We start from the raw sequence: 286,227 nt of genomic DNA, 5'->3' as shown, positions 1-286,227 counted from the left end.
TCAGGTTTTTAAACTTGTGCCTGTCAGCCTTGGTTTTCTTTTGCTGCAGCCTCAGGCCTCAGAGCCTCACTCTGAGATCTGTAATGTGTTTTGGATGCGTTTATCACAGCCAGATGGGCTGAGGGATCAGTTCGTTACTGCCCATTATTGCTATCAAAGGGAGTCCATCCAGAAAACAAGGCTTTGGAGCTTCGATTAGTTTGCTGACGCTGCCTCGGTTTCAGACGAGAGATGATCTGATTGGATAACTTTGTATTTTCTTTTTAAATCAACCAAAATGATACAATTGCTGTCAGGAATAGGCTTACCCATAAGTAAGGGAGGTTGCTTTCAAGATCCCAGATGACCAGGATGTCCAATCAAATGCTACTTTTTCATCTTGTTAAAATCTTTGATTTAGGGACTTTCCTGGCAGTCTAGTGGTTAGGACTCAACACTTCCACTGCTGAAAGCCCAGGTTCAATCCCTGGCTGGGGAACTAAGATCCTACAAGTCGGGCAGCATGGGCGAAAAAAAAAAGAGAGGAAAACCTTTGATTCAGTGCATATTTATTGAGCTCTCATGTGCCAAGTCTGAGGATCACGGGGATAACTAAGATAGAGCAACCATTTTTAAAAAGCAAACAATTACGAATTACAGGAATTCAAAGAAGAGGAAATAAGCCAATAAACATATTAGAAAATGCTCAGCCTCACTGGTAATCAGGGAATGGCAAAGATTAATGCCATCCTTAAAGACCTAAACGTTGCAGGAATAGTGTTCCCTTTGTCTCTCTATTTAATTCACCGGTCTGTCCCCTACAAAAATCAGATGTACCTTGGAAGGTGACAGTGAACCCAGCAAGATCAGCCAGGTGGTCGTTCTAATGGCAGATATGGTATCTTTCCTGGAGTACATTAATATGTTCTCCAGTACATAGTATGTAGCCACTGATGTAGCGAGTGTTTTTCTTCTTTCCACTTGGAACAGACAGAAGTATACATTTACAGTCTTGCTCCAGGGCTAACTCTCGTGCTGTCTTACAATCTAGTCTTGAAAGACCAGCACCAACTAGGTGTCTTGCAGAATATCACACATATCTATTGTACTAAACCCAGCAGCTAATTGAAACAGATGAGCAAGAAACAGCAAGTATACTGGAAACCTTAGTGAGACACACGCATTGCAGAGAATGGGAGAAAACGCTACCAAGATTCAGGAGCCTGATGTTGCTAAGTTGTGTCCGACTCTGCGACTTCCATGGTGTGCAGCGCACCGGGCTTCTCTGTCCTTCCGCATCTCCCGGTGCTTGCTCAGATTCGTGTCTGTTGAGTTGGTGATCCCATCTAACCATCTCATCCTCTGCCGCCCTCTTCTCTTTTTGCCCTCAATCTTTCCCAGTATCGGGATCTTTTCCAATGAGTCAGCTCTTCACATCAGGTGGCCAAAGTATTGGAGCTTCAGTTTCAGCATGAGTCCTTCCAATGAATATTCAGGGTTGATTTCCTTTAGGATTGACTGGTTTGATCTCCTTGCTGTCCAAGGGATTCTCAAGAGTCTTCTCCAGAACCACAGTTTGAAAGCATCAATTCTTCAATGCTCAATGGTCCAACTCTCACATCCATACATGACTACTCGAAAAAATCATAGCTTTGACTAGATGGACCTTTGTTGGCAAAATGATGTCTCTGCTTTTTAGTATGCTGTCTAGATTTGTCATAGCTTTTCTTCCAAGGAGCGAGCATCTTTTAATTTCGTGGCTGCAGTCACCATCCGCAATGACTTTGGAGCCCAAGAAAGTAAAATCTGCCACTGTTTCCACTTTGTCCCCTTCTATTTGCCATGAAGTGATGGGACCGGATGCTATGATCTTAGTTTTTTGAATGTTGAGTTTTAAGCCAGCTGTTTCACTGTCCTCTTTCACCCACATCAAGAGACTCTTTAGTTCCTCTTCACTTTCTGCCATTAAAGTGTATCATCTGCATATCTGACATATCAGTGAAATTTTTAGGGGCCGGTCATCGGGGATTTGCCAGAGACATTCCCTCCAAAGTAAAAGACGAAAGTGTTGCATCTCCTCCTCCATTATGAAGGAAGCTCAGTGCCTCTTTGGGTTTTGGAGGAAGCCTATTCCATACCTAGGAGTACATACTGTTTCCTCCCATATATCCTCCCATGTATCAGATAACACAGAGGCTGCCTGTTTGGGTTTTTTTTAATATATAATTTTATGTATTTGTTTTTTTGGCTGTGTTGGGTCTTCACGGCTGCACAGGCTTTTCTCTAGTTGCAGGGAGTGGGAGCTACTCTCTAGCTGTGGTGCGTGAACTTCTCATTAAAGTGACTTCTTTTGTTCTAGGGTTCTAGGGCACATAGACTCGGTAGTTGTGGCCCCTGGGCTCTAGAGCACAGGCTTCATAGTTGCAGCTCACGGGTTTAGTGGCTCCACGGCATGTGGGATCCTCCCAGACCAGGGGTCCAGCCCAAGTCTCCTGCACTGATAGGCAGATTCTTCACCTGAGCCAGGGAAGCCCCCAAGGCTGTCTATTTAGATCGGGACCCGGAGTTTAGGTCGGAATGCAGCAGCAGGTCCAGGCTGTGAGACGAGTAGCTTTGCTGTGTGGCCCATGTGATCTGGCAGAACCCATGGTATCTGAGGCAGCTGCAGTGGGAAAAGATGCCTGTGGAGTTTATGACAAGGCCTAGTAGGAGAATCGCCATCTAGACCCCTGGGGTTGGAGCAGGGCCCTGTCATCTCTAGCCAGGAATGACACACTTTTCAAAATACAGCTCCCGATTTGCTACCAGGTTAGATCGTCTGACTCTGCGTCATCAAGTTGACCACATAGCCAGGGCTGCTCGTTGTGAGCTGGGTTCTATCAGATCCACCAAGTCGGAAGGTCAGACAAGGCCTGCAGTAGTTCATCGTGAGACAGATGTGGTACAGCTGGGATTGGTCACAGGACCACAGGGCAGAAGGCAGCTGCATGAACAGGTGGCCCAGGCACCTTGCCACCCCCCACCTTTGCACCAGTGTCTCTTCCTCTGCTCACTTACAGCTGCCTGGAGAGCTCCTTATATCCAGCTGAAGAAGGAAAAAAAAGCCAAAATTTGTTTATGAGTGGGTAGGCTCAGTACGTGTGAGCAAGCCAAAAATAGACTGTTGCTGCACTGCAGGCCTCACATAGGGGTGTCCTTGAAAGACAGTAAAGGAGAAAATAATTCCAGTGGGCAGGGCTTTGAATAGCACACATAGTCATCCACTCTGTGGAAAGAAAAGGGGCCCAAGGATGGAGTATTACTGGATCTCATGGGCAGCAGTGCATGGTTTGGCTGCTTGGTTGGGGATCTGGAAGGATAAGATTAGAAAACCAGGGACAAGGAGACCTGGGCTAGAGACGTATGGATGGACCTAGGGAAATGGGCACCAAGTGTGAAGGTCATTGAATTCTGTGTTAACACCAACCAGACAGCGGGAGAAGCATTAAACAACCATGTGTATGCAGTCAGCCTATAAGACCATCCCAGAGTTGGCAATAGGGGTGTCAGTAAACACTAACCATGATGGCATGGAGAGAGGGAATGTATGGGCCCATTAGCATGGGTTCCCACTCACCAAGACTCGTCTAGCTATTGCTGATGCTAACTGTTAAAGCTACCAGTAACAAAACCCCACTTTCAATCTTAGATATGTCTCCTTCCTTGAGAAAAATAGCCACTTGACAACTTGATTACGTTAAACCCTTTCTACCCTGGAAAGAGCTGCGATTCGTCCTTCCTGAAATAGACATATATCCTAGGTATCTCTTTGTAGGGCTTCATCCTGCACAATTCTGCAAGGATTACAGGGTGTTTAAGCTACTGGCGTGGGATCCAGCATGACTCTACGTCAGTAGGCACATGGCCATGGAGGCAACTCATCCCTCCACACACTGCACTGTCCTTAAGCTGCCAGTTTGGAACTGTCTGTAGAAGGCACGGCTGAGCCACCAGCTCAGAAACAATACTCTCTGAGGACAGGATGCCATCCTCCTAGAAGCAGTATATCAAAGACCATTATACAGCGCTTTGTCTCCAATAGGGAGAATAAATACTTGGGTCCAGGAACCCAAGATGAAAGCAGGAATGGTCTCCTACTTATCATCACTCCCCACAACTCTGGCATCTGCAGGGTGGGAGGTCTGGTTCCCAAAGAGGCAACGCTTCAGCTGGGGAAACATCAAGATGACTATTGAACTTTTCACCATGTCTGACACCCAGGTACTTTGAGATCCTAGTTTCCAGGGACCAGCAGACAAGAAGCAGAGTCACCATTCTTTCAGCATAATTAACCCTGATCATCGGGAAGTGATAAGGCTGCTGTTAAGCACTGGAGAGCAGAGAGGTATATCTTTCATACCCAGCTAATCCATTTGGAAATCCCTTGGCATTCCCTTGGCACATTGTTTAGTCGCTCAGTTGTGTCCAACTCTTTTTATGACCCCATGGACTAGCCCACCAGGCTTCTCTGTCCATGGGATTTCCCAGGCAAAAATACTGGAGTGGGTAGCCATTTCCTTCTCCAGGGGATCCTTTCCCAATACTTACAGTAAATAGTGCAGGAGCCGTGGCCTGAGAAGAATCAGGTGACCACAGGCTCTCAGGCCGGAGGGTAAGATCATGCCACCACATAGGTCACTGAGCCCAGAAGAGGTGCTAGCTGGGGGTAAGGGGAGTCTAGAACAGGAAACAGAAGAGGAAGCTGAGTATCAACTGCAGACAGTCACAGTGGTGAGGGTGGCAGTTTGTCTCACTAACTTTTCGCTGTAAGTTTCCCGCAGGAAAAGAGGCCCACCAGAATCCTGGAAGAGATGCTCCCAGAACTTAAATGAACTGGGGCTGGATGGCACAAAGTGTGGGCTCTAGAGGGTGCTGCCCTGTGTTGCCCAGACCTTATCCCTGTGACTGACACCCCCTTTCCCCTCAGCTAGCAACCACTCGCTGGGAACTCCCTCAGCTGAGGAGAGTTACCTCCCCCCAGGTCAGACCCTTCCCCCAGGGCAGGTTGATTCCTGGTTATAAAGGCTTATTTCCACCGTCCCAATTCAGCACAACTCTGAAGGACCGGAGCTTCACAGCTCTGTGGCACCAGCTGAGGTCTTACTACTCCATCCCCCAACTTATCTCTGCCTAATCTTACCCATTTCCCTCCCTCCACCTGGGAGCAACCCCTAATAAACTTCCAGTGTGCTCATCCTCATCTCAGACTCTCCTCCCTAGACCATATTCAAAAGTGATGGGAATCAAACTCTACCTCCTGGAGGAGGGTACAGTATCTACATATATTATTTGGAATTCTTCCTAAGGAAGACTTGCCCATTCCCCCCTAGTTATTATTTATTTTATGTACGTATGGACTCATACTTATTTTACACTTTGGGTTGTAATCCAATCTGGGTTTTTTTCACAGTGACTATCAACCCATGTATAAGGCAGAAAACACAAGCAACCATACTGGATGAAAAACAAGTGCTGTGACTGGTGAGATTTCTTCCTCCAAAGCACTTCACGACTGCCTTTGAATTGGGTAGTCATTGGCTTGTTGCTTCAACTAACAACTTCAGACAAGCTACTTCAGCTCTCCATGACTCGATTTCTACATCCGCATAAGGGAATGTTTGATGAGATGGAGTCAGAGGTCAAGAAAGAGACAATTTTATGTGTTTATAGGTGCACAGCTATTTTGTTACCTATTAGTAGACTTGAAGTTCTTAATGGCAAGGGTTATCTTCTCTTATTTATGTTGGAAAATGAACCCAGAGCTAATAGCCTTTGAGAACATTGTGTAAACATAATTAATATTTATATCCCGTATCAAAATGCCATATAGTTCTCCTTCCCAGCTCTTTTAAGTGGGATTTGGTTTTCCTCTTCTTCCTCATCTTTCTCTCCAGTGGCTGAAATCCACCCAAGCCCTGGCATCCAAGTCCCTGCCCTACAGGCGTCTGCTGGCCACTTTGGTCTCATGCTTGTGCCTCTCATCTACCTGTAACTGTGGCCACACTGATATCCTTGTCACCCAACAAAATTGCTTCCTGACCACTTCCCTCCTCTAGCCAGGCCCTGTTATGGGTCACCGAGATGAACCAGTTAGGGGCTCACAGTCCAATGGAAGGACTGAAGCACTGATCCATAGCAATCTGACATGCCTGAGTAATGAAGACTGTGGGAGTATCGTGGAGTGGGGACCAACTCTGCCTATTAAGTGTCTCAGTCTAGAGACAATCAGGCTTTGCAAAGATTCTAATGTTGGAGCTGGACCTTTTTTATTTTTTGCCCTTGCCACACAGCTTTCAGAATCTTAGTTCTCTGATTAGGGATTAAACCCACACTCTCGGCAGTGAAAGTACAGAGTTCTAACTGTTGGACTGCCAGGGAATTCCCTGGAGCTGGGCTTTGATGGATGTATAGGAGTTTACCAGGTAGTGAATGGGAGAAGTGATATTCTAGGTACAAGGAAAGGTAGTGCAAGTCAGAGAAATGTCAGAGAACAGGGAACAGTGATAAGTGTCTGTGTTATTGTTTAGTCACTGCCATATCTGACTCTTGTGACTCCATGGACTGTAGCCCTCTGTCCATGGAATTTCTCAGGCTCCTCTGTCCATGGAATTTCTCAGGCTCCTCTGTCCATGGAATTTCTCAGGCTCCTTTGTCCATGGAATTTCTCAGGCAAAAATGCTGGAGTGGATTGCCACTCCCTTCTGCAGGGGATCTTCCTGACCCAGGGATCAAGCTCAAATCTTCTGCATCAGCAGGTGGGTTCTTTGCCACCGAGCCACCAGGGAAGGCCTAGTGTCTTGTGGCAGGAGGCAAAGTGCATGAAGGGGAAGAATGCCTGAAGTGGGACTGGAGAATGGGGTAGGGGCCAGTCTATGAAGGGCCTGAATTCTGGGCTCGGAGTTTCTACTTGGAGAAGTTTAAAGGTTTTGAGATGAGGAAATACCCAAGTAAAGTTATAGGTACTGTAGGAGGGGCTTAATACGTGGGTAGCTGTGAATCAACAGATACGGAGCATCTGTAGCGCATCAGACACTGTTTCCCCCTCCACCTTAATATGCACTCCAAGGCAGGGACTGTGTCAGGTTCAAAATCTCTCTATGTGCAAGAGTCCCACGCCCTCCTGCCTAAAGCAGAGAGCTGAGGAGGCACTAAATGTTGGATTGCTTCAGAGCCAGGAAATGAATGCATGGCTCCTGGGAGGGTCACTTCAGAGGTCGGCAGCCCACGTGGCCACTGGGGACATGATTGGAGGCCAGCCCACCGGGGAAAGTGCCCATAGCATTGTGCCTGAGCTGATCAAATATCAGCATTTTTAAAGGGTATTATTTTGGAGAAGCTGTGTGGTAGAGGAGAATCAAAATATTAATAATCAAACTCCCAGCCGTCATGGAGGGAGCTCCCGAGGTGTGTCAGATGCTGTGCTAGGTAAACTACACTCTGGATCTTATTCACCTTGTTACCCTCAAAGGGAACCCCGATCCTTACTTCTCTCCCATCTCCAGTTGCCAGAGCCTCTTATCTGTCTTCTGGGAGCAGTCTTGTCCCTCCTGCAATGGATTCTCCACCCAGCAGCCAGTGTGACATCTAAAACCACTGCAGGTCACGGCACTCAAAACCCTCCTGTGGTTCCCGTCGCACAGTCCTTCCACAGCCTACAGGGTCCCCCATGTCCTGACATCTGCCACCGGTGGGCTCCGTCTCATCTCCTACCCCGGCTCCAGTGCTCTGGTTTCTGTCCTCAAACTCGCTGACAGTGGCCCTTCTTTGGGGGATCTGCTTCTGTTGTTCCCTCTGCCTGGCACACCTGACGGGCCAGGGTGATTCACCTTCTCAACAAGGCCTCCCCTCACCCTCTCATTAGGCCACTTTCTGACACGTGAGGGCTTTTTTTCTGCATTGGATTTAACCCCATCTGAACTTACCTTAGTCACTTATTTATTTACTTGTGCTTTTGTTTTTGCCTCTCCTAACAGAGTGCACGGAGAAGGCAATGGCAGCGCACTCCAGTACTCTTGCCTGGAAAATCCCATGGACAGGGGAGCCTGGTGGGCTGCCATCTCTGGGGTTGCATAGAGTCGGACACAACTGAAGCGACTTAGCAGCAGCAGCAACAGAATGCATGGGAGCTCCCATGCTTCATGAGAGCACCTGCAACCTTGTCTGTTTTCTCTCCTCCGGGTCCCCAGTGCCTGGCCCCCAGCAGGGCTTTGTATGTATGTGCAAGGTAAATAGGACCTCCAGGCTGGCCCACAAGGGCCCATGAAGCCCAGCCATGGGCTCCTTGCTCCCTGGGAAGAGCGCCTCCCGAGCAGAACTGACAGATGGTGTGGAGCCCAGAGCCGAGGCGCTGCTTTTATTAGTGAGTTGCTTTAGCTCGGAATAGGATTAACATAAATATCATCCCAGGCAAGTGGATAAGGCAAAGCTCTGTTAGTTACATCAGATTTTGTTTCCCTGCCACATCCAGAACAGTCCTTTTCCAGGGTAAGTACAATTCATGGCCAAAGGTGCTGCTCAGAGAAGTCAAGTGGGGTGGGCATGGGGGTCCACACAGAATCCTTCTCAGTCCCCTCCTCACTCAGTCCCCTGTCCACACTGACCTCCAGAGTGACCTCTCATGCCTAAAATCCAACCCTACTGCGCCTGGCAGAAACCTTTTACGGGCTCCCGCTGTGTCCGGATGAAGGACAGACGCCTTACAATGATGAAGATGAAGACGTGATGATGGGAGGTACCACATAATTCTCTCAAAATCCTCCCGGTGGCCCTACAAGGCAGATCACTCTAACCATCCTCATTTGTCAATTGAAAATCTGATGGCTCAGAGAGGTTCCATGACTTGCTCGAGGTTACTCTGCCAGTGAATGACAGAGACAGGCGCCAAGCCCAGGCCTATGGACCAATGGTTTGATGTACGTTCAAGGCCAGCCTCCTGCTCCAATGAGGCTGCCATGATCCTCCAGGTGCCCAGGTGTCAGCCTAACCTTTCTTAACAAGAAGCCCATTCAAAGGCAAGTATTTATCCCTGAAACTCCATGAAACTCTAGGTAAGAAGCACCCCTTGTTTTAGCATCCTCCTTCTCAGCTCCATCAAGGGTTTCATCTTTGCAGGAGGGAGTCATTTTCCACAAAGAAAGTTCATAATAACTATACTAATATGTATAATAACTATAAGGCTAAGAGTCATGGGGTGTTATATGTCAAGACTGTGCCAAGTATTTTATATGCGTTATCTCACTTTTTGAAATTCTATTAATATATCTGAAAAGGAACCCTCTACACATGATTAAAACAAAACAAGAGATTACAAAAAAGTATATGGTGAGCAGTAAGCCTTCCTCCCTCTTCTGCGTCCCTGCCTCCCACTTCCCCTCCCAGAGGCTACCCTGTACCACCCAGTTCCTTGGCTGTCCTGAGACCCTATGAATGACTATCTCATTTAATCCTCTCAACATCGTTGGAAGTAGATGTTATTATTCTTATATCCCATATCAGGAAACAAGTTCAGAGACAGGAAGTCACTTAACCTCACACAGCTTCAAGTGGCAGAGCTGGGATTTCTCCCCAGATGGACTGCCTCTAACCCTGTGCAACTTCAACCCCAGGCCTCTCTGCCTCCGCTAGGAAGAAAACCGGGCAGCTGAGCTGAGAACCGCCCACTGGGCAGTCCGCTGGGTGGCCTCTCTGACAGATTTTTCCTCACTTATCAGTCTTGCAGCAAAGAATTCAGATTTGGACCTCAGTAAAATGACAAGTTATGACCTGTCAGACCTTCGAGGTTATTGACCAGTGCTAGAGACCTCAAATACCTCTAGTCTTCAGTTCTTGCTGTTTCTTGCCTCCTGGTACCTTCGTGCCCTTGCTTTGCCCTCTGGCTTTGACAAGCTGACAGTATAAAGAAGGTCACATGAGACCCTGAAAGGACACAGCTGTGCACCTGGAACCCCAAACTTGTGCTCAGCTCTGCCCCTGGCCTGTAGGGCTCGGCAGGGGCGGGGATCACCTCATCTTTCTGCACCTCGGTGTCTTCACTTGTAAGTTGAATAAAAGTGAAGTCGCTCAGTCATATCCAACTCTTTGCCACCCCATGGACTGTAGCCCGCCAGCCTCCTCTATCCATGGGATTTTCAGGCAAGAATACTGGAGTGGTTTGCCATTTCCTTCTCCAGGGCATCTTCCCAACGCAGGGATTAAACCCGGGTCTCCTGCACTGCAGGCACTGAGCCACCAGGGAAGCCCAAGATGAATAATTACATCTAACTTAAAAGGTTTGAGGACCCTCAACTGAGGTGATAAAAGCCACATGGCAGTAGCAAGGCCTCATGCAAATGCTATTCCTTTTAATAACAATAAAAGTTGGAGGCAATCTGGTAGTCTCTAGATGAAAACAGCTGGCTACTCTCACAACTGCTGTCTGCTCAGTTCTTTCCATGCCTCCCACCAACCTGCATCTGTCAGATCTGCTACAATTTAAACAATCATTTTTGTCTCTTGTTTTATTAGTCCTTGCCGGGGCCCTGAGAGGCGGAATGCAGCAGGAACGACCACCCCCAGTCTTTGTTGTTGCTGTTCAGTCGCTAAGTTGTGTCTGACTCTTCGTGACCCCATGGACCACAGCATTCCAGGTTCCTCTGTCTTGCAGTATCCCAGAGTTTGCTCAAATTCATGTCCACTGAGTCGGTGATGCTATCTAAGTATCTCATCCTCTGTCACTCCCTTCTCCTTTTGCCTTCAATCTTTCTCAGCATCAGGGTGTTTTGCAAAGAATCAGCTCTTCACATCAGGCGGCTAAAGTATTGGAGTTTCAGTTTCAGCATGAGTCTTTCCAATGAATATTCAGGGTTGATTTCCTTTAGGATTGACTAGTTTGATCTCCTTGCTATCCAAGGGACTCTCAAGAGTCTTCTTCAGAACCACAGTTCAAAAGCATCAGTTCTTCAACTCTCAGCCTTCTTTATGCTCCAACTCTCACATCAGTACATGACTATTGGAAAAAAGCATAGCTTTGACTAGATGGACCTTTGCCGGCAAAATGATGTCTCTGCTTTTTAATATGCTGTCTGGGTTTGTCATAGCTTTCCTTTTCAAGAAGCAAGCATCTTTTAATTTCATGGCTGCAGTCACCATCCGCAGTGATTTTGAAGCCTAAGAAAAGAAAATATGTTATTGCTTTCACCTTTTCCCCTTTTATTTGCCATGAAGTGATTGGGACCAAATGCCATGGTCTTAGTTTTGGAAAACCAAGGTTCCAAGAGGGGCAGTGCCTTGCCTGAGGTCACAGAATTAGTGAGAGGTGGGTCCTCATACCTAGTTGTGTCAATGCTCTGCCCTCTCCCACAGGAGAGAGCCCGTGTTCCTTAGCTTGGCCCCTGAGCTCACTGGGATCAGGCCCCCGCTTCCTATGTTCATCTCTCAGCACACCCCATTATCTACCGAGTGTATCATCGTTCCTCAAATGGCAATGGCGGTTCTCAGCCCCTTGTCTTTCACCCGGTGCTCCCACCGCCAGACGACCTGGTGGGCTCCTGCCATCCTTCTTAATTCCTTCTACAGTCCCCGTGATCGGTGCCTGCCAGTCTGTTTGCACCGTTGTTGTCATGACTGCGCTGTGGACCACTTTGCACTGTGCCCCAGAGCCCCGTCTCTGGAGCCAAACTACCTGCGTTGAAATCCTGGCTCAGCCACCAACTAGCTGAGTGATGCTAGATGAGTTACTTAACATCTCTGTGCTGTATCTTCTCAACTGTCTCCTGAGGGTACCTTCTGGCACTGTTGTGAGGAGTAAATAATACATGAAGAACAAAAAGCACAGGGCTGACACAGAATTTGCACTCAATATTAGCTCTCATTGTTATCGTCTTTTATGGGTATTCAGTAATACCTCCTCTCTCCCAGCCCCTGTGCTGAGCACACCAAGCTGACTGAGACGCACTCTCTGGCTGCAGAATCCAGGGGAGGAAAGAGACATGTAGACACTCCATGACAAAGCACTCATTCTAACTGAGTTGCTGTTTGGCTTAAACCACCCTCTGCCCATGTTCAAGGGCTCCGAGGAGCAAACAGCATTCTGTAGCCACTCCCTCCCGGCCATGGGTGGCCTGGGTCCTGGGGCCCCACACCCTGTGGACTGTCTAATCCACAGGGAACGGTTTTGTCGGCTCCCTTTCTCTCCATGTTAACCCCAGAGACAGGAAAGAGCCAGCCGCAGTACAGTTTATCTCCCAGGGGCTGCTTCCTCAGCTGAGATTTACGACTGTGCTTGTCACTGTGACCCTGCAGGCTCAATTACAGATCTGCTTCTAGGCTAGACAGGGGGGCAGGGACCTGCCTAGATTTGCCGAACAGCCCCAGGGGAGAGCCACTGGCCCTGTCAAGTCTGGGACCTCAGAGAGCTTGGGGCTCACCCAGGTGCTCCGCTTGTCACCCGTGAAGAAACTGAGGCCAGAAATGAGGGTTTACTCCGAGCTGTGCTTGCGAAAATAGGCCCAGTGTGAAGTGGAATGTAGCCTCCTGAATACCATCAAGGGAGCTTATTTTACTGTACATGAGTGTATTACTTCATTTTACTCAAATAGCTTTCTTCTGTTTAATAACATGAGTTTAATTTCTATTGCTTCTTTTTACTTTTTTAAAAAATATTTATTTACTTATTTGACTGCATTAAGTCTTAGTTGCAGGGTTCGGGTTTCTCTCTTGTTGTGATATGCAAGCACCAGAGCATGAAGGCTTATTAGTTGGCAGCGCTCAGACTTAGTTGCAAGGCGGTATGTGGAATCTTAATTCCCTGACCAGGGATCAAACCTACATCCACTGTATTGGAAGGTAGATTCTTAAGCCCTGCACTACCAGGGAAATCCCTAGCTTTCTTTTTATATAATTAAAATATTTACTATGGAGCCATGCTTTGAAACCTAAACCTAAAGCAAAACATCTCTATGCTTCCATAAACAAAGGCATAGTCTGTCTATACGAACACATTAAGAATGTATTGGACGCAGCCTAAACACTGCTCAAGTTTAATGACCTGTGATTACAAAATGGAGTCCGATTTTTGTCCAAAGGATGATGATCCTGAGCCTCACTCTGCATACGTGGGAGTTTCTCTCTCTCAAAGGGCCCCCCAGGTGTTGCGAGGAATCCTCAAGAGTAGCCACAAGCCAGCCTGTCGATGGCAGCCACCATATTTGCCTGTTCTTCCTCTCCAGCTTCGGACTCCATCTTCATCAGTATCCTCAGCCAGTGACACCCTTGGAAGGAGTCGACTGCCGCCACTGTTCACGGTGCTGTCATGGGGACAGTGTCAGGGCTTAAAAGTGCCCCACACTGCCTTTGCTCTGCGTGTAATAAGCACTGGGGCCAGGCCCCTGGGTTCAGGTTCCTTGACACCCAGTCCTATCGAGTGCAAGGAGTGGGTCCCCTTGTGGACTGAAAGCTTGTCAACTAGGGGTCCTGGGTCAGGCCACCTCCCCTCTGAACCTGAGGCATCTCAACAGAGACAGAGGTGATAGCGTCCCCTTGGAAGGCTTGTTGGGAGGATTACATGAGGTCTATATACATGAAGGCTGGCACATATCAAGCATTCAGTAAATGGCAGTTACTGTTGTTATTGCTTCCCTGATAGCTCAGTTGGTAAAGAATCTACCTGCAATGGAGGAGAGCCTGGTTCAATTCCTGGGTCGGGAAGATCCGCTGGAGAAGGGATAGGCTACTCACTACAGTATTCCTGGGCTTTCCTTGAGGCTCAGCTGGTAAAGAATCTACCTGTAATGTGGGAGACCTGGGTGTGATCCCTGGGTTGGGAAGATCCCCTGGAGAAGGAAAAGGCTACTCACTCCAGTATTCTGACCTGGAGAATTCCATGGACTTTAGAGTCCATGGGGTCACAAAGAAGCCTTTGTAGGAGAGGAGCTCGGGGCAGAGAGGTGAGCTGCAAGGTCCCGTCTGGTCACCCTAGGCTCTGGTCAGGAAGCCAAAATCTGACTGATTTGGCTGAGCCCCTTCCCTCTCAGGAATTTGAGTGGCCACTCCTGGAGAATCTTCAATGACAACTATACATCCTTACTAGCTGCACCCCCCTCCCATGTCTCTGTTGAGATGCCTCAGGTTCAGAGGGGAGGTGGCCTGACCCAGGACTCCTAGTTGACAAGCTTTCAGTCCACAAGGGGGTCCACTCCTTGCACTCGATAGGACTAGGTGCAAAGAGTCAGACACGACTGAGCGACTTTCGCTTTCACCGTTATTATTGCACTAACAGTCCCTAAAAAAGAATTTGAGACCAAAGGGAGCACCTGCAGGCATGTTGGAAGGTGAGACAAGGAAAGGAAAGAAGTGGAGGATGTTATCAATTTTTTTTTAATTTTTTTGTTTTAATTTATTTATTTTTGGTTGTGTGGGTCTTCGTTGCCGTGAAGGCTTTTCTCCAGTTGTGGCGAGTGGAGGCTACTCTCTAGTTGCGGTAAGCAGGCTTCTCACGTGGTGGCTTCTCTTGGTGCGGAGCACGGGCTCTCGGGTTTCAGTAGCTGTGGCACGCCGGCTCCGTAGTTGCAACTCCTGGACTCTACAGTGCAGACGCAATAGCTGTGGCACGTGGGCTTAGTTGCCCTGCAGCATGTGGGATCTTCCCGGATCAGGGATTGAACCCCTGTCTCTTGCATTGGTAGGTGGATTCTTTACCACTGAGCCACCCAGGAAGGCCCTCAAATAAGTTTCTGATAACCAAGGATTCCACCAAGGAATTCTGGATGATGACATAGAATGTGCCTCAAAGTTGTCCCAGTCAAGGGGTGAGGGAGCTGGAGAGTGTATCAGCCCCTCACTGGCTGGGATCTGCCGTGCTGTGCTGTGTCCACATTGGTCTTGGTATGGCAGTTTGAAGCCCTAGAATGTCAGGGCATGAGGTGGCCAAGTGGATCCATGGTAGAGATGAGAAGCAGCCCTGGAGAAGAGAAGCTCTAGCCCAAGGACACTTAGTGAAGCAGAGAGAAGCCAGATCCAAAGCCCCGGGTGTCTAGATCTCCCACCACCTATGTGGGCATCTCCTCTGAGCTAGCAGGGAGTTGTGTGTGTGTGGGGGGTGTCCTGGGAGCCATATGGATGCAAGGTCAGCCCTCCCTCTAACTTTTAGTGCTCCTGGGGTCTCTCAGCCTCTCCCAGATACCTTTCCTCTTCCCATCTGATGTGCCTGGGGCTTATGAAAAACCTCAGCTTTAGAGAAAGGAGAAGAAAACTGTTATGGAACCCTGGAAATGCTGGTCGAGCAGACAGAAGCTTCTGTTTCTCCCTTCTCCACCTACATACTTCTGAGGGCCAAGTATAGACAGGGGACCCCAGGGACTTCCCTGGCGGGCCAGTGGTTAAGAATTCATCTTGCAATGCAGGGGAAGTGGGTTTGCTCTCTGGTCAGGTATCTAAGATACCACATGCTGCAAAGCAACTAAACCCTCACCACCACAACTACAGAGTCCTTGCCCAGCAACACAGATTCTCCATGCCACAAAGACCCAATGCAGCCAAATATTAAAAAAAACAAACAAACAAGGGACTCATTAGTGTTCCCTGAGATAAGCCCTTCCCTACGCAGAGCCAAGGGACCTGCGATGTGAGGAGGTCCTACGGAGGCTCTGGGAGGTGGGGTTACAGCTAGTGAGGATGTGTAGCAGTCACTGCAGTTTCTCCAGGAGCAGCCTTTCAAATGCCTGAGAGGGAAGGGACTCAGCCAAGTCACACAGTCAGATCCTGGCTTCCTGACCAGAGCCTAGGCTGACCAGACGGGACCTTGCAGCTCACCCTCTCTGCTCCACGCTCCTCTCCTGCAAGGCCTCTCGGGATTGTCCCTACTCTGCACCACTGCAAATCTGTGTCACTTGCCTGGGTTATCAGTGCTTTCCTCCTTCCCAGATAGAAGTCAAGGTCATTGGTTCTTACCCAGAATAATGTCTGCAACATCGGCACTGTGGACCATTTCATCCTTGAATTCCTCTCAATTTTTCCAACCTCACAGTCTTCTGGTTTCTCCTCTTAGGTCTCTCAGGCCTCTGTGGATTGTTTCGTTTGTTCAACGAGGATTTATGTTGCCACTTGTTTGTGTTAGTCATTGCGCTTGGGCCTGGTTACTCAATGGTGAGCAAGATGGTCAGGATGAGCAGGAACTGCCTTCCAGAACCCTCGGGGTCCTGTTCTGAGCCTCCTCCCACCTGCCACCTCTCTACTCCCTCCTGATAATCTCAGCTACAAACTGATGACTGTCAAACCCCCCTCTTCTGCCCAGACTTTTTCTTGAGTTCCAGATCCGCATAGATCCACATCTCTAACCCCTTGGAGGGCATTTGCATCTGATGGTCTACAAGCAACTCAAATTTGCAAGGTCCAAACCAAGCTCATGATCTTCTCCCAAAACTTATCTTCCCCTATAGCTTGTCTCAAGAGCAATGAACTCGGGAGACATTTTTCACTCCTCCCTCTAGCACTTACAACATCTGCCTTCTAAATCAGTGCAGCCCTTCTGTCTTCCCATGTCAGTGACCTATGCTTGCATCCATCTTCCTCATCCAGACTTGTCCCCTCCAAACAACTGCATGGACTCAGCTAGAGGGATCAAAAGTAAACCCAAACAGCCCAAAGGTTCATCAACAGATAAACAATTTGTAGTACGTACAGTTGGCCCTCTATATCCACAGGTTCTACATCTACGGATTCAACCAACTGTGGATCCAGAAGATTCAGGAAAATATTGCAGAAAGTTCCAAAACACAAAACTTGAATTTGGCAAGGGCTGGCAACAATTTACACGGTACTCACATTGTATTAACAACTATGTACTTTGTATTAGATATTGTAAATAATCTAGAAATGATTTAAAGTATACTGGAAAATGTGCCATTTTATACCATGTAAGGGACTTGAGCATCTGTGCATTTTGATACCCACAGGGGTCCTGGAACAGTCCCCACAGATACCAAAGGACAACTGTACATACGGTGAGATTTATTCATCCATATAAAGGAATGAGGGCTTCCCTGTTGGCTCAGGCAGTAAAAAAAAAAAATCTGCCAGCAATGCGAGAGCCCTGGGTTTGATCCCTGGGTTGGGAAGATCCCCTGGAAAAGGAAATGGCTACCCACTCCAGCATTCTTGCCTGGAGAATCCACCTGGACAGAGGAGCCCAGCAGGCTACTGTCCATGGGGTCACAAAGAATTGCACATGCCTGAGTGACTTAGCACAGCACAGCATGTAAAGGAATGAGGTGCTGATAGATGGCAACGCAGATGAACCTCAGAACTACTAAGTAAGGGGAAAGAAACCAGACGTAGAAGGTTTCATATCGTATGGTTCTATAGATGAAATGTCCAGAATAGAAAAGTCCATAAAGACAGAAAGCAGAGTGATTGTTGCCAGAGGCTGAGAGGAGGAAGAATGGGAAGAAACTGCTTAACAGGTAAGGGATTTTACTTTGGAGTCATGAAAATGTCTTGGAATTGGTTGTTGGCTGAACAACATTGTGAATGTACTTAATGCCACAGAACTGTTTGCTTTAAAATGGTTAATTTTATGTTATGTGAATTTCATCTCAGTAAATTATTTTTTTAAATACCTTCTTACACTCATTAGGATGGCTAATATCAAAAAAGCAAAATAACAAGTATTGGCAAGAAAATAAACTGGAACCTTGTGCATTGTCAGTGGGGGTGTAAGACAGCACAGCTGCTGTGGGAAACAGTATGGTGGTCTCTCAAAAAATTAAAACTTGCATCACCTTATAACCCAGCAAGTTTACATCTGGGCATACAGCCAAAAGAATCAGAAGCAGGGTCTCCAAGAGAGATTTGCACACCCACGTTCAAAGCAGCATGATTCACAATAGCCAAAAGGTAGGAGCAACCCACATGTTCATAGAAGGGTGAATAAATAAACAAAGTGTGGCAGATACTGAATAATAGAATATTATTCGACCTTAAAGAAAGATGGAAATTCTACATATGCTACATGGGGGAGCCTTGAAGAGATTGATTGAAATAAGCAAACACTGTATGATTCCATGTATATGAGGTACTTAGAGTGGTCAAAACCATACAGACAAGAAGCAGAATGGTAGTTGCCAGGAGCTGGTGGGGAGGGGAGAATGGGGAGGTCTTGTTGAATGGGTAGAGTTTCAGATTTAAAAGATGAAAGGAGAGAGGGCAATGGATGGTGGTGCTGGCTACACAACAGTGTGAATGTGTTCATTTATTTATTTTTTAATCTGAGGATAGTTGCTTTACAACGTTGTGTTAGTTTCTGCTATACAACAATGTGAATCAGCTATGTGTGTGTATATCCCCTCCATCTTGAACCTCCTTCCTACCCTAACCCTCCATTCCAGGCCTCTAGGTCATCAGCAAGCACAGAGCTGAGCTCCCTGTGGATATTTTTAAAAATGCTTTATTTTTATAGGCTTTGAAATTATTTATTTGGCTGCACAAGGTCTTAGTTGTGGTACGAAAACTCTTAGTTGTGGCATGTGGGATCTAGTTCCCTGACCAAGAATCGAACCCCAGGACCCTGCCCTGGGAGCACGGAGTCTCAGCCACTGGACCACCACAGAAAGTCCTCAACGATGTGAATGTATTTAATACCACTGAACTGCACACTTAAAAATGACTAAGATGGTTAGTTTTATGTTATGTGTATTTTACCACAATAAAAAAATTTTTTTAAGTAAATCTGACCTTGTCAGTATCTTTTGAATTCCCTGAAAAGGCCCCATTGTTCTCACGATTAAGTTCCAGCTCCACAGTCTGGTACCCAAGGCCGTCTATAATCTGGCTCCCCACCCACTTCCCAGGCCTCGTGTCCTGCTCCTCCCCACATACATTCTTTATTCCACACACTAGTTACAGTTTGTCACACCAGCCAGCCATTCTCTCTAATGCTCTGGGCCCCCTGCATACACTATTCCTTCTGCCTGGACACTTTCTCCCACTTCTCTAGGCTCACACTTCATCCTTTAAACCATGCTGAGGAGTCTTTTCTCTAAGAAGCCTTTTTCCCCCTCCCGCATCCCTGTCCCAGGGCTTCTGGGCCCCTCCATCATATGACACTCATGTCACAGTTTCATCCATTTATGTGTCTGTCTTCCCCTGCCTCCCGGACTTTGCGCTGCAGGCAGATCTTTACGAGGTTCTATGCAGCTCTGTGTATGAGTCGGCAGAGAAGAAAGGAGGAACATTAGCGTGGAGATGACTGAGGCGGTAAGCTCTCAGCCTAGGTGTGTGAGTCAGACAAGAACACGAGAAGTAGGGATGAAGGGCAGTGACACTGAGCCCTGGAAGCTTCTTGGAGGCATGGGCATTTGAGAAGGCAGAATTTCTACAGAGATGGAGGCCTCCAAGGAGCATGGATAAAAGCATGGAGATGGGAACCTGCTTGGCATGGACAAGGAGCGGAGAACAGCCAGTCATATTAAGGCAGTGATTCCTCATAAAACTTTCAGAGCCGCAGAGCCTTACAAATGAAGTTTTGTGAGGACCCAACACACAAGACATACAAGTAGATATGGTCTGGTTGAAGTAGACTTGAGTGGTCTCAAAGCCCAATTCTGTCCAAACCACAGCACATCATCTTCTTGGCCACCACACACATCACCCCCATTGCCACACACACCATGTTACCTCAGCCATTACACAGACCACCCTCACTAGCACACACACCATTACCTCAGCCACCACACACACCATTACCTCAACCACCACACATACCATCCCCACCACCATACACACCATTACTTCAACCACCACATACATCATCCAACCAACACATGCACCATTATCTCAACCACCACACACACCATCCCCACCACCACACACACCATTACCTCAACCACCACACACACCATCCCCACCACCACACACACCATTACCTCAACCACCACACATACCATCCCCACCACCATACACACCATTACTTCAACCACCACATACATCATCCAACCAACACATGCACCATTACCTCAACCACCACATACATCATCCAACCAACACATACACCATTATCTCAACCACCACACACACCATCCTCACCACCATACACATCACCCCCACCACCACACACACCATCCCCACCACCACACACACCATTACTTCAACCACCACACATACCATTACTTCAACCACCACATACATCATCCAACCACCACACACATCGTTTTCACCACCACACACATCACCCCCACCACACACCATCATCACAACTATCACATACACAAATACCACCATACACACAGCATTCACACACACACACACACATCCCATTACACACATAGCATCTTTCTCTACAGAACATAGTTAGAAAACCAGCAGCACAGTGGGGTAGAGCAATGGATACAAGCATCACTCTGAGAACGATGACAGCTGGTCATCAGGGCCCTGTGGGCAAGGTTGTGGGGCTCCAACTTCATCCTGAGGACAGTGGGGAGCATTGGAGGGGCCTGGGCAGGAAGATCCCCAGGTAAAATAGAGGGGCCTCCAGTCAGGGCCCAGACAGACCCTGAAGGACAGAAAGGGGACCAACGCCATCCCTCCTGTGCAGGGTAGGTAAGGAGTGTCCCCAGACCAGCATGGCAAGAATTCTCAGGACATAGAAACCAACATTCTTACTCATTTTTGAGCCATGCCCAGACTCCGTGGTCTGTCCAGGTTCTAGATGAACTCAGGGCAATGGCTGGAGGCAGGGAGGCCAGGAGAGGTCACCAATGACAGCGTGGTGGCAGTGGGGATGAGAGACACAGGAACACACTGGAGAGACGGGGACACGCGCAATTGACTGGCTGGATGTGGGAGGTGAGGGAGGGGAAGGGATCAAAGAGGAGACCAGGTATCTGTCAGAGTGGCTCACTGAGAGAGTAGCACAGGAGGGGAGGAGGCTCAGGGAACATGATGACTCCCCTGGAGGCTTGTGTGGCAGTCGTCCTGTGGGGCGGCGTGGAGCTGTCATCTAGAGCAGAGGACGAGGACTGAACCTAGGAGAGAGGCCTGGATGGAGACCCAGACTGGGAGTCACCAAATACCACAGAGATGGTAACAAAACTCCCAGGACAGACAAGACTGCCCAAGAGCCTGCTGGGTGAGGGCACAGAAGCCTCCTTAGATCCTTCACACTAAGCTAGTGGAGGTTGTCTCCACTGCGCTGGGTGTTGCCCCTTTGACACACTCACCCATCTAGGGGACTGACAAGTCCAATTTGCCCAAGGCTTCCCTGATTTTAGTACTGAAAGTCTCATGTCCTGGGGAGCCCCTCGGTCCTGGCAAGCCAAGGCAAGCTGGGACAACTGATCACCTCTCACACATACCAGTTTTAAGGATTTGGTCAGTGTCTGTCTTTCTCAGCAACGGTAATAGGACTTAAGATTAAAAGCAAGGTGAAGGGTGCCAGGAGGATTCAGGGCCATGTCTGGGATGTTGGAGAAAACCTTCCATGAGGCATTTAAATCCTTTTTTCTACTGGGAAATTGGCACAACCAGGATGCAGTGGCTCAGGCTGGCTCCTTGGTGGTTTGACCTGCCAGATCCCTCAGACCATGTTTCCCTGTCACATTCCATCCTCCCCAGGGAGGTCATCAGCTTCCCTGGGATGCCGCATAGCCCACCTTGCGGCCCCACAAGGTGGCGCTGTGCCCAACGCCAACCCAGACCTCTGCCAGGTGGATGGGCAGAGTGGCCTCCAAAGCATCTGTCCAACCCTCTGGGCTGGCTCCCCTACCCGCCTCAGGCCTCAGGTCCTTAGGAACTGTCTGGTGGAGGAAGACACCCACAGTGCACACAAGGGCTGTCTCTCACCAGGCATGTACACACTCTCCTGCCCACACAGGCCCCCCAAAACCCCAAACCCAACATTTCTGGGGGAACAGGCTCAGTAGAACCAGGAGGGACCTCAGGGATCACCACTCCCAGTCCCTTCCAGAGTACACACACATGCACACACATGCATAGGAGCACCCCTTTACGTGAGCACATGCACGTAGCCACCTTCTGCAGTCAAACACCCCTCCCTTTGCTTTCCTCTCAACCTCCCTTTCTCCATGACCCCCTCACAGCCCTTTGGTGGGGATCAAAGGAGACACTGGAAGAGACGGGCTTTCACAGAGCCAAGCAGGCCGGGCACACGTGAGAGTGCAGTGGGCGTAATGTTAGACGCACATGTATGTTTCCAAACGCACCCACACATGCAGCCACACACAGCCCCTCACACCTGTGCCCCCAACCGCACTCACTGGAGCTCCTGTGCAGCTGCGCATGTGAAAGCCAGTGCAGGGACGCACGCACACCAAGGCACCTGCTATTCAGAACTGCAGGCCTGGTCTGGACACCCCACACCCAGCGGGCCCCTTCCTTCCAGGTTCCCTTCACTTTGAGATGGAGCCAGCAAAGAGGACGGGTGTCCAGGCAGGGTTTCCCCAAACCTTCAGACTAGCCCCTAACCAGCCTCGATCTCAGCTCTGGATGGACAGGTGCTCTTGTGACCTGGCCCCACAGCTAGCCCTAGTTCCAGCTCCTCTCCACTGGCTGCGTGGCCTCAAGCCAGGCCTTCCCCTCTCTGGTCCCCACTCTGCTCCTTGAGGCTGGATTGTCCTCTGTCAGACCTCAAAGAGGCTTGGGGGTCCCAGTGAGAAACTTGGGCAGTGAGGGACACGCTGGTCTCGAGGGTCCCACCCACATAAATTGGGACTCCCTTTCCGCCTCTGACTCTGGGTGACCGTGGGCATCCTGAGGAACCTTTCCAGGAGTGACGCAGTTAGTAAGGAGTCTGGCACAGGGCCTGCTGCACCACAGGCAGACCAGAAGTCTTTACTTCCTTCATGACAGGGAACCAACATTTTGTGTTGGGGATTGTATGGGCAGGGTCAGTTGTAAAGAAAGCGTTTCCACAACCCTGACAGAGCTGGAGGTGCCTCAGGACAGGGAGCTGCAGCAGAGGGGAAGGGAGTGCGAGGCTCAGAGTCCCCCTGACTCCTTCCCAGCCGCCTTCCCTCGGCCTGGCACCAGCCCTGCCAGGCATAAGTGAACCCAGGGAGGACTGGGTGCCCAAGAGCACGGGCCTGTGGCCTGGATATCCATGCTGTGTGCATACGTGTGTGTGCATACATGTGTGTGTACGTGTGTGTGTGCAGGAGGACATCGCTCCACGTGCCTGAGAAAGTAAAAGTGTTAGTCACTCAGTTGTGTCAGACTCTTTGTGACCCCCTGGACTGTAGCCCACCACGCCCCTCTATTCATGGAATTCTTCAAGCAAGAATACTGGAGAGGTAGCCATTCCCTTCTCCAGGGGATCTTCCCAACCCAGGAATCAAACCTGGGTCTCCTGCATTACAGGCAGATTCTTTACTATCTGAGCCACCAGGGAACATGGGCAGACTCTCCCAGATGAGCCTGTGGCTTAGGTTTGAAGTCCAGAGACACTTCTGGGCTTTGTGATTTTGCTCCGGTTACTTCACCTCTCTGTGCCTCTGGCTCCTCACGTATAAAACAGACTATAAGAATAATAAAATTTCAAAGCTAGCACAGGCAATGGATTAAAGAGAGGATACATGTAGAAAGCAGTTAGCCAAGCACCTGGTAGCACACAGTTGATATTCAAAACACTGTTGGCTGCTGTTTCATATGCAACCAGCACTGTGGGCTCATTCATTTATTCATTTTTATTCATTCACTGACTATATCTCTTTGCCAGCCCAGGCTTGTGCTAGAGGACAAGGACACAGAGATGAACTGGATAGGGTCCTTGACCTCCAGAAGCTTCCAAAATGATGGAGGAGACAGATCTGAACGCTGACAACGACAGCAAGGCAGATGTTGACAGAGGCAGCTGGGAGACAGAGGAAGGGAGAAAAGGGCCCCTGGGATGGAGGAGAGCCTCCTTCTTGGCCCCACACACCCTGTACACCAGCCCTCTTGGAATACTCCCTGTTTGCGACCATCCTCCTGGTTTCCTACCTCCAGGCCTTTGCCCACGCTGCTCCCTCTGCCCAGAAAGCCCTCCTCCCATTCTGCCTGGTGACTGTGGTTCATCTTTGAAGGACCTAGCCCCAGTGGCACCTCTTCTGTTCCACCCAGACCAAAGGGCTCCTGGCTTTACTCACCATACTCATCAGGATCGAGCCACCTGGTTGGTGTGGGGTCAGCACGCACAGCCTCCTGCAGTTGCTTGTTTCTAACCTTAGCCCCATCAGTAACTCTCAGGGTGATCTTGAGCACATCACTTTACTTCTCAGGCCTCAGGTTCCCCCTCTGCAAAGTGGGCAACACCTCCTTCTCAGGACAGGTGTGAGGATCAAAGAACAGAATGTTTGGGGAAAGCAGTTTGCAAACTGTAAAATGCTGGGCACTCATCCAGAGGAGTTTTTATATTCAAACAGCTTCCTTCCCTCTCCTGGGTGCGAGCCAAAAGGTGTGTACACCCCACAGGCTTGGGCTGTGAATACCTGGAGCTCAGGTGTGGGGCAGTTTCTGTTTGGGGTTTGTTTGTGTTTGAATTCAAAGACAGGGAAACTCCCTCGTCCAGGTGATGCGGGTGGGACCTTGTCAACAGAGTGGCCAGGGGAATCCCAGGGGTTGGGGTCCCTGATGGCTACCCATGGTGATCAGGTAGAAACTCACCCCCCAGGAAGGAGGAAGGGCCATGAGACTGTACTGCAGGGACAGGGTGTCCCTTGGAGTCAGGCAACTTGGGTGTGATTCCTGCTCTCCTGGGTGACTGTAGGCCAATTGTCTTCTGTCCGGGCGTCAGCTATAAAGCCAGTGCACAGGATTTATGATTTGGGGAGCCTGACGTGGCCATCCCAGATCCCCCAGGACTTGGCCCTGCTGTGTGGGAAGTATGACAGCCAGGCTTTGTCCCCACCTGCGCTTCTGGCCTGTCACCTCCACCTCCACTCCCACCTGGTGGACTTGGGGATCCCCAGTCTTTAATCTCTAGCCATGTCCTGCCTGAAGAGCCCTTCCTCCCCTCCCTCTCTCCCCCTTCCCCTGTTCAGTGCCTCCGCATTCCCCAGGTCCCCACCCAGGCGCCACCGCGCCCAGGGGACCCTCCCCGCTTCCAGGCAGTGCTGAGGCTCCTCTGCTGGTCCTAGTGCTCACCCGCCTTGTGCCACTGTTGGTTTAGGAGCAGGCTACCCACGCCATTCATATCGCCTTGCTTCCCCAGCACCTATAAGTTCAGGATCAGGTACTCAGAGGCATGAATGAATATCCCTGAAGGGGATATTCTTGGCACAAACATCAGGAAGACCATCTGGGAGATTCCACGTGGTTTTGATTTTGTGGAAAGAGCCCTAGAAAAAGCTGAATTCAAGTTCCCTCTCAACCGCTTACTAGCAGGTGGTCTTTGGTAAACTCCTCAGCCTGGCTGAGCCTCAGCTTCCTTATATGCAAAGTGGGGTGGTGGTGCAGATTAGAGTGGGTGGGGCACCTGCATGCCTGGGGACTCAGTGAGCGGGAGCAGTTACTGTTATATCTCCATTTCTGCAGCAAGACCAAAAGAGATGGTGTCCAGGCTCTTTGCAGCGTAGCCCCCAGAGCTGGCCAGGCATGCTCAGTGTAGCCCAGGTGAAGCCAGGGTGCTGAGATGGCTGGAGCAGCCTTCCTAGAGCCTGGGTGGGCTTGGAGGAAGCCAGCAGAGGGCAGTGAGCCCACTGATTTTCTGGGAAGGAGCCAGTCTAGAGCCTCGCTGACTTCAGAGGGGAATGTGGAGTAGCCCTGGGAGGCCCTAGGCTCAGTTTCTAGGGCAGCTGGGCCTGGCTTCGGGCACCATGTGTTCCAGGCCTTCAGGGACGAAATAGCAGGCCAGGGTGGCCACGGGTTTCTGGAAGGCTCCACGAGGAGCAGCCTCTGACCAGCTACCCATGATGGGGCAGCAGTTTGTCAGGGCCTTTCTGGGACCTCAGGAATCCCAAATCATTTTGCAGCTTCAGGCTGGGGCTGGTCAATACTTACCACAGTCATGCTCCACACTGGGCACTGTGCCCCCGAAGTGCTAGCACTGCCAGACTCTGAAATCAGACCCCTGATTAGAAGCCTGCTCTACCACTAACTAGTGATTCGACTGTAGGTGGGACACCACCTTCTCTGCCCAAGCTCGTCTCCTGTGAGGCCTAAACAAGCGTGTGTAGAACAATTCATGCTATCAGCATCAGCCTTTTTTTTTAATGGGAGCTATAAGCTGTGACCTCAAGCAAGTTACTCAACTTCTCAGCACTTCAATTTCCTCGTCTGTGAAATGGGCCTCATAACAGTACTCTTGTCCCACAGCATTATTACGAGGATTAAAGGAACTAGCTTATGGGAAGTGCTCAGATTCTTAGAACACCGGGCACAAAGTGTTTAATATCAATATCTGAAATGTATTTTGGGGACCTCCCTGGTGGTCCAACAGATAAGAATCTGCCTTGCAATGCAGGGGACGTGGGTTCGATCCCTGATCTGGGAAGATCCCACATGCTTTGGAATAACTAAGCCTGTGTGCTGCAGCTACTGAGCCTGGTGAGCTCCGGAGCCCGTGTACCACAAGGAGAGAGAATCTGTACGAAAGATCCTGCACGATGCAGTGAAGATTCCATGTGCTGCAACTAAGACCCGACGCAGCCAAACAAATATTTTTTTTTTAAAGTTCCTTTTTGTCGGTTAAAAAACAAAACAACCCCACACACAGAAAAAAATATTTAAAAATAATAAAATATTTTCTGTTACAGCTACAAATGTGAGCTATGGTTGTTACCTGATTTTCTTACTGACTCTCCTCATCTGCTCTCCTGTTAAGTCTGGGATCTGCAGACAGATCTAGTTAGTGCCTGGGTTTGAATTCTGCCTCCACTGTTTCTTTGAATAAAGAATAACCATAGTTACTGTTTAGAGATTTAAAGAAGGAAGTAAATACAAAAAAAATCTAGAAAAATGCTTGGCCTAAACTTCAAAAAAATGCTTCTACTATTATTCCCAATTTACAGATAAAGAAATTGAGATTTGGAGAGGTTAGGACAGAGCCAAGCTGAGAAACCTACTCCTAAGTCCAACTTCTGATACCATCTCTGCCTCACTTCTCTCTGGATCCCAGTGCCTTGGCCCAGTTCCGGGCTTGTGGTGGGTGCTGGAGTAGTGTCTCTTAAGGAGACCCAGAGAACCAAAGGGTCGACAGACCAAGGTTACTTGGCCAGGTAGTGGCAGAAACAGACATGAACTTAGCTCATGAGCTCACTGTGCCCAGCTGGTTTACTCCGAACAGTGTGTGTGGTACCAACATTTCAAGAGCCTTTCTACATGGTGGGCTGTGTCCCAGGAGAAGGCATCAACAGCTAAGAGTGACCACATGGCCCTCTTGGTCCAGTGGGCTTCACCCTGAAGCCAAGGACACAAGGACTGCTTCCATCACTGTCCTGAGAGAAGCAGCTGCCAGCAGCACCTCCTGAATGACCCGGGAGGAGGCCCCATGTGGGTGCACTCCCTTGTTCTTTCAGTCCTCACAGTGACCTCATAAGTAAGGTCTTTCTTGCTCCATTCTGCACATAAAGAAACTGAGGTTCAGAGAAGTTAAACAACCTGCCCAGGGTTGCATGGAGTCAGAGAAAGGACTGGAAATGGACTCAGGTCTGCCTGACCTACAGGCCAGAAGAGGTGTTTCGAGGATCAGCACAGCCATTTGCAAGGGCTCCCTCATCGATAACATTGGCCCTGCAGGCCCAGGCTGTCTGGAGGAGCCAAAGCTCTGGGCTGGGGGAAGGCACAGTTCAAGGCCACATGCCAATAGGGAGGGACCTGGGGTCTAAGCCGGCTTTCTCCGCAGACCCTTGCCCTCTGAAAAGGGGAAATAGTCGGTGAGCAGGAAAGCTGTGCCATGTTTCCCATGCCGACGCTTCCAGGGCTGGGGCGCCCTGGCTAATGGGTATCATTTCAGCCCTTTCATTTCTGGAGACACTGCGCTGTCATAAAGACTGTCATTTCCTGTGGCTCACGCAGGATAATCAATGTGCTGGCTGCCCGGAGGGCTGGGAATGGCAGTATCTGGGCACGTTTGTGAAGACAAAACCATCCTCTCTTTCTCTGCCAGTCCAGTCCTTTCCCAGGTGGGCACAGCCCTCATGTTTGAGACCGTTCGCCTGAGGTCTCAAAAGGCTCCAGCTCGCTACATTGTCCCCCAGCTCAGTGATGCACTGTCTCTCTTAGCCTAGTTTCAACATAACATCACCACGTGACCTTGAGCACAGCACTTTCCCTCCCCAAACCTCAGTTTCTTCATCCATAAAATGGAGACAACTATGTCTACCTCACAAGTTGGCTTAAGTGAGATGACATGTCTTAAATCCCTGCCATGTAGGGTGCTTAAGAATAGTAGCGATGACAGTGACAGTACTGGGGGTGATAGTGATGCTAGTCACATTTTGGAAATAGGGAAACTGAGGCCAGAGAAGGAAACGGGCTCCCCCAAGGTCACATTCATAAGTCAATGGTATTAAGTGAGAGTTTTGTTGACTTGGGCTTTGTCATGCATTATCTCACTTAATCCCCCCAGGGGGCTGATGCAGTTGCCATCACTTTGCAGGTGACAATATTGAGCTAAAAGAGATGGGGTGACCTGCCTAAGGTCACACAGCTAGCAAGTAGTGGGGCTGAAGTTCAATTGGGGATAGTCTGTCTGCAGAGCCGCGGCTCTGGCCTCCGTGCTGGAGCGCTTGAAGACTGGCAACTGAGGGTGGAGATCGAGACTCCCGGATTTGTGCACACACACCATCCCATCTTGAGCCCAGCCACAGGCTGGGCTATCATCTCCCCCACTCTGATGAGCTGATAAGGACAAGGTGAGCTTCAGTCCAGATGCCACCCCAAAATCTAGCCCATAGTGCTTGGAGGGCAGAACCCCAAAGGTGTCCTCAAAGAGGGCATGCTGTGTGTCCAGTCTTGCCCATTCAGGGAAATTGAGACCTGGGAAGTTTGTGAGGTGTTCACAACTCAGGCTGGTGAAGGAAGCCTGGCTCAATGGCTTGAGGAGTCTGAGAGTAAGAAGGTCAGTGGGAGAGAAAGAGTCTGGGGCCTCTTGTTCAAACACCCCAGAGTCTCCTGCTGGCACATGACCCTGACTGACCCCTAATTCATCATGGTGCCACACCCTCATGGCAAGCCAGGACCTGTGGTCCCATTCTGCAGGTGGGGATATCAAGGTTCATAGAATCAAAGTACCTTGCTCAGGCTCACTCAATTAGAAAGAATAGCGTGGACTTGAACCCAGTTCTCCCAATGTTCAGACTGCTCTTTTTCCCTTGCTTAATTCATGTCTTACTTTATCAACTCTTTTCTCTCTAGTTTTTTTCTCTGCAAGTTACCAACTCATCTGGCCTCCCTCTTCCAGATTTGGCTACACTCAACTGTAAGCATCTGGAAGTTAGGAATCTCCTCTGATCTGCTCTTCCCTGTATGCCTGGTGCCTAAGACAGTAATAGTCACAAGGCTGGAAATCAGTGGATGTCTGTTGGATTGTTGAAGGGGTTGTAATGGGACTACAATTTTTTATATTGATGCCAGTGGTCAGCACAGTCAATTTCTGGTGTCATGAAAGGACTCACTTGAGTGATTCATTATGCAAATATAAAGGTGAACAAGGGAAAGTGATGTATTATAAATGTATTTTTTGTTCATTATTCGGTAACAAGATTGCTCCACTTCTTGATATATAGTGCTCTGGGGAGGACAAGAAAATTCTCATAAGGATGCCAGAGATATTCTCACAGGAAAGCACTGGGAATCCAACCCCTGCTCACTGTGGTGTAAACCTGGAAAAACGTGGGTGGACTGGAGTAGCTCTCAGTAGACTGGAGTATCTCTGAGTGAAGTCCAATAACAGGGGAAGGTCAGAGGGTGCCAAAGAAAACTCATCTGGAGGAAAAGGATGGGCTGGTGAGCTAAGCTTGACATTAAGGGTGAGGGCAGAGACACACGGGATTTCAATCAGCGTTTCAGGCCAGGATCACTATGTATGCGTGCCTGCTAAGTCGCCTCAGTCATGTCTGACTCTATGGGACGCTAAGGACTGTAGCCCATCAGGCTCCTCTGTCCATGGAATTCTCCAGGCACAAATACTGGAGTGGGTTGCCATGCCCTCCTCCAGGGGATCTTCCCGACCCAGGGATTGAGCCCCACCCCCCAATCTGTTACAACCCCTGCATTGGCAGGCAGTCTCTTTACTACTAGCGCCGCCTGGTAAGCCCAAAAGATCACTAAATATTTAGGGAAAGACACCAGCATGAAAGAGCCACCAGTCCTCAGTCTCCAGCCTCATTACTGAGTCCAATGTGGGTGTCCACAGGCAGGGCTCTGTCCACCTGGCAGGACTGGCGTCTGTCAGGATGCACACAGCCCGTCTTCAACAATCCTCTCTGTTCCTGGAGTTTGGAGGCAGGACTGGCCTGCTTTAGACAAAGTCCTCGGGGTTCCTGGGTCAGTTCAGGAGAGTGGAGGCCCCTAGATGGATACTGAACTTCCCACTAATGAGCGCTTAGGACGAGCAATTAGTTGGAAAATTAGGAGGTGACTTATTTGTATCCTGAGATGGTGAAGTTCTCATACAAGTTACAAGTCAGTTTTATCAACTCTGTCACCAGTGATCACAACCGTATACACTGACAAACAACACACACAGGAGGGTTCTTTTCTATAGCAGAAAATCTTTAAAATTAATGACAATGAAAACAATTGCACACCTGTGCATGGCATGCTATAGTTTACATAGCTCTTATCCATTTATGCTCTTCTCTGAGCCTCATGCCAAACCTGTACCAAGATAAGTAGGATAGAGTCAAGGGCCCCAGGAAACTGAGGCTCAGAGAGAAGGTAGTGACTTACCCATGGTCACTAACAAGTCAATAAGACCTGCTCTCACCCCTACTGTGGGGTCCCAGGGATGTCAGATGCCAGGTCCCCCCGCCTACAGCAGCATCAGGACCACGATGGCAACCACCATGAGGACTCCGGCCAGGATGCAAAGGCCCAGGAAGACGATGTCACTGGTGTCCTGGGCCGCCATGGCCACGGGGCCCTCCAGTGCCTCTGCCTCATCCCCGGGGGGTGCCTCCTGAAGGTGCTCAGCCGTGGCAGCATAGGGCCCGAGCCAGCGGGAGCCGGACAGCAGGTGCACAGAGGCCTCCTTGCGGCGTGGCTCGCAGCGGACCTCGTACTCGTGGGTGTCCTCCTGCCCACCAGCTGAGAAGTCGATGTACAGCACGCTGACGATCACTGAGGTGTTATTTCTTCTCTGTGGGGGTCAAGGGGCACTTGCTCACTCCTAAGGGGGCCAGGACTGCCCCTGGTGCCCCAGCAATGTGCGGACTCAGTGCCAAAGGGGCAGAACTCCAGAGTCTGGGTTCCAGTCCCAGCTTGGCCACTGACTCCTTCCCACTCAGAGCCTCAAGCTCCTTGCCCCCCCTGTCAAAGGGGCACTACCAGGATGTCTGGAAGGACAGTATAAGATTCGATGGGTCAGTATTTGCTCTGGCTTCAGGGAGGTGGAATCTATGACAGACAGCAACTGTAACAACAGGGACGTTTGCCATGTTCCAGGCTCTGCATTTAAGTGCATTATCTCATTTAATTCTCACGACAACCTCCTCTAATTGGTACCATTAATATCCCCATTTGCCAGATGAGGAAAGTGAGGCCCAGAGGTTCAATCCCTTGTCTGAGGCCACACAGCACGCAAGTGATAGGGAATATATTCTCCCCAGAGCTGCTCGATTCTTAACTGTGCTGTTAACCACCGCACCTCACTCAAACCAAAGAATGTAGAACCAAAGGGGACTTTCAGGGTATCTAGTTTAATCTCCCTTCCTTGGCAATACACAGATGTGGCCACTGAGGCCCAGCAAAGCCATAATTTGCCCAGAGCTAGGTCCAGAAGCCAGTCTCCTGCCTCCCCATGAGATGCCGTCTCCCTGGTGTGATGTGACTTTCCCTCTGGAATCTTTTGGCCCAGTTGTGTCTACAGCAATTCTGTGTCCCTGTGGTTGAGTCCAGGTCAGTCCAGCTTATCACCCAGGGGTTGGGAAGAGCCACTGAGGAGTGAGATGTGGGGAGCCTGTCATGCTGCTGCCCTCCTCACCTGCACGGATGAAGGAGATAGGAGTCCAGATGCCCTGAGACGGTGGGGCTTTGGGGCTGGGGACTGAGGGACAACGTTTTGACAGACAGTCTGTTGTGGTCTTGACTGGAGGCTGCAGTTACGCTGAGAGACTCTCCCCAAATCTAGAGCAGCCATTACACTTCTCAGACCGCCCCAACTGCCCTGTCTGGTTGCGTTACTGCTGAGCAGTGCGTGTGTGCTAAATCACTGCAGTGGTGTCCTGCTCTTTGCAACCCCATCGACTATAGCCTGCCAGGCTCCTCTGTCCATCGAATTCTCCGGGCAAGAATACTGGAGTGGGTTGCCATACTCTCCTCCAGAGGATCTTCCCGAACCAGGGATTGAACCCACATTCCTTAAGTCGCCTGCAAATTGGCAGGCAGGATCGTTACCTCTAGCACCACCTGGGAAGTCCCACTTATGAGCTGAGGCTTTTCTAAAAATCAAAGCTGCCTAGAAAGTGCAGACACACAGGAGGGAAGCTGCCATCACTGGATGCTGGGCAGCCCTTTCAGGAAGAGACTGAAGGGGAGCTGCAGATCTGGACTTCGGTGGACCAGGAGCCCGTGTAGGTCTCTACCAACTCTGGGCTCCCAAAAGGCTCTGAGACTGCGTCTTCTGCCTCGTGCCCTCAGCCTGTCTTGCCACCGTATTCTCTGAGGAGGACCAGAGCCCTGAAATTTTGTGACAAAGTATTGGGGGGGTGGGAGAGACAGGATCTGAGAGTGAAAGTGGGCCCAGTGAAAGGGCCAAAGTGAATCCACGTAATAACAATGGAGAGAAAGCCACACAAAACAGGTGTGTGGGAAAGGGTCAGGGGCTTTTGATGAGTGAGACTGGAGGAGGAAAGACAGTCCACACATACGTGGTGTTATGGTTATGAGACCAAGTCTCTGCGGTCTTTAAGAAAAGTACAGATAGGTTGGGGGCTTCCCAAGTGGCACAGGGGTAAAGAATCCTCCTGCCAATGCAGGAGACACAAGAGATACAAGTTCAATCCCTGGGTTGGGAAGATCCCCTGGAGAAGGAAATGGCAACCCACTCTAGTATTCTTGCCTGGGAAATCCCACGGACAGAGGAGCCTGGCAGCCTACAGTCCATGGGGTCGCAAAGAGTCAGACATGATTAAGCAACAAAGCACGCGTGCACAGAAAGGTTGTCCTGCTTTTGGCCACTTGAACTGCGCATCTGTGAAAGCAACTCAATGCAGAGACTGGTCCTCATGGGTCTACGACTTGTACATGTTACACTAAGAACCCATGAGTCTAAGGTTCCCGGTTTTTATGTTTCCATGATATTGACGCCAAGCTTCTATGATTATGAGGCTCTAAGTTCTAGCAGAGGTTCTGCAACTCTGAGACCCACCTTTGTTCTAGGTGTCATGATTCCCTGCTTCTGGTGCTCTCTGTCCCCATCACCTCATGATTCTATGGAATGTGGTTCTGCCCCTAAAGAAAACCGCTCGGGGATTTAGGGCATAGGGTAGAGGCGAGGGCAGATTATCTTGGCAGCCGAGACTGACTCCCACTTCTCCTCTACTCAGATCAAAAGGACGGTGGCTGCCAGGAGGCTGGGGAGCAGAGGGGGAACTGGAAGAGCCAGAGGTACACACTTGGTTAATGCTGGGTGTGGGGGAAACACGGTTTGTTGGAAATCAGGTGATTCTGCCAAATCACGAATCCTCAGATACCAAGGCCTTTACCCTTTCCAACATGCCCCTAAGAATACAAACACCCAGGGTGCTTGGGCAACCACCCAGTGATGCTAAAGACCCCAAACCTGGGTTCCAGGCTTCCAAAATACAAGGATAGTAGAAAATCTTCATTTGCACACCTCGCCGCCTTTGGAGGGAGGTGGATCCTGTCACTTGAAGGGCTCTTTTGTTTCGTGGAACCCAGAAAAGGATTTGGATCATAAGGTAGTCCAAAGGGACCCCCTCCCGCAAGGGGGTGGGCAGGCGGGAGGCAGTAGTGCTCAAACACCTCTATATGTTAGAGGTGGGGACAGTGTGGTCCTGGGGAGCTCCAGGGAGGACAGGAGACAGCAGGAAAGCCTCCAGAAACGTCAGGACCTTGACAGAGGGGCCTCCAGTAGGGGCTGTTGGTCGTCAGCAGGTTTGGCAGCAGGATTGCCCTGCTCCATCTCCCCTACTTGAGCTCCTTGTTGTGTCTACATTGAACAAGTTTGCTGAGGAGAAGGAGAGGCTGAGTTCCATATCCAGGAGGTGTGATGACCAGAGCCAGGAAGAGAAGCTGAATTCTCAAGTCTGGCAGGTGCCTCTCCCCAGGGATCAGGGCCCCCGCCTCGTGCCAGCCCTCATCCCCCTACCTGAGACTCAGTGCCGCAGGTGTCAAAGCGGGCGTGGATCCGGAAGTTGCTGCCCATCTCCTGGGCGGCACAGCTCCGGCTTCCCAGGTAGACTTTGGTCCGTTCTAGTGGGGCCAGCGCCTGTGCAGAGATCAGGATCTGGAAGTCGGTGCGGGAGCAGCTCACGTTCATGGGCACCACTGGGGATGGATGGGAGAGGGGAGCTGGAGGCCATGCGGGCAGGCAGTCTGACCCCCGCACCTTCCTCAAGCCCCTGGCCAAAGGGTGGTGGGTGGAAAACCGAGGCCCAGAGCGTGAATGGCTCATATGCAGTCCTACAAGGACATATTTACATGTATTTATCCATTTAACTCCATCAGGCTATGAGCTCCAAGGCAGGCACCATTCCTACTTCTCAGAGTCCTCTAAGCCCAGAGCTTGAAAGGTGAATATACAATTGAATGAATGAATTTTGTTAATCATAATGGAAGCTACTATTTGCTGATCATGTTTGCCATATACCAGGCAATTCATTCAATCACTTAACAAGTATTTACAGCCTACGATGTCCAGGCACTATCCTGAATGCCAGATATAGAAATGAAAAGAAAAAAACCAGCCTCACATGCCTACCTTCTTCAAGTTTATATTCTAGTCGGATGAGGGAGCAATAAAGATGTAAAATACACCGAAGTGTCAGAGTAGTCGAAGGAAAATCAAGGAAAGAAAAAGATGGAGATGAGGAGAGCAGCATGTATGCATGGATGGGGTTGGTGGGGCGGGCAGCGGGGGTTGCAGTTTGAAAAGGGTAGTGAAGAAAGTCTCATTCTCCCTCCTCATAACGACCCCATAAGGCAGAGACGTCTAAGTCCATTTTACAGTTTTAGAGCTCCGAGCTCTGAGAGGTGACACTGTCTGCAGTGCCCAAGCTGGCATTTTAACCATCGAGTCTGTAAAGATTCCACGGTTCCTGGTCTCTCCACCCTGTGCGGGAGCCCCCGCACCCCCTCCCAGCCAGGACGATCTGACTCTAAGCCACTGGGTCTGTGTGAGCCTGTGTGTGCGTGCTTGTGTGCATGCGGGTGTGTAGGGGGCGGTGTTTGCTGGGTCACGGGTGAGGTTAGGAGGAAGGACGTGGGGGTGGGGAGCTGGAGGGAGGAAAAGGAAGGAGCTGGCAGGCAGAGGCCAGGAACTCTCAACCCCTCTCCGGGAAACGCCTCAGACATATTTCAGCCTCTGGTGTCTGGGCAGTCGGCGATTTATGGGCCTGCCGTCTCCCACGATGATCTTGGTGGCGCTGAACTGTGTGTCACCCCTGATTGATGCTGAGGCTGTCCTCCAGCCGGGAGGCCGGCTACAGCCTGGGCCACATCTGGATCCTGGCCCAGCACGAATGCCCTGTCTGACCCCAGGCTCCCAGGGACATCAGGGAGAGAGGGGGCGGGTGGGAGTGGGGCCCTTGCATCTGAAACAGGAGCCAGGAGAGAAGAGGCCCACCCTCTGTCTCTGGAGGGACCAAAAGGAGAAGGGGCTTGTCCAAGATCACACATGGCTGGGAGAGAACCCAGGCCTGGAAATAGGCCCTTCAGAACAAAGGGGACTTTGCAGCACCTTCAGCTGGTATCTTCAGTTTACTGAGACCTGTCAGCCAGCTGTGGCAGAGCTTGTGGCACTTGGATCTCCAAGTGCCATCCAGGAAGAGGTCACTCTAACAGAGGAAGAGTCCTCCTGCCGGTTTCTGGGTGGAGGTGACTGAAGCAGACAGAGGGGGGCTCTGCTCAGGTCACTTCGGTGCCGCTAGCTTGCTGCAGCTCTCCTGGTTCCTTCCCCTACAGGTCAGCCCCAGTGGATGATCAGTGTGTGTGCACACGTTAGCCACTCAGTCGTGTCCAACTCTTTGCTGTCCCATAGACTGTAGCCCACCAGGCTCCTCTGTCCATGGAATTCTCCAGGCAAGAATACTGGAGTAGGTTGCCATTCCCTTCTCCAGAGGATCTTCCCAAGCCAGAAATCGAACCCAGGTCTCCTGCATTGCAGGTGGGTTCTTTACTGTTTGAGCCACCGGGGAGGCCCAGCAGTACTTGAATGTGGCCCTAGCCTGTCTGAGCTCAGCCATGAGCCTCCCCTCAGTCCCTCTCAGCCACACAAAAAGCAGGAATGTGAGTTCTAGCCTTGCCTGTGCCACTGCTGCCTGTGTGACATCAGCAAAGTCCTTTCCTCTCTGCATCTCCGTTTCTACGCCTGCATAAGAGGCTCTAGCCTGGTCAGGTAGAGGGCAAAGTGGGTCCAGAGAACAGGCTTTTCTGGGCCCATGGCCCAGGGAAGGGTGGTGAGAGGAGGGAATAGATGGTAGATGCTGACAGCTGGCAAATCTAACTGGCACTATGGAGGATGGAAAAGCTGAGGGCCAAGTTCCCTAGCCAACTCTGCAGCTAGGCACAGCCATATGATCAAGCTTAAAATAATGGGATCAAGAAGGAGAAATTTGAGTGCTTCCAAAAATGCTGTTACTTTCCTGATAAAAGGACATTTGTGGCAGGCACTTCCCCTACCCTCTTCCAGACTTGAGCATGGACATGATGCCTGGAGTTGTGGCAGCCATATTGTGGTCATGAGGCTGAGAGAATCTCAGACATGCAAACTGGGATATTGTTGAGTCCCTGAACCAATATAGCAGCTGACTAGCTCTAGACTTCTTGTTATAAAAGGAAATCAAAGGTCTTGAAAGATCAGTAGTTTTTCAAACCACGGTCAGTCAGGACTTATGACTGTACAAGCAAGGTTGTTCAGCATTATGAACATAAATAGTATCACCATATTTTGTGTATTGCCCCTGGATATGAGAATCAACCATAGCACAAGAGAAGTCAGGGGCCCATGGGGACAGATAGAGAGGAATTGGGAATCGTAGATTTGGAAGCTAGAAAAATAGGTCACTATAATAGTGAAAATAAGCAGGAGTCACATTGGTACAGCCTCAGAGGCCCCAGGGCAGGAGTCGGCAGTGATGTAGCCACCAGAGAAATTGGTGCAATAGAGGAAAGAGGGATGGAGGAAGGAGACTGCAAAGTCCTGGGACCCCAGCCTCACCTCCCCCACAGCACACCCTCACCCTCTACCCCAGCTGACCTCCAATGTAGGCCACAGAGAAGCCCCTGTGGGTGGTGCTACGGTCCGTGTGCAGCACAATCAGGAGCTGGTTGTGGCTTGAGGTGACTGGGGGTGGCAGGTGGTGGCCACACCAATTCCCCAGCAGAGGCGCCTCCTCACTGGCCCCATCAAAGGCTGCTAGATGGTCAAAGTCGCAGGTCCTGGTTAGGCTGCTGGGCTCCTCTAGTTCCAGGTCTAGGAAGAACACCTTGACCCGGTAGCCAGGAGGCAGGCGGATGGTCCAGTGGCACCGGAGGTTGTTGGGGTAGGGGCTGGGGTACTGCGGGCTGGAGAAGTTGCCCTGCACTGCAGTGTACTCCTCCTGGCATTCTCCTGGATTGGGGAGAGCAGGTCCAAAGGAGCAACAGTGAGAAGGGTGGAGACTGTTATCTTCTGCAACAATAGCTTGGGCAGCAGGCACCATAGGGATCCTAAAACCACCCGGCAGGTTGTGGGCACCATGCAAAAAACCAGACAAGTAATCCCAAAGGCTGCTTTAAACTGTAACTAGCTGAAAACTGGGACTCTCACTCCAATGGGTAATCCATTGCCTGAGTATTGACCCTACTGGGAATTCAATAAAAATGTATAATACCTGTCCTTGGAGTTAAGTCCAAACCTGGACTTGACAGGCAAGGTGGTTCATGACCTTGCCCCTTTTCACTGAGCCCCACCCTCCAGCCTCACCAAACATCTCCTAGCACTATGAGCACACAAACCCTCTCTGTCCTCCATGCCATATACTGATCCTGCTGCTTGGGCTTTCTTGGTGGCTCAGTGGTAAAGAACCCACCTGCTAATGTAGGAGATTTAAGAGACATGAGTTTGATCCCTGAGTGGGGAAGATCCCCTGGAGGAGGGCACGGCAACCCACTCCAGTATTCTTGTCTGGAGAATCCCATGGACAGAGGAGCCTGGCAGGCTACAGTCCCTAGGTTTGCAAAGAGTCAGACACAACTGAAGCGACCATGCACTTCTTGAACACCCTTCCCTTCCTTCTGCCACTGTTTAACTCCTTCGAAGCATTGCTCAATTCTTTCCACCTCCAGGAAGTCATCCATCATTCTTACTATTAGATATCACAGATCACAGCGAGTATTCACTGTTTTCTTCTCCATCTCCTCCACTAGAGTTTAATTCCCAAAGGTTCATCCATTCATTTGTACAAACATTAATTGAATGTCTTCTATGTAGCAGGTACAAAGATAAATCTATAGGAACTCGCAGTCAGGCAGAGGAGATTGACATGCAAACCACATAAAGAAGTGACAAGCGTTAGATCATTGCTATGAAAACACTTCTCAAAGGAGCTGAAGGAAGAGAATTATTCAGAGGGTATCAGGAAGTCTTCACAGAGGAGGTGACATGCTTGTGCCTTGGCATCAGCCAGGCAAGAAAGAGTGTGCTAGAACATTTCAGGCAGAGAAAGAGCAGGAAGTGCCAAACCCAGAGGCAGAAAAGTAGAACTCCTCCCCCGCCCCCCAGCATGCACAGAGCCCTCTGGGTTTTGCTGCAGTCCTCCCACCTGAGAAGTAGTAGGCCTTGAAGCCGCGGCCTCCGATGTTGAAGTCAGACTTGAAGACCACCTGCAGCTCGTGGCCCAGCGACACAAGTGTGGGGGGCCTGGCACTGCCGCAGTAGTGGTGCCCCTGGGCAGGGCCGGGCCCCCCAAGCACAGCCACGTAGTCGTACGTGCACTGCTCACTGCCCTCCATTTGGAAGTCCACGAACACCAGCTTGACGGCGGCGGGGCCAGTGGCCCGGATCACCCAGTGGCACTCTGCGTTGTTGGGGTAGTTGCTGGGGTACTCGGGGCTGACGAGGACCCCTGACAGGCCGGTCAGGACACCACCACACACATCTGCAAGGGATCCCACTTGAACTGGCACCCTCCCCTGGCATCCCCATCTCCTCCCTTGGGAAATGCCACTCCCACAAGTGTTCACCCGGACACTTGGCACCACCCACTGAGTACTTGTTAGGTGGCGGGCACAAGCCATCATTTTAGCCCATCACCCTAAGTGTCAGACACGACAATGACTGAACAATAACAACCGCAAAGTGACCCCATGAGGAAAGCAGGGTGGTTCCCCCAGGTTACAGCCGGGAAACTGGAGGCAGAGAGAAGTTAAGCGACTTACCTGTGTGAGTTAGCATTCACCCAGACAGAGCCCAAGAGAAGGGTCTGAGCCCCAAGAGTTTATCTGGGAGAGACAGGGGACCACAGGTGGGCACCGAGGGAGACAGGGGGAGAGTGGGGGCACTCACCCACCAGCCCCTCAGAATGCAGGCTGAGGGCTGCTGGTGGTAGAGGTAGGCTGCCACAGCTTTGGTAAAAGCTCTCAGAGACGTGGAGACCAGCAGGTGCCATTGACAAGGCCCAGGGACAGAGCAGGGCCCTGACAGCGGGTCACCCCGCTGGTATCAAGGAGCGTGAGATGTGACTAACTACTGAGTCTGTACGCTTGACATTGTGAGTCTTACTGTCCCTCCTACCAAGGACAGTGGTGCACAGAGGCTGAGACACCTCAGACCAGGAATATTATCAAACCTCCGTAACAGATGAGGAAACTGAGGCTTAGAGGGAGGATCTGAAGAAGTAGAGATAGACTTGAAGTCTGAAGATAACTGTGTTCTCAGCTCTGCCTTCTACTGCTGTGTGACCCTGGACAAGTAACTCAGCCTCTCTGAGCCCCATGGAAATATTAGAACTCAAAAGACTTGTTCAATCTGACCCACCAGGCTCAGACTCATGCAGAGTTTGAGAAGTTTCTGGTGAAAGTCCTTTGGAACCTAGTGCGGCAGTATAACCAGGAGGTGTGTGATGATGAATGGTGTGACCAGCTGGAGGCCACCAGCAGGAAGGGGCACACTAGGTTGTGTCTCCTGAGACTGCAGAATCTCATCCCCTGGCAAGGCTGTATGAATGGAGTGCTGTGCCAGGCAGCTAAGGACTTGAGTTCTTGTCCCAGAGTTTGCCCTTCCCTGATGTGTGACCATGGGAAGGCACGTTCCTTCTCTGGTCTGAGATGCATTGTTTGTGAAAACAGAGGACAGGTTTTGACAGTCTGTGAGATCCCTTCCAACCTCAATACCCTTAGCTTTCAAACTGTGTTAGCAAGGGCTTTCAAACTTGACAGGGACTTTCAAACTATGTTTCAGGGCTCCACGGTGGCCCCGGGGCATCAATCTGCAGACAGCTGGTGTAAATGTCATTCTTACATTGTATTCAAACTTTTTTTCTTAACTCAGTGAAAGATAGAATCCACAGTCATATACCTCAACTGTAAAGATATAACTAATTGGAGACCATCAATATTTACTGATGTTTTCAATGTTTGGCTTTCCAGTGGTCATGTATGGATGTGAGAGTCGGACTGTGAAGAAAGCTGAGCACCGAAGAATTGATGCTTTTGAACTGTGGTGTTGGAGAAGACTCTTGAGAGTCCCTTGGACTGCAAGGAGATCCAACCAGTCCATCCTAAAGGAGATCAGCCCTGGGATTTCTTTGGAGGGAATGACGCTAAAGCTGAAACTTAACGAGTCAGACACAACTGAGCGACTGAACTGAACTGAAGTACATGTTAAAAATACGAACTTATAAACTAAATGCTTACAATAAAATGCTGCTAAATCCCTCTTTTATATATCAGGGATTAACATAAGGCTCTTCCTGATGTAAGGGTACTCCTGTTTTTTTAAAACATTGGAAAACATTGCACATGGTATTATAACTTTGATATCTTAATCTAAAAATCTAGGGATCTAAAATCCCACTACCATTAGATCTGTCTGCAGTTCTTGTGTTTCAGCATTCTGCAAATCTATGCCTCCAAAGCCAGTGGGGACTAATGTCCACAGCTTGCACACGCGCGCGCGCACACACACACACCCGCCCCCGCCCACACCCTGGCCCTGATTGGTGCTGGTGGATGCTGTGCACCAGGAGCCTCTGCGGCACCCGTTGCTTGAGCTGACGTGAGGAAGGCCTTTGGTTTTGGCCTTGGGAGAAGAGAGGACGAAGGAGCTTTGAGGGTGAACAGAGAAGCCTGAGGAAGGAGGAAGGAGTCCAGCAGACAGGCACTGAGAGCAAGGCCTGTGCTCCCCTCACTGGCCTGAGGGCAGGTGCCAAGCCTGGCTGGGGTTAGGGACCGTGATGTAAGGGACGAGCTCAGGAAAGCTTTGTGAAGGAGAGAATCACCAGCTCCACACAGACCCTGTGCCCCTTCCACTGGTGAGGACTTGAGGGCTGGGGGGAACTCACGTGCCCATGACATAATAAGATGCCACAGAGGGGTGAGGAGCAGGGGCGGTGCAGTGTCCCCTCCTGTGTCCCAAGGCCACTCAGGGGTGAGAGGACGAGGACAGGCGAGCACAAGAGGCCTCGTTCCTGAGCACAGTGAGACCCTCTGGGGGCTCCCAGGATAACGGAGGGAGAGGAGGGGAGTGCTGACATGCAGCTGGGGACACACAACCACCAAGACTGCCAACAGAGGCCGCCTTTGCCCGTGAGCTACGAGAGCAGGGGCATCCAGGAAACAGGGCGGCCTGCACGCTAAGATGCCTAGACCCGGCCTGTCTTACCTGGCCCCGCCGCCCTCCCCACCTCACCCAAGCCCACACTCTCCACCGCCAAGTCCCCCTTGCCTTTCTGGTAGCCCGCGGAGAAGCCGCGGCTGGCCACGTGCTTGTCTGAGTGGAAGACCACAGACATGACGTGCCAGGAGGAGGTGAAGGGTGGCGGGGGCACCCTGCCGCAGAACCTCCCCAGCAGGTTGCCCTGGTCCCCGGAGGCGCCGTTGTAGATCTCCAGGAAGTCGAAGCCGCAGGTGTCGTGGTACTCCAAGTCAAAGTCGTGGAAGGTGAGCAGCACGGAGGAGCCCTCGGCCACCACGATCAGCCAGCTGCACTCCGTGTCATAGGGGTAGAGCCTGGGGAAGTTGGGGCTGGAGAAGTTTCCAGAAGGTGCTGAAAGCACACCCCCACATTTGACACCTGTGGCAAGAGTGAAGAATGACCCAGAGTCAGTGCTGGGGTCCCGGATCATGGCCCAGCTTCAAAGCAGGGTCTTTGGGATGGAATGAGAGAGCAAAGGCCACGACCCTAAATCAATTCATTCATTCATTTATTTGTTCATTCATTTACTTATTCTTCAAATACTGCCAAACAGTCTTTTATGTGTTCAATAAATATTGTTTGAGTGTGGGGCGTTGTTCTAGGTGCTGGGGTTACAGCAGGAACAAAAGACAAAAATTCTGGTGGGGAAGATGGACAGCAAACATAATAAGGAAAATATGGAGTGTATTAACTAGTGAGAAGTGCTCTGGAGAAAAATAAAGCAGGGGAAGGAGATAGGAAGCGTCAGGTAGGCCTGTAATTTTATAGGTAGAGGGATTGAAACTGTACCCTCTGCAGTGGAAGCGTGGAGTCTTAGCCACTGGACTGCCAGGGAATTCCCATGGGCCTGTGATTTTAAATAAAATATACTAGGCACTAAAGATGTGCGTTGGGGAATTCAAAAATTAAAAGTAATATTACCCACCCCATCCTGAGTGAAAATGTGCAGTCTATTACAAAGTGTAAAGTACATTCTTATATGAATGTATTTGTTTATATTTTGAAAAAGAAAACAATGGAAGGAAACTAATAAAAATGGTTCTCTGTCACAGGAAGAAGTAAGCAGCAGGGAGGAAACAGGTGTGACTGCTAGACATCTTTAAATGCAACTTATTTTATAATTTTGACTTTTTAATCATGAATAATTTTAATATAATTTTTAAAATATCAAAAGATTAAGTAACCCCAATGCCATAGAAAGTGAAAGAGGAGAGTGAAAAAGTTGGCTTAAAACTCAACATATGGAGCCTATTATACAGACTGAAGTAAGTCAGAAAGAAAAACACCAATACAGTATATTAATGCATATATATGGAATTTAGAAAGATGGTAACGATAACCCTATATGTGAGAGAGCAAAAGAGACACAGATATAAAGAATAGACTTTTGGACTCTGTGGGAGAAGGCAAGAGTGAGATGATTTGAGAGAGTGCATTGAAACATATATATTACCATATGTGAACTAGATTGCCAGTCCAGGTTCCATGCATGAGAAAGGGCCCTCAGGGCCGGTGCACTGGGATGACCCTGAGGGATGGGATGAGGAGGGAGGTGCAGGGAAGTTCAGGATTGGGGACACATGTACACCGATGGCTGATTCATGTCAATGTATGGCAAAAACCACTATAATATTGTAAAGTAATTAGCCTCCAATTAAAATTAATTAATTAATTTAAAAAAACTCAACATAAAGAAAACTAAGATCATGGCATCCAGTCCCATCACTTCTTGGCAAATAGATGGAGAAACAGTGGAGACAGTGAGAAATTTTATTTTGGGGGGCTCCCAAATCACTGCAGGTGGTGATTACAGCCATGAAATTAAAAGACACTTGCTCCTTGGAAGAAAGGCTATGACCAACCTAGAGAGCATATTAAAAAGCAGAGACATTACTTTGCCAACACAGATCCACCTAGCCAAAGCTATGGTTTTTCTAGCCGTCATGTATGGATGTGAGAGTTGGACTATAAAGGAAGCTGAGTGTTGAAGAATTGATGCTTTTGAACTAGGGTGTTGGAGAAGACTCTTGAGAGTCCTTTGGACTGCAAGGAGATTCAACTAGTCAATCCTAAAAGAAATCAGTCCTGAATATTCATTGGAAGGACTGATGCTGAAGCTAAAACTCCAATACTTTGGCCACCTGATGCGAAGACCTGACTCATTGGAAAAGACCCTGATGCTGGGAAAGATTGAAGTCAGGAAAAGGGGATGACGGAGGATGAGATGGTTGGATGGCATCACCTGCACAATGGACATGAGTTTGAGTAGGCTCTGGGAGTTGGTGATGGACAGGGAAGCCTGGCGTGCTGCAGTCCATGAGGTCGCAGAGTCGAACACGACTGAGCGACTGAACTGAACTGATAATTGGAACAAAGGAAGTGTGCCAATGTCAATAGAAACTAAGACTTGCAGTATAAGAGGAGAGAGATACAAATTAAAACTAAAAAAAACTAAGTAGAACTCTTGAGATCCTTCATTTGAATTGAGAACATCAGTATGAACTTAAGATTTATTTTTATTTCTAAAAATATTAACTTATCAGCTCTGTTCACTAAAAAGCCTAAAGGCAATAATATTCCAGTAGTATTTTGTACCCCTTTGACTTAAATTAGGATTATTATATCCAACTAAATTAGGTTAAGATTGTTATGTCCAACTAACATGAACCAGGACTCCTTAGAGAAATAGCCGGGGCAGAAAACATACAAAATACACTTGGGACATCTTGTCAAGCTACAAAGTAAATAAGCTATCAAAACTGCTGGGATTGTGTCAAAAGACACAGAAACCTGCTAGAAGGGGCTCCCACTGGCTAAAGAAGGTATAATTGGAGCTTCAAAAAAGATTTATTGCAGTGAGTTGAAACCCATCAAATATATAACCATTTATGAATTCATAAGGAACTAAAAAAATTAAAAGAAATTAAAATGGAACTTATTGATTTCTTTTAGAGATTTCTGGGGCAGGAAGTCATTTTCTTCTTGCTACAGAGAGAAAGAATTAAGCATTTAATTTGCCTTTCCTGTTATAAATTATATGCATTTCAGGATAACTAAATAGCTGATGATGAAAAAGTATTATTTAAAGAAGACTACAGAAAGAATAACAACTTTAGAGACTTCCTTGGTGGTCCAGGGGTAAAGACTCCACGCTCCCAGTGCAGGGGGCCTGGATTTGATCCCTGGTCAAGGAACTAGATCCCACATGCTGCAACTGGGTTCACATGCTGCAGCTCAAGATCCCTCATGCTACAACAAAGATCAAAGATCCCACATGCCGCAACTAAGATCCAGCAGAGCCAAATAAATAAATTTTTCTTAAAAAAAGAATAACAACATTAGAAAACATAAGTTTGCAAACCTTAATGAAATCGTCATCATCACCATCTATCCTAATCATGGAGGGAAAAGGTAAATGAGGAGAGGTAAAACCTACTGAAGTAGATAAATATTCTCTGTAAAATTATTTCAACTTTGCTAATGTTTGAAAATTTTTATAATTAAAAAATACCAGGCTTCTCTGGTGGCGCAGTGGTAAAGAATCCACCTGCCAACGCAGGAGATGCTAGTTCAATCCCTGGTCTGGGAAGATCCCACATGCTGCAGAGTGGCTAAACCTATGGGCCACAGCTATTGAGCCTGTGCTCCAGACCAGGCGAGCTGCAATACTGAGCCCGTGTGCCGCAGCTAATGAAGCCCGCGTGCCTGGAGCCTGTGCTCGGCAACAAGAGAAACCTCCGCAGTGAGAAGCCCTTCACTGCAACTAGAGAGGAGCCCCTGCTCGCCGCAACAGAGAAAAGCCCGTGCAACAACAGAGACCCAACATGGCCAAAAATACATAAATTTTAAAAATTCATTTAAAAAATACCCCAAAAGTTACATTTATAAGAAACTTTATGATGGATGGATGAGGCTAACTGAACCCGCTGGTCAATCTTAACATCAAAGTGGAACACTGGATAATAGGTGACCTGATGAAACACCTATAATACCTTCTTATAGAGGAAAAAAAAAAAGGAACCTGAAGCTAATGAAATCTCTGGATCTGTCTACAGTTTAGAGGAATATGGAAGCTAGAGGAAGAGTCTAAATGACCTTATGAGGACACATGCAGCCCAGTCCAGAATGTGGGAAATTCTCATGACCCAGGTGCTTCAAAGTAAATAAGGTGGCAGGGGGAGACACAACTAATATATTTTTTAAAAGGCTCAGCTAGAAGAAAATATAGAGGGTAAGTTCCTTGACTTTGGTCTCAGCAATAATTTTTTTGATTTGACAACAAAAGCAAAAATAAACAGGTGTGACTACATTGAACTAAAACCTCCACACAACAGAGGAAACTGTTAATAAAATGGAAAAAGAAAAGTCTATGGAATGAAGAAAATATTTGCAAATCATATATCTGATTAGAGGTGAATATCCAAAATATATAAAGAATTCATACAACTGAAGGCCAAAAAGAAAACATAGTCTGCTTTAAAATGAGTAGAGAAATTGCATAGGAATTTTTCCAAAGAAGTCATACAGATGATCAACAGGTGCATGAAAAGGTGCTCAACATCACTGATCATCAAGGAAATGCAAGTCAAAACCTCAATGAGACACCACCTCCCATCTGTTAGGATGGTTATTATTTAAAAGATAAGAAACAACAAGTGTTAGCAAGGATGTGTGGGAAAAAAAGGAATCTTTTTGCACTGTTGTTGGGAATGGAAACTGGTGCATCCTCTGTGACAAACAATATGGAGGCTTCTCAAAAAAACAAAAAAGGGCTCCATATGATCCACCAATTCCACTCTGGGTATATTTCAAAGGAACTGAAAACAGCATATCGGAAAATAATCTGCATTCTCATGTTCACTGCACAATTATTCACAATAGCCGAGATATGGAAACAACCTAAACATCCACCAACAGATGAATGGAGATACATACGACATAGGTGTTACTCAGCCTTGAAAAAGGCATTCATCCTGATATTTGCAGCAACACAGACATTGAGGGCATCGTGCTAAGTGAAATAAGCCAGACAGAGAAAGACAAATACTGTATGGTATCACTTATATGTGAAATCTAAAATGTCAGACTCATAGAGCAGAAAAGTGGTTGTCAGAGAAGTCAATTAAAAAGAAAGAGAGAGAAAGACTCAAGAGTCAAATACCAACCAAAAGCAATGTGTGAACCTTGTTCAGATTCTGATTTGAACAAACCAATTGCAATAGGATTTTTTTTTTGTTTTTGCAACAATTGGGGAAAATGGAACATGAACTATTAGATAAAATTAAGAAATTGTTATATAATTGCAATACTATTGGGAATATTTATCTATTGAATATATATCTGTTAGATATACTCTGAAATATTTATGGGTAAAATAGTATATTTGAGATGGTCTTTAAATTTCTCTGACCCTCCCCTGTCCCACACCCGGCTAAAATGGAGATGGGGGTAGGATAGAAGAACCAGAGGGCTTCCCTGGTGGCTCAGATGGTTATGAATCTGCCTGCAATGCAGAAGACCCAGGTTCGATCCTTGTGTGGGGAAGATTCCCTGGAGAAGGGAGTGGCAACCCACTCCAATATTCTCGCCTGGAGAATTCCATGGACAGAGGAGTCTGGCGGGCTACAGTCCATGGGGTCACAAAGAGTTGGACATGACTGAATGACGAACACTTTCACTTTCTTTAGAAGAACCAAGAAAGGCAGAATGTTGACAATTGTTGAAGATGGTTGATGGAGACATCAGGATTTATTATACTATTTTCTCCACTTAGTGTTTGAAAATGTTCATAGTTAAAAGTTGAAAAAAAATGATCAACACATTCTTAGTCACCTTGTCAGTGAAGCTTCCTTCAACCACCCTATTTACAATTGAAACCCTTTCCCCATCCCTCTGCCCTTCTCTCCCTTTCCTGCTGTGCTTTCTCCATAGCACCCACCACTGAATGTACTGTTTACTTCCTCATTTGTTCAGTTCACTGTCAGTCTTTCTCCACAAAACTGTAAACTCTATAGAAGCAGGGATTTTCATCTACTTTGTTCTCTGCTGTAAATCAGGCATCTGGAAGAGCTCCTTGCATAAAGCAGGTGCTCAGTATATATTTGCTGAATGAATGAACGAGTGAGTGATCTTGTATTATCTTTATAATATCCCCATAAAATAGGCAGCACAGGTGTTACTGACTCCATTTAACAGATAAGAAAACTGAGGCCCAGAAAGGGAAGTTACCACTGTAGCTGATATCCTGTTTTGGTCCACACAGCACCCATTCCTCTATCTCTTCCAAGAACAAGCCCCTGATTTTAAACACTGCTCTCTTCCCTTGCCTCCATATGATAACCCTCTTGCATCTTTCCCTGACCCAGGGAGGACACGTGAGCCTAGCTGCGAAATCCTGAAGCCTCCACCACTGCCACAGTGACTGGCCTGGGGGGTGGGGCCTGTGCCACCAGAATCCTGCTGCAGAATGCCCAGATGAGAACCTTTTCTTCCCTGGTCCCTAGGCTGGGAGTTAGAGCTCTGGGTGGGACCATGCTCAGGGCCTGTTGAGAAAGCTTGTCAGCAGACGGCAACAACCACGTGACAAGCCGAAATGGCCTGGAACCCAAGCGGCCCAGCTCAGCTACACCCTTGCCTCCCTGGTGACAGAGCCAGAGCATTTCTCTTCTTGCTTAAACTCATCCAGGTTGTGTTTCTGTCCCTTGCAACCGAAAGCATCTTGAAGATGCTTCACCAAAGTTCCTGTAAGAGAGGAACATTTGTCAAGCATGTGCACTGTACATGCCTGCGCTGATTCAGAATGGGTCCCTCCCTGGGGTGTTCACAGCTAGGGGGGAAGATGGGGGGAGTTAGGCAAATGAGACAAAGCCATGCGGTATGAATGTGCTGGGGCCACACAGGGGACTCTGGGGTCCAGAGGGAGGCAGGCCAGTCTTGCTGGAGCCAGCCGAGTAAGAGGAGGGACACGAGAGAAGGGGATGTTTGGCTAGGAGGAACAAAGGCTTCATAAGTTGGGGAAGATTTGGAGGGAGGAACCGGAAACAACTAAAGCCTCAGACTCACAGTCACTTAGCCTCCCTGAGCCTAGTCAGGCATCTGTGAAATGGGCATAATGACCTTGCTGGGTAGCTGTGAGCACAGAGAAGAGAAAGCTGTGTAAGGGCTACAAGATGCACACCCAGTTCACAACAGGTCATCTGGCCCCGGGGGGCAGATCAGGGCAGGAGTGGTGTCTGATCCATGCCTTTATGTCAAGAGGATAGAGGGACATCCTGTCCAGTGACTGTCATTGTCATTCCCTCAGACCTTCCCACTGGATGGGAAAGGCCATGAGAAGGTTGGAGCAAAACTCTTGTGGCCCAGGAGGGCCCAGGGGCCAGCACAGGTAAAAGCTTTGTCCTTCAGGCACCCTGACCCCCAGGGCCACTCCAAAGCCTCTGAAGTCCCAGTGGCTATAAATAGGAACAGTTAGCTTCTCTGATCACCCTGGCATGGAGTAAGACGCCTGGGTGCCTGGCCCATCTCTGCCACCAAGTAGGTTTCCTTCCTGAGACCCCCTTGAGCCTGCAGGAAGGCAAGGCACAGATAGCCGTTGGCTGAGCCCCACTAGATACGAGCCCCTCAAAGACAGGTGAGTGATACTGCCCTGGCTTACAGACAGACTCACAGAGGACTGGAGCCCCACAAAGGACCTGGGACCAGGGTGCCAGAAGAGGGTTCTAAGAGCTCCAAGGAGGGGCATCTGAGGCTGATGAAGGGATGTGGAAGTCTTCCTGGAGAAGCTGGTGCTTGAGCTGAGCTTGAAGGATAAGCCAGGTGTTTTCAGGTGGAAAAATAGAAAAGGGACCTTCCAGGCAGAGGGCACAGGGGGTGAAAGCCCTAAGGGTGAAGGATCTCCTGAAGGGGATGTGATCCTTTGCCAGAGCATGGGATGCCCAAGGGATGCTGGGAACCAAGGCTGGATGTTATACAGAGATTGGAGCCAGACCTGGGTGAGGGGGAGGTTGGCTTTATAGAGAACTTTGATGTCACTTGACTGGTGATGGGGAAGTACAGCAGGCTCTCAGGAGGAAAATAAGGACTCCTTCCAGCAACAAATCTTCAATCGTTCTCTGAGCCATTCCCCTCACCCTTGGTAAGCATGCAGTCTTGGACAGGCTACCTAACTTCTCTCTCCCTCAGTTTCCTCACCTGTAAAATGGGAGACTGATACCCACTTTGAAGTTTCTTGTGAAGATTAAATGCATTCATGCATGTTGCGTGGAAAGTACCCAGCATATAGTAGGCACTCAACAAATACTGTCTTTCACCATCTCAGAAGCTGTACAACTCTATTCAGCCAACTCTCCCCAGAAAGGCCTTCCACTTTCTGGCCTCTCACGCAGAAACCTTCTGAGACCCCACCGCCCCCTGCCACCCTTCTGCCTCCCGCCCAGGTCCTGCCTGTCCCAGCAGCTCTTACCTTTGGTGGCTTGGGCTGTAAGGTCTGGGCCCAGCAGCGCCACTGCCAGCGGCAGACAGAATACCAGCTCCTCCAGCATCTCCTCATCAGGTCCCCGCAGGTCTGCAGAGCTCGGGGCAGGCCAGGACTTGAGGATCTGAAGCAGGGGAAAGAGAGGTGAGGCTGCAAGGGCCTCCAAGTTAATGGTGGTGTGAATAATTCATCGGGCCCTCGAATTAGTAAGCTGATCCCCTGTGCTTCCTTCACTCCACCCTAAGGTGACGGATATAGTGTCACCAGGTTGACACTTCTGAGATCTGCACTGGCCACACTGGATGGGGAGAGGGCTGGGAGAGAATCTGGTGGTGGAGAAAGAGCACGGGTCTGGGGGCTAGGCAGATCTGGGATCGTCCTGGGTCAGCCTCCAACTTGCCAGGTGACCTTGAACAAAGTCATCCAACCCCTCTAGGTCTTGATCTGATGCCTCTATCTGGTGGGGCCACTCAGCCCTGCCTATAGGGCTATTGTGGAAACAAAATGTGGTAACACATGCTACAAAACACAGTTGCCGCTTGCTACAGGTTTCCCCATCGCCTATCCACGTGGGAGGGGACAAGGATCCCTGAGACATGCATAGATGAACTCAGAGGGAGAGTGAAGGGAAGAACGTAGCAGGAATAACAGAATGGGAAAACACTACGGGACAGCTCCCAGCGGCACTGGGGCTAAAGAACCTGCCTGCCATGCAGGAGACGAGAGGCGGGGGTTCGATCCTTGGGTCGGGAAGGTCCTCTGGAGGAGGGCATGGCAACCCACTCCAGTATTCCTGCCTGGAGAATCCCATGGAAAGAGAACCCTGACGGACTACAGTTCATAGGGTCGCACAGAGTTGGACATGATTGAAGTCACAGCATGCACGTAGCACGCACAATACAGTCATGGATTGCATGGCCAAGACTATTAAGTGGTCACCTTGTTGCTGCTGCTGCTGCCGCTAAGTCACTTCAGCCGTGCCCGACTCTGTGCGACCCCATAGACGGCAGCCCCCCTTGTTACTGATCCACAAACCTGGCTCAAACAGCACCGTGTGCCAGGCCCTGTGCTAGGATCTGGGCTGTGGCAATGCCCTCAGGGGTTCCATGTCCAACAGGAAGTAGGATCTTTCAATTTACTCTAGGAGACTATTTGGTTCAGCCAGGCCCCAGGCTCATTCCCTAAGCTCTTTCTCTGTGCAGAGCCTGTGCCAAGCCCGGGGCATCTGAGGTAAACATGGCCCATGCCTGCCTCCCAGTGAGGAGCCCGGGCTCTGCCGTGGCAGACACGGCCTGAATCCCGGCTCTACCCCTCACTGCTGGGCTGCGGGGCCCCCCTGAAGCTGGGCCTCCTGGACCGCGAAGGAGCGCTTACAGCGCCTGCAGTGAGAGGATGAGATGAGATGATTGTCAGGGCCTGGCTCAGTGCACAGGAGCGAGGAGGGTTTTGCTGCCCTCTGAGGAGCTCAGACGTCCATCTGCCAGACCACGTGTTGCCTCAGAACCATCCTTTTGTCAGGAGGTCCCCAGGGGGCCCTTCGCTGCCAGCACGGGAGGCCGGCCGCCTGGAAGGTATTCAGCCAAGAGCATTAGGAATGCTCAGGCCTGAGGGACTGGCTTATGTGTGGGGCCGGATTGGCATGAAAAGAAAGGAGCTATGTCCTGGACAGTCTGAGGGGAATGGAGCTGCCACCCTGCCGAGGTCACTGGGGAGTGCTATACCTCCCATGGGACTCTCCCCTGGGTACCCGGGGCCTTGCAGCACCTCGCTGGGAAGATTCCCACGGTGGAACCCTGAGGACCCACCTCAAACTTCCAGGGGGTGTCTTGGCGTGGAGAGGACGCCCCTTCCTGCCACCGGCTTTGCAGCCCCTTGGAGCCAGTGGGCGCGGAGCTATCCCTGAGGGTCGCTGTGAGTATGTCCAGTGGGGGGCGCTGCCGTGCTGCTTCTATCACCGCACAGTCCACCTCCGGGTGCATCTGTGTCGCCATCTGCTCACACTGTTTCCTCGGGCTCACGAACTCACCTAGTGTCTGGGCACTGGGCACCATGTATGTTGGTCTCTCTCTGGGTGACTGTCCATTGCTGAGTGTGAAAATGCCCTTTGTGACGACACCCAGTGCTGTGCACTCACACCTGTTCCTTTGCACACGTCTCTGTGTACACTTGAACTGCACACACCCGTGTAGGCACGTGTCCTTCGCTATGACTGTGGTTATCCACCTAGACCTGCATATACCCAGCTCTCTCCCTGGATGTATACACGTTTCCAAGGGAACGCCCCTCACTGGGTGCGTACGTGTGTCTTGAGTGCAAATGTCACAGCTGTGGGTGTGTGTGACACTCTCAGGGGACACACACCTCTTCACAGATACACACTTTATAAGTGCACGGCTCTTTTCGTGCGTACACAGCTATCTGCTAGTGCGCAGGTCAGTGTGTTAGTATAAACCTGTCCCTCTGGGTGTGCACCCAGCTCTGAGTACATTCGCTCCCACGGATCTGGTGTGCCTGTCTATGTCTGGGGCTCCTCTCTAAGCCTGTTTTGTTTTCAAGCCTGAGTCTGCCCCTCCAGCCCGGGAACAGGGACGGAGCCCACAGGATAGCAAGAGTGCTGGCTTATGCCTCCCTTTCCCAGAGGTCTGGGCCGACAAAGGAGGCTGGGGCAGAGGGCAGAGAGGATGTGCCCACCCTGGGATTCCTGACTGGGACCTGGGGAGCCACATCTCTCTCTTGACTGGGACCCTGAGGACTCAGGGGAGCTTCCCAGGAGTCTGGGGACCCGGGGGGCAGGGGTCGGGAGGTAAGGACATTCGGGGCACACCCACATCTTTGCTCCTGATGTCACACCCCAGACTTCCTCTGCTGGGTCTGACTGAAAGCCACAGGTCAGCACAGTGTGAGTGAGTGTGTAAGATGCCAGAGGGGAAGGAGAAAGGGGCCGGAATGCAGAGAACTCAGGAGGAAGGCGGAAAGCTGAAAGCAGGGAGGCATGAGGAGGCAGGACCCTGCAGAGCTGGGGCTGGTGGGGAGCTGGAATGGGGTCCCGGGATAGCAGAAGGGGACCCCTGGGGACTTGCTGGCTTCCCACACCCCTGGGAGCCACACACCAGCCCAAGGCTGGGACTTGGCCAAGAGGAGGAAGACACAGCCCCGCCTTCTCTCCCTGTGTCTCTGCTTTCTCTCACAGTCTTGCTGACCTGTCCTCGTTCCCAAAGGCTGAGTGCAAGGGCCACAGCCCAGGAATGACATCACAGAAGACCAGATACACCAAGGATGAGGTTTCTGGGGAAACCCTGGACAAGGGTGTGACCTTCTCAGCCTCTGACTCCGTAGCTTCTGGGAGGAAAGTGGGGAGGGGGCCTAGATTGCCGCCCTTTGTGGGGCCCATCCAGCTCTGGGCTCTTCCTGCCTGGGAGGGATACTGACCCACATTGTAGACAGGAAGCCAGGGCCCAGCCCGGACGGGGCCTGCCTGGAGCTGGGACTGTGCAGTGTGGGCACCCCCACTCCTGGGACACCCAGAGGTCTAGGGGACCAGGCAGAGAGTGCCCCCCACTCTGGGGGCTGCTCGCCCTCAGTGGTGCTGGGTCACTGCTGTTACGCTTGGTTTGGTGGAAAGAGTGACAGGTTTGGGTTTGAAACTCCCTGGATTTGGACCCATGTTTCCCATCTGACAGCCTGTGTAACTTTGGGCAAGTCACTTACTTCCCCACCCCCGACAACTGAGCCTCAGTTTCCACATGTGCCAAGGGGGTTCTAATCCTGCCCGACCTCCCTGGGCTGCTGTGAAGACCACACGTAAGATGCAAGAGGGCTTTGTAAACTGTGAAGTGCTGTGCACAGCAAGGGCAGCATGTTTCCGGGTGGATGAATGATAACTGGAGCCACCAGGCCTTGAGCTGGGCACTGGGTTGAGCACTTTACATGGGTCTATTCTATTCTATTCATGTAAATTCATGCATTTCAACAAAGTTAAAAATCTTTATAACAACCTCACAAAGTATGAAGACTAAATGGCAACCCACTCCAGTAGTCTTGCCTGGAGAATCCCATGGGCGGAGGAGCCTGGTGGGCTACAGTCCATGGGTTGCAAAGAGTCGGACACGACTGAGCGACTTCACTTTCACTTTCAATCAGGGCTCAGAGAGAATTGCTTGTATTTGTTCACTTATTCAACAAGCATTTATTGAGCACCTACTAGGTGCTAGGCCAAGGCACCCTAGTTTGTGCACTTCATCCCACTAAATTCTCACAGTTCAGTGAGGAGGTATTAGTGTCCCCATTTCCAAACACCCCTTACCAGGGCAGTATTGCTGTTTACTGTCTGTCTTGCCACCAGCACACGATCACCGGGAGTGGCAGAGATCTGTGTTTTTCAGCCCATTGCAGATTAAGTGCTCGGTAAACATCAGTTGAAGGGCTTCCCTGTGGCTCAGTCAGTAAAGAATCTGCTTGTAATGCAGGAAATGCGGGTTTGATCCCTGGGTCGGGAAGAGCGCCTATAGAAGAACATGGCAACCCACTCCAATATTCTTGCCTGGGAAATCCCATGGACAGAGGAGCCTGGTGGGCTACAGCCCATAAAGTCACAAAGCATCGGACACGACTGCAGTGACTGAGCACGTGTGCACATAAACGTGAGCTGAGACAAGAAAAGCAAGCCCTGCTAGCTCACACGTGGAGAAACTGAAGTTCAGAGAAGAACTTGCCCAAGATGACTCAGCCAAGAAATGGTGGTGCTGAGACTTCAGCTTACATCTGATTAGTTCAAAAGGCCGTTCTTACCGTGACACTGATTCTACCCACAAGGAAGGGCACTTGTAGGGAGGAAGAAGAGGTCTGAGCTCAATGCACACTGGGGACACAGGGCTGTAGATGCCTGGAATGGCAGAGCTGGGGGCCAAAGTTACTCTTGCCTTCTTTACTGGGAACCCTGGTCCCTCCTGCCTCCCACTGCCCAGCTGTGTTTCAGGTCCCTGGCCATCCTGGTCAGGGGAGCAGCCCTCCCTCATCAGGTCTTCCATCAAGAAAGGCGGCCAGCCAAGCTTCAGAGAGTCCAGCGCAGGAGCTGCCAGGCTCAGCTTCCAAGGCCTCCTGGCTGTTCGCAGGCTAACTCAGGAGTTCAAGGTGAGAGGGAATGGCTCCAACTGGAGGAAGGGGTGGGAGCAGGGCCTTGGGCCATCAGAGCTGGGGAGGGGACTTCAAAGAGCAAGTTCAATCCCCTCATACCCATTTTCTGGCTGTGGAAACTGAGGTCCGAAAGACAGAAAGACAAGATAGAGCCCAGCTCTTGCTGAGTGTCCACTCTGTACCAGCCAGTGTGCCAAGCTCTTTCGCATTTGTTATAATGGCATCTGCTCCCAACCCCCTGCCCTAGAGACTGTGGACACCCCCAAAGTCAGGGTCCTCAAGGACCCAGCCTGCACACAGGTGGGTGTCCAGGAATGTTTGCTGAACACATGAATGAAGGAGTTAATTAGTGAAGTAGGAAGCATTTCGGAGAAGGCAATGGCATCCCACTCCAATACTCTTGCCTGGAAAATCCCATGGACAGAGGAGCCTGGAAGCCTGCAGTCCATGGAGTCGCTGAGGGTCGGACACGACTGAGTGACTTCACTTTCACTTTCATGCATTGGAGAAGGAAATGGCAACCCACTCCAGTGTTCTTGCCTGGAGAATCCCAGGGACGGGGGAGCCTGGTGGGCTGTCATCTCTGGGGTTGCACAGAGTCAGACACGACTGAAGCGACTTAGCAGCAGCAGCAGGAGGAAGCATTTTGCCATTGAGGAAATTGAGGGTCAGAAAGGGGGGAATTGACAACAGCCTCAAATGCAGCTGAAAAATGATCTCTGGATGCCAGGGACCTTGTAGAGCCCATAGGGTGCAGGTGGGGCAGGTATCAGATGGCAGCAGACTGAGGAGTGATGGGAGACGAGGAAGGTTAAGGAGAGGGTGGAAACGTGAGTCAGAGAGACAGAGACCGAGAGATCGAGGGAGAGAGTATTCTCTGGACTAACGGGGAGGCGAGGCAGGCTGCTGCTTTACTTACATGGGCATGGTGGAAGGGTGCAGGGGACTTGGATAGGCTTCAGGTCTGGTTGGGTGGAGCCAGTAGGGACGTTCTGGAGATTTTTCTGGAACCACTGAGCAGGTCTCTTAGTAGAGACCCCCTCCTGCTCTCAGAGAAGAAAAGAAAGTAACACTCAGAGACCTGACTGTGGGCCAAGCCCAGTGCTGGGTGCTGGGGCAATTCCTTTACTCCTCAAAGCAGCCCCAGGAGGAAACGAGACCCCGTCTTCATTTCACAGAAGAGCAGTGGCTAGCCCAAGGTCGTGTGGCACCCAGCAGCTCATCCAACAAATGCCGCTTCAGCACTGCCTGTCTAGAGGCTGTGCTGGCGTGCTGGTGGGCTGGTGGGGGCCGGCCCGCTACAGAGGCTGCCCTCCGGCCACATCACTTCCTCTGCCAGCTGTTCTACCCTGAGAGCATCCATTCCTTTGCCTATAAAACAGGAAAGCTCCAGCTGTCAAGATCGTGAGAATTAAGTGAGAGAGCCTAGCGGACACTGTTGATTGCCACTTCTGTCACCCCAGCCCAGCTGGAGGGACACACACTGGGCTTCCTGCATCTCCCTGCCTGAGGGCTGCCGGGCTGAGCCCACTCCCGGGAGGCCACAAGGGCTGGGAGCTGGTGCCCTGGGAACAAGCCTCAGCCCTTAGAGAGACACTAGGTGCTGGCAGATAAGCTCCCCAGTTCCCTCTCCCCCATGAGTGGATAGTGCTGAGTGCCTTCCGCAGTTGCTGGTGGGACCCCCAAGGATGGGCCCCAGCTGTGCAGGAGGAAGCCTGCCCGTTAACACGTGTGCTGGCTCTCCTCGCCCTCCCTCGCCATGCTTCCCTAAGTGCCCTCCCATTAAACTTCTTGCACCCGCTTCCTCATTCAGAGCCTGCTTTGGGACAAACGCAGCCAGAAACAGATGACTAAAACTTGGCACTCAGGAGACCTTCAGCAAGCGTTGCTTCCCTCCAGGCTCATTCTCACTTTTCCAGAATCGGACGACTTCAAGAACACAGTCATGGCTCTAGTTGGACCGCCAGTGTCCTGTCAGCATCATCCAGGAGCAGGTGTGGGCCAGGGCCTTGGGGTCGCAGGGAGCTGGAGGGGAGTCGGGGCCCTGGGCGTTAGGGCACATATCACAGGCTGAGCCCCTTGGAAGCTCAGGACTACAGAGTTGTACGTTATGTTCCTGGGTCCTTATGTTCCATGGTCTGTCCATCCCCCTGCTCCGACTCAGGGTCTGTGCTCAACATGTTAGGCTTTTGAGCCCCAACTCTATATGTTTCCTGTTGCAAACACTCCCCACCATCACCCCCCTCCTTCCCTCCCTCCAGGTGCCCCTGGGGGCAGCCAGGTTGCAGGTGATGTTCCCCTGGGTCTGGGCTCGGGAGCTGATGCAGGCTCACCTGCCCTGCAAGCTGGCTGGTGTGGCCTACCATCCGGCCCTATGTGCCCACCTGGCCACCGTGCTGAGTGCCGAGATCCGGGACCTGGTCAGGGCTGTCACCCTACCCCACTACAGGCTGGTGTGCTCCATCGGCACTGGGGGCAAGGGGCAGGTCAGCGTGGTGGTCTCCAGCAGGTGTCTGTGGGACCCACATGCAGACAGCTTTGCCACCTCCCTCTATGTGAACCCCATGCTCTTCTGCATGGTGCTGGTACACGCTATCTATTTGGAGTGAGTCAAGCCAGGGTTCGATTCCTAGGTTGGGAAGATCCTCTGGAGAAGGGAATGGAAATCCATTTCAGTATTCTTGCCTGGAGAATCCCATGGACAGAGGAGCCTGGTGGGTTACAGTTCATGGGGTTGCAAAGAATCAGACACGACTGAGTGACCAACACACACACACACACACTGCGTGAACCCCACGCTCTTCTGGGTGGCGCTGGTGCAAGCCATCTATTTGGAGTGAGTCAAACAGATGAGGGGTCTGGGACTTGTGTAGGGCTCTGGACTCAAGCCTCACAGGGAAGACTCAGCCCCCAGCCCATCAGTTAGTGACCTGGGAAAGCAGACCCACCCACACGAGGCAGGCCGCTTCCACAGCTCTTGGCGAAAAGAAAATGAGCACCGTGCCTCTACATGGCCCCTCCTCAGGCCACCCAGACCACACACACTGCTGATTCCTTTGCCTCTGGCTGGAATTATGTTAGCCATGTGCGGCTCCCGGAGGGCTCTACAGATCAGAAGCTCTGAGGGGCAGCTATCTATGTCTTTGATTAATAAAAAATGGGAAATAGATTAATAATGACTTAATACATGCAATTTGGGATCAAAATCTTCCAAAGCATGGGGAAAATAATAAAAAGGGGAATTCCTGAAACTGAAAAGTTTGAGAATAAGTGCTGTTGTCCAGAGGCCAGCATGAGCCAGGTGCTGCTGGGGAGGGCCCCTGGGAAGAAGAAAGGCAGGGGACTGGTTCTCACACCCGCTCTGGACCACGAGCTGTGCTTGGGAGTCACATGTGTTTCCCTCATCTTCACAAGGCCCTGGGAAACCACGGTACCATCCCCACTTTACAGGTGAGTAAACTGAGGCCCAGACAGGACAAGTTACTTGCCCTGGATACTTGCAGAATCAGTAAGAGATCTGAACCTTGTTCTGCCTCACTTAAAAAGGAAAACAAAATACAGTTAAAAAAAAAAAGGGGGGGGGTGAGGCATGGGGAAAGAGTCCCAAACTGTGATGCCTGGAAAGTCACTCTGGTTTGAGTTTATGAGGAAAGGAGGGACAAGTGGAGGGGCGTGTAAGTGGGCACTGGGCACTGTTTACACTATTTACTGTTGTATTTAGACCAGGGCTTCCCTTGTGGCTCAGCTGGTAAAGAATCCGCCTGCAATGCAGGAGACTTGGGTTTGATCCCTGGGTTGGGAAGATCCCCTGGAGAAGGGAAAGGCTACCCACTCCAGTATTCTGGCATGAGAATTCCATGGGCTGTATAGTCCATGGAGTCGCAAAGAGTTGGACACGACTGAACGACTTTCGCTTTCACTTCACTTTCCCTGGGTCAAGAATATTCCCTCGAGAAGGAAATGGCCACCCACTCCAGAAATCTTGCCTGGCGAATCCCATGGACAGAGGAGCCTGGCAGGCTATAGTCCATGAGGTCGCAAAAGAGTCGGACACGACTGAGTGACTCAACAACAACTAGACCGGGGCACAGGGTAGGTGCTCACAAGAGTTTCAGATCAAAGAATGAAAAGCTTGAAGGCATAGAAGGGCGCAGCTTACCCTGAGGTGGGAGAGAAGCAGTGAATGTTTTTAAGCCTCTAGTTTCTGAAGTACTTTGATGGCATATTTAATCTTATTTTTAAAAAGTTCTCTAATTATGGAAATATTTCAAACACAGAAAAAGGTAGAACATTAATAAAGCAGACAACGGTGAACCCATCACCTAGATTTATCAGATGAACACCTTGCTGTATTCATTTCAAGTATTTTTCTAGTGAGGTGATAGAGATAAAAGTCCCCACTTCATCCAACCTCCTTCTCTTTTTTCTGTCAAGGGGTCACCACTATCCTTGAAATTGGTGAATCTCCTTCCTGAGCATTTGGTATTATTTTGTGCTTTAATTAAAAAAAAAAAAAGTTATTTGGCTGCACTGGGTCCTGGTTGCCACACATAGGATCTTCGCTCTTCGCTGCAGCATGGGAGACCTTTTCAGTTGTGCAACGCAGGATCTTTGGTTGTGGCATGTGGGATCTAGCTCCCTGATCAGGGAACGAACCCGGGCCCCCTGCACTGGGAGTTCAGAGCCTTAGCCACTGGACCACAGGGAAGTCCCTACTTTGTGTTTTTAAACTTTCCAAATATGGGCATCTTATTCTACCCTTCCTTTTGCAATTTGCTTCTCACTCTATTATGCCTTTAGAATTCAGCCATGTTGATACACATAAATCTAGATCCCTCGCTTCAACGGCTGTATGGTTTTCCACTGTATGCGTCTACAAAGAACACTTCATTTCCCCATTTTCTTACTGATGAACATATTTTCATTCTTGGTGGTTTCAAACAGTGCAGCAGTGGATAGCTTTATACACATCTCCTGTGCACCCACATCACGTACAACCTGTATAACAGTTGCAGCACATACCCCTGCATGGCCTTGGAGAATTGTTTAACGTCTCAGCAGCTTAGTTTCCTCATCAGTATCCTGGGGTAATAAAACAGCACACATCTGGTGATGACTGCATGCTTCAGTGTAGGTGAAAAGCATTTTGCAACCTGTACAGGACTCCACATGTTAGTAAGGTAATGCTCAAAATCCTTCAAGCCAGGCTTCAACAGTACGTGAACCAAGAACTTCCAGATGTACAGGCTGGATTTAGAAAAGGCAGAGGAACCAGAGATCAAATGCCAGTGTCCATTGGATCATAGAAAAAGTAAGGGAATTCCAGAAAAACAGCTACTTCTGCTTCACTGACTACACGAAAGCCTTTGACTGTGTAGATCACAACAAATTGTGGAAAATTCTTAAAGAGAAGGGAATACCAGACCACCTTACCTGCCTCTTGAGAAATCTATATGCAGGTCAAGAAATAACAGTTAGAACCAGACATGGAACAACAGAATGGCTCCAAATTGGGAAAGGAGTATGTCAAGGCTGTATATTGTCACCTTGCTTATTTAACTTATATGCAGAGTACATCATATGAAATGCTGGGCTGGATGAAGCACAAGCTGGACTCAAGATTGCCAGGAGAAATATCAACAATCTCAGATATGCAGATGATACCACTCTAATGGCAGAACTAAAGAGCCTCTGGATGAGGGTGAAAGAGGAGCATGAAATAGCTAGCTTAAAAATCACCATTCAAAAAACTAAGATCATGGCATCCAACCCCATCACTTTATGGCAAATAGATGGAGAAAGTGGAAACGGTGACACATTTTATTTTCTTGGGCTCCAAAATCACTGTAGATGGTGACTGAAGCCACAAAATTAAGACATTTACTCCTTGGAAGAAAAGCTATGACAAACCTAGACAGCATACTAAAAAGCAGAGACGTCATGGTGCCGACAAAGTCTGTATAGTCAAAGCTATGGTTTTTCTGGTAGTCATGTATGCATGTAAGAACTGGACCACAAAGAAGGCTGAGCGCCAAAGAATTGATGCTTTTGAACTGTGGTGCTGGAGAAGACTCTTGAGAGTCACTTGGACTTCAAGAAGGTCAAACCAGCTAATCCTATAGGAAATACAATCCTGAATATTCACTGGAAGGACTGATGCTGAAGCTAAAGCTCCAATACTTTGGCCACCGATGTGAAGAGCTGACTCATTGGAAAAGACCTTGATGCTGGAAAAGATCAAGGGCAGGAGGAGAAGGCGGCAACAGAGGATGAGATGGTTGGATGGCATCACCAACTCAATGGACATGAGTTTGAGCAAACTCCGGGAAAGAGTGAAGGACTGAGAAGCCTGGTGTGCTGTATTCCATAGGATCACAAAGAGTCGGACACGACTTAGGGACTGAACAACAGAGAACTCCATGTGTGTTAGCTGTTTATTATCCGCATGTTTGATATCCAGGATGTACTGAGCACCGTTCCATCTGGGGACACAGGGAACAGGGATGGCTCCCAGTGTGCTCACACGCAGAAGAGACAGTTTGATGAGTGCAGCACGAGAATGCACAAGACTGCTCAGTGATCTAGGCCAGGGTGCAGAGGCAGGTACGGCTTCAGAGAGGCAGTGACACTAAACTCAGCCCCCTAAAGACAGAGGCAAAGTGAATGGAAGATGGGAGGATGGAAGGCTGGCTTGGGCAGAAGGAGCAGTAGATGCGAAGGGACTGAAGGGCGTAAGGGGACATAAGAGCTGGGCGTGGGGGAGTGGCAGCAAGATCAAATAAGCCCAGACAGGTAAGTAAATAAGTGAAAGTTGCTCAGTTGTGTCTGACTCTAAATTCTCCAGGCTAGAATACTGCAGTGGGTAGTCTTTCCCTTCTCCAGGGGATCTTCCCAACCCAGGGATCGAACCCAAGTCTCCCGAATTGCAGGTGGATTCTTTACCAGCTGAGCCATAAAGGAAACCCAAGAATATGAAGTGGGTAGCCTATCCCTTCTCCGGCAGACCTTCACAACCCAGGAATCAAACTGGGGCCTCCTGCATTGCAGGTGGATTCTTCACGGAGCTATCAGGGAAGCCCGGAGAGGTAAGCAGAGCCCAGACACCACACCCTGAGTAATAGGGAGCCACTGATGGATTTTAAGCAAGGGAGTGATAGATTCTGTGTGTTAGAAGCAGTCTAGGTAAGCTCTGGAGAGCGGCTGTAAACCACTATACCTCCACTCAGCAACGATGTCTCCTACACTTCAGGAGGTCCTCTCTGGTAGTCCAGAGGGTTAAGATACCACGATTCTAATACACGGTGCATGGGTTTGATCCTTGGTCAGGGAACTAAGATCCCACATGCTACGCAGTGTGGGCAAAAATTTTAAAAAATTAAAAAAGGGCCTGGCTGCAGTGTGGAAGGGGTGTGGGGGAGAGGCAAGAGGCTGAAGGCTGAGGATGGGAGTGCTGCAGGGGTGCAGTGAAACACGACGAGGGCAGAGCCAAGGCGGCCACTGATTCTGCCCCATCACCCTGTGGCAGCATCACCAGCACAGATGGGAGGAGTGGGCCAGCCGATGGGCACCTCATCGTGATTCAAAGAGGTCTGTGCTTACACACCCCAGTGAGTCTTTGTATTGGGCTCACTTATCATCTTTCAAGGCACAGGACCCAGCCACCAGCTCTCAAGCTCCTGGATGATATGAGCCCTTCGGTATCATGGCAGCAAGGACGTGGCTGGGTCCTCACCAGGGTCCCAGGATAAGAAGCCCCACCAGCATCCAGACCACACAGATCCCATATGGAAGGAGGGGAAGGGGCGACATATCCTAACATAAGAGGGGCCGTCAGTTATCACTGGGTGGTAATATCTACACATCAGATACCTAACATGGGACAAAGACAAAGAACTGCCCAGGACCCTCACTCCTTAGGTGGCGACCCCCGACCATCCCTAACAACGGTGAGAGGCCTCCACCCTCAGCTCAGTGGTGTGTCTTAGCCTCCCCCAGGCTAGCCTAGAGCCAGCCATTCTCCTGGCGCTCTGTACTTCCCATTTGAGCATACTCATCTCTTTGAGAATTACAGCTTTAATTCCGTCTTCCTTGTCATACTGTAAGCTCCATGATGGAGCTTCCCAGGACTGCCCTCGCCTTGTTCACTGTTCTCCAACAAACAGAGTCTGGCTCCCAACTGGCCCTCCAGGAGTATTTGTGAGTAGACTCAATAGGACACACCAACTAAGAGGAAAAGGTGAATGAAGACGCCCCGACTGAGAGACCCTGAGAAAGGAAAAGTGCCTCGCTCGAGGCACAGGAGAGGCAGTGAGGTCACAGTTCCTGTCTGGGACGCGGCTGCTCAGAGAAGGGCCTTCTCCTTACCCTAGGCTGAAAAGAGGCTTTGCAACAGACCAGGATTCCCTGAAGCTCAGTCCATGGAAGGCTGGTCTCAAAATGTTCTCTAGTTTAAAAATGCTGGGAAACCCTGGTTAAAACGAAAAATCTTTCTTCACCACTGGACTTTTCAGAACCTTTATTATGCTCACATGCTTACATGCACATAATTGCTGGCAAAGGCCACAGGCTGTATTCTCCACATCTACATGACCATGGAATGCTGTCTGTGAAACTTGGTTTGAAACCTTTGGCACCACCCCGCAATGGCCTGTCCTTATTTATTGAACACGGCACAGCACGGAGTTTTGTTGCAACTTTTTGGGCAGTATAGGAAAAACCTATTTCACAAATGAAAATGACTCCAAGCCCCAAGATATAAATGGGATAAAAACAGAACTGCTCTGGTTGGAGGGGGTCCTGGGGATCCCACCCAGCTTCCATTCCTTCACAGCAGCCATGCCAGGAACTATGCTATCCTACAGAGTCCAGTCTAAAAAAGTCACTGGTACAGAATCTGTGGACAGGGCTGACATTATAAATCTGGCTTCTGATGCTGGCCCCGCAGTGAACTGTTTTATATTCGGCAGATCACATGGCCTCTCTGGGCCCTGATTTCCCCATTGATACAATGAGTCTGATAGAAGAGATACTTTCTGGAGTCCTGAGCTTTAACCTCTGATATGATGAGGACTGGGCTTCCCACGTGGGGCTAGTGGTAAAGAATTTGCCTGTCAATGTAGGTGGCATGGGTGGGTTCGAGCCCTGGGCTGGGAAGATCCCCTGGAGGAGGGTATGGCAACCCATTCTACTATTCTTGCCCAGAGAATTCCAGGGATAGAGGAGCCTGGCGGGCAAAGAGTCAGACAAGACTTAAGTGACTTAGCACGCACACACGCATGTGACGAAGACTGCGATTTTATGACTGCAAAATTCTAACTCTTCGATTTTATGGTCCTTTGATTCTGAGATTCCATGGCTTATTATTCCAATTCTGGGACTGCCTGTAGCCAGCTGGAGCTGGTGCAGCAGACAGGAGCACAGGCTGCAAAAAAGCAGAATTCATTATCTGCAGTGTGCTGCCCAGGAGCACTGGGTTCCCTGGGGAGGGCATGCCCCGTTCAGGATGGAGCGGGTGGCGTGTGGGGGGGACAGAACAGCAGCAGCTCAATGGGCAGAGCAGGGAGAGGGACCCAGGTCTCCCGACTCCTGCTCTATCTTTAGATCTCCATAGCAACCGTCACCAGGGTGCTGAGCTGCCGGCGCGGGCTGCCTGCAGGAGGGAGGGGCATTAGCTTCCTTCCGTACCTCTTTTGCCAGGGAAAGGACTCTGGGCTGAGCTCTCGAGCCAGGAAAGGGAGACTGAGAGGGAAGCCCTTTGCAGCAGGAAAGGCCTGGGGCCAAAAGAAAGGTAGTCTAGGGCCCCACCTTGCTCTGAAATGTGGTCAGGTCAAAGAAGCCTTGACCTTCATTGTGTCAGGCTCACAGCACTAGAGGCCCAGACAGCAAGTTCTTCCTCCAGCCTCCCCTGCGGTCATTCCCTAAACAGTCAGTGAGCACCTCCTCTGAGCTGGCCTGGAGGCCACAAGAGATACACAGACTCCAGGGAAAGCAGGCTTTGGCTGAGGAATCAGGAAAGCCCCTCCCAGTCCTCCTTCTGCCAATTCCTACTCAGCCAGGACCTGGCTCCTTCCAGGAAGTCCTCCCTGACTGCCCACTGTATACTTTCCTGTTCAGGACTCCTAGAGCCCCATCCTCTCTCCTCCCAGCAGGATGCCTGTCGGAGCGTCAGTGACCTCGTGGGATGGATGAGAAATGGAGGTCTGCAGAGGCAAAGATATTCGTCCCAGGTCACCTGGAGCACGAACACCGGTCTCCCATTCATGTCTTCGGATTCCAGTCCATGCTCCTTCCTGCTTCCCAGTGCTGGGCCCCAGGCCTGAGCTTTAGAAGTGAGGCCAGGCCTAGAAGAGGAAGTAGGAGCCCTCGGCCAGGCCTGCGTGCAGCAAGTACCCAGCCACGTCCTTGGTAAACTCGGCTGATCCACAGACCAGAGCGAATGGCTTTCTCCGACAGGTGCTGACCAGTTCTTCAAGCAGGTCCTGGTCCAGGCGGCCAAAGCGGGTCCTGTCCCGGTAACTCCAGGGGAGCTGCTCCAGGGAGTTCTCCTGGGAGGATGAGAGACGGGGGGGTGACTCCTGGGCATCCTCAGAGTTCACACAGTCAGCTCCTCTCTGCCAAACAAGGAACCTGAGCCAGAGGGGATGGGGGGAAGCATGCTTCACCCAGCCCCACCACAGGCCAGGTACTTCCTTCCACGTGGACTCAGGTCACCCTCACAGAAGCCTGTGGACCAGTAAGCACAGGTGAGGCACACGGAGGAGGAGGGATGTCCCTGGGACACATGATGATGTGGGGCAGCAGTGGGATCAGACTGTGGGTCCCATCATTTCCACTGCCTCCCAGGGGCTGCTGTCCCTGACACTCTGGGGGGAATGTTTTCTCACCATGACTGTGGGTCTCCCAGCATTTTTCCAAGGTTATTTATCACCATCACTCTCAGAGCATAACTTTTGTGCATTTAAGTTTTCGATTCACTTGTTGAGTTAACCAATGTCTACTGAGTGGACTCGATGGACATGAGTTTGCGCAAGCTCTGGGGAGTTGGTGATGGACAGGGAAGCCTAGGGTGCTGTAGTCCATGGGGTCACAAAGAGTCGGACACGACTGAGCAACTGAACTCACTGACTGAGTGGACTGTGCCTGGCTCTGTGCTAGGCAATGGGGACAGGATAGCTGCTCCAGGCAGACAGGGCTCCTGGCCTCATCTGGCTGTGCAACAGCGATCCCAGGCTGCCTTAACCAAGAGAGGGGTTTATTTCTCTCACATGGGGAGGCTAGAGGTAGCATTCCAGGGGTGTATGAGGCCCCAGGCTCTTTCTCGTTCTGCTCCTCTAGCCTTAGCTTCTGGCTTTTATCCCCAAGGTTACAAAAGAAAATCTCCACTACCAGCTGACTTGGAAAAATTTCTTTTAAGTAAATATTTTCTGGAAGTATAACATATGTATACATATGTCATATATTGTATATGTATTGACAGTTTGGAGAATTTTGACAAAAGAGAGGAAGCCATGTAACCAGCATCCAAAACAAATAAAACCCCAGCAGAACAGGGCTGTCACCTCTGCAGATGCTATTGAGGTGAAGCTGCGAGACAGGATGGAGAGGGGGTGTTGGGGCTGGAATGCAAGCTTTGCCACCAATTTCTGGTGAGTGACCATGACCTCTTGGAGCTACCGTGATGAGTGATGAGCTCGGGGTGATTGAGAAACCCTGAAAGAGGCTCCATGAGAGCAGGCCTAGAATCCCAGGCGCGCTCAGAGCCATCAGACCCCGAGGGCCTCTGAGCACAGTGCTCTGCTGCTCACAGCCGATCCTCTCTGATGATCCGCACCTTCTTGTGTGCCCTTTGTGCTCTGACCTGTCCAACGGGCCCCCTCGAGGGCAGGAACCAGTAGGGCCCACTGGCCTTGCCCCTCCTTCCCACTGCCCAATCCCCCCTTCCTCCCTGACCAGTTCATTCAGTGAGGCTCACCCTGACTGTACACACCAAGGGATGCATGGGATCTGGTTGCTGCTCAAGTGGGGAGGGGACCCTCAACAACGAGGATGCAGTGGGGTGGGTGAAGGAGAGCCTGGGCCGTGACAGCAGAAACATCTACACCAGCCTGGAGGCTCAGGGAAGCTCCCAGGATGGAATTACACCTCTGCAGAGAGATGTGAGGGATGAGTGGGCATTAGCTTAAGAAGTGGGAAAAGGTGCTCCCTGTGGGGGAACAGCACGCACAAAGGCAGAAAAGCATGGAGCATTCGCAACCACGGGCAGACCAGTGACGCCAAACGCAGCATGCAGTGGATGGAGGAGGGCCAGGGTGCGAGGCTGCAGAGGGCTGGCACATAGTCCTGAGAGCCATGGGGAGCCAGGGAAGGGCAGAAAGCGGGGCGGCGATGTGGTCAGAGCTGCCCTTCCAGCGACAGGATGAAGGACAAATGGGCAAGAAGTGGCCTGAACAGGAAGACCCTTGACGAGGCTGTCACTATGGCCCAGGCAGCTGGAGAGGAGGGAGCACGGACAGGCAGGAGGCCCCACTCACTCCATCCTCCCCCGCCTGCCCTTGCTTCTGACAGCCAGCCCACTCGCCTGCCCAACCCCAGGGCACCGCATCGTCAAACCCTGGCCCAAGGTAGAAGGTCCCATACTGCTGGTGAACTTTGACTCTGCCCTCAAGCCCAGGCTCAAATGCCATCTGCTCCGTGAAGCCCTCTCTGCTGGCTGCCAGCACCCTGAACACACTCCACAGCACCGACTCCCGTGCTGTTTTATACCAGCAAGCAAGAAAACCATGGCCTCTCCACCAACTTGCTGTGTTACCTTGGGCAAGGTTCTTAACCTCTCTGTGCCTCAGTTTCCACATTCATTAAAAGGCCATGATGGAAGTACAAGCCTCTAAAGATTTTGGTGGGGACTATATGAGTTAACACACATACAGTGCTTAGACCAGTGCCAGGCACAGAGAAAGTGCTCGATGAAGGGAAGCCCTGTCAGCCGTCTCTGTGGCTGTCTCCACATATATAGGTGAGCCCCTAGAGGCCAGGAAGAGGGCATCTTCCTTTTGAAGCAGGACTGGCCCTTCGCTCACCCCTCTCCCCTTGGCTGTCCACTAGCCCTCTGCTCCATCTCTGACCGTGGGCATTGCTGTTGCTGCTCACGCTCGCCAAGCATGACATCCTGGGTGATCAGGCCACTGAGCATTCCTCCTGATAGACAGGCCTGTGGACTCTGGCTCCTGGGGACCTCAGGATCTCTGGTTTCCTGACAGCCTCCCACCCACAATGTCGAGGATCACGGAAGCCTTTAGGGACACTCTAAAGCTGCCTCCAGAGTTAACTGATGAGAAGGGTGCTCCAAAGTACAGGGCAATGAGGCTGACCCTGAGCAAGAGAATGGAGGGGAGACACCAGCAGGGGACCCCAACCCAGGGTGTGCAGGAAAGAGAAACGAAGCTACAGACTAGGGGAAGGCACACGCACAAAGACAGCTGAAGCCCTAGCTCGAGGTAAGGGGCGAGACAGCCCCCAGCCCCGTGCCATGGCCCTGAGGGGAGGGCCCGGAGGGGTGCCTGGAATGAACGGCGGGACAGGGAACCAAAGGGAAGAGGGCTCAGGAAGCAAAGCCATTTCTAGCTAGAGTGGCTGGGGCTTGCACGGAAGAGAGATGTGGAAAAAACCCTAACAAATGCCAGGAACTCAGGTCCAGTTTACTCCACCAGCTGTTGACAGGGTGAGCGCCTCCTCCGTGCTTGGCACTGGGTGGAGCACTGAGAGACTGGTAACCGAGAAATATGTCCCTGCATCAATCAGCTATGACAGCCAGAGGCCGTCTGTGCCTGGCCCACTGCTCCCATCACCAGGCCCCTTGCCCACACAACGGAGGATGCCGGAGGGTGGATGGCAGGCAGCAAAGCACGCTGGGTGAGAGCTGGTGCTCTGGAAGCAGTCAGCCTTGGGCTCAGCTCCTGGCCTCACCCTGTCTGGCAGCGTGACGCAAGCTGGTGCCTTCACCTCTGCGCGTCAGCTTCCTCATCTGCATGACGAACGCTGACGCTGTGGGTGCACCAGCGGCGAGAGTGATTATTATGGCCCGGGTGAGAGAGCCCACAGCAGGCCCTCGGGAGGGGTGCAAGGGGGGAGCAGAGTCTCCATCAGGGACAGAAGTCATCCCCTGGGCTCACCTGGCTGAGGACAAAGAAGGTGCGGACATTCCAGAAACGGGCCTGCTCCTGGAGGAAGGGTTTCAGGTAGATGTCCTCAAAGGTCTTGAAGCAGCCGACCAGGGTGATGAAGGTCTCATCCTCTGCATTGTCTGTGATGCTCTGGAGGATGGGCACCATGGGGGCCAGGCCGGTGCCAGCAGCCAGCATGAGGAGCTCCCCGTACTGGGGAGCAAGACGGTGCATGACAGGGCTGGGTTGGGAAGGGGTCTTACCCCACCTACCAACTATGGGGCCTTTTCCTGGGCATGCTTAACTGGACGGTACTGTCCTTCTGGGGTGTCCTGCCCATCTGAGTTCCCTCTCTGCCCTCTCCGGGGAACCCTCCGTGCCTGTGAGCTACAGCTTGTGAGGCCTATGGAACAGAAGTCATGGAATTTGGGGGCTGCAAGGAAAAGCAGTGGTGCAGCCATCCCACAAATGCCTGGCTGCCTTCTAAAGCATCCCCACGGGACTCTGCTCACACACTTCTGCTGACAGGCAGCCCAGTAGATCAAACCAGCCAATCTTAAAGGAAATCAACTCTGAATACTCATTGGAAGGACTGATGCTGAAGCTCCAATCCTTCGGCCACCTGATGCGAAGAGCTGACTCATTGGAAAAGACCCTGATGCTGGGAAAGATTAAAGGCAGAAGGAGAAGAGGGTGACAAAGGATGAGATGGTTGGATGGCATCACTGATTCAATGGACATGAATTTCGGCAAACTCTGGGAGATGGTGAGGCTCAGGGAAGTCTGATTGCAGTCCGTGGGGTCGCAAAAAGTCAGACATGACTTGGTGACTGAACAACAAGCCCACTACTTCCCAAGAAGTCTGCTGTATTACAAGCTGACTCCCCTTGCCAGGGAGGGCTTCTCATCTCAATGACCTGAAACCTGCTCCAGCCAAAGCTTTGCCCACCACCTCCATCCTGGCCCTGCCCTCTGGGCTGCTTCCTCTGCCCCAAGGCCACCTTGCAGAGATCTGAGGACCCTGGCTTGGACCCTGAGCCTGCTCTTCTCTAGACTAAATGAGATACTATACCTCAGTGCCTGGCACAGTGCTGGCCCAGAGAGCCAGGCAATAAAGTGAGCTCCCAAGGAGCCCCTGTTCCATCAACTCCTCCTCGCCAAACCTGTTTCCTGGCTGAAGGTCTCTTTAAGATCAGTGCTGTGCAGGTTAGTGCGTGACCCGCACAGTGAAGTGTTCACCTCTATGCTTTGCCGGTTTCTGTGAGCGCAGTCCGAGTTTCCACTGCATGCCACACTACTGCATGGAATGCTTCTTGGACTACCAGGAGCCATGCAGATGTCAGGGTAAACCCTCAGCCCTATGATCTGGGCAAGTTCTTTCACTTCTCAGAGCCTTGGTTTCTTCACTGGTTTAAAAAAAAAATAGACCTCTGCAGAAGAGCACCTATCTCAGAACTGGCATGAGGATTAAAGAGATGACAAGTGCCTGGTACGGAGCCTGGGACCTCATGCAGCTACATTCCTGCCCCTCACTGAGCCCTACTGCTGGCCCATCATCCCGCCCTGTGCTCCGATTCCCCCAGCCTCCAGTCACGGGGTCTGCCGTGTATCACCTCTTTCTCCCATCACTGCTCAGGCTTTCCTCTGGGGAGCCTCCCCTGAGATACAGGCGGGTGTTCCCACAGCCTTCGGCACACCCGGCTCACCCTGTGTTGTTGCCATCAATCTGTGCACCCGTCTCCCCATCAGACTGGGAGCGTCTGGAGGACAGGGCTCATCTGACCCACCTCTGGGCCACCAGGGTCCATCCAGCACTGGCCTGGCCCCGGGTGAACCCCTATGAATGTCTGTGGAACAAATGCGAGACAGATGCTAACATGGCAGTCTCAGGGCTGACGTGAGCCACCTGCCACGAAGCTGGCTGCAGAGTGGCAAGACTGGCTTGCAACGTGGCACCCACACAGGAGCAGAGCGGAGTCTCAGCCACAGTCTTAGCGGCCAAACATTGGTGCGCGAGATGCCATGTCCTTTCCTTCACAGCCGGGCCCTGTGCCCTCCCAGATAGCAAGTGTGGGGCTTTCCCGAGGGGTCTGTGGATGCCAAGGTCATAAGACTGTTATGTCTGGGAAGATGGCCTGCAGGTATTTTTTATTTCTTCTTTTAGCTTCTTTATATCTGCAGATTTTGGGGGGTTAATGAACAGATACTACATTTGTAATAAGGAGAATACCAGTAAAAGCTATTTTTAAATTATGCAAAAAGAATAGACACACAGACAGAGCAAACAAACTTGTGGGGACTTCCCTGGGGGTCCAGTGGTTAAGAGTCTGCACTTCAAATGCAGGGGTGCAAGTTTGACCCTGGTGCAGGGACTGGGAGCCACAGGTCGCGTGGCGTGGCCAAAAAAGAAAACAAACTTATGGTTACCAAGGAGGAAAAGAGACAAGGGGTGAATTAGGAGTTTGGAATTAACATATACACTGCCATATATAAACTAGATAACCAACAGCGACCTACTGTATAGCACAGGAAACAATACTTAATATTTTGTAATAACCTATAAGGGAAAAGAATCTGAAAAAGAATGTATATGTATGTGTGTGTATATAACTGAATCACTCTGCTGTATACGTGAAGCTATCACAACATTGTAAATCAATTATACTTCAATTAAAAATAAAAGAATAGAGAGGAAGAATGATTCATTCTTTTCCATTTGTTTTGCTTTGTTTTCCTCATTATAAAGGTAATAGGTACTCATTGTGGGTAATTTGGAAAATATAATGAAGAAAATAAAAATCACCTATAATTCCACCACCCAGAGCTGCTAACATTTTATTGCTTTTTTTAAAAAAATACTTTTTCTGTATAATCTAACTTAAGTTTCCTAGCTTGTTGTGTATTCAGTATTTTACTTAGTATTGGTCACTTACAGCATAAGCACCAGCATCATTTATAAACATAATTTTAAAATCCAGGACAGTAGTCTATCAAGTATCTGTAACCAGTGCACCTAACTGCTCTGCTGTTGGATGTTCTGCTGTCTCCAATTTCTTGCTATTATAAATAAGCTGCAATGAACCTGTGCAAGAAGAAGCATTTGGATTCTTTTCCATAGGACAGACTTCAGAAGCGGAAGCGCTGGGTCAAGGATGTGAAGCTTCCTGACTCCCAGTGGTGGTTTAGTTGTTCAGCCGAGTCCACCTCTTTGCAACTCCATGGACTGTGGCCCACCAGGCTCCTTTGTCCATGGGACTTCCCAGGCAGGAATACTGGAGTGGTTTGCCATTTCCTTCTCCAAGGGATCTTCCCAATCCAAGGACAGAACCCAGGTCTCCTGCATTGCAGGTGGTCTCTTGTATTGCAGGCAGATTCTTTGCAAACTGAGACACAAGGATGTCCCAAGTCCCCAGAACATACTGTCAAGTTGTTTTCTTATATGCACCAATTGATGAGAAACTACTGTTTTTTCCTAGGAATGTCAGGGGGGGACTTGAACACGCCATGAAGATGAGGGGAAGACCCCTTGGCCTGGGAGGCAGGGGACTTCCAAGCAGCAAGTCACAAGGTCTACTTAGGGAGTGGTTTCCATAATCTTGTAAATGACCCGTGAAACTGGAAAGAGATCTGAGAGTCAGCTGGCATAAGGGCCCTACGTGCCGAACTTAGTCTGAATTTTTCCAAGCAATGTTCAGGCCTGGGTGGTTCTGGAACATGGGCAGTTTTGTTTCTTAGTACCTATCCCATCTCCTCCCATGTCCAACCCCAAGTATACTCTTGGCATTAGGTCTGGGCTCAAGAATGGCACAATGAGATTCTATGGCCTGAAACATGAGAACCGCAGTCCTGGAGGCTAAGCTGGCAGGGGTCTCCTGAGGACACAGCGTGGACACTGACCTGGTTTGGTTTATAGAAGAAGCCTCCAAAGGGTCCTCTCCAGAAAGCTGTGTCTCCTGCTTTCCAGGACTTGACATACCGGGACATCAGCCCAGTCTGGTAGCACTGGAAGCAAACAAAGGGAGACCTCACTGGGACAGGCACGCACTGCCAATACAAACCACGTCAGCCTCGAGCTCAGCACTTTACATGTGTTGTCTCACTTAATCCTTCTAATCATCCACGAAGTTAGTACTGTCAGCCCCTGTTCTCAGATGAGGCCCAGATCCTTACACAGAAGGTAAATGGTAAGACCAGGATGAGAATCTGTATGACTATCAGCCTTAACTACAGAGGTCTCAAATAACCAGGGGCCACACAGGTGACATAACCAACTGAAGAATCAGGTAGGAGACAATTAATGGCACCCAGCAGTCTCAGCACCAGGCAGACAAGAGTGAATGGTGCGGACTAAGGTGAACCGGTGAGCGGATACTCTTTTTAAAGGAGGAAGCCACCTTGCAAACCCCAGTCCACAGTCCACAGGGCCAGTGATGCCAGACCTTCTGACTTTGGAAGAGGGGCAGGAAATCCATATTTTTAAGAAAATTTTCCCATTTTTGAAATGTTAGCAATTAATTCAAAATTTTAACACACTATGCAGGCCAAAACCAAATATATTTGTAGGCTAGAGGCAGTCTGTGGGCCACTCACTTGCAATCTCTGCATATCCCTACACTGTCTCCTGGCTGGATGAAAAAAATGAAGGTTGTGGAGGGGATTCCTCCATGGGAGAAGGGCAGTATGCACTTGCTGGGTGCCCACCCACTCTGTGCTAGGCACTATGCTGGGGCTGCAGGGAAGACAGCTGGACCTTAAGCTCCGTGAAAGCAGCCAGTGTCCGAATCATGGAAAGGACTTAAACACCTGAATGAACAAATCAGTAACCGAGATCAGGCCCTAGTTTAAGGAGCTCACAGTCTAAGAGGGACCTAAGCCTCAGACACACACAAGGCAGAGACAACCTAATGCCTGAGGAGGTGCAGTCACTTCCCGTGGAGTGGGACTGAGGAGAGCTTCCTGGAGAAGAAAGCAGTGGGGCTGGACCTTGAAGACGGTAGGGTCAGACTCACTGCAGATGGGAGCAGACGGGCACAGGGAATTCTGGGCATCAGGTGTGGTATGCTCAGGGGTGGGACAGCCCAGGTCATGCTCTAGGAACAGCAAGTGGACACGACAGAGTAGGGGTCAGGGGCGAGCACTGGGAGAGAGGACTGGAAGAGTGTTTGGAGAAATTATAACCAGGCCTGAAGGAGAGACTGGGCTTTGGTCACCAGACTTGCTTTTAAGCACTCGCAGCCACTTCTGGTACCATCGCTGCCTTCCTTGGGCACCAAACGCATAAAGCAAAGAACGTCCTTGGCTGACCTGGAAGAGGTCTGGGGAGGAGGCTACAGTTCTTCTAACTTGCTGAAAGATACATTTCAGCCTATGCCTTGTTTTGTGGCCCCGGTCCTGGGGAGGCACAGCCCCAGGGGTGGCCTTAGAAGCCCTATGGCATAGAGAGAACTCAAGGAGAAAGGAAGGATTTTTCTGTGCTTCTGGCACTCACACAGAGCCTGGCACAGGGGAAACCCTCAAAACACATTTGTTAAACAGAACTGACACTGGACTTGTTCTTCCATTTGGGATCACATTACCCAAGAGGCCTTGGGACAATATCATCTCTCTGAGCTTTAGTTTCTTCATCTGCAAAGTGGGGAGAATATGATCTACTCTGCAGGGTGGATACAAGGTTGAAATGAGGTAATTAAAGAACCAGACGCAGTACCTGGAGCCCAGAAGGTGCCTGAGAAATGGGAGTTCCCCTTTCCTGTCTTCAAGGGAGCGTAAACCTTAGAAAACCCGCCTGCCTTCCCAATTTGCCAAGACATTTCCAGTTCTTCCCAGCCAGCGGCTTAGGGATAATTAAGCATCTCTCTGAAGAGAGGCTTTCCGGTAAACGAAGGAGAAAATCAGCCTTGCAGCTGGGAGTGATCCAGCTGCCCCAAAGTACTGTCTCTAGGCTTATCCTTTCAATAGAAACACACCCAGACAAGCAGCTTGGGGAAGTGGGCCATTTGGAGAGGATTTGTGGAATCTCCCAGACAAACAGTTGCGTGAAGGGATCCCATCCAAGCTTATGTTTGAGGGAATAAATACTTGAGCTCTGAAGGCCGGCGGGGAAGGCGGGAGCCATAGATGGTGCTGGGGACTTGGAATCAGGAGGCCAGGGCTTACCCAGCACTTGCACTTCTTACTACCTGGGGAGCCTCAGGCTCTTCTGGGGTCTCAGTTTACCTGTCAATGAAAGGGGGATAATTTCTGTCCTACAAGGGAGACAAAGGATGTGAACACCTATCTTTAGGATTCTGTTTGGGAAAAGATCTAGAGCTATGAATTAGGCCGACTCATGTGAAACTGCTGGTTCCGTAAGTCAAAAAGGTTAGCGTGTCAGCAATTTCATGTAGTTCAACCCAATTAGTTTTGCACGTAATTCGAACTTCGTGACTTCTTAGACATTTATTGCCTACTCCTTGGGTCTCTGGGGCATTCTGCATCCAGCCCACTTTGTTCATCTCGTCTCTACCAACTGCCCAGCCCACCTTGGCTGCCCCCACAAGCACATCTCCCTCCACCACTCAGACTGAGTATAGTTCCCACCAGACCCTGCTCTATTTCACCTCTCCCCGCCTTTGGTTATCCAGCCCTGGAACGCCACCTCTGATCTGTACTCCTTCTTCAAGGCCCAGCTCAAATGCCCTGACGTCTGCCAACTCCTTCCATAAGGTAATTTCAGTTAGCTTGGTCCCCAAGGTACTCCATGTCCCATCTTTTGCCTGCACACCCGCTCTGTTCCAAGATGAATGACTGAAGTTCCCCAAGTCATGCCCCCCTTGGCTGCTGCATATACGCACTGCTCAGCACTCAGAGCTTCCTTCCTACTCCTGAGTTTAACACAGAGCTCACACGCACAGCTTCTTCGAGGAAGCCCAGCCCGCTTTCCCTGCGGCCCCAGGTGCCCTGAGCTGGGCTGGGGCCTGCAGCATCTACCACCTTGCAGTGTCCCAATCTGGCCCCATCTGAGGGTGGGCACTGGGTCTGACTCCCCTGGATGCCTGTGCCCAGCATATAGAAGGAGCCCATGACTTGGTTCCCCTTTCCCTGGCTCAGTACTCACGCTCTGGCAGTAGTAAGAAGGTGAGGAGGAAGAGCTGTACTCTTCAGTCCAAGCTTTTTGTCCATAAAATCTATCGGGAACATGCCCTCTGTTGGTGATGCGGCAGCCCCTTTTCCCTAGGAAAGGGGGTGAGAAAAGGCCACCCCCATTGTCCCTGCTCTTCCCTTCAGCCAGCCTCCTTCCATGTGAATCCTGGCTTTTCCCATGTCAAAGGGAAGTGCCCAACCCCGACCAAGTTGGCAAATGGCGGTCCAATCCTTGGCTCTGAGAGTAACCATGTGAGTTGACTTACCTTGATTAAAACTTCAAAGTATCCTTCTGCATTGGCGGGGCTGATGGGCGTATAGGCTCTCTGAATTTCTAAGTCATCTACTGTCCCTCTGGGAAAGAGATGCACTTGGTCAGGCAGTCAGCCAGTCATTCAACAAATCCTTAGAGTACCTAACCTGTGCCAGGCTGGTGAAAGTGAAGCTAGGGGCCCAATCATTCCAGTTGTCCTCACTGAGGGGCAGGCAAGGTGGAGCAGAAGACAAGAGTCCTGGGCTCCCCCACGACTGCATGCTGGCTGAGAGACCCTGGGCAGGTCACTTAAACCTCCAGTTGCTCCTTCTGTAAAGTGGAGACAATCACCCATGCCCCTGCTATGTGGTTCCATTGGGATTACAGACGAAAAGGTGCTTCAAAAAGCACACTGATGATGTGAGCTGTTTTAGGACATCACTGAGGTTTTTCCTGACCTCTCCCTGACCATAGCATGATCAAGATAAAAACAGCTATGTTTAACAACTGTTTCAGTTCAGTTCAGTTGCTCAGTCGTGTCCGATTCTTTGTGACCCCATGAATTGCAGCACGCCAGGCCTCCCTGTCCATCACCAACTCCCGGGGTTCACCCAAACTCATGTCCATCGAGTTGGTGATGCCATCCAACCTTCTCATCCTCTGTCGTACCCTTCTCCTCCTGCCCCCAATCCCTCCCAGCATCAGAGTCTCTTCCAATGAGTCAACTCTTCGCATGAGGTGGCCAAAGTACTGGAGTTTCAGCTTTAGCATCAGTCCTTCCAATGAACACCCAGGACTGATCTCCTTGCAGTCCAAGTGACTCTCAAGAGTCTTCTCCAGCACCACAGTTCAAAAGCATCAATTCTTCGGCGCTCAGCTTTCTTCACAGTCCAACTCTCACATCCATACATGACTACTGGAAAAACAATAGCCTTGACTAGACGGACCTTAGTCGGCAAAGTAATGTCTCTGCTTTTGAATATACTATCTAGGTTGGTCATAACTTTCCTTCCAAGGAGTAAGCGTCTTTTAATTTCATGGCTGCAGTCACCATCTGCAGTGATTTTGGAGCCCAAAAAAATAAAGTCTGACACTGTTTCCACTGTTTCCCCATCTATTTCCCATGAAGTGATGGGACCAGATACCATGATCTTTGTTTTCTGAATGTTGAGCTTTAAGCCAACTTTTTCACTCTCCTCTTTCACTTTCATCAAGAGGCTTTTTAGTTCCTCTTCACTTTCTGCCATAAGGGTGGTGTCATCTGCATATCTGAGGTTATTGATATTTCTCCCAGCAATCTTGATTCCAGTTTGTGCTTCTTCCAGGCCAGCATTTCTCATGATGTACCCTGCATATAAGTTAAATAAGCAGGGGAAAAATATACAGCCTTGACGTACTCCTTTTCCTATTTGGAACCAGTCTGTTGTTCCATGTCCAGTTCTAACTGTTGCTTCCTGACCTGCATATAGGTTTCTCAAGAGGCAGGTCAGGTGGTCTGGTATTCTCATCTCTTTCAGAATTTTCCACAGTTGATTGTGACCCACACAGTCAAAGGCTTTGGCATAGTCAATAAAGCAGAAGTAGATGTTTTTCTGGAACTCTCTTGCTTTTTCCATGATCCAGCAGATGTTAGCAATTTGATCTCTGGTTCCTCTGCCTTCTCTAAAACCAGATTGAACATCTGGAAGTTCACGGTTCACGTATTGCTGAAGCCTGGCTTGGAGAATTTTGAGCATTACTTTACTAGCATGTGAGATGAGTGCAATTGTGGGGTAGTTCAAGCATTCTTTGGCATTGCCTTTCTTTGGGATTGGAATGAAAACGGACCTTTTCCAATCCTGTGGCCACTGCTGAGTTTTCCAAATTTGCTGGCATATTGAGTGCAGCATTTTCACAGCATCATCTTCCAGGATTTGAAATAGCTCAACTGGAATTCCATCACCTCCACTAGCTTTGTTTGTAGTGATGCTTTCTAAGGCCCACTTCACATTCCAGGATGTCTGGCTCTAGGTGAGTGATCACACCATCATGATTATCTGGGTCATGAAGATCTTTTTTGTGTATTCTTGCCACCTCTTCTTAATAACTTCTGCTTCTGTTAGGTCCATACCATTTCTGTCCTTTATGGAGCCCATCTTGGCATGAAATGTTCCCTTGGTATCTCTAATTTTCTGGAAGAGATCTCTAGTCTTTCCCATTCTGTTGTTTTCCTCTACTTCTTTGCATTGATCACTGAGAAAGGCTTTCTTATCTCTTCTTGCTATTCTTTGGAACTCTGCATTCAGATGCTTCTATCTTTCCTTTTCTCCTTTGCTTTTCACTTCTCTTCTTTTCACAGCTATTTGTAAGGCCTCCCCAGACAGCCATTTTGCTTTTTTGCATTTCTTTTCCATGGAGATGGTCTTGATCCCTGTCTCCTGTACAATGTCCATAGTTCATCAGCCACTCTATCTATCAGATCTAGGCCCTTAAATCTATTTCTCACTTCCACTGTATAATCATAAGGGATTTGATTTAAGTCATACCTGAATGGTCTAGTGGTTTTTCCCTACTTTCTTCAACATAAGTCTGAATTTGGCAATAAGGAGTTCATGATCTAAGCCACAGTCAGCTCCCGGTCTTGTTTTTGCTGTAGAGAGCTTCTCCATCTTTGGCTGCAAAGAATACAATCAATCTGATTTCGGTGTTGACCATCTGGTGATGACCATGGGTAGAGTCTTCTCTTGTGTTGTTGGAAGAGGGTGTTTGCTATGACCAGTGCGTTCTCTTGGTAAAACTCTATTAGCCATTGCCGTTTCATTCCGTATTCCAAGGCCAAATTTGTCTGTTACTCCAGGTGTTTCTTGACTTCCTACTTTGGCATTCCAGTCCTCTGTAATGAAAAGGACATCTTTTTTGGGTGTTAGTTCTAAAAGGTCTTGTAGATCTTCATAGAACCGTTCAACTTCAGCTTCATCAGCATTACTGGTTGGGGCATAGACTTGGATTACCATGATATTGAATGGTACATTCAGCAAATACTACCACATGCCAGGAGCATTGGAATTAGAGAGGATCCTCAAAGTTGCCCTCATCCAAAGCTTGACTTGATGCATGAATCCACCCCATATTATCATCAAGGGGGCCAGAAGGATAATCATGCAGACATGTTGTATTAAGTGCCTCCGATGCACCACGTATATTACAGGCAGTACCTCATTTATTGCAAACAATAACCAAAATGAGGAAACCAAGGCTTAGAGAAGGGATGCCACCTGCCTGAGGTCACACAGCTAGAATCAACTGTAGCTCTGTCTGCCTCAGAGCCAGGTTACTTACCACTACTCCTCAGAGCTTCCCTGGGGCATCCAAGCACCCCTTTCTTGAACCCTACTATGTACAAAATTTTCTCCTCCAAGGTATGCAAAGATTAAAAAGGCTCATCCTAATGTATCAAAAATTGGGCAGAAACATTCAATAAATGCTTACAGAGCAAGGAACTAACAGAACATGTGGCATGGCTTGGATGCAAAGGGCACGGTGACATTTGCTGTGACAGAGGTGACTCACAGGCACTCTCATCTGGGGAACCTCACAAGGCCTCCCTGAGCTGGGTATTAAAAGATGAGCCAGCCACTAACACGTGAAAATGGGGACAGGAAGTAAAGGGAAGAACCTAGGCTGTGCTTAGTCACTCAGGCGTATCCAACTCTTTGCCACCCCATGGACTGTAGCCCGCCAGGCTCCTCTGTCCATGGGGATTCTCCAGGCAAGAATATGACAGTGGGTTGCCATGCCCTCCTCCAGGGGGAAAAGCTTAGAGGTAGTTTAATGCAGGGCAAGCCAGGAACTAGTGAGAGGGGCAAGCATGGGGGGTGGGCAGCAGAGAAGAACTTGGTAGACAAGGAAGCTGGGGCTGTGGGTTGGCGTGTTGCTGGGGAGGTGCTGTGGGGCACCAGAAGGGGTCTGAATGAGGAGGGATGGGGGTATCCTGAGAGTGACAGAGACAGTGGAGAGGGACCAGACCAGAGGCAGGCCGTTCTGGGCATCCCTGACTTATGGATGGAGAGTTTCTTGGGCTCTGACCTGTCCTGTGGCTCCTAAAGAAACAGTGACCTTTAAGGACCGGCCAGCCAGGCCACAGGCCAGAATGAGCTGTATACACACACCAGGGGTCCGTGTGAGGCAAGTGACCAGAGTGTGATGAGCAATGAGCTCTCCCCTGGTTTCCTTCCTGGCTACACCTTCTGTCTCCTTTGCTGGCTCTACCTCCTCTGGAAAACACTGTGAGTGCTGGAGTTGCCAGGGTTCAGTCCTAACTCCTTCCTTCTTTCCATGTCCCACATGCTCCCAAAGGCCATCCCAGGTACAACGATATACCTGGATGCTTCCCAGATCCATGCCTGGAGCTCAGATCTCTCTGCTGAGCGTCAGGCTCAGAGAGCTGACTGCCTGCTAGATGCCTCCACCTGGAGGTCCCCAAGAGTCTTGTCCCTGGGTAGGTGGAGGTGGGGATTGAGGTGGGAGGAGAGGACAAAATTAAGCTGGGAGGAAGAAGGCAGTGTCGAAGAGTGAAGGGTGTAATTCGGGAGGCGGGCTGTCTGGGCTTGAACCCTTATTAGCTGTGTGAGACTGGGCAAGTCTCTTATTTTCAATGTCTGTCTCCTTTCTATCAACTGGTGCTAATTGTATGAGGTTAACGCCACAAGCTCTGGAGCTACACTGTTTGCTTTTGAACCCTAGCTCCAACAGCTGCCAATTGTGTGATCTTGGGGAAGTTATTAAACCTCTCTGACTTCAGTTTCCCCTCTGGTATGATAACGGTGCCTACCACCCAGGATTTTGTGAACAATAAATAAGCTCATACATATGTGCATAAACTGTATGAAAAAAGTGTTTGTTGTTATTATTTATCATGAAAATACATTATCTAGGTCAATTCCAAGAGCCCTCTAAGTCATGTATCAGAGTGTTTACCCTGAAGATGACAAATGGAGGCGTTAGGAAGGTTAAGCAAGTTGCCCTAGACCACACTGCTAACAAATGGCAGAGCACGGCTGCAAAACCTGGGTCCTCCCACTACCTGAGTGTAGTGTAGGACGGGGTCCTCCCACCACCTGAGTGTAGTGTACGATGGGGTCCTCCCACCACCTGAGTGTGGTGTAGGATGGGGTCCTCCCACCACCTGAGCGTACCGTAGGATGAGGTGCTCCCACTATCTGAGTGTACTGTAGGACGGGGTCCTCTCACTACCTGAGCGTACCATACGATGAGATGCTCCCACCACCTGAGTGTACTGTAGGATGAGGTCCTCCCACTACCTGAGTATACTGTAGGATGAGGTCCTCCCACTACCTGAGTATACCGTAGGATGAGGTCCTCCCACTACCTGAGTATAGCGCAGGATGAGGTCCTCCCACTACCTGAGTGTAGTGTAGGATGAGATGCTCCCACAACCTGAGTTTACCGTAGGATGAGGTGCTCCCACCATCTGAGTTTACCGTAGGGTGAGGTGCTCCCATCACCTGAGCATACTGTAGGACGGGGTCCTCCCACTACCTGAGTGTACCATAGGATGAGGTGCTCCTACCACCTGAGTTTACCACCACCTGAGCATACCGAAGAATGAGGTGCTCCCACCACCTGAGTGTACCATAGGATAAGGTGCTCCTACCGCCTGAGTTTACCGTAGGATGAGGTGCTCCCAACCTGAGTGTAGCATAGGACGAGGTGCTCCCACTACCTGAGTGTAGCGTAGGACGGGGTCCTCCCACTGCCTGAGTGAAGTGTAGGATGAGGTGCTCCCACCACCTGAGTTTACCGTAGGATGAGGTGCTCCCACCACCTGAGCATACCGTAGGATGAGGTGCTCCCACTACCTGAGTGTAGTGTAGGACGGGGTCCTCCCACCATCTGAGTGTAACATAGGATGAGGTGCTCCCATCACCTGAGCATACCATAGGATGAGGTCCTCCCACTACGTGAGTGTAGCATAGGATGAGGTGCTCCCACTACCTGAGTATATCTTAGGACGGGGTCCACCCACTACCTGAGTGTAGTATAGGACGGGGTCCTCCCACTGCCTGAGTGTACCGTAGGATGAGGTCCTCCCACCACCTGAGCGTACCGTAAGATGAGGTCCTCCCACTACCTGAGTATACCATAGGACGGGGTCCTCCCACTACCTGAGTGTAGTGTAGGATGAGGTCCTCTCACTACCCGAGGGTAGCGTAGGACGGGGTCCTCCCACTACCTGAGCTTACTGTAAGATGAGGTCCTCCCACTACATGAGTGTACCATAGGATGAGGTGCTCCCACCACCTGAGTGTAGTGTAGGATGGGGTCCTCCCACTACCTGAGTGTAGCGTAGGATGAGGTGCTCCCACAACCTGAGCATACCATAGGATGAGGTGCTCCCACTACCTGAGTTTACCGTAGGATGAGGTGCTCCCACTACCTGAGTGTACCATAGGACAGGGTCCTCCCACTGCCTGAGTGTACCGTAGGATGAGGTCCTCCCACCACCTGAGTGTACCGTAGGATGAGGTCCTCCCACCACCTGAGCGTACCATAGGATGAGGTGCTCCCATCACCTGAGATTACCGTAAGATGAGGTGCTCCGACTACCTGAGTGTAGCGTAGGATGAGGTCCTCCCACTATCTGAGTGTAGTGTAGGATGAGGTCCTCTCACTACCTGAGTGTAGCGTAGGATGGGGTCCTCCCACTACCTGAGCGTACCGTAGGATGGGGTGCTCCCACTACGTGAGTGTAGCGTAGGATGAGGTGCTCCCACTACCTGAGTGTACCATAGGACAGGGTCCTCCCACTGCCTGAGTGTACCGTAGGATTAGGTGCTCCCACCACCTGAGTGTAGTGTAGGATGGGGTCCTCCCACTACCTGAGTGTAGCGTAGGATGAGGTGCTCCCACCATCTGAGCGTACCATAGGACGAGGTCCTCCCACTACCTGAGTGTAGCGTAGGATGAGGTGCTCCCACCATCTGAGCGTACCATAGGACGAGGTCCTCCCACTACCTGAGTGTACCATAGGATGAGGTGCTCCCATCACCTGAGTTTACCGTAAGATGAGGTGCTCCCACTACCTGAGTGTAGCGTAGGATGAGGTCCTCCCACTATCTGAGTGTAGTGTAGGATGAGGTCCTCTCACTACCTGAGTGTAGCGTAGGATGGGGTCCTCCCACTACCTGAGCGTACCGTAGGATGAGGTGCTCCCACTACGTGAGTGTAGCGTAGGATGAGATGCTACCACTACCTGAGTGTACCATAGGACAGGGTCCTCCCACTGCCTGAGTGTACCGTAGGATTAGGTGCTCCCACCACCTGAGTGTAGTGTAGGACAGGGTCCTCCCACTACCTGAGTGTAGCGTAGGATGAGGTGCTCCCACCATCTGAGCGTACCATAGGACGAGGTCCTCCCACTACCTGAGTGTACCATAGGATGAGGTGCTCCCATCACCTGAGTTTACCATAAGATGAGGTCCTCCCACTACCTGAGTGTAGCGTAGGATGAGGTGCTCCCACCACCTGAGCAAACCATAGGATGAGGTCCTCCCACAACCTGAGCGTACCGTAGGATGAGGTGCTGGCCAGGCTGCAGGCCGAGCTGGCTGTTCCCGGGTAGCGCAAACCGGACAAGGTAGGTGTCCTTGGTGAGCCTGTCCACAGCACTGATGAGGAAGGCCAGGAAGATCTCTGGGCTCAGCTTGGAAGGAAAGCTCTGTAATAGGAAAAGATTCACCAGCTAGAATCTGGGACTCAAGAGACAGACAAGCCTCCACGAGCTTACTACCTACAAGGAGCGGCTATTGTGGTTGACAAGTGTTCTGTATAATCGTGCAGTCCCACCTTCCTTCCCTTTCAGGCTCTAAGAATGCCAGAGCACTTTACAAGGTCACCCTGCTCTGAAGCCTGCCACGGTTCCTCTCAGCCCCAGGATGAAGCACAAGGTCCTTAGTTGGACACTCTAGTGCCTGTGGATGGGTCCTGAGTCTCATTTTATCTCCCAAGCATCTAGTGTCAGACCTTTCTCTGTTCCCCACAAGAACACCTTGTGGATTCCAACCTGTAAGTCTTTATTTGCTCAAGCTGTGTCCTCCATCCAGAACACTCATTTCCAATGTATGGAAAACCCACCTATCCTTGAAACCTGCTAAAATCTAGTATGCAGATTTAGAAACTGATGGGACCTTAAAGATGACCTAATCCAATACCCTTATTTCACATGTGGGGAAACTGAGGCCCAAGTGGTAGTGACTTATTTGTACAAAGTCACCATCATGAGCAGGGGTTCAAATTCATGTCTTCTAAGTCTCAGCTCATTGCCCTTAATATTCCATCCACCCCCAAACCTCTTCCAGGAAGTCTTCTCTGACTGCCCCAACTCACAGACCCCATTCCCCTGAAAATGCACCCACCCAATTCACTCCTGGGACCTTCCCTCACTATACCCCCCATCCCCTACTCACCAACTCAGGGCCAGGCTTTGAACCTGGATCAGTCTGCTTCATTAGGCCCACTCTTTTCTCTCTGCTGCAGAGTCAGAGGAAGCTCCCTTGAGCAGGTACACCATACAGGGCTGAGGTCAGGAAGATGCCGACACCTGGCCCTCCTGTCTGAGGAGCACCCCCCTTACCTGTGTCTCTTCCCTACTCAGCAGGCTCCTGTCCTTGCTGGCTCGGGCAGCCTCCCACCTTGCCAGGTCTCGCTGGTAGACATCAAACACACAGGGCGAGCAGCCACTGCCGCAGCACTGCGAGGGCAAAGGCTCTACCGGTCGAAGCTGCAGCCAGGCTTCCTCTTCGTCACCTTCCTCCCCCTGGTCCATTATCAGTGGAGCTTGATCAGCTACTCTTCCCAGAGCAGGCCCAGGCCCTGCTCCCTTGCCAGCCTGGAGGAGGGAACACGTGTGCTTACACTCTGGGCATCTCTATTCCACTGGTTCTCCCCGAGGCCGGCAGGTGCCAAGCTCCGTGTGAGCACAGGATGAATCAGTCCTGGGGTCTGCTGTCTGAGGGGAAGGAGGCAGACAGGCACAACAATCCCAACAGGCAACCACGGTTTCTTGACCTCTTCCCATGCTCTGAGTGCTGGATCAAGATTACAAAGAAAATCTCACAACATTGTTCATCAGCTATACTCTAATATAAAAGCAATATGAATAGGAAAAAAGATTACATAGAAAATTTCACTGAACTTTTAAAATATTTTAAACGATGAAGTAAAACAACTATGTACAATTGAATAATTGTTATAAAAGAGCCATTTTGTAACCACTACTCACTCAAGTAAAAAGAACCTTGCTGGCATCCCAGAAGTCGCACATTTGTGTCCTTTCTGATCACACCTCCACCCCCCATAACCACTATTGGTTCCCTTGCTTTGCTTTACTTGTGCTGCCTCTGTTTGCAATTCTATCCACAATTTATCAGATTTGCTTAGTTTTTACCTTTGTATGAACAGCTTCCCAGGTGGCTCAGTGGTAAAGAATCTGCCTGCCAAGCAGGAGACTCAGGTTGAATCCCTGCATCAAGAAGAAAAAGAAATGGCAACCCACTCCAGGATTCTTGCCTGGAGAATCCCAGGGACAGAGGAGCCTGGTGGGCTACAGTCCATGGGGTCACAAGAGTCGGTCACAACTTAGCAACTAAACAACAACAATAGTATCGTATGAAACATATCCTCTGTGCCTAGTTTCCTTCACGCAGTATTGTTGGTGAATCATCTACCAAACTGCTGCATTTTATTTAATCTTTACAACAGGGCCAGTCCTGGAGGTGCCATTTTATGGATGGGCAAACTGGAGTCTGAAGAGGTTTAATAACTTACCCAGGGTCACACGCGTGCGTGCTGTCGCTTCAGTCATGTCCAGCTCTTTGTAACCCTATGGACTGTAGCCCGCCAGGCTCCTCTGTCCATGGAATTCTCCAGGCAAGAATACTGGAATGGGTTGCTGTGCCCTCCTCCAGGGGATCATCCTGACCCAGGGATCGAACCTGCATCTCTTGCGCCCTCTGCATTGGCAGGCAGGTTCTTTACCACTAGCACGACCTGGGAAGCCCTACCCAGGTCACATAGTTCCATGAATGACGGCACCGGGACTTGAACTCTGCTCTGTCTGGTCTCAGAACAGACTGTTCTTCAGTAACAGGAAATCAGGAGACGGAGGTCACGATGGTCCAGGTGAGAGTTGATCTGGACCAGGACAGTTTCAGAGAAGACGAGAGGAGAGGGGACAATGAGAGAAATCCTGAAGCAGGAATTAACAGAACACAGAGACCGACGGATGTGAGGTGAGCAGGTGATGGGGAGAGAGGGCTGAAGGGACATCCAAGTGTGCGGCTTAGATCCTTAGGTGGATAGTGGGCCCAAAAGGAGTTGAATTTTAGAGGAAAGAGGGAGGGAAATGGTAAGTTCAGTGAGAGGTACACTGAAGGCCTGTGGGGCATCCAAGGGCAAAATCTAGTTCCATTTGGAGTAAGCAGGTCTAGGAACCTGAATCTAGAGATAGAACTCTGGGTAATGGACAAGGAAGGGATGGGCTGGTAGAGAGCAGGCTGGAGCCTCTGCAAAGGCCTGCCTGGCTTCCTGCAGCACTCACAGCACTTGGTCCAGCCCTGCTCATGCATGGTAGGTGCTCAATAAATGCTCTTCCAGTGAACGAATCTCCGCCCCATAGCCTTTCACACTGTTCAGAAATTACAAGTTTACATGTCTTTCTCTTTTGAGATTGTGAACTGCTTGAGGGCAGAGACCTGCTTTTTATTCATTTTATAAAATGGCGCAGTGTATACTTTAAAATACGCATGTTATATGAAAGGAAGAGAGGAAGGAAAGGAACTTGGTTTCAGGGCCATTAGGTAAATATTGAAAGACAGACCAGGGAGGAAAATTTAAATGGTTATGATTTATTTTGAGATGTTTCTGTGAGGGCAGTTGGGGATTTATCAAGGTTTTCTGTATTTATATGTGGAACGCTACAGTTCATATAGAAATAGAGCTGTCATCTCACTTTCAAGGAAACTATTCATTTAAAATCCCACAGGCAAATCAAAGTAAAGGGGGGGGTCTTCTCCCCCTTTTGTCTGAGAACAGAACTTAGGGGAAATCTGATGTCACAGAACGTTATTTAAAATGCAATTACGACTAAAAACTGCAGTTTTTGCTATCCTCCCATTCATTCGAAACTTACTGGGCAGGGGCTGCTGAATGAGGTGCTGGGACACTCGTCTATGTCCTGGAGGAGCTCCTGGCCTGGAGGAGTCAGACACTAAACAGATAATAACTGGGAAAAGAACAGAGGTCGCTTGCTGGGCCAGTCTGTCTCAAGCACTTTGCTCTGTCTCACTCTGCTCCCAGCAGCCATAGGTAAGGAGGCTATGCCTTCCTTATTTCACGGAAAACTGAGGCCAGGAAGCCAGAAGTGGCAAGGTTAGTGCATACGCCTGGTCTCGTTAGACTCCAGGATACTCTTTCTCCCTAGATTCCATGCCTCTGTAGGGCAGAGGAGGGTGTCTTCATCTCCAATTCCCAGTGGGCTGGGCTGGCACACCCACCTTGCCAAACTGCCATTGAATTTTATGGGCCCCTTGGAGCCTCCCAAGGGCAGTAGCTTCATGGGTGAATGCTAGAATCAAGGTGTGGGCCAAGTCTGTGGAAAAGTGAGGAGCAGACCACTAAGCCCGTCAGAGGACATGGAAATCCCGTTTCTTGGTTGCCAATCATTTCCCAGAAGTCCTAACTTTTATGATCTTTCCCACTTTTCCGCTTCCCACATCCATTTACACTAGAGTTGTCTATGGGCCCAAACCATGTGCTTCCAGTCTCCCCCAACACTACCCATCAGCACACCTGCCACCAGCTCTGACCACACCTGTCCCCTGCTTCGCAACCTTCAACAGCCCCCCACTGCCTACTACATACAATCCAGCCTTCCTGCCTGGTGCCCAACATTCTTCCTGGTCAGAACTTGACCAAATTCTCTTACCACTTACTATCATTGATTTTAGAAGGGCAGTTCCTGTGTGTGCCACAAATCTCTCTTGTAAAAGAAAGGTTTCTCTTTAGAGGAAAGAAACCCTTCTTCTTCTGCTGCTGGTTCCATGATTTCAGGAAGGTTCCGCAGGCTAAGACAAGTGTGGCGTCTTACTCTTCCTGCAATCCGCCGCCAAGCACAAGCCTGGCAGATGGAAGGCTCAGGCAAGCAGTGCGTGCTCAGTTTACAAACAAGACCTGGGAGCCAGGCGTAGCGCTCGGGGCTGGGATACAGCAGAGGTTAATACATGGGCTCTACCTTCACAGAGCTTCCAGACAAGAATGGTGCCACATCCGTTCAACTCATTCTTCTTACATGTTATGTACCAGGTTTATATTAAAAGTGAATGAGATCTGGTTTCCTCTATATGCTGATTTCTTACTCCCAAGAGGTTTGGGAGAAATAAAGTGAGCTAAGTTAACAGAAGGAGCTCTATTAACTGTAAACTGCTGTACAGTGTGAGTTATTTATCTATCTTTGCCTTAAATTTACTTTCTGGATTTTACTAATCCCACTTTCCCTGCTATTTTGGAAGTGAGTAGAGAAGTTGGCCATGTCAGTTATGAATTTTAAACATCAGTTTCACATCTCCTCTCAGACTCTACTTTTTGAGTCTAAGAAGCCAGCCCTTGGCACATGTTGCTTTTGCCTGGATGACTCTCCACACCCTCAGACCCTGCTTCAAGGTCACCTCCTCTCAGAGACACCCCTGTACCACCCTCTTCTCATTTTCTAGCACAGCTGGCTTGGACCAGTTTCCTTGAAGTCAATTTTTCCTCAGACTGGGGTGGGAAAGGGGATGGTCTCAGGATGATATGAGCACATTAGATTCACTGTGCCCTTTAGTTCTATTTTGTGGAATCAGGATATTCCGCCTTTACTTTAGGGTTAGGGTTTATGTTCCTACGACAATCTAATGCCAGCTGCTGAACTGACAGCAGGCAGAGCTCAGGCAGTGATGCAAGCTGATGGGGAGTGACTATCCTGGGGGTTGAGGACCCCTGCTTTAGCTGGTACCCTATTTGCTTATTCATTACATTACTATTGATTGTATTCAATACATTAGTATTGAATGTATTGATTCATTAAATGTATATTTACTATGTGCTCAGCATTGATTTAGAGGCAGACTTCACAACAATGAAGAAACAAAAACTCTTGCATTCATGGAGCTCCTTGCAGTCATGGAGCTTATATTCCAGTGGGAATGTCATTAAGATCAAAATGAAAAATAGGCTATGTTCAGTGTTAAATACTAGAGGAAAACTGGGGGAAAGGGATATAAGTGTGTTGCAATTGTTATTTGGTTGCTTTCTGTCTGTATCTCCCACTTAAACTGTAAGCTCTACATCGCACATTCGTTTTATTCACCAGTGTAAACCCGCTACTCAACAGTGCCTGACACACAGTAAGCATTTCATAAATACCTACTGAGCAAGGAGCATGGTACCCCTCTGCCGCTCTGGCCCCGCTCCTAGGAGGCGAAAAGGGACATTCTGAGGAAAGAGGAGGAAATGAACTCATTTTGGGCGCTGGGGAGGAGGCTTGCAGTGTGAGAGGTCAGAGCGGCCCCAGCGTGGTGCAAAGGCCACGCTCAGCTTCCATGTCAGAAGTGGTGGAGAGGGAAGGAAACTTACGGGATACCCACCACGTTCTGTGCGCTGCGCAGCTGAGCTAGTTTAGGCATTTCCATCCCTATTTTGAGGCTTCCAAGTTGGCAGAGTGGTAAAGAATCCCCCTGCCAACGCAGGAGACAGATCCTTCGGTCAGGAAGATCCCCTAGCGGAGGGAATGGCAACCCACTCCAGCATTCTGGCCTGGAAAATTACATGGACAGAGGAACCTGGCCAGCTACAGTCCATGGGGTCGCAAAGAGTTAGACTCGACTGAAGCACACAGACACATCCCTATTTTTACAGCGAGTGACTTTAAGGCTCAGAAGAAGTACTCTGCCCAAGCTCCAATTGCTCGTAAGAAATCAAGGCTGTCGTGAGTTCAGGTTTTAAGTCCTGAAGCTCTCCTAGTTCGTTACAGCTCTCACCACAACCACTCACCTACCCTCCTGCGCTTCCCCTCAGGTAAAGATCTTGCAGGTTTCACTCCCACCCGGGGGAGGTGGTCAGGGTTCCACCTGTGAAAAAACGTGGACAGCCTGCGGGGTGGGGCAAGGCAAGAATTACCTGGCGGTGATTGGTTAATGGATCTGCCACTCGTAAAAAGAGCCCTGTCAATCGGCCCCTTTCGTTCCCGGCAGGCCTTGCGCGCGGGAAGATGGCGGCGTCCAGGTGGAGGTCTTGAGAGCAGATTGGCATGGCGTTGGCGTCGGGGCCAGCGAGGCGGGCGCTGGCTCGCCCTTGGCGGCTCGGCCTTCAGGGCTGCGGGGTCCCGAGCCGCGGGGCGTACGAGTGGGGCGTGCGATCCACGAGAAAGCCGGAGCCTCCTCCCCTGGACAGGGTGTATGAGATTCCTGGACTGGAGCCCATCACCTTCGCGGGGAAGATGCACTTTATGCCTGGGCTGGCACGACCAGTCTTCCCGCCCTGGGACCCCGGCTGGACGCACCCGAAGTTCCGCCGCTTGCCCCCGCTGCAGGAGCATTCTCTATACAAGGATGAGGTCTGCTACGTCTTCCACCAGCGTTGCCGCCTCCTCGAGGGTGAGGTCCCAGGACGGCCGGGAGGGGACCTTGTTGCTCTACCCAGCACTAACCCCGCCCTTCTGTGGGGTTGGGCAAGACTTTGAAACTGTGGGTCTCGGTTTCTTCGTCTGCGAAATGGGCCGGGTATTGAGTCTCATTTCTGAGAATTGTCAGGATTAAGTGGGATGTAAAGACTAGCATGTGTGAGGGAATTTTGGAGTTTTCGTGGCCAAGTGAAGAGACATGGGCCTAGCCCTGCCTCTCACTGTGTGTGTGATTTGGGGTAAGTGACTGAAGCTTCTTGAGCCTTGGTCTCCTGTGAAATGAGTGGTTTTGACCAGGTAATTCACAGTGACCCAACTCTTGCACCCTGGAGATGTAACTGTTTAAGAATTAGATGGAGGATTATAGTGCATGGAGACGGCAGAAACAGTGTTTAACCTGCAGGCCTATCGCCTCTTTTCACAGGATTGGTAACTGTGACAGAGGGGAGTGATTTGGCAGTGATTTGCTCATAGGTGCAGTGTGGGTATCTAGTGAAGCCAGGGCTATACCTCTGGTTTCCCAGATCAGTGACCTTTGTCAGAGGTCAGAGCTGAGATGTTTTGAGGGAAAGGATCTGGACCTAAAAACCACCTAGTCCCTCTGTACCCTTTCGCTCTCACTAAGGACAGGTCAGAATGACTCTAGCCAAAACCATCTGTGTGTCTGGGGCAGTACTAGAAATTATGTTCCAGAGTCCCGTGGAGGGCAGTCTCTACTGACTTCTCCTACCCATTGTTTCCAACTCATTCTTCCTTAGTCCCTAAATCAGGCTGGGGTTAGGACAGGTCCTGAAAACACAAAATGGTCCAGGTAAGTGGGGACAGAAGTTTCCAATAAGTAATTAGGGAAGAAAGAGACCTGGCAGGATTTGGGGACTAAGCCAGAGGAAAAACATCTTACGTTTGAGAAGTCAGCTGGCCAGCCTCATAAGCTGCTCAGACTCATTCCTGACAGCTGAAAGCTGTTTTTTTTTCAGCCTTTAAACACTTCCAGTGTCCTCGCAAGGTGCTGTGAAGGACCTCACAAGACTTGGCACCCCAGTAACGTTACTATGAGGATAAATTGCATTAGATGTATTTCAGAAGTTAAAGTTCACTTGTTTGACTAGGCTGAAAACATACCCTATGCTTTCACCATATGCAGAGAGGTTCTGTAAAGTCTATAATAAAATTCTGTAAGATACAGAGCTAGAGAAACAGATTGGGGTAATGGAGAGATCCTGGGCTTTAATGTCAAGGTTCCCCTCCCAGCCCCATCGCTTATGAGGTTTGAGACTTGAAACAAAGCCCTTCATCTCTCTTGAGTTTCATCCTCCATTTCATGAAATCCCATCCAACTTGTAGATAAGGCTCCTGGCACAGAGTAGATGGTATTATTCATATACTGCTGCTGCTGCTGCTAAGTTGCTTCAGTCGTGTCTGACTCTGTGCGACCCCATAGACGGAAGCCCACCAGGGTCCCCCATCCCTGGGATTCTCCAGGCAACAACACTGGAGCGGGTTGCCATTTTCTTCTCCAATGCATGAAAGTGAAAAGTGAAAGTGAAGTCGCTCAGTCGTGTCTGACTCTGCGACCCCATGGACCAGTGAACCGTAAATTCTTAATATTTTATCCATTTTCAAGTTCTAGGAACAGTTGCAGTGTTGGGACTAAAACTTGGGTTACTGGATCCCCAGTCCAGGGTTCTTTCTGCTGTACCACACAATCAGGGAGTTAATTTTCTAAATATTTGTGTTTCTGATGTATTATGAACCTTACAGTGAAAAGCTTCAATGCCTTTCGTTTGTCACCACAAGAGAAATTGAGGGTGGTTTCCTTCAAAGTGTTCTGGGTTTGCTTTAATTCCATGGTTTTTCAGATGTGTTCCTGAGTCAGGTGATGTTTTTTCAACTGGAGTTAGTAGCCTGCCAATCACAGCAGTCACGAGAGCTCTGCCAACTGATGGGCACAGTCATTAAAAAGAATGCAGTGTTAACTTTGAGAGTTAGAGGACTGGTATGTGGACTTAGTGCAGCATTTAGGCCCCTATGTCTGTGCCTCTTCCTCTTTTAAGGAAGTAGGTTTTGGGGAAAGTGAACCAAGGGAGTTTTGCCTGGTACCGCAGCCCCATCCTGCTGAGAGTAGGGTGGTTAAATTAGTTAAATTAGTTTTTAAAGACTAAGCACTCTGGATCAAATCTTTGTTCTTACTCCTTTTCCTGAGAAGCATTTTGGGCATCTTATAGAAATTTTATAGTACAGCCAGATTAAATTAAAAATGGGTGAGGGGATGAGCATAGAAACAGTGAGGTGAGTACAAAAAAATCCATTCTGTGAGGTTGTACTTCTATAGGGGAGCACCAGTATTGGCTCTCAGCTTGCTGGCAGTCAACAGATGGAACAGAGATGGGGTCAGCTGACCAGGCCCGTTGCCTTTTTCTATAAATCATACACATCTGTTTACTTGTTACCTATGGCTGCTTTTGTGCTAGAGTGGCAGAGCTGAGTAGTTGTGGCAGAGCTGAGTAGTTGTGACAGAGACTGTATGGCCCAGAAGCTGAAAATATTTACTCTCTGGCCCTTTAAGAAAAAATTGGCCTCTGCTATAGAGAAACATTTTGAGTTAACGTAGTTCACCGTGTCCAAAAGACAAAATAGTACTCTACCCAGGTACAGCCCACCCTTCTTGTATGGAGGCCAAAGAGAAGTTCAGAAGGCCTCAAGAGGACCCAGTATAATAAATTGAAAAACATCTTCAGGAGGATTCTTTTGACAAATATAGCAGTACAGTTCATATGGCCTCTTCATACAAAATTCTGCTTATAAAAAGGCTTGTTATAAAATCTCAGAGGTAGATGCGAAAAATTATCTGGTGCTCCCAAACTCAGCACTCCTCAAGTTATTCATGATCCAGAAGATATTTCCCTTATTTTTGAAGGCTTCTTTCCCTTGATAAAGCAGCATGTGCTTAATGCTTGGCCCGTATCTATTGAATGAAGTATATTTGGCAGACACGAGCTTTTCCAATCAGGGCTAGGGTATGGGTTAATAGAAGGGATCTAGGTTTTGAAAGGTTGGCATTTATTGATCTAGGCTTGTATGCTAGGGTCTGAATCCTCTATACCTACAGACAGAATACAAAGGACCCTTGCCTGTGAGGTTCAGTCTCATGATCTCAGCCATTTTAATAGCTGTTTGAATTCTTCCTGTGGCGAGTACTCGATGTCAGTCAACTGTTAACTGTTTTTAAGCAAATGGTCATTCCTGGAGCTGAGTTGAAATCTGGTTCTCCTGGCTTCTGCTCTTTATTTTTAGTTCTGTCCCCTCAGATGTCAGAACAAATCCCATCTCCCTCTCAAGGCTGCTCTTTCCCCAAAATGCTACTGGGCAGGCATAAGCATCTTTTCCTGAGTCATCTTTTTTTAGTGTTTGTTTTTTGTGATTGATGACCCTGAAGGTGTAAAGCAGGCCCTCTGGCTTACCAAGACCAAGTTAATAGAAGGCCTTCCTGAGAAAGTGCTTAGCCTTGCTGATAATCCGAGGAACCACATAGAGAACCAAGATGAACGCGTTCTGAATGCGATCTCTCATGCTCGTCTCTGGCACTCTACTGAAGACATCCCCAAGAGAGAGACCTACTGGTAAGTTTCCCCAAGTCAGTAAGATTTCCTACTGATGGATCTTGGAGTCAGCTTTATACCTCCAAATGTCTCTTCTTTTCTCCAAGCCCAGTCATTGTGGACAGCCTGATCCAGCTGTGTAAATCGCAGATTCTCAAGCATCCTTCTCTGGCCAGGCGGATCTGTGCCCAAAACAACATGTTATCCACCACCTGGAAACGAGGTTAGTCCTCCTGTACACCAGAAAGGCCCTGTGGGTTCCTTGTCTTTCTACTCTCAGCCCCACCACCAGCTTATATTCTCATCCTTGCTGCCATGCTTACTCTCACTCTCATCCTTCATGGTCCAATTTTGTGGCTCAGACACATCCTCATTGTCATTAGTTTTTGCCCAGACTTTTTTTTTTTTTTTTCTTTTAATCATTTCTTTCCAAGACTTAATTCACACCATATCAGTTGAGTGCCTCCAGGTGCCTAAGTGTTGACCGTAAGTTACAACACAGTCTGCACTCACAAAGCTCATATTCTGCTGCAAGAGCCTTCTTACTCTCATGCCTTTTTCCTTTTCCAAATCCACTTTCTGCAGAACTGCTAGAGTGACCTTTCTAAAGTGCAGGTTCTCTCTGTCCCTCCCCTGGTTCAAATCTTTTATTGTCTCCTAATAGCTGAACAGTTTATGGTGGTATCCAGGTCCTCTGGGCTTTGGCCACCAGCTGGTCTTTCTAGTCTTATCTCTGCTGTGCCGTCCCCACCTCCATCCCCCTGTTGACACTTGGCCACTTGCCACTTTTTGGCATCAAGCTTTGCATTTGCACGTGCTATGCGTTCTGCAGGGAATTTTTCTGTTTTCCTCATCTGCCTAATTTCTACTTGTCCACATGACTTGGAAGCCCGCATCTCATGCAAATCCACAGATCCGCTCTCTGCTTCTTTTGTCCCTATGCCTACTTTTGTCATAGCACACTTTATACTATATTATGTTCTGTGATTATCTAGTGTGTTTTCTGTCTGCCCCACTAAACTGTGAACTTCTGATAATAGAGACTGTGTCTTATTTGCCCACAGTATCGAACAGTGCCACACAAACAAGTGCTGACTAAAGGGACAGGTGAATCAATACCAAATCCCAGATGTTTTAGGTAGGGATGTTCTGAGAACACAAGTGTTGTCCTGGGTGGAACCCTGGAGCAGGGAAACCAGCTGTGGAACAGTTTGGGTTTTTAGGACATCGACTTGGTCAGGCTTCACCAGTTTGCCCCTGTGAGTATGGACTTCCTGGCAAAGAGTCAGCTTTGCAGAGGTAATGGCACCACTAAGGAAATTAGTGAGCCTCATTAACAGAGGAGTGCCTGTTGGCCCATTATCAAGTATTACCTCTAATTAAACTGCCCCATTTGGAGCTGTCACTGGAGAAGGGATGTGGAGGGAATTGAATTGGAAACCACAGTAGAGTATTCTGTGGGGAGAATCTAAAACCCAAGGTTACGAGAGGTCCGGGCACATTTATCTTCCTTGCAGATTATATGCGAAGAAACAGGAAGTACTTGAGAAAACTGTTCTTGAAGTGTGGGTATGAGATGTTTTAACAGGTGGGGCAGAGTTTATCCATCCACAGATGTAGTATCCCTTTTTGCATAGCCAGTAAGGGAGGACACATGTTAATTAAATGACAGTGCTGTTGGTCAGACCAGTTTTTAGACATACAGCATCATCAACCTTGGTCCATTCCCATCACATTGTGATTGTAGTATTTGATTTGTATTTCTGAAAACTCAAGGACCTTCAGAGAAAAATCTGCCCCTGTGGAGAGTCCGTAGCAGGCCGCTGTCCAGGAGGCTTTCTAGATGGCGCTCATCTTCCTGTGGGCGCCTCTGTGAAGGGGGTGTGCTCATGTTCACAGCGGCAGGCTTGCTGCTTAGGCGGACGTGCATTCGCTTCCTCGTACACGTGTGTCTCCTTGTGGCAAGTGTGCGCATCTGACTTAAGTCAGGCTTTCTGAGTTACTGAGGTCAGTTGAACCCTTATCCTGGGTTTAGCAGCCTTTTGGCTTAGCCTGTAGTCTCAGTACTTCTCTCTCCATCCTTCCTTCCTACTGGGTTGTGCTCCAGTTATCTGCGCTGACTTCCCCTAAGCTCTGCCATGCAGCAGCAGGCTTCTGTACCATGAAACATATTACTCCTCCTTCACTAGAACGCTTTCCTCCCTTTTCTTTGCCTGGCAAACTCTGACCCAGTAGTGTTCAACCAAGGGTGGTTTAATCCTCCAGGGGAGATTTGGCTTTGTCTGGAGACATTTTTATTTGTCCTGACTTGAAGCAGAGCTGGGGCTGGTAGTGAACGTTCTGTTGGCATCTAGTGAGCAGAGGCCAAGGTTGCTGCCAGATACCTACAGTGCATAGGACAGCCTCCCTCAGCAAAGAACTACCTAAAATGTGAACAGCACCAAAGTTGAGAAGCTCTGCTCTTACCTATCTTTCTGAAGCAAGTTTGAATGCGTTTCAGGCAGCCTCCCAGAGGAGGTCGGTTTCCCTACCTCTGCTGTCTCCCAGTTTTGGAGCACTTACTCCCTCATCAGCCCTTGAGAGGGACTCTCTGCTCAAGGGAGTTAAAACTGGTCCCCAGTGCAGAGCAGGTGCTTGGGAAGATCTGAACCCGCGGCCTCGGAGCCCACAGAGATGACCAGGCCTCACGGTTCATTGGAAAGAGCACAGGTCAGAGAGCGCGCTGGTCAGTCCCTCTCAAGAAACCCAGGAGTAACACCTTAACCAAAGTTCTCTGGCTTTTTCTTTTCTATTTTTTAGGATAAAAGCTTTATTTTTAACTAATCTTTTTTCAAAATTCATTTTATGTTGAAGTTAATTTTAAACTATTGTGTTTCAGGTGTACAACAAAGTGGTTTAGTTACGTGTATACATATCTTCTTTTTAGCCTTTTTCCCTGTATATGTTATTACAGTAGGTCCTTGTTGACTGTCTATTTTATATATATAGTAGTGTGTATATGTTAATCCCAACTGCCTGATTATCTCTCCCCCCACCATTCCCCTTTGGTAACCATTAGTTTGTTTCTAACTCTGAGTCTGTGTCCATTTTGTAAATAGGTTCATTTTTTTAGATGCCACATATGAGTGATGTCGTAGGATACTTGTCTTTCTCTGACTTCAGTTAGAGTGATAATCTCTAGGTCCCTTCGTGTTGCTGCAGACGGCATTATTTCATTCTTTTTTATGACGAGTAATATTCCATCGTAGGGCTTCCTTGGGGGCTCAGTGGTAAGGAATCCGGGTCGATGGACATTTAGGTTGTTCCCTTATCGTGGCTGTTGTAAATAGTGCTGCAGTGAACATCAGATGCATGTGTCTTTTCAACGTATGGCTTTCCTTGGATATATGCCCAGGAGTGGGATTGCTCGATCATATGGTAGCTCTATTTTTAATTTTTTAAGGAACCTGCATACCATCCTTCACAGTGGCTGTACCAGTTTACATTTCCATCAACAGCGTAGGCGGGCTCCCTTTTCTCCACATCCTCTCCAGCGTTTATTGCTTTTAGGCTCCTTGATGATGGCCGTCCTGGCTGGTGTGAGGTGACATCTCATAGTAGTTTTGATTTGCAGTTCTCTAATAATTAGTGATGGTTTGGTCACTAAGTTGTGTCTGACTTTTTTGGGACCCCATGGACTGTATTCTGCCAGGCTCCTCAGTCCATGGGGTTTTCCAGGCAAGAATATGGAAATAGGTTGCCATTTTCTCCAGGGGATCTTCCTGACTCAGGAATCAAACCCAGGTCTCCTGCATTGCAGGCAGATTCTTTACCTACTAAGCTCTCTGTATTAAGTATCTTTTCATGTGCTTTTGGCCATCTGTATGTCTTCTGCAGAGAAACGTCTATTTAGATCTTCTGCCCATTTTTTGATTGGGTTGTTTTTTTGATATTGAGGTGTGTGAGCTGTTTGGATATTTTGGAGATTAATCCCTTGTCAGTTGCGTTGTTTGAAAATGTTTTCTCCCATTTTGTGGGTTGTCCTTTGTTTTTTTTTTTAATGGTTTCTTTTGCTGTGCAAAAGCTTTTAAGTTTGAATAGGTTCTATTTTGTTTTTTTTGTTTGTTTGTTTGTTTTCATTAGGAAGTGGATAGGAAAATGTATTACTGCAATTCATGACAAAGAGGGTCCTATTGGGATGGCCAAAAGGTTTGTTCAGATTTTTCTGTAATAAACCTGAACAAACCTTTTGGCCAACCTAATACCTGTGTTTTCCTCTGAGTTTTATAGTATCTGGTCTTGCCTTCAGGCTTGTGCAGTCTTTCTGGTGGGAAGGACTGGCGCTTGCCCTTTGGTGGGTGGAGCTGGGTCTTGTCCCTCTGGTGGGCAAGGCTGTGTGTAGAGGTGGCTGTGGGCTCAGATAACTTTAAGCAGCCTGTCTGCTGATGAGTGGGACTGTTTTCCTGCTCTGTGGTGGTTTGATTGGAGGGTCCCATATGGGCTGTTGGGTGGGGCCAGGACTTGGCATCAAAATGGCAGCCTCCAGGACAGCTCACTCCAAATGAGTACTCCCCAGTACCTCTCCTCCATGGGTTTCCTTGACCCCAGTGTGACCACAGCTGCCCCTGCCCCCCAACCCCCTCCCCCCGAGGAGACCCTCTAAGGTCAGCAGTAGGTCTGGCCTAGGATCCTGTGAACTCAGTGCTTTTTCCCCTGGGTCCTGGTGCTCTTAGAAGACCGTGCATCCACCTTCCAGGAGTGGCATTTGTTTCTATTCCAGCCCTTTTGAGATTCTGCAGTCAAACCCTGCTGGCCTTGAAAGCCAGATGCCCTGGGGCTTCCTCCTCCTGATGCCAGACCCCCAGGCGGAGGAACCTTCTGTAGGGCTCAGAACTTGAGAACCTCTGTGATACAGTTATTTTCCAGTTTGTGTCTCACTCACTTGGCGGGTATGGGATTTGATTATGTCACACATGTAACACTCCTGCCATCTTGTCTTTGTCTTTGTAAGTAGAATATCACCTTTGGTAGCTTCCAGTCCTTTTTGATGATAGTTGTTCTGCGGTTAGCTGTTCCGCTGTTTTTGTGAGGGGAGGCGAGCTCAGGTCCTTCCTGCTCCATCTTGTGTTCGTGTCCCCTTCTGGTCTGTAGAATGAAGATCACTAGATTGAACTCCAGTCCTGTTAAGAGCTTTTTCTGTGACTTCAGCCTGGCCTCTCGGTCTTTTGGATCTGATGTTACTTGTCTACTCCAAGGCGTAGCAGAGGCAGAGGATGGCACCCAGACATGAAGAGGAGGAGGCTCACCTGCTTGTATGATAAGCACAAGGATGAATTTCCAGAGCTGTGTTTTCTGTGATGAGGCAGATCAGAGAGTGAAGCTGTAAAAGACTTGAGGAGCGTAGCAGGATGAAAGCTTTTGACTTTGCCCAGCTAAGGCTTTAGACCAGGCTAGACTCACCGCCTTTCTCCCTCTTTAGAGTCTACTCTGATTCAGGTCCATGGTTCCAGTGGAACCCAGCTGAATACCAAGGATCCGCTGCCTCCCATTGCCTCCCGAGAGGAAGTGGAAGCTACTAAGAGTCATGTTCTCGAGACCTTCTATCCCATATCTCCCACTATCAGCCTTCAGGAATGCCATATTTATGATGTGAATGACGACACGGGTAAGTATCAAAAAGCCTTTGACTTTTAGGCAGCATGCAGGTGAGGGACAGGCTTTTTCCGAAGAGAAAGGAAACATCGAGTACTTACATGTATTAGGTTCTCATGTGCGTTTTCTCCTCAGAGCTGTGTAGCAGCCCTGTGAGATAGGTGGTGTTTACCCTAAGGAAACTGAGACTCGGGGTGGTTGTGATTGACTCAGAGGCTGACTTGACTTTTGACCCCTAAGAAGTCATTTTGTTGCATCAGTTTTAATGGGTGGCTTGAGGGGCTTTTGACCAGGCGTCAGATGTTTCTTTATTTATAGTTCTCTTGAAAGATACCCCCTCTCTATGCCCCCTATAGACTCTGGCCAGCCTTCTGCTAGGATGGAGGAGGCTCACAGTCCTCTAATGGGGCCATTCATCCCACCATTGAACAAAGCACCACGTCCCCACTGAGACACAACAGAAACTAAGGAGCCGGCCTGGACAGGCCTGCGGTTCCTGCCATTCCCCCAGTCACTGTGAACTGCGGTGTCTCCGTCCTCAAGCTTCTTCCTCTCCCCAGCTATGCCTCAGTCAGTCCCCGCTGTCTCTCACCCAGCCCATTACCCCAGTCTCTTAATGGGCTAGTGTGACCCCTTAATGGGCTGTTTCCTCTCTCGTCCCTCTAGTTCGCAGTTCCGGAGTAGCCTTTCTAGAACGTAGATTTAATCCCATCGCTCTTCATGCCCATGTCCCCACTGCCTGTTGGACAAAGTTTGAACTCCTTGGCTTATCACACAAGGGCCTTCACGTCAGCCCTCCGCCCCTCTCTCCAGCCCCGTCTTTGTCTCCTCCCCCACAGGCTCCCTTTATCCCCACTGTCCTTTTCTCACCACTGTGCTCCGGCACTTTCTTTTCCCTCTGCCTGCGCTCTGACCATTCACCCCTCTTTCTCTTCAGGTAGATAACTGCTCATCTGTCATAGTTCGCCTTTGGACTCACTTCTTCCAGAAATGCTCTACAGCCTCGCAGTCTGGTCAGGGCCCTTTGATCTGTCCTCACCCAGCCCCCGGCTCCCCTCGTGTCTTGACATGTCCCTCTGCGTGGATGTGATCAGTTTTCCTGTCTGTCTCCCCTCTAGACTTGGAGAGCTCCTCAAAGGCAGTGGCAGGCACCGTGTGGGCTCTGTCCCTGGTACCTGTCTTAGAGCTTGAGTGAGCTGAAGCCAGAGTGAGTGCTGAGTGATGCCTATTCACACGTGCGGAGGAACTGAGGCAGACAGGAAAGTCAGGTCTCTCTTAAGTGATGCTCTCCCCTGCACACTTTCCCAGCCTCTTTCTTCCTCTATTTCATCCATTTTTGTCCTTCACTGTAGAAGCCTCCAGCCTCTGAGGGTTTGCCCACGGCCATGGAAGGGAAGAAACGGTGACCCGGCAGGGTTGTGGCCGATTTGAACGAGTGCTGAACTTTGATTCTATGAGACCACGTTTGTTACTAATAATGAAGTATTTTGCAAGTGATTTGCTTTTTAAAAAAATAATTACCATAGGCCTCAGGTTATCTTTCTAATATCACTGTTATCTGTGTGCTTGGTTGAATGAGAAAGGTGGGGGTTAGAGCTAGCCAGCGAGAATTACCTGGAACAGGTAAGTGAACATTTTCTATAAAGAACCAAATGGTATTTCAGGTTTTGTAGGCCACATATAGTCTCTGTCACAGTTATTTAATAGATAGATGTAAAGGAGTGGGTGTGGTTTGCTCTGGTAAAAATTTTGCTTTCAAAAACAGGCCAGATTAGGGACTTCCCTGGCAGTCCAGTGGTTAGGACCTTACCTTCCGAGGCAGGTTCTCTCCCTGGTCAGAGAGCTAAGATCCCATGTGCCTTCTAGCCAAAAAACCAAAACCTAAAACAGAAGCAACATTGTAACAAATTCAATGAAGACTTTAAAAACAGTCCACAACAACAACAAAATCTTAAAAAAAAAGAAACAACCCCAAAATATGTAGTGTCTGGCACTAAGCTAAGGTGGGGTGACTTTCCTGAGGCTTTGGGTGGGTCAGTTAACCTGTCCCTCTACGTGATGACATGTCTTGCAGGATTCCGAGAGGGCTATCCTTACCCCTATCCCCACACCTTGTATTTGCTGGAGTCAGCTAATTTCCGAGCACACCGCTTTCAGCCAGATCAGTTGCGGGCCAAGATGATCCTGTTTGCCTTCGGCAATGCGCTGGCTCAGGCCCGGCTCCTGTATGGGGTATGTATGTGGGGACTACCACCGAGACCTCTTACGTTGTGTCAGTTTCCTGCCTTACCCTGCTCAAAGGAAAGGAAGTATGGAGGGACTTCTTTTGCTTGACTGAAGAGTTTCAGGGAGAGGCACTTCCACTCACCCTACCATCTGTTGGGGACCTACAGTGTGTCTATCTTTACATAAGATGCCTCATCACAGTAGCCCACAAGGTTTCATTGTGATCCCCATTTTTCAGATTATACTTCTGAATCCCATGAAAGCTAATAAGCAGCTTGTCCAGCATTACACACAGTAAGTGGTGGAGAAAGGATTGGGACCAGATGGTCTCAACTCTGGAGGCTTCAGTTATATGTCCTCCAGCACACTTCCTTAAACTGCGCTAATGGAGCCCGAGCACAGGGCTTTATCAGGAAGGCAGGGGATGGCCCAGGCCTGCCTGCCCTCTTAGGACAGGTTCTGAAGACCCAACATACCACTTGGATGGTCGCCCCGTGATTCTAAGAGCAGGTCTCAGGGACCCAGATGTTAAAGAATGCAAGCTGAGTGGTGGTTACACAATGCCGTCCCAAGATTGGAGGAAAGCCTGGCCGGAGATCAAAGGCCTCCAGGCAGGGGACAGCAGTATTGAAGTCCCCACATAGGCCTGGGACACCAGACCTCTGGTTTTGTGTGTGTGTTGGAAGGTGGGAGGGGAAGAATGTTTCTGAGAGCTGCTGTCAGGCTCCCAGGTCTTGATTAGAACCTAAGGCCCTCCTGGAGGAGCAGTGAACTTCGGCATGTTCTGTTTCTCATCCTCATTGGTCTAGGAATGAGGTGGGGTTGGTACAGTGTGGTTAGCCTGATGAGATGGGGAGTAGAGTGGAGCTTGTCTGTATTGAGCACCTGCTACATGCCAACCAGTTAACTACGGCTCCTTACAGCGGCGGTTCTTACAGTGTGACTCTGGATTGTTAGCAGCGTGAACACCATCTAGGGACTTGCTGGAAATGTGAATTCTCAGACCACCTGACATCCTGCATCAGAAGCTCTGGGATTGGAGCCTGGCAGTCAGTTTTAACAAGCCCTCCAGGTGATGCTGGTGCAAGCACAAGTTTGAAAACCACAACACTAAAATTTGAGAATCACTGCATTATTTAATCCTTATAAGCAGTCCCCTTGTGGCAGGTACTAGTAGCTTCATTTTACAGATGAAGAAACTGAGGTTCAGAGAGGCTCAGTAACTTCCTCAGGGTAACACAGCTAAGAGATAAGCAGCTGTTGCATCTTTATGTGACGTTTTTGTGTCTTTCCAGTCCTTGGGAGGTTATCTTAATTCCTGTTCTCTGACATATTTTTGGAAGGCTCTGGAAGGTTGGGTAACTTGCCCAGAACCCCACAGCTAAAGAGTAGGGAGGCAGGCACTGGAACCCTGATCTCTCCAGCCTAAGGGGACAGGCTGCCTCCTGACTGGGGGGCAGGAGAGGGAGGCAGAGAGAGTCACATGCCAGGTCCCAGGCCTGCAGGCTCATTGTAGCTCCTGTGCCAGCAGAGCACGGTAGCAGTGCTGCCACTAATTGCCACCCAGTTGGGTAGGAGAGGAGGCCTCCCCCAGCCCCTCCAGGTACAAATTATTCCTGGGGATGTGAAGTTGAGCAATTATGGGAAGAGCCTCTGTGTAAAAGGTAAAATTGCTGAGAAATTTATGTACTACCTGCAGTTTTATTGATCTGTAGAGGGAGATAAGAGTCAGTACAGAATTCTCAGCTAACACTTAGAGGTACTTTTCTTTTTATTTATTTCTCATGCAGCTAAGAACAGGTATTTCTAAGGCCAACAGTCCCAGTGTGGCCCTCACTGAGGTCTGCCATTAGCTATTCCTAATGTCAGATTCAGCCCTAGAGCGGTGAATGTAGTAGGCAGCATCTTTGAGTCAAGGATGCTTGGCTTCACGGGGCCTGCCTATTGACTCTTTGTCCAGTGGGTAGTAGTCATCAGGCTGGATGCCTGCAGACTCAGTAGGGTGAACATATCGAACATGTCATCGAAACTGGAATACTGCTGAGAGTGACAGGTGCTACTGTCAGATACAGTGGGACACTAGGTATAAACCAGAGCAGTAAGATTTTAAGAGAGTTAAAAGCCTGGGTGTTGTCCTGGATAACCTTGAGCAAGTTACATCCCCTCTCTGAATCTGTTTCCTCATCTGTTAAATGGGTATGCCATGTCGTACCATGCTAAGTCGCTTTAGTTGTGTCTGACTCTTTGCAACCCCAAGAACTGTAGCCTGCCAGGCTCCTCTGTCCATGGAATTTTCCAGGCAAGAATACTAGAGTGGGTTGCCGTGCCCTCCTCGAGGGGATCTTCCCAACCCAGGGATCGAACACATGTCTCCTGCAGAGCAGCGGATTCTTTACTGCTGAGCCACTGGGGAAGAGACCTAAGTGGGTATATACCACTGGATTTATGAGATTAGAGGTGACTATGTAAAACTGCTGTGATGCCCAGGACATGAGAGGCCTTTAGTAAATGGTTGCTAGTATGTTACTGTTACCAGTGGCACTGATTGAAGGAGATAGTTAGCAAATGTGTCGACTGGCGAAAGCCTGGGGCTGACACAGCTGAAGTGGACAGTCAGGAATCTGACACACTCAGGTGCATTTTGAGAGCCCAAAGCCCAGGTGAGATGCCTGCCTGCCAGCTTAGGACGTTCCAAGAAGCCCGGCCCTGAGGGGGAAAGTAAGGGAGAGAGAGGGTCTGTCTGAGCACTAGCCACTGTGGGTGCTGAGGTCACATGTCACTGTGACCTCAGGCAAGTCACTGCCTCAGCTGGTCCGTCTCCTCAGCCTTCAGATGGAGTGAGCACTGAATGGGATCATGTCTGTCACACGCACTGACCCTCCAGCTCAGCGTTTGATACGCGTCATTGTCACGTCAGGTTACTCCATGAGTCTGGGGGCTTCCCATCACTCACCTCCCAGCTCATCTTCCCTTACTGTGCAGCTTGCCCGGCAGTCGCCTCTCGGTGGCAGGAATTCGTACTGTAGTGTGCTCAAGTTGAAGAGCAGGTACGCCGGGGCCACGATTGGCCTGAGCCCAGGGATAGCCAGGCTGGGTATGTGCGAGAAGGCCTAGCCCTGGACAGTGCCCTTAGCTCCACCTTCTATTTTCATCTTTCATTGCAGGAAAACCACTCAGTGGGGTAGGGGGTTATTTAAAAAGCCAGAGCTAGGAATTGCCTGGTTTGTGCTGTTCTTATGCCTCGTCTTTTCTGATTGCATTTACTTGTCCTCTTTTCCTCTCAGAACGACCCTAAGGTTTTGGAGCAGCCAGTAGTCGTGCAGAGCGTGGGCACCGATGGGCGTGTCTTCCAGTTCCTGGTGCTGCAGCTGAACACCACAGATTTGGCCTCCGAGGAGGGCATCAAGAATCTAGTCTGGGTGGACTCCGATCAGCTCCTCTATCAGCACTTTTGGTGTCTCCCAGTGATCAAAAAGAAGGTGGTTGTGGTAAGTCCAGCCCTCTCTGGCTTGGTGATTGGACCGGGGCCATGGCTCGTCCTCCCCAGGGAGAGCCTGGCTTGGGGTGGAGGGCATGCTTGTGAGTGGAGCACCGGCTTCAGGAATCTCATGTTCAGGACCTCTGTCTGCCTGGAGGGCTGCTTCAGCCCAGCCCGTCAGCTGAAATAGCATCTTCCACCCTGGGCCCTGCCCAGCTCTTCGCCCTCCCCTCTGCGCCCCACCACACCCCTCTCCTCTCGGCTTTGTCTCCAGTTGCCTGAGCAGCTCAGGATCCTAGTAAGTGCTGCTCTTTTTATAGAGGAGGCTCCTTCCTTCCTGCACCCCATTCCCTCTTCCTCCACTCGCCCTCTCCCATTTCTCTTGCATCTGGTTGTCCTTACTTGTCATTCCAGATTTAGCCTAAAGACCAGCAACCCAGTCCCAGCCTTGCTTAAGTTCCTCGGGTAGGTCCCCGTAGCCTGGGGGCCCCCATCACGGCGCAATCACGCTTCTGTCCTGCGGTTGTCTATTCACTGCTCTGCTCCTCCGTTAAAGTGCGCCCTGAGCTCCTGGAAGGCCGAGTCCGTGAATGACGCGTGCATTCATTTCACTCCATGGATAGGGAACCCCTCACTGCCGCACCTCCAGTGCTCAGCTGGCTGAGACCAGGCCTGTGTTCTGTGTGCTGGGCAGTGACAATATCGTAACGGATTCATAATATAATATCAGGCAGTGATGAAGCCTATAAGAGAACGGGATTGAGGGTGAGAGAGAGCAGCGTGGGTGTGCTCCTGGGTCTGTACTCACTAGCCACGTCTCACGCGGGGCCTGAGTAGACTTGCTTAATGCAGGCTTGTCGAGGCTTTGAGCGTCGTCCGTATGTTAGTTGACGTTGATATGCCCTCGAAATGCCTGCTGGTGTGAGCCCTCTCTCTGGCCCCAGGCCCTGTTCTCTGTCCCTCGCCTGTGTGGCCACATCAGCCGTCTCCGCGCATCTTTGCTCTTAGTTTGCCCTCTCTCTCTGTCCCCTTCGTGGCTTCAGGTCCCTTTCTTTCAACCTTTTCCTTCCATGAGCGTGACTTAGTGCCAGGCCTGTCCTGGTGTGGTCACGTGGCTCCTCCTTACCCATCTCTTCCTCTAACCACCCCACCTCCACCAGCCTCACTCTTTTTCTTCTTGGCCCTTTCTAGGTGCCCTTTAGTACTCATTCATACGTGTTCTCTTCTGTGCATAGAAGTCAGTGAGTTATTTTACTCTCCTGCTTTCTTAGCATCTTTTTCCTGCTTCATGATGAGGCCTGTCACCCTTCATTACCACTATTTGCACCCCTGGCTGGAAGCTCCTTGAGGGCAGGAGCCAGATTCAAATTACTATTGGCTTTCCAGCACTGGGCACAGCTCTCATACAGAGAAGGCGCCTGATAAGTGTGTGTGGGATGAGTGAGGGATTCTTGTCCCTGGGAGTTAAAAGGAGCAAACGAAACATTTTTTCATGGTGGTTGAGTTGAGGGAGACGAGGGACCAGGGCAAGGTCGGCAGATAAGTTGGCCTGGAGGCGCAGAGATGCCTCATGTCCTCCTCCTGAGCCCAGCCCCCGCCTGGCATAGCTTGGCACCAGCTCCCCAGCACTCCTTGATCGCAGGAGAAAGAAACAGTTATTATCCAGGCGCTTAGGATTTACATAAAACCGACCTTTGTTTTAATTGCTGCCGTTAAACCTAGTAGCAAGATCCTAATGGGCTGTGTTCTTTTCAGGAACCTGTTGGGCCGACTGGTTTCCAGCCAGAGACATTCAGGAAGTTTTTAGCTCTGTATTTGCACGGTGCTGTGTGAGCCAAGGACTCTTCTGAGGCTGGAGCCGCCTGCGCCCCTCTCTCCCTGCAGATCCTGGAGCCTGGACGGTGCCTGAGGCCGCAGCGCTCCTTTGGCTGGTGGTCTCGCCGACAATAAAAGAGCCCTTCCAGCGCACCGGAGCCTGTGTTTGTTGTCTGGGTGCTTTCAGGTGGGGCACCCACAGCTACGCACAGGCCCTGCCCCTGAGTCTGCCGCTGTTGCAAGGGCCAGCCCTGGAGCCTCACCTGCCCCAGCTTTGTCTGTGACCCATCTTTTAACTTTACATAAGAATCTTCCTCTCTCTGAGTTTCAATTTCATCATCTGAAAACTTGTGGCTAATGTGACTTACATTGTTTTACAGACTATAGATTATGTGTATGTAACGTTTGCTTCCTATTAGGTGCTCTGGAATGGTCACTAGTTTCTGTGGGAATTATTTAAACTGTGGACACATTCCACAGTGACTGCAGGAAGTCCGAATAGAATATTCATTGTAGATTTCCCGCTAGTATCTTGGTTAATGGACTGAGCACACCCCTGGTTCAGCTGACCTCTGTTCAGATAACATCAAGCCCTGCTCTGGTCCAGGCAGCTAATACACAGCATCTTGTTCAGTCCTCACACAACCCTTTTAAGGTAAGTGTCGTTTCCACGTACAAGAAAAGTGTTGAGAGTGCCTGCTGTGTGCCGGGCTCCTTTCTGGGCCCCGTAGTTGAGGAGGCGCAGAATCAGTGTAAGGAATCACTGAAGGTCACACAGCTGATATTTTAGGTCTGCTCCCTTAGGAAACTCTGAGGTGGAGATTTCCTGGAGAAAGCTTGGGAGAGCCTTGGGGATCGGCCCCCATGGGGAGAAACAGTAGTGGCCTCAAGTGGAAGAGGGACTGGGCTCGATGGGTTTGTACCTGAGGCCTTGGCTGATTCCGAGCTCTGTGGGCACCCCCGTGAAGCCGAGGTGCTACGCCTTTCCATGAACACCGGTGGTGCGTCACCAGTCAGCGGATACATGGCTCCCGACGCAGGAGGGACCTCGTGAGGTGGCTTTGTTGGGGCTGAGTGTGACTGCCGAGTGGCTTTGCTGAGAACAGGCAGCCAGGACACTTGCTGCTACAGGAGGAAGTCCAGGAGCCCACGTCGGCTCCGTACATGACAGTGCTGTTTCCAGCCCTGTGTGTCTGACTCCCAGGCTGTGCTCCTTGCAGTTAAGTGCCTTTTAGGCTCGGCTGGGTGGGGGCGGGGGCAGCTGGAGGGTTTACCAGGAACAGGACAGATTGGCTGGTGGTGGATGCACGCGAAGGGGTTGCTTGGGAAGGCAGCACGTGTGCCGGAACAGCAGGGAGAGGTTGGAGATGGGGAGGGTGGGGTTGAGGCTGGAGGGGCCAGCTCTCAAGGGCCTGGCATGTTGGCACTTAAGGTTTCCCCAGGTACAAGTTGTCAGCCACCCGAGGCAGCCTGGGTTCTTCCTTGGGGGTGACCGCAGCTTGGAGTCATCTAATGTGGCACCTTAGTGTGTATAGTATATGTACGATAGGGATGTATAGAGGTGCATTACTTAGTTATCCTATCTGTAGACCGTTCTACACCTTTCTTTCTTCACCTAATACCTTGGGATCACAGATCTTGCCACATCAGCACATATGAGCTACCTTGTTCTGAGCAGCGGCATTAATATCTATCGATGGACATTCGAGGTATTTCTAGTTGTTAGCCATTACAAATAATGCTGCAGTGAGCATCCTTGTTCACGTATCTTAGAGTACTTCTGCCAGCGCAGCCATTGGACAAATTCCGAAGCAGAATTGCTGAGTCAAAGGGATTTTTTTTTTTCATAAGAACATTCTATGGGCAAATGGAGGACAAGTTGGCAGGGTGACTGTGCAGAGTCCAGCTGGAGGCCATTTTCGGTCACTCCTGGGTGAGTGACGGTGGTGGCCTGAAGCCAGGCTGAGGGGGCAGAACCACCACCACCCCACCCCCTGGTGGCTGGTAGAATGGGGAGCAAGAGGGCCAAGCCTGCCTGGGTCTTGAGCGTGTGGGACAGAGGCTGCGAGCAAGCAGGCTGTCAGCAGGTGACCTTGAAGCTTGAGGACAGCCCTGGAGAGGGGCCAGGGCTGCAGGGCGGGCCTGGGCACTCATCCCAGCCCTTGGGGTGAGGACAGCCTGTTGCTAGCCTTGGTCTGTCACCTCGGACCCTGGAGCTAAGCTGCGGAGCCTGGCGCCCACTGCTGTCTCCCTTCAGGCCCCTCGAAGCCAGTCTGCTAGGTGAGGCTGGCAAGACTGTCATTTCTATCCTCCCCATGCAGGTGAGGCTCAGACACCACGTGGTGTAGTGTGAAGAGCCAGAAAGTTGATATGTGATGACACCTGCCCCCTCCACAAAGGTGTGCCCGCTTCCCCAAATCCCAAATGCCCACCTGCCTCAGCCTCTCCACCTCTTCCCTTCCCTTCCTCGTTCAACACTGGGACGGAGGAATACAGGGTGATCTTCAGGCCCTGTTTGGTCTCAGGCCTGAGAACAGACGGCTCACTTAGAGCCAGTCTGGGAGAAGGAAGCAGGAGGAAGGTGCATGGGGGTATCCCATTATTGGTTTAAAAATCACACTATAGGGACTTGGACTTTTAGGCAACAGATGTTTGGAACCGAAATTTTGTTGATGACATTGTGAGCACATGTGAACGTACTCTCATTTTGTCGTGTATTTAAATGTCTTGCGGATCCACGAGAAAGCGCCTCAGTTCACTTCCAGCGGGCTTCAGTGGACTGGGGAATGCCATTTCCCAGAGTCTCCTATATTCCAGCTTCCTCTCGGATCCTGAGTTTCCTCATCTGCAAAGTGGGAATAAAGCACCTGCCTCCCTTGCAGGCTTTGCCTCCTCGGGGATTAACAGGCCATATTTGAGCAGGATGCATCAAGTAGAGGGGTTTGGAGGTTTTCAGAAGCCCCGTGAAAAGGTGAGATTACTTCGGGCAGCCCTTTAGGCTTTTTCGTCCCCTCCCAAGGCTGGCTCAGGCTGGACCTAGGGCGGGTCCTCACCAGAGGCTCTGTAACTCACTGGGCTGTCCTTAGCAGTAGGCCCAAGGCTTTGAAAGGGCAGGTCAGGGTCACCTCAGGCTTGAGACAGCATCTCCCTGCTTCCTCTTTTGCGGCAGGACAAAGTCCCTTAAAGTGTGTGTGTGACCTGAACATGTCACACTGTCTTCCCTGTGACAAATCCACAAACCACGACGACTCGTGGGGCCTACCTGCTTGGCTGCTGGAAGCCCACCCTGTTCTAGGGACCTTCTCCCCAGACGTGTCTGGGAACCTGCAGAGAATCCCCATCCCCACTCCTCAACTCTGGGTGATAGCTGTCAGCCGCAGGGTGTCCTGGAGCATCTGGTATGTGTTAGGCATGCAGCAAGGCCCCAGTTCGAGAGCAGTGAGCAAAACAAAGTCTCTACTGTCATGAAGTTTGCATTCCAACGTGGAGAGATGATGAAGAAAGAAAGGTATGTCAGAGGATCTGAAGGAAAGCGTTCCTGGAACAGACTTGGAGATGGAAGGTTGTGGCAGGAGGCTTCTTGGGGGTCACTCGCCAGAGACCTGTGAGCAAGGGAGGAGGGCATGACTGGCTGAGTAGATGAGGCCCCCACGGTCCTGTAGAGATTTTGGTGCTGGGTGGCCTTTCAGAGTCCCAAATTGCGGCCAGGTATGGGAACTTGAGGTCCCACATCAGCCATTTGCCACCGGCCACAGCCTGGGAGGTGAAACCTTGGGTGTGGCTGCTCCCAGGGGCCCAGGGCAGCGCCCAGGAAGGGACACCCTGAGCCAACAGCAGCTGGGGATGGGGTGTGTTGGCTTTTACCGCACAGGGTGTGGCCTCTTCGAGAAGGTGACATATGAGACTGAACCAGCCATGGGGGCAGGCCAGGAAGGTGCCCGGGAAAGTGCGTGTGATGGCCCTGCGATGGGTGTGGGCTTGGTGTGTTTGTGGAATGGCCAGGAGGTGGGGGAGGCCCTGCCGGAACACAGGCTCCATCACTAGAACTCCACCCAGCCTGCAGCCGCCAGCCTGCCCTTCTCTGCAGAGTTCACAGAACTGGGTCTGGCGTGGTCTTTGGCAGATGGAAGTTGAGTCACAGAGCTGCAGAGTCTGAGATGTCTCTTAGAGGTGACTTAGAGGTCAGAGTGAGCTAGTTCTAACCCAAGTTCAGCTTCTGAGAAGGGGTTTATCTTTAGCTCTGCCTTCAACCTGAGAGCCCAGGAACCAACACACCCTCACTCGACACATATGCCATCTGTCCTTCCCGCAGCTGGCTTGCACACGTCCAGCAACGGGGAACTCACTACCTCTCACTGCAGCTGCTTCCGTTCTTTGACATCTCTGCCTGCTGTGTGTTCACACCTCAGGAGAAATGTCTTCCAGGAGCTTTAACTCCAGGGCCTCAGCTCTGCCCTCTGGGGCCCCACATCCTATGCATTCTCTCAGCCAGGGGGCTGCCCTGTAGAGATTTGAAGCCAAGAATTATAAGCCTCAAAGCCAAATAGCCCTGTGTCTGCCTCTCACTGTACTCTAACCCACTGCTCAATCCACACCTTACCTCGGCCGCCTGCTCCAGGCTGTGTGACAGAGCAGGGCCTGGGGACCCAGCGCTTCAGCTGGGCTGAGGATAGCAGGGTGCAGTGAGGCCCACCTCTCCCCTGCTTTGTTTATTGCCACCTGAGATTCTTAGTCTGCCATGCCAGACACCTTAGCCGTATTTGCTCATCCCCCAAAACTAGCCAGGGTGTAGGCTTGTTGCCCAGAGCCAGGGTTCTAGCCTGTCAAGAGCAGCATAGCCCTACGTAGCTTTGTTACTTACCCCACAAAACACACATCCTCAGTTGAGCTGATGGGATCAGGGACTGAGCGCTGAGGTTCCCCACTACAGATCTTTAGGGGGTCCAACGATTCAGCTCCCTTTATAAGGAGCTACTGTGTGCTAGGCTTGTGCCAAGAGCCAGAGATACAGGAAGACACGGCGGTTTCTCCAGGAGCTCCCAGTTGGTGGGTGGGCAGTGACAGAGCAGCCAGCCTCCTCTGGGTCTGCTAAAGCCATACAGGCCACCTCTTTGCCTGCATCTGAGGACCTACCCACAGGTGACGGCATGCAGTGGTGGGGGGGGCGGGTAGGGGTGCTGTACTCAACAAACGCCCACTTCATGAGTACTCATTGAGCACCTACTGGGTGCCAGGCCTCATGCTGCGTGATTGGGGACCACACACTCGGGCCAGATCCCAGGCTTCGAGGAGCTCCCAATCTGATGGGGGAGGCACATGTTGATCCATTACAGCATAGTCGCCATGGGGGCCCAGAGAAAGCCTCTACCTTGATGAAAGGCCAGTTTGAGTTGGACTTCCTTGAGAGCTCAGCTGGTGAAGAGTCAGCCTGCAATGCAGGAGACCCCGGTTTGATTCCTGGGTCAGGAAGATTCCCTGGAGAAGGGACAGGCTACCCACTCCAGAATTCTTGGGCTTCCCTGGTGGCTCAGCTGGTAAAGGACCTGCCCGCAATGCAGGAGACCTGGGTTCAATCCCTGGGTTAAGATGACCCCCTGGAGAAGGGAATGGCTATCCACTCCCAGTATTCTTCCCTGGAGAATTCCATGGACTGTATAGTCCATGTACTCGCAAAGAGGTGTGGACACGACGGAGTGACTTTCACTAAACAGCAAGTAGGAAAGGCGTACCACGAGGGAATAGTAGGAACAAAATGGTCAGCAGTCAGTGGGCAGAGGTCCCTAAGGAACTCCACATCACCAGAGCGTGAAGTGCTGAGGGTCAGGGATGAGCGGGAGGCCCATGGGGCCTGAATGAGGTGAGGTGTGCGCACTGGGGCCTGGGCAGCACGCAGCACCCTCCTCTCTGCAGGTTTCTTCCCTTGGTCTCCAGGGCACCTCACCGTCCTCATTCCTCTGCCTCCTTCACTGGTCTATTTCCCAGCGCCAGGCCTGGGGCCCTTCTCCATTCACACTTCAGTCTCAGTCCTGCGGCTTTCAAGAACATCTGAATGCCAACCACTCCCTAAGAAATGTCTCTGGCCCAGACCTGCCTACTTGACATCTTCACCTGGAGACCAACAAGCATCTCATGGAGCATCGCCACCACCTGCTCTTCCCACAGCCCGCCTCACCTCAGTGACGGGCATCGCCAGCCTCCCACATCTGTTTTGTGCACCTGTTTCCCTAGGGTTAGGACAGCCTCTGGCAGGTAACAGGTGCTCAATAAAGACACGAACGGACAGATGGAAGAGTTAAAGAATGCTCAGAAGTGAGTTAGATCTCTGTGGCTCTGGAAGGGCTGAGATGGAGGCAGGGGACCAAGGTGGTAGCTGAATGCCCGGGTAACATCATGCCAAGGACTGGAGTTCCACGGGCACCTGGGAAGGGGGAGGAAAGTGCCAGCACAGGGCAGACTGGACCTTTCAGCACCCCCTCGCTTGGCCTGGTCTTCTCTTTCCGGCACTCCCACCTAATGAGCCCTGGGGAGCCCCAGCTGCACTCAGTTCAGGGCAGAGCCCTCAAAGAAGCCTGGGACGTACTCTGGGCTCAGGCCTCTGGAGTCTCTGGAATTGTCAAGGGACAGCAAAGGTGGGGAGTGGGGGATTCCTCCGGGTCACCCAGGGCATCAGGCTGAATGGCCCCAGCTGAGCCCAAGCTGGAGGCCTGCTGTGACCGTGCCTTAGCAGTTGCTGAACACATCCCCCCTCACCCGCCCCCACCCCCAAGCAGGCCCTGCTGGCAGCTGGTTTGCCTCCAGGCTCTCCTTTTCTGGCTCCAGGGAGGGGTGTCTAGCCAGGAGGGGCAGGGCATGGATCTCTGGCCGAGTCAGCTTTTCCTGACTCAGGCAGGGCAGGAGGGCTGGCCCTCACATGGACTCCCAGGCTGGCCAGCCCCTTGTCGGTAGTAATGACTACCAGGAAAGCAGCTGCCAGGCTGCGGCCTCTGACCTGGCTTGTCCACTCCCACCTAAGCTTCAGTGATGGGCTAAAGTCCTCTGCTGTGAAAGGACGGGGAGTGACCCCCACCACCTCCTAACTCTCATTCTGGACCCTCATGCTGGCTGTAGAAGCTGGCTTTGCCTGGCTCTGCTCTCACTCAGGTCTGGACAGGGTAGAGTGGTGAAAAAACCTGGGAAACAGCCTGTCCTCTCCTGCTGCGAAGCCGACCTCAAACCAGCCCTTGCCAGAGCCTTGAGTGTGGCAAAGGCAACTCTGGAGGTGCTCGGTGGGGGGTGGGGGGAGGTGTCACAGGCTGAAGGGTGGTGTTAGGGTGCCCAGTGTTCTCACCTCCTGCAGATGTGGGTGCAGCAGGCTCTCATTACAGGCTGGGAGGTCCTTCCTTCCTCTTGGCAAGGGTCCCCGTGACCTGCACTCCCTTCCCCAGGTCACTGCTCCCCACTGTGCCTGAGTCCTGCTCAAGCACAGCGGCAGCAAGGATACTGAGAACATGCTCGCTGTCACCTCCACCTTCTCTGCCCGGCACTGGGCTGGGGCACGGCAGGTGTTCAAGCTGGTGCATAAACGCCTCTTCAGAACTGTGGATGCAGGTAACAGCCCAGGTCTCATCTGTCCAACAGTGATGAGGAAGAACCTTGGGAGCCATGTTCTCAGATGAGGCAGGACAGACAAATGGGATTTTCTAGGGCCTCCCAACTACTCATCACACCCATTTAGACTCCCCCAATGAGGAACAATACTGCCAACAGCTCACACTACTGCTCTTACTACCTAAAAGGCACTGTTCTAGACACTTTACAAATGTCAACTTATCCTCACAACGACCACACGATGGGTAAACCGTTACCCCTGTCTTACAGATGAGGCAACTGAGGACAGTATGAACCAACTGGCCCAGGGCCACACAGTGAGCAGTGGCAAAGGCAGGATCTGAAACTGGTCCCTTCAGACCTGGTAAAAGGTGGGGCTAAGGGCACGCTTTGCTCAGACACACCGTGTGTTTCCTGCCTTCTCCTGCTGCAGGCCTGGCCCCGAAGCTCCAAGGATGCAGAAGTTCTACTTTCTAAACGTTCAAATCAGCGTCCACCGCTGCTGACCTCCTCAGCTTGCAATAGCTCTTGCTTAGACAGCAGCTGGCCCTGGATTTCCCCACATCTGTCTAGTCCCACCCAACTATCTTCCAAGATGCAACCTGCACTGTTTTCTCAAATTCAAGTTGAACTGTGCCACTCTTCAAATCTTTCAAGGGCTCCCTGCTGCCTTGGAGGTGAAAAAATAAAATAACCTCCCGTGGCCCAGCACCCTAGGACCTGGAAAACAAATTTCACCAGAAAGGAGAAAGCAGGTGTGGCTGCAGCCCACGCGGCCATCCTAGCCGACACCGCCTCGCTACTGAAAACACGGTGCACTGGGAAACTTTTCCTACTTTTCCAGAAAAATACATTCTGGCAAACCAAAATGCATTAGCAAGATGAGAAACTGAAACTGCCTTTCAGAATGCCCCCAAATATTTGAAATGAGACCATGCCCTCCCTCCCAACCCATCATCCCCAACTCTCCACAGAAAATGCAGAATTAACACGCCCAGGAAAAGGCGGCCAACGCCTGGAACACAAAACAAGATCTTGCTGTGCACCAGGAACAGAATTTATGCCCAGCCAGTCGCCTGGCATTTTATAACCAGTATAATAAACTCCAACCCACGTTCCCCCAAACATGTCAGGAAGGGCTGCGGAAAAAAGATGTCCCTTTAATAAAACGTTATCAACATATATCGTACACAAACTACAATGTATCATAATTACTTTTTTTTTTTCCTCTCTTAATTCAGAACCAGACTACAAGGTAAGAAAAAACACAGAAACAGCTACAATGTTCCCAATAATCCGCACAAGGTCTTTTTTCAGGCAGATGATATCTCACATAATATGATATACATGGATCAAAGGAGGGAAGAAAACGAAGACCAGCTACAGGGGAGAGGGGGGAGAGGGGTGTAAATGTACAAAGAATTCAGGTGTCTCAGGGAAAGACACAGAGGTTTCGATGCAGGGTGGTGAGGTGAGGGAGGCCATGAGTCACTCCTCCTGGGAGGGGACAGGCTCCACTGTGGCGTTTGTCGGTTTTTGAAAATAAAAACAGGTCCGGAAACAGCACATCTGTTTGGTTGTCAGTGTCCCCCGCCCGCCCCCCACAGCTATTCCAAAGTCTTTCCATCCAGTTCCAAGCATATACAGAGCAATTCTGGTCAATATCCCATCTTTGAAAAAGAAGGAAGAATCAAGAGAAAAAAAAAAAAAGAAAACTCAACTCCAGCCCTGCGCTGCCCGCACACACGACGTGGACGATGCGAGGGAGGAGGACGCAGAGGTCGCGGTTTCCACGTCCCAGGTCACAGCCATCCTGTCGGGGGCGGCCTCCCCGACTCCACTCCGAGCCGCCACCCCGTTGGCAGGATCCTCACTGGGAGGCCTGCAGCAGGGCTGAGGAGGGGCGGGAGCCCAGGTGAGGAGAGGTCCAGAGGAGAGAGGACGCAGTCCTGGGAGCACAGTGCATGCCAACCGGGCCACAGCGAGGCTCCGCTGGGGCGGGGTCCTGAAAGCGGTTGGGGGCCTGGCCCCTCCGGCCACGCCACGGGGGAGGGGGTCTGGGGTCCAAGCTGTGCAGCTGCTGTCCACCTCGCCGGCAGAGACCAAGCGAAAACAAAACAGGTTCCCGCCCCTCCCTCACTCGTCAGCACAAACCGAAATCCCCAGGTGGAAAAGGGTGACTCCTTTTTCTTTCCAAAACAGGCCGTTTGAAAGAAACCACCGATTGTAAACTGCCCAGTTTATTATAATTATTATTATTTTTAGATGGCTACAAAGACAGGTGAGATCTCACACCTAGACTAGCTTTCCTGGTGGAAGGGCTTGGGTACAGACAACGGGGCTTGGTTTTATTTTATTTTTTTGTCCTTTTTTTTTTTTTTTTAAAGAAAGCAAAGAGGTTGATTGGGGTGGGGTTGGGGGGGGGCTTGCTAGAAGCTTCCATTTTTAAAAATTTTTCCCCAAAAAACCCCCCTGAAAACAAATTAAAAAAAAAAATCCCAACAACAGCAGAACCCCAAACAAACAAACAAACAAACAAAAAAAACAGAAAAGTGTCAAGGACATCAAAGGTCCTTTGGGAAAGGGCAAGGGTGGGATTTTTCTGCTCATTGACTTGAAATATATTTTTATTTTGAGTTTTGTCCTTCATGTTTTATGGAATAAAAAGTTCGGCCTTTTTATTGCATGAAACTAAAACTGGGACAGGTGGAGGGGGTGGAGGAGAGGGTGGGGGTTGGGGGGGAGCAGGAGACGCCCCTCCCCCAGCTCCTGGGTAATGACACCTCACTTCTTCTTGCATATTTCTGGCATCTTCCCGCCTGCAATGTCGGCTCTCTCAGCGTCTCGGAGAAGAGGAGGGGGGGAATCACACACTCATCGTCATGCTTGGAGAATACTGAAGGGAGAAGCAGAGAAGGGGGGTCGTGAGGGCCGGGTGTGGGAGCCTTGTGGAGGTCTGACCGCACAGAGCTGGACAGGGCCTGTCTCGGGGCTGGGCTGAGACGCCCATGATGGCACTGGGTGGGCAAGGGGCCAGCAGGCGGGACTCAGGAACCATCCCCCCCGCACCAGCCTGTGTCCCTCACTTGCCTGCCCTGCCCCCCTTTCCTCTCCAAATCACCCCTTCTTTCCTAAGGAAGCCAGCAGCAGCCCCTGCCCTCCCCTCATAGGGCCACGGACTGCAGAGGACGGGGGTCTGATGAGCTGGAGCACAGCCAGGGCACCCTGGGGTGGGAGCTGGCCTGGGGTTCTCAGAAGCTACAGAAACATGACGTTGGTTCTTCAGATGAGACTGTAAACAAGAAGCCTAATGTGAAAAAACAGCCAGCCAGCTCCTCTGCACTGAGACCCCAGGAAGTCACTAGTTGCATGCACACCCACCCTCCAGGAGAGGAGGGCATAGACTGAGACAAGGACCCAGCGGGCCAGGGCCCAGGGCTCGTCCAGCACCGTGAGCTTCACCAGCGCCTGCATGTGGATGCCTGGGCAAGGTCGGATTCTGGTGACAGGCGTCAGCACCGCACTGGGGGCTGGTGGGGGTCGGGGGGAGGTCAGGGTGCTCCATTTTGTGTGGAAAAATAACCGAGGTGAAAGGCTCAAGACGCAGCTGCCAGGACACTGGCCCAGCAGACAGGTCTCGGACAGGAGACTCAAACTTCAATCGCTAGTCCCAGGGCCCAGAGGATACAGTGAGGACCCGGAGGATGAAATAAGGGTGGTGGTGGGCACACTTACATTGTCATTCTGGAAGGAGTGGAGGAAGTTCCCTCCTAGCTCGCCATCGTCCCGAGGGGTGCCTGGAGGATTGCTAATGCCACTTATGTTGTTGGGAGAATTCTGCAGAGAGAGCAGAGGCGGTGAGCCCCGGGCCCCCAGCAACCTGCCACCCCTCCCGGGATGGGGAAAGGCCTTCTGGAGGGTGCTGTCAGGGAGGAGGCAGGGAACACACACTCACTTTTGGAAGCCCGTCTATGTCACCTGACCCTGGAAGGAAAAAAGAAAGCCCAGTTCAGGGTCTTGCCCATTCTTCTGTGCAGGGGCCTCCAAATGCTTCCACCCAAACCCCAAACATTTTGCCAAAGAGAACCTTCTACCCAGGCAACATCTTCCTCTTTGGATCTTCCTGTGGGGACTGGGCTCAGCGGAGCCCGGAGCCGAGGCAGCGAAGGCTTCCCGGGAAGTCAGGCAGGGTGCTGACTTACCTAACGAGCCGTTCATGTGGTGTGGCTCCATGCCGCCCATGCCCCCCATCGGGCCGTCCGAGCCTGGACCCATCGGGAACTGTGGGAGAAGCACAGAGCGTGTCACCTGAGCAGGCCCCCCGCAACCCTCGCGGGGCTTCACACGCTGTGGCACGGAAGTGCGGCCCCCGGGAGCTTCTACCCTGGAGGAGCGGCTCTCAGGCACACTCAGGCATTGAACACCAGGAGGCCAGAGGTGGTGCCTCCCCTAAGCCTTCGGACTGTGCAGGGCAGAGGCCTACGCACCATAGGAGGAAACAAACCAGGAGAGAAGGAGGGGCTGGCCCAAGGCACCAGAGGCAACTCTCATACCACGTGTCCTGGATCCCACCCTGGGCTCTTTCCATCCCCAAGGCAGTGTGTGGGGCTCACAGAGACAGTGACCCACTGAGCCAGGCCTGGGAATAAAACTATTAATGCCTTTCCTCCCCATTTTACATGTGAGTAAACTGAAGCACAGAGTGGACCATGCTTTGGCCCTAAATCTCCCAAGTAGGAGATGGGGGAGCTGCAGCTGGACTTCGGGCAGCCTGGCCCTGGAGTCATCACATGAGCCTCCTCTGGCTCCTCCTCTGAAATGTGCGGGGAGCTGGGGCATTGGTGGCAGGCGTTCTCTCCTTGGGACTCCATGGGGGTGCTCACTAGTGAGCAGAGCTGGAGATGCAGACGGATCAGAGGCCAGACGTTTCACCGGCTCCACTCCCTTTCTCAGGCCCGTCTGGGACTGTCACCCCCATCTCAGAAAAGACGTAACCAAAGGCCAGAGATCACAAGGCATGGCCACCAAGGGATGGCTGAGCCCAGTCTGGAGAGCCAAGGCCTCGGGTGCCGACCAGACAGGACGGAAGTAGCAGAACAGAGGCCTGACTGGCATGTGGCCTGCGCTGAGCACCGAGTCACACCTGGGCCTCAGCCTGGAGGAAGAGCGCAGCCATGCACACCCAGCTAACCCACAGGATACTGAGATCCAGAGAGAGCTGCAGACCAAGCACAGCGGCAGCTTCAGAGAGAGGCCCTGGGAAAAAGGCAGAGAAGTCACGATGGGCTGCAAGGAGGCGGCGGCAGAGTGAAAAAATAACTGGGGGTCAGGATCTGGGCAGGCAGAGATGTGTCACGGCTCCATCCCTGAAAGCGTCCTGCCTGAGCAGAAGAAAGGGCCCTCTTAGCAGGTGGCAGCAGGACCAGCTGGTGCAAAGACTGCTGTCAGGAGACTGCTAGGGTACCAGTTGCTTCCTCACCCTGACACCCACTCACATACCCTCTGAGGACAGCGTCCTCGCCTCCCCAGTGGCTTCCCAGGGTTGTTGGTGGGCTGGGGGGGCACATTTTGCCATCTGGCAATCCATTTCATGCTTATTAACCCAAGTGATAGGAGGATGAGGGTGACCTACTTTTTAGGAAGCCAAACCCAAACACAGTCCTATGAGACCAGATACATCCAGGGGAGTTCCCTGGCAGTCCAGTGGTTAAGAATCCACCTTGCAATGCAGGGAACACAGGTTCCATCCTTGGTCAGGGAATAAGAGCCCACAAGCCATGGAGCAACTAAGCCCGCGTGCCGCAAATGCTGAGCCCTGGGGCCACAGCTGGAGATGCTGCGTGCTCTAAGCCTGCGTGCCGCAAATGCTGAGCCCTGGGGCCACAGCTGGAGATGCTGCGTGCTCTAAGCCTGCGTGCCGCAAATGCTGAGCCCTGGGGCCACAGCTGGAGATGCTGCGCGCTGTAATGAAAGCTCTTGACCACCACAACTAAAGACCTGATGCAGCCAAATAAATAAAATACATAGATATTTCTTTAAATCCCCAAATTTGAGAATATAAACAATTATTCACATGTATTACAGTTGCATAGATATATTTCAAAAACAGGTATCTTAAATTATATTATGTGTATTTTCATGCTACTTTTAACCACATACAACCGACTCATTTAATAAGTATACAATTCAGTGGTTGTTAGTGTATTTAGCAAGTTGCACCATCACCACCACAATCAATTTTAGAGCACTTTCATCATCCCCAAAAGAAACTCTGTACGCATGAGCCATCACTCCCCACTCCCCCTCAAATCCCCAGGCCCACACAACCATTAATTTATTCTTTGTGTCACAGATTTAGCTGCTGCTGCTGCTGCTGCTAATTCGCTTCAGCCGTGTCCGACTCTGTGCGACCCCACACATGGCAGCCCACCAGGCTCCTCTGTCACTGGGATTCTCCAGGCAAGAATATTGGAGTGGGTTGCCATTTCCTTCTCCAAAGCATGCATGCGTGCCAAGTCGCTTCAGCTGTGTCTGACTCTGTGCGACCCCATGGACAGCAGCACACCAGGCTCCTCCATCCACAGGAGTCTCCAGGCAAGAGTACTGCAGTGGGGTGCCATTGCCTTCTCCATAGATTTAGCAATTCTAGTTATTTCATGTTGTATATGACCTCTGTGGCTGGCTTCTTTCACTTGGTGAAATGTTTCCAAGGTTTATCCATGTTGTAAGCGTGAATCTTGTACTTCATTTCTTATGTCCAAACAACATTCCATTTTATGTAGGTACTACATCTTCGTCAGTCAACAGACACTGAGGCTGTCTCCACTTTGGGGCTATGATGACTAATGCTCCTGTGAACATCTGTGTACAGTTGTGTGGACACGTTTTCATTTCTCTGGGGTAGATGCCAATGAGTGGAATTGCAGGGTCACAGTAACTGCTTAACCTATCAAAGAACCACCAGACTCTTCCACAGCACCTGTACCAGTTTATGTTCCCATGAGCAGCATGTGAGGGTTCAGATTTCCTCCCATCCTCAACACCACCGCTCATTATTTGTCTTTGTGATTCTAGCCATCCTAGTGGGTGTGAAGCGATAACCCACTGAAGTTTTCTTTTGCATTCCCTCATTAACTAATGACACTGATCATCTTTTCATGTGCTTACTGGTTCTCTGGACAAGTTTGGAGAAATGTCTATTGAGATCCCTGGCCCATTTTAAAGTTGGGTTTGTTTTTTATTATTGGGTTCTAAGAATTCTTTACACGTTTACAATTCAAGATCCTTATCAGACATATGACTTGCAAATATTTTCTGTGGGCTCTCTTTTTACTTTCCTGACAGTGTCCTCTGAAGCATGAATTTTAAATTTTAATGAAGCCCAGTGGAGCTACTTTTTGCCACTTGTCTTTCAGTGTAGCTAAGAAGGCTTTGCTAACCCAGGTCACAAAGATTTATTCCTACATTTTCTTCTAACTGTTTGGTAGTTTTAGCTCTGACATTTAGGCCTAGGGTCTACTCAGTTGATTTTTGTGTTTGTGTATAAGGAAGTGGTCCAGCTTCATCCATCTGCATGTGGATATCCAGCTGTTTACTCTGTATTGTTACTTTTCTGTTAAATTCTATTAAAGGAACAGCTGAACTAGTGAACAGTGGCAAACAGTAGGGTGACTAGTTGAACAAATGACATGTACGGGGAAAATATAACACTTTTATAATATTTGTCTTCGACATAGTAAATTATTTTAACTCTTTAAACTGGATATTTAAATGTTGAGAAGATGTGGCAAGAGCAAGAGCTGCGGCAGATTTTTCCCCAGGGGGCTTCAAGAAAGCTGCTAGGGAATCATCTTGCTTTCAGGCGCCCAACAAGGCAAATGGTGCTTGCTTTTCCACTAATGCTTCTTTGAATTGCCTGCAGGCTTTGGACACCTTTCTTTCACGTAGGGCAAAACTGAAGAGAGTCAAACAGAAGATGTGCTGACTTGCCACCCTGCTCTCATCAAGCACTGGTGTCAGTCCAACGCACCAACAACAAACACGCCGCTCCACAAGAACACCCGCGCATGCAGCGCTTAGGATTTTACTTAAGCACACAGGTTTTGGATCTGTAGGAATCTGCCTCCAGTTCTCCGAAGATGTCCATCCGCTTTGTACCTAGGTGGGTTTTGGAAGGTCGGCCATTTGCCAGGCCCTTTTCACCTAGGAGCTCATCAGATGGGCTGTGCCCGCCTACGACGTCCATCATTTCTAAACATTCCGAGCACACTGGGTGTCATCATCGATTAAACCTCTCTTTCTCAGGGAAAATGGTTTTTAAAGCACAAAGGTAATTGTAACTTGTGAGATATAAGCTGGATTCTAAGTAAGTCAGTTTTAATAAAAATGTTGAGACAGTCTTAGCTAACTTGGCTGCCCTTGCCTATAACACTTTATGAGTTCTCAAGCAGTCTCACGTCCTAAAGGGGAGCCATTACTCTGGCTGTATAAGGCTTTGTCACAGCCCCTCTACAACTCTGAACAGCTCAAGCGCAGGCCACACAGCCTCACCTAGGCTCCTGGTGGCCTCGCGAAGATCATGAAACAGTTTTGGAGAAGCAGCAGCTATGTTTCTACTTTATTATAATTCCTTTCCACATTCTCATCTCACAGTGTTTCCAAGAGAAGAGCATCAGAGCAGGCTGACATTTTCACATCGTCTCTACAGCCAGCAACAACGCCCGTCATCTGTGGGCAGGTGTCCGAGGCCTTCTCCTTTTTTTTTATAAACTCAAAAATCTGTTTCTGCATGTTTTGAGCAAACCGACAAGTGACTGAAACCTTTCATTATGAAAGCTGGATTATCACAGGCGAGCAAATCAGCCCCCTTGGCAGCACTGTTAGGGACAAGGTGGGTGGGGAAATCAGCAGGTAAGAAGTCCATGGACTAAATGAAACTTGCCAAATTAACTGCACTGTCTGCCAAATATGCAGATAAACGAGCAAAGTGTGGCTTGTATTTGGACAAGAGAACAGTAACAGTTTATTTCTCTTCCACACGTCATTAACATCTTCTTCGTAGAAACCAAGATGACAAGGTGAAGCTCCAGTTTTCAAGTCAAAGTGCCTAAAAGCCAGGGGCACGGTTTTGTGGAGATGGCCTGATGAACCACTTGATCTGAGGAAGAAAGCTCCCCGACTATCAGGATGATGAGACAGAGTCAGCCACATACCACGGAGGACCAACACACTTGTCACCAGAATTTCCCTTCATTTCACCCGTAGGACTTAGTTGCAGCCTCTGAATCAGGAAATGTAATCTTCTCAGTTCATGGAGGAATCAAGGGACCAACACGGTGACGGTGATCATTTCAGGGCCGTCGCCCCGCCAAGTGTGGCAGCCACCTTTCTACACTGAGGACTGGTGTTTCTTTGGATGACATACAAAGCTTGTGACTGACTTAGAGGGATGTGCACGTCACGTCCCAGATGGCCATGCACTCTCCCACCCCTCCTCCACCCGCACCTCTTTTTTACACCCTTGCCAGTATGTTCCATCTTGGTTATTTGCCTCCCTGATGCAGGTCTATATGTCCTCACACCTGTCATTAAAATTCATTCAGGCCTCTCTTGTTTGGACATGTCAGGGTCACGCTGGGGCCGGTGGTCTCATCGTTCTCATTTTCATTATTTGAGCTCTTAGAAAACATGACCACAATACTCACAGTGTGAAAAATGACATCTGCACTATCTTGACACAAAGCCTAACAGTCACACTGCAGGCAGAGTCAAAGGTGGATTCTGCCAGGGCCTGGATGCTGTGCGGTTGAGTGGTACCCCTTGGAGTGATGCAACATGGATGATCCATCATTCAGAGCCACAGACCACGACCGCTGGCATCTGCGGTTGGGAAAATATGGCAACAGCGACCATGGGAAGAGGGGAGTCTACGCCATTTTCTTGTGCTCAGTCCGGTCTTTGGGGCAGCTAAATGGGTCTTGTACATTTTCCCCAGCCTTCTATATCCATTGCTAAAACTTCAAAAGACTTTTGTGTCCTGGGAAGTCATCTCTTGGGACACAGGGCTTTTGGTGCTAAAACCCAAATGGTTGGCCACCCTAGGGAGAGGCAGGGGTATGGGAGGTACTGGCTGCCTTGGAGAGACAGGGAGAGAAGGTGGTGGAGTGGCAGGTGAGGGCCACGGTTCCCACAGTTCTCAGTCATGGGATCTGGGTAAGGTTCGTCTTGGCAGGCCTACAACCCCCACCCAGAGGCTGCAACACACGCCGTGCCCAGCACTAAGCAGCCCACAATCAGGGCTGTGAGCACATGGGGTGATTCTGGAGTTACACCGGGAACGGAACCAGCAGAACCAGATGGAGCATCCTAAAGGCCAGAGCCAACCTTGGAGCCTCAAGCCCATGCTCTGGCTCCGCTGTCCTCGAACTACTGACGCGGTCACGCGGCAGCCTCCTTTCCACACCCTGAGCTCCCCCAGGGCAAGCCCAGCGGGATTCACCTTTCCTGCCTGGCCAGGAAGAGCTGCCAGACCAGCCCTGTCCTTAGGGAGCTCCCAGCCCGGAGAGGCAGACAGGCCACAGCTGCATGGTCCAGTATGGGAACACAAGAGGGGCCGGTGAGCAGGGACCGGGAAAGGTTTCTGTGTAAGGTTTCCGAGCTAAAGACCAGCAGGGCGGGAACACTGAGCCAGCAGGGCGGGAACACTGAGGGGCCGAGAAGGGAGGGAGTGGTTTCCAGATGAGGGAAGGGCGCGAGGAGAGGCAGAGAGGTTATAGGATGTGGCAGTCAGAGAGCTCCCAGAGGCACAGGGCAGGCAGGTACCTGGAGGCCTTGCCGCAAGCTCCACAGCCAAGTAAACAGCCCAGGGAGGGTGAGCTATCATCACCCAGGGGTACAGCCAGTCAGCTGAGCAGGGACTGGCCCAGACCACCACCACCCCCAGCCCCCCACAGCCTTGGTGCTCTTCCTTGCTCACCAACACCCTGTTCAGGCCAGTGGGGGTCCCCACAGTGAGGCTGGGCGCCAGGGGCAGTCCGCACAGTGAGGGTGGGCACCGGGGGCGGTCCGAACAGTGAGGCTTGGCGCTGGGCGGGGGGGCGGGGGGGGGTCCGCACGGTGAGGCTGGGCACCAGCAGGCATCCCAACAGCGAGGCTGGGCGCCAGGGGCGGTCCACATGGTGAGGCTGGGCACCAGCAGGGGTCCCCACAGTGAAGCTGGGCACCCTGCTCTGACCACAGGGGTGGGAATCACTCCACCCCCTTCTCTGCCACCCCCTGCCAGCTATAAAATGGGAACCAAGCTGCCCAAGAGTTAATCACTTTTCTGATGGTTTATTTTATTCATCTTTGGTAACAAATGGCTGAAATCAATTAAACTTGCTTTCCCCTCAGCTGATGAAGTTAATTATGATTTGTTATGGTATCTGATATGTAAATTATTAGAAAGCAGACTTACGTTGGACCGGCTGCCTCCAGGCGGCACCGGATTAATCATTGTGTAGATGTTGTCACTGGAATTTGTTGAATCTGTAGAACAGTGGAAACCCGCAAGTCGGGGTGATTAATTCATTGCTTAATTAAAACAAACTCATGGCACTTGAACTCATTCTTTTGTATTTTATCACCTAAAATTTCCTCTAAGTACCAGCATTTTCTGGCTAATTTGTATTTAATGAAGATTCACAAAGTTTTTAATCACAGAAAATTCAACTGTGAAAGCCACTCAACCCTGAAAGGAAGGATTCCAGGGTTCTGGACAGCAGTGTGGACACAGCAAAATCATCTCCGCCCCAAACCAAACGCGCTCCCCAGACGCTGCCTGGGACCACGCAGGCACAGCCCGACCACCACCTGTGCCCTCCCCGACCCCTGGCTGGCAGTTTTAATCACACTGGGGAAGAAGAGCACCACAGATGACCGAGGGGCCACCCTGCCAAGCTGATGGGGCAGGAGGGAGAGGCAGAGATGGGGCTGGAGACACAGTAACATATGGAGTGGGTTAATGTGACCCAGTCTGAATGTAGGTCATGCAGCTCATAAAAATGCAGCAGCAGAAAGAGGGAGCCGGAGGGGGAGCCTCACGGCCGCCGCCAGCCCCACCCTGCTGCCGAGCAGCCTTCCTGCCATGGGGAGCAGAGGAGCGGGTGGGAGGGACCCCTCTGTCTCCCCAGTTAGCCAGAAAAGTCTCCCGAGGAAATCAGCTAACATATTTATATCAGGAGCAGGCACCATACTTCTCGGGCAGAAATCCAACTACCTCTCACTTTTTATTTTGGGGGTGGGTAAAGATGGCATGCTGAATTCCTTCTAGTTGGTGGTACGCTATTCTTAGCTGGGAAAGAAACACAATTGTGATGCTGTATGTGTGTGAGTACACGTGCCCTCTTCTATTGAAGAAAAGGGGGAAAAGGGATCTCTGATACAGAGGACCGGAAACCAAGCTCTGGACACTCAGGAGGCCTCACTCTGCAGAGTCCTGGGCCCAGGAGGCCAGAGCCCCAAAGCCCCTTTCCAGTCATCTAGAGAAGTGACAATCAGGACAGGGTTCTCTCTGACCAGGGGAGTCAAGAGTAGCGAGACACCTCGTTCTTGGATCTCCTTGCTCTGCCCTGTCCTTCAACTGGAGTGAGGAGTGCCCCAGCTGAAGCCACAGGGTGGGCTGGCGGCATCAGGGTCTCCTGCCCACTAAATCCCTGATGCCAAGATGCCAGGTGGGGGGCGCACTGCTCAGGAAGAGTGGCCAGCCAACCCTGGCTCTGTACCAGGCCCCTTCAAGACTTCCTTCTTCTCCAGCGGCACCCGTCCCCCAGCCTTCTTACCTGCAGGACTAGGCATGATGGGTGTTCCTGGGGGGCCGCCACCACCAGGGGGTCCCTGGAGACAAGATTAAAAACTGATGTCGGAAACCCACGGTGATGACACATGGCGGGAGAGGCCACGAGCTCCAGCCACATCAGCAGTCCATGCTCACCCGGGGCCCAGCCCCACATTTAGCTCTCACTCAGCTGCCAGTGTCCACACAGAACCCAGGTGTTTAAGGCCTGGGAGAACCGGACTCCCTCCTTCTCTTCTTTAAACCAGGAGGCAGCTGCGGGCATGCCTGTGTGCTCACACACATGGAGCCCAGTGAAACTACAGGCCTGTGGTGGAAGCTGACTGGCCTCCTGGTCAGTCCCCTGGATGGAGGTCCCAACTCTGGGTCTTGTGTGGGGACTTCTGGGACACCAGAAGGTACAAACACCTGCATATTGACATTAGATGCTAGCACAGTTTGGAATCTGTGCTCATAACATGTCTTGAAAACAAAGAGACAAGGGACCCCCTGACCCTGATACTCTTGCACACGCAGTTACACACGACTAGACATGCAATGCCCCGAACCTGCACACACTCACCACGTAGGTACCGGGTGATGAGGAGGAGTATGGAATCTAGAAACAAGAAAGGGGTGAACCACGGGTCAGAGACACCTCCTCCAACAGGCAATGTGTGCTCTGCCTACCAAATCCTCTTGGGGACACAACCCCACTCTCGATGGGAAACACACTGAGCCACCTGGTGTCTCTAGGAGGGCCAAGGATGTGAGCAGAGTCCTGTTCCTCTACTGAACTGGTCCCAGAGCCTTGGCAGGGAACCTTGGGCACAGGAGACCCTCTAGTTCAAGGACAGGAAAGCGAGAGCTTAGCCCCACCCCCTGGCTTCCTGCCCTGGACTGTCTGCGCTGAGCCCCCTCCCAACTCCCTCCTCTGAGTGCTGAAGGCCGGCCCTGCCAACCAAGAGGAGGCCAGCAGGAGTGCCTGCATGGACAGGACTGAGCCCGGCTTCCAGCTCACACCCCAGCTCCTGCAGAGCCCGATGGGTCTAGCGTGGTACTCCCAAATCTCCCCCTACAGACAGGCTTCTCCTTGGAAGCATCAGGTGGAATTCTGCTGTATTCCACTCCCCATGACACCTCCAACCTGGGGACAGGAACCACCCTGCACCCTGGAACCTCACCCACCCCTAGCAAACAGAACCCCCCACCCCCAACCTGGGTACTCACTGAGTTAGCACTGTTAGGATTGGGCCAGGGTCTGCCAGCTCCCGGGCCCCTGAGAGAAGGAGAGAGAGATGAAAACAATGAAAAAGATGCTATAAATGCCAACATGGTAGTGCCAGCAGGGGCAGAACAAGAAGGCCAAAATCACCAACAGGAAGTCCTTCATACAGTCCTAGGACTGGGGTAAAAACATGTGCTTCCATGGGTAGAAACCTACAGACCCCTATACATTATACGCAAAATTTGTGAAGAACAGCATTTCCTCTGCAAGGGCATTTTCCTAAGAAGGACACAGATATTCACAGGGATCTACTAGCACACAAGTGCTACACCACTGAAGCACTCAACGAGCGGTTACAGGGCTCCAAACTTGAGCCCGCCACTTGCAGCTGGGGGAGCCTGGGCGAGTTACTTCACCTCTCTGTGCCTTAGTTACCCCATCTGACAACAGAGCATACTAAGCACTTCACAGGGTTATTATGAAGATGAGGTGAGTTAATCCATGAAGCAAGCTCAGACCTGTGCCTGGCATAGACAAGCCCTATATGGGGGTCTATGAGGTCTTATCACCAGTACGCTCAACATCCTCACTCTACTGATGAGGAGACTGAGGTCCAGAGAGGTGCCAGTGATTCCTGCGATCATGAGTCTCTTAGTGGGGACAGGGGGTAGGGACACCCATGGGCTCTGGGCTGCCAGCAGGGCTGTGGCCTTACATGTTAATCCCGGGCATGGCGGGGCCGAGGGAATTGGGTGGTGGTCTCATGCCGCTGCCGTAATTCTGCAACGATAACCAAGGGTCAGTCTATGAGAAGAAGAAGGGGCACCGGAGAGAGGAGAGGGAAAAACAAACAGAACATAAGGGAGAGGGTTAGTCTGTGAAAAGGATCTGATGAAAAAGTAATACATTCATTTAAAAAAAGAAAAAAAAGAGGGGTGGGAACCAGCTGAGAGGGTCACAATGGCAATCAGCACAGGCGGAAAGCCACAGCTTTGGGCGCATCTTCAGGGGCTTCAGGGTGGGTCTCTGGAGAGCATATGGTCGTCCAGCAAGGCGTTCATGATGCTGGTCGGCACCTGCCCGCAGGTCTCAGGCAGGAAAGGGGAACAGACTCAGCAAGAGGACCGGCTGGTGACCACCAGCCACCTTAGACACTCAGGGAGAACAAAATGCCAGCAGACCAGGGGCTGCATGTGGAGGGGAGGCTCGCATCTGAAAGGCCTGTCCAGGGGCTGTTCCCAAGCCTTGGTGTGGACAGACCCCAGCCTGCCCCAGGTCTTGGTTGCCCCTGATGCAGTCGCCTGATTCAACTGTCAGCATGTGGGGCCCTCAACAGGCACAGGACTGGAAGAGCAAGAAGAAAATGGTCTCTCTGCTCAAGGGAATCACTGTTCCATATAAGAACAGAATCTGCACAGAACTTGGTCCCAACTCACCTCGGCACAACCCATCACGGCAGTGGGATGGGTCAAAGCGAGTCTGGACCAGGCACTCAGGCCTGTCACCTGGCTCATCTCCTGACTCCACTCTCCCCAACTCCCCTCTTCCAGAGCTGTTTCCTTTGCAGGAATAAATATCTTGCTTCCCTTCTCTACCTGGCAGGTTACTACACATCCTCCAATACCCAGCTCAAACAGCACCTCCTCTGTGAGGCCCTCCCTGCTCATCCCGTGGGATTAACTGCTCCATCCTAGTCACTCCCACAGTGCCTTGTAACCTCGTCCCCCTGCACAGCCTACAGCACACTGGCTTATGATCGTGGTCACGTGCGCAGCTCTCCCACTGGACTGTGAGCCCCTTTGGAAGGTGGGAACCCTATCTTAATGATCGTCCTATCCCTCATCACTCCATGGGCACTGAATCATCAATGAAGGAATGAAGAAGTGCAGGAATAGAAAGTACAATGAGGCTGACTGCAGCCTGAGCTCCGCCTTTATAGTAGAATCTGAAAGTATCTGGCTGGGTGGAATTTTGATGGCAAAGGAACAGCCAGCATTAGCTGTTTTTTTTTTTTTTTTTTTTTTTACTGAGCATGTAACATACAACCTCTGGTTTGGACCTTGTAACAATACCGTGAGGCTTGTATTATTCCCATTTTATAGAAGAGAAGACTGAGGGTCTGGAGAGAAAAAGACTTGCTCAAGGTCACAGTCAGCTAATGCCTCCACTGGGGTTTAATCCTGGATCTAGGGTCTCAGGGTCTGCTCTCTACATCACACATCTGTGAAGGAGGGGATACAACAGGGGGCTCAAGAGCCAGAGCTGACAAACAGAGCCGCCTTCAGGCTGGTGGCGGGTTCTTCAGCCAGGGACCATCTTGGGGCCACCTCCTTGGCCTGGTCAGAGAGGGGCTTCTGAGTGTCCAGACAGGGTGTGCACAATGACAGCAGCAGCACCAGGCTGGCTGGCATGGAGCAAGGCCCAGAGTGCTTGGGTGGAGGAGCAGGGGAGGGCTTCTTAGGCAGCTGGCACGTATAGGGCCCGGCATCCCCTGCACCTGCTCAGAGCTGAGTCCTGGGGCCAGAAAACATGTGCCTGCCCTGGAGCACACCACAGCAGGATCTGCGGATGGCAGGGCCAGCCCATCCCTACAGATGATGCCATGGGTGGTGAGCAGAGCCTCGGATCTGAGGGCAGGACATGGGAGTGCTTGTCCCAGCTCAGCCTAACTCTTGGCAAAGCACCCAAATAACAATAAGGCTTCCTCCAAAGCCAGAATGTGCTACGGGCTTTGTTTCACCTACATATGACCAACAACCATCTCATTACTATCCCCGCTTTAAAGATTATGACACTCGGGCACAGAAGCAGAGTGACGGCCTCTTGTGCAGCGATCACCATGGCTTCAGTGTGCAATCCCTCTGCTGTGCTGCCTCGTCCATAAAATGGGGACAAAGAGCCCAGCCTTACAGGGTCATGAGAAGATCAAATGAAATGATGGCTCTGAAGAGCTCAGTCAGCCCTCAGAGATGTGTGCTGACGTGGGACGTTGGCAGAGAAAACACCAGAGCCCTGAATGCTGCCCTGAGCATCAGGTCTTTCAGGGCCCTTTCTTAGCCCATGTACGATCACTGAAGCCCCTGTCGACAATGCAGCCTGGCTCCCGCTGTTTCACAGCAGGAAGCTCATGGCCTCCCTGGGTAGCCCACTCTTCCACTGTGTCCAGCCCTGCCAGTCCCAAAGGCCTCCCAGACAGAGACCTCCTCCAGGGTGCAGCTGTGTCCTGCTCCTGCTCGTGCCCAGGAGAGTGGCTGCATGGAGGGGTGAGAGCAGAAGGCTGGCCCGGGGGCCGGCAGGAGCCCACACTGCAGCAGCAGAGTGGGGTGAGGAGAGGGTAAGTGGATGCTCGCTCCTGAAAGCCGTCTGGACACACAGCCCCTAAGGGGAGGCTCTGGATGCACTAGCTGCTGTGCTCAGCCAAGCCCTCAGCAACCAGCCCAACCACTGCCCAGGAGGGAGCAGGCTGCCAGCTCCTACTTCCTATAGAGGCCTAGATCCCGAGGGCCACTCACATGTCCCACTTCACAGTGACAAGCTAGAGGCCCAGGGAAGCTAAAGACTCGCCACCCAAGGCCATACAGTAAGTCAGGGCTGAAAGGCAGGTTTTGGAGGAAAGTTTCCAAATCAGAGACTTTAGCCTTTTCACAGAGGATGGGCGGGCTTAGAAGCATAGCTTCAGACTCAGTAGAAATAATCTCTCTTCTCCCAGAGCCCGCCTGCCCTTAGCACTGGGTTCGGAGGTGTGGTTGCTGCTGGACACTCCTCCTCCTCTGCCTTCAGCACCGCTCTGCAGGGATGAGGCAGCCGGAGACCTGGAGGAGTCTGGGGTGCAGCCATGGGGATGGCCACATCCATGGGTATGTGTCTGTCTGCCCACCTATCTTCCCACCCGGCTTCTTGTTCCAACCAGATTACCCCAGACCCTGGGCAGAGGGGTTGGACCCACTGTCAGGAACTCTATAAAGGGTCAGGCCCCGGCCTTTTGGTCTGAGTTCCGTGCTCTGGGCAGGGTGCACAGCCGTGCTGGAAGCACTCACAGCAGCAGGCGCTGCTTCTGCTTTCTGCAACCCTCGACACAGAGGCTCTTCTTGGTGCTGCCCGGTGCCTGAGAGAACAGTCTCTAGGACGGGCCTGTCAAGGTGAACTCCAGGCTGTCAGGCCATTTCCTGGGCGTTTGGACCTGCCCTCCACCCTCTCTAGTTACACAGAGCCTGGCCAGCCCCACTGGGAGGCCTCCACGGGGCCACCCCAGAAAGGGCCTCAAGGGACTCCACTCTCTCCTCACCAGCTGAGGGTGCTCTAGCCTGGTTTACAATCCTTCTGTCTCCTTCTGGGGTCTCTGCTCAGAGGCACTGACTTTAGACTGTCCTGGATCAGAGGGGAGATGCAGCTTCTCCCGGTGGAAAAGGTCTGTCTCTAGACGGTAGGTTATCAGAGGTTATCTGAATGTTCTCAAATGCCAGGATGGCAATCTGATTCCAGGCTGTGCTGACCCCACCTCACCAGGACTACCAGAAGCGTTGAAAGTGGCCCCGTGGGGTCTGGGTGCCACACATTGCCGCAGGAGCCTGCAGAGCTCTGGCAGTTTCTGCGTCATCCTAACAGGATTCACTTTTGAAAAATTCAGCCGGAAGTTCTCGCCAGACACAGGCATAGGAATAAATCTTTGAAGAGAAAATACAATTAAGTGGAAACACTACCTCCTTTTCGGCACTGGCTGTTTCAGGAAACCAGAGTAAAATCTGCCCAAGACACTGAGGGCAAAGGGCAGGCGGACGCCTAGTTTCCTGGTTCCTTTGTAACATTTAGGCTAAAATGCAACACAACCTCAAAAAGTACCATGTTACTCTGTTTGGTTTTGTAGCCCTAAGCCCACACTGTACCTATTCTTTGTTCAGAAAGTTCTAGAGCGGTTCCACTATTCGCAATCTTATCCCCCACTTGGAACAACAGGCTGAAGGTTTCCCAGCTTTGTGTCCAGTCTCAGCAAGTGTATGCAGTGGGGCTTACTAAAGACTGCCTAAAGGGGCTTGGTCGCCTTTCTTAGCCCAGGCACGGCAAGACAGGGCTCCCTCTCTGAACCCAGGTTCCAGGGAAGCAATGGGATCCGTGGGGCGCCTCGTGGAGCCTTGCGCTCTGGTCCGTGTCTCACAGCCCCATGATGAGTCCCATGAGGTCCTCACCCGGCCGCCCATTCTGCAGACGAGGGACCAGAGGCCCCAAGAGCCTGAGCCGCAGCCGGGACCATGTTTTCCAACACTAGGCTCTGAGCTCATCCCTCTCCTGTCTACTCCCCTGGAGCACCCTCAGGGGATAGTGAGAGAGAGGACTTGGGGGATGGGTCTTGTCCTCTGCCCAACTGCATCCTGGGGGTCCAAAACTTCCAGGCTTCATGATACCCACTCCTTGGCTGACCCCAGAACCTGCAATCCACTTTATACCCCAATCTTGCCCAGGTCCAGGCTCACTCAAGGCCAGGCCTTTCTGCCCCCAGTGAGGGGTCAGGGATGACATCTGGGTTGCTCTGAGGGAGGTTTGGCTCTCGGATTTAATACTGCACCCTACCCAGTGGGGCACGAGAGATATGGGAAAAGCGAAAGTGAAAGTCGCTCAGTCGTGTCCAACTCTTTGCAACCCCATGGACTATACAGTCCATGGAATTCTCCAGGCCAGAATACTGGAGTGGGTAGCATTTCCCTTCTCCAGGGGATCTTCCCAACCCAAGGATCAAACCCAGGTCTCCCACATTGTAGGCAGATCCTTTACCAGCTAAGCCACAAGGGAAGCACAGGAATACTGTAGTGGGCAGCCTATCCTTTTTCCAGGAGATCTTCCCAACCCAGGAATTGAACCGGGGTCTCCTGCATTGCAGGTGGATTCTTTACCAACGGAGCTATCAGGGAAGCCTGATATGGGAAAAGAAGGAAACAAAAACACTAACTAGAAAAGATACACGTGGACTTCCCTTGTGGTCCACCAGTTCAGAATCCACCTGTCAATGCAGGGGACATAGGTTTGATCCCTGGTCTGGGAAGATCCCACGTGCTGCAGAGCAACCAAGCCTGTGCACCTGAGCTCCAGAGCCAGTGAGGCACAAGGACTGGCGGCAGCTCCTGAAGCCTGCACCCCCGAGAACCTGTGCTCCACAACAAGAGAAGTCATCGCAACGAGATGCCCAAGCACTACAGCTAGAGAGGAGCCCCCGCTCGCCACAACTAGAGAAAGCCTGCACAGCAGTGAAGACCCAGCTCAGCCAAAAGTAAACACAGATGAGGAAAGAAAGATATATGCACCCCTATGTTCACTGCAGCACTTTTCTAAAAACAATAACCAAGATATGGAAGCAACATAAGTATCCAACAACGAATGAATAGATAAAGACGTGGTACACACACACACAGAAATATCCCTCAGAAACAAAAAGGATGAAACCTTGCCATCTGTGACAATATGGATGGACACCGACTGCAATATGCTAAGTGAAGTAAGTCTGATAAAGAAAAACATGGTTTCACTCATATGTGGACTCTAAAAACCAAAACAAATGAATAAAAATCACAAAGCAGAAAACAGTTATCGGCACAGAGAACAAACAGGTGGTTGCCAGAGGGGAGGAGAGTGGGGGTGAAGGAGACTAAGAGGTAGAAACATCCAGGTGCAAAATAAGCTGAGTCATGGGAATGCTGTGTCCAGTGTGAGGAACACAGCCCAGAGCTATGTAATATCTTTGCGTGGGGACACATCACAGGAACTACGCCTACTGTGATCAGTTTTGAAATGTGCAGAAATACTGAATCACTAAGTTGTGTCAAGGAACTAACAGTGTTGTAGGTCAATTACACTTCAAAAATGAACTCATAGAAAGAGAGATCAGACTTGTGGTTACCGGAGGGCGGCAGGCTGCGAGGAGGGAGAACGGGATGAAGAAAGTCAACAGGCACAAACTCCCAAGATAAACAAATAAGTACTAGACATGTAATGTACAACATCAAAAATGTAACTAACACTGCGGTATGTTATACACAAGTGTTGTTAAGAGAGTAAATCTTAAAAGTTCTCATCACAAGAAAAAAATTTTTTTTCAATCTCCTTAACTCTGTATCTATTTGAGATGATGGATGCTCACTAAACTTATCGTGGTAATCATTCTGTGATATACGTCAAGTCACTATACTGTACACCTTAAACTTATACAGTGCTGTATGTCAGTTATATCTCCATAAAACCGGGGGGTGGGGGGGAGAAAACAGGAGAGATGTTTTCAGAGACCCTGAGGTTGGTGGGGTGAGGACGGCCAGCTGGCCTCAGTCCTGAGCTTGCTTCTCCTATCCCTCTGGGTACCAGTCTCTGAGCCCATAAGAGTTCCACCCCTGTATCCTGCCCAGTGAGGCCAGGAGGGCCCCTTTCAGCAAGACCCCAGGCTGCAGGAGCCCCACCTCTTTAAACATGTCACAGGAGTGTGCCAGACTCCTGGTCAGGGACACGGACACACCGAGACTCCTGCTGAGTCAGGAGGAAGTCCTAGACTTCTGGAACACTCTGGTCTCGGGCCGTCTGATAACATCCATTCCCAGCTTCTGGAACCTCAGTATTACTACAGGCTTAACAAGTGTTAATGGCCTTTGCCAGAAAAAATATAAAAGAAACACAAAGCGATCACCCAGCCCAAGCAGATTGAGTCCTCAACACTGGTTTTAAGCCCCCCTAGTTGGAAAACCCAAGCTACTTCCTAAGAGGCTACACGGTGCCAAACCTCACACCAAGAACTCGTGCCTCCTCCTATCAGCAACCCTACAAGGCAGTCCTGGTCTCCGTCCCACTTTACAGATGCAGCTGATGAGTCTCCAGGAATCAGCGGGGCAAGGGGTGGAGTACACTGTCCTCTTGCATCCCCAAGACCTCCCCAAGGACATCCTGAAAGTCCAAGGCCACTGCTGATTTGCACACCAAGAGGATCTAGTGTGCGCGGCTGAGGAATCTGAAGTTTCTGACTCAGGACAAGAAGGCTGGGCTTTCAGACCCTGCTGCCCTCCCACGGGTTCCTGTGGAGGTCGGCTCCAGCAGGCCTCCTGGCAGGAAGGGGCCACTCCGGTGGCTTAAAAGGAGCTGGTGAAAACACAAGCTTTGGGGGATTTGAGGAAAGAAAAGAAAACAAAAAAACCGGAGCTGTAACCGGTGTGGGCTTGCTTCCTTTCAGGATTATGGGGCCATCGAAAGACAAGGACCTCCTTAAAAATCTTTCAACACCACAGATGTTACAGCCATCACCGGGAAGAAAGCAGCGGCTGGGTGTGCTGTAAATACAATTCCGGGCAGAGTGGAGGACTGTGGGGTGTGGCAGAAACCTCTTCCTACAAAAGGGAGGCAGGCACGCATGAGTGGGGGCACAACCCCACTGCCAGGGAACCAGAAACCTGTGCAGGGGCCCAGAGAATCCAAATACCCAGAGCAGAAGGGAGACAGACCAGCAGGCCTCCAGGCAGGGCAGAAGAGAAGGGAAGCAACACCCCAGAACAGGCCCTCCTGCTCTCTCTCTGAAACACCCGTCTCCTTATTCAGACTCTGGCTTTCGAGGGGCAGACTCCAGAGAATTCCCAAGGAGGGCAGAACACAGCAAATTCTCTGCCACAGCTTCCGCAGGACCCAGAGCCAGACTTAAATACTCAGAAGAGTGGGAGCCAATGGTGAGGAGGTTCTAGAACAGGAATGGCCTGTCAGACCCCTGCCCGATGGTTCCATGGGCCCGGGGACCGGAGGGTATGCAGCTGGGTCACAAGGAGCGACCACTGAGGTGTTGTGAAGGGACAGACAGGGCACTAGATAATTTCTTCCAGAGGTTTCTAAACTGTCCTTCTTGGCAACAGAACCCCTCCGGGCACAAGCAAGCTCAGGCAGGAGCCTGAGATACGAACATGGCAAGAGCTCTGGGTTGAACTGCACTGCGGCCCTGGCCTCCTCTCAGCTGAGAGGGGTACCACTGAGAACCATGGCCAGACTCACACCTCCCGCGCTGGACAGGTGGGGACACCGGGGCCTGCTGGGCCCACCAAGGTCAAAGTGATCCATCTAAAATCAGACAAACGGTGAGCTGCAGACAGAATAATGTAACATCCTGCCTTGGGTGACCACTGAGCCAGCTCAGGTCCACCCGCTCAGGGTGGGAGGAAGCTCTGGGGACCCACAATGCTGTTTAGGCACACAGACCCCTGCCTTTCAAATTCCTCAAGTCCTTCCCATGGAAGGCTCCCAGGTGCCCCTCCTCCCCAGCTCCATGGGAGGGGGGTCCCCCTCAACTCTGCTGGGGGGCTGCCCATCTACGGGCAGAAAGGGCCGCCGGGGCGTCAGTCATGCCCTCTCCTCTCATCCTTACGAGCTATGAGATGTGGAAAGACAGACAGACTAGGAAGGAGGAGAGAAGGCGGGTGCATACAGATGGCTAGCGAGATGGACAGACAGACTGGCGGCTGGTTACCTGTGGGCCGGGCCCCATGGGCCCCATTCCTCGAGGAGGGTTCATTCTCTGCATTGATCCTCCCATGTTGGGGTGACCTGTGTGACAGAGGTGGGGAGAGCCTGAGTGGCAGGAAAGAGAGGCAGACCGTGGGGGAGGAAGGGGCCTCTCCCAACGCCCCCATCCACCCAGCCGCCCACCCTGCGCCCTCTACCTTGTTGTCGGGTGGGATCCATGGAATTGGGCAGCAGTGGCTGCGTCCCAGGAACTCCTCCCGGAGGCTGAAAGAGATGTAGACACAGCTGAGTGCTGCTCCCCGCAGTGGGGGCCCAGGGGGGTGCACCTGCCTGCCCCATCTCCCCACCTGACCATCAGGGCCACTCAGGGTCTCCCTGAGACTGCTCCTGCTGCCCGACGGCGGGGCGGTCCCCCAGGGGGCAGGCAGCTCCAGCTGGAGCTATGGAAAACTGCAGCAGGCGCAGCTGAGCATGGGGGCTCCATCTGTGACAGTCCTCACGGGCCTGCATATCTGCCGGGGCCGAGTGACACTCCAGCATCACCGCCCACCACACCCCCCTCAGCGGCAGCACTGCCCCTCCCTTCTACCACCCAAACTCTAGTCTGTGCAGTCTAGGTCAAACACTAAATTGCAAATAGGGGATGAACAAGGAGATTTTGATGGGGAGCTGAGGTCCCGAGGTCTGACAGCCCGGCAGGCAGGGCCAGGAAGAACACCCAGGATTCCTGACTCCTTCCCGCACATGAAAGGCCACCTTCCAACCCCAGGGGTGGAGGAGGCCTCTGGGAGAGGGTGAGCAGGATGTTGGGTGAGAACCCGTCCCCCGCAAAGCCTGGTGCACGTGGTGGGTGCTCGTGTGATCTCTAGAGATGAGGGGGGCCAGGGGGTTCCTGAGTTAACACTTAGCACACTCGCTATGAAAACCCCGTCAAAGATCTTTGAGACGGAAGTTCTCCTACTGCAATATGAAGCAAGAGAAAAGCAGAACTGGGGAGGGTGCGGGGGGTGGGCAGGAACCCCATGCCTTAGGACTCATTACAGGCGTCGGGTTGGGGAGGAAAGCCTTTGTGAAAGTGCGGTCCCTGTGTCAGCGTCCCCCAGCCCCAACTGCACTGTGGGATTGGTGGGGGGCTATCGGCCCAACAGGGAATTCCCAACCAGTTTTGGAAGGAGGTGGTGGGAAACAGGGACAACCTCTCACAGTTCACCTTCAGAATAAATAAGGTGTGTGTGCGTGTGTCTGGGGAGAGGGAGGCGTACGGGAGGGCCACGTCAGCCTGGGGGCACTTGCTATTAGGAAGTGGCACTCCATACCTGCCATTCCATCTGCCCGGGGCTTTGGATGGTCTCTCTATCTGGCCCTGGGTGTTAGCTGTTCTGACCTCTTGCTTTCTCCCAGCTCTGCTGCCTCTACCGAGTTCCCAAGCTCTGAATCACTGGGCTGGCTAGTGTCTGCCCACTTGGGGGTTTGGGATATTTCTGAAGCCTGGTTACAGGACTCTGAGAGGACGCAGGAAGGCCTGCCATTGAAGCTGTCCGGTTTGGGGGCTCCTGGGGTGCTGAGGTGCCGGGAGGTCTTGGTAAGCCGCCACCTAACTCTGGTGGAGTGGCCATGGGGATCAGAAAACTGCTTCCTGTCCAGGTAGACCAGTGCTGACTATCAGTTCAGGCCGGAAGCTCTTTCTTGGGCTCCCCTAACCCTGCTGTGTATCAAGACTCAGGAGCAGGGCAGGGCTGCCCAGAGGCCCAGACAGGACTCGCAGTCACTTTTCTCACTGGAGTGACCCTGAGATGAGCACTGCCTCTGCCAGGGCAGTAAGGTGTGTAGTGGCAAAGTTAAAGGGTCTTTGTTGTAGCAGCCAAAGCCCCAAGGTGTGAGAAAGAAGAAGAATGGCTCATTGTACATGGGACTGCAAGTGCCTGCCGTGCACACATCCTCAGGCCTGCTGGGCAGAGAGATGCTCTGGGGCTGTTCCACGGGTTCCTGGAAGTTGGCCCGTGCCTCGCCTCCAGCACGGTGGGGTGGGTGCAGCAAGTGTCCGCCCAGGGGCCGGACGAAGTCCAGCAGCATCTGCTAGTCACTCGGCTGCGTGCCCAAGTTAGCGGGCTGGGTGGGGCAGGGGCTCCACTGGGGTGTGATGCGAGGGCTGCCCGACAACCCCTGATTCTATCCCTCTTCTCCTAAACCCTGCTGAAACCCACTGTTCGCCATCCACACAGCTATCCTTGCTTGAAACACAGCAATGCTCTCTGTACAAGGCACCAAACCCCTACCCAGGGAGGCAGGTGGAGGATGACCTTGCAAGACTTTTAAGTAGAAAGAGTTAGTCACTCAGTCGTTTTTGCAACCCCATGAACTGTGGTCTGCCAGGCTCCTCCCTGTCCATGGGGTTTCCCAGGCAAGGATACTGGAGTGGGTTTAGTTGCCATTTCCTTCTCCAGGGGACCTTCCTGACCCAGGGATCAAACCCAGACCAAAGTCAATGATCCTTAGCTCCTGGTCTCCCTAAGGGCCCTTCCATCACCCTAACCCAGAAGATCACGCAAGCGTGAGCTGCTTCTTCCTCCTCCTGCCCTGAGGAAGGCTGAGCTAACTCAGGTGCCACAGAGGCTCCTGTGGAACCAGCAGCCCCATGCTCAGGGGCGATTCCTGGAAGAGACACATCCCTGCCTGGAGGACAAAAATTCTTGAGTCCACAGGAAACTGGAAATCTGGATAGATTTCCAATGGAGGGTGGTGGGGAGGTTAGCCTGATTGATCTGTAATGCGAGGTACAGATGATGGATTTATTCTCCATTTGCTCTCTCGGGCACTTCCTCATACTTAATTGATAAATAGAAACAAACATGTTTCCTTTCGCGTCCCTTAATTGCTGGAGGAAGGACCACAACTATGATAAGGAAGCATCTATTCTCTCCTGGGGGCAGGAGGGCGCAGTTCGGGCTAAGGAGAACCTTGGATGGGCAGGAGGAAGAGCTGCTGCTGGGGCCCTGGCATGTGAGGCCAGAGGAGGTCCACTTAATGACCCGTTAAAAACAAAGACAGGGGCAACACGTTTACAACTATGAAAACTAACTGAACCAGGGCAGCTGGAGACCAACATGAACGCAGCTCACTGGGACACATAAGGAAATCACTGCCCCACTATGACCCTGTTTCCTCATCTGTGACATATCCTGGGCTCCCTCTTTGCTCAAAAAGCTGGGCCTCTAATTCTTGTTGAAGTTTTTCTCCTTCATGTCAGAGAAAATAGGAAAGAAAAGATTTTTGGAGGAAAAAAAAATAAGTGGAAACTGGCAGGCTATTTAACTTTAAAACTGGAGTCCCCTGGTTATGAGCATCTCTCCAAAGTCCTCGTATATCTCACTAAGGGAGCTTTCTTAAGAACAAAAGGAGTCCATTCAGGCAACGTCAATCTAGCTGGTGACTGACCTCCCAGCTCCAAAGGCAACAAGGGCTGGAGGTCCTGGCGTTGCTGTCAGACTTCCCGATGGGCTTCTGCCAGGTCACTCTAAGAATTATGTATACAGAAATACTGGGGCACGTAATCAAATTTCCCTGATGTTTCTTTAAAGTTTCTTCAAAGCCTGTCTACCCTGAAAAGAAGATACCCATCTTCACTTCAGCAGTTCTCCGCCTGCCCTTGGATGGGCTGAACCACGGAAGGCAGCTGGGGACCAGTTTCTCCAGACCACCCAGAACTGCCAACCCTAATGGGGCAGCATAAGGCACACAACCCCAGGCTGAAAAGCCCTCCCCACAAGTAGACCACTGTTCTAAGTACATGAATAAATCCTTTCTTGTTTTGAGCTGGGAAGCAAGCAGACATTGCATAAAAACGCACAAATGTCCTGCTCGCTGCATCCAGGCTCCTGATCGAAGCATTCCTATGGGCCCTTTCTCCCCTTAATAGCAGGATTATATTTACCAGCCTTCTCACAAGCTTCCAGGGTAAAAACTGTACGTTGTCAATTAACTTCATTAAGGAGGAAAACCCTTTTCCAAGAAAGGGCCGGCAGGGAGGAGCTGAGGCATTACCACCTTCTTTTAGAAGCGCAAAAACCCTGCACTCACACCCTGCTGCCCACAGCCCACTGGGAGAGGCAGGTATGATGCTGGGAGAGGCTGCGTGGAGCGCTGAAGAGAAAACACAGTCCTCTCCGGGGACCTGCTTATAAGCTGCCTCCCACGCTAGTTAAAACTGTCCCTCCACCTCCCAACCCTCCTGCAGATTCTGAGTCCAAGTCCAGCTGGGGTCAAGGGTGGCCGAGCGAGGGGAGAGAACACGAGAAGGTACAGTACCTGGTTTCCCATTCTGATCGGGGGCCGGGGGCCGCCTGCGTATCGCGGTGACATAAAAGGCTGCAATTACAGGGCGTTAGTTCAGTGACAGCCCACAGTACGGAACGGTGACAGACACAAGCGCACGCCACTCCACAAAGTCCAGTCTTGTTACAACTAGTGATCTTTTAAACTGTCTTCCCCCCGGCGGCCTTGTCCCTTTGGGCGGAGGCGCACCGTGCATCTGCTGAGAGCTCTATTCTGGGTGCCGGGGCAGCAGCTGGGGCTTGGCACAGTACATGGAGGAGCAGTCCCACCAGTGCAGGGCGAAGGCGAGACCTCTGCTGTAGGTAAGGGCAGGTGGAAGAATCCAAGGGGACTTGTACAGGCAATTTTCCAGTGTGTAGACAAAGCTGGACGTGCCCTCACACGCACTCACACGACACCGACAAAGGGGGCAAGGAAGGGGAGCAGGGAGAAGGGGGAGGAGATACACAAGGCCAACAGTGAGGGGACAGCGGGCGCCCTAACTCGATGCAGGGGAATGGGCAGAAAAGCTTTCTCAGCAGCGAAGAGTGCACACGGAGAAGGCGAGGGATGCAGCTTCGGTTACAAACAATGGTTAACCAAACTCAAAAACCAAACCAAAAGTGAGAGAGGAAAAGACAAAAACGCAGAGGCCGCTGACAAGGTCACAGAAACAGTTCTCGTTTTCTTTTGGTTTCATATCCAAGCAGGGTGTGATGTCCAAGGAGTGAAGACTATCTTTAGGGGGGGAAAAAGATATATTTTGGGAGGAGGGGGAATCTCCTTGGTCAGGAAATCCTCAAAGGCAGTGGCGAGAGCACGTTTTGATTTTTGTTTTTCCTCTGCTGGCTCTGTCCTCCTGGTGCCCCGCGCCCCCCGGCCGGCGGGCGGGCGGGCCACAGTGCGTTACCTGACTGTGGGGTCCCATCATGCTGCTGGGATTGTGAGGTGGAGGCTGTGCGTGCGGCGAGGGCTGTGACCCCGGAGGACCCTGTGAGGCCAGACAGTAGAGGCAGGTTATAGATCACAGCACATGGAGGAGCGCAGGAGAAGCTTAAAAGAACAAAAATTAAACCAAAAACGAAGGGCGGGCGGCGTGCGGGCGGCAGGCTCTGGCTGGCGGGGAGGTGCGAGCTGCTGCTTGGGTCGCCGGCTCAACGGTGTAAAAGGGCGGGCAGGAGGGAGAGAAGCTGATAAACACACTCAGGGGGATTTCCAGGCACGACAAATAAAATCAAGCTCCTTTGTGGAAGCACGCAGGAGAAGACCGGCATGGTCTGCCGTTAGAGCGGAGTTTGCCATGTTAAATACGTTGGTTGAGACAGGCTCAGGGCGCGCAGTGTGTGTGCGTGCTTAGTCGCTCAGTCATGTCCGACTCTTTGCAATCCCATGGACTGTAGCCCGCCAGGCTCCTCTGTCCACGGGGATTCTCCAGGCAAGAATACTGGAGTGGGTTGCCATGTCCTCCTCCAGAGGATCTTCCTAACCCAGAGATCGAACCTGAATCTCCTGCATTGCAGGTGGATTCTTGACCGCTGAGCCACCAGGGAAGCCCCAGGGCTTGCAGAAACTGACCTACCCTGAAGGGTGCCCACATGCCACTTCCTGGGCCAGGGCCAGGCAAGGATGAGGCAATCAGTCTACTGAGGGGAGGGGGCTCTGATGGATGAATGGGAACAGACAGGAAGAGTGAGGTGGTGCCAGAGGCTGAATACTTGGGGGACAAGAGGAAGAGACCGTCACCGAGTGACTACTCAGAGCACTTCATCAACACACCTTCACTTGAAACTGGCCCCAGGAAGTGGGTTTCTCATTCCTGTTTCTATCAGTGGCGACAATGAGTATCAAGGGATAAAGAGACTTGGCCACAGCCACACAAGCGGAAGATGGGAGGAGAAGCCTGATGGGCGCAAGGCTCACCCTGGCCTCTGCAGCCCAGGCCTGAGAGGGTATGTGGGGGAGCAGGGTCGGGGCTGGGTGACGGGAGGAGATGCTGGGGCTAGCCACTCCAGCTGGTGGTAAGCCACCCTTGTTCCCGGCTGACCCCTGAAGCTCTGGGCTATATGCTGGCCTTGACTCCCCACAGGAGAGATGGGCAGAAGAATTCACACTTAAACCACAGAGCTGACCAAAGCATGGGGTGCAGCCCATTAGTGGGTGGTGAGATCAATTTAGTGGGTTGCAACCACTGTTTTTAAAAACCTGGAGCAGAATAAAAACTAGGGTAGAAAATATCAGACAGCTTTATTTTAAGGAAATACTCTTCATTAATCTCTATTTATAAATATGTGCATGTGTGTGTGTGTATGTACTGGGTCACTGTGTCAAATATATTTTCTACTGCAGGTCGCAGTCAGAAAGCATGAAAATCTGGTCAGGGAAGCACCTTGCTGCCAACTTGGGCTATTCAGAGCAAGATGCTGGTGCTGGTAAGGAGAATGTGAAAGTCACTTCAGTTGTGTCTCTTTGTGACCCTATGGACTGTAGCCCGCCAGGCTCCTCTGTCCATGGGGATTCTCCAGGCAAGGATACTGGAGTGGGTGGCATTCCCTTCTCCAGGGGATCCTTCCCAACCCAGGGATTGAACCCAGGTCTCCTGCACTGCAGGCAGATTCTTTACTGTCTGAGCCACCAGGGAAGCCAGCTGGAGAGAAACACAACCCAATTCACTCTTTCGGGGCCATGTCACTACTCTTGGAAGTTGAGAAAAATTCAAAATATGCAGAGAGGATGAGTGTGGTTTCATTTAAAAAGAGAAGGAAAACGACTCGTGGGGCATGGTTTTATTCCTCAGTCTCCGCCCTGGAAGCCAGGCTGCTCAGCCTGTTGCTGGCTCAGCAAGCACAGCCCAGAGAGCAGAGCCTGTGGAGGGGTGGGGGGGGTGGGGGGGCATGGAGTGGCTAGGACCAGTGTGCATGGAGACAGAGAGGTGTGCAGAGAGAGGCGAGGGGGCTGTGCCCGGGACAGGCCTGGAGCTTCTCGCCTGAGCGTGGGGCTGCTCACTTCCGGAAAGCTACATGGAGCAGATGTTCCCCTACCTGCCACACTACTAATTTCAACAAGTGTGTGTCTTTCTAGCGGCTGCCAGCAACGGCATGGTTTGTTACCATGAGCAATTTTCTTAATTAACAGACATTAATTAGCCATTTAGCAATTTTGCAAGCATTTGTTTAGCGGCTTTCCTAAACATGAATACCACTGTGATAATGGCACTGATTAGAGGGTCCCCTAATTAACAGTACAGGGAAGGAAAATTGAAATCACATAAATTAAAAAGGGAGGGGAAGTTAATGAAGGCGGGACATATTTGCACCTGCAAGTCTTTTGTACCACGAAACTTGGGTGCAATGTAAACAAAATAAGATAATTTGGAGCCAACCCCCCCAAAAAAGAGGAAAATGAAAAGCAGAGAGGAGGAGGGTTCAAGGGTGAGGTCCAGTCGCCAAGAGGGAGCAAAAGGCCTTCTGTCAGTCCTCAGCTCTTGGCAGGAGGAGCGCCTCCTCCCTCCTGAGCCTCCACCACCCTCTCCAGTAACATCCCGATTCTCAGGGCCAGCAGTGTGGCTTGGGCAGGGCTCTCACACCTGTGCACCCTGGCAGCCAGGGGAGGTAAAGAGAGCCTGGTTTGCTGAATGATCAGAGAAAAAGTAAGTAAAGCCCCCCAGATACCCCCGGGGCCTTGGTCAATGGCAGTCCTTGCTAAGGGCCAACGCTCAAACCTGAGTCTTTTCTAAGTCACCTCTCAGCCCTGCATTGCTCCGCCTGGGCCCTGGGAGGTCCAGAGGGCAAAGCTGCCCCCTGCACCTCCCCTCTAGAAGCTTCCTCTGGGACTCTGCTGCCGGCGACCTGGTGAGTGGACATGGAACAACTTGGCCTCATGCAGCTGCCTCAAGTCAAGAGACAAACAGTAAGGGAGTGTGGCTGGTCAGTGAGGCCCCAGCAACTTCCCTGATCTGCGGGCAACCACGGGAAGCCGGCTGATAAGCCCAGAGAGGAGGCAGCAGCTCTGAAGTCTCTCCTCTGACTTGGAGCCGGGGTTTGGAATACTGAGGACATGGAGCTCTAGCCCAGGCCAGCTGGTCATCTGAAAAGGAAAGCCCACCACAGTCTGGACACCGGCAAAGACACAGCTCAGCATTCATTTTCCTAGACCCGCTCGGGCTGCCCAGGCTCTGCTTCTGTACCTCCCAGCATGCTCCCCAGCACTACGTGGAGCCTTAGAGGCCAGGAAGCTTCTCTTTCACAGAGCCAGACGCCCACCTTCCCCAACGGGTAGCCAACATCCTCCCAAATCTTCATGCTCTGCTACCTCCACTCAGCCTGAAAGCTCCCCATTGCTACATGCGTGTCCAGGTTCTGCCCCAGAGACTGGAAGCACCAGCACTGTACACTTGGCTTGTTCTCAGGAGCACAGAATCGACTCCAAGTTGGGGAAACGTCTGCTCATGTAGACGACGACAGACGTGTTGTGTTGCCCATCTTCACGAGACTGTAGGGCATCTGTTGCCCTGTGCTTTATCAAATCACAAAAGAGTGTTCTTTCCTTTCTTGTCTGCATTCTCAACCAAAGACTGACAGTTTTAGAGAAGACAGACCTTTGGTCTTTTCAAGTTGGTACCCACTCAAGTAAAAGGCTATGTAGGAAGCAGACCCCGCCCCCCCCCGCCAAAAAAAGACCCTGTTTTAAGATTCTGACCTTTGTTGGGATATTGGCTTTTCTTTTCCCCAAACCCTGCAGAGATGTAGCAGGCAGGTAGAGAGGATGGAGGTAGAAGGTGAGAGAGGGCAAGAACCTTAAAGTTGATAACAGTGAGTATTGTTTCCATACAGGTCCACTCCCCTCCCCAATGGGGCCCTCCTAGCTTCCACTTGAAAGCTTTAAAAGAATCCAAAATAGGTACATCTGGAAGCCTGCTTCACCAGGATGAGCCTCTGCATCCAGGTCTGGACCCTGGAGGCTTTCCATCCAGGTGCTGCTTAGTCAACCGGGCGAGCAGGTGGATAGGGGCAGACAACTGAGGTGCACGGAATATCAGGCTTGACCAGGATGGGGGTCGTCCCACCAGAAACTTCCGGAGAACCTCACCTGCCCAGCAGTCACCTGCTTGTTGGTGGCTCTGACAGATCAATTCTTCCAATGCTCTTCATTTATGGGGGAGAAGAGAAGCGCAGGACAGAGGTGTGACTTGCTCAAGGCCACAGAGATGAAGGTGGCTGAGCGACATCACCTCACTCCAGTCAAGAGATCTCTTCATGATATCATCCCCCCATCCACTGCACACAAAGAAACAGGGTTTGAAAACAACTGGGTTCATTCAAACCCTGACTCCCTGCCACTGACTGCACTTCTCTCCATGATGAAATGGGAGTAACTATAGTAAGAATAATGAAGCCACACCTGCCACACAGTACAAGTGGCTTCACCTGAATCAGTTCATGTCACTCCTTGCAGGATGGGAGAACAGGCTCAGCAAGCCAAAGCCACTTGCCTAGGATTACAAACTATTAAGTGGTGGGTCCAGGCCGATTCTCGAGCCCAGGGAGCCCAGCTGGTCCACCATCCCACTCCTACGAGCCCTTGAGCAGTCTCCTAGAGGCTGAAGGACTTGTGGGTACATCCAGCCACTCACCCACATACATTTCCTGGGTGCGGATCTCCCACACGTCTGGGGTAAGGGAAGGTCACAGAGGTGCACTGGCCTCATCTCATCTTGGCCCAGGAAGCTCCCAGGCTAGCTAGAGAGAAGGACGAGGACACAGTGACAAACAGGCTGGAGTGTCAGGTTAAAACTACCACAGGCTCCAAGAGAAGGGGACAGGCAAACCAAGGCCCAGGGTGGCCACAGATGGAGGCCGACGGGAGCAGGGATGAGAACAAGGTCCCCTGGTGGGTCAGAACTCTCAAACTGTAACACACTGCCTCCACGGGATGACAAGAAGGAGGCCTGACACCGAATCTGGGAAAAGGAAGGAGACATGCCCACGTCCTGTCGGGGCCTCAATCTGCCCCAGAACCTGTTAATGGACTTGCCATTCCTCTCAGATGTTCCTGAGATCTCCAACCAATGACACGTTAGCCCCACACTTCCTTATGCCTTTTCCTGCCACTTCAGCGTTGAGTGGCGTAACATCCAGGGCCTCAGGAGGCTCTGCTATGAGTGCGACAGAGGCAAATGCCAGGCCATTCCGCTCCACCTCTGGATGCAGACGGTTCAGTGGAGGAGCCTTTAGCGTCATCGATGTGGTGGGGAGCAGAGCACAACGGATCAGAGGTCTCTGTAGAAAAGCACCTCAGGGGGCTTCCCTGGTGGTCCAGTGGTTAAGACTCTGCTCTTTCACTGTAGGAGGCACAGGTTCAATCCCTGATTGAGGAAGTACTGCATGCCTCGAGGTACGGCCAAATAAATAAATAACTTTATAAAAAAGAAAAGCACCTCAGAGCCGTCAGCAGGGCCCACCTATTGCCATGTTTTGATCAAGTCCCTGCATCTCCCCGATCAAGTCCCTGCATCTCCCCGAAGCCATCGTGCTTGTGCACGATGGGGATGGGGAACACTTCCTGGCATTCAGCCCAACTCCTCAGGACACACTGTGGGTCCAGCTTCCTTATACAGAACATGGGACATTCTACACATACTTGAGAGAGGCGGTTCAACTGACAGTGTCTGGCCTAGATCCTCAAGCTTCCGCAGTCCCCACGCCTCACGCTCTAAAGCCACTCACAGCCCATCTACATGGAAGCCAAGAACTAGACGCATATTCTGCAGGATCCCCCTCCTGAACCTGCTGAAAGGGCACACATCCTCCTTTGTGAAGCCTGACCTACTCTACCCAGCCAAGCACACTCCAAATATGGCACATCCTCTGTGGACGTCCCGCCTTATCTCTGGATGTCACATGGGCCCCTCTGGGGCAGTGACACAGTCCCCACGTGGACTTCTAGGGCAGGGCCCGAGCAGAACGCTGAGGCTCAGCCAGCACGCGGACCCCACAGCCACAGTCAGCCAGCCCTGGGGTGAACACATCTAACACCTGGTGTTCAAGGAACCAGGAGGAAACATTAGTAACAACAGGGTAACCAAGCTGGTCCTCTCAGCTAAAGACTCCTGGGAGTAAGGGAGGATGGCATCTTAAAATTAAAAACCAGATAGGGATTTCTTTGGTGGTCCAGTGGTTAAGAACTCGCCTGCCAACGCAGAGGATGTGAGTTTGATCCCAGATCCAGGAACTGAGATCCTAAATGCCGTGGGGCAACGAAGGCTGCAGGTCACAACTGCCGAAGCCCACGCACCTAGAACCCAGGCTCCACAGCAAGAGAAGCCACTGCAATAAAACCAGGCGTCACAACTAGAGGAGGGCACGGTAACAAAGACCCAGTGGAGTCAAAAAGAAAACTTAAAAAATCGCTTTAAAAAAAATAATCTGTATTAATTTTCAAGGAGAGAGGTAATGAAAGCTACGTGCTAAGTTTCGTATTTCCAAAACTCATGGCTCCTTCACCAAATGCCACCCCACACTCCCTGAAGCTGCCTCAACCTGCCTAGGAATCATGGACTCTCAGAGAAACAGAACTGAGACTGAGTTCCAGGTTCTCTGGGTACAGAGGTGGGCCAGTGGGGAGAGCTCGGCCATGAAAGCCCAAGGCACCCGGGCTGCAGTTCTGCCTGACATGCCCAGCCAGGCCTTTAAGGCCACAAGGAGTCCAGGTGACCCTCCTCGCAGAAAAGCTGGGAGAGTGCTCTCACACACTGAGTGCTTCATCATTACCACCTTGGCCAGATCTGCCTTTAGTCAGAGGCCCTTTGGGGAAAGGGGACCTGAAATTTTAGGTTGCTAAGAGACAAAACGTTCCCCACATCCCTGTCCCCCTCCCCAACTCCTGGGCGGGGGGGAGGGACACCGGCCACTGGAGTGGCAAGGCTGCAGGGATGGGTTTCATTGACTGGCAGCGGGGAGACAGACAACCCACACTATCGGTGGCCTGTGTAATCCGGCTATTGGGCGTGTCACCGTAATTAAGTGAATATAAAATTACATTAATTATACACATGGCAACAGGCATGCAACAGACAATCCAATTTGCTCCTTGGACACGAATGCTGATGGAAAATGCCGTAAGCCCATTCTGGGGAGAGGGCCAAGGTGTGCCCGTGTGCCACCGACATCCACATCCGTCACCACGGTCTACCTCCACCCACAGCCTCCCTGCAGCAGGAGGCTGACCACCTGGCGGGGTGACAGAGGGAGGGCTCTGAACTGCCCCCTCCCTCTGACATGCAGCTCATCACAGAAAAAGTTATTTCTTCATTTTGACCCACGGGAACGAACTTGGCAGTGGCTTTGGACAGTTGCCGTCCTATCCTAGTCCCATCTGTCCTCTCTGGGGAAGAGACGTCTTCATGTGTGTGGACATGGGCAGAAAAGGTCAGATGTGGAGCTGAAATTACCAACTCGAGGGTATGGGGGGCTGAGCTGGGCCATACTCAGTCATGGAGCCATAACCAGGTGGTGGCTTGGTGCTGGGAGCTCAGTCAGGGGGCTGTTGGCTGCCTAGGAGACGAGCCCACAGCAACCATGCCCTCCATGGGGACCAGGCAAAGCAGGTGGCAAGTGGTGGTGGCCCATCTTCTTCACATGGTGGGGAAGTCATCAGTGAAAGGAGCAGACAGTACACAGTGTGTCCCCTGCGGGTCACCTCTGCATAACGTCAGGAATCCTCACAGCCACCAGGGTCCACTCAGTGCAAGATCAGTGACAGACACACTGATTCCAGCTGAGCAAAGACCCCGGCTCCCCTCCCCTCTCCTCCTCCCTGTGCCTCTCAGAGGAGCCAGGACAGCGCCAGGCAGGTGGCAAGGGTGAGAGGTCCACACACTTGTGAATCTGGCTTCCTGAGACAGGCCGCCCAGACACCCGCAGGAGGCGCTCAGATCATGTTTTACTCCAGAGGTCCCATGGAGACAGGGACGCAGAATCAGCAGGAGACGGTTTTCAAAACAAAGGGAGGAAACACAGTAAATGAAAGTACAGGCAGCGGCATGGCATCCAAGACCTAACTTAGAGTCCCCCCCACCTGCCCCATGCTGCTCCCTGGCTGCCCCAGCCCAGAGCCTGGACAGGAAAGCTGAGCCCCAGGGACGTGGGCTCACTGCTCCTAGGTCCAGGCTTGGCGTCCTGCACCACACCTGGAGTGGAGGCTGGAGATCAGCTGCCACATGAGGACCCCAAGAGCACGTTCACTACACTGAGCTGCCAGAAAAGTCAGCAAGCTATGGCTCGGGGCCAAGTCTGGCCTATCATCTGCTTCTGTAAATAAAATTTTATCAGAATACAGCCATGTTCATCTGTGTACCATTTGAATCTGCTTTCATGTTCCATCTGAACATATCTGAGCAGTCAGGACAGAGACCAGATGGTCCACAAAGCCTGAAATATTATCTGACCCTTCACAGGAAAACTTTGCTGATCCTTGAGCTTAGTAATGGTTTTCAAGACTTAAGAGGGAAAAAACCGGGTCCTTTTTTTTTTCTTAACTCAGCACACAATTTTTAGGAAAAAAAAAAAAATTACTTGGCTATGCAGGGTCTTACATAATTAAGGCATGTGGGATCTAGTTCTTTGACCAGAGATTGAACCTGGGACACCTGCATTGGGAGCATGGAGTCTTAGCCACTGGACCACCAGGGAAATCCCAAATTGGGGTCTTTTTAAATTCTCAAGGAAAAGCAAAACAGTACTAGTATCTATCAATACCTTCTAACTTGAACCTCACATCTCTCTAGTAAGATAAATGAACCAAAAATCACCCCCATTTTACAAAGGATAAAAATGAAGTCCAGCGACATTACAGTATTATTTACTGGAACCAGGATTTATCCCACTGAGGACAAGAGATTGTGCCCAGACCCGGGGTCAGCAAACCTGAGTTCTGGTTCCCCTACCAACATGTCCTGTGACCAATCTCTGAGACCCAGGTTTCTGGGCCATTGGTCTTAAACAAAATGATCTTTCATTATTATAATACAATACAATAAACAGCATTCATGTCCAGCTGGTTGGTTCCAGAGTATCTCCTTGCTAACCATCTTCCCTATGTTCATTCTTGCCACAGTGCTGGGGAACACACTCCTCCCTGGCTTGTCAGCACGAAACATTCTGAAGACTTGATTCCAACCCTGAGTTCTTTCACAAGGTTTGTGCTGTTTGACCTTCTCCAGTGCAGTAAATTCTGAGTAGTTCTCTAGGGTCATCTCAGGAAAGGGCTCTAACCTCAAATGCTGTGGTGGAGGGGCGGGGGCTAGGAGAGACGACTCTGCCTCCAGCCATTGCTGCTGAACCCTTGAGGCCTCACTGCTAAAGATTCTTTGCATGTGCTCTGTCCACAGAACTGAGCACTTTTTCCAGGGACTCAGGAAACAGTATTAATACGCAGAACTTATGGACAAAATCCATGTTCACTCTGGCAGTGCACCCAGCCAGTGGGTCCCAGCAGCCTGGGCCAAGTGTGCGCTAAGCATTGGAGACATGAAAATAAGCAGAACCGTGGTCTTCCCCCAAAGTGTTCCTGGTGGTGCGGAGAGACCAAGGCACAACTGGGACCATAACAGCTTTCAAACAGAGGCAGGCGCCAGGTGCACTAGGGAATGAGGGGCAGCGATCGCAGAGCAATCACACCGAGTAGGCAGGAGGTGGGAGGCTAGCCTGGAGTTCCCTGGCAGAGCAGAAATGGAAGAGGCTTCTGGCCTGAGGTGGGCACCTGGAAGGGGCAGGAGAGGGCCTGGTGCTGGAGGGTCTCATGCACAAGATGGTGACCCTGGGGCTGGAAGTGGGGCTAAGGAGTGGGGTCATTAACCCTCGGGAGCTCGTGCAAGGGGGTAGCAATCAGACCGGTCTTGGGAAGCACACATCTGTTCCATTCCTTTCCAAAGATGCTTCTTTATCTTCCTTCAAGTCAGAAGTAAAGACCTATGGCCTCTGGAAAACAGTGAGTTCACAGCTGTCTGGGGTGCTAATTCCCATCTCCTACGGACTACACATGGAGTGTATGCCTGCTCCTCCACTAAGCCACTCTCTAGCCCTGAGCAGCCAGCTCGCATTAATGTTGGTGAAGGTTTCCAAGACCCAGTCCCAACCATGTAGGTTTCTGGCGGGCATCCAGAGAGCACACTGTCTTCTCCCCAGTGTCTACTGGGTAGAGACTGGCTCTCTGGTAAGTGGGAGAGGAGGAGACACACCCAGGATCCAGAACCATGCCAATCCCGCAGAACACAGGGAGGATGCCCACCTTGCCTAGAGAACCAAACCTCCCGACCCCCATCCCCAAAGATTGCCTTTTGCTCTGAAAACAGACAGGGCTGCAAAGACGCATCCCGCTCCTGCCTGCCAGCCTCCACACCACCTCTCGCCAACGCTCAGGCTCTGCTGTTAATCACGGCAGCACAGTGAAGGCGAGGTGCATATTAATAAAGCACTGCCTGGTCCACCCAGAGAATTCTTGCTCTACTTTAAGCTCTCTGGGCACATGCATGCACACAGCCTTCCTGCCCTACTCCTCTACACCCCGACAGACGATCCAAAAAGTACAGATTCATCATATCGACCAGGACAGGGAGACACAAGGCTGTGGGAGCTATAAATCCAGATGCCAGAATTCAACCCCAGCTGTCCACTGGGCAGAAGAAGAAACAGCAGAGTTAGCTAAGGTTTCCCCATTAGCTTTGTGGTTTCCTGGATAACTGGGTGGCTTCTTCTGCCTCTGTCTCCCTGAGCTTAGGGAATGAACCAGGTTCTTGTCTTCCTTCCTAGTAGAAGCAATAAGATGGGGTGAGGGAAAGAGCCAGAAACCAGGGGAAAGATGGGCTGAAGGAAGTTGGCCCACAGTCACACAGACAGACAGTGGGCTATGAAACCTGGCACATCTCAGTGGCCACGTGAGGGGCAGCTGTGTGGTGGGCGCTGCTGGAAGGGCCCCAGATCCGTGGGCCAGGGGTATGGTCTGCAGTCCCCTTCGAAACACCCTAACTTTGCCTGTAAAAAGGGCTGCCATCTTCCCAAAGAGAGTCGCAGATCCCGAGACTCCAGTACTCAGTCCAGGGCCGTGGACCAGCCTCATCACAGGGTGGCTGCCCATACATAGAGCTGTGCTCAGATTCTCCAGCCTCGTGGGATACTTCAGGAAGCCCCTCTTTCCTGACTAAGCCTTCCTATTACCCGACTCCTAGGGAACTGACTCCTTGCCCATATGTAACCTGTCTGAATGTGACAAGTGGCTCTCGCCAACCCCACCTGACGTGGGGAACTCTTCAGCCAACTCCACACAAGACATCTGGCCCTTCAAGTGCTCCATTACTTACTTCTTCTGCCCCTGATGCCCCCGCATGACAGGGTTCTTCAGTATACCACTGTATCTCCCATGTCCACATCGTCTAATGTATTTTTATGATGAGCAGGCTGAGGTGCAGAATGGTGAAGGCAATGCCCCAGAACAGACTGCAAGTCTCCAAAATCTTAAACCCTTTCCATAAACACAGTTACGTCTCGTGGAGTCAGACACTATAATTAATCTGAGGAAGAGGCACTTAATCAGATCCACATCTTAGGTGTATCGTTTTTGACCTGGAGGCAAGGACAGGACAAGACTCTGTCAAAGTCTTCTTGAATAAAAGTGACCTGAAACTGAAGAGCCTTCAAGAAGGGGAGGGGAGAATTCTGCAGTCTGTAGAAGAGGCCATGCAGACAAGCTGGAGGGGCAGGGCTGGGTCTGAGAGCACAAGCTCTGGCCCTTGTCCCAGAGATCAACAGCTGGTCCATCAATGGGGCTAGACCACAAAGAGCTCTGAGTGTCTTACCAACAGCTTGGACTGGATTGTATCTAACAAAGGGGTACCACTGGCAAGAAGATGACTTGATGGAGTGAATGAGCCCCACCAGTGGCCTGCAGGGAGCCCAGGCTGGAGTCCACCCCGTGGACCAGGAACACCTGGAGCCAGAGACTGCCCACCTCCCAGCCCTGGGAGCCCAGCGGGGCCAGGCAGAGAGGTGTCCCTCCCAGATGTGCGCTGAAGGATCGGACGGCCGGACGCCAGCCCCTGGGAAGCAGCCCTTGTACGGACACCTCCACCGCCTTTCATTCTGAACACATTCCCACACTCAGAGCTGGTGGAGCAGGTGGAGCTGTTCCTATTTTACAGGTGGAGAAGCAGAAACGCCAATGATACCTGGGTGAGTCACTAGTGATGGAACTCTGGAGTACAGTCAGCCCTCCGTACCCACAGAGGCAGAACTCGCGGGCAGGGAGGCAGACTGCACTCAGCCATTTTATATAAGGGACTTGAACATCGGCAGATCCTGGTGTCCAAGGGGTCCTGGAACCAACCCCCGTGGACACCGAGGGACGACTGCATGGGTGAAGACCCAGACCCCTGGGCAGGAGAGCAGATGCTAACTCACAAAAGCGAGCTCACCTTGATGAGCCTGGCAGGAAGTGGACATACAACCTGCTCCCCTGCCAGCTCCTGTCAGTGGACAAGAGAACAAGGAGTCACCATGCCAGGGCCCAGGAGGGTAGCCAGGTGGGCAGCATTAAGTGAGGTAACACGCTAAAGACCTGGTGCTGAGCAGGTGCCATAAACCCCAGTCTAACTAAAGGGTTAAATCCTAAAAAGGCAATCCACCTCGAGAATACCCTGAACCTCTTACACACATCACTGCCACCACAGCTGTGCTAAGCCCCTGAGATAAACTTCTGGAAAAAGAAGAAAACTCCTGGGGGCCCTTGCTTTTGGTTGACCTGGAAGACCTACCCCTACCCCGGCCTCTAGCTTAAAGAACAGCCCAGAACACTCCTGCTTGTGTCCATAACAGAGGACCCAGAGTGCTTACCTACGCAAGGTGCCTGGCAGGGCTTCACAGGCATTATTTCAAGGTGTCCCCACCACCACCCCAAGAGGTAGGGGGTATATTCACCCCCATCTGTCAGGTGAAGCAGCTGAGGTTCAGACAGTTGAATGGACTTTCCCAAGGCAACCGATATGCCAACCCAGGCTCCATGACCCAGGGCCGCCAGGAAGCTTATTTAGAGAAGGTGTGGGAGGGATGGGACACACTGGGGGCAGGTGAGCTAAGGGCTCACGGGAGCTCCAAGGGCCCAGCCGCTGGGCCTTCTGACCAGTGCTCATCCTGGATCCTGGATGGGCCATATTTCCATGGCAGTAACTGAACAAGAGTATGCGTGTGTGTGTGCAGCACACGTATGCACATACACACATGCTAAAGTCGCTTCAATCGGATCCAACTCCTTGCAACCCCATGGACTGTAGCCCCCCAGGCTCCTCTGTCCATGGGATTCTCCATGCAAGAATACTGGAGTAGGTTGCCACGGCCTCCTCCAGGGGATCTTCCTGACCCAGGGATCGAACCTGCATCATACGTGTATATGTATAGTCAATCCTCACCAGAGCTCCACAAAGGAGGCATTACAATTTGCTAAATGACTGCTCCTCAGCACAGTCAAGGAGATCAGTGCCTAGAGAGTTTGGACAACCTCCCCAGAACATGTCACCAGGAGCAGCAAGGGGGCTGTCCTGCTCCTGCTCACAGCCACTGCATGCTGTGCCAGTCCTCTCTGGAAGCCTCTGCCACAGCTGGGTGCCCTCTGCTCCCCTTCCCCCACACTGTGCCCAGAGCTGAGTGGCATCTCCCGGGCCGGGGAGAACCCTGGGGAGACCAGCACCCAGCACAGAGCCGACACCTCACGGAGGCTGTGGCCTCCCCACTCATGCTCTTCCTAAGTCTAACCCCGCCCTTTTGGTCTTAGGAAGAGATGGGGCTTTCTGGAATCCAGGGGTGGGCCTGGGCCTGGGACCTCATTGATTCCAAGGCCTTCATTTGAAGGAAGGAGCCTGTCAGGGAAAGGTCAGCTGGAGAGTTAATCTAGGCAGAAACCAAACATGAGCTCACGGCCCACACTGTGTTGTCTCCTGCTGTGTTCCCCAGCTCTCAGAACCTCAGCAAGATGCTAGAAAGCCCTGTGACCACCTAGTCTGCCCCCAGAGCCCCAGGCCCAGCCGGGACTCCTCACAGGGCAGCTTCCTTTCAGGGCAACATGCTCTTATTAAGGGGGTCTATCTCAACCCACATGATGCCAAGGCATGTTATTATAGGATTCTACTGGAATTCCCTTCCTCAAACCTCTTCGGCTACTAGGCTGTGGAATCTGAACCTTTTCTTTTTTTTCTTTAAAGGAAAAAAACCTCAGCATGATCTGTAGAGAACGGGGCATGAGTGGAGCATGTCTCTCCTGCCCCCGGCCCACGAGAGGTGAGGACATCATCTGGGGGACAGATGTGGCCCTAGTGCTGTGAGAACACTCACGGCAGAGCAGCTCTCCAGCACAGGGGGAGAAACTCAAGTTTTAAGAGAAACCCAGGTCCAAAGAGGAAAAGGATAAACCAGCCCAAGGTCTTAATAAACCAGAGGTGACAACGCGCTAACACCCATCCTTGAGCATCAGATCCGTAAAAGTCAGACATTCAAGGAGTCAGTTCAGAGCTCAGGAGAAGGTTAGGGGGGAGGCGGTCATGGCCACTGGGGTCTCCTGGGATGGGAGGAACAGTAGCTGAGCACAGCCTAGTCTCCTCCATCCTAGGGTCCTTCTGGAGCCACTCCACCGCCTCTCCCTGCAGAGGCATTGAAGCCAGGAGGGTTCGGGGCGGCTGGGGCACGCGGCAGGGCTGGCCGCAGCCCAAGGGCTCTGGGGTGTGGGGCTGGCTCCACGACAGGGGGCGGTCGAGGCCTGCGGAGCTGCCGGGTGCTTTGTTACCGAGCAAACCACCCAGGCACTGACTGCTGATGCATAGCTAACAGGGCAGCAGACACTGATTTATGTTCAACTTTCCATTTCATCAGAGAGAGTTTATGGTGTGACCGTGTGGAGTTCACATTTGGGGGGAGGGGGCGGCCTGAGTGTGCAAACGCACACATGCCCACGGGTGCATACAGGCACACATGATGGTCAAGGTCACAACTTTTTTTTTTTTTTTTTTAAGAAGAGAAGGTGACGGGGGCAATGCTGCCTGACTTGTCAGGAGTAACCTTCTGTCCACTGTTGCTAGGAGCCCGGGGTCGGTCATCTGTCCCGGGCAGACATTAGGCACCAGGCTGGCTGCCGGGCAGGGTGGGAGAACACCCCGACCTTTGAGAAGGTGGTACTGGCCTGAAAAGAAGGCTCCCCCCACCACTTCTCCTGTCCCAGCCTTTCTGCATGGGCCAGGTGAATGTGAGGGGAGCCTGCGTGTGGGTTCACAGCAGGGAAGGGACGAACAGGCCAGTCCACAGCGCTTTAGAGTGCCCTCTTGGGCTCCCCTCACCAGAGTGATGGGCAAACTAAGGCCAAGAGAGGGGAGGATGGCCCCCCAAGGACACACAGCAGTTTGGCAGTCAGGCTGGACTCAAACCAGGGTGTCCGACTCCCCGGGCAAGGCTCTTCAGGCTTAAAGGGCGCCCCTGGCTTCATTTCAGTAACCAAGAGATGCTGCTGCTGTTGGAGCCAAGGCTTGGAACAGGTGGGAGCTGGGGGTGCGAACAGCAGCGGCTCCCCACCTCCCAGCATGGCCCAGGGCCCAGCATTTGGGGCGGCCCGCCTCCTCTCTAATCCTTCTCAGCAGGGGTGACCCTGCCTTCTGTCAGTCTGGAGGCAGACAGCAGGGCAAGGGATGGGGAGGAGGGGTGCTTCTGTCTCCTGGAGGGCCTGGGACTCCCACCCCTGACGCAGCACCTCTGTCCTCCCGCACCGACCCCCTCTGCTCACCAGGGAGCAGACAGGGGCAAGGGGCTGGGGTTGGAGAGCAAGCCCAGGCGGGGGAGGAATCCGCCAGCAGACAGAGGGTTCATCAAGAAGCTCTGAATCCCCCTGCCCCGTCCAGAGCCTCTCTTCCCTGAGCAACACTGTGGCCAACCTGAGCCTCAGTTTCCTCATCCAGAATGTGGGAACGCTGTCAGCTCTCAGGCCTACCTCACAGGCAAACGCGAGCACAGAGGGAGAACCTTCTCTAATCTGGAGAACGTTCTACCAGCAGCCATGAGAAGGGTTCACCCAGTTTCACTTTAGGGCCTGTGGGCACAGCTGGAGAGGCCAAGAAGGGCCAGTCTAGACAGCCGTGGGACCACATGTGGGGGCCCTCCCTTGTGGACGGGAGGCTCCCACAGGGCAGGAGGCATGGGAGACTCAGCGAAAGGCTGGCCCTTGGCCCTCACCCGCCTCCTCCTGCTCTGCTCCCCAGCCCCCCCAGCTCCAATACCCAGCGAGAGGCCACCGCATCGAGAGGGGGCACCAGCCACAGCATTTAGTCACCACTCCAGCTCAGGCCTGGCCACCTCCTGAGGTGACCACAGCCTGGGCTCCAACCCCACCTGGCCACCCCCTCCAGGCCACTGGGGCTCTTCCTCGGACCACCCCACTCCCCTTCTTAGGAACCTTCCATGTCTCCCCTTTGTCTTTAAGTTTGTGTGTCCATCCAGGCCTCCTGCCATCCCAAACCTGCCCTTTCACATCACACGCAGGCACACTGGCCCCTCCATGTAGTCAGTCCCGCCTCCTGCACCAGCCAGGCCACGTGAGCCCACTGAGGGCAGGGTCCGTGGCTGCCTCTTTGGTTTGCACTGCTCATGGCTGAGTGACTGGGAGGTCGCTGTGCCCTGAGGGACCACGTCTGGTCAATGAGTTAAGGGGTGATCAACGAGCCCGGGCCAGGGCCCATGTGGTCCTAGCCTCAGTTTCACCAGCTGTCTAATGGGGATCCGGGCCCCCAGCTACCAAGTTGTCCTCCCTAGCAGTGGGCTTTGAAAACCATAAAAACAAGGTGGTTTAATTCCCCCCAAGTCTCCCCTAGTCGCAGACTTGCCAGAGTGGCCCTTCCTGCGGCCGCAGCTTTCCAGCCGGAGGAGACTCAGCTCACTCTGCGCTACCTGCTCCCCCTGGAAAGGAAGCCTGAAAACTGGGGAACCGCTTGAGCTGCTGCCACCGGCATATTCTCATCTGCTGGACTCTGATCTTCCCTGGAAACACACCACCCCACCCCAAGGCTCACAGTCTCCCAGGCTCTCTGCTGGGTATCTAGTCTCTACTTGGTTACTGCCAATGTCAAGGAACTCACTACCTCATTGTAAAACCAGCAGGTGGTAGCAATGCCTTCCCTGCAGAGACGTCAAGTGGCCTCCCTCTTCTTTTCTAAGGAGGATCTGAGATCTACAGGCTGACCCACAGAGGTGGGGCTGAGTATATTCTACATGGCAGAGCTTCAGGTATTTCAAGTCAGAGCCCTCCAGAGGCTGTGTGTTTCCCAGAGAAACCCCAACTATCCCCACGGCAGATAAGCAGAGACGTGTATCTGATACTCTCGACAGGAAAGGACCAAGGTTGTGTGCCTCTCTCCCTCTTATTTCTGGATCATGTCTCTGGTTCCTGGGCTATACACATCAAGCGCTGCTTCTCCTCTCTCCTCCTGTAACTGATGGGGAAGGTTCTATGGAACAGACCTTAACCTCCTTCCAAGGTGGCTGGGCTTGGCCTGAACAAATGAGGCCTCACTGGAAAAGGGGACATCTCGGTCCCTACATGTCCGCCCATCATGGTGGGAAGTATCTGGGGATGTTCAGGGCAGGTCAGGCTGAGATTTTGGTCAAGGGAGCTGGGTCCGCCAGGGCTGTCTTCTTCAGAGAAGGCACGGTCTTTAGGCCTGTGGCCTCTGCTGGCAGTTGAATGGAGACATTGGCTACTTCTGAGAGAAGATGGCTGGCGTTTCTCTTTCTCCTTCCATTATTTCCCCCTCTTTTCTCTTGTTCTCTATTCTTTCTTCTCCTAGATAATCAGATTTGTATCCACATTAGGACCCTGACTGCTATGGAAGAACTCGAGGATCAGGAACCAGGAAGCTGGGTTCAGGCTCTGATTACAGCCCTCAGCTGTTAACTCTGGGCAGGTCATTCACCTTTCTGAGTCTCACTTTCCCAACCAGCCACGCCTCCTCTGCAGAAACGCTGTGATTAAAATGAAAGTAAGATGCATGGCCAAAAACACTACATAACTGAAAACAATTATTGGAATTTAAAACAAAACAAGAACAAAACCAGTCTGTACCCAATGCTCCCTTCTCCATGACCCCTCTGCCCTCCTGCAATTCCCCAGCTCTGGACCTAAAAGCCCTCATTGGACGGAGCCTCCCTTCAAACCACCTTAGGGCCAAGGAGCTGGGGACCCACCCAAACCAGTGGGCGTGGCCAAAGCCAAGCTGAGTTTGCCAGATGTGCAGCCCAACTGACTTAAGCTCCGTGGAGGGGGGGGGGGAAATAAAGCCACTGCTTGATTATGTAAAATCCATCTGGATTCAAAGCAGAAAATTCAGTACGAAGGGCCCTCAGAGACCATCTGGTCCACCCCGTTTCATCTACTGCTGAGGAAACTGCAGTCCAGAGACGGAAAGCAACTTGGCCGAGGCCACTCAGCAAGTACATGGACAAGCAGGGGCTGGCACAGGTGTCCTGAGACTCCAGTCTATTGTGTCCTCCGCATTCCATGCCGCCATCCCTGGACCACCCCCTAGTCTGGTCAGACTGCTGCATCTAGAGCTGGGGGCCGGCTGGACTCCACTCCTGGAAATAAGAGTGACACAAACTCATTCTAAACATTTCCTGGGTCCTCAGCACACGTGAGGTGCCGGGGATGCCAAGATGAAGGAGGTCTTTTTTTATAAGGAACACACTGATTGAGAATATCCTTGCTAAGTTCTCCCATGACCTGGAGAACCCCACAATATTCCCCAGTAGTGGAACAGTAAGGTATGGTCAGGTCAGGTCTCAAACATCTCCTGGTCAGCCCTCAGCATCTCTCAGGCCCAGGACCACAGGCAGTGTCCATCTCAGAAACCCCAACACGGAGTAAGGGAGAGCAAACAGATGGGACCGGACGGCTAAGCCTTCGGATCCCAAGCGTGGCTTCGCAGCCTAGCAGTCAAAGGCCCAAGGAAGAAAGTTCCTTATGCTGCTATCCAAGGGGCCAGGGGTAGGGGTGGAAAGCTGGTCTCTCCCACCTACCCTGGAGGCCCCAACTAAACTGAGCATCAACTAGGGTTGGAATTCTGACCAAAAAATGGGGCTAGCCACCTTGGGACAGGGTTTGACCAGAGATGACCAGCCAGACTAGGCTGGCTCCTAAGTGCAAAGACCCTCTGCCACTGAGCTGTCTGCCAGGCTGTGGTCAAGTAGGGGAAGAAGCTCAATTGTTGGCGGCAGATAAAACCTTCAATACCATCTCTATTTCCCTTCTAATATCAGAGTGACCGCCTGCAAGATGAGCGAGGGGCAGGGCCGGCAATCAATAGCTAGTACTGCTCTGATGTGAGTTGGCCTGTTCTGGAAATGAGCAGCCGCTACCTGCTTACAGAGAGATACCTTTTCCCCACAGCAGTGACCCAGCCCGAGTGGTTCAGCACCAGCCCGAGTGGTTCAGCATCCTGACCAGGGAGGACTTCATCAGCCTTCAACTGATTGATAGAGAAAGGATGCCCCTTCGGGTGAGGGTGAGGGTGGGGGTGTAGCCAAAGTCAGCCAAGAAGCAGAGAGGTCGGGGCACACAGCCCCCTGCTCAACGATCCAGCAAGCTCTTGATGGTTCACCCCAATTAAGGATCAGAGAAGACCTCGAGTCAAGGGTGGCATGGGGGGAGGGGGTCCACAGCTACCTCTGTTGGATGGTACCTGGCAGTGGCTAAATAATGACAGGAGTAAGTCTGTGCTTTCTGACCACACACCCCTGAAACGTCACAGGGGAGGGCATAAGAAATATATATGTCTGGAATTAGGCCTTAACCATGGACCACTGTATCAAAGTAGGAAGCTGGGAGCTGCCCACATATCAAGCAGACCTCTCCTTGCCCCAGACTCAGGCCAAAAAGAAGTCAGCGGCCTATTTAAAAAAATCCAGCCAGCTGTTGTCCCCTTCTTCTTGCCACCGTGGCCTGTACTGGGCACCTGGATGCCAGCAAGCAACCTCAACAGGGATGCATACAGATGGAGTGTGTATCTGGGAGGTCTCTGTCCACCAGACGGGAAAGCCACTTCTGTACCGTAGGAAGGGCAGCCACAGTATCTCTGGGGAGGACATGAGCCTGGGAAAGAAGTTCCAACTGGAGAGAACACCACGGGAAAGCCTGGGTGCAGTACACTGTCCGCAGAGGCTGGGAAGGTGGCTGCCCCTCGGCATGGACGACCCTGTCAGGCAGTGGCCCTTCAAGCTCCTGTCTTTCTTGGGTCCACGGATTTCCAAGGTTTTGAACATCTCACTCTCTCTCGTAAGCCTGGCCCCTCTCCCCAGTGCCTGCGGCCTCGTGCCAAGCCTCACCCCAGGCAGTGCTTGGTCTGGTCTAACCTGGAGCCTATACTTCCACTTCCATTCCTGAGACAAGGCCCCAGTTTGGACCATATGCTAGGAACACAGACAAGACACACGTATGCCCATCCAGTACCCTAAGCTTCCATCCCTAAATCCCTATCACTTTTCTCACTGCCACTTTGGTGGGCAACCTGCTGTTTTCTGTTGAAGAACAGCCAAATTTCACTGATTTCCCTTCTTGGCGGGTAAGCAGCATGTCCTAACCCTCCTCTCCTGAGAGCGAACATCAACTAGAAGGTGAACACTTGCCAAGCAGACATGTCTTCCAGGTCACCTCCCACCCAGGGAGGAAAACCCCTTAATACCCCCAAGAGGCACCTGCCCCACTTTTGCTCCGATTCCTCCATTGCCAGGGAGCTTCCTGCGACCGGTGTCCCAGGCTGGATGCAAGCGGTGCGAAATTCTGGCTGTCACCAAGCCACAGTCTCCTCAGACTGTGTCTCCCTGGCCCCAGTTTTGAATTCTTGGGCTTCACAGAAAAATATCCACTTTCTTTTCTATATAACAGCTCTTTCTAGATTCTTATCTGGAAGAGCTAACCTTTCAAAGGCTGGCATCACTGACTCAATGAACATGAGTTTGAGCAAACTCCGGGAGACGGGAGGATGGGGAAGCCTGGTGAGCTGTAGTCCCTGCGGTCACAAAGAGTTGGACAGGACGTGGTGACTAAAGAACCACCACCAACCTTTCAAAAGGTGTGCAAACCTCAGGCAGATTCTCAAACCTGACTGAGGAGAGGTTTGAAAGCATGTCATCCCCAAGAGCTCCATGATAAAAGTTCCTTCCAGCCCCACAGGCCAATCCCTCTCCAATGGCCTTTTCCAGTCCCAATATGGTTTCAATCAAATGAGTCCCCAGAGGGGATAAGAGAGATGCAAGAGGTGGTGCAGAGGGTGTGGCGAGTGTACTCACCCAGCAAATCAGAAAGCTGTCTCCCCACACCCCACACCCGAGAGCCCAACAAGGTGTCTTTTGCAGAAGACCCGGCTCTCAACCCACATGAGCGCGGCTCCTGCCTTTGGCGGGCAGAGCACGGGCACAGATGCTTGTGGGACGCCTTCTGTGATCACACTCGGAAAAAATCAAGCGGTTAACCAGAGGGAAGGGATTCCCAGACCTGCCAGGATGCTGGGTTTTTTTGTTTTTTTAGATTACGCCTAAGGTTTGTAGTTTGGGCAGGCAAAGTAAACAATGACAATGACAGCAGCAACAAGACAGAAACAAAGAACAGTTTACTTGTTTTGTTTAAAAAAAAAAAAAGGCCTTTTGTTAAAAGACAGCTCTGCACCGGCCTTGGAAGCAGCCCCACCGCCTCCCGACCAGGGGTGGGCTGTGTCGTGAGCACGAAGCTGGTGTGAAGAAAACAAACTCCGGCAGAAGTGACACAGCACGAGCCGGAGGTGCCTGCTCTCCAGCTTTCTCTGCTCCCCTCCTTGGTTTCTGGAAGGGGTGGTGAGAGGAATGGTAAGGGAAGGGTTTGAACCAGCATGAAGCAACTGTATTTAGACCATGGCAAACTGAGTTGCTACTGACTTCTCTCTCTCTCCCTCCCTCCCGCCTGCCCGGGGCCTGGCCTGGAGTGAAAGCAGCAGAGGGCCGAGGGCCCAGCACGTACCTGAAAGAAACCCGGAGGGATGGGGCCTCCCGGCATGCCATCGTTGGGGGGAATGTTGCCAAGCACGGGGCTCGGGGCGGCTGCTGCACTCTGCGGAGACAGGAGGGTGGAAAGTAAGAGGCTGCACCCACGTAGATAGACAGGAGTTCTCACTCCCAGCCCCCTCCACCCTCTCCACCCACGTCCTCCAAAGACCCGCCACCCACCCAAAACACCAGCACCTTCCCAGGACTGTCACTCAGTGGGTAAGAGATGAGCTCTCTGAGCCTACGCTTCCTCATCGCTAAACCGAACAGACAGAGGGGCCTCGTGGCTACAGTCCACGGGGTTGCAGAATCGGACATGACTGAGCCACAAGCCACGACCACCACCACCACCACCACCAGGTCGGGGGGACAGTGCCCACTGTGGGCGTGCACACACCCTTCCAAGCAGCAGTAGCTGTTAGTGAGCCCTGGCTCCCCACTCAGTTGCTTTAGTTCTGAAGAAGCCTCCGTAGGGCAGGCGGGGTGCCTCATGAATGAGGGTGCCCTCGCCAAGACGCTGGCATGCTGTACAGAGCAGAAGATCAATGAACGTCCACGGCTTAGTCAATCTACAGACAGGTCAGCTGGGAAACGCCCGGGAGATGCGAGCGGCGGGCAGGCATGTCGCTGGCCCCGTCAGGGTCCTGGGTGCCACAGAGGAGGTGGGCTGCACTGCCATTACTTTTTCTTTCAAATGCTGCCCTTCCGGCATTTACCTGGTACATCTGCCTCAACAAATGCGTCCCAGGGGTGAACAGACGTTGCTCTCCCCAGCCTGGCCTCCTTCCAGACAATCTGTGTCCCACCTGTTCACATGGCCGGCGTGTCTGTGCCTGGCCCCGTGCTCACACGGGCGGGTGAAGCTGAGAGAGAAGCCTCCGGGCCTGACCGCCCACCTGGGGCTGTGCTCTGCTCCCCGCCACACTCCACACCTCCCAGGCTGCTCCTGCAGGAAGCCCAGACCCAAGCTCAAAGGTCGCCAAACCCCACCAGGACTGAGCCTCTGAGACACAATCGCCAACTGTCCTCCTGGGGGCTCTGACTGGTCCTCCAGGACGACGCTGAGCCCCTCGGGGTCAGAAACAGAACACTCTTCTGTTACGATTGCAGCCTGCTGTCACCACTTCCAAGTCACTTCTCCTGCCCTTTCCTCAGCCACAAAACAAGACCCAGAACTCCTAACTCGCAGCGAAGGGAACAAGGGACTGTATGAATCCCCCAAACACACCACGTGCAGCAAGAAAACAGACAGCCTGGGAACCAACGCACCGGGGTTCAAACGCAGGCTGCCTGTCCTAGCGGCGGGCAGCCACGGCAAGCCGCTCGGCTTTCGGCACTAGGTTCCGGTCGCGGTGGGCCTACGTGCTCCTAAGCGCTGGGGAGGATTAAGCAATGGGATGGGCTGTGTTTTGTAACCCAGGGAAGCTGGTAATCTGGAAGTAAGGAGGACTCGGGAGGCCCACAGTGGCTGTTTCAACAGACCCCAGGTAAACAGGAATAGCGTGGGATGGGGCTGGCTTCTCTGGCCCAACATTCCAAAATGATTCGGTGTACAGAGAAGCAAACTTCTCTGTAAAGAGAGTCTGCCAACTATCCTGTAATGTGTTAAAATATCCCCAAAATATCAGGTTCTCCCCTTTCTACCTCCTTCGTTGGAGGAGAAGCCAGCCCTGGTTGAGCCCCCCGCCCCTGGTATTATCTAGGATGAGGGCTGCCTGGGGGAATACGCCAGGTTATCCATTAGCTGCACTGTTTGTTTGCGGTTGGTTGTTCTGCGAAAATGCAACTTTTCATGATTTACAGCCAACAATTACTCCGCAGCAGCAGCAGAAAAAAATTTTTTTTTAAATTTTAAATGGGGTGAGGTAAACATCCTCCCATACTGTCTTCAGGTTCTTTCACGGATCGGTTTTACACTTAACTCTTTAATCGTTCAGCAACTTATTTTGGTAAAGAACACAGATTTTACTTCTCAAATGGTCAACCAGCTTGATACAAGTTTTCCACTCATTTGAAATCAGAGACAAAAATTCTTACAAAGGCATGGGATGGTTTTGAGCTTTTAAAAAATTCTGTCCTAATTCTTTCCATTCTAATGATCAGAGTTTTACAATGTATTTTATTATCTTCTTCAATTCTTTAGTGGAAGTTTTCTTATTTATTTTTATCTACTTATCCTACCAAACTTCTATCGTTTATACAAGTCATCTTCCCACCAAAATGAACAAATTCTTATGTAATCTGGAGGAAAACTGACACCTTTCCAAAACAGAAGTACCCTCTTAGGAGGTGATCGTTCTTAAATTACTCATATTTTCGTTCAAGTCCACCAGTCAAGCAAGGAGGGTGGGTCAACGATGCTGATCAGAAAGGCGGGCAAGGGCAGGTGATACATTTGGGAAAACCAAAATCCTCTCTTGCCCTGATTAAATGTTTTATTCAACAAATGTGATACTGACTTGTTCTCAGGGTGAAGATGGAAAAGATGGTGCTCCTGACGACAGTGTGAGAAAGACAGAGTCGATGGCCCGGCCCTGGGCAGGGTGGATGGCAGAGGCTATCTGGCCTGATGCTCAGAAGAGGCCAGCTACTTTCACACCAGCTCTCCCTGAACCCCCAGGTGGCCTTCTAAGGCAGACACAGGCACCCTTACATTACAGATGAGAAAACAAGTGTCTGTGTGAAGAGCAGACTAAAGGTGGCCTTTTCCTATTTATGCCCTCAGAAAGTCCAGCTCTACTCTCTCTCAGCCTTCAGCTCAGAAACAACATGTGGCTTTTAAAGAAAGATTTGGAAAGCTTCAGCAACTTGGTTCTTTAAGTTAGCATTATTCATTTAATATAAAACACTTTCTTATTATAGGACACAGCAGAGTAAAAAGAAAATTAGTCACTGTTTTCTGTTAAATAATATCATAAGCACTTCTCTCATTAAATGGTCAAAGAAAACATGATTTTTTAATGAGACTAATATCGTTATTCAACTAATTTAATTAACAGGGCATTACTTCAGTGTTTGCTAACTTAGTAGTTACAAAATGCTATCTCTGATCTCTTTGGTATTTTAACTTAATCTTTTGGATCACTAACCTTTTTAAATGGTTTACACTGGCCATTTAGTAAAACAAATGACAAGTCATTCATGTCATTTGCTATTTAGGTATTTGACATCTTTCCTTAGTGATATACGTGAGCTCTTTATACATTAAGGATATAACATATAGATATCTTATCATTTAAAAGAAAAAGAAAAAAAAACAACTTTTAAATGAAAACTTGAACCAGGTACATGACTTACAAGGCTCCCCTGACACCAAAATCTCTTTTTCCTACAAGATTAGGAATCCATGGTCCCTTGAATGTTAGGGATGGAAAATCCACAGTTCTAGGAGGAGGACAGTATAATTCTTTGACATCTGGGTGGAAATGGACATTTGCTACCCTCCAGTGAAAGGAAGGCCATGTTAGTGGTGGCCCAGGTGTCAGGAAGCGGGGGTGATAACTTATCCTTTATAGGCTCGTTCAGCTGCAAAATTAAGCAGCTCTGCAGTATTTAACTCTGTGTCTTAAAGTATGACAGTTACTGCCATTCTTTGATTTTGAGGCAAACATGAACTTATAATACAAAACTTTCAAAAGGGCAGAAAAGGACAAAAATAAAATGAAAGCAGCAACCAGTGTCACAGGGAGACAAGGAAGTTAATAAATCATTCTTACACACGAAACCCAATCCAAGGGACCTCACCCCACATCTATCAACGTGACGCTACCCTCACCCTCACACCTCAACAGCACTTTTACCCATCTCTAAGACCCAGCACAATGTGAGGCATACAGCAGGTGTTCAATAAACAATTACAACTTTTATTGTTCAAAGACCTGCTCAAATCTGGCCATCTGGAGCCAGGCCTTTCCGGACTGCTAGGAATAGGCCTCTCCCTGTGGTTTCCAACTTGGAGTTAGAAGTCCATTAAAGCACTCAGCAAAGTGTCTCATGTGAGTTTTCTCTAAAAACACAAAACCAAAACCCCCTGACATTCATAGAGGCCTACAGCACGTTGGGGCTATAGTAGGTGCCCAGGAACTCTTCCACCAGAGTAGGGAAGGAAGGAGTCAGGAGCCAGAGACCTCCCGCATGGGCTCGGCTAAGTCCCTGCTTGCCCTGGGCCTCTGCTGCGCGAAGTGTCAAATGATGGAGTTAGAGAAGATGACTTCTGGAGCTCTTCTTCCAAAGTACTCTCCCAAGCCAGTCCATACACCTAGCAGGAGCAGGGATTAGAAAACAGCAGCTCCTAAATTTCAGGAAGGCAGACCCTAAATTTTAACTTTTCCCATTCATTACAGAACTCTTAGGACTTCCAGCGCAGTGGTGGTGCAGGGGTTAAGAATCCGCCTGCCAACGCTGGGAACACGGGTCTCATCCCTGGTCTGGGAAGATCCCACAAGCCGCAGGGCAACGAAGCCTGCGCTACAACTATCAAAGCCCAAGCTCTCGAGCCTGTGCTCCTCAACAAGAGAAGCTGTCACAACGAGAAGCAGCTAGAGAGCAGCCTCTGCTCCCGCAACTAGAGAAAGCCTGTGCACAATGATGAAGACCCACCTAAGACTAAGGAAGTATTTTAAAAAGAGAATCAGACCAAAAAAAGAACTCTTGAGAGGTCAAAACTTCACCACCACCTACAAGCCTATTGATTGTCAAAGCCTGGAGATAACAGCTAGCTCATGACATCTGGGCTCTCCCCTGCATCAACCGCAACCTGCAACAGCCCCCCCCACCAACCTTTATCCATATATGCATACGTGCACACATGGACTAAAAAAGGCAGAATCAAATTGGGCATGCAGTTTGGCAACTCATGCCTTTTTTTTTTTTTTTAACAAACTAAAAATTCTTTTCCAAATAGAAAACAGGCCTTGCACTGAGTGGTGTGGCCCACTGCAGCCAGCTGCCTCCTCCAAGCCTCCGGGATCTAGTCCACTTGGAAAGCCTGAGGTGCCTTCAGACATCTGCCTGAAGCTGTAAAAGTTCCCCTCCCTGCGAAGTATTTTATTTTTGTTCACAGCCAGGGAGCCTTCCAAGGAGGGCTCATTCTACAATGTTCACCCTCAAGAGTAGGGTTTCTTTATGACCTCAGGATGGCTCCACAGCCACCGGGGCTTAGGGGTTCACTGCGGGCCCTCAGCTCTGTTCATGTGCTCCGGATGCCACTCCACCAAACCCCGTTGTCAATAGCGAGGAGAGACCTGGACACTACCCCTGTCCCAGGGTAAGCACATTCTACCCCCCACCCCTACCCCTGGTAGAGATGCAGGGTTCAGACCTGCAGCCTTGGGATCTGAGCGACAGCGAGGAGCCTTGAAAGCCGTGCAAGGGAGCCTGGGCTTGCCGCTCAAGGCACGAGGGACGAGATCTCAGCAGAGGAGCAAGCAGCTCAGGACAGCTGAGAACCCTACCTGACGCCTCTTAGCCTGTGCCAGGCATCCCAGCGCACGCCTGACAAACTCACCCACCACCACCAGAGTACCCAAGGCTCCACAAATGAACAGGCTTGGCAAGTTCTGGATGTGGGCCCTTTCCTCAATCTGTAGCAAGGAGTCCCATGCGACTCAAGGAACAGGGTCAGTCAACAGAGACCAAGAGACAAGCTCCCAGGAGCCTCCCACTTCACATCTTGTCGTATCCTGTGGTAGATGACATTCATGCTTCCTTTAAGAAACAGAGCATGGTGGGGGCGGGGTGGGGGGTGTGTGTTCCCTACCTTCTAGCCCTACCCTGAGACCCCCAGTTAGCCTCACCCACAAACTAGCATGGAATCCCCCACCCATTTTTAACTCTCTTAAAAAAAAATTGTTCTATGCACAGGAAGCTCCTGGAAAACAGAATAAAAACACGCTCAGAGTGAAGGGCGGGACTCCTGCCAGGTCAGCCAACCCCTCCGGACTGATTTACAAGGTTGCAAAAATGGAACTTTGTTCTGCAAATCCCCTCCCTCCTCGCCCCACCCCTACTCAGGCGTGTAGCAGCACGGGGCCCACATGTGAAACCACCAAGTACAGCCTTCCTTGACTGAAACTCAACACAGGCCGCATGGCCAAGCACCCAGGACACCAGGGGTATGTGGTGTATGGCGGTGTGCTCATAGCTCGGCAGCGGAGGACACCGTGGGGGGACAGGGGCACTCCAGCTCTGAGAAATGAAGGCCTGTGAGAGAAGTTCATATTCCGGGGAGGGAGGTATGTTTACACAGGTGTCATCAGGTCAGAGGGTTCAACATTCTGTGCAAAATACAGAAATCACAATTCAAAATACAACATTCTCTGCAAAATTAGGAGTGACCTGGGACCCTCTGGGCCAAGCTTCCTCAGTTCAGTTCAGTTGCTCAGTCATGTCCAACTCTTTGCAACCCCATGGACTGCAGCACGCCAGGCCTCCCTGTCCATTGAGTCAGTGATGCCATCCAACCATCTCATCCTCTGTCGTCCCCTTCTCCTCCCGCCTTCCATCTTTCCCAGCATCAGGGTCTTTTCCAATGAGTCAGTTCTTCCCATCAGGTGGCCAAAGTATTGGAGTTTCAGCTCCAGCTTCAGTCCTTCCAATGAATATTTGGGACTGATTTCCTTTAGGATGGACTGGTTGGATCTCCTTGCAGTCCAAGGGACTCTCAAGAGTCTTCTCCAACACCACAGTTGAAAAGCATCAATTTTTTGGTGCTCAGCTTTCTTTATAGTCCAGCTCTCACATCCATACATGACTACTGGAAAAACCATAGCCTTGACTAGACGGACCTTTGTTGGCAAAGTAATGTCGCCGCTTTTCTTCCCGAAGTTTCCTAGAGGGAATTTTAGCAGCATCAACAGACTGAGGCTATAGCTAAGGGAATGGAGAGAATCTTATCACCCAAACAGAAAGGCCAAGACACAGAGAAGCGGGGTGGCAAAAGCGGAAGGTACAGGAAGCGGCCTCTCGGTTTTATGTGCAGACCACAGAAGAGAATCCATTTGGGAACAGAGGTTCCAATTCTGCAGCTTGGAAAAACACACAGAGCTGTTGCTATGTGAAGAGACAGAACCGGCTGGCGTTAAAAATAGGTCTGGATGACACAGGGGAGTGAGCAACACAGGATCCCTGCCTCCAAACGGCCAGGGGGCCGTCACGTGCAGGGAGGAACGGACGTGCTCACCCGTCGCCGCTGAGGGATGGCCCTGGGTCCAGGGGCAGATGCTCTGAGCTGCTGAAAGCTTCTCCAGATCCGAGCATCAGAGTGGAGAGCCTCTGGGAGCGGTGGGCCACGTCACCTCGGGGTGGCTCAGCAGGGACAGGGTACGAGTGCACTCAGGATCAGAGGATGTGGGTTTCGTCTCTGCTTGGCCACAACAGAGTCATGGGGACTGCCTCAGCCTCCCCTCTCAAAAGGGGGGAGCTACGTTATCCAGCACCACCTGGCATTTCCTGGGGATTATTAGGAGACAGATGAGCCCCAGATGGAGGGTCCTGGGATCGGGGTTCCAGGACCGGCTATAAACCACCTGCTGTGTGACTCGGGTGAGCCTTCTTGCCCCCCAGGCCTCTGCTCAGTTCCAAGTGAGGTGGCTGAGATCCTGTTGCTACAGTGAACCAAGCGGACATCACACTGAGCTCTCGGCCACACAAACTGAGAAAGGGCGACAGAAGCCCCAGCTCGCATGGTCAGGCCGTCAGGCCCAGGTGAGGGCTGTCTTGACACCAGAGCTTGTTCCCTAACATCCCCATCTCATTTCTATCTCCTGAAAAGTGAGGATGGATGCAGGAATGCAGAGAGAGCAGGCAGAGAGTAGCAAATGCCTTTTCATCCTGATCCCAGAGCCCTGGGGAGAGGGAAGTGGGTACAATTTACTTCTCAACATCCCTGCGAAGGTGTCACTGCTGTTTACTGGTAAGAAATCAGGCCCAGAGAAGTGCATTATCCTAAGTGTTCTAACTTCAGTCTCTCTGTCCCTCCACCTCTGATTTCGGTCCAAGAAACCTAAATAATGCACCCCTCTCCACCCTGCCACCAGTCCCTACAAAGGAGAGTTCTGGGTTTTTGTTGCTTATGAAAAGAAACAACAGATCACAGTAACATAAGGTAAGCACAAGGCATTCTCTACATCTGAGATCATCCACATGTTTTCCTCTTCCCAAAGTAGACTGGCCTTCTAACTGCTCCTTCCGGCAAGTATTTCACTGAGCTGGCCTCCACTTCGGGTGCGTGCATGCTCGTGTGTGCCTGTGTGTAGGAATGTAAGATCTCGCTGAAGAGTCTGTTGGATCTAACTGGTAAATTACCCTGGGAAGAGGAGAAACGGGCAGGCGGGGAGCTTAAGAAGGTTAGGAGCACTTTCTACACGGCCACGTGTTCAGCAAACGCTGGCTCCCAGGCTGCCAGGGATGCTGTGCTATGCCCACTGGGGTGGGAGATGACAGAGGCTCAGCTCTGCCCATGAGGTCCAGGGGATGAAATGAAGTCTCCACAAGAGAACTGAGGGATGTGGGAAGGTGCTCTGGGCGGGCGCCGTGAGGTGGGGATTAGTGGGATCAGGGAGGCTTTATGGAAGAGGTGGCACTCAAGCCAGGGCCTTAAAGGACAGAAAGCCTCGGAGATGCAGGAGGTGATAGGGAGGTGAGAGATTACTGCTGTCATCTTAGCCCTCCCCTGGAACCAGGCCTCCTGACAGCTTCTCCTTCAGAGCATAAATCCCGTCAGGCCTCTGCCCTCCCCAGCCACTCCATCTTGCTGATGGGGTGGGCATGGGGCTTACCCACGTCCCCTCCCCCAGAAGGGGGAGGAGGCTGCCCACCCAGCTCACCAGCTAACCTAGGCACAGCTCAACCAGCTTCTCTCCCCATCCTCCTGGACGACTGGGCAGGGACTACAGATGAGAAAACAGGGGCTCAGGACTCGTCCAAGGTCATTCAGCTCAGAACAAGCAGAACTGGAAGTCAAGCCCAGACCTTCTGGCTATGTTCTGGCTTCTCCAGTCAAAGCTTTGAAACTGACATTTAAAGATGTTGCCAGAGGGTAAAGAGGTCCGGGCTCTACACCCAGCCCCTCTGTTCTCCAGCAGCTGGGGTACAAGGGCACCTCACTTTACCTTCCTGAGCCCTTCATCATCATCTATTACAGGGAGGCCTCTACCCTCAACAGGGGTATGGGGAACCCAAATATGACTCCTCAGATAAGGGACTCAAACTCCTGAGCCAGCAACACAGCACCAGGTGGAAGACACGTGAGTTTGCTTTCTATGATTCTATGAACACAGGGCAGGCCGGGGCGTGGGAAGGGTGGGGGCCAGCGGAAGACAGCATCCTTGGTGGGGCAGAACCCAGTCTTCTGAGGAGCGGCCTCTCTCATTTAAAAAAAAAAAAAAATCAAAGAAAGGCACCCCAGTCAGATCATTTTCAAGAGGAAGAGCAACTGGCTTCTCTGTGCTGAGAAGCTCGTGGCCACCATCCCACCAGGCCCTGCCCATCCAACCCAGGAAGCACTCGCTTCTTCTGTGAACTGGATCAAAGGGCATCATCTGGGTAAGAGGTGGAGCCCCATGTAATTAATACCTGGTTATACTGTAGATGCCAGCCAGGGTGCCCTTCCCCATGTGCAAACATCTCCCCAGCTGAGCCGCACAGCAGAGGGCATGGGTCCTAGGCATGTACACGTGAGACAAGGGAGATTAAAGGCGAGAGGTGCCCCCTGCAAATGAACAGCGTGGAGTGGATCAACAGCACGCTGTTTGTACAACGCTGATTTTCTTCTTAAAGAGAGATGAGCTTCAGACCCTGGTTTACACCATTAGCAAAACACACACACACCCCCACACACACACCCACATCCACTGTCTTAAAGGAGCCTCTTACAACCGCAAACATGTCATAGTAGGCCAGTGACAGTTTCTTAACAAGAACACTGGCAGTTGCTTCTGCAAAGTGGAAAATTCCCTGGCATGGGCCTGCACACACGCTCAGTTCCAATGACAACTTAATCCTGCCAGGACTGAGGTGTGCACAGAACAAAAAACCCACCCACTTTAGAAACTTCCGTTTTTTTAAGTTTAAGAGAAATCATGAAAGGGATGGCCCTCAGAACACCTTTCAAGAAAGGGGGCACACACTTTGCTCACTGGCACCAGATTCAGGGGGGACAGAGTCACCTTCCCTCAGCTCAGCCCGTCATACAGGATAAGGTGCACAGCCTGAAAATCTCATCCAGGTCCCCTGACATCCAAGCGGGGAAGTTTACACCAGGCTGGGGAGGGGGTGCAAACGAAGGAGCCGGGAATGCAGGCGCATGGGCTGCACGAACAGATGCCGCCTAAGCCTTTAAAGTGCGTATTAATTGCGCTCATTTAGCTAACAGTCTCTGTTTCGTCCCCCACCCTGGTCGACCAGAGTCCTTGGGTACCGCTGGAGAGATGCAAGCTGTTGGCCTTGCTGTTATTTTGTCAGCCATTAAACGATTCATCGGAGTCATTAATTGATTTATTACTGCTGCCTGCTCAGAGGGTTTAGCAAATAAGGAATGATGTAGGTCACAACGCAAAGGAAATTGAACCAAACAACGCCATGAGCAGCCGGGCACTCAGAATCCACTGCTGTCCACTCGGACAGCCCTCCACGCCCAGCTGTCAGACGGGGGGCTTGCACTGCTGGCTCTCCTGCTGAAGCCCAGGTGTCAGCCTGCTCCAGCACACGTGTCGTGCTGCCCAAGATACAGACAGAAGGTGGAGCAGCTCGTCTTGAGGGCTCCTGGGCATCTGCCAGGTGAGGTCACCAGTGGCTGGGCCCACGGCTGGGCCCTCCAGGACACAGGGACGAGGCATGACATCAGGCAGAGGGCTCCGGCCAGGGGAGATGGCACGCTCTGGCCACACCTCCCCCTCTGCCTGTACTGCCCACAGGAATGGCAGGACAGCAACAGATGACAAGACAGGTGCCTCCTAATGCCTGGCCCTTTCTTACTCATCTCCAATCCCCTCAAAAAGCCCCAGGGGGGTGGGTGGCATTAGCATCTCTACGTTACAGTTCCACAGGCCGGGAAGCAGCACCCTGGGACCTGAACCCAGGTCTACCTGACTTCCGAGTCCACGTTCCTTCCCCTCGACCAAATTCTTTAGGTAAAAGAAAGGGGTACTGCAGCTCAGCCTCAAGGACAACCTCCAAAAAACTAACTAGGTGACTGAGAACAGGACGACTTCCTCCCTGCCAGGGTGCCTCATTTACAAAACAGTAGGGTCCAGGGTGGGCAGAATTCAGTCCCTTCTGCCTCCACCCAGTGCCTTGACCCCCTGAGATGCTGCTGCCAACTAGGGATCCTTCCTCTTGGGAAGACTCCAGTTGCTGGGAGTGAGCCCTCCCTGAGGCTTCCCCTGCTGCCCCACCTGTCCTTCAAGCCTAAATGCAGCAGGTGCAGGAAGCCTTCCCAGAACTAGATCAGGCACCCAGCAGGTACACAACAAAGGTCTGCTGCACTGGATGGGGCTGTAGAAAAGGTCCCAGGTCTCACCCTGCTCCCAGGCCCTGGGGTGCTGAGCAGACTCAGGGAGCGGTGTTGAGATGAGGGAACTAGGACGGTCATTTTACAGAAACATTAACACCCTCGACCAGAGGATTCACGAGGTCACAGATTCTGGGCAAGTCTGTGTGCGCACATGTCTGTCTGCGTCTCTGAGGCGGGAACGGTAACAGCTCTGGTACCCAGTGTCCCTAAGGAACCAAACTCAGCCAGTCTGGTTGACTCAAATTCTGTGATCACAGCAATCAGCCCCTCAAAGACACACCACATCCCTCGCTGCCTGGCAGCATTCTAGAACAGGGCCCACTCTGGCGGGCATGCAGGAGGCCCTCTCAGGGTGGCAGGCTATTCAGTTTGCTCCAAGAGTCATGTGGAGGGGCTGAAGACGTAGGTCAGGCATGGACTGAGACCCAGGCTGCTTCAGTCCTTGACACAGCCCAGTCTGCAAGCTTGTTCCACAGCCTGTTGAGGTCTTGCCAGAGCCACTGCAGGGCTAGGCAGGGCTGCCCTTTGGAGGTCATCACAAAGAGGCCCACAGATGCTGCTGGGGGTCTACCAGGCACACAAGCAGGGCTTTCTTGTTAGCATCCTGCCACAGTGGTTCCGGAGCACCCAAGGACACACTCGGCCTTTAGGATCCTAGTAAGAAACCTGCTAGTGGGACGGGGCCAGGAGCTCAGCCTGGAAGAACCAGAGATGACCTGACTGGTCAAAGGCTTCCGACGGACCAGAGGACCTTATCTACTTAGACTTTTGACCCATCCAAGGGACTTCCCAGTGGTCCACCCCTATTCTCCCCATCAATCCATATGGTATTGAAAGCACAAAGGAGGTCTTTGCTGATGAAGGACCTTCATCAGGGTTCAACAGATTAGATCCTTTAAGTCTATCAGAGAAGGAATAATCTATTATTATTACATATGTTTAGTACTCTCTGGCTTACAAGGCCTTTCTTTCACCCAAATTTACTTGATGAACATGCCCAACTATCCCTCTGCGGAGGCTGGTCCATCTCTCTGGAACTTCTCGTTCACTCTCTCCTCCTGGGCAAAACCTCTTCATCTTCCGTGTGTTCCTCATCACAGCACTTGTCACATCTGACAGTTAATTTCTTATTAAATTAGCCAGCTGCCTTCACAGGGATGGGGGCAGGAATGGTGTGTACAGCATAGAGAAGGTGCTGGCTCAGTAAATATTTTTTGGATGAATAAAGTTCTTGCAGAAATTCTGCTTATCAAGAATAGTCACCATGTCTACAAGGTCAAACTGCAAGACTAGCTAACTCATACAATTACCCTCTCCCCTCGAAACACAGCACCTCCGCCACACACACACATGCACGCACACCCCACTATGCCCACACACATCTTAGAACAGGCTGTTTCTTCTGCCTGTGAAATCCAAGCTTTGGGTGTTCAGAAAACCTGGGCAACGATGCGGCTCCGCCCTCCTGGCAGATGACTTGGGTGGCCTCTTCTGGAGTCAACGGTCAGGTCAGCAAAATGAGATCATGGTTACACCTCCTCTCCCAAGACAGCTGTGGAGACAGCTTAAGCTAACATCTAGACAAAGCATCTTTAGTTCCAAGACAGACCAAAAAATGCAAGAGAGTGAGGTAGTCTCTAGAGTTAAACTGCTACTGTGTCTCATTCCCAACTGGATGGAAGTCAAGCCTGGGGCCAGGGGGCTGGGTGCAGTGAAAGGATCATGTATGAGTTGAGGAGTCTTTATGAGTTGCTAAGACCTAGTTGCCTCTTCCAGCCCTGGTGGTCGAGCCTCCCCTTCCATTTCCAAAGCAGAGTCTGCTGTTCACTCTCAAGACAGGTTGAATGCTCTGGTTCTCAGCCTCCATGCAGGTAGATGCCTGCTCCGCTGGCCCAAGGAGCAACTTTTTCCATAAGCTTCTTAGAGGGGCCAGAGAACATGCCTACTACCTCCAGGGCTTGAGGACAGGCAGAGGTGGGGGGCGGTGCTCCTGAGCCTGGGCAGAAGCTGACAAAGACATCAAGGCAGAGGTCTCCCCCTAAGATGCCTTCCTGTGCCCCAGAAAATGTACCCCATAGATGGAGGAATCCACTGCCAATCTGACAACTGCCCTTTGCAGCTGGACCCTCCAAATCATAGATTAAAAAAAAGACATGTCTCTTGGAATCAAGAGACATGGCCCAGAGTAAGCCTTGAACTCACTCATCAGAATGCATCCTCCTCTTCCTCCCTGATTCAACTCCTCACTTGACTTGAAAGAACTTGAGAGAGGTAGAGAGAAGAGAAAGATAAGATGCTGAGAAAAAGGGGAGGGTGGGCAATGACCAGGCTCTCTGAGCCTGCAGGAACCTCTGGTCATACCCCTGTTCTGTCTACCATGTCCTGAGAACAGCTCCAGCCCTTCAGCAAGCAAGTCTCAGGCCCCCCAGGACACTGTTCGTGCTACTTTTACTCTCTCTGCTCAACAAGCTCCCCTGCCACCTTCCCTTTATCTGCCTACATCCCTTTATCTACCTACAGAACTCCTACTCATCCACCTATGCCCACCTCTTATGTCCCTGCTTCCCAGCACAGAGCAAGCATGGAAGGCCCTGTGTAGGTTCATGAGCTAGAACTCAATTTTAGAAGATACCTGCTTCTACCTGCAACCCTCTCAACAAGGGCTGAGATGGCTGAAATGGAACGTTAGGCGTTCCAATAAACTCCTACCCAAGGGCTGCCACGGTAACGCAGACAGAGCAGGACTGAGGGGAGGAGCCTGGGCTCCCCAGCTCCCTGGCTAATTCAGAGGCAGGCAGTTCACTACCATCTTGAGATGCTCCCCCGCCCCATGCCCCGACCAATATAAGACAACAGCTTCCTGGAGCTGGCATGAGTTAATGCAAACAAGGAGATAACGGAAGGGCTGGGATCTCATCTCCTCCACCCATTCTCCCCTCCCTCTTTTCATGGACACCAAGCTTCAACCTTGAGAAGCACATGCTGGTCCCCAGCCTCTGCACACGCCATCCCTCCACCCAGGATGCCCACCTCCCTGCTGGCTTCTGCCATTCTAGTCCATCTACCCATCCATCCCTCAGGTTGCCCTGGGCACTGGGCAGGATGATTTTTTTCCTCTTCCAAGTCAACGTAAAACTCTGTAACCCCTACAACACTTTCTACCTGGCCTTATCATATGGACAAAGCTATCTCCCTGCAGGACCACTGGTTCCAAAAAGTAGAATCCAAATATTAACTATGTCCAATAATCAGAAATCACTGAATGACGGGGGCTGTGAGACAGCTTTTGGACAAAGCTAGGCCTGGCTTTTCTGGGAAATGTTTTTCATTTTTCTTCTTAATAAAGATGTAACTTTTAAGAACAGAACGTACTCTCATAAATCCAAATGTCAAAAGGGACAAAGAGGGGCCTTATCTTCCCAGAGTCTCCATGTTCCTCTTCTCAAGCAATCATTGGAGAAGAGAAACATAGAAACCTTGGAAAAGACCTGATTTTGAATCTTAGTTGTATTCCTAGCTTGAAATGTGTAAGCCACATAGACATCACCGGACCATCCTTGAAGGATGACGACCAAACTCCCCACTCTGCTGCAAATCTGGTCTAAAGCAGTCTGGTTTTCTTTCATTTTTGTCTAATTGCATTTGAGGCTGTGGCCTGGTTTTCTCCACTGCAGATAGGAGTTTTTTTAATCAGCTTCAGGTAATCCACAGGCCTCCAGAAAACCTGAACCTAGAACCTTAGGACAGGAAGGAGTCCCCCAGCTTCTCTGCTAACAGACCTAGCCGCAGCCTCACAATCCTAGGGTGAGGGCAGGAAAGGTCTGAGACCTGAGTCTTCCAAGACATCATCCCTTGGCAGTCTTATCTAGAAAATGGCAATATTTGCCTTGCTTCCCAGAGTTTATGAAAGTAAGGTTTCTGCGTCCCCCAGAAACAGTGCTCAGCTTACAATCAGGTGGTCAATAATTACTTTGGTGAATGGACACTCCTTCTAAACCCTTCTCTCCACTTTTTATCCACCAAGGAAGTCCCATGCCCTGTGTGGACTAGGTGGGGCACTGGTCACCTGTAGAGCCTCTCAGCACTCCCATCACTGTTCCCCAAAGCTTGCTGGTTCCACATTCCAGGAACAGAAATAACCCACCACACATCGTGCAGACATGGAAAGGAAGCTGGTCTCACTTAGCCCTCTCGATAGCCTGCTCCTTTGTTCCATATCTGACCCACCTTGCCAATGAAGACCACGATGGTTAAGTGTCTTTACAAGGCTGCAGTTCTTCCTGGCTGGGTCCAGTCATCACACACCAACACACTGCATCTCCTCCAGTGGGAACCAAAAGGAAGACTCCAGTCATGGAAGGGAAAGACTAATCTTACAAACAGGCCTTCCAGTGATGGTACCAGTGTGAGGCAGGTCTCTTCAACCTTAACTTGCCCATCTGTGAAATGGGAAGTCTCCATTCTTTGCCTGGCCTACCTGACACAGGAGTTTGAAGAAACAAATAGAAAACTGGGTGTGAACGGAAGAGCAACTGCATCCCCTGCTTCCTGACAACCCAAGGGGCTGGGAAGGAAGGAGGACACTACAGTGATACAGGCAGGGGGCTGGGAGTCAGGCCCTGGCAGGCTGCCCCATGAGTCCCTTTCCCCTGTCTATTAAAAAAAAAAAAACAGGGGTGGATTCAATTCTTGGTTCCCAAACCTCGCTGCACATCAGAATCACCTGGGGGCTCTGCCAGCCACCCAGTCACCACCCTCCCTAGGCTGCAGAAAGCCTACAGGGATCCAGTTTTGGGGGAACTCCAGGATCAGATGTCCCAGAAAACTCCTCCTGGGTTCTGCCTCTGCCCTGAGCAGCCCCAGGTCCAGGGGTGGTTAGAGGGGCAGGCGTCTTTTACCCCTCACCCTCCCCAGCCAGGCTCCCAGGAGGCCTGTAGAAAGCCTCCGGATGCAGGTCGGGGCTTAGACAGCCGCCCAAACAGGTACGGGCCCAGATTTAATTGGCCTCTCGGTTAAGCTTTCTAATCTCATTAAAGCTGCCTCCATCATGCAGACCACGGCTCTGAATTTAATAACAGAAGAGCGCTGCCCTGCCCCACTGTAAGCTGATTAGGTCTGGGGAGGCCAGAGAAGACCGCTCTGGACCCGAGGCCCCCTGGCTGCAGTCAGACCACTCTGGGCCCTATCACGCCACGCTGCCATATGGATGGCACACACTCAAACTCAGAGGAGAGGGGCACACTGCAAAGGAGGGCAGGAAGGAAGGAAGTGGGAGAAAGTGCTTAGAGCACGGGTGCAGGGCCAGACCTGCCCACCCCACCCTGGGGAGCCAACACAGTCTCCATGACTTCCAATAAAGATAAACAACCAAGTAATTATATCCATCTTATCAGGGTGCAATAACAGTGTCCACCCCGCAGCAGGAGACAGCAACCCCTCTGGGCAGAGTGTGGGCTTCCCAGCTGCCTCCCCGAACTCTTCCTGAAGCCCCCATCCCTGACTTCATTCTCAACGGGAGGGAGAAGGCAGAGGGCCGTGGAAGACTTGTCCTGCCACCCCTGCTTTCCCCACCCACCCCATCCCCGAGAGAAGCTACTCATAGCCCTTCCCCGACGAGAGTGTGACAGGGGCTGAGCAAAGAGCCAGCTCGTGGACATCGGCTCCAAAAACACCACGGTCAACGTGTGCAAACATCCCTGTGCAAATACACGTCGCCCACTTCTCGCTCATCTCGCACTATCTAAATATATCTCGAGGAAGTAACTTGGCAGTGATGAGAAATTCTGCAGTGGCTCCAAAGTAGCAACTACAAAACACACACACACACACACGCTTTGCTCTGTTGTAGGTGCCACGCTGGGTCAAGGACATGCATGGAGACCACACACACAGGCAGTATCTGCCCAACGTATGGGGGGTTCGGTCCTCCTGAGGGTTAGTGATCACTTATCATTAATGTTTAATAGGAAGATGAGATGAGATCTTAGAAGGAAAGGAACTCCATGCAGTCTCCAGGCTGGGCGAGCACAGATGCCCTGTCCAAGGGAGATGCTCCGGGGCACACCCAGCCGAGTACACACACACCCATCCCCACCCCTCTGGGACTAGCTTTAAGACACTGGCATTTTCCACTCCACTTGCCAAGAATGAGCCACCCTGCCCTGCGTGATCCTCCAACCCCTGAAACAAAGGCGGCAGTCATGGGGGCGGGCTAGCACACTGCAGGCACCGGTCCTATGCCTCCCCCGCCCCTACCATCTTCACCAAAGGGAAATGAAGGCTCACAGAAAGAGACAGACACGCCCAGGACCAGGTCAGAGCGCTCCACATGCCACCATGCTTTCACTCTTTGGATAGAGATGGGTTCCGCCCCCAGCCAGTATCCTCAGCAAATCCAGGCTGAGGCAAATCAGCCCTAAGCCCACCCTCTTGGGTACAAGGGCACCAAATTACTAGGAAAATGTGTGACAGTCAGGGGGTCAGGCAATCCTCCCAATTGTGTCAGGTCTCAATAGGCCAGGCTGAGTCCCAGCTTCCATACAACACCCAGATCATGTCTTCCCCATCATTCCACTGGACTTGCTCCTGGACCAGTGTGCCAGCCTCCTTGTTCGTGGATCTGCCCTCCTCGTTCTCTTGTCCTTCTTCCTGTCCCCAAGCAGACCTCATGGGCAGGCTCACAACCCAAGAGGACTTTGCTCCAGGCTGCACGCTGCCCTGGGCCCTTCAGTCTCAGCTCCACCTCCACAGGCCCTCCTTCCTGAACGTGGCAAGTCTTTCAAGCTTCCAAGTGTTTATACAGGCTCTTCCCTTGCCCTGGAATGCTCTCTACTTTTTTTTTTGGGGGGGGGGGGGCGGGGGGTGTGGTGTCACGTAGCACGTGGGATCTTAGTTCTTCCACCAGGTTCAAACCTGTGGCCCCTGCACTGGAAGTATGGAGACTTAAGCACTGTATCGCCAGGGAGCCCCTACTCTGCAGTGCTCGTCACACTCTTCCTTTTCAGTCACCATCTTCTGCCACTTTTTTTCTCTTGGGGACCCACACGGAAAAGCCACCGCATGCAGGAAGCCCTCTGGGTCGAGTCAGGGGGGCCTTCTCTTGGGACATCCAGTGATGGGACCCTTTGCAGCACCATGAGCATCTGCTTACGTCCATTTTTCTCACTAGACCATCAGATTCTAGAAGGCAAAATGGTCTATGAGGCACCTCCAGGCCCAGCTAAAGGTCCGGCACACCAAAGGCATTTTGGCTAACACAACTTCCAAAAGAAACTTGAAGTCTCAGAACCAACACCGGAGACACTGCTTACTCCAATCCCAGCTTTTTAAAGTCAAGAAAAGGGAGGCTCAGGAAGGATAGGGGAGTGTCGACATCACACCACTGGTCAGCAGCACTGGATCTGTGGCTGGCTAGGCTCTTCATCTTCATCCTCTAGGTAAGCCAAAAGCTCCTACAGCAAGACCCAACTCAGAAGACGGCCACTAGGACCAAGCATCCAAGAAAGTGGGGCGTCAGAGAGGCCTACAGGCAGCACAAGAAGAGCCGCCCGAGGGCTCCGGAGCCCAGCAGCAGGGGACGCACAGGCCAGCCTGGAGGCCCCGAGGGGAGACGGCTGGCTCAAGTGCCCTGAGCGTTTGCTGGACCAACACAGAAGCAAGGACTGAGGAGAGGACCCAGCATGTGGAGCACTCAACAGACATGCGCTACTGCACAACTAATGGCACTAACGACCAATTACACACCAGCGCAGCCCAGGGTTCCGCACAGGCCTGCGCCCGGCTCCGGGATCCCAGAGAAAGGAGGATTATTTCGGCTGGGGGGTGGGGCCGTCTGGGGCGCTGACATCTGATCAGACACCATCTGTTATTTTTCTCTAATTGTTCCACATGTGTGAAATTCTGATTCTAAGCTAGAATGTGGACTCTGAAAGGCCAAGACTGCGGTCGCTTCCCCTGCCTCCCCCGACCCCTCTCTCCCCAAACGTCCATTCCACAGCAGGGCTCCCAGTGGAGACTGAGGGACCACCGATGGGAGAGACGGACCTTCTGTCTCAAAGAGGACGTATAAAACCAGTGCTGGTTCCCCGCAAGCCTGCTTTACCTGCAAAAGCTCCCTGAGCCCAACAAGAAATCCAGCAGGGTCCACGGGCGTTCCCAACGCCCCAGCAACCCAGTGTCCCCGGAGTGTCATGAAGACCTGGGTCCTCCTAGGCTCTACTGCACACTTCCCGTGTCTGCCGGGTGGCACCAGCTCTCCTACACACGTACCTTCTGCCCCTCAGCAAGCCTGCATGATAGCAATCACCACCCCCACTTGATAGACTAGGAAAACAGGCTCAGACAGAGGGCGCTTGGTGAGGTCAGCAGCAGGCCCACACGGAATCCTTTCCCACATCACACAGCCCGTAATACCCATTCCCTGCCAACAGTGGCTTGCGACAGAAGCCTCACCAGAATCCTCTGGTATGAATCGGAGCCGCTCAGACGCCCCATCTGTGAGAACCACCACCACCACCCCAGATCAACTGCGGTTTCCCAGCACCAACTCAGCTAAGGGGCACCCCACTCCAGGCGGGGTCAGGCACACACACACCATGCTATACCCCAGTTTCTACAGTGACACCCACCTTCTCGCTCTCCTGAGGCCTCACCCCCACCCACCCCCAGCCCCAGCCGAGTTTCCATAGAAGCCCAGAAGAACGCAAACTCCAATTATTCCCTTTCTTGCTTGAATAATGGCCACTTCACAATTCTCCCTGCCCGCGCCAGGACCCTCGCCGCTCTGAGCGGGCGCTCAGGCCAGGGAGAGAGAACAAATGGGAGGGGGATGAAAAACACACACAACGGTAAGCTCCAACCCAAACAGAACTAATCCATTCAGAGCCAAAGGAGGCCGAGCAGATGGGAAGCCGGCATCCCCCGCCCGTCGGCACCCCGGGTTCCGGGGCCTCTGCCGCGGTGTTGCGATGATAAAGGGTGCCCCAGCCGCGTGCTCCCGGGCCGCCCCCTGCTCCCAGGCGCCTGCGGGCAGCACCTTCCTCTGCTTTGTGTTTAGTGTCCTCCCCCAAATCATATATGCCAGGCAGCAGCACAAACACCCCAGCCTCGCCGCACAGTGCGGGAGGGAAGGGGGTCCCACCCCAGCCAGCCTCACCGCGCAGCGCAGGAGGGAAAGGGGTTCCCACCCCAGCCAGCCTCACCGTGCAGCGCGGGAGGGAAAGGGGTTCCCACCCCAGCCTCACCGCACAGTGCGGGAGGGAAGGGGGTCCCACCCCAGCCAGCCTCACCGCACAGCGCGGGAGGGAAGGGGGTCCCACTCCAGCCTCACCACGCAGCACAGGAGGGAAAGGGGTTCCCACCCCAGCCTCACCACGCAGCACAGGAGGAAAGGGGGTCCCACCCCAGCCAGCCTCACCACGCAGCGCGGGAGGGAAAGGGGGTCCCACCCCAGCCAGCCTCACCGCGCAGCGCGGGAGGGAAGGGGGTTCCCACCCCAGCCAGCCTCACCGCGCAGCGCGGGAGGGAAAGGGGGTCCCACCCCAGCCAGCCTCACTGCGCAGCGCGGGAGGGAAGGGGGTTCCCACCCCAGCCTCACCACGCAGCACGGGAGGGAAGGGGGTTCCAACTCTGTACTTCCCTCTCTGGATTCTGAGAGGACTCTGGGCAGGAGATGTCAACACCCCCCTGGAGGGGCCCCAACCCTCCCCACGTGCATGATGACATCTTCCTGTGAGGGTGTCTGTGTTCCTCTCCACCTGGTAAGCGTGAGGGCACCCCTCCAGTGCTTAGTACAAGGCAAGGCTGCACACAACGTATTCAGATCCACTATGCAGATCACAAGTCTGATTAAATACAATATTGACAGTTTCACTCCTTTAAATCCGTTCCCTCCTCTAAACTGTAAGCACCCTGAGGGTAGAAATCTTCTCATTCACCAGGATCTTCCCAACAGCTGGCACTTCACAGATGCTCTGTATTTACTTGTTAGGCCAAGAAGGACCGTACACCACCTTGGGCACACTGAAGCTCAACCTATGGAGAGAAATCCACTAAATCAGAGGATGTTAGGGCAGAATGGGGCTTAAATGTCCCTGTGTCACCCTGCTTGTTCATTAGAGGAAGGAGAGTGACTTGTCTGCAGCCAGACCAAATCAGCGTGGGGGATGCAGGGCTCGGACCTGGGCCATCCCAGCCCTCCCTGGCTGGGGGAACAAAAAGCTACGGAGACAGTGCTGGGTGCTCAGAAGGAGCGGGTAATCTGGCGGGGCAGACGAGACAGACACACGAAACAATTAGTGAACAAGATAACTGCCAGCCTCACGGTATTATACCCTGATATAATAAAGTACATGCTGTACAACACAATTAGAGACAAGAGGGAGGCACACCGCACTAATTACACAGGACAAAGAGTTAGCAGACGGGAGTCACAGGGGCGCCAGTGCTGCCACAGAGGGCTCTGGAGGCCGAGGGACCCAAGGTGAGCTTGAGGCGGGGGGCGCGACTCCACCAGGAAGCCTCTCCTGATTACCACTCCCTCCTCTGTGCTCCTGCCAGAGCTCCTGTCCCGCGCGGGCCCATCTCCCTGCCCCTCACGGCCCTTGTGTAGGCAGGGCCTACGAGGTGGACTACCTTGAAGGTCAGCCCAGGGGCCGGGGGGTAGGTCCTGGCACCAAGCCAGCCCCTGGTAGTCACTCAAGGAGTCACAGCTTCAATATAAATGACGACCGATGCTATGTGCTGGAAGCTGTGCTGAGTCCTTGCGTGAGCCACTCATTCAGTTCTTCCGACAAGCCCATGAGGGGAGGATGCACGCTTTTGCAGATAACCAGCTCAGACAGGGGACATCACCTCCCCAAGGCCACATGCTAATAAAATGGCAGTCCAGAGACAACATAAAACAAGTCCACCCCTCTACAGACCTCATGCTCTTAACTCCCCACACCCACAGGTCTAACATGGAAGCCCCAGCTGCAAAGGGTGCTGAGTACTTGAAGCACAGGCAATTCAAACTGAGATGTGTAAAATATGGACTAGATCTCACAGACTTGGTGTGAGAAGAAAGTACACTGATTACGTCTTAAAATGACAGTATTTCAGACATACATTTGTATGAGCAAATCAAGTATATTCTTAAATTTAACTTTACCTGTTTCTTTATACCTTTTTCATGTGCCTACCAGAACATTTAAGATGACATGTCTGGCTCCCATTGCATTCCTATCAGACAGCACTGCCTCCAAGATGTTTGCTCCATGAATGACGATGTAGACAAGAGCAAAGGAGAAAGAAGATGGCATCTCAGGCAAGGGGAAGCCTGGAAAGGGCAGCCGAGGAGGGAGGGGGCAGCCCTGAGCCTGTACAGGATGCCCAGGCAGGGCTGAGATTTGAATATAACCAGGCGAGGGCGTGGTCAGGTGTGCAGGAGCCAGGTGACAGAAGGCATGGAAAGTGGGGAGGGCTCTGACCTGCGGCTTCTGGTAACAACAGGCAGTAAAACTGCTGTGCGGAGCTGGGACCCAGGAACAATGACTCCACGCGACTTCAGGGACCTTGAACCAGTCACCCACCCACTTGCCTTCCAGAAACCAGCGGCAGTGCCTCAATTTCCTGAGTTAGGAGAAATTAGAGAGTTCCACAGTAGGTTTCCTCTGAGGAGCAGGAAACACACATTCCAAATGGGCACCAGACATGTGGGCCCAGGGCTAGCTACTGTCACATAGGGGAGCTGAAGAGGCCTTTCCGAGGAAAAGGACTGAATGAGGGCTTAGGAAGCAAGGTGGGAAAAGAGTTCAGCAGGTGTGTGTGTGGGGGGTGCTCCAGAAAGCCAGGTCATTCCACGCGGAAGGTCGGTTTGTGCAGAGGCCATGTGAATAGCAGGCAGCCAGAGGCAGAAGAGCAGAGTCCCAGAGGGGTCGCTGGAGACAGTCCCCAGGACATTCTACGAATAGAGAATACTGTTGGTGCAAGGTTGAAAGCTGAGCTTTGGGGACGCTCTCAGAGAACAGACTGGTCCTCACACATCAGAACAAGCCCTGGGCCTGGACTGAAGGCTGAGCTGTCCTCTGCTGAGATGAGCCTTGATCCGCTCTAACAACTGAAGAGAAGCTGATACAGAAAAACCCATACCACCACCCCTATGCAGGGGCGAGGATGCCTGGGACCTGGTATCACTCTCAGAGGAGCACTCGCGAGCCAGTACATGCACCGCGAGAGACAGAAGTCTGGGCCAAGCACGTCTAGCGGGAGGTGCAGCACGGGGCGCACGGCTAGAGGTAACAAACCCCAGTTCTGATTACATCTGCACGCTGAGAGACGGCAGGCTGTTAACTGGGTAAGAGGGAAACTGCTACCTTACTCCCCAGGGTCCTTATGAGGAATCAAGAGATTCAGGAGATGTGAATTACCCAGCACAGACCCAAGCCCTTCCCTTGCCAATGTCACTGGTCCCCCAGTGCCTCCCTTCCCTAGTCAACGGGGTCACAGCACCTGCCTAACACGGCAGGCAGCACACGAGAGGCATTCAATAAATAGTAAATTTCCTATTATCAGATGTCATGGCCGAGGAACAGCAAATTAGATCCAGTTAGGAGAGCAGAAAGTTACTTTGGTGAGCAGTCATGGGTCCATGGAATGTTCCTGAAAGTGAAAGTGAAGTTGCTCAGTCATGTCCGACTCTTTGCAACCTCATGGACTATAAGCCCGCCAGGTTCCTCTGTCCATGGGATTTTCCAGGCAAGAGTACTGGAGTGGGTTGCCATTTCCTTCTCCAGGGGATCTTCCCAACCCAGGGATCGAACCTGGGTCTCTTGCATTGCAGGCAGACGCTTTACCCTCGGAATGCTCCTAGACACATAAAAAAAGCTTCAAGCTGGAAGCCACTGGCTTCCTTTGCAGGCTGGGCAATTGGCAGTCACCGAGAAGCAGCAAGAGGACTCAAGTTTGGATGTTTTTATGGAGGATGGGCCATAGGCAGAAGGAAACTCTCACTTGGCTTCAAGGCTCAAAAAGGGTCATTACTATCTGGTTTTCCATCTAGCAGACTTTCCTCTCCCAGCTTTATCCTTTTTTTTTTTTGGCCTGCACCATGTGGCATGTGAGATCTTAGTTCCCTAACCAGGGATCAAACCTGCGCCTCCTGCACTGAAACCTTAACCTATGAACTGCCCAGGAAGCCCCTTCTCTCCCAGTTTTGTCCCAAGGCCAGTCACTCTTGCCTGATAGCTGTTTCCTCTCTTTCATCTATTTATATCTCATCTTCCACCAAGATACCCTTCCATCTTTCTCATGTGTGCAAACTCCCTAACCTCAGGGTCCCATGGAAATGCCATGTTCCTCAGGAGCCCTTCCCAGACTCCCCCTCCTATCCAGATCGGCAGCTCCTGGGTTCCTTTCTTATTCCTTCTTCTGGATGGGAAGCCCTCCCAGGGCTGGACTAAGTCTTGCCTGCACGGAACCCCAGGAGCCTCCCCAAGGAGGCAGAGCTCAGGGAGAGAACGGGAGGAACATGATAAAGCACACCTGGGTGTGTGATAAGCTCTAGCCTGGTGCCGGCCATGTGTCACAGGCGAATCCACTGGAGGACCCGGGGAAAGCTACAGGTCCAAATAGGCATAGAGTTTCAGGCCAAGACACCCAGCTCATTATCGGCAAACATCAGGTTATTTGAAACCAGACTGTGTAACAGAGAGAAAGTGCCATGGCCACAGTGAGGCCTCACTGACCAGGTTCACCCCTAGCCTGGGTGATCCCTGAGATGAATGGGAAAGACAGGGGCAGGGCAGAGTGAGGCCAGCCCCCTGACACTGCTTAAGAACAGTTGCTGGGAGTTTCATTACATAGATGATAACCATGGTGCCCTGTTACTGGGTGCTTCCACGTGCCGAGCACTTCTCACACCAACCCCAAGATGTAAATACTTTAGAAGATCCATTCCACAGTGCGGTAAACTGAGGCTTAGCTTACTGAGGGCCACATAGCGGTTGCTGGCAGAGCTGGTATTTAGCTGACACCCACAGGCTCTTCCACTGCGGCCCACCACCGTTACTGACCTTGACACTCAACCTGAGGCCTCTAATGGTGAAACAACGAAGACTCAGATAGGATTCCAGCTGCTCCCTGTCCCCACTGCCCCCAGGAGGAGAGAAATTCAGGCTTCAAGAGGCCACACTGGCCCCGCTAACTCGGGGCACCCTACGCCCCCATCACATCCTTCTCCTTCTGCTTTTTCGGCCCTAGAACCTGAGGGCACACTGCCTCCTTTGAGGATAATTGCTTCCCCACGCTCCTGGCTGTCCAGCAAATACCCACTCTCCACTCCTAAGTCATCACCTCTTCGACCAACTTTTATACTCACCCTCCATCTCCTCAGCCCTACAGAACCAACCAGTCTTCCCCGTCCTCCACGCCCGATGCAGCTGGGACCCTGCCTGGGACCCACCCCACTGTACTGTGTTCAGTGCTGTTTGTCTCCTTGGTGGGCTCCTTGAGGACAGAGACCCTGCCTTCATTTATCTCTGAATCGCTGGTGTGTATAGAATAAGCTAAGCAATATTTTAAAGCACATCTCCTGCCTCCCCAGAGCTGCTCATCAGCAGTTAAAACAACAGAAGAGCAGGACAGGCCACTGATCAGAAGGGCAGGAATTCACTGGTAGGTCTGCTCTGAAAATTAAAAATGCCAAAGAAAGGGAATTTCCTGGCAGGCCAGTGGTTTGGACTCCATGCTTTCATTCATGGGGCCCAGGTTCAATCCCTGGTAGAGGAACTAAGATCCCATAAGCTGTGTGGCACAGCTGAAAAATGGCCATTCCCCCTAAGGAAAAGGCAATCTCTGCCAGTGGCTGTATAGAAAAATCCCACTGGTTTGGAATGATTAGGGATAAGAGATAAAAAGCTGGTCTGATTACCACTGTAACAAAGTTATACCACCCTCTGATGGGCTGTACGAGGCACACACAGGGCATCTAAGCCCATGAAGCATGCCAACTTCCAGCAGCGTAGGATCATCAAATAGACTTCCTCATCTTATTGACACTCTACTTTGCTGACCAAACCTGCCTCCCAAGCTTGGCCTGAACAAGTGAGGCATGAGTTCTATATGGAGGGAGGTTATAAAATTTCTACCAGACCCCATCAAACTGAGCTGCCTCCAAACAAGACACATTTTTTTGCAAGTAACCTAATGAGAGCAGATGCTGCTGCTGAGACAGGCCAGAAGGACTCAACACTGGCCTGCACAGACTTTAGCCACGATGTGGTAACCAGATAACCAGGGAAGCATCAGCACCCTTTTGCTACAGATAGAGAAAGGAAATGAAGCTGGTTCTCAAAACAGTCAGCCTTGAGTTTCATTGATACCTTGGGAAACGTCCCTACTAGGATGCGAGGCCCATCACACTCTGAGAAATTATCTGTCCCTTCCACATGTACACAATGGGCTGAGAAAACGCCAGGCAGAGGGAAAGTTGCCTTCTCTGCTGCTCACTGCTTCTGACACCACACGGTCACTCAAAGACCCTGGAGTGGTCCCGAAAATCCCCAGATCCCCAAATGCCCTGTGCTCAGACATAACCCAAAGCTTTAGCCGCTGCCAAGAAAAGGAAAAAGAAAGAAAACCCCAGGAACACACCAAATCCATGTCCAACTCCTTTGCCCCTTGGAACAAAACCCATTGCAGGCGCACACAAAGCAGGGTAGGCCGGACAAAGGAGAGGCCAGGTCACACTCGACGAGGCGCTTTCTTGTCGTTTCCAAAACAGAACTGTCCTCTATTAAAACGCTCTTGTTGCTCGGATGTTGGTGCAGGAGGGAGGGGGGCACAAATCTCAAAACAAAAGGCGAGCCGAGGCGGGAGGGGAGGCCCTGAGCGAGCTAGCGAGGGCGGCTTCTTCTCCCCGCACACTTCCAAGCCTTTGAATGCCCGCAGACCTCGGCCCGGAGCTGGCAGCTGTCTGTTATTATCCCGGCAACTCCAAGGGCCCCAGCACGAGGGAGTGCGTCCCGAGCAGGTGAACGCCATCTGCCCGGCTCTGACGAGATGCCCAGCTCTGTGCCTGCTGCTGCCAGCAGGCAGCGGGGACTTCGGGGAGGTACAGCCAGCCTTCTACCCTCTCTCCGCCCATTCTTCAATGCTCAGCCCAGCTTTCTTCACGCTCCCCGGGGGGCTGCAGGCTCAGTCACTACCTGGCATTTATCACAGAGGGGGAGCTCTTTTAAAAAACACTTGGTCACCTTTCACAGAAAATTCAAAAGGCATTGAGAGTATGGAGGTTTTTTTCTGGTGGAGGGGGGTTAGTTTGCACAGAGTTGGGTATCCACAGGAAAACAGGGCCCACTGACACACCTTCCAGAGGTTCATTTGAAGAGGAGGCTTTAATCAATCTACAAAGAGAAAAAAAGTTTTCTACCTGCCTTTTAAAAAGCAGTCCTTGCATTAGCTAACACAGTCCCAGTACACTCCAGCCCATTTCCTCCCACCCCGCTCTGGCTGTTTTAATTGGGGTAAGTGGTTCCCTGATGCCATCTACAAAGTACTAGTCCAGACCTTGGGGAGAACAAGAGCTAAGTGGAAAAGCGGGGCTGGGGCGGGCAGCATCCCTGATGGGAGTCGGAAGGAAGGCCGGGTATCAGGTCCAGCCTGTTCCTCTCCTGGGAAGAGGAGCATTCCTCCCCTTAACGGTGTTTTCACTGGCTGGTCCATCAGACAACTGAAATGCCTGTAACGTGTGACAGGCAGGGCAAGGTGAGCCTGTCTGCCTGTGAGTCTGGGTCTCTGCACTGAGTGCTGATGGCAGCTAGAAGGAGCCAGGCCCCCACCCTCATCTCTCCAGGGCCTCGAGCAGCTTCACAGGTCTCCCAAGTCACATGTGCTAGGGTCTATTTCCCCCAACAACTACTAGTGACTAGTGACAACACCAAGGCCGAGACTCTGCCGGGAAAGCAAGGAGGGGACAGACACAGGGAGAGAACGGGCCACCCCAGAAGGGGGCAGCAGAGGGACAGCCTGGCCCTGGGCAGCCCGGGCTCAAGGCAGAAACCCACCAACAGCTCTGAGTGAGAACCAAGGTCCTCTTAGGCTGGAAATATTCACGCGAAGGGGTGGGAAGGGCTGAGCTGGGAACGCGCTCTGCTTATGAACAAAAGCCAGAAAACAGCAAGGTGGTGTGGAGAACCTGGAGGGCAAAGCTGGGTCCAACCCCTACTGGATTCCCAGGCCCTGGGGGGCGTAGGGGCCAAGTGAAGGAAGATAAGCACCCTGCCTAATCTGTGGGGCTGTTGTGGGGCTCATGAAGGACAGGAGAGGCCAAGGGCTTGGAAAACTCTAAGGACCGTACCAACACCAGCCCCAAATTGAGGCCACTCTGAAGAACTCTCATCAGGAACACGCGAGCCAGACACATAGCCACAAGGATAAGACGTGACCGCCGTGTCATACCCACCATCACCACAATTGCTCAGGGAGGGAGCTACAAATCAGTGGGCTATGGAAAGCAGCCCAACTACCTGGAACCCTTCTACCAGCCACCTCCACCCCTACTCCCATGTCTGGTGCACACACAGGTCTGCAGCTAGAGAACGAGCCAAGTTACTGTCACTATGAGAAAGCAACGGGGGCACAAACACAGCCCTGGTGTCATTCTCCCACAGCCCAGGTTCTGCAGCCTCACACCTACAGCAGCCAGGCCTCCCCCCGCCGCTGGTGGAGGCTCTGGACACATCTGTCTTAGCCTAAACCCAACTGCTTCTCTCCAGCTCTCACTGGCCAATCGGCCTTCCTCATTCTTGTGCAACAAAGCGGCAGCCCACAGGAAAAAGGGCTTCAGCACACACCGCCAGCTCTGAACTTTGCAGTATTTCAAAGGAAAGGGAGAGTGTTTGGGGCAAGTGGTCAGAGGGGGCTTCCTTTTCCAAGGAGGGTGAAGCTCACCGTGTGCCTGGAAGAACAAGCAGGATTTCACAGAGAACCTGAGAACCCTTTCCATTCACCCCTTCACAGACCCCACCCCAAGCAAACCAAGAGACGACCGTCCCTGTGCCCCTAGGCTGTCCCATCATGACATCACAGATCCTGAGCCCAGCGTTCAGACCAGACCAACCCCCATGCCCGGGGTGCCAGGGCTCATGACTGGCTGGTCCCACTTGGGGACAGTGTACAGCTGAAGCCCCTGGGTGTCCCTTCTGCTGGGAGGAGAGGGGTTGACAGCCCAGCTTCCTGGAAACATCTCCTCCACTCTGAATCCACTTTGGAAAGGCAGGCCCAGAGCGGGCGGAGGCCAGGGAGGGGCTGGGATGGGAACATCCTGTCTACAACAGAACAGAGTAGGGACTGAGGGCTGCCCACGTGTGCTTCAGGCTTTTTTTTCCCCTTCATTGAGCAGGAAGTGTTCATTCGACCGACAAACAAGCATCTGGGGGTCGTGGTAGGGTGAGGGCAGTGAAGCCAACCTCTGATTTGTGGAAGTGAACAATCCAAGACAATGGGTGTGTGACAGCAGAGAAATCGGCTCCAGATGCAGGCCAGAGCCAGCTGCCCAGGGGCCAATCGGGTAATCAATCCTGTTGATATGTTTATTCTCAAAAAGAGGACCTGGGGGTGGGGGCTGCGGTCATTGCCGGTCAGACAATGGAAGGCAGCTGGGAGCAGGGTCCTGTGACCCTCCCTCCTGCCTGCATGGTCTGTAGGTTGCACAGTTCTCTCCTGACTCAAGGCTTCCCTGCTCCCCAGCCAGGAAGAGGCTGGGGGTGGGGGGATGACCACACCAAAGCCTGCTGTGTGCTGGTTTCTCATGGCCAAAGTCAAGTCCCCTGGGGTCCTGTGCAAAAGAGCGAAGGCCCAGATTGCCCCCTTCCCCCATGGCTGCAGGCTGCCCACTGCCTCTGTGCAGAGGTCTTAAGCGGATGCTCCTTAGGGTCAAGATAACTAAGTTTCCCTGAACCTCAGGGCAGCAGGCAAGCAGGAACTCTGGGATTTTCACTTTCCAGGCTTGGAAGGTACCAGAGGGGCCAAGATGGAATATGGGGGGTGGGAGAGGCCTTGCTAGCCAGTTAATAAGGAGCAGAGTTAGGGCCAGCACCCAAATTTCCCCTATTTGAGGGCTCTTCCCAGGAGTTCTCAAATAGAAGGGAAAGAGCACCCAGCCCAACATGTAACTCTAGACCCAGTCTCCAAGGGGCGACAGGATCACTTGGTTCTCTGGTGAGGGTGGGGTGGGTGAGCACATCATGACAAACCACACCAACGCAACGTGTGTGACACGCCCAAAAAGGCTTTTCTGAGGACAAACCATGTAGCACAAACTCCGTGGAGAAGCAGTGAATAAAAAGGACGTTCCACTTTGCAGACCCACAAGGAAAAGGGTGTAAGAACCCTTCTGTATATGTCACAGTGTGACCAAGAGCTGAGGTCCTCAAAAAACTAAAAGATTTGTTAAGTAGATTGTTAAATCGATGGGACTTGGGGCCTGAAACCTCTAATCCTGCTCCCCTAGACAAATATTCTATAGCCTTACATTTTTTCTTTAGATCCTTCGTAAAAAGGACCTTCAAAGGCTCTAGAGAGCAAGTCTCTGGAGTAGTAGAGACTACTCCGGAGTAGTAGCGCCTCATTAGGTAGTGAGCACCCCGTCACTGGCTGTATCCCAGTAGGGACTGGGGTGCTGGCTTCGAACATGCCTTCCCAGCATGGAAATTCCATGCAGTCACAAGCCGGCTGAGAACAAACACTGGACAAGGCAGGGATACTTGTTGATCTGACCAACCTTCCTGCTTGGTAAGGGAAGCCCCCGTCGCACAGGGAAGGGAGAAGGGACTCGAAACTCCGAAGAACAAAAGGACGGCAGAGCTTGTCACTCCGGCCCTGATCATCCATGGCACCGTCTCCAGCCATCTGTCACATCCTATAGAAACTCCCTGTGTGATTCTGTCTGCCTGGAGAGACTGCTGGCTCTCATCCATCTCCCCATCCCCACTGAGCCTGGTGCCCAGGAGGCCCCATACATACTGTTGAACAGAAAGATGAACCAGGGCACTCCCAGAGCCTTCTTGTACAGAGGAAGCACCGGCCATGCCCACTGTCGGGGTCGCAGCTCTCCTGGTCTTCCTCCATCTCCCAGGGCACGGGCAACTCAGGCGGCAACACGAGGCCGCGCCCGCTCTACCTCTGTTCCCTCCAGCCCCCGTCTTTCCTCTCTCCTGGGCGGCTGAGAATCCCTGGCAGTCAGGGGACAGAAAGGACTCACCACGCTCCCCTTGGCGAGCGAGCACATCGCAGCTGGACTTGGCAGTTAGAACAAAAAGTAGGAAAGTCTGGGTTTTAAAATTTTTCATCTAGGGCAAAGAAAGGCCTTCCTTTAAATACTTGTTTTATAATCCCCAGTCCAAGTAAAAATGCAGTTAGAATAGCCATTTGTCTATTCGAGCATCAGTACACATCAAGGTGATGCTTTGGAAAATAATTTGGCAAAGGGACACAAGGATCTTGAAAGGAGAGGCTCCTACTTTCTGACCTAGTGATTCCACTTCTGGGAATTTATTCCAAGGAACCCATCCAGAATGAAATGCGAAGGTGTTCGCTGCAGTGTCATATATGATGGCGGGGCGCGGAGGGGGAGGACAGGAAGGAATACCCAGTAACAGAGGAAGAGTTAAATAAAGCCAGCCACTGGAGGATAATTAGGAGTAAGTGGAAACACGCTTATCAATAGAAAAAGTGGCAGACCACAAACACATGCTCAGACCCGGACAGCATTTTGTCCAAGTCTAGAAGTTGTGATAAGATAATGGTAGAGTGAATGTTTTCCTTTCACTTTCCAAACTTCCCCTAAAGTTGTCTTTAAAAGACAAAGGACACCAGACTTAAGGCAGGCAGAGACAAAAACCTGGGTCTCCAACCTGCTTTGAGGTGTCTCCCTCGAAGTCTCCAGGCCAGGGACTTCAGCAAGGGGAGAAGAGGGAGGGAAGACGGAACCACGGCAGACAGACCTGGTTTCCAGCCCTGTTAACATGACACCTCCAAGAATGACATTTAACCAACAGGAACCTTCTGGGAATATTGAAATATCCTCCAAAAAACCAAACCAGGCAGGCAGGCTTTATAAATAGTGTGCATGCGCGTACAGAAAGCCATCATTTTCAGTAGAGAGAGAGACAGAGACACCATTCCATTCTCCAACAGCAGCAGTGGCCAACTTTCCACCCCAATCAGCCATCTGGGGCTCAAAGGGAAGGTGTCAGATTGATCACCAGGGTTGGATTAATTTTTTTTTTTTTTCCTTCTTAAATCCCCTTAACTGAGAAAGCAGCTTGAGCCAATTCTGCTTTTCTCACAGACACCAAAACACCAAGCTATAGTTACACCAGTTCATCTTCACACCCCCAGAGTTTGGGGGAGGGGGAAGATGAAGCTTTCCAAGCAGCTCTCTGCAGAGTCTCACCTCCTGGTGGAGAAGCTGGAAGCCCAGGCTTAAAGGAACAGGATGCTGGGGAAGGACCACGTCTCCAGGCTTCCCCCACCCCTCAGGTCTCCTTCTGATGAAGCAGGTGACACTACCTCCCAGAAACCTCTCCAGATCCCCAAGCCCAAGTGTGGAATCTTCCCCACTCCTCTGCTCTCCCACTGTAAAAAATTTCTGGATTATTATACTACGTGCACTAACCTGATCTACACCAGTTAATATCTCCTTAAAACTTACTGAGTGAGTGATGGGAAATAAGTATATCCTGTCCCAGGATATACCCAGCACCTCCCTCCTATGATTTCATTTTCTACACTCAGCAACCTGATGAGTGAGTATTCCCATTTTATAGATGAGCAAACCGAGGCTCGCAAACACTGCAATTCTGTGGCCAAATATTTAATATTCTAGGTTTTCAGTGCCACACTGGCTGCTGCAGATCATGCTCAACAGAAGAGAGCTGGGGACCAACCACTATAAGCACCAAGTAAGTATCAAGTGCTTCTATATGCACTCTTTCTGATCCTTATAACAAGCAGAAGCAGAGACTACCTCCTCATCACCAACCTCTGGAAGGGAAAACAGGCTCAGAGATGAGCCAATTTAAATCTCACACAGCTTTCAAGCAATGAGCAGGACTTGAGTCCAGGTCATGGAACTAAATCAGAACCAAGGCCCACGTCCCCATGAGTGGCAGCTGTTTAATCGTCAAAATTAAATCCCAGGAATGGGACTGTAAACCCCTGTGTAGCTCCCAGCCAAGCTACACCAGCCACCATGTAGGTACTCAGACGCGCTTTTGTTGGAAAGGAAGGAGACAAAAACCAGGGAAGGGGAACCCTTGAGGACTCCCCCATAACAGGAATTCTCCTGAAAGGAGGGCACTGCCTCATACCTCAGCTTCCTGCTACAGAACCCACCCTTAGTCCAACTACTGCAAAGGCCCTTAACATCCCCCTTCCTAGTGCAAGCCCACTCCCTGGGTTACTTGCCTTTACTACCCAGACCATGCCTGAATTTGTTAATGATCAATCCTCCAGGCAGGCGCCAGCTTTCCAAAGGGACAATGACCACCTCCAGGAAAAATGGCCCAAAGCAGGTTCTGCATCAATTTATTAGGCTGTAAAACAGGGTCCTGAAGAAAGCGGGGACAGCTAAGACATGGTGTTTCCGGTATTTTTATTGTTCTTTTGTTGGCCCTTCTCTTTGAAGAAGGCAGGTGGTCTGGGACGTCCAAGGAAAGAGCCAACCACAAAGATTAGTGCCGAGGAGACTGGTCTCAAACTCACAGTCTGGACAGACCTCACTATTTTTCAGGCTTTCATAGAAGAGGGACTCCGTCAGTTCCCAGACCTCTGAAGTGCAACAACCCCTGCTTCCTGCCACCCACTCCCATACGGGAACCTGACTCATTCCAGGCAGGTGGGAGAGAATAGGACTTCAAGCGCTCTCCAGGGGCTTCCAGTCCAGGGGAAAGGAGATTCAACACAAATATCAGTGACTTCCGGAGGGGGTGGAAAGCACCAAATAAAAGTTATATGGAAGAAAAGACAATTTCTGAGATGAGAAATGCTGACACTGCCAAAAAAAAAAAAAAAAAAAAAAACCAAGGAGGGGAGAGGCCCAACTTCAAAGAAGTCAAAGACAACACCAAACAGGTTTTAAAGTTAATACCCAAGCTGCTGGGCAGTCAGTCAGGATCCTGAGCATCATCCAGGTGCTAGGAACCTGGGGCAGAGACTGGGCGGGGGAGACAAGCAGATAAATATCTTCAATCCACAAAGGTAAGCTCCAGAGGCTGTCTCGGAACTAAAGCAACCTGTCGGATGCCTGGCACGTAGGAGGCATTCAACCAGCGAATTTGGGAAAGGAAGGGAGGAGGTGGGGGGAGGGAGGGAAGGCAGGCAGGAGAAGCAGTTTATTCTACCTTGTGGGGGGGACAGGGAAGATGTGCTGGGAAAAGAACCGAGAGCCCAGTTGTCAAGAGACACCTGACCTCCAAGCAAGCAAAAGGAGCATCCGCAATCTGGGCAGAGGGGGCTGCATGTGCAAAGGCGCTGCGGTACAAGGGAATGTGGCATGACCAGCCCTTCTGGTCCTGCCTGAGGGATGAGGAGGCTGTGGGCAAAGGACAGTCTGCTTCATCCTGAAGCAGAGAAGAAAGAGACTCCTTGAGACACACAGACATGGGTGCAGCAGGGCCCTATGAGCATTTCAGAGGAAACTCTGGCAGCACCTGGCAGTTTCTATTCATCCCAGAGCCCCGGCCCCCCAACACACATACCCTGTTTCCAGATGAGGAAACTGAGGACTCAAGTTGGGCAATCAATTGCCTGAGGTCAAGTGACTGGATGGTGTCCATCCCTGGCTTCTGTCCCAGGGCTCCCATCCTGAAAGCTCTCACCACATTATCTAAGTATCCCACAAATGCTGCAGGGTAGCCCTACAGCTAGGGGCCTGCAAGGGTCTTTACCTGCCTGGGCCCCAGACTCTTCCTCCTGTGAAAAGTGGGGGCATTGATGTCGACCCTCGAGAGGTGCTTTGCACATCAAATGAAGGATGTTATCACTCAGCAAGATGACGTGCTTGCACACAATGAACTCCTCTGAGGAGAGCAGACACGATGTCTTCATTCATTCAAACATCCTTGAGGATCTACTATGTGCTGTTCTAATCAGTCAGGGCAGGATAAATTAAAGGGAGCTGGAGTCCATCAGGGTACAGATAGAAAGACTGGCCCTCACAGTAGAGGACTGGGAGAAGCGAGGAATCTGAGTCCTTTGATCTATACAGTGAGGGAGTTGGGTAAGCAAGGAAGAGAGTAAAACCATAAAGTTTTATGCATTGCTTGATGGCTTAAGACATAAAAACAGAAAGCTGGCTGGGAAAGAGGCTGGAAAAATAGAATGCCAACTGCTCTACTGTGCCCCTTCCAAAGCCCTGGGACTCAAAACTTAGCAGGTCTACTCCACATCCAAGGCTGCAGGTGGGAAAGAGAGAGGGCACAGATCCGTAGGTGTGGTCCTCGCTGCAGCCTTCCCAAGCAGCGGTTTTTAAGATCACTGCACAGGGAGGCTCTGGTCTGGTCACATGTCTCTGCTCTATCCCTGCCCCTGGCTGTCGGGACAGGATGACCAGGCAAGAGAGAGTTAACACAGAGTTCTGACAGTAACAGGTCGTTAACAGAACTGACAAGGACTAAAGAATCTCGTGGACTTGAGGTTTCATGTGGCACGAGGCAAGTGGAATGCATCAGTGGGTTGAGATGGACGTGCACAAGCAGCTGTGGCCAGCACCCACCAGCGTAGACAGGGGACAGCCCACTCGGATCCAGGTCTACACTAAGGCACTGCCCCCCCGCCCCGGGCCAGAAGGCGGGCCCTCAAGGGCCCACAAAGTAGCTTGGTCTTATCACTACCACCTAATAATGTATCTGGCACATAACTGTAAGACGACACCGACCTAATACCGAACAACAACAGCCAGGCCAAGTCAAGTTAGGTGTCCACTGAACAGATGCAGAAGACAAAGGCCCTTTCTCCAAGGAAGGACAGAAGAAAAAAGCTTTGGACTTGAGAAATGGAGTATTTCCTGCCATATCAATAACCAAGGACATCACAGTCATCAGCGATTCCAGCCCTCCAGGGCACTCAAGAAGGAGAATACCTGTGCAGCCATCAGGTTGCAGCCACTCCCTACAGGGAGCCCCAAAGAACTCGAGATGTGGTCCTCAGGATACTCGCCCCAGATAGCTGAGATGCACATGAAAGGAATGATTTCAGTGAGCCCAGGCTCCTGAATCTTCCCACATATAGAAAAGTACTAAATTCTTCAATGTGAGATATTTGGTTTTAATTCACAAAAATACTTTTGATGTTCAGACCACCTGCCCTCTGTTGCAAACTTCTATACAATCTGCCTCTTCCCCCCACCTCCAAGCAATTCTCTCAGGATTACTTGAGATGCCGCCTCCCAAGCTTAAGTTCTAGAAATTTCTCCTGAATAAAACATAGCTCTGAACTTTTTCATTGCAACTATCTTCTCAAGCCGACAGGCTCCAAGGAAGTCAGCAACCATACTCCATCCCCAACCTGTGCATCCCAATCAACTCTGCCACGTTCCAACAATCCACTTATATCTCCAGGTCAACTGGCATTACCTGGTGGCTTTGAAAGTCCAACACAGCACCTGTCTAAGGGCAGGCACCCCGTACAATCACTGGTTTCCTCCAGAACTATACCAGATATGCTACTAGGGTGCTAGGAACAAACGCCTTCTAGAACATCTCTGCCTTCTGGGACAAAACTGATAAATAAGGACTTACACTCCACACAGTCTTTCGTTGAACCCTCACCTATGAATTTCAAGAAACTCGGGAGGAGACTTCAGGCTTCTAGAACAAAGAGATGGCAAGGATCTTTGAATTATTAGGACATTCAGGAGGTGGGAGGGTGGCTGCAAGAGGGAAGAGGTTCAGGGTCCTTCACCCTCCCCCACCTCAGCCCCCAGAACCAATGGGCACCCCTTGAGCAAGTCAATTAAGCTCCCAGAGCACCTAAAAACAACTCTTCAGTTGGGAAAGAAACCTAGGCCCCAAAACGCTGCCTCTAGGGCTTAATTAGCTTTGTAAAAGGCCAGGAGATGCACAGATAATAGGTACTCTCGCCAAAGGCGGAGGAAAAAGTAAACTACTCCAAGAAACACAGACCAGATCCTCGGGCCCAGCCCCCAGAACCCCTCCAGCAGGTGGGGCTGGGAGTCAGGCCCTGGAAACCAGTTCCTCCAGCAGGGCGGGATGCCAAGGTGCTGCTGGAACCAGGCTCCCTCTCTTCCCTGCAGAAGGGGGTGCTCCAGTCTCCTGTCTCGGCCTGCTTTCCAGACCCTGTCCCAACAGGCAGGAGAGGACTGCTCCTGGCCTGACAGCCGTGCTTTCTGCCTTCAGGCAAGCAGAGGGAAGGGTAAAGGCCTGCAGAGGCGGTAGGTGCTTGCGCGGGGAAAGCTCATCTTGGATTCCAGAAGCCAGGATTCCAGGGACAATGGGCATGTGCACTGAATTAACAGAATTCTCCTGTTCTTGAGGGGGAAAGGATGGACTCTGGAAGGAGCAGGGGAAGGCCCTGACCTACACAGAGTTTCCAGCTCTGCTGCTTCTACCAGTGAGGCTGCAAAGGCTAGAGGGAGGGCAGCGAGATTTCGTGAAAAAGAGGAGCTCCTCCTTCAGGCTGGCATGGGCCCATCCCAGCAGGATAAGCAAGTAGGGTGCAGCAGGTATGCTATGTGTCCCCACCAGACTTATGGAGCACCATTTACAGAAAGTCAGTGTTGTACAGGGACTATCTTAAACATTTTACAAGAATTAACTCATTTCGTCCTCAAGCATGCCTGCAGAATGATCTTCATCCTCATACAGATACAGAGTGGAGGACGGAGAGACTAGGGACTTGGGGACCATCATTATTCCTTCTTGTCTTCCTTTTGCTCAACCCAGGGCCCCTCTCTTCCAAATCACGTATCTTTTCTTTTTCAAATGCCCCTGAATTCCTGAGGTTACCGACCAAGAAAACTGGAGTTCAAACCCAGGTCTATGGGCTCCAAAGTCCCAGCGCATGGATATCATCTTCTTCCAAAAGGAAGAAGTCTCTAGTGATAGGAACCAGAAGTATGGCTGGACCAAGGATCTACTGTATAGCACAGGGAACTCTGCTCAGTATTCTGTAATAATCTAAACGGGAAAAGAACCTGAAAAAGAATAGCACGTGTATACGCTTAAAACAAAGAAGTGTAGGTGGACTCTCACTAGTCTCTGGGGCTGTGGATAAGCCTCATCACAACAAAGAGCCTCTTCAACAATCAGGGAAGAATCAAGGAAGGAATGTGTCCCCCCAGACAGTCCTTGGCAGGGTCCCATCAGCTCAGCAAGACTGGAGCCCGGCTCAGCCTCTATTCCCTTGCTAGGTTTCTGCTGCAGTGTCTGTAGCTGCTCCTGATGTGGGCTCCAACCCTCATCCAGAGAGCACTTCACCCAGGGATCCCACAGGTCGGGGTAGGCAGCCATCCCTGCAGAGTACTGTCCATTCCCAGGACGCTCCCCGGAAACCCCGAAGACCGCACCTGCCCACGTGGCACGCAGGCATCCTATCACCATGGAGATGGAGGCAGGCCCTCTGCTTGGAGAGGAGAAAACCGGCCTGATTTACAGAATTTACCAAATGGGTCCGTTTTTCACCACGTTCCAGTCCTTTTGGGAAAACTCCAGGTTTTTAGGAGGAGTAGATTAATGGTAGGGAGTTAATGGGGCAGTGATATATCCTGCCTGAAATTTTTTGAAAAGTTCTGCGTTGAGGCGTCCAAGTCCAGTGGACCTGCTGTGATTTAGGATGGCGGCCCCTGAGAACAGGCAGGCCCGATACGTCAGTAAATCTGCTAAACGAGGTCGTTTCTAGAGGGCGGTTTTCAAGATATATGGCCTGACATGTTGCCAAACTTCCCAGCTAGCTGAGCCCCGAATGTGAAGACAAAGGAGCACTCCAGGCGGGAAGTCGGCCCCACTCCTCAGAGAGGGAGGAAAGTACGGAGGAGCAGGCGGCACCGGGGAGCCAAGCGGAACTGGGCTGAGGCTCTCCTGGCTTTCTGCTTCAGTGGGAGAAGCGGTTCAAGAATAAAGCAGCTTCAGGGATGGAGGGTGGGATGGGAACGAGGCACCAGAGGAAGGTATATGTATACTTACAGCTGATTCACGCTATTGTACAGCAGAAACTAACTCAACATTATAAAGTAATTATATTTCAATTAAAAAATAAAGTAAAAAAAAAAAAAAGAATAAAGGAGCTTCAGAGTGTAGAGCTAAGGGAAACTGAGAGACCACTACTGAGTCTCCACTGAATCAGTGGGAAGACAGCGCCTCAGACATCAGTACACATGGCAGCCAGTGTCTCGACCAGGACCTAATGTTATGTGGGCAATGGCACCCTGCCCACCCCTCCAAATCCCAGCCAGACCCCACAGCCCAGCCTGCCCTTTTTCTGGAGAGTTTCTGATCCCATGGAGAGAAGGCAGGACGGAAACATGTTTTTCTAGATCAAGTGTCATCAGGCTTTCCTGCTCCATCGGATCTATAGACATTGCCTGAACACAGGAGCTGAGGGTGGGTCCTCTCTTCTGACAAGCCCTTCGGGGCAAGGTCACACACAACATATCAAATCTCTCCACGGACTGGTCACAGTCAGTCCTCCCGAGAGACGCGAAGCTCCCTTACTGTGAGGCTTCCAATGCTGTAAAAGTCTGTATCAGATCAATTACGACGCCATCATTCCCCATTACCTTTGCTGGAGGACTGGATGATTGGATTAATTTATAATCTGCCTTCCTGGTTGTTTTTTGCCTATTGCTCTCTTTACACCAAAATCACATGTAAGTAGAACTTAATCAAACAGTCCAAAAAGGTATTTGAATTTGTCTTGACTGCTGATGTCAATTCATTAGAGACATTTACTGCTTCTTCTCTGGTTTTCTCCACACTCCTCACCTTACTTTGAAATTCCCAGAACCAAACCTCTCATCTGTGGACTTAGCACAGTGGCAAAGATAATCCAAGGGAAAGTCCTACTTGACATCAGGGGCTGCGCTTTCAGGTGGGGCCCCTGTGATTCCTTCATGAGAAGGTTTTGTGAGCACCGACTGGGAACCAGGTACAGCGGGCCAGGCTCTACCGCTGGGTCCCTTCCGGCAGAGAGTGTGCTGCTGCTGGCTGCCACAGCAGCTCAAACTCAAATCTCCCTCCTGGAGCTCAGGGTAATCTGATGATCGCAGTGGATAATTAGAGTCTCTTATCAAAACAATTAGCGGATGAATGAACAGCCAGTCCTGTCTCTGACACAACTGCACAGGAGCAGCCATGAGAGGGGGAGGCAGAGGCAGGGGAAATGACGAACTCCAGCCTCCCGCCATCCTGCTCGGGCCTCTGGAGCGGGAGACACAGAGCTCCAGGCCCACCTCCGGCCTCCCAGGACCCTCCCCCACCCCAGGATCTGCCGGAATGCCCTCCCCCTCCCCAGCGCCTTCCCTTTTTTAGCCAGGTCAGGCTCTCTGCCCTCCTCCTGAGTGAGGTGTCAGTGAGCCCTGCTCCCTGCAGAAAGTCCCTGCCATCCGGCTCCGTCTGTGCTCCCGCAGTTGGCATCAGAGGTCGAATTCTCTATTTAACGGGGCTGGGACACCCGGAGGCAGGACTCCGAGACCTCTGACTTCACGCAGCTCTTGGCACAGGGATGGGGCTCCATAAATGTTTGTGGAGCACATGAGTGAGCCCGGCCGGCTTCTCCCTCACAGCTGACGGTGAAGTGTTTCATGGGAATACCCAGGCCGTTCCACCCAGTGCCCCCGTCTGCAATTTCATTAGCTAATGTTTAAAATTCAAAACTCCTCCATCACTCACGTGTCTCCCCATCTGTAAACAGGCCTGGGAGTCCGATACCATTTGTTCCCACCAGCGAAAATACACAAGGGTTAGCTGGGAAGCCCTCTGGAAATGTAATCCGAAGTAGCCCAGGTCGGATGGTGGGAATGGTATGCTCCAAGAGTTGGTCCTCCCCGTTTGGTTTTCGGATTCAGGAGACAGGGCCCAGTGAGAAGATGGGGGAGACTACGGGGCTTTTACTTTTACCGATGGGCGACGTGAAGGTTTCTAAGCAGACACGTGCGATGGGGGCACCCTCTGGAGTCCAGCCTCTCTAGGATCTTACCCAGCGTCCCATCCAAAAGCCATACTGCTGGGGCATGCTGATGCGAGTGGAGTGCCCCCCATCCCCACTGCCTATGTTCAGCAGAAAAGGGGAAGGCGAAGGAAGGAGAGAATAAAGAGACAGGCAGGGGCCACAGCAGTTCTCCATCTGCTTTGTTTTCCACCAAGTTCCTTTCAAGGCCTGGGTTCTGCTAAGCCCTCGAAAGCTACGACATCATCTGTCCACTTCCCCTCCGCAATCTGCCGCCCTGCCTGCCCCTGACAGCCATCAATCACTCTGTAATGTGCTGACCTCAAGGCTCTGGGGACAGAATTTTCAAGTCAAATGTAGCCGTTAACATAAATAAAGCACTGCCCTGGATTTCTCTCTCTCTCCCTTTCTCTCTCCCTCTCTCCTCTCTCTTTATGATTCTGCAGCTGCTGCTGGGGACTCGGTAGGCAACAAAAGTGAGGGCAGACAGACACAGTGGAATGGCAATTCTACTTTTCTGAGTCATAACAATTATGACATTGTGATAAGAACATTTTCTATGCATTTTTAAGTACCAGTTATCCTTTTTTACAATTGTCCCTGGGGAAAGGACGGCCAATTCAACAGGACTGAAGGCTACTACTCAACTGTCCTGAGCAAGGCAGACCCCAGGGTCCCTTCGGCACCCACCCCATCTTGTCCCTTTAGCTGGGGCTCACTCTGCTTCTTCAATAAAGCAGTTATCCTTTAAGCACATTTATATGCAAAAGACTTCCACATACCAAATATAGTTCTGGATGCCAGCATTTATTTTTAAGCATGAAGAAGAGTCTCCCATAATAAAGCTCATGATGAATGTTATGATCCTCAAAATGGTTTTCAGGGGAAGTGGAAGAGCAACTAGAGGGGCTGAGAGGGAGAATGGGGGCTTTCACCCCGGGGTCTCCCCATCCTGCTCCACACCCCACAGGCACATAACGTCCCAGACCTCAGACCCAGGCAGATTCCATGCAGGGAGAGGCCTCCCACCCGCCCATCCTCTCTCTGCATCCTGACAGCAACACACTGGGGACCCAGCAGAGAAACAATGAGCACAGCCAAGGTCCCCAATGCCAAAGGGACGGTCCCCAGAGATCTAACCCACTGCTCCAGAATAGGGCAGGTGGCCCTGCAGAAGCCCAGTGTCTGGCAGAGCTCCGTTCACTGGGCATGGCCAGGACCTCTGCGTCACCAGCGCAGCCCACCTGAGATAGCAGATCTAGGCGATGAAATGCAGAGACCAGGGTCGTGGGGGGACTCTAGTTCTGGCACGGCTGCTGATCTTCTGTGTGACCTTGGCCAAGCCACTTTCCCTCTCTGGGCCTCCATCTCCTCATCTACATAATGGCGGAAGCTAGGGTAGAGGAACGCCTCCAGGCCCCTTCCAGGCCTAACCCTGCACAACTACCCATCTAACCAGAAGTCCCCCTGGCAGCTCTCTCCCAGGCAGACGGTTGCTTTGGCCACTGAGGTATCTTAAGTTTCTCAACCGGCATAACAGTGTCTTGACATCTTCAGTCACATCTTGAAAAACCCCAGGGTTCTTCCAATCCCTTCCATCAGCTGGGTTGCCCGGGTATTTGATAAAAGCCCCACACAATGACAACAGGATACAAACCCCACAGACCTTTTAACCCTTCAGAAGCTTCTCCCTCACCTGTGTTCCAGCCCCCTTCCAAACCTGAACTGAGCTTAGAAAGGTGCCATTACCCCAATCATGGAAGTGAAGTGCTGGCCCAAGGCACCCCCACAAGAACAGGGCTTCCCTCACCCCAGGCCCAGCTTCCTCAGCTCTACACCCACAGAAGCGTGTGCATGCCCATCTCAGAGGGCTGTGGCCGGAGCATGTGTTTTCCCTCTTTTGCTCCTTTGGCGAGAAGTGAAAAGGGTCCCCTGATAGAAGCAGGTAGAAGCCAGTGCCTGCTTCCCAAGTCCAACAGAAAGTTCCAAAAAGTTGTTTGGAAACTCTCTGTACATCTTTACCAGCCTCAAAACTAGGGAAACAAATGTACCTGCTGGACTTCTGGAAGACAGGGGTTTTGAGTCTCCAACAAAACTCTGCTTGTGGAAGAGAGACAGATACACCACACCATCAAAGGCAGGAGGGTTGGGTGCTGGCAGGGGGGTGTTGAACACACCTGTGACCCTGAGGATGGATGGCAGACTTTTTTTAAAGGCTGTTCAAGGCAGACATATTAGGAAGGCTGCATAGCTATCTCTCTGACATTTTAAAATATGCTGCAAAAAGCTGAATCTTAAACCAAGATGCGTTTTTCAAGGCATGTTGTACCAGGGACAAATCCGTTTTCTTTCTCCCTTCAAGGAGTGAGGATCACTGCATGTGACTGAGGCTGGGCTTCCTGCACAATCAATACTGAGTTATGTTTTGGATGTGGCAGGCCAGCCAGCCAAGCTGGGGCCTACATCCACACATGGCCCACTGTCAAGGGCCTCTACCTCACCGGGGGCCCTGAGGCTCAGCCCAGGCCCCACGCTACAGGGGAGCTGAACAAAGCCTCAAGGAAACCATAGGCTCTGAGAGTATACCAGAAATGGCTATTTTCCCAACCCAGTGCAGGCACCCAGCCCCCTGTCAATTGTTCCAAGGCCCAAGCCCAAGCAGAGAGCCCCCTGCTTCTAAGAATCTGAAGCAGACACTCCACAAAACAGCAGTCCCTCTCCCTGGGACCTGGGGGAGCACGGCCCTAGTGGACTGTCCTCCTCACCTCACAGTCCCCATTAGGCCACTTGGGCTGGGGTGAGCAGGGGAGAGAAACCATGGATTGCTTTTCAGGTGGATTTTGGTCAAATGTTCTACAAACTGGGGGACAGGCTTCGACATACACTAAAGGGCTGTACATCCCAAACTACCCGGGTTGACACCTGCTGCCCTGACATACTGATGTAGGGCACGGTCTGGTTATAAAAGTACCCTGGGTTAAGCATCATCATTTGGTCCCTAACACCCCAGCCCCCACCCCTTGAGCCAGAGGAGGAAGAGGGCCGGAATCATCCCCCTCTCAGGCAGTCCCCAAAGCAGAGAGGGCAGACCTGAAAAGACTACGAGAAAGTGCTCTCAAGAGCCCTCATCAGACCTGAGCCAACTCCACTGTCAACAGAAAAAAATAAAAATCAATAAATATAACTGCTGCCACCATGGAGGGAGGCTACCCCAGGGGGGCACTCGTGCCAGGTGAGTGAGGATTAGAGGTGACCATGAGGGAATGTTACCTATCCCCCACTTACCTTACATCCCCACCTTAACCTGCAGCTCAGAGGAGTTAATAACACGCCCCAGGAGTCATCTGCCCAGCCTTGCTCAGCTCCACGTGCCGCTTCTCCAAGGCCCATTCTTGTTTTATTCATCCTTGTGGTTACCAAAATCTTCCTGGCATTGAGTCTACGATATTACTATAAATCAGCCTACCAGCAGTCCCTTGGGCAAAGGGGAGCAAGGGCAAACCCTAGTTCATGGAGGGGATGTGTGGTATCCTCTTTTCCTACCATCCCACCATCATCGGTCATCTCACTCACCTCCACTGGCCATCCTCCACCAGGCTGGACAGAGGTATCAGGGCTCTCTGCCTAGCACACTCAAGGTGAGGACACGAACTCTACCTACTGACGCAGCCCAATCTCAATACAACTAAGAGTGCCAACCCTATGCAGTCAAAACATTCCTTCCCAGAGCCCAAATCTGAAGGACACTACGGGCCCAGAAATCCCTCAGGACAGGCTCCCATTCACACCAACACCAGGCAAAGAAGAGATACCATTAAAAGAAGGCCAACAAAGGGCAACTCAAACCATGCCATCTCTCAAGAGCAGCGGTCCCCAGTCTTTTGACACCAGTGACTGGTTTCATGGAAGACAATTTTCTCATGGACCGGGTACAGGGAGGAGGTTTGGGGATGATTCAAGTGCATTACAAGTATTGTGCACTTTATTTCTAAACTAATGCTGCTGTTGACCTGACAGGAGGTACTGGTCTGCAGTCCAGTGGTTGGAGACCTCTGCTCTAGAGCACCCAACTCTGGGTCGGGGGCCACCAAGCTACGGTGGGGACAGGGGTCTTGGAATGCCTGTTAAGGCAGAGCCTGGGAATAATGAGGAAACAGCTCATTACAGTAACTGAAGGCACTGTTAAATGGTTTATTAAACTGCAAAGAAAAATATATCCATCAATGCAAGTGCTTTTTCTATACATCAAGCCCTTGAAAACTTCCCCATTCTAACTGGAAATGAAGGCTTATACAAGCATACACCCATAAGCATATGTCCTGATATAATAACCTCCCTATGTAAAGTCCTCTATATAGAAAGAAGCACAGGTATACAGAGAGACAATGGCATCTCATCTGGGTAGGGGCATGTTATGTTACTCAAGTGTGTGCAGGCACGCACACAAACTTAAACCAGATGCCAAATCATTTCCAGATGCTGCAGTCTAGGATATCCTTTGTTAAGGAAGAGGGGAAAAAAAGCTTGCCCTTCATGGCCAGATACTTGGGTTCAGGTTACATGAAACAGGATTACTTCAGAAAATAGTACAGCTTCACAGCCAAGGCAAAAACCAAAGAATGAAAACCATGTACACAGCCAACATAATTGCAAGACTGAACACAGTGACAAAAAGCCAAAGGCTTCTGGTTTTACTCTGACACGCCTCCCCTGCACCTCACACCTGTGAGCCAACGCAGAGGAGATTTCCCTCAGGCCTAATAACAGGGCCCAAGTCCCTCCCATGACAAAAATCCAGTGGCATCCCATCCAGGTGAAAGGCTATGTGACACTTGCCTGTGCCTGGCTGACCCAAGGTCAAGCAAATCAGCTGCTCCAGCAACCTCTCTAACCCGAGTGGTCACAGCCAAGAACAGTGTCCACACCCACAGCACAGGTGCAGAGAAAGAAGTCCTAGAGAAGAGATCAAAACTGGCGGGTCCTTGCCTCAGCCACCCATCATCAGCACCTAAAGCCAAGGGCAACAGCCCTCCTTCAGCGAAGCCAAAACTTTAAACAGATACAAGCCCTGCACCTGTCATCACAGGCCTTATCCTGCTGGTCCACGTCACCTGCCCCTCCCAAGAGCTCCTAACTACACATCCACGTGGGTCACACTCACTGTCAGGAAAACCACTAGTCAAAGACCTACAGGACTGGACGGCCACTGGAGGTTATCTTGTCCAAATCGTCTTATCTCCCAGATGAGAAACCAGGGCTCAGAAAGGTTAAGCAACTTGCCTAAGGTCACACAGCTCCCAAGTAGAAGGGTTGGGATTGGATCCCAAAGCCGCCTGGTTAAGGCTACGCTCCTTCCACTCATCTAAATTCCTTTAACCCAGCTGTGGCTACCAGTCCTGAGAGGCAAAGGAAGTGACAACTGGGATAACCAGACACAGGTGGTCAAGGAGGCTGGTGGGAGCAGCAGGGGGAAAGGAAGCCTGTGTGACAGGCACAGTCACTGCACCAGCCCTGCAGGAGAGGCGGCAGCAGAAATCAGAGGCCCGGAAACCAAGTGGAGGAGCGGGCTGCAGAGGAGGGGGAGGAGACAGTATCTGGAGCCAGGAAACCTGGGTTCTAGTTCTTGCTCCACCAGTGCCTTGGCCATGTCAAGCTGCAAATCTGGGCCTTATTTCCTCGTCAGTAAAATCAAAGGGCTGGACAAGATGATCACTGTTTCAAGTCACCAGGACCTGATTACAGCTTCAGCCACACTCGCTGGTTACGTGGCCTGCAGTAGGTCCCGCATCACCTCTCCATGCCTCCATCTCCTGACCTGAGATGAGGAGGCGCCAGGCTCCTGGGGCTCCATGCTAAGTGCTCTGGGGGCCATGCAAGCCACAAGGATGCCCCCAACTTGCCCTGGCATCAGGAGGGACCAGAGCCAGTTGACTGACTCCCCTGCCTGCAGCCAAAGCTGCAGCTGGATGAGGGGCCCAAGTGGGAGTCAAAAGGATCAGAAAGCGAAGCCAGGTGCCCGCAGGCGACCCGAGGAGAAAAATAAAAGTGTACTGCTGCTGGCACTCAGACCAGGAGGCGAGCAAACGCATGCACACGCCTCCTCCCACGCAGTATTGTTCCTGGTGCCTCCGTCAGCAGTTCTGTGGGCTTGACAGCCAGGGCTTCCTAAACAGGGCAGGCTGGACCTGGCGGACACTCGGTCACTTCCCCTCCAGCGGTCCACGGGGACACACGGTTGCCTGGGGTGGGGGATGTGCCCGGAAAGCTGGGCTTGTCCTCAACAAAAGGCTGGGAGCCGGCCAGCTACACGGGTGGTTCGCGGGGGTGGGGTCCTCTCATACCCCACACAGGTGGTCTTCAGCATCCTCGCATCTGCAGGCAGTCCTGGGGGGGTGAGCTGTCACCCAGCAGCAGGGAGTTCACTGCCTCCCCTTAAAGGGCTCCTCTACAGGCACCTGATGTCCAGATTTAGGAGAGCTGACCCTCTCCCAGGCACACACCCACTAGCAGGCCCTGGTTCTGCCCTGAATCCAAACACAGCAGCCAGCGTCCTGCAGACAGGCTGCTCCAAAGAGCACAGTCAGCTCTCCCCTCTACCACTATCTCCACCCATCTCCACAAGGCTGCATGGGCTAAAAGTAAGAGTACTAAGCCATGCTACTGGGGTGTGATTCCCAGACACTGAGAAGCTGAATCATCTTGGGCAACTCACTTAACTTCTCGTGCCTCAGTTTCCTCATCTATAAAGCAGAGATAATAATGAAACTGAGATACATACACACATATATACATACATACATACATATATATATATATATATATATATATATATGACAGCTTAGAATGATGCCTGCCACACAGCGAGGATCATGTAAAAGTCAAACATTATTAAAACTGCTTTCAAGATAAATGCCATCATTTCCTTCAACGTTTCTTCACTGAAAATCTCCAGCCTCTACTGACCCTCGCTTCACTCCAAATAGCACATGCTCTGGACTCCAGGTGGTTCTGCCACCCTCTTGCAGTGAAAATGCTGGGCAAGTAACTTAACCTCTCACGCCTGGGTTTCCTCTTCGAAAAAAAAGAGAAGATCCTCTGACTTACCTCAAAGGATGAACTTAAAGATAGAATGATAATGCATGTAAAGCACCTAGCTGTTATTATGAATTATTAACAAGAACAACATCATCCCTCTCTCCTTATGGACACAATCCTCGTTCAGCGAGCCTGCATCACTTTCTTTCACTGATGGCCAACCACTGGCACACAGAACCAACTGTCGAGTACATTCGAGGGTCAGTTTCTCGCTCACTGTTTCAAACAAAGCTTCCTCATCCTGTGCCTGTGAAGTTGGGGCTTTTTTTTTTTTTTGAACTCACGTATGGGACTTTACATTGATGCCTATTAAATTTCATCCTGTTGTTTCCAACCTGAATGGGAGCAAGAGGATTCACTAATCAGTTCTGACTCAACCAGAACAGAGGCGCTGGCCCCAGAAGGGCTGCAAACCCTGAGAAATGGCAGAGTCCAGAGAAGCAGGCTCTCAGAACTAAGAATGTGACGGCCACAGCTGAGAGGGCTTTGGCCAGTTCTGCCCTCTGTTTGTCTAACACCCAGATGCAAGAGACAGCATTTATTACCAGAGCTCCATCAAGGAAGTGGGCGGGGGGGCAATCATGATTTCAAAAATAAAGCCACATGTGCAAACTGTTGTCATAAACACAGCCCCCTTGCAAGGCCTCTCCTGCATTCCTCCCTACACAGTAATGTGTTTCATTTCTTCAACATAAACACAATCAGATTTATTACATTCCAGCAATATTTCCAGGATGGAGACTGAGAAAGCAACGTTCCCTGGGAATAAAAGGCACTTGCCCGTAAGTGTGCAAAGAGAAAGGAGACAAAAGGCAAAAACCACCCTTCAGACTCTGGGGCCAGGTGACTGTGAGCCACACAAGAACCTGGCTGTGGAAGACAGAGGCCAATTTAAAATGGGGGTTCAAAAAGACTGGGGTTCAAGGCCAGCCTGAAAACTTGCCCACCCAAGTTTTTGCCCATGCAGACTGCAGAGCTTCATGCCATTTAAAAGTCTATTTCCCCTGATCCCAGACACAACAACTCACAAACTGGGACCCTGAGCAGCCCAGCGAGGCATTAGCCCCACCTCTGCCCGCTCCAGTAAACAAGTCTGCATGTAAGATCCAGTAAGACACACACTCTGTCCCCTGGAAAGTGGCAGAGAAGCAAATGGGGGCTGGGTTCTGTCTCAGAACCTTACTCCTTCTCAGCTCTTACTCCTGCTCCCAGGCTGGATGAGGCAGCACCCACAGAGGGATTCCTGGAGAATGCAGGCAGGAAAAGGAAGCAGTTGGGGGAAGGGCAGGCAAAATGAGTCTCACCAGAAGGGAGGACCCCAAGCAGCAGCCAGTGTGATGTCATGGGACAAGCACGGGCACTGGAGCCACAGAAACTACTCAAATTCCAGCTTTACCACTTCCTGTGTGGCTCTGCACAGACCACTTAACCTCTCTGAGCTTCAGCTACCACATGAGGTAGAAAGAAGGCAATGACACTCCCGGTTCTAGCCAGGTACTTCCACACCTCTGTGTGAGCACTAGCTTTTTAAACCTCTCACCATTCAATCAGAGGGACTATAATATGGTAGGCCATCTATATTCCTTTTACCTACCAGTCTTAGCAGCAGGCAAGGCAAACATGAGTCAAGATTAAACAGATACTGATTGACATGGCCTTCCACTACCTTGGGTGACCCACTCAAACCCCTCCTGAAACCCCAGAGACTTCATCTCCTCGGCCCCCACATACCTTCCCTCTGCTCCAAGGAGAAGGGTGCATGCGTGCTAAGTCGTTTCAGTTGTGTCCGTCTCTTTGCAATCCCAGGGACTGTAGCCCACCAGGCTCCTCTGTCCATGGGGATTCTCCAGGCAAGAATACTGGAGTGGTTTCCCATGCCCTCTTTCAGGGCATCTTCCCAACCCAGAGATCAAACCCGAGTCTCTTGCATTGGCAGGCAGGTGCTTTACCACTAGCGCCACCTGGGCAGCCCCAGGAGAAGGGACTGGATTCGATTCCTGAGCAAGCTCGGTGGACTCCCCAAGCTCCCAAGTACCCGCACAGGAGAGCAGCTCTGGCTAGGCGCTCCCGGGCCCAGGGAGCCAGTGGGCACCTAACAGATGCCCCTGCCTCTAAGGAGCAGCCGGGTGCAGCAGCTTTTCAAAATCAACAAAGGAAGGTTTTCAAATCCTGAAAGGTTTCTCAAGTCCCTTCTAATCTGCCTGCCATTTTGTTTCGTCTGCTCAGCTCAAGTCAAGGGGAACTTGACATTTGGAATACTAACTGCAAATAATCCTGCACCAAGGACAGGGCCTGGCATGCTGCAGTGGCAGCATGTGGCTCCCAAGGACGGTGGGGATGCTCCAGACATAATGGCTATTTGCAGAAGGTCCCAGAAGGCACATGTCAGGTTCGGCCTCTGGCCACCTGGGCGAGGACCACCCAGAACTGAGAGCTACCCTAGGGGCAGAGCTGTACCCAATTCACTGGCTTCCTCAACACTCCACCCTGGGTGTGGCAGAGGAGAGATGCTAGGCAGGATGAACGAACGCCTACAAAGAGCGCAAGAGGAAAGCACAATGAATCAGGACGTATTCTGCCAAACGCCAGGTGTAAGCCCTGCTCTGAAGCAGCCTCAGGTGAGCACTCTGCTTCTCTGTACTTCCACTTCGCAACAGACTCCACAGCTGGTCTGAACAGCGGCTCTGCCAACCACCCTCCTCCCCCAGGGCCACACACCCATCAGCAGGATTTGCAGGTAGGACCCCATGCCCATCCCTGGCACACACACTCAAGGCCCTGTGCATCAGCCAGGCCACGACCCAGGGTTTGGGGACCTGGGTGCCGTGACTCCTGCTGTGCAATACCTCACTCTGGCCTGCCTTAAGAGGAAGAGGGTAGGAAGTGCCAAGAGGCCAGAGGAGGCAGGCTCTGCATGGCCGAGACTGGCCACCAGTCTCCAGCCTCTGAAGCAACAAAGGCGTAGCTGACATACAGTGCTTTTTTCTCAAACTTTTCAAAAACAGTGAGCATTTGGATATAAAAACAAAATTCCAGGATCTCGACTGAGTACGGTATAATCTATCACCACCCATAATGTCACACAGGTATATGCTTGGCCCTCCAGAGCCACAGGTTCCTCATCCTTGCAGTACGCAGATTGGCTGAATCTGTGGATAAGGAAAGGCCAACTGCACTAGGCCCTTTTATGTAAGGAACTTGAGCATTTGTGGATGCTGGTATCCACAGGGGAGTCCTGCAACCTATCCTCGCAGATACACAGGGATAACTGTACAAATAAAGCTCAACAGCAGGGGTGTCCCTGGTGGTCCAGCGGTTCAGAGTTTACCTGGCAATGCAGGGGACACAGGTTTGATCCCTGGTCAGGGAAGATCCCACATGCTGCGGAGCAACTAAGCCCATGTGCCACAACTACTCAGCCCGTGCTCCAGAGTGCAAGAGCCACAGTTACTGAAGCTCCCACGCCTAGAGGCTGTGCTTCGAAACAAGAGAAGCCACTGCGATGAGAAGCTCACCCACTGCAACAAAGAGCAGCTGCTGTTTACCGCAACTAGAGAAAGCCTGTATGCAGCAACGGAGATGCAGCACAGCTAAAAAATGAAATTAATTAATTAAATCTTTTAAAAAGAAAAAAAAAGCTCAACAGCAAATAAACCCAAAGTACATACTTCAAACCTCTTATCCCCCATTTCACTAGGTCCACTCCTGCAACTCACCACCTCCTCCAGCAGCCTCGTCTGGCCACGTGCTTGATCCAGGCACCCCTCCTTCTGTGTTCCCACAGCCCCTTACTATGTTCCTAAGCCTTTACTATGACAGTACTGGATCCCCAATACCTCCAACAGAGCCTGGCACAGAAGCCTGACTTGCATATGCTAAAGCAAATGTTTATTTTCCGTTTCACCAACTAGACTATAAAACCCTTGAGGGATAATACTTTATTCGACTTCACTTTGCAAGTACCTGAAAAAGACCTAGCATATATCTCAAACTGAAAAACCATCTGTTGAATTAATAAGGGGATGGAAGAATCCATGGCCTCTTATCTACACTGCCCCCTCCACCCCAGGAAGGAGCCTAGAAAACCTAAGCCTTAAAAAAGACAAATCTGAACTACCCTGGGAGATGGCACATCCACTGGATCCCCCCATCTTTAGAGTCTCACACACACACACACACACACACACACACACACATATATACACCCAAGGGGCATGAGCTTGAGTTTCCATACAGACTCAGGCAGCCAAGGGAGTTCTCGCTTCCCGGCTGAGGCTAAACAGGGACCCAACCACAAACATCCAGTAATGCTGAACATGACGTGAATGATGTAAAAATAGCTCCTGTATCTCGTGCCCCCACCCTTCTACCCAGCAACACAAAGGGCAGAACGAAGCGACACCCCTAACAAGCCTCAGCCTGTTCCAGCCTGGACAGCCCCAGCCTCCTGCATCTGGGCCAGCTGCTGAGAACCAACAGGGGATTCCAAATTACACTCTAATTACCATAATTTTTCACAGGTACCTGAAACCCGACTGTGACAACCGTGCAAGAAATCCTCAGGCGTGATGCACGAGCTGGGTGCTCCAAGCAGGTGTTCTAGGCAGGCCCTTTCTCTCCTGCGCCCTTCGATTCAGGGGCACTTTACAGTGCAGAGTGCTTTCAGGATCCCTTTCAATCCCCAAGAGGCTCTGGATTAAGACAACATGGATTCCAGCCTCTGCAGTACAGTGCCCTCCACAGAGACCTTCGATTAAAGCGGGGAGGTGGGCGGGGGTGGGGGGAATGGAGATTGGGGTAGGAGTGGGCTTTTTCAATCCCACAGGGTTACCAGGAGTATTAAAGACCAAATGGAAAACACAGTGAAGGTTTTTTAACAGAAAGCATCTCTTTAGGGTAATTCATGCTGGGCAGACAGTGGATGCTTAACAGATCCATATTCTCAGTGTGGACAGGTCTATACAGTTAGTGGTTAAGAGAGTGAGCTCTAGAATTAATCTGCTTACATCTGAATCCGGGCTCTGCAACATTTTAGCCATGGGATCCTAGGGAAGTTAATTAACCTTTCTGGGCCTTAGTTTCACCAACTGAAGAATAAGGACAAGAATAGCAGTTACAGAGGTACACTGCGTCCCGGGAAATAAAAACAAGTAAAGTTCTAGCAGGATGCCCAGCCCAAGCTCACAGCAAGCACTCAATATGTATGTATGTATATATTTACCGGGAGAGAGGAGAATTGCAATTGCCTTAAAGGGAGGGTTCAGCTCTTAGCTCCCCACTCTTAGACATTGTCAGCGAATTCTAGAAGGAAGGGTGGTGTGGGGAGCAGGACTCTGTGGCCCCCCTGCTCTGGTTCTGTCTGAAAGCTCACATCTTTCTTCCCCCTACTCTGAAGGTAAGTGCTTTCAAGTAAAGGACTGTGTCATGTTGCCTGTTGGGAAGCCCTCAGCTCCCTGACATGTGACTGGCATAAAACTTCTGCTCGGTCAATATTTACAAAATTAATTGAACAAATTAATTTATCTCTCCTGCTGCTGTGCATTCCAGATATCAAAAAGGAGCAGGCTGCATAAAGAAAGTCCTCTAAAGGTGGCTTGTCTCGTCGGCTACGGTAATATTTGCAAAGGGAGTCGGCCTCCCTGGGCGGCCACTTGTCAGAGCGGCTGGCCGACCACATGGCTGTCTGCTGCCACAGAGAAGCGGAGCGCTTCCTTGGAAAGGCCCCAGGGGGGCTGTGCTCTCATGGGGAGATGAGTGGCTCAAGCCCACCCATGTCCCCCAATTGTGGGACTCCCCATGCCTGCTGAGAGTCAACGGGGAGAGGGGCCAAGTGGAAAAGCGGCTCCTACCGAAACCCCGAAAAGAAAGCCTAGAGGCAGTGAGGAGCAAGGACACGCTTTATTTTTAGCCACAGATGATGGAAACTTACTCCCAGAATGGAGCAAATTCTGCTTCATCACCCTCAGAACCTTCCCAGGATCCCCAGGAAAATAGCGATGGGGAAGGAGAGAGAAGAGGACACAGGAAAAGGAGGTGAGCCGGGCTGGGGACAAGGGAGGGGGGTCTCTGGGAGCCATGGGTCCCCCAAGCCCAGATGGCTGGAAGCAACAGAGGCTCCTGCAAGTGGTGACGACTCCCGTGGCTAGGAGACAAGGCCTCCCCACCAAAGCCAGTCTGAGACCCAAGGCTGTCACCAAGGCCTCCTCGCTCGGAGGCACACTGGGCTATGGAATGAGAGATTTCTGAGTTCCCGCGCCTTCTCTGCTGTGTTCTACAGCAGGTACCAAAGTTCACCAAATCTCTATTTCCTCCTCCACGAACTGGCACCACCACATGGGGCAGAGAAAGGATGCCCGCCCAGTAGGTACCTGGCGCTTGATTCATCACCTTTTAACAATTAAACTGGGGCCCAAGTAAAAGCCTTCACAGGCTCTGCTGTGTGATCCTGGCCAGGTGCCTTCTGTTCGCTGGCTCCATGTCTTTCCACTCACAAAGGGAACAGGCAACTTTTGAGGGGCACCAGCTCTGGGATGCCGTACCCTAACCTACTGCTCTATTGGCAGAAGTCTCCGTCCTTGTGAGGGTTGGGGGGCCCTCTCTGAAACCATATCCTGACCTCAAAGTGGGCCCACACCTCGAGGAACATTAGAAAATCACAATGAATTCTGATTACAACGGTTATCCTCCACACTCTCACCCAAACCGTATTGATGGGCCAAACGGAATAGACCCTGATCCACCATCTACCCAACCCATGAGGATTTACTATCCCTTCACGGTGCCAAGCTGGGCAGTGAATATTTAGCAAACAGGATAGACCAGTCTCTGCTTTCCCCAAGCTTCATTCCTACACGCTGTAAAATGAGAGTTAATCTTTCATGATGCTTGTGGGTAAGAGCTACAAGAAGTATTGGGAGACTCAGGAGTATCTAACAGGAGCCCTGACCCACCAGGGTCAGGGAGAGCCCTTTAGGTTGAGATCTGAAAGACGAGGGCAGCTGTTAAGGAAGGGATGGACGCCCCTTCCATGCAGCAGGCAGAGGGGACAGCACGAGCAGAGGCACTTCTGAGGAACCAGAAGCCAGTGCGGCTCAAGGGCAAGAGCAGAAACCAGACTGCCCGGGTAGGGGCCGGCAAGGCAGACTGCTGCCATGCTCTAGCCCACCTCTGCCCCCATCCCGCAAGGAGAACCTCTGGATTTGGGTAACTTTCCTCTGCACAGACGGCTCCAGGAGAGATGCAGATGGCCCAGAGTACAGCAAAGCGAGACAATGCGGATGGAGTTCCAAACAGCCATGGCATCCTGGTCTGGACCCGGCACCAATGGGGAGAAGGACCCCCTCCAACAGTCTTTTCGTTTTCCTAAGGATTTGCCCCAGCCCTGCCTTCACTCCCACTTGTTTTGCTTCTTGTCTGATTTTTGTTTATTTTTAAACCGGGGCCTGCTTACGGTCAGGTTAATGCATTTTTTAAAAGAGAGCTTGAATGTGCCACGGCCCTCGCTGAGAGGAGAGGGTGGATCAATAGCCCTCTTAGCGGTCTTCCTCTCCCACCAGCAGACCAGAGGGGTGGGGGCACCGGGGCCAGCCTGGGGCGTGCCCTGCAAAGTGGGTCTGAGAGCAAGGCTCACCCTCTCCCTCCTTTCACCGCCTCCCACTCCCAGGCAGTATCTCCCACTCGCCCCGCACCATCTCCAGCGGGAGAGCCCAGGACACAGGAAGACAGGCTCAGGTCAGATAGAGCATCAGACAGAGCCTAAAGCCTTAAGTTCAAATCTCAGCTTAGCCTCTTAGCAGCTTTAAACACTTGGACAAGAGACTTAACCTCCCTGTACCCCAGTCTGCTTAAGGAACAGGTGGAGATCTGTCTGAAAAAGGAGTGATGTGAAGAGAAAAGGGATCTGCGATGCTGCTGACCAATAAGACATCAGCATCCACCCTATTTCCTGGGCTCCTGGCCCCCCAATGCAGCAGACAGCACCCTCCATGGAGGAGCAGATCTACTCGCTGTCACAGATCCTTCTTGCCCATCTCTCCCCCCCAACCCTCGACCCCAGCTGAGTGGCAGGCTTTGAGCTCTCTCAAGTGAACCCCCCGCCCCCGCCGCCACAATGCCGACAGATGGAGAGTCCTAAAATACAGCGTATGGATCATGTTTCGTGACTAGCAAAACATGCCAGCCGGGACACTCGGAGAACCCGGCCGGTTTTCAGGAACAGGATTTTACACGTTTCCCAGGATTGGCGGATCTGCACTCGCCTCCGCCCGCCCGCCCACCCGTAAACCCCGGAGCCCGGGATCCTGCACCGAGAGGATACTCAGGACACAAGGGGGCTGTGGGGGAGGGGAGTACCCCATAACCAACAGGTTGGCCATGCCCTGTGCCCTTACCCTCAGTCGCTTTTAACACTCTTACTACTATTTATTTATTGAGCACCTACTACTACGTACCTGGACGCAAATCTGCCATTTGGCACTTGTTCTAAAGTCACAGAGCTTGGGTTCCAACGCTGACACTCACTCTATGGCCCTGGGCACGAGCTTCACTTCTCTGAGCCTCAGTTTTCTCACCTCTGAAATGGGGCTGGTAGGACCTCCCTCACTAGGTCAGGGTGAGGACTCCGGAAACAACCGTCCGTGGGCAACTAGAACCACCATGGTCCTGGTCACAACAGCCTGAGTGTGAGGCCACTATCGCTGGCTGTCCTACAGAAGGGAAAATGGATGCAACAGGGCCACAGCAGCGTGCGACGGCAGAGGGGAGGGGAGGGCACACGGCTGCCTCTGAAGGGCCTCAGGGATGGGCTTCAAAGGGTCTGCAAACCCCTGGGCTTATCACGCACAGCTGTTTGTACATGTGAATGTGCGGGGCTGGCGAGGGCACCAGATCTTATCAGCCTCACGGGGCTCTAGAGGCCCATAAAGGTTAAAAACCATAGCTCTATATACACTTGTCTGCTCCACACACGCCTAGTTCCCCTGGCAGTGCCGTCCTAGACTCTAGCATTTGGAGTAAGGATTACACTCCATTTCCCTCTCCCCAAGGGAAAGAACGTAGTTCTTGGCGAGAGCAGTTACAAGAGCTCCCAACTAGAGGATAGAGTCAGAGACCCACAGGCAGGCAGGTGTGCGAACAAGCCGCCTAGAAGGGAAGCTACAGGCCACACAGGGTCGAAGATCTCAAGATGGACCATCTAGAACCTCAGGAGTAGGCATCTTTGGTCAGGTGATGGGCTGACTGATTAGCCAAGTGAACAGATACTCCCTCCTGGACCTGACCTCCAGGGGGCAGGGACATGTTTAGGAAATAAGCCAGAGCAACAAGACAGGGCATTAACTTTAATCTTTGCAGAAGAGAAGTGCCAGAGTTTTCTGTTTACTGTCTAACTCCCTTCACAATGAACACACATCCATGGAGTTTTTGGGAAATGAGACCTGGAACTAATCTACTTACAAAACTACCTAGGTGAAGCACACAATCAACTTGGCGTAATATCATAAATACTTATGCTGTTGCCCAGAGCAGATTCCAGGAGGGCCCCTCTGGGAATGGAAAGCCTTCCACTCCAGGGAAGGTATCATTCTGATGAAACCAGAGCACACTTCAGACAGTTCCTTGGGTCCTCTGTGGTGGGATGCAGAAAGAGCTCTCCTGTGATGATGGACAGAGAGTGGCAGACCCAGCTGAGCTCACATGTTCTGAGCAGCGAAGGTCGTGGAAAGAGCCCCCAAAATTAGGAAAGAGTGAAAGTTAGTCACTCAGTCATGTCCAACTCTTTGCGACCCCATGACCCCATGGACTGTAGCCCATCAGGCTCCTCTATCCATGGAATTCTCCAGGCAACAATACTAGAGTGGGGTGCCATTCCCTTCTCCAGGGGATCTTCCCAACCCAGGGATCAAACCCAGGTCTTCCGCACTGCAGACAGATTCTTTACTGTCTGAGTCACCAGGGAAAGAATTGAGGGCAATGCCTGATTAATTTTTGTCTCTTTTGTTTGGGGAGGCAGGACAAGGAGGAGAGAGATGGAGAACATAAGCGCCCCAGCACTGAAGCCCTCAGCAGCTGACAGCTCTCTGAAATGCGAACATCTGTAAATTTCCTTCGGGCGTGTGGTTTTCAGTCCCTGTATCTTAGGGATATGTGTGATCCAGACTTCCTAATTATATTACATTGGTTTTTACCAACACAACAGCTACAAATGCTTTCTGCTCCACTTCTGTCCCCTGTGTGGAAATGCTTCTCAGACCAGGGAGACTGTAAAGTCATGGGAAGAATGCTCAGACTCAGGGTCAGAGCCTTCTGCTTGATCGGGAAACTTCTGTGAGGGAAGACAGGGTGCTGGGCCAAGCCATCAGATGCTGACCCATGCGCATCCACAGCAGAAACACAGGAGCCCCAGTAAAAACTTCCTCACTGACCCCACCCAGGATTTGCCCTTTCTATGAAACTGTTCCTAGCTCCCAAGGCTGCCTGCACAGACAACGCCAAGAAGCACACTTCAAAGACCTTCTAAGCCCCACCCACCCTGCAGGGAAGAAGCACCAAAACTGCCTCCAGATCCAGGGGTTCCCAGCCACCTGGCCCCATCTCCTTCTGCCAGAGGACAGGGAGAGTAAGTCCTGGCTTGATCAAGTTGGCCTCAAAATTAATAGGGCAGGAAGGAAAAGCTTGTCGGTGCTTCTAAGGTCATCCCCAAAGCACCTGCATGAATGTTTCCTTTAAGCTTTTTTTTTTAAAACCTTGGTTTCCACAGAAGTAGCTTCTCACCATAAAAGCCAGGAGGCATCTCACCTCTGTGCAGAGCCAAGCCCGGAACCTGGCAGAGAGCAGATTCCTTACACAGTTTACTAGACTGGCTGGAATTACCCAGTCGATTAGGATCTTTACGGCCCTTTATAATAGGAATTTGAACACGTCCTCTGGATTCGGGGCTGGCTTTATCACCCTGTATTGTGGGTTAAATTGTGTCCATCTAAAGAATGTGTGCAAGTCATCACCCCCAGTCCCTATCTATGAACGTGACCCTATTTGGAAGTACAGATCTTCCCTGACTTACAATGGGGTTATGAAAATATAACTAAAGATCATATTAAGAAAATGCACTTAGTACACCAAACCTCATGAACATCGGAGCTTAACCTCCCCATCTATCTTAAACGTGCTCAGAACACCTACATCAGCCCCCAGTTGGGCAAAACCATTGCACACAAAGCCTATTTTATAACGAAGGGTTGCAAAGCTAATTCGTGTAACATATTCAACACTGTACTGAAAGCGAAAAACACAATGGTGGTCCGGGAAGGGAATGGGTGGTCTTACCTTGCTCACCCTTGTGACTGTCAGGCTGACTGCGGGCTGCAGCCACTGCCACTAACCCAGCATCACAAGAGAAGATCTACCTCATGTCACTAGTCTGGGGAAAAGTTCAAAATTCAACATCTAAAGTACGGGTTTTTCCTTATTTCATATTACTTTCCCACCATCGTAAAGTCAAAAAAAATTGTAAGTCAAACCAGCGACCATTCTGTCAAGTCTGTAAATCCTTTGTACATGTAGTCGAGTTAGGACAAGATCATGCTGGGTTAGGATGGACCCTACTCCAGTGACGGGGATCCTTATAAAATAAGGGAAATTTAGGCACACAGACCCACGGGGAGGCCGTGGGATGACAGAGGCAGAGACTGGAGAGATGCGAGCCAAGAAACGCTGAGGCATGCCAGCAACACCAAAAAGTAAGAGAAAGCTATGGAACAGGCTCTCCCCCAGGGACTTGAGAGGCAACGTGGCCCTGCCGACACCTTAATTCCAGACTTCTAGCCTCCAGACCTGTGAGAGGATAAATTTGTTGTTTAAAGCCACCCCATTTGTGACAGTCTGTTACTGCAGCCTAGGAAACGGATACAGCCTGAATTATTTCCAACTCGCCAACCTCCACCTACACCCTGCCCCACCCCTCTCCTCCTTCTCTGCACTGCTCCCAACTCAGGGTTCTGTGACCCACCTTGCCATTTGTGCAGCCACCCTTGACCTCCCAGCAATACCGTCTGGGACACGTTAGAGTCCCCATTCCCCGTCTGTGTCACAGTGACACAGGCAGGTGACCTTTACTGGGTGGGGGGTTCTGTCCCTTCCCTTACCAACTAACAGCCAAGGACAGTCCGAGACAGCACACAAGATGTTACAAAATACAGAGAAGAGGTGGGGACGGGGTGGAAAGTGGGTGGAAATAAGGAGAGTTAGCAGAAAGGGGGAGAGAGAAGGAGAAAGTTCAGAACAGAGCCTGAAGGCCAAGGGCAAAGACAAGAGGCAAAGAAAGCAGCCCGTCCCCCTGCCCCTCATGGCCAGCCACACAATTCTCACTCCGTCCCCGACTCGCTTGATGCCTGCTGGAACTTTTTACTCCAACAGCCTGCCAAGCAGGTTAACACCTGGAGAGCAGTCTACCCACACAGCTGTTGCACTTTGAGCTTCCGCAAAGAGAAAGCCAACCCACTTCCATCCAGAAGCTGCACTTTATTTGTTTTGGGTTTTCACTACCTGGAACTTGAGGGGGCAGAGTCAACATTAGATGGTCAAGAAGCTGGCCGGGTGGATGGATGCCGCTTGAGTTTCCCCACGCTGCCTCACCTGTAGCAGCTTAAGGGGCAGAGTCACCTGGGGTCCTGGGGCATCAGGGAGGGCACATCCCAGCCTCAGTCCCCTACAACACTCACAGCTCAGGTGGTGGGAGGCCGGGAGACTGACAGCAGTCACTGGGGAAGCAAGTGGCCTCTAAATCTCACCTCCACTTCCAGAAAACCACCAGAAACAAAGCAGCCTCCAGCAGTGGCAGCGGCAGCAATGATGGGTAATACTAATCTATTACAGTTGGTCAGAGACCACACCAAGCCCTCGTACCACAATCTTCTTGGGCTCTGACACTCACACTCAAAGCAAGTCCACAAAATAAAGCCAGGTTCAAGGGACAAGTGCAGCACTGGAGAGGCAGCCTGGTATGTTGTTGAGAACCTGGGCTGGGCTAGAGACCTAGCTCCACTCCCTGCAAACTGTATGCCACTGAGCTGGCCAACAAAGATTTACTGAGCACCTGCAATGTGCTCTCGGAGAAGGCAATGGCACCCCACTCCAATACTCTTGCCTGGAAAATCCCATGGACGAGGGAGCCTGGTAGGCTGCAGTCCATAGAGTCGCGAACAGTCAGACACGACTGAGCGACTTCACTTTCACTTTTCACTTTCATGCATTGGAGAAGGAAATGGCAACCCACTCCAGTGTTCTTGCCTGGAGAATCCCAGGGACGGGGGAGCCTGGTGGGCTGCCATCTATGGGGTCACACAGAGTTGAACACTACTGAAGTGACTTAGCAGCAGCAGCAGCAGCAATGTGCTCTACGGGCCTCATCTGTGAAACGGGGTGACAATACCTACCTTAACACAGTTCATCTGAGGAAGGGACATGATGGCAAACCTAAGATGCTTAGCCAACAGTGGGTATTTTTAAAAAGAGCTGCTACAAAGGAGAGATCAGAATTATTATGGTCCTATTTTCCAAATCAGCTTAAGGTCAACAGCAGATTTCCCCATCATTCATGAGAATGTCAGCCCTGTGAGGACAGGCAGAGTTATCATCTGCACTGCTCCCCCCTGTACTCGTGGCATTTACAACAGTGCTTGGCTCAGGGCAGGCACTCAGATGTTTGCGATATGAATGAAAAAACTGCTGGATATCCAAGGCACCCAACAGTGGATGCATCAAAACTGCCATGACACATAAAACATCCTGGGGATGAAAGGACAGAATACGAGATTATAAACAAACAAGTCCTGCCTGCCCAGCCAGGAACACAAGGCCCGGGTGCCCACTGGTTCCCTCCCAGTGAAGCCAAGTTCAAAGGGGAACCCAGCAGTGATCTGCTTCTGGGGAAGCAAACCAGCTCCTCTCAGAGAAACCAGGGAAAGACCAGTGTAGTCTTCATCGTATTCATAAAATGAGGGCTAAGAAGGTGCACTAGGAACCAGGTGCAGAAGGGCCAGAAAAACACATCCGCATTACTTTGCAGAGGATCTTTTTCAAGAGATGGCTCTCGGTTCACTGAGGATTCGTCACCCGCTTTAACTTCTCTCTCCTCTACCCATTTCCGTGTCAGGTTCAAACATACCTGGAGAACACCCTGGACCGCAGAACACAATCAGCTGCCGTCTGGAGCCCCGCCCCCCAGTATCTCACCCCCGCAGGGGCTCGTCCACCGAAGCGGCTGGCTGTCACGCCAGCTCTTCTGCCGAGATTAAACTTCACCAAACCCCAACCCAGGGTACTTCACCGAGAAGGCCTTTACCATTTCCATCCCTCCTCGCTGTGCCCCAGCTGCCACTCCTATCCTGGGGCGATTAAGACCCACTCAGACGTAGGACTCAGGGGGCGGCCATGTGAAAAGGCTTTGTGACAGAGGGACAGCTTACAGGCTGAGCCACTGCCTTCCCCAGTGTGTGATCTGCCATTCCTAAAAAGGGGCATATATGTTACAGCAACAGTACCTCCCAGTGGGGCTGGAGTAGGGGACTCCGGGTAAGAACACAAGAACGGCCCCAAAATGGTTTCTTTTTTTTTTTCCTAACTGTGGTACAAACGCTATTCTTAGAAACTCTTAGTCTTCTCTTTCTTGCCCATGGAAGAATGGACAGAAGTACAAGCTAGAAAACCGTGCCAAGCACAAGCAGTCCTGCAAAGCAGAAGTGCTCCCGTTTTTCTCAAGTGATTAACAGGTCCAAGAAAGGCTGGGGTGCGATTTACGAGGGCCACAGCCAAGAGAGATTTATACGCTATGGCCTTCGGATGGTTTTCTAAGACTGTGCACAACTCTCCTTTGGCTGAGGATCTCAGCAGCAAGTAATTTTCTAATTGATTCATTAGCACTCCAATCAACTACCAGTGTAGACACAAAGGGCCTTGCTTAGGTCTCAAATGCCTGAGCCCAGGACTCTGAGCTGAAAGAAACACTCCAGCTCCCGGGTTAGCTCAGCCCAGGGGTGCGGAGACAGCCCTACACAGAGACCCTCTAAAAACCGCAACCAACACCGAAAGCAACTCAGAGACTGGAAACAGAGCCTACACAGCTTCTGAAATGTGACTTTTCGTAATGAGAATTTTCTGACTGGAACATGATTATGCAAAAATGGGAAGCGAAAGAGGAGGAAAATACCCTGAAAAGAAGTAGTCCCCCCAGAAGTCAGCACAGAGTTAGTCTTGATGGTGGAAAGAAGGGGTGACTTTTTCTTCTTTCTCCTTTTCAAAATGACCATGTATGGCACACACAATTTCCTCAGCTTCCTCAGGTGTAAAGGCACAGCAATTATGCCCAATTCTCAGGGTTTCTATAAGGATGAAATCAGATCATGAATCAAACAACCAGAACCCACGCGCTGCAGGCTCCGGACAGAGCATCAGGCTTTCCCGCCAGCGAAGCGACTCACAAGCCCACCAGCCACTCTCAGGCCAAAAATCAAAGTTATGCTCAGGGAGGTTATAAATTACTCCTGTCTCCTGTGAATTGTTGAAGCTACAAATGCTGAAATTCACAGATCTCAAGAGTAATGCTGTAATAATTTAAATATAAATTAAGCTTTAAAAACAGTCTTCCTTCATCGTTCCATACTCCTTTGGCATGTGGGATATTCACATAAGACAGGGTTCCTCAATGGGTCAACGCAGTAGTAGGAAGGAGCCTCCAGCAGATAGTCTACAGAAATGATCAGAAATTGCACTTGACCATCATGGGATTCTGGACCTGTTTGCTGCCTGTATACCCAGCTGTAGAAAAGTCCTCAAACAATACAAGGCATTTTGGAAGGACTCCTGACTCAACCAAGCCTGAAAGAGCACTCTCCTCTACCTAGCCAGCCAGCCATCCATTCATCTGTTTCACCCACCCAACCTATCTATCCATCTGAAAATCAAGTTTATTCTCCATAAGGAACTCCTGGGTGAGCCAAGAAGCAGTAGGATCTCAGCAATTCAACAGTCTTCCTTATTAGGAAAGACAAAACACAGCAAGTAGCCTCAGTCTACACAGCCTTGGGCTAGACAGGGCTCAAGGTACATAAAAGGACCAAAGGCCTACAGACATGACTCTGCTCATCAAAGCACAAAGCTTCAGAACTAGAGCAGGACGCCTTAGGAAGCCTGAAGGAAACCGATGCACGCCCTACTTCCCCTAGCGAGGAATTAACTTGTTACGCTAGGAAGTGACATTCTCCAGAAAACCCAAATGGATCCAAGTTTCTTGGCTGGTAAGTAAGGTGGCTTCTTCAACTGACATGGTGAAAAAACGTCAAACTTCCACAAAATATACCAAGGGAACCTTGGTCAAAAACTTCTACCAGGTCTCTCCAGCTTCCTATGAGGCTTCATCTCATCTCCAAACCCCTTCCTCCCTTCCCTCACCTCCCACTCTTCAGAGCATAAAGTCACCAGTGTCGTGTCTTACTATGGCAACGTTAACACAACAAGGCAAACATAAATGTGGGTGGTTACCATCTGATGAGTCTCACTGCACCAGGATCTGTAGCAGGAAGCAGCTGCATCTCACTCATCTTTTTCACCATTCGAGCTCCTACCATGATCAGCATTATACTCACTACTGTTATTACTATTATTACTGTTAGCAGAAATGTGTGGAGAGTGCAACTGCTCTGAAATCGCTGTATGGCGGTAAATTCTTTGTTGATTTTTCCTACTCTAAAACAGAGAAGGGCTAATAGAAGGACCTTAACAAGCTCCATGAAACTCAACCAGGAGGCACCACAGTAGAACAGAAAATCTATCCACCCCCAAAACACATAAATAAGCAGGCTCTGTGGGGTACTCCTTGAATGGCAAACCCTAGAATGCAGGGGGAACTTTGGGGGAGGGGGATGCGCCGACCCTCAGGAGCTCCAGGTTTTGGTGGCAGCCCTGCAGGTAATGTGCTCCCAGGTGGTCAACCATCCCACGCAGCCCTGGGTTTCTTCACCTGTAAAGAATCCACTAAGGATCCCTCCACACCCCTGCAATGGGAAACGCAGTTCTCTGAGGGCCTCGGCCAACTTTGGAGATGAACACAGTTTGTTTTATCTATTTTGCAACTAATGAGGCCTCAGCTCTCTAATTGGAATAGGGCAGATCCATTGTTTCTATCAAAATCAGGCATATTGTTGACAGGAAGAACTTTGGGCCAAAATCTAAGCCAAAGTGGGAAAGATGGTCACCTCTACTTTTTTTTTTTTTAAGTAGAACAAGAAGTTTATTATTCCCACTCAGTAGTTTCTGGGGGCTTTGATGTTAAGTCATACATGATCAAGAAATACCACATATCTTCTTAACCCTAGCGACCATTTTTAACATCACTTCTATAGGGATCTCATGGCCAAGGACTGCAGATACACACCAGTCATGAAATCACTAGTAATAACAGTTCGAATAACCACAGATCTCTGGCATGAAGGCTACTTCTGAAGTGGGTCCCAATCAAAATGTAAAGGTGTCAAAATCACAGGCATTTGGCTGGTTTTCCCAGCATAGTCAGACTCCCTGAGATCTTACAGGCCTCAAAGTCAGCTTGGCATAAAGTACTGAGCACTCCTACTGTTTCACATCCTAAAGGTCTACACTGCACTACACTATACTCTCACACACACACACACCACACGCCACCCCCAGCCCCCCAAGTCAGGATCTCTCTTGATAGGAAACCAAGTAAATTACGTGCAGAGTAACAACCCAATTACAACCACCCTCTCTCAGGTTCCATGAAAGTCAACAAAAACAGGCAGGGTCCCAAGGCTGCCCCCCAGGTGTGGCTGGACCCTTGTCTCCCCAGTGCTGCAGTTCAAAGACAAAGGAGGTAGCACTCAACACATCCTCGCTGAAATGCATGAAATCACACAAAAGTACAGACAACGACTAGGCAACTCTGAAGCCACATTCTATACTGAGAAGCCAGTCTGAGGCTCAGCAGAGCAGAAAAGACTTGGCCAAGATGCTTCTTCTATCCACGGACATGGGCCAGGGGACCTGAGGTGCTGAGGATGATGAGGCTGATTCCTGTGTTTTACAGATGGGAGACTGTGGTGCAGAGGGGACCAGAGCTGGGCTGGACCCTGTCCCTTGGCTGCAGGTGGCAGACCATGTGCCATCCCAGGAACACTCACGTGTCACAACGCCAGGAAGAGCTGACCAGCAAGGAGCGAGTCTCCTATCCCACTGCCTCCAACCCCATCCTCTGAACCCAGAAAGCTGAAGCCTGCAGTCAATGGGTCTTGCTGTGCACAGACACTCTGGTCTGAAAAGGAGGCATGTCCCTTTGCCATCTGCAGTGAAGATGCACCTCCTAATTCCCCACACTCCCACCCATCAAGAACCACATTCCGGCCCAACCTTTCCCATGCACCTGCCACACACAGGAGTGGACAGTCCGCTGAAGGCATGGTACAGTGGGGCAAGTCCTCACCTGGGATCCCAGAGCCCTGGAGACAGACACTCCTGCCTCACTGGTCCTCTGCTTCTGCATCTGTGAAGTAGAAGCAGTGATTCTTCAAACTACCGACGGGGCCTTTAACCCACAGACGTCTCTTCAGAGAGCCCACAACTGTGACAGGGAAAGGGAGTGAGCCATACAAAATTCCCTCGCCAATTCCAGGAACCCTCAATCTTTCCAGAGGGAAGAAATCTGGAAAAGTAAGACACCCAGGAAGCCACCAATTGCCAATCCCTGTGAACCTGGGCATGAGCTAACACAGAACACTGAATAGGGCACCATGTTTAGGAAGGTTTGGACTTCTCAACACACCATCTACACGTTCCAATTACTGAGCCCACAGATTTCCAGGTAATTACAGCCAAGAGGAAAGAAGGACAAACAGAGAGGACCCCTCTGAGAAAGGTGGGCTGAGGAATGTGAGTGTCTCTGCCTCTCCAAGCCAAAAAAACCCTTCCTGTCCTCCATACAAGGTGCCTCTAAAAGTAAGGGGAGGCGTAGGCAAAGGGCCCTCACACACTGGGAGCCCTCAGGCCAGGAGAGTGATCTGAGCCTCCCCTTCTCTGCACAGCCTGGCAAATGCAGCATCCGATCAACATTTGCCAAGTGAACGAATGAAAGTAGGTATTTGTCCTTCGCCTTTCTGCTGCAGGCATGGAGCTGAGTCCACAGCAGACACGCAGCTAATGTGCTGAACTAAACTAAATTTCTGGACAACATCCAGCTGAAGGTAAATATAAGAAGAGGGCATCAAGTATAGGTACTGCAATAGAGTCTCTCCACCCCTTACTCAAATCTAAGGAGGATTCCTGGCAAACTAAAGAAGTTCTCCTGAAATCCGCCTAAAAAGTCTGTCCCTCTTAGTTCACTAAAAAACAGGATTCAGTTTACACGGTGGGGTTTTAAGAAGGCAGCTATTGTGTGTGGAAAGCAAACCTGAGTTCACACCCTTCTACCCGTGCCCCCCTCTTTGTGCGAGGGACACAGACCCACATGAGGGCTCCTGGAACCCAGCTCCCTCTCCTCCACCCACCCTGCCTGGCCAGACCCCCATTAGCGCACTGCTCGTGCCATCAACACTGTTGGTTTGGAATGTGCCAGTAATTCTACCGGCAGGAACAGCAAGCTTTAAGCTCAGTAGAGAAACCAGCTGGAGAGGCAGCCTCATGAAATAATGAAATGCCAAACCAACCCCTACATCTTCCCCAGTCTCTCAGGTCACCTACCAGATTAGAAGGCCTGTTGCTACGGCAACCATATCTTGCAAGTGCCGGCTGAACTTCCCCATAATTTTTAACCCTTTAACTAGCTTGAAGAGGGTGGTGCGCAGATGAACCCAAACTGCAGGAGAGTTGGCCCGCTCTGGCAGCGCTTTTACAAATTAAAGCAAGAAAAGGAAGAAAAACAGAGGTGGGAGTGGAAAGGGAGGGGGGCGGGGGGACGAAGGTCCCCAGTGAAGCAAACAGACAACCGTGGAAAGGAAGCTCCACGCGCACCGTTCCTGCCCACCGCCATACCACAAAACCACCGCGATGAGGCTGCACAGCAAACTTCACGCACCTGGCAACTCGTCCGAAGCGCAAGAGCCGAATATGAGATGGGAATAAACAAAGGCAAGACGGCCCTCCGCCTGCCCCTCCTGGCCAGGCTCCGCGGCCTCACTGCAGACGCTGCAGGCCTTCTGGGGTAGGCAGAAGGCGGCCGGGAGCCAGGCGGACGGGGACAGATGGCCGGGCAAGCGCTGGCACTTTCCAGTTGTCTGATAGGCGCCTGCTGCCAAACAAGCCCCAACCCCCAGCCCCCCAATCCCACACACAGCTCTGGGACGCGGGGCTGGCTCTGATGGGCAGGGATACCAGGCCAAACACCAGGGCTCCGGGAAGCCAGCTTCTCCCACCCTGATCCGCCGACCCACATCTGAAAGCCCTGGTTGGTACATCCCGGAGGACCCCATCCCTGAACTGTCCCGTGCCCCCTCTTCATTTCTCACATGAAGTCTTCCTCCTCCCACCCCAACCACTCAGCTCTCTTTGTGCTCAGAGTTCTTGGGGTCTTTCAAGAATAAATCTTTAAAACGACTTTCCTTGGCCTCTCGGATTTGACACGGAGACTTAATAACCCTACCCAGAGGTGGAAAAACAGGGGTGAAGCCTCCCACCTCACATCTCATCTTCGTGATGGGCAAGGGTGTTGGCGGGGGTAGTGAATGGGCCTCCCTGTGGGAACAGAGACTCTCCTGACTGACCGGCCTAGAGACAGACCAGCGGGAGGTCTGTGCTGCTAGCGGAGGACCAAGAAAAGACCCCTGGGAAGGAAGGGAGGGAGGAGAGGAGAGGAGAGGAGAGGGGACTGAGCCCACTTAGAGGAAAGAGGAGTCAAAAGAGGGCAGGAGAGGAGGAAAGGGGGAAGGTTCACAGGGAACAGGGACTGTAAGGAAAGCCCTGGCCATGGTGGCAGGGGGGCAGCCTGCCAGCGTCTCACCAGGGTGCCCAGCACACCCCCACCCCCAGCAGGCCCTTGATAAATGAGGCTGCAGGACTGCACACAAGCTGCAGCCCCGCTCAACAGAAGGCTCCGGTTTCAGAGAGTGGGGCTGGGGACACAGGGCAGGATGTATAATGTGGATGGGTGGTGCTGCTGTAAGGCTGGGGGTGGGGGACAGGGGGAGAGTGCTGACACTATTAGCAGAGAAAAAGGAGAAAATTCAACCCTGCACACCACTGCCCACCCCCCACCCCCCTGACCACCTCAGCCCTCCACTGCCGGCCAGCCTGGCCACCTCCACCTGTCACCCGTGTTGGGGGACACCTGGGAGGAAGGCCAGTCCAGAGAATTCAAAGTCCTAATGTTCTCTTTGCCAAGTAATTAATGAGACGTACCACAAACGGCCCGGCGCCTGCAGAGGGGTGATGACTTTTATCAGCATGTTCACCGGTCACCCAGCCCCTCTGAGTGCTGAGGGGTCAGCCGGGTTAAAGAGGCGCTGAGGCAAGGCCATGGGGTGAGGGTGAGGGCAGGCCCGGCCCCTCGGGAGAAGGAGGGCCCGGCTTCAACTGGAGCGAAACATCAGGCTGCACACTTAACAAGCACCTGAGCACCACTGATAGAAGCAACGGGAGAGACCCCGCAAAGGAGGACCCCCCAGAGCCAAGGCAGGTGGGCAGCCAGCGCTCACAGCAGACCTCCTATACCATCCATGCACACAAGCATTCTTATCTTAGGGTCTCCTTTCCTAACCTGTTCGAGGGCAAGACTGTGACAGCACCTTTATAACCCTCTATAGCATTCAGGAAGAGCCAGGAGCTCTAAGAACATTTGCAAGATAAAAAGGAATCCGGTTTTTCCATTTAACCCACCAGATGGGCAGGGTGCCACCAAGCTTATCCATTGTTTGGTCTTGTTTATCCAAATCCTTTGGTTCATTCAACAAATCCTTATTGAGCACTTACTAAGTGCGGGCACGGTGCATTCGAAAATGAAAATGAAAACTCATACACCAGCCGGCCCTCGTATGCAGCGGCTCACAGCCGTGCTGACAGCTCTCCATGCCTGCCGTGCATAGTATGTAACGGGTACACTGAACTCTTGGATTTTCATCAGGTGTGTCCCCTTAGGGGCAGCACACCCAGCAGCGGTGGAGGGAAAAGCAAGGGCAGCTTTAGTGCTTCGGTGTAAACCCCAAGACTGCAGCGAACCAACCAGAAGCTTCCTAAGCAGTTCCACAGCTGCTAAACAAAAGCCCCTCATTTTCAGGGAGTCCTGCTGCGGCCTCACTCCAGGGCAGGAGACAAGCCTGAGGAGCTTGTCCAGTCTGATTTCCAAAGACATCCTAAGATGAGCAATACCATCCAAGCTGGACAGAACTCTGGGCACAAAGGGTGCAGGAGCAGGGCTCCAGGCAGAGCCGGCATCCCGATGCTGTGTCCCCACCCACGCGCTCAACGACATGGGGAAATTCTACCCACGGCTTGGAATAATAATAGAAGTAACATTTAGGTAAGGTTGGGGATTAAACTAAACCTCACATAAGAGGCAGGGATGTTGGCATTTGGGAGCAGGAAACAGGCCTTGGAACGTACTTAATACCTACCACAGAGTAAAGCGGATCACAGCCAGTTCCCGACTCAAGAGCGTCTTCGGCCCCTCCACGTGCCTCCCTCCTGCCAACTCCAGACACTTGGAGGGTGCCGAGCCAAAGCGTGGGGGCTGGAGGTCAGTTTTGGAAGCTACACTTTCAGAAGAACACTGGCAAAGCAGAAGCCAGCGAGATGCCTTCCAAAACAGAACAGGAGCTATTTTAAATGGAAACCCGCTGGTGGAGGCGGAGGAGTTTTATGAGAAGAACAGAGAGCATGAATGAGTTGCTATAATTAACGCCCCCCCCAAAAAAAAAGCTGTCACAAGGAAGGGGAAGTCTTTCCATCTGATGGCAATAATACCAAGAACACAGACTTCTAACCATTCAGTCTAAAACTGAAATGTGCCGTCCTGTCAGGTAATGAGCTCCCTGTCACTGGAGGTGAAGCAAAGACTGTAGAGGAAATGAGCCAAAGGAACTCTAGAGGTTATCAAGTGATAAAATGAAAAAGGGACTTTAGAGGTTATCAACTGATAAAATGCTGATGGGAGAAAAACACAAAGGAGATCATTCAAGTCTTTCATATTTTAAAACAGCTTTTCCTTTAAAAAAAAAAAAAAAAGGTACAGAACTCCTAAGGGGATATGGAATGTTCTGCCTGCCTCTCACCAACCTGCAGGAGGGCTTTTTATAAACAGAAGGTTTCCCGATATCCTTGGTCAAACTCCACCCACCCTCCTTCCTGGCTGCAGAGGTCACTGTGTTTTTGTGGCAAAAGCTGCAGGTGGTGACGGACATGCTGGATAAGTAAGAAAAGCTCTATTATGTAAAAACTCCAATGTTTACGGCATTTCTGTGGAGCAGAGAATCAGATCAGAAAACAAGTTTGGGAGTGGACCCTGCGTAAGAAACGTCAGCATTCATCTTAGAAGGACGAGCTGCCCTCTAGTCCTCTCGTCCCAGCCACCCCCAGCCCAGCCTGCTGACACGGGGCGGCAGACCACAGCAGAGCACTCACCACCCACCCTGGGGAAATGTTCAGATCACAAATCAGTAATCACCATGCAGGCAAAACGGGGGACGTCCAGCCACTACCAGGTTTCCGACAGAATAAAGTATGTCATCATAAATGCCAATTCCTTCAGAGTTTTGTTCACTTGCTGAATTCTCAGGAATTAGAACAGGGCCCAGCACACAACCTGTGCCCTGTACTTGAAGAAGCAATCCCAGTGCCTCTTCTTCTCTTGAGAAATCAATTACATAACTTCTTCTCTCCAGCTGATTCACCCATCTCCTTGCATTCGGCTCAAAGTATTACACTAAAATTACTTTGCCTTCCCCGAGCCCATGGTGGGATAAAGGGTTTATCCTTTAGAAACTTAGGGAGAAAAGTTGTGGGAGTGTGTGACCCTCAGTCTTGAGCTCCACAAGGGTAGGAAATTTTGCCTTTTGTTCACTGTCTTATCCTCAACGACATGGCACAACACTGGTGCTCGGTATGGTCAACAAGTCTCTAAAAGAATCAACATCCCCTGTATGATCCTGGCAACTCACTTTCTCTCCAGCCCATCTCTTCTCAACCATAAAAATGACAGCACTGGAGGGGCGCGGGGGTCCCCAGCCGGCTCTAATGTGCTTGGAAGCCTGTGATCTGGGTGAGCTGGCCTAGGGATGGCTTGGATCAGAGAAAGCCTGCCTGGGTCCCCCCGGGTGTTTCCACAAGGGAAGAAGCTAGGAGGCAGTGTGGTGCCACAGAAAAGGCACAGGCTTTTCAGCACAGACATTTCAAGTCCCAGCTCAGTCTGGGATGCAGGATCTTAGGGATGCCAATAAACTTTCCTGAACCTCAACTTCCACCTCTGCGAAACAAGAGCCACAACTACCTATCTCTACAGAGGCTCGGCCTGGATTACAAGATGATAATGTACATAAAAGCACTTTGCAAGGTTTAAGGTTAGCAGAGAGCCCGGCTCTACAAACCCTCCTGAAAAGAGGCACCCATGTCACGCACGTCCAGCTCTAAACCTTACAATTACTTCTACCCTCAACTGGAGAAGCCAACTGGGGTCCAAGGATGATCAGGACCAGTCCACAAAACATTATTGAAAGACTGGTGAGCTGTAACTTGACCTGTAACAACGAAGACTTGACTTCGTAACAACGAAGACATACAGTCTATGTAACAGTTCATCTCAAGCTTTCTGCTCCCTTCTCAGAAGACTGGAAAGAAGTTTAAAGCAGAGAAGAAGAAATATCTGGAAAACTGAACACCCCTAAAAAGAAGACAAGAGACCTTCTGAAGCTGCAAGTCAACCCACACTGGTGGCCGGCAAGGCGTAAGCAGAGACTGGTGGCTGCCACTGGTAGAGCTGGGCCCTCCCTGGAGGCGCGGCATTTAGGAAGAACCTCTGGGATAGCTAGTCCCAGCAGGGCCTCAGAGAGAAGATAGGGAACCTATTCTCACAGACCAGGGGCCGCCCCACCCTCCTCCTCACGGCCCAGCAGCCAGGGACACAAGCCAGGCCCTAATCAGTGGTATATATCAACATAGCATCTACGAGCAACAGAAGTGACAGCCAAAATCAAGATAAGTGACCCTTCTGGACACACCGGATGCATTCAGGCCCCCCATGCTGCAGTGATGCTGCTGGGCAATGTGTGTTATCGTTAAAAGGTGAAAGGCCTCTTTTTTAACTCTCCCTGGGTGGGAGGTGTTACCATCTTCCCCCACCCCGTGGGTTCAGTCCTCCCTTTCACACTCAAAGAGGGTGCAACCAGAATTTCTCCTGGATAGAGACTTATGGAGATGGGGGAACACCTGCAAGAGTTTATGAAAGCAAGGGGTTCAAGGCCTGGCACAGGTTTCTTGGGTGGCTTAAAGCAAACTTTAGAATTTGACATCTTTTCATTCATAGGTGGGCATCTTATTTAATCGTCCACATCCAGATCTTTACCTCCATGGTAAGGACAAGCAGAGGAGACCACAAATACACACAGCCACAAAAACATCCTAGCGAGGAAAAAACCTCCCGCTGTCACTCATCACTCATTTCCTCACTCTGCACCAGGAAGTCCCTGGAGCACACTGAAGGTTTGCTGCCAGCACTGTACCGACTGAACAATCCCAGCACCAAGTAGGTGCTCAATTAAAAGAGCCCAAGGAGTGCAGACTCAACTACATCAACAGTCCTCACATCCCCAAAACAATCTGGCAAAGAGTGCGGGTCACCAGGGGTTGCTCTGTGGAAAGAGTGACTTAGCTAATGAGTGGTAAATGGGCATCTGAGCTCAGACCCACGACCCCCTCTCCAGACCACAGTGGCAGTCCACTGGTGAGTGAGGACCCAACAAGTGGATGCTCCACCCCACCCCTGCTCCTCCAGGTGGCCCCTGCACAGGCAAAGGGTTCCCGACACCTGGGGAAGAAGTTATTCCATCAGGAATGGTATGTTTCCTACCCTATAAGCTCCTAGCCTTGAAAGCTTCAGGAAACAACAGGGCCTCAAATCTAATTTTTCATAGACCAGGTAGTTGGTTTTATTTATTTAAGTTCTAGTTTATCTTCTTAAGCTGTCCAAACATTTGTCAGAGCATCTCAGCCACAAGCTAGGCTGCCCCCAGGGTTAGTTCTGCTTTTAGTGGTGAATTTTTTTCCTTCATTCTCTCCCCTAGATAACAGCAAAGCCTGCATTTACAAGAGCAGTGCACTTCCCAGGGGTCTTAATCTTATTGGATGGGGTTGGTGGGACAGAGGGAATTATCTCAAAGTGGGTTTGCAGAGCATATTATTGTTCTACTTAGACTGCTTATTTACATGGGTTGGAAAGAGGAACGTGGCATAATCCTCCCAGCCTCCACCTTCAGGATCACCACTGTCTGGAGGGCATTCCTTGGAAGGGAGGCACCAGGCCTTAAGAAGCCCCCAACAGCATAGCACCCTTGAATGCCCAGATACTGTTTGCTGAGTCACAATTCTGTTTTCACAGGGTAAATGATAAAGACACCTGACTTATCACAATGAGATTTTCAATCCCGACCTGCAAACCTCTGAACTGTCTGCTGCCTTGTTTTACCAATCTGGGAAATGGGGATAAATGTTCCTTCTCCCCAGCATAAAGGAGGACACATACAGCCTTCAGCAATAATGTAAATATTGGAAGAAAAGTATTTAGCACAACTCAAGGAAATGAGAGGAAGTTCTGCTACCAAATCCACCATGTGATATTACGTTGGACAGTTACAAAGAAGAGGGATAACCCTTATTCAGACAACTTTACCCCACAAGCCAGTCTTCTCTGGCTCTTCAAGAAACAGCCTCTTAAAAAACCAAGTTTTGTGTCAGGGGGTGAGAGAAGCACATTACAACTGTGCAGGAAACTACCCTGTATACCAAGAACTTTTAAAAATGTCAATAAAACCACTACACTGACGAGCAAAAAGGCAAAGTTTGATTTTTTTTCTCCCACTGGAAAGGTATATCACAGGGAAAGGCAGATTACTTTGTGGTAGAGTTCCCTTAATCAGACTTAACCCGGAATTTACCAAATCTTACAGTTTTTCAGGAAATGGTGATTTGCACAGAGGCAGGCACACCTGTCTTTATAGGTGTCTGGATGGGCAACCTCCCCAGCTACCAGAGGTGGAAACACAGGGGACGGACCAGGGTCCTGGCAAGGTAAGCCCTCAGGAAGGCTCGGCAGTTGGTCCTTAATTCAAATACTTCTTTCCTTCAGACTAGCCTGGTGTGTGAGAAGAGAATGTGTTAGAGCTGTGGAAGGCAAGTTAAGATCCATGAGCCAAACCTGGCCCACCATCTATATCTGTAAATAAAGTTTTATTGGAACACAGCCACAACCCATTCACTTCTGCAGTGACTGCGCCCACTTTTGTGCTATAATGCTGAGCTGAGGAGTGGTGCCAGAGACCATACAACCTACAATGCCTACAGTATCTACTATCTGGCCGTTTACAGAAACAGTTTGCTGAACCCTGCTCCAGAGTCAAATGCACTCCATGATAAAGGATGTGATATTAGGTTTCCGAGCATGAAGACAGCTAACCCAGCATCCCCACTTTATAGATGGGGAAACTGAGGCCTGGAGAGGAGGAAGTACTTGCCACGGTCCAACTGCTGGAAAGACTGAGGACCCCCCTGTCCTTCAACCAGACTCCACCGAACACAAAGTAAGGGATGAGGCTTCTCACAATGGAACACCAGCAGCAGGGGAAAATATAAATAGAAAATCAAATCTTACAAACAAACATTAATGCCTGAGCCAAGCTTAACATCAGAAATGTGAAAAATGGGGAGGGGCAGAGGACAACATGGGATGCACTAAGCAAATTAATATCCAAAAGGACAGACTATTTTAAGACTTTTAGAAATACCCCTTCTACACACCCACAGCACATGCGCTAATTACAAATCCTGCCCAGGCACTCCTCCTCTCTGCAGAGTGAACTCGGCAGTGCCAAACCCCAACAGCTTTGTTTTTTTTAATCAGTTGTCTACAATTTCAGTTTTTTCTGGTTCTCACACAACTCAGCCCTTGAGGAGACCATCTTAGTGAGATCTGTGCTCAATTTTAACACCCTAGTAATTAAGAACTCTCCCAAAAGGAGAGCCCAGCATTTCCCCCCTAAACAGCTATGGAAAATCAGGCAAAGAGGAAAAGGGTCCACCTGGGTCCCCTCACAGCTCACAGGAGGGGCAGGAGGGAGGAGGGGCCCAGAGGGAGAGTCAGAATCCACATCCTCCATCCGTTTCCAGACCTTCCCTGGAATCCGCACCCAGAAAACACTGGACAACCTGGACAGCACAACTAGATGGAGCAACATCGCAGAGTTAAAATTAATTAGCTGGCATGTCAACAGAGGCCCCGTTGTGCCGCACAGTGAAGCAATCAAAGGGTATCGCACACACGTGTCGAGAGGCACCTGGCAGCCTAGGTACAGAGGTGAGGACACGCTCTGTTGCGTCAGTGACATGCTGCCCTAAGTGAATGCAGGCGTACGTGTGTGTGTGTGCACGCATGGAGGTCTGGAGTGAGGTCTGGAGTTGAGATTTTCTTAAATTACTTTCAAAAAAGCAATAACCAAAATGCCGATCGTAACTATTCTATCTGAGAACTTGGAGTGGAAACAACAGCTAAGGAACTGCACAGCCCAAAGCTCACCTATGAGCCCCCCAAGTGGCCTGGGGGAGGAAGCCAGGCATCGGGAGCGGCCACTCTCATGGAGGATGCTGGGGAGGCCAGGCGCCCTCCACACAAGTGACAGAGCTAGGGTGGGATGAGGCCCAGTGGTTAATCACAGGTGTTAGGAACTCTGGTATTAGGCTCCCTGATCTGCTCGCAGTCACCCCACCCAACCACATCATGAACCCCCACCCCCCATTTGCCTGCACACCCTGCTGTTTCCCAGATGTGCCAACAGCTGTCTCCCACCCCAGCCATGCTCCCACTGTTTCCACACTGCTCGGCCGGGGTCTAGGAGCATGGAAGGCCAGTGCTCAAATCCTGGCTCAGATATATACTGTTGTGCAACCTTGGGCAGGTTACTTAACCTCTCTCTGCTTCAGTTTTCTCATCTAGAAAATTAATTCTAACTCTGACCTCATAGTAATGGTATAGGTTTAAGTGAGTTAGTTTACGGAGAGCACTTAGAACACGGCGTGGAACAAAGCGAGAGTTAAATTACATTGCTAATGCCCCCACCCTGCTTCTTGGAGGGTACTTCCTCCAAAAAAGCCTTCTCTAATTCCCTCTGTGGGCTAACTGCTCTTTCCTGGAGCCTGGAGCTCCAACTGTCGCTAACATCTCTCTGATGCCATGTATAGCTTATTTACAGCTAATTTCGTATTCATGGCTATTTATATAGTTGTTGTCCACACAACTCTGAGTTAGAGTACTAACTATATCCACTCTCATATTCTGCAACACGGAGCACAAACTCAGGTAACCTTCTGGAACCTTCTCATTCATACCTTACACTGGACTGCTACATGGTTTTCTTATAATCCTGCCAATAACGCTGCGATACTCTGGACTGTTATCCTAAGTACACAGATGAAACTCACGCTTCATCTCCCAGGATGGGTGAGTTAACCCAAGTTACAGTTAGTTAGTAGGCTGCTATTCAATTCAGGTTTGCTGAAATTAAAGAAATCGAGCAGGTAAATAATGGGGCCTCCAGTCAGAACTGAATGGTTTTTAGGGCTCCATCAAGACAGATATTAATGCATGCAAATGCACAGGAAAAGGTCTAGAAGGACCCCCTCCAACTGTTTAAACCTGATTACCAGAAGGAGGACAGCAAGGGGCAAGAGAGTAGGGGGTTCTCTTTACTTCTTATTTCAGAGACCTCTATAATTCAGCAATAATTAACACAAGAAGTACTTGGATATTATTTATGTAATTAAAAATAACAAGAGTCATGTTAAACTCATCTCCCACAAAAGACCTTGAAACCACTCACATTTAATTCTATGAAAACCTGAGAGCTGTTCAGTTTTCCCAGACAGAAAGCAGGTAGGAACCAGCTTTGGGGAATTTCCTAGTGTTGAGGACTCTGAACTTTCAGTGCTGAGGGCCCAGGTTCAACCCCTGGTCAGGGAATTAGGGAGCCAGGATCCCGTAAGCCACACAGTGTGCCCCTCACTCCAAAAATAAAAAAGAACCAGACAAACTTGGCTTGCTGTCCCCATACGAGGGCTCTGCTTACAGTGAGGGCTTCCCAGGTGGCACTAGTGGTAAAGAACCCGCCTGTCAATGCAGGAGACGCAAGAGACTTGAGTTCAATCCCTGGGTCAGGAAGATCTCCTGGAGGAGGGCATGGCAGCCCACTCCAGTATTCTTGCCTGGAGAATCGCCATGGACAGAGGAGCCTGGCGGGCTACAGTCCATGGGGTTGCAAAGAGTCAAACACCACTGAAGTGACTCAGCGCACACACATGCCTTACAGCGGAGAAACCTCGTTCAGGTTTCTAAACCTCTCGGAGCCTTGATCCCTTGTGGCAAAGGGAGCCTGATTCAATCCACCCCGAGGTTCCCACGAGGCTCCGCTTGAAGTCCTCCTGATCAGGCGCTGGGCACACAGGAGTACAGCTGCCTCCCCCTGACTGTGAAGCCTTAATCCCAGTCTATCCCTAATCTACATCCATGAGGCATGCCTCCAAAATGATCTACTTGGGCAAAAGAAAGAGGAAAAAAGAAAAGAATGCTACCAACCACTTCTGCCTACAAAGCCCCACCCCCGAGACTCCCCTTCTGAGAACACCAATCGTCACTGAGGAGTCAGGCAAGAGCCAGGCAATAAAAGTGGCGACAGAAACCTTGCGGGCGAGGTCCCCGATGCCCCATCGTCTCTGTCGTCCAATCTGTGCCTCTCACACAAGGTTTCAGGGATGTAAAAAGCATCCAGATAAATGGGTCTCCACTACCGAGCTCTTACACAAGGAAAAGCATCTAAATCTAAATCAATTAACACGAGGGAGGTCCCCACAGAGCCCTCCCCTGGAGACGAACATCAGGGGAGACAAGAGGGTGAGAGCACAAAGAACAAGGAGCTCTCCAGGGCCAGACAGGCCAGAGAGGCAGCACAGCCAAAGACACGAGGTCAGTTCTGACTTCCCAAGGGCCTTTCCAAAGGCACTCGTGAGTAGCTCTGCCAGGGACAAAGTTGGGAAGCAACACCCAGCTTGTGAAGCAATGTGCTGGCAGTTCCGACAGCCTTTTGTTTTTAAAGTGTGTTGTGTATACCATACGCCCCAAGCATTCCACATCTAAGAATATCATCACATACACGTGCACAAACATTTTGCCACGAAGATGTTCATCACAGTTTGCCTGGTGGCTCAGTGGTAAAGAATCTGCCTGCAATGCAAGAGACGTGGGTTCAATCCCTGGGTTGGGATGATCCTCTGGAGAAAGAAATGGCAACCCACTCCAGTATTCTTGCCTGAGAGATCCCATGGGCAGAGGAGCCCGGTAGGCTACAAGCCATGGGGTCACAGAGTCGGACACAACTTAGCAACTAAACAATAACAACATGTTCATCAGAGTTTGTTTACAGTATGAGAAAACTGGAAAGAATCATAATGTTCCACAGCGAGGGACTGATAAAATCATGCCACATCCAAGAAGCAGAATACTTTGTGATCACTAAAAAAAATGGATACTATCTAATGACACGGAAGGGCAGAGGCTTACAGGAGCCCGTTACCCAACAAAACAGGTGCTTAGTGAAGAAAGACGGACGGCTCCACAGGACGGAGATACAGTCCAGGGAACGGTGAGTGCCACCTGGACCCACAGTTGTCCGTATCTCAAAAAAACTGGGGACCAACAGACAACCCAGTCATCTCCTAGCCTGTACTTTTTATTAAAGTTTTAGGATTCCTCAACCGGATGAGGTCCCGTGGTCAAATAAATGTCAGACACGCTGTATTTCACACTGTTTATCCGCCTCATATATGCTATCCCACTTCTAAGATCTGCAATGATCTTAATGTACTGGAAACTCTTGAGAAGTCCTACACTAGAGAAACTGCTGAACCCTGCATTTTCCCACAAGGATCCGGCTGCAGATCCTTTATTGAAACATGTTCAAACATCTCACTGAAGAGCTGGGGAAGCCTGATCGCTTGACAGCACCCAGGATGTGGTTGGGGGACCTGGGGACCCCCGTGCCTCTCACTTCCTGAAGAATCTTCAGCCAAGTCATCTCCTTATTCTGGGCACAACGTCTCCATCTGGGAGTTGGACTAAACCATGGGGGCCACGGGAGGAGGCATAATGGTGGGAAGCTTAGCAGGTGACCTTTGGCACCCACACCCCTTAAACTGGCTCTGTCTTTCTGTTACACTATTTGGCCTTCCACCTAAGACTTCATTTAAAGAAAGGGATCTCCTGCTAAAAAGGAAAAAAAAAAAAAAAGTAAGTTAAAAAAAACCCACTGAAGTCTATGTCCTGTAAGGTCCCTCTAACCATTACAGCTGACTTTCTTTAAATCTGTATTTCATGTGGGAAAAAGTCCTCTCAAACGGAGGGGCCGAGTAGAGTCAGGAAAAGGCGAGGGTTTGAGCTGAACTTGCTGAAAAAAGAGGCTCTGCAGGTTTAGGGTTGGGGATGAACCAGGGAGCCTGCCTGCGGGCAGGAAGGCGGGGGGGGCAGGAGTGATGCTGCCAGGGGAGATGAGACGGACTGCGCAACTAAGTGGACGGATGAAAAGGCATCTTGAAAACCAAGGTCAAGAACATCCACGTGGTGGCAGACAGCAAGAAATTGGCTGATGTTTGAAGAGTTATGCGATCAAAACAAGAGAGCCACTCGTTAGGTGACCGTGGTGCTCGGTTTCTGTGGCTCAGCATGGAAGAAGGGCTGAGGAGGAGAGGCGCCGCAGTCACCAGAGCTCGCGGTCCAGCTCTATGAGGGCAGCTGCAGAACCCAAGGCTCACCTTGAACAAGGACTTCAAACTCAACCTTTCAGCTCAAACCTGGTACATGAAGATGCCCAGGACGGGATTAGAACTCAGACTCACTCAGCAGTCTGAGTACCTGACCGTGTCATTTTGACCAAGACAGGATTCCCAAGGACGATACCTGCGATGCCATGCAGTCACACACACCCTCCAACTTCCTCACACCTCCACCGCTCAGGATCCCCACATCCTAGAAGGGTCGTGTATGGTGTAAAAGGTCATCCTGGGGACCTCCAAAGAGAAACCAACATGTGGAGTGGAATTCAGAGCATCTGGAAGAGAAGGCTGCTCGCGCTTCTTCCAACGAGGCAGGTTCGATCACGTTTCAGCAGCTGGGTGGTCCCCGCCGTCCATCCCCTTCTGGCTGGCCAGCAGGCACTCCGATTCAAGCGGCTCTTCTTCAGGCAGACACCACACACCCGATGAGATGTGCCAGGGCCCTCCTGGAAGCTGGCGCTTGGCTCCACCAGACAGGTACGGGGCTTCCAACTGGAATACAGTGACGCTGTGCCTCCAACTTTCACTTATCTGGAAATCCAAAGAGCCAGGAAACTCACACAACATCACTGGCCAACTTCCAGTCTGAAGTGTGACACCAATAACAAGGAACTCATCTCACATGCCAACGTCGTTTGACTGACAGTGACTAAAATGCTGCACTGAAAAGAAATTCTGAACCTGGGTCAGGAGGAAAGAGTTACCGTGATCTACTTGTAATGCCTGACATGAGCGGGGAGCACCCAGATGTATGCCAAGCATCTGCCGTCTGTCCCGGACACCAGGACTAGCCTTCAGGTTGGATTCTCACTCTTAGCTTCATCGGGTACTGGACATATGACTCTGGAAAGTCACAAAAGCCACCAACCTGCTTTTCATGAACAACCCGGGATGATAAGCCTGGGCCTTCGCCCCCGCAGGACTGCTGGAGGGTGCCAACGGGCTCACATACAGGAAGTTGTTCTTTAACGTGTCCAGCAAGGGGGATTATTATATTTAAGAGATTACAGTTCCTCTCCACAAGAGTGGCCCTAAGGCACTACACGATCCCGAAGAGGCTTCTAAATCAACAAAGAATTAGCACTAGCGTGGTGGCTGCAAGTGGGGGCAGCCCTCAGGGAGACGAGCCTCCAATCTCAACTGGGGACGCGCTCAGGGCCTGGTTCTCTGCTCTCACGCCACAGGGGACGCTGGGATCCCTGTGTCCTCGCTGGTTCTTCCCAGTGGTGCTTGGCGCAGAGCCATGGGCACATACGGCCCAGATACCGAACACTCAAGGCCACAGGGCCCAGTTTACCAATCGAGGGAGCCAACCACCTCCTCCCAGCAGGGCTGAGAGGGAGAACAGCAGTGATGTGTCTGCCAGAAGACTACCCCTGCAGGGGTGCCCCAGGCAGCAGGGGACCCCAAAGCTATGGACATTTCTCCCACTGCGTTGTTGTTAGGACCGCACTGGGGCGAGCTGCGGGTAACACTGCATTCTCTGGGCTGGAGTTGTGTGTTCTTGGAAGACTGAATAGCCCAGGGTCTGGATTGGGTTTAGGGCATGCTCACACACCCAGGGTACGTGCCCTGCTGGTGGAGCAGAGACGCTATCACAAGCTGAAGTGTCCAAGTGAGAGAAAGTGTGTGTGTACACCACATGCCGCGAGCATGCTGCACCTTACACAGTGCGTGTGCGTTAGAAGGACGTCTCTGAGAAAGCTTGGGTTTGTTGGTTTTTGAGGGTTTTTGGCCATACCACAGGGCATATGGAATCTTAGTCCTCGACCAGGGATCGAACCTGCACCCCGTACACTGGAAGCATGGAGTCTTAACCACTGGACCGGAAGTCCCAAGAAGGCCTGTTTTGCCAGAGCCTTCCCATGACGTAGCACAGGGACAGGGGTGCAACACACCCAATTCAGAATCTCAGTGTCTTGTCAAGCACTGTGACTTTGGAGGCATTATCACCCACCAAGCCGTTTTCTATAAGTGTGGCTAAAATCACCCCCACTGGACTGAGAGGACCGTCAGTAATAATTACTAATATAGAGAGATAAGACAGCATCATGAAAATGACTACTGTGTACAGGAGCTAGGCGCCTCCCAGTGCTGTGCTGGGCACTCTGCCCACATTCTATCTAATCCGCCCCAAGTCCCACGGACTCTCGGACAAGGACAGTTGGCAGGGGCTGCGGAGGGGACTGCCTTAACACTGAATATCATCTACCCAGCAACCACAGCCTGGTCAAGGAACTGGGGCAGACACTCTCTAAATGCACCCCATAGCGCACACTCTGCCCAAGAACCTCATCTTATTTCATGGACATGGGTTATTCTCATTTTACAGATGAAGAAACTGAGGTGAGCAGGGGGACTCCTCAACCTGCCCAACTTGTGGGCTGTCCCATTAGTTAATAAGCATCTATCTGCCAACAACTAGTCCTGGGTCCCGTCGGGCAAGGCAGTGACTCAAGCGGCCACCAGTGTGTGTGGTCTCCAAAGTCTGGGTCTCGGAGGCTGAACACTTGTCTTCCACACTGTGTGAGCCTGGAAAAGTTTTCTAACTTCCCTATGGCCCAGTTTTGGAACTACAAAACGGGATCATACCCACTTCCCAGGGTTGGTTATGGGAATTAAAGCACTCTAGGGCCCAGCGCAGACTAAGACCCCAAGAAATGTCAACTGTCATCAACATCCACTGTCCACATCTTCCAGTATGAAACTCTGTACCTGCCTGGGATGCCCTCCCCTCCACTTTCTCTCTCTTTTCTTCTTTGAGGCTCCGTTGCCACACCCCCTTTCCAGGAATCCCTTCCAGCCCCTGATGCAGCAGGCAACACCCCTTTCCGGATGTCAGACTCTGTCTGTGTCCTCCTCCCAGCACTGACTGTGACCTGCCCACTTGATCGTCAGTTGATCTGTCCGCCCTTCTGGACGACAACCAATCTGATCCTCACCCAGCTCTGCCTTCCCTGGGTGCCAAGCCTCTGGCAGGACCCAGATGATACTCAGTAAACAGTAACCAACCCACCGCAGGGCTCCAATTCTTACAACAGCAGCCCCTTACTGAGGGCTCAGGGGTGTCAGGCATGGTGCTAAGCACTGCTCCCCTGCACTGCCAGTAGACACCAGGGCCTTGACCCCTGTTTTACGGATGAGTAAACTGAGGTTCAGCAGGGCTAAGCAATTAACAGAAGGCCACAGAGCCAGAGAACAGCTGGGCCGGGACCGGAGCTAAGGCTACCTGAACCAAGCAGACCTTACTAGCCTTGTTAGTCTCTACTCTTGTCTTTGCTTCTCTTCAAATTTCCTTTGTGTGTATAAGGTTGGGGGAGGAGGGGTGGGAAGGCATCTTTTCGCACAAAGTGAGGCATCCCTGCATAGAATTTCCCCAGTACTGGGAACAATTCGTAGCAAGATCTGGGCCTGTGCACCGGATGACTCTGATGTGCCCCGGCCCTCGTCCCAGTGTCACCAGCACTAACCCAATGACACTCAAATGCCACCTGACTGACTGACAGCCTGGCTTCCACCTTCTTCCCTCTTCCCCTCAAGGGCCCCCCCCCCCGGAACCAATAGGGGAAGTTGGTTGCCAATGGCAACGGCCTAGGGAGCAAGGTGAGACCTACCAGCCCACTGCTAAAGACTGGAGGGAAATTCTCAACAGCCTCTGGGGCCCCTTTCCATCAATCAAGGCAGCCTCTTCCCTGCCTGGGCCTCAGTTTCCACTTCTATAAAAAGCAGATGCTACTCTCCCTGATTCTGGTTACAGAGCTGGGGGGTTAAGGGAATCCAGTCAATCAGGCCTCTGGGGTGGTCTGGATGGTTTAGATGGGCTAGCAAGTGTTTGGGGTTTTTGTTTTCGGCAAATGTTTTTGAAAAAACAAGAGGGATTTCCCTGGTGGTCCAGTGGCTAAGTCCCTGTGCTCCCAATGCAGGAGACCTGGGTTTGATCTCTGGTCAGAGAATTATATCCCACATGCCACAACTAAGACCTGGCGCAGCAAAAAAACAAAAGAAAAAAAAACCAGCAGACCCCTCCTCCACCAGCCTACTTATACCCAGAGGCTGCACATCTAGGTGTCTAAGCTGAGTACCATGGGCTGAGCCTGTTCCAGGGAAGACCGCTGGAGCTGGGGATAGGGAAAGCGGCTCCTCTGTCCATGGGATTCTTCAGGCAGGAATACTGGAGTGGGTTGCCATTTCCTTCTCCAACTGGAGCTGGAGTGACCACTAATTATTTTCACCTTTACTAGAGATGTCATCTCTACTAAACTGTAATGTAAGCCTGTGTGTGAAAGTTGCTCAGCTGCGTCCAACTCTTACAACCCCATGAACTGTAGCCCGCCAGGCTCCTCTGTCCATGGAATTCTCCAGGCAAGAGTACTGGAGTGGGTAGCCATTCCCTTCGCCAGGGGATCTTCCTGACTCAGGGATCAAACTCAGGTCTCCTGATTTGCAGGCAGATTCTCTACTGTCTGAACCACCAGGGAAGCCCAGCTATAAGCGTCCTCAACAGGAAAGACAGGCTATTACTGATGCCTCCCCTAAGAGCACCCAGCAAGTTTCCAAAGAAAGCTGCCTGAAGGGCTCAAAAGGCCAATGGGCACGGGGCTGTGAGCCCACCTTTGGGGGGTGCCAGGCCATCCGAGCAGCCTTCTGGAAGCAGCTAAGAGGCAGGGGAACAGGCGTCCAGTGGTGTCTGGAGTCCGAGGCCAGAGTAGCCAGGTGGCTGGCACACCTGAGCTCTCACTCCTATGGCTACTCACCAGGAACCACGGGCTCCAAGAAGATGGTCCCTCTGGGCAAACACCCTGAGAAAGCTGTCTCATCCCACAGACCTTTGTTATTAATCTCCTCAGCAAGCCACAAAGGGCAGAGTCATCAATTCTTCCAGGCACCTCTGGTCAGGTCCCTCCCACCCCCCAGTTCTTGAACTGTCCAAGCCTTTCCGGGATTGTTGTTGTTTAGTCACTAAGTCCTGTCCAACTCTTTGCAACCCCATGGATTATAGCCCACCAGGCTCCTCTGTCCATGGAATTCTCCCTGCAAGAATACTGGAGTGAGTAGCCATTGTCTTCTCCAGGGAATCTGCCCAACCCAGGGATCGAATCCACACCTCCTACACTGCAGGCAGATTCTTTACTGCTGAACCACTAGGGAAGCCCTTATCCATCCCCAATACCTAACATTTTCCGGAGTAAGACCTGGTCACCAAGCACCCTCACTCATCGTGTGATGGATGCCCACATTTCACAGGGGAAGAATCTGTAGCTCAGAGAAACCAAGCAGTCAGTGAAGCTGTACCAAGTGAAGCAAGCTTCCGCATCCCTCTCCTCCATCCTCTAGCCTACCAGAACAACCCCACACTCCCCGCAGGGGACCTGCCAGGAATAGCAAGCACACAACTTCAGCCCCTCAGGAACCCAGAGGGATTTGCAGCTGATGGCTCAAATACTGACCCCGCCCAACCCAATTCAGAGTGCCAGGGAGATAACTGGCCTCCAGGGCATGAACTTGCTTTAAAACGTTTTCAGTCTTCATTTTGTGAAAGGACTGTAGCCTGATCTTAAAACACAGATCAACCTTGGGTATGCAGGGAGGGCCCGCCCCCCCAGGGAGATGACAATAGCAATTTGGTACCCTACCTCCTCAGCACAACCTAGGAGTCTAATGTCACAATAACCTTGTTCTGTGGCAAAACAAACAGGGGGGCAGATGATGCTGACCAGGCCTGCCCCTTCAGGTCATCTCACATGGCCCAGGAGCCTTCTGACAAATGGTTCTCCACTTATTCAAGGCCTGCTCTGTCTCCAAGTTCCCTAGTGATAGGCAGGACCCTCTGGGGTACTTCACTTGAGTCTCATGACAGCCTGACCAAGAACTGTTACCACCATTTTACTGATGGGGGAAACTGAGGCTCAGGCAGGGAGACAGGCCTCCTGGGGGGGCACTCAACACATAGACATGCTAGACAGAAACGCCCTGAAGGGGATGACAGACCTCTAGGTGGCATTTACTTTGGTTTGGGGTCACAGCACATGTACTCATTCATTTACTGGTTTAGCAAAGACACACGGTGGACCCACCAGGTATTACTGTTTAGGGTCTGCAAGAGTGAGTCTCAAGCCCATGCCAGTACACAGGCCTCGACCTTCTCTCTGTGGGATTCCCAGAGGCTTGGTTGAAGCTGTTATGGGACAGCCCAGCTACCAGGCCCTTCTGCTTTCCAGCAAGTGTCAAGCTGTGGGTCACAGGAAATAGGCCCCGGAAAACCACCTTATGTGAGGGGACACCAGCCGTGGTCTCCCTCCAGAAACCTCCAGTCTCTAGACGGAAGAGATGGTGAAGGCAAGAACTTGAGACCTCAGGCAGAAACCGTTTTTTATAAAGTACCAGCTTTTAAAGAGAGACGCACAGCCCTTCCTTTTGGACTTTATCTTGACTTGACAGACGGCTGCGGTGGCCCTGCCTGCAGTTGGGGACCAGGCGGTAAAAACCTCATCCACAGGGCACCAAGAGCAAGGCCACCCCTGGGCCATTAGAGGGGGCACAGGTGGTGCGGACCAGACTCACGGCCCTGGCATGGGAACGGGGAGGGAAGGGGAAGAAAGGAGAAAGGAGGAGGGTCAGGAAGGAGAGGGGGAGGAAAGAGCCTTTGTGCTAGCCTCCCATCCTCCACCACAATCCCCAAGAGCAACAATCAGTTATGCAAATAGTGACCCCTCCCCCAGCCTGAGCCATCCACCGCTCCCAGGCCCTGCCCCCTCCCTCTGGGTCTCTAAACACACACAGACACGCACACAGGGTAGGTTTGTCTCCACTATGTGACACACACACACACCATGGGGTGGGGGCGGTTCTCTAGGTTTGTTTCTGCTGTGACTGACACACTCGCACTCGCACACGTGCGCGTGCATGCGGCGGGAGCTTTGGGGCCTTACCTACTCAGAAAAGAAACATGCCCCTGACCCCTGCCCTCTACCCCCTCCTGTTAAGACCTTTGGTCTTTTGAAATTAATTTTACCTGGTTTTACCCCCACCAACCTCTTTCTCCATTAGACTTTCTCGCTCTGGGGCCAGGGACACCTAACCCCGGGACAGAGTTCACAGGTCCAAGAGGGGATCCACCACTCAAAGCCTCACAAAGTAACTGAACACATCGCCCATGTCCATTTCATTTCACTACTTCTCCCAAATGGAGTCCAGTCATCTGAAGAGGAAAACTGGCTTCAAGGTGGCGCCCTCCACATGAGGCCAGTCTGGAGGCCTGCCATCCACATGTAAAGCTGCAGCCAGGCGACAGCCTCCGGCCGAGCTGTTACCCCCATGCTCTCCTTCTCATGAGACACACTCTTCTGATTGTTCCAGTTTCAGATTATCGTCAGCGTCTAAATTGGGAATCCCAGCTCCTGCCCCACCGGCACACCAGGGGTGGATATTCAAAGCAGAACTTATTGACAAACGGCGATGCAAATCTGTCCCGTAAACCTGGGCACACTTGACACACACACACCGAGGCCACTGTCCACCCCAGGAGCTTCCATCCAACCAAGAAGCAGGGGGTGTGAGTGTCATCTGTCACCCGCAGCTCTGAGACGGCAAACAATGACCACAACAATGACGACAGACATCTGTGGGCACACACAGAACCCGGCACCTGCTACATCTCCAGTTAAGCTTTTGCCAGCTTTGAAATAAACATCATTAAAAGACAAAACCTTGATGTTTTCTGAGTCCTATCTACAGACTGGTTACTCTTACCTCCTGGGTACAGGGGCCCTAAACCAAGGACTTTGAAAACGTTCCGGCCTGGGAATGCCAGCGGATGGACCACAGCGACAACTGGGGGGCTAGGGAGGGTTTCACAGACCTCACCTCACCGCATTACTGTGTTCTCAACAGCTAAAACTGCAACCTTTCCTTTTCCTCTGGAAAGTTCCCCCAATTCCAAAGCGCACGAGGGTCTTGTCTTTCCCCACAAAGGCTGCCCCCAGGTGTCATCTGATAAGCCCTCAAAGTCACTCCACAAACCAGAATGGCCAGAGTGCTCCAACCAGTCCAACCTCCAACGCTGCATTTGCTGAGTGCTTGCTGTATACAGGGCACGGTCCTGCGTTCCTCACATACTTAACCCTGAGAAGCAACCCTTAGGCACTGTTATCCTCTGATTTTGACAGATGAGGACTCTAAGGCTCAGAGAAAAATCAAGGTCATGCAGGGACACTCAGGAAAGGTGCCCTTCCCACTCTCTAGTATCAGAACCGGGGTCTGCTATCTGCTGCAGCATTTCTAGCAAGAGAAACTTAGGAGACAAATCTTACATATTCAACTGTCTTAACGTTATCATGGGTCCCTGTGGCTTCAGATAACATTCTTAGAGACAGAATCATACGTAAGTTTGAAAAACCGTATCTCGAACAACTGAGATGGAGCACGGGTGACACATGCAAGAAAGGTGGGTCAGAAGATTAAAAGTGGCTTTGGTGACAGCATTTTGAACACTGATGTCAAAAATGCATGTGAAAACCTATAACAGTATTTTTTTGTGCAAGTTGAATACAATATTTCAAAATTTACGTATCTTCTAAATGCAAGTAATTAGGAACTTAAACATTTTAAGTAGGGAAACCCACTCCAGCAATGATGAAGCCTCTCCAAGCAACCACAGTTCTGCTCTGCCTCACAGATGCACACAGGCGCCTGAGACCCTCTCTGTGGGCCTCAGGTCCCTCTCTCTCTTCAGCGCGCTGGGCCACACACCCAGGAAGCCGTCAGGTTAGAACTCAGGCACCGGAGTTCCCATTTTCATCATGAAAACACGGAATCAAGCCCATCCTTTCCCATATTCTTAACAAACTAAGTTAACAGACAGATTTTTTCGACTTTCAGTTTTTCTCCCCTAATCTTTGCTTAACCCCCCAGGTGACTGCTAACGCTTGCTTAAAAATGATTAAGACAATCTTAAAACAAAAGATGTTTCGGTACCCAGAAGTGTAGGTTTGGCTCTTTTAGAATTTGGCACATCCTTATTTTTAGGGATAAGTTCTGCACACAGAACTCATGAGTAAGAAGGCCCAGGATCACTTAGAGCAGGAGAAAGAGGGGCTTCACCTGAGAAAAGAGTCCCCCAGCTACAGTTGCAGCCCCAGACCCCTATAACTAGGGCAGCAGGTCCCCTCAATTAACATAGCTCCCTCTGAGAGGGCTGCCAACAGTGAGCGCCGAACTTCAAAACTAACCAGCCACCACCTTTGGGGGCCGGGGCCCTGTCTGGCTCCTTTGAGTCAGCGTGCTGACAGCCAGGCCAGGACCTACCAGCTACTTTTGTTTCATGGGGAGCAGCGGAGACAGGGGCCTCAGGCGGCTGAAGGCTCGAGTTAAGTTTCGCTGGTGAGTTTCGCTGGTGAGTGGCGGGGGACAAAGGAAGGAACCGTGGGGGGAGGGGAGGCCGCAGAGCTGGAGGGCTGGGACAAAGGGGACCAGAGACAAAGGCACAGGAAAAGGGAGCCCGCTCTCTCCTCTGAGGAAGGAGCTCTCCACCGAGCCTAATATTTCACTCACACATTCCCAGGCAAGAAACGCAGGATCCCCGGTTTTAGGAGGTGGTGGCTTCAGGTGTCACCCACCTGTCTCTGCAGCGCACTGGTTTTCCTCGGTCCCCTCTCCTTCCCCGACCCCACGCCTGTCCAGAACCCCTTCTCAGCCCACTTGTTCAAAGTTAGCGAGGCTGCCTTTGATCGGCTGCCTCTCTCCAGCCCTGATCTGCCACCCTGAAGAGAGACAAAGAATTATTTATTTGGAGAAAAGAAAAACCCTCAAAGTGTCAGCCACTGACAGACATGATACCCTCTCTACAGGAGTGAGGCAGTAGGTGCAAGGTGCTGGGTTTTCTAGTCCTCAGGGGCTTTTGCCAGCAACACACTACCCCCTCCCTCCCCAGGTCCCCTCTGCACCCTCAGCCGCTCTCTAAAATCCCACAGACCTGGCCCTTTGGGGTTCTCCCCTTAAGACTACTGTCTATCTCAGCAGGAAATTGTAATGATTAATCTATAGTGAAGTGGAGCATGCCAAACACTGGGATGAGGTCTGCAATAAAGATGGCAAAATCTGAAATGTGGGCAAGGTCAGACCCAGAAGACCCTGAATGTCTGGCTCTCAGCCCCACAGTCAAGGGAACCTTTGGGCTGTCTTCACTGCAGCTCCTGATTTACTTCAATTTGGGTTTGATTTTGATTTCAGTAAGGGAGAGACAGGACACTTCACGTTTTACAGTAACAAAGCAAGTCAGCCGTCCCCATGGAGGCCAAACCAACCAAGGGGCAGTTTAAGGGTAAGGCCAGGAGGCTGTCTGTCTCCTGGTAAAGCAGGAGGGACAGGAGGAGAAAGGCAGGCGCCACAGAAGCAGACCACAGCCCTCCTATGCAAAACAAGCTCAGCTCCTTCCCTCTGGGGGCTGCTGCCCACGCCAGAGTCCTGCTTCTCTGGGCACCGCTCCATTCACCCAAAGGGCAGAAGACCTACAACGTGCCAAGCACGACACAGGGTGGTATGGCCCCTGCACTCCCACAAGAGCATCCCTCACAGCCCGTCAAGTCCTTCATGCCCACTGTTTTAAAATCTAGACTCTTACGAGCACCAACTGCGCGGCAGGCACTGGGGGCTCACACATTTGTTGGGCCCTTGGGAGGAACACTCCTACCCAGGCAGTGGGGACAAGGCAGGTTTGAGGAGTGGGGAGAGCCTGTACTCAGAAGAGGGAGAAGGGATCAAGGCCAACTGGCCAGAGAGAGGCTGGGAGAGCTGTTCCAGGCTCCTCCCTCCTGTGTGGGCTGGGCCGGGATGGATGGCCAAGCTGGTGGTGGCCTCGGCTCTGGCATCAGGTCAGGGGCAAACCCTCCCCCAGAGCACAGATGCTGCCGTTTCAGAGAGGCGTGGTCCTGTCTGTGGCCCGGACAGTGAAATCACACCTCCCCCCTACCTCTTCCCTTCACTATCAGCGCAGCTCCTCCTCGTGGTTCCTCCTCCCCTCACCCCACCCACCAGCCCTGGTCAGGCCCCAGCAACTGCCCCACCAAATAATGAAGACGAAGGATCAGGCCACAGTGGGTTCTGGATCAGAACCAGCTTTCGTCCTCATGAGAAGAACTCCATGGTGACACACCTATGTCAAAAACATTTTTGAAAAGAAAATAGGGAGCAGGAAAGAAGCCATGTCTGGATGGGGCTTCCTGAGAAGCAGCGGCCCAGAGTGGCCCCCCAGCCCGTGACCCTGGCCCTCCCGGGGCGAGATATTCCAGGACAAACTCGCTGACTCACCGGAAGCGGTGGCTCTATGGCGGGCACCTGCGCCTCTCCGAGGTGGCCTGGGCCTGACTGCACCGTCCAGCCCCCAAGGGGGGCCCCCAAGGAGGGGGATTGTGTTTTTCGTAAAGCCTAGGAAACTTAACTCAGGTTGGCTAAAAGCTTCCTTAAAATCAGCGTTCCCTTCACTCTTTCCTGTCCTTGTGGATTTGTGCTTCCAGTAACCAATTCTTAGAAAATTTTCACTGGAATAACAGCTGTACAAGGACATTTTTGTTCCAACTCTTCTCTGGTCTCCAAGGTACAATCAAATCATCACTTTCTCCAAACTCTCAGTCATACCTTGACAAGGTGCTGGATGGCTCAGCTCCGTGAAGCTGCACACCAGACGCTGGGACCACAGATGTATCCTTTACCATCACTTCACAGACAAAGGAGCAGACACTCTGTTTTCTTCAAGTGACTAAGTCCAAAAATCACAGACCCAGACAGCACGACGGCCAGAGGACTGAGGCGGAGGCAAGCGTGACCTAGCTATTCTCTGGTCAAGGGGAGCCAAGGAGAGCCTAGAACAATACACTCAGGTAACTTCTTGGAGGAAAAGCCCATCTGAACTTGCAGGATGTGCCTCCCATTTAAACATGTGCGGTTAGCATCTTAAAACACACAAGCTCCTGATACAGGGAAAGAATGTCTATAAGTTCTATGAGGACAAAACATTTGCCCATGTCCTTTTGTCAGGAGCCACACCTCAGAGGCATCAACTATTTGAAGAAGGAAAGACTAGACTGACTATCAGGGGAAAACAAGTATCTGCTCTGACTCCTCAGTGGATTCTGGAGTATTCTCCTGAGCTGATAGCATTAGGACAGCCTGACTAGAAAGTGGTGATTCAAAGGGAGTGAGCATTTCAAGTCCCAGGAAAACCCTGAATGGCCAGCTTGGAACCAAAGAAACCCCCCACCACCGCCACCAGGTGTGGCCAGATCTTCCGGGAAGCACAGATAAGAGCCACTCACAATTAGAAGCCACGGCTGCTGCACAAAACCCACAGCCCAGAGCCCTGAGCCACCCCCTGGAATCCTGTTTATCCTCCGCAGCTAAGCAAACACAAGTCTTCTCAGATAATGCAAAGGTCAACTGTAGATTTGTGTGAGCTGATAAAATCGCCACCAACTCTTGAATTACAGGGGGTCACATCATAAAATATTCCTGCACGGATAAGCAGGGAGAGTTAGAGGAATCAGAACCAGCTGCTTCCCATCATCCTAGGTTAACATCCCCTGGGCTTCCCAGGTGGCTCAGCGGTGAAGAATTTGATCTGCTGAGCAAGAGATGCGGGTTCGATCCCTGGCTCGGGAAGATCCTCTGGAGAACGGAATGGCAACACTTCTGTACTCTTGGCCGGGAAATCCCAGGGACACAGGACCCTGGTGGGCTATAGTCCATGGGATCGCAAAAGTCAGACACAACTTAGCAACTAAACAAGACTCCAGCTGAGTGACACTGTGCAGGACTCCTGACCTTGCACACCCACTTCTCAATCCCCTTCACAAAACATAAAAACCTGGCAAGAGAAGAGTCACAGGGCACCCAGCCTAGAGGCCTCAGCAGTAGACATAAGCTGGGCTAACTCAGTACTGGACATTTTCGCACACATCTCTGAGGATACTTCAGGTCTGAGGCTCCATCAACATTGGAAACCTATTTCAGAAAAGAAAGGCAAACACCAAAACCAGGGCTCAAAGCGGGCAGCCACACGTGGACATGTCCTGAGGACACTGAAGCTTTCTTCACAGAGAACAGAGCTCCGGGAGGTGGGGGTCCTTGATCACTCTGTCCACAGATCCGCACTAGGTGTCAAGCCCCCGAGTTTATGGGCCCTGTCCCATGGGCTCAAAGATGACTGTGAGACTTTCCTTTAATTAGATGACGTCTAAAACTGAGACATGGGACTTTCCTGGCGGTCCAGTGGTTAAGACTCCTCACCTCCACTGCAGGAGTCATGGGTTCGATCCCTAGTCAAGGAACTAAGATTCCCGAATGCCAGCCCAGTAGGCCAGGAAGGAAGTAGCAAGTCATCACAAGTGCACAAAGTTCTCGCTCATCCCTAGATGAGACTGGAGCACAGCTCAGCAACAGGCACTCCATTCTGGAAAAGGAACGACAGTCAGGGGCATAAATAAATAGACAAACAAAAACAAGACATGAGCAATGATTAAGGATCCCCCATAGAGAAAGGGAACGAAGGGAGGTGCTCCAAGCAGGGAGAATGTCTGTGCAAAGGCCCTGAGGTAAGAAGCCTGGCACTGCCTGGCAACATTTGGTATCTAAGTCTCAGGGTTCACATTCCACCCTAATGACAGAAATACACGATCATAAATTTTATTTCCAAACATAGAAGCATTCCAAAACTTACTCAATTTTTTCTTTCCCAACATACAAGGTCCACCATGTCTTCAGCCCTCCCTGCTGCCCACCTTTCCATTTCTGCAGTGGCTTCCTGGGAACAGGAACCTCTCATTACTCAACAGCCCACATGGACCTTACAGTTCAGGACAAACCTTAGCTCCCAACTGGCCAGTGGTCATGCCAGCTTGCCCATCCAAGTCTCCAGAGCAGGCCTAGGCAGGGATAGGGATGGGGTAGGGGCGGGGCGGGGTGGGGGCTTCCTAATCCAAAGAAAGAGCAAATCGGCTCTACTCTGGACCGAGGCAAAGGCCAGGAAGGAAGTAGGAAGTCATTGCAAGTGCAGAAAGTCCTCGCTCATCCCTAGGTGAGACCAGAGCACAGCCCAGCAGCAGGCACTCCGTTCCGGGAGGAGAGCGATGGGAGCGACGATCAGGGGCAGGGAGAGAGGCTGAGAACTCGGCTCTGGCCCTGAACATAGTGTGTGCTGGGGACACAACGTGAAGTGAAAGTCGCTCCGTCGTGTACGACTCTTTGCGACCCCATGGACTATACAGTCCGTGGAATTCTCCAGGCCAGAATACTGGAGTGGGTAGCCTTTCCCTTCTCCAGGGGATCTTCCCAACCCCAGGGATTGAACCCAGGACACAAAGACTTCTAACTTAAAAGCATTTGGAAGCTCTGTCCTCACCCCTAGTCCCCACCAAAAACAGACTTCAGGAAGAAAATTAATCAAGTTTTACAAGCTTCTCTATTTACCCAGAGCTACAAATCTATCACTGGGGAAGCTTTTAAAATAAACTCTCTTCCAGCACTGTTACTTCCTTTCTTCTGTTTGCCACAACACACACACACACACACACACACACACACTCACACCACCTCTTTAACCTTGGCTGTGAATCCTGAGTTTGAAAGAGAAACTCCAAATTCAGAACACACACCAATCCACCACTTATAAATACTTCCTGCTTTTTATTCCGTTCTTCTCATTTACCCCTATGTCTAAATGTACCCACCACAGTTCCCTAAGCAGGGATACCTGCTCAAGAACACTAGCTACCTTTCAACCTCTCATTCCAGCATTCCAGAAATATTCAGTGGGCATCTTCTAGGGCACTCTGCACCACTGCCTCAAAGCAGTCCTGCAAGTTGAGTGCAATCTCCATTTTACCATGAGGATCCTGAGGCTCAGAGGTGAAGCAATGGGCACAGGTTACACTGTGGTAGAGGCTCTAGTCGGGGATTCAAACCCAGGTTACTTTACCCAATTCTCTGCACCCTGGTTCCCAGCATCCCTCCCATAGAGCCAGACACAAAAAGCAAAATTGCTTCCTTTAAAAACAAAAAGAAAAGATGACTCATTTTAGATCACCAGCAGCTCTAATATTAAATCTTGAAAACCAGTGCTTGAAAAAGGCCATTTTAACTGGAGCTTCCAAAAAGGATCATAGAAAACCCAGCCAGCACAATGTCGAACCTGTGCTTCAACACCAGTGATACCACCCATGTGGTTCTGGAGGCACAGGGTCTGCAGCAGCCTTCCCCCATTCAGGGAGGATGCCCAGTGTGCTACATGGAGCTGGCACACTAGTGATTGAGGTTAACCTCTCACTGCCCCCATAACTTGGGGAAAGAGAAGCAAACAATGGGTGGCCTTCCTGCAGTGGCCCCTGGATCTCTTCTGTGGCTTGGGGTTCTCCAATTAAAACAACCCACATGCCTAGCCCCTTATAGCACCTAGAGCAGACCATTTCATGAACCCCTAGGAGCTGGAGGGGGAGAGGGGAGAGAGGAGGGCCTCTCTGCAGATGAGGGAGATCCAAGCTATCCATTGGGGTCTGTAGCTGGAAGCAGTTCAGAGCTCACTTTCAGTTCTGAGGCTGCTTACAACCCATATCCAACCTCTGCAGGGGACGCAATGACACAGCATCCCCCAGAAAAACAAACCGGGAAGAAAGACTTGCTCTGTTTTCAAACTGGCCCCCCAATTGGTCCCAAACTCTCTGGCTGGCTTTCCATACCTCTAAACCCACAATTAGGCCCTCCTATTCTAATTCCATCTTCCTCCCCAGCAAGAAGCCCCTCTCCTCTCTGGCCTCCATCTGTCCCCACCCACTACCTAACAGAGTCCCCTGCCTGCCTGCCGGCATCTCTTCTCCTTGCAGCCCCCAGCCCATTCTCAGCTGGATCCTCTACACGTGGCACCTCCTGCCCCAGCTCTCAGCTTGCCTAGGCTCTAAAGCAGAGGAGAAAGAACTTTCATTCCTCCTGTCTCCTCCCCTTGGGTTGCTCGGTTATAAAAACCCTGACATCATTCACAAGCGCTGGTGCCTCTGGCCCCACCCTGCTGCAAACACACAGCAGCGTCCTCACCGGATCCTGCCTTCTATTGCATCTCACCTTGGTCAGAAAACCCCCTGGAGGTGAGAGACTGGGAGAGACCCTAGAAAGAACTTTAACTCAGTGACTGAATTGCTTGAAATCCAACTTCTCATTTACAGCAAAAGCAAAGCTGCCAAACGCTGGGCCATCCTTCCTTCAAGAAAGGAAAGGTTTCCAACCAACCCTTTCAACCAAAGCCAGAGTGGCCTCTTAACTAAAATCCCTCCACTCCACAGAAGGGCTTTCTCGGATTATTTTCCTTCAAAACAACACAATTTACACATTGCATGTCTTTACTTTCCAAACCATTCAGAATTAGGAAAAGGGGGGAAAAAACACGTCTGTTTCTATTTGAAACTGTCAAAATTAGCATTCAGTAATTAAAAATCACACCCTTTCTCTTAATAACCTAACCAGCATGATACAATCAGGTTGTGCCAACTCTTTAATCTAATTGACTAATTACAGATTTTAATTTAGTCAGTTACTGAACAACTGTTGACAATTTGTTTTCATTAGGGACAGAACAGAATAAATATTTAGGCTTCCAGTCACAGAGACTCCTGTGATCAAGCTCTCCACCGTGACCCCAACTTCAGAGCAAGCTCTGGCTCCAACAGCATCCTGAAGCTCAGGTACACACGCAGCTCTCAAGCCATTTCTCGGCTCCATCCTATGCCCACACAAACCCTCCCAGGAGTCGCCCCTCTTAAGGCAAAATCCTGAAGTGCAAGCAGCGGCCTTGATCCCCAAAGTACAGGCAATTCCCAAATTCACACACGTCACTCAAGAAGTGGCAAACACTTAAACGCTGTGAAGAAAAATAAATTCAATGCTACATGTCAGTGGCTTTTAAGCAACAAAATAAGTTAACAGTCAAAATAGGTTTATCTGCATTCATCTCACTGGGAAGCAAACTGTCACTAACATCTTTTTTTTTTTTTTAAGACACACATTTACAGGTTTCTATGAAAATGATCCAATTCTTTCAAAGAGCTTTTTTTTCTCTCCCAGGGTCCCTCACTGTCAAAGTCAGCCTAAAATTTTACTAAAATAATAATGTGGTTCAAAGGCTAGGAAGGGGGGCCCTGGGTTCAAATCTTGCTCCATTATTTAATGTTGTCATAACCAAGGCTAATGACTTCACTTCATGAAGCCTTGAGTTTCTTCATTAAAAGGAGTGAGATAAAAACAGCCTCTGCCTGGTACATGCCCACGAACAGTGCCTAACTTGGGATAAGCGTGCAATAAAGGCTGCTTCAGAAATCACTTTTGTATCCTCCCTTGGCTTACCTGGTGGCTCAGACAACAGAGAATCCGCCTGCAATGCAGGAACACAGCTCAAAGGAGCCATCTATGTTGCTAAGTAGGTGGGGGAAGCAAAGAGGTTAAGTCAGAGTTCCCCAAGCCTGATGGCTCTCACCAGGTCTCTGGGAAACTTCAGGGGCTCTAGAGCATTGCTGCTGATTGTTTCTAACTCACCACCACCATCAGGTCTGCCCCAACTGAAACAAACCCCACATTCCCAATGCTTTCTGCGCTGGGATGAGAAGCTCTCATCAATAACTATACAGTTCTTGTTTTTCCTATTTCTTCACAGGAAAATTAATGGTGACTCATCGTATGCAACCTATTTGTAAATAAGACATTTTCAAGCACAGAGTCCACACCAGGTTGTAGGGGATTAATAAAAAGGGGACCTTAGAAGTGAAGAGATGGGGCAACTCTTCCTTAAGGTATGTGAGCCTGAAGCAAGATGTGTCCTTCCTGGGTCACACTGAAAACCAGCCCAGCCCCGCCCCTTTGTCGCTGGGATACACGGCACTGGTGAGGAACCGGATGACCCAGAGATAGCGCTTCAGCTGGGCTGCCCCTGTGGGCTCACCTAGTCCTGCAATCTGGACCCAACAGAGCTAGGCAACAGGTCACTAATCACTTACGCAGCAAAGAAGCCAAACCTGGTGTTAATTCTCAGGGCGACACTGTGGTACAGTGGTGAAGAGCACTTCAGTTTAAGCCCTCCTTCAACCAACCAAACCTGGGGGCTCAGCTGGTGAAGAATCCATCCGCAAGGCAGGAGACCTGGGTTCGATCCCTGCGTTAGGAAGATCCCCTGGGGAAGGGAAAGGCTACCCACTCCAGTATTCTGGCCCCTGGAGAAGTCCATGGACTGCATAGTCCACGGGCTCACAGAGTCGGACACGACCGAGAGACTTTCACTTTCAGCATTCCTGAATCCAAGTGCCTCAGTTTCCTCTTCTACAAAAGAGGAATAAAAACAGAACTGAACCCAGGGGGCTGCCTTGAGGAAGATCCAAAGCACTGAGAAAGGTGCCTGACCACACAGTTAGCACGCAATCATTGCGTGCTGTTATGAGTTCCTCCTTCATGAAATGGGAAGAATATCCTGTCCCTTACCCAGCCTGAATAAGGTGGGAACTGAATAAGAACACTTAAAAAAAGGCGGGGGGGCACATAGTAAGTGCTCAATAAACACTAGTTTCCTTCATTAGAGAGTCGTCATTATTAAACTGCAACGCTACACATCAGTAGCACATCCCTCACCAAGAACCCCAGGCCCCCGCAGCTCACTCCCTGTGGAAGACCCTTCCTCCCCAGAAACGCGGGCGGGGGCCAGCGCACAGACACACACTGTGACGTGTGCCCACTCTCTTCTCTTCCAGTTCCCTCTGACAAAGATGCTGCTAGCAAAATAATGCCAAAGAAAGTAGGTGGCGACAGCCCACTAGATTTAAGTTCATTTTCCGTAGCTCGGGGTCAGAATCGACTGAAGCGCTGGGGTGATCAGGTTTTCTGCGAGGCCCTGTGCGGCACATTAGTTGCTGACAGACACTCACCGCGGTATTTAAAGTGGCAGCCATCACGACTAACTCAAATTGTATTGGCTTCCCCGACGCTGAAATGCTCTGCTGAAACCATCAATTGGCCAATTCAGAGATAACCCGGTGGCTGAAATTCCCTGTCATGCTGTAAAATCCCCTTTTGAAGCGGCTCAGCAGCCCTGAGACCCGCAGGGACACTTGCGCCCAGAGCCGTGGCCAGAAGCACCTCGTGTAACACCAGTGGGCGCTGCCAAGAGGAAGAGCCTCCAGAGAGAGGATAACATTTTCTCCTGGAAGCCTTCTAAAAGACAGCAGAAACGAACGGCCGCCTGCGCACGCCCGGCACCAGGCCTGCCCACTGGGCTGTCTGCCCCCTCAGCACAGGCCGCACGGCCAAAGCCAAGGCCAGCCCACAGCATCTTCCAGAGGTGGCTTGTGAACTCTTACCGAATGGCACAGATGCAGACGCGGGTGCCAACCTCCTCAGTGGAGGTTTTCTAAAGTCAGGGGCAGCCACGAGAATCAGGGGCTCATCTGGCCACAGACTTTTGACCAACCACCTTATCCCAGGTCTCAGTTCCCCCTCTGTAAATTGAGAGGTTCTTTCTTGATATACATTCTATGATTTGACGATTTGTTTACATTTAAAATAGACCACAATTTACAAACTATTTTTATTAATATATGATCTCACCTGGCTTCTGAGCTTCCCTGATAGCTCAGTTGGTAAAGAATCTGCCTGCAATGCAGGAGAATCTGGTTCGATTCCTGGGTCGGGACGATCCGCTGGAGAAGGGATAGGCTACCCACTCCAGTATTCCTGGGCTTCCCTTGCGGCTCAGCTGATAAAGAATCCGCCTGCAACGCGGGAGACCTGGGTTCGATCCCTGGGTTGAGAAGATCCTCTGGAGAAGGGAAAGGCTACCCACTCCAGCATTCTGGCCTAGAGAACTCCATGGACTGGACAGTCCATGGGACCACAAAGAGTTGGACATGACTGAGAGACTTTCACTTTCACATGGCTTCAAAAAAAAAAGAAAAACCTTGAGAGGCAGAAAAAAAGACAAGCCTCATTTCACATAATTTCTTATCACAAATAAACCAAGGCTCACAGAGGCCAAACGACTTAGCCAAGGCCACCTGAAAGAACCTGATCAGAACCTGAGCCCTGGTTATCGAAGTCCAAATCCTATGTGCTACCAAGGCACTGCTTTAGTCCCATCACCAACCAGCACAGGGCCAGGCACGCAGCAGGCACACGGGAATAATCACCCACCAGCCAACTGCTACCCTCGGCCAGCGTGGCCAAAGCCACGCTCTGTCCATTCCAAGAACTCGTGAAGCTGCAGCCAGCATCCTGGGCTGGGGAGAGGTTTGCCACACCAGAGTCTGCTCTCCAAACAGCCTTTTGTGACTGGGAGAGAAGGATCAGAGGAAAGCCTCAGACAGGGGCCTCAGGGAGCAGCTGTGCTTCTTAAGGTCAGAGGACTGTAAAACAGAAGTGGAATGTCAGGCGCTTCACCCAAATACACAAAGAACAGGGGACACAAAGCCCGCCTCGGAGCTGTGCAAACAGCTGTCACCGGGAGGGGCTGGGGAAGTTGGAAGGCTGGGCCAACCTGGGTCAGACAGGATGCCCTGAGACCTATTCTCCAGATTCTTGCTGCGACCAGAGCCTGAGCCCTGCAGATGTTCAGACAGCACGCTCCACAGGGGGCCGGGGACCATCAGCCGCCCCCGCCACCTCAACCGCAGACAGGCAGGAGGAGCTGCCACTCGGCAGGGGCAAGTGACAGACTTCAAGCAGGAATCACTGCTTATTCAGCACTCTGCAGGCATCTGCTGGTCACCTCTCACAGGCTCCAGGCACTAAGAACACAGCAGCAAATACCAAAGGCAGAGGTCCCCAGGAACCACCAGGCACCACTCCAGAAGCAAGGCAGGGAATCAATTTGCCCAGGGACCCTCGGAGGCGGGAATGACTCCCTCTTTATCGCGCATCAGGACACTGAGGTCAGCCATCACCTGCCACTTGGCCAAGGTCACAACCTACAGCACGCAAGGTTCAACTTCAGCCTTCTCAAAGTTTAGACTGAGACTCGCAATAAGGCAAATTTTACATGGAAAACCCAGGGCACCTGTTTATTTACAGGCATCCATAAACTGCTGAAAAGAAGCAGCTTCCTGAAACAATGCTTATGTTTACTCTTTGTGATACGGAGGCTCACTTTTTTGTTTTAGTGTTTTGTTTTGCCGCACTGCTGCAGCATGCAGGATCTTAGTTCCCCAACAAGGGATCGAACCTGTTCCCCCTCTGCCCCTGCAGCAGAAGCATGGAGTCTTAACCACCAGACTCCCAGGCGAGCTCCAGTGTCTTTTCTTTTAATTGCTGGTTCATGACCTACCAAGTTGACTTCACCAGGCACTAATGGGTCACAACTCACAGTTACCATTCACTACTTGTCCATCTCCATTAAAGTGCATATTTATTTAACATGCTTGATCCCTAGGAAAGGGATCAAACCCTTCTCTCTTCTCAAGGCCTGGAACCTAGCTCATCACCCTCAGGATTTACTCAAAATTGCAATAGGCCCCAAGAGCAGGGGCAGCAGGAAGGAGATGAAGATAAGGGCTCCTGGCCTCAGGAGCTTTCCACCTAAAATAGGGACCCCTGTCACTCTATTTCCAGACAACAAATAGCAAATGAGTAAAACCCACAGAATTCCAGGGGGTGGGGGGAGTTAAGTGTTCCCCTGGGGGTGGTCTTGGCAGGCCAGAGAAGGCAGCCACATTCCAGGCTGGCATCTGCTCTATGGTAGGGCTGGTTGGCAGGGGGTCAAAAATCCCATCTCAGGTACCAAACAGAAAAACCAGGCCTGGATCAGAGGGGGCAGGGGAAGTTCCAGATAGGTCTAGCAAGGAAAGCAGCTACAAGAGGAAGAAACAGACACTGACTACACATCACAGGCCAGTGCTGGCCAGGAGCGTTGAGTCAGCAGTTCATCCACACAAGCAGCAGGGCTGGTTTGGAGGCTGCATGTGTGAACCCCCTCTCCCAGTCACTTGTGGTTGCTTGAAGAAGGTGGATTCCAACCTAGGGACCCAGAGTGCTCATCAACCAACAGGTAGTTCATGCGTGCCAGGAGCACACCTCTCACACGAGCATCGTCCTGCTGCTGCTTCCCTTAGGCCATCGGAAAGCCAGAACTCGTACCAGGCCTCAAGTGAGATGATGAGTGACAGCACCAGGAGCTGCCTGGTTAGGACCTCATGCTCTCACTGCCACGGCCCAGGCTCTAATCCCTGGTTGGGGGAACTGAGATCCCACCAGCTGGATGGCATGGCCAAAATTTAAAGAAAGAATGATAGTACACGTTTGTGTGGCACTTACGCTGTGCCAGGCACTATACATATCACGTATGCACGTGTGTGTGTTTAATGTGTGTGCCTGCATAAGCTCATCCAATCCTCGGAACAACTTCATGAGGCAGGTACAACTTTATTAACGCCGTTTCACATTTGAGGAAACTGAAGCACAGAGAGGTTAATTAAGGTGCCCAGGTTCACACAGCTTAGAAATGCAGCAAGGTAGCATTTCCACTAGACACTGAGCACTTCAGCACTCAGTAATTGGACTGAATCAACACCTCAAAACTTGGCAAGTGTCTTCTGCTCCTGGTCTGGGGGTCAGCTGACCAAGACCTCAGGCTCCTCCCAGGAAGTTGACAGAGATGGTAGCCCACGTGCCCAGAACTAGCTTCCGGTGGACCTACAAAGGCTGACACATGCCTTCCTCGCCTTCTCCCTAAGGCCCTTCGTATGGACTCCTCACTCAATCCAACAGTCAAGTGAGGCCCGAAGCTGGCCAGAGCAACATACACACCGAAGAAGACAAAGACTGCAGGGCTTTCGAGTCTGATCACCCTTACAAGCATTTATAAGCAGGCCCCTCATAGCTGGGCTTCCCTAGTGGCCCAGCAGAAAAGACTGCCTGCAATGCAGGAGATGTGGGTTTGATCGCTGGGTGGGGCAGATCCCCTGGAGAAGGAAATGGCAACCCAATCTACTATTCTTGCCTGGAGAATCCCATGGACAGAGGAGCCTGGCGGGCTCCAGTCCACGGGTTGCAAGAGTCGGACACAACTGAGGGACAAAACCACCACCACCACTACCCCCACAGTTAACCTTTCCTGGATGGTCTTCCATGCCTTATCACAGCCACCCTCACAGCGGGCTGAGCAAGGATGACCCATGTTTCTACCTCACAGTTAAGAGAATGGACCTTGAAAAGTAAAGACCCCTCCAGCTAACAAAGCGTGCGAAACAAATTTGCATTCAGGTTTCTGTTCGTGTCAAGTTGCAAGCTTTTCCCATCTAACAACTCAGCAGCCACACACGGGAGTGGAACAGGACCGCTCTGTCCAACACAGATAAGGGGCACAGATGCCTCAAGGGACCATTTATCAGTGCCAGCCCATGCCAGGACTGCCTGTTCTGCCCCTGACAGGGGTGTTGGGGGGAGACAAGACACTGGTATTGAAGGGAGGGCTCCAAGACACAGCAGAGGAGCCCAGGCACCAGAGGGCATCAGCGGGTAGTTTAAGTGTCCAGTTCACTAGCGTCAACTTGCTCTCCCAGAAAAATATGCTGCTATCATCATCCTATTAAAAGATTCTGGGGGAAAACTTTAGGGCTTTAAAGAGAAAGGAAACTAACTCATCAAGCACTGGCCACGGAGAGACAACCATTTTACATATACAATCATACTGAACCCTCACAACAAACCCATCCAGGAATCACCATTTCCCCATTCTACAGATGGGGACACCAAGGCTTCAGAAGTCCGCCCTGCCAGGAAATGACAAAGTAGGAACGAGAACTCAGGTGTCCATCCTAGCCACGAGGCAGAACCCAAGCCCTTCAAAATCCAGGGCATTCAGGGTCCAAGGTGGGGGAGCAGGGGGACGGCGTGGGGTCGGGGCGCAGGAATCGTAACACCGGAGAGAAACATTTCTAAAACTCATCTCAGCAACACTACAGAAAACCCCATTACCCTGGCGAATCAAAAACAATCATTATTGTCTATTTGCTGTAAGCTTCCAGCAACATGTATTAAAGAAGTTTATGTGAATCGTCTAATGCACTTGTGCCGTGGTCAGAATTATTACCAAGCTAAAAAAGATTAATTTTTCTAAATACTCTAAACCCTAGACACTATTATAAAGGCTACAGCTAGTGTAACATTTCTGTTATCTTGGCTGACAGGCCCTCAAACACACACGCCTCCCCTTTGCCGCTCTGGCTTAAGCTCACGCTCACACACACACTCACCCACAGAGGCGGGAAGGTCGAGGGAAGGGGCAAGGCAGCTCTGGCCCGAGGTCCCTGCTGGAGAACCCGCTTCCCTTGGAAAATCTAAATGGCCTAAGGGATGCTGCAGGGAGAGCTGGGTGTCTCCCGGCTCCCTTGGAGCGGTGGCTGGCACTCAGTTAACTCTTGGTCCAAGTCTGCAAAGGCTTAGCTAACAAAGATGGCATTATGCACAGACTGGAGCGCATGGCTGGTCTTGGAGTTCAAATGAAGTGACCACTGCCAAAAACTTTGTTTGGGTCCCCACCACTCCCCCCGCCCCACCTCCCGCCTTGAAATAAAGGGCAAGGATTTGCAATTTGGGGTCTTGCTGCCACTTGAAACCCATTAAGGTGGCCACACTGCCCGGGTTCTGGCAAAAAGCAATTCCAGTTACTCATTTAGTGTTTAATTAGCTACCGATGGAGGAGTCTGGCAGCCTCTGGGGTTAAGAGGAGCTGCAACAAACAGGGCGGGAGCCCGAAGAAAGGCCATAACACGGTCTGAGCTCCAAGCGAATCAGGGAAAGAAACAACTGTGTGTATGTTTTGTTTTTATAATCTGCCACACAAGGGTGCCAAGGGTCAGAGCCAAACACAAGGCCGTGAACTTGCCAGGACTTCTGGGCAGATGGCTAGGCTGGCTTATCGCGGGGGAGAGCACGCCCCTCGGAGCTGCCCCTGCCTGCAATGCCACCCTCTCACGCCCCTGCTCCCAAAGGGTTCTGGCAGCCGTGGACACTCCTCGCCTGGCAGGAACCTCAGCTCAGCACATCCAAGGAGCGCCCTCTCAAATATCACTTTGCTATTTCAAACCCACCAAGGACGCTGGACCCCTGCCACAGAGCCACAAATACCTCAGCTCCCGTCCACACCCAGGACTCCGGGGCGCTTTTTGACTTTAACCAACCCGCTTGGAGAGACAGGCTCACAGCTGGGGGTGCAGGGTATGGGGGTCAGCTGAGTCCTGCTGGGGTGTGCATAAGGGTAGGAGAGAGGCTGACCTGAAAGGGGTCAAAAATCTTCAGAAAAGGGAAACTGAGGCTCAACACCTGCCAAGGTCATGGACTCCACGTCCACTCTGAACCCCAGGTTCTTCACTGGGGATGACGGGTGGGGCTCGGGACAGCATCCATGAGCCTCCTGAAATCGTGCACAGAGTCTCCTCTGTGGGGACACACGCGTTTTCTGGAAGGGAAGGCCATAGCTTTTCTCGGATTTTTCCTGCCAAGACAGCCACTGCAACATAACAAACTCCCTTCCCAGAGCCTGGGTCCCATCTCTGCCAGTGACCCTGCAATTCACCTCACAGGGGCTTTAATTCTCCCCTGAATTATTTCTTCAGTGACTATACATAGGCCCGCTTTGGGTCAAATGCAAATACTTTCCCTCTGTTTTGTAGGAATTCTGTATCAAATGAAGGTTGTCAAAAGCTAGGAGGTAGAATCTGAAAAACTGGGAACTGGTCCCAGCTCTGCCACCTCCTGGCTATATGCCCTCAGACAAGCCATCTCAACTCCAGGCCTCAGTTTCTTCATCTGTAAAATGGGGGTCAGGTTTAATAATAAAACCTGCTCACCTGGCAGCTATGAAGTCAAACTACAACCATGCAATGATAAAGAGTTCTGTAAAGTAGAGCAAGCTGAGTGTCACTGCTCTCCAGCACCTTCAACTCAGACACCGAGCTGGTGGGTGGGAGTGTCCACTCCAAGAAAGGCCAGGACCAGACAGACATTGGTGTCTAAGAGAACCCAAGGGCTTCATCAGCATCGAGAACCTCTGCTCTGGCCACAGGAGAACAGCAAGGAAACCGCAGCCTGGGTCCCTGTGAGACTCCTCCCATGGCCTCAGGGCTCTGCTGACTTCAGGTAAACCCAACTTCTCAGAAAAGTCCATTCCAGGGACTGAACCTGCATCCCTCTGAGTTATGTGTGGTCAACGTCAGGGCACTTTGGCTTATACACAATGAGCCAAGCAAACTGAAGCTGCCAGGTGTGGAGGGGTGGAAATAGACTGTGACTCAAATAAAAACTCACCAATTCAAAGAAAATTTCAGTCTCCTCTGACTGAGTCACCTGGTTCATTCCCAGCCTTGTAGCCTGGCTTGGACCAGAGAGATGCACCTTTGAGGTCACCACACCTTAACCCACCACCAGGAAGCGGAGAGCACCTGCCAGGAACACAGATTTACTTCCCTAGGAAAGCCAAGAGCAGGATCTTCCATGATGAGTACCTTCCCAGTCCCATGGGAGTCCCTTCTCACCCGCGCCCCACACATACTCACTACCCACAGAGGCCCAAGCAAGTACCTGAGCTTCACAGACAAACCATGAGAACCTCTGAATTTCCTTGGTTGAAAACAGAAGGCCAGCTACCACACACTCTTATTTACACTCCACTTTATCTTCTAAAAAGGATTTAAGATAACACACATTAACACACATTAAAATCACCTAATTCAAGATGACCCAGCAAAAATGAGTCATTGAAAGACCATCTTCCAATATTCTACCAGCTATTCCAAACCAGGTTACTCACTGACCTCAGATTACCAAAATACCCCCAAATGGGTATATTTTTCTTACCCACAGTTTCTTAATCCCTTCATCCATTTAGTATGTATGCCTACCATGTGCAAAGTATTGTGGGAGCTATAGAAATGAATAGCACCGTAGATGACTAGGCTCTAGTATGGAAAAAATTAATAAGCTGTGGTTAGAAAGACAAACCTGAATGGGAAGTTGGCCGGAATAGTGCAAATACATCTGCCGTGGACCTCTGGAGCCAAGTCTCAGCAGTGTTAGGAACACAGATTCTGGAGTCACTTATGACCTGTGTTTGGATCCTAACTCTTACAGCTATGATAACCATTCTGTGCCTCGGTTTCTTTATCTGCAGAATAGAGTTAACAAAATGCTTTCTTTCCCAGGGCCACTGGCAGCCTGAAACGAGAGCTTGAACCTAGAGTACTCGGCACAGGGGCCCAGCACGTCGAAAACCATCAACAAAGGCTTTGGACAGGTGGTTTGGACAGACACTGAGAGAAAGAAGTGATCAGAGTGTGCACGCAGCAAAGTACCCTGAAGTCCTCCCCGAAGAAACTAAAAGGTGACATGATGGGTAAGAGAGGCACTCACTCCAGCTAAGAGGAAGGCAGCCCAGGAAGAGGCTGCAGCAGTAATTCTAGCTGGAAGGGGTTAGGGCAAAGAAGATGGTAGCTGTGGGACCACATGAAGATCTGAGAAGGACACAGAGAAAAGAGGAAGGGTTCCTTTTCATCAGTTTCTTAAATATTTTTTAAAATTCCCATTGCTTCTCTGTCATCTCTGCAATTCAATGCCCATCCCCCCGTAACTCTTTCACAATAAAGATGGTCCGTCCGTTCCCATCCCCCAGTCATCAACCCAGCCCTCCTCTCACGTGACCTGACTCTCAGATCACATCACATCAAGTGGATCCCAATCCAGAAGAAAGGATCCCAAGATCTGTGAATCCTGGGCCTCAATCCCTGTGACTTCAGCCCTTGCTAGCATTTTCTAAAGGTCTACACCAACTTCAGCAATCTCTACACAATTCTGCTGCCCTCCCTCAACAAATTACTGAAAGAAAACCCATGCAAACTTTCACTGCCACCATACTGTTTTAAGACTGCGGACCAAACCACAAACTGCTAAAGAATCTTACGTTATTTACTAGGGAGCTAAACTTAGTTAAAAATCATTAACTTCTCTAAAAGACAGCATAGACATCCTACATCAAGAGAGTAACTTGAAATAGGTATCTCCACCAATCCCTATTCTAAGATGGAACCATCTGCATAGCAGTTAAATACAGGCCACAGAGGAACTGGCTGTCCACAGGTTTAAACACAGAACACACACACACACAAACACACACACACACGATTTTTACTAAATAGAAAGGTCAAATTCCCCAAGTATTTTTATATGGCTAATGTAACTCTTGGCCACCGCCCCCATCCTCCAGCCTCCAGCCCAGGAAACCCTATGATCACCACCACCAATTTTCCCAGAAGAACCACATCACAAGTGAACCAGCCCTCTCACCTTTTATTACTAAAAGTTCACCAGGCCATAAGTACCATTTGCCAGCTTCTCTCCTTCAGCCCTGGAGAGGGCACAAGAACTGGTCAATCTCCTCAGCATCCCACACCAAGGAGTATTAACTTCACAGTCAGCAAAATTTCATCACATTGAATATTCTCAAAATCAGGGAGCCTCCAGCGGCGTCTCTAAGTCCTCATACTACACAGAGAAATTTTCACCACAAAGATACTCAGGGCATGGGACTTCACCACTTGTGAAACTCAACCAAACGGGGTCTGGACTCCCAGGCCAGTTTCAAACTGCACGCAGGGGATGAACATGGCTTGGACAAGTGGGTGGTCCCTGATGACATTCAAAAAACCCACTTCCGTGTCCTGGAGCTCAAGGGACCATTCCTCCCCACCTCAAGCACAAGTGGATAATCAAATAACCCACCTTTCGAGTGCACACGTGTGCACACACGTTAGACACACACACACAAACACTTAACTTTCTACAAGACCAACAGGAAGCAAAGGAGGCTGGGAAGATCTTCAGACCCTTCCCCTTCCATTCCACTCACCTCCAGAAGATCCTAACCTGCTTCACCTGAAACAGTCGAAAATCTGACTCCACCCCAATTGGAATCCAATTTCTTTAAGGGGGGGCTCAGTGGGAAATGGACAGGCAGTAGATCTCTCTCTTATATGCATTTCATAACTCTTAAGAAACTTACCCAGGGAAAAGGATTGATAGAGTACAAAGCACTACACAATGTGATCAAACTTTCTTCACAAGAACATTTTGAACACAGTATTATGCACCAGCCAAGGACCTCAAAGTATACATCTTGGTGGACACAACACAAGGCCCGCACTCACAAACACACAATGTGCATACACGCTGCTGCTGCTGCTAAGTCACGTCAGTCGTGTCCGATGCTGTGCAACCCCATAGATGGCAGCCCGCCAGGCGCCCCCATCCCTGGGATTCTCCAGGCAAGTTCACTGGAGTGCGGTGCCTTCTCCGAATGTGGACACACACACACACACACACGCACACACCCAAAAACATAATCTGAAAGATCACTCTGTGGAAAGTAACCTAAGAATCTATTTCACCAAAATCTCACTCAAAACACACCTTCTACTCCAAAACAAAAGTTTCATATCTGCTTTTTATTTTTCTTGACTGTGGTCAACTTTTTCACAAACCCGCACCAAATAGGGTTGGTCACCCCCATCCCCCAGCAGACTGCTCAATCAGAACATAAACCCCACAGGGCTGAGCCCTGCACAACGCCATTTAATGCTCCAGATAGGTGTCTATGCTCTTTTGCATAATTACAACATTAGGAAATACCGTTTACCAAGTTAGACAGCTGCCGGAGGAGGGTACGGGGTGAGGGAAGCAGAGAGGTGGGCAGGATAGAAAGAAAGGCAAGGAGAAAACAAAGACCACTGCCAACTGGCTGTGTATTTGCTTTTGGTACTAAAGAAGTTCAAGCTATCCAACCCTGTAATTATTGCCAGGATTAAAAATTTGTTACTCACGTAATCATGAAAGGCTTTTGCTTCACTTGAATGTTCACAAGTGTCTCGCCTTTCAGGAGCTGCACAGTAAAGGTCCCAAAATACGCTGCAAGTCGAAAAACAAAATAAGATCAGGTTACTAACTATTACTTGTGTGCCCAATGGCAAGTGTACAATGCATGGTACTAACAGCACCAGGTCTCCCCAAGGCTCAGTCCCACCTTTTCAGCCTTCATTGGGCAAACTCAGTCTACAAAACAAAATGGACCCAACCTCTTCTGACAGCCTGGCATCTGTAGTAAGAGCAATAGTTCTCACCCTTCAGGCACCTACTATGTGCATGCCCATGACACTGCTTGTAACCCCCAAGAGCTGTAAGGTGGGTGATTTTATTCCCACTTTATACACAGGACAACGAAGGCTCAAGCCCATTAGTGCAACACACGCACGGATGCCCAAGGAGGACAGGTAGGAATCTGGATGGAAATCCATGCCCGTCTCATCTCTCATATGAACACCCCCACCTCCACCCAAAATGGCTGCATTTCATTAAAGGATTAAATTGTCAAAGTCACGACTATGATTCATATACACAGAAACCTGGGTGACTCTGGCAATAAAGAGAATCTCCAGGTTCTTAACCCAGAGCCCATACCCTGGAGGCGTTTGGTGTGGTGTAAGGATTCTACCTGTAGGAGTGGGTGATGGGTCTTGTGTGCTTTTGTTTTCTGAGAGAAGTTGTATGGTTGGGGCCGGTGGGTCTGGCCACCACGGACCCCTGCCAGCTCACCCACACTCTCACCTAGGCCCTCCCCCAAGGCATTCCTATATAAAAACCATTCCTCCCCTGCCCATCAAAGAACATAAATCCATCACCCAAAGGTGAGGTTATGGATGATCAAGTATCTTGTTTTTCCACAATGACATAAAGCCCACCCCCCCTCAGACAGCCACTTGTCCAGCAAAAGCAGAGCTGGGGGGAGATTTCCCAGCCTAACTCCCCTCTGTGATTTCTGTATGGTCACCCCAACCCTTTGCATTATGTGAAAACAGACAGACAAATCCTTTGTCAACCAACAAAACCCTATACAAACATGAGGTCGTCAGTGGTATCAACAAGCAGCCTTAGAAACCCTCTCCAGGTCAAGAGCCCGAGGCCCAGGGATAGGAACTCGCCTGAAGGGTAAAGTGTGCACCAGAGCAGAGGTCTGACTCCTGGACCAGAGCGCCTGTCGTCATTATAAACAGCCAGCCCAGAAGAAACCATCTCAACTGCCAGTTCTATCTGTCAGCGGACAAGCATCTCACTCCAGGTGCGCGAGGAACGCAGCCTGGCCCTCTTCAGATCCGCTCCACCGCTTCCTCCCACTCCAAAGGCTGTGGTCATCTGCTCGGTGTCAAATCACAGAGTCCCCACTGCCGGAGCCCGGCACGACACACTCTAGTTCCCAAGGCAGAGATAAGGTTGGAGAAGTTGTGTATGGGGGGGTGGGGGGGGCGGGGGGGGGAGCGGCGCAGTGATTAAGCACAGAACAGGATAATCGGGGACTTTTATTAACTGTAGAGGGAGGACAGTCTACTCCTACTAACAGCAGAACATTCCTTTCTGTGCTCTGAGGCTGCACATATTTGATTAACTTCCTCTACATGCTACATTTCTAACACGACAAACTCCCTGGCCCCTTCTGAGTAATTTTTACTCATAAGCCTAAGTGTCTGCAAAGTCCGTGGTGGCCAGACCGGCCAGCCCCAGCCACACAACTTCTCTTGGAAAACAAAAGCACAGAAGACCGGCCACCCACTCCTACAGGTAGAATCCTTACACCACACCAAACGCCTCCAACTCTGCAGTTGCGAGGTTGGCAGAAGTAATTAAAAACTCATCTTCTCTGCAGCAAGTTAGAACAGACACTTCATCCCCCTGCATCTCAAAGACACTTGAAACAGTAACCCGAGCTGGCGGTCAGGTAAAAGTGCTAAGATCCCAAGATGGGGCACTGAACTGCAGCAAAATATCAAAAACCACTCTGCTCTCTTTTCCTTTTGAAAAAGATGTCAAAGACTCCACCAATCGGTCTCACAAAACACCCAAGTCTTACTCAAAGCAACTGCTCCCGCTAAACCTAAGCCTCCCTCCTGGGGGGCTGCAAACCAGGAGCGGATCTCTGGTGGTCCCAGGCAGGCAGGGCCCAGAGGCCTGGGGAGAGGGTCACAGAAACAGCCCCCAACTACCAACGACAGGCATATGCCAGGTCTCAGTAAAATGAAACCTGGAGGTTTTAGGGCTATTTAGAGGGGTGGGGGTTTGGGGGCGGGAACATCCAGTCAGTCTGAATCAGTATCTTTAAAGGAAGTGGCAGCCTCCTCTTGCTCTTTCTCAGAGTGCCTGGAAAAGGTACCCATGGATCTTTCTCTCAAAGTTTCGCTTATAGAGGAAAAAGGAAGGGACAGGCCAGTTGTAAAACAGACCTGGTATCCCAGCCACCGGTCCTGCCCCACCCCCACTCCCTCTAATTAAAGCAGCATGCAGAATTGACAAAAATCCTTTCAGGTTTTTTCCAAGTCCATGCTTACTGCTTCAGAGTGAGATGTAAAAGTAAGGCATTTCTATTGCAACACTAGGCATGATTAGTAGGTTCTCACCAGTGGGAAAAGAGGAGGCAGAAACTTTATGCATCGACCTCTGCTGCCCTTTCCCTTCTCTGCCAGTCCTGGTCTGAGAACCAGAGGCACCCTGCTCTCTACAATGCTGAGGACTAAAGCACAGGGAGCCTGCTCCAGACCCCCTGTCTTTGTTCACTTGGACCCCGGGGGGCTCAGAACAAAACACACACACACACACAAAACTATCACAAACTTACCACCACCACGAGTGCAAAAACCCAGGCGGTTCTCCCAACGTGATGTTTTTTTCCCATCGAATCTAGAATGGAGAGAACAGAGACAGCTCAGGGCAGCAGAAGGAAAGGGTGGGCTGGGGGCTTCCCGGAGCCAAAAGGCTGTGAAGACCAACTAACAATAAATGCCAAAAGGTGATAAAAATTCAAAATGGTGGCCACAGTGGCTGTTCCAGAAAACAAAGGCTTTAAGAACGATGGGGAGGAGGGGGTGTCAAGAACTGGATGACTGGGGGAGTTCCACTCACCTCTGACAAGAAGGTCTGTGCAGACTTCTGTGCTCCTACGTGCAGTAAATATTCGTAGACATATAAAGCTAACCTGGAGAGTGGGCAGGGGGCACAGAGAGAGAGGGAAGGCGTCAGATCACACTGGTGCTCGTTCCTGGACCGTACCAGCCGGCTTCCAACCCTGTCCGTGCTGTCCCATTGTGGCCCCGACCAGAGGGGAGCAGCTAGCTCGGTCCTGCCTGGGGCCAAGGGTGCGAGCAGTTAGGGGGTGGGTACCAGGAGACGCGTTTACTTCAAGCCGCGGGGGCTGAAGAGCAGCCCCCGAACTTGAACTTCCAAGTAGCGTCGGGACCAATCCCACCTAGGTCTCTCAAACTCGCAAACCGCCCGACCCCAGAGCCTCGCTTCTTTTCCCGACCTACTCCTTGCCACCAACCCACCCTCTCCCCAGTTTTGAGGGTCCGGGGAGACTCAGTCCTGGACTCCGGGGTGCTCCGCGCTCTGGAGAGGGCAGCAAAGCGCCGCCCTCACCACCTCCCCCCAAAACAACTGTCCCCCAAGCTAGGGCCAAGCCGGCGCCGCTGTCCCTGCCCAGCCCGGCGCCCCGGAGGGCGCGGGGCCGGCGGTGGGGCCGAGGGCAAGGGAAGGCAGAGCGCTCCTGGCCGAACAAAGCCCCCGCCACGCACTCTTCAAGCCGCGGGCGGACAAAAGGAGGCTTCGGGGCTGCAAGAAGCCACGCGCCCCCTGCTCGCGCCCGGTGGGCAAAGTGCGGTCACCGCCGCGAGCTCCCCGGCCGGGGCGGATACCCCGGCTGGCTCGCAGGACCTCGCCCAGCCCTCTCCGCGGGGCCCCGCGCCCGGCACGCCCCGGGGCCACCAAATGCCCCCTCCCCGGCGGCGCCCCCCGACGCCCCAACCTCAGCCGGCTCCCAACAATGGGCTCTCCCACGCCGCCCGCCGCGGCCTCGGGAAGGGGCCAGGCTGGCGGTGCCGGGGCCCGGAGCGCAGCAGCCCCCGCCCGCCCACCTGCCTCCCACCACCCGCCCGCAGCCCGGCGGCGGCGCGGCCGCCACTTGGAAAATAGGGCTTACTTTTCCCGAGCCTGCCCGTCCGAGGGCACCGCCGAGCCTTTGCCTTTGGCAAACATGGTTTGCAGAGAAGAGGACGCCGAGCCTCCTCGCCGCCGCCGCCGCCGCCGCCGCTACCGCTCCGGCTGCTCCCGAGCTGCCCCCTCGCTCCCGGCCCCCTCCCCGGCGCTCGCTCGCACACTCGCTCGCGCTCTCCTCGCCGCGCTCCCCTCCCTCCCCCCCAGGCGCTGGCTCCGCGCTCTTTCCAGCTGTCAAAGCGTCAGCCCCGGCCGCGGCCCCATCGCCCTGGAACTCCTCCCGCGCCGGCTCGGCCTGGAGTGCCGGTGCCGCCGCCGCCGCCGCTCGCCCGCCGGCCCGGCTGCCCGCTGGCTTGCTCGCGCGCCCGCCCGCCCGGCTCCGCCTGCGCCGCCCTCTGCGCCTCCTGCACCGCTGCCGCCGCCGCCGCCGCTGGTCTACTTGGAGCTCAACCGAACGTGGCTACCCCGGCGAGGGATCGAGGCGGGCGTCAACGTCCCGCGATTGATTGGTGCCTCGGCCAATCTGCGCGCGGGGGCGGGCCCAGGGCGGCCCGGGAGGGACGCCCTGTCAGCGCCCGGCCGCGGCAGTCCCCGGTGAGGCCGCCACCGAGGAGCCGCTGTCCCTGCTTCTGCGGGCGAACTGGGGGTGTCCGCGGGCGCGAGCCTCTGTTTTCTCTAGATGTAGGGAGAGGACGCGAAGCGAGAAGGGGGAGCTCTAGTCTCCCGGCACCCGCGAAGAGGGGGTCCGACCCGCGGTCTCCGCGGCGTGGACGGCTGGGGAGCGGGTGGGGGGCGGGGGGCTCTGCGGCATAGTCGGAGGGGAGGGGGCGCGGACCCCTGAGCCGAGCACCGCCGGCTCCCTCCCGCCACGTCCCTCTCCCTTATCTGCCCCTCACCTCCCCCCCGCCTCAGCCCGCGCCAGCCCAGCCCTGATCTCCCCCTCCCCCTAGCCTGCCCTTCCCGTGGGCTCCGACCCCGACCCCCTCCCCAGACTCCCACTCGCCCCCACCCTTGGCCGCCCCGCCCGTGGTCCTCCCTCTCGCCTAGTCTGGCTTCGGAGCGCAGGGCCCGGGGTTCCACGCTGGGAGCTGGGCGGCTCGAGCCGGCGCCGAGGCGCGCGGCTGCTCCTTTACTAGATCATTAAAATACTTCGGAAAACCCCAAAGTGGAGTCGCGCGAAAAGGGCCCTTGGCCTGCTTTGGGGAACCTGGGGGAAGGGACTGAAGACTTGGGCTAAGAGAAGGGAGAGTGATTGCTCCCAAATTTCCAAGGTCTGCCCGCCCTAGCAAGTTAGCCCCTCGGCTTCTCCGGGAGAGATGGTGCCATTCCAGGGCAGAGGGGGCTGTCACCTGGGCGCCCCGCTGCGCGGAATACGCGCCACAGAAATCTGCAAACTTCAAATAAATGGAGCTAAATTGGGGAGTGGGGTACGAGAGCCAGCCGTGGGGGGAGGGGAAGCTTCCATTGTCAGTGACCCAGGTGTACAATGGGAAATTGAAGGGGGCTGGCAGAGTGACCCAGCTATTTGCTCCTGACTCCTTTTTGCCCACGCCGAGAACCCGAGGACACACTGAGTGTCCCTCATTAGACACTCTTATGACGAGAAACCAACCAAACAGGGCAAGACTCCCCCATTTTCAGACTGTTTTTAGAGCGCGGTTCTCTTTAAATGTGATAAAACACTGTCTCTTTAAAAGAGTCAAGCAGAAAAAGCTGTGTAAGCGCTGATTGGCTGCCTGTTTGGATACATCTTTAGGGGAGCCTTGAAACTGTTAGCCTAGGTTGATTTTTTTTTTTTTAACTGCGCTGTTCCAATAAACAAGTAACGCCCCTCCCCCTAACATGCCTCGCACCAAACAATTAAAGGATAGGTCAGTGTCCTGGGGAAAACATGTTTCAAGTAGGAAAACTCAGAACTAGATTCAACAAAATAAGGGATAATTCACTACCATTAAAGTTTGCTTATTTTGATTTGTCGATGAGAGAAGAAGGGGCTTTAAAAAGAAATGCCCCTGCAGCAAACAGACGGCATTGGTTCAGGAAGGAGACTCTGGGTGCATTTTTGGAATAATGTTCTACTCAGTGTAACAGCTTCCCTAAATTAGAATACAGCCAGGCCCTACCAATGCCTCTGGACGCACTCTTCTCTGCTGGGACCTAGAGCTTGCAGGAAAAGGAGGTAGAAAAAAGAAAACACTCCTAGTCTCTGGTTGCCTGTGTGCTAGCTCCTAGTTTAAAGGTTGTTTTGTGAATGAGGGAAGCATGGAGGTTGGGAGGGAGTTGAAATACAACCATAGGGGAGAGAAGGAAATAATTACAGTTATTTTTCCCCCAGGCAGTTTAATTTAATAGGGCTAACTTAAGGTACCTTAGAGCCCACACTAATTAAATTGTCCTGCTCATACCCTTCCCCTGAACTTCTATTTTTGATGGGCTAGGAATGGCCAGGAATGGCTTGTCAACAGACTGACTCACAAGAAGCCTGACTCATCTTGGGTCTGCAAGGCCCACAAATTATGAGTATCATGAGTGTGGGTTAGGTCCTGGCTCAAGGAAAATACTGCCCTTCTCTGGCCCTGTCTCTATCAAGTTGGCCATGCTTTGTCAGAGTCAGGGTTGCAACACAGGTATATCTGTGCATCATTTTCCTCATCTGTCAAATGGGAAAGGGGGAGCTTTAATATCTCTTTAGAGTCTGATGTTTTGTGACACTAAGATTTCCTTTCTATAGTTTTCTTTCCTCACACCCCACCCTGAAAAAAAGGACGAGTACCTCCTTCCAGAACAGGTGTGGCATGCGTTTGAGGAACCTGTGCCAGGCTCTCTGTCCCTGTGGTCTGCCCTTCCCTGGAACTTGACAGAGAATGTTGATAGGTTGGTGGTGAAGCTAAAAGAGATAGTAGGAGGGCCCAGGCAGATGGAGAAAGGCTGGTGCCATAGCCTCCCAACCCGCTGGAGAGAGGGGAACTGATGGGTTCGCAGGAAGCAGGACCCC

At 51.4% G+C, this 286,227-nt stretch overlaps 4 protein-coding genes across 28 annotated transcripts; 1 reads left to right on the top strand and 3 right to left on the bottom strand.

Moving 5' to 3' along the window:
• Nucleotides 1-30,955: 30,955 nt before the first annotated feature.
• On the bottom strand, nt 30,956-50,760 carry CDCP2 (CUB domain containing protein 2). Its single transcript, XM_068966586.1, has 6 exons — nt 50,682-50,760; nt 42,251-42,598; nt 39,129-39,464; nt 37,583-37,936; nt 34,475-34,653; nt 30,956-31,282 (listed from the first exon to the last, which is right to left on the bottom strand). Exons 1-6 carry the CDS (start codon nt 50,758-50,760, stop codon nt 30,956-30,958), a joined length of 1,623 nt encoding a protein of 540 aa, XP_068822687.1.
• A 14,591-nt stretch (nt 50,761-65,351) lies between these two features.
• Nucleotides 65,352-86,199, bottom strand: CYB5RL (cytochrome b5 reductase like). Its single transcript, XM_068965834.1, has 6 exons — nt 85,993-86,199; nt 84,929-85,077; nt 77,374-77,461; nt 73,883-73,987; nt 69,995-70,198; nt 65,352-66,370 (listed from the first exon to the last, which is right to left on the bottom strand). Exons 1-6 carry the CDS (start codon nt 86,182-86,184, stop codon nt 66,167-66,169), a joined length of 942 nt encoding a protein of 313 aa, XP_068821935.1. The 5' UTR covers nt 86,185-86,199; the 3' UTR covers nt 65,352-66,166.
• Nucleotides 86,200-91,669: 5,470 nt separating this feature from the next.
• MRPL37 (mitochondrial ribosomal protein L37) lies at nt 91,670-109,081 on the top strand. Its single transcript, XM_068965766.1, has 7 exons — nt 91,670-92,047; nt 95,510-95,693; nt 95,780-95,895; nt 101,131-101,316; nt 103,378-103,535; nt 106,814-107,017; nt 108,763-109,081. Exons 1-7 carry the CDS (start codon nt 91,702-91,704, stop codon nt 108,838-108,840), a joined length of 1,272 nt encoding a protein of 423 aa, XP_068821867.1. The 5' UTR covers nt 91,670-91,701; the 3' UTR covers nt 108,841-109,081.
• Nucleotides 109,082-117,651: 8,570 nt separating this feature from the next.
• SSBP3 (single stranded DNA binding protein 3) lies at nt 117,652-283,336 on the bottom strand. 25 transcript variants are annotated; one of them, XM_068964206.1, is made up of 19 exons: nt 283,219-283,336; nt 282,147-282,219; nt 281,863-281,924; nt 279,023-279,107; nt 167,286-167,375; nt 165,802-165,804; nt 145,138-145,218; nt 144,222-144,281; nt 140,114-140,180; nt 139,921-139,997; nt 131,164-131,252; nt 130,451-130,499; nt 129,804-129,839; nt 129,228-129,282; nt 127,865-127,935; nt 120,612-120,690; nt 120,365-120,393; nt 120,145-120,246; nt 117,652-119,305 (listed from the first exon to the last, which is right to left on the bottom strand). In XM_068964206.1, exons 1-19 carry the CDS (start codon nt 283,272-283,274, stop codon nt 119,276-119,278), a joined length of 1,194 nt encoding a protein of 397 aa, XP_068820307.1. In that variant the 5' UTR covers nt 283,275-283,336; the 3' UTR covers nt 117,652-119,275. The 25 variants fall into 25 exon arrangements, with proteins under 25 accessions (XP_068820307.1, XP_068820305.1, XP_068820306.1 ...); XM_068964204.1 differs by lacking the exon at nt 165,802-165,804; XM_068964205.1 differs by lacking the exon at nt 165,802-165,804 and having other exon boundaries at nt 131,164-131,228.
• Between the last annotated feature and the right edge of the window lie 2,891 nt (nt 283,337-286,227).

The sequence above is a fragment of the Capricornis sumatraensis genome, chromosome 2, assembly GCF_032405125.1.
Source record: "Capricornis sumatraensis isolate serow.1 chromosome 2, serow.2, whole genome shotgun sequence".
In the NCBI taxonomy this organism is placed as follows: Eukaryota; Metazoa; Chordata; class Mammalia; order Artiodactyla; family Bovidae; genus Capricornis; species Capricornis sumatraensis.
Note: the sequence above shows the minus strand (reverse complement) of the source record. Positions and strands in the feature narration are given on the sequence as shown.

Coding starts and splice junctions, on each gene's coding strand:
- CYB5RL (XM_068965834.1), bottom strand. CDS start 86,184: ATGGACCAGGGGGAGGAAGGTGACGAAGAGGAAGCCTGGCTGCAGCTT. Junction 85,078..85,992: donor TGAGTAGGGAAGAGACACAG/GTAAGGGGGGTG, acceptor TTCCTATTACAG/AGCTTTCCTTCCAAGCTGAG. Junction 73,988..77,373: donor ACTTTGAAGTTTTAATCAAG/GTAAGTCAACTC, acceptor GTTTGCTTCCAG/TGCTACCAGACTGGGCTGAT.
- MRPL37 (XM_068965766.1), top strand. CDS start 91,702: ATGGCGTTGGCGTCGGGGCCAGCGAGGCGGGCGCTGGCTCGCCCTTGG. Junction 92,048..95,509: donor GCGTTGCCGCCTCCTCGAGG/GTGAGGTCCCAG, acceptor ATGACCCTGAAG/GTGTAAAGCAGGCCCTCTGG. Junction 107,018..108,762: donor TCAAAAAGAAGGTGGTTGTG/GTAAGTCCAGCC, acceptor TGTTCTTTTCAG/GAACCTGTTGGGCCGACTGG.
- SSBP3 (XM_068964206.1), bottom strand. CDS start 283,274: ATGTTTGCCAAAGGCAAAGGCTCGGCGGTGCCCTCGGACGGGCAGGCT. Junction 129,840..130,450: donor ATCCTAACAGTGCTAACTCA/GTGAGTACCCAG, acceptor TCTTGTTTCTAG/ATTCCATACTCCTCCTCATC. Junction 127,936..129,227: donor CATCATGCCTAGTCCTGCAG/GTAAGAAGGCTG, acceptor ACTGTTCTACAG/ATTCAACAAATTCCAGTGAC.
- CDCP2 (XM_068966586.1), bottom strand. CDS start 50,760: ATGCTGGAGGAGCTGGTATTCTGTCTGCCGCTGGCAGTGGCGCTGCTG. Junction 42,599..50,681: donor TACAGCCCAAGCCACCAAAG/GTAAGAGCTGCT, acceptor CTCTTGCCACAG/GTGTCAAATGTGGGGGTGTG. Junction 31,283..34,474: donor CCTGCGGCACTGAGTCTCAG/GTAGGGGGATGA, acceptor TGACCCCCACAG/AGAAGAAATAACACCTCAGT.